At 38.4% G+C, this 288,358-nt stretch overlaps 1 protein-coding gene, 1 long non-coding RNA gene, 2 other non-coding genes and 1 pseudogene across 4 annotated transcripts; 3 read left to right on the forward strand and 2 right to left on the reverse strand.

Moving 5' to 3' along the window:
* Positions 1-8,893: 8,893 nt before the first annotated feature.
* On the forward strand, positions 8,894-9,611 carry LOC134200046 (uncharacterized). Its single transcript, XR_009974786.1, has 2 exons — positions 8,894-9,215; positions 9,288-9,611. It is a non-coding gene; the product is annotated as an uncharacterized LOC134200046 (long non-coding RNA).
* A 67,843-nt stretch (positions 9,612-77,454) lies between these two features.
* Positions 77,455-231,212, reverse strand: LOC101735558 (protein O-mannosyl-transferase TMTC1). The gene is made up of 15 exons (XM_038015019.2): positions 231,091-231,212; positions 171,419-171,764; positions 102,095-102,272; positions 99,741-99,814; positions 97,768-97,905; positions 89,085-89,261; positions 88,730-88,919; positions 87,978-88,099; positions 87,598-87,762; positions 86,510-86,623; positions 84,997-85,140; positions 84,235-84,434; positions 82,086-82,251; positions 81,567-81,690; positions 77,455-80,810 (listed from the first exon to the last, which is right to left on the reverse strand). The coding sequence occupies exons 2-15, from the start codon at positions 171,748-171,750 to the stop codon at positions 80,463-80,465; spliced, it is 2,472 nt and encodes an 823-aa protein (XP_037870947.1). The 5' UTR covers positions 171,751-171,764; positions 231,091-231,212; the 3' UTR covers positions 77,455-80,462.
* On the forward strand, positions 87,452-87,525 carry Mir3278 (microRNA mir-3278). The gene has a single exon (NR_107563.1). It is a non-coding gene; the product is annotated as a microRNA mir-3278 (primary transcript).
* LOC119629446 (U6 spliceosomal RNA) lies at positions 210,102-210,200 on the forward strand (annotated as a pseudogene).
* Positions 231,213-242,070: 10,858 nt separating the features above from the next.
* LOC119629442 (U6 spliceosomal RNA) lies at positions 242,071-242,177 on the reverse strand. Its single transcript, XR_005245425.1, has one exon. It is a non-coding gene; the product is annotated as a U6 spliceosomal RNA (small nuclear RNA).
* Between the last annotated feature and the right edge of the window lie 46,181 nt (positions 242,178-288,358).

The following is a 288,358-nucleotide window of genomic DNA, read 5'->3' on the forward strand; positions in this document are numbered from 1 at the left end:
TCAATCTTTAGATTCTAACAGAAGTTGACAATAATCAAACCAAAGCATGCCTGGCGAGTGTTAAAGGGAAGCTTCTGTATAAATTAAATGCAAATGCGATGCCAAAATAACCGCTTTCTAAATTTGTTTCATGCTATTCAGTGGTGCAAGCAAAATATCTGTACGATAGCTCAGTTTTATGATATTTTAAAGATTTAAAGAATTACGGACTTACCGCCAACTGCTCAAAGATTTCACGACTCCTTTTTCAAATGTTGCACAAACTGCGGCAACACGTAGCGCTAGTGTCGCGCTCAGTAGATTGCGCGGGTACCGGGCAAGTTGGCGGGAGATTTCAAAATGTAAACCCCAAAATCGAACATTCCCCCCACCGAAATCCGCCCGGATTTCCCATTACGATACCAATAACAATGTTTTGATGATTCAGTTTCACAGTGGACTGTATTTATATTAAAATTATTTTAAGTAATTAAATCGAAGTATTTAAACAATAAACTTGACTTATAACTAAAAGAGAGATCACACAAAGACCTACCTTTATGTAATCTTATTATGAGCTAATCTTTATGTTATAATGCTAACTCTATGTCCGTCGCTATTGGGAGCGGACAAAGCTTAACGAAAGGACGCGCCGTTTCTTTATTTTTTATACGAATTTTAACCACTCGCACGACACCATCCACGCCTGGCTTAAATACAGTGACTCGCGCTAGATCCCACTGTAAAGGTGGTGGTGGTGCGTGTGATTTAATGAGAACTAAAATTCGACAGTTGTTGAACCACTTTTGTCGCTGCTGAAATGTGTGGAGGTATTCTTGGCCCCCCCATTTCCAAAAAAGTTGTGAAAAGAGTTGTAAAATTTTCCACCGCTCGCGAGGCAAAAAACGATGCTCACTGATATCGAATACCGGTACAGCGAACAATTCCCGCCCGATCACAACATGTGCCGGCGTCAGCCCTTGGAACTCCTCTGGGTCATCAAACAGTAGACATAGCGGTCTACAATTGAGAACTGTTTCAATCCGAGCAAAAGGCGTTCGGAGCTCTATGAATGGAAATGATTTGTCTCTTACAATCCGTTTCAAATATAATTTAGCAGATTTTATTGCAGACTCATAGAAACTACCGAAACGACCACCTCTAGGAGGGTTATGGCTCCGACGAATATTACGCGCTACAAGTTCTCTTGATAAGCTTTCTAAGTAAGACTCGAAAAAACGCGTAACATCTGCTGAATGTTTCGTAGCCGACACAAAATTGTCATTATCTGAAATAATCATGAGACATTGACTTGTTGTAATTCCTTGCAAAGTGCGAGGACCAACATATAAATAAAATTTATGACAATAATCTATTAAAATGTTTGTAAAAATTGAATTTTTGAGTAAATGTAAAGAATGTTTCCTATCAGGTGAAAGACTAGAATTAGACAATTTACCCCCCACCCTGAGGAAACAGTTTGAATCCATGAAGGTAATTAGTTTCCGCAAACTTTGAGAACATCTCTGACCTTTTTGTAAGGCCATAATGTCGTCCACAAATGAATTACTTTGTACGATTTTAATAATAATGTCGTGAGCCTTTCTGTTGTCATCCACAAACAGCGATCTACGTTCTGATTGAGAGACTCGACAGTTGTGGATAAACAAGTAAGACCGCGCGATTATACTCACAAGCTTACTAAAACTAGAGTATCTGTTATTGAGGTCCAACAGTGAATATGCTTCTATGACTTCTGTTGAGACAAGTACAGTACTTAAAGTTTTTTGTTTTAGGCTTAGAGTTATAGGTTTAACTGGACCCTCTGACTGGAAGTCATTAAGCCGATGGAGGCCGTTAAACCACTCATGTATTGTTTTGCATGATGTGTTAAACACGTCTCTCAATTTATTTGTTGTACTAGAAAGCCACACAATACAAAGATGCGGGATGATAAATATCGAATCCACGTTTTGTACCGCGCCTACGTGGCTCCTGTGTCCACCAAGACTTTCGTACTCACGAATGAAGTTTAAATTCAGATCGCGTTCCAACTTCTTTTCTATATCAATATATTTACGTTCTTCTGCTCCAGATAAAACACCAAGTTTATAAAAAGGTTGCAAAGGGTAGTTTACGAAACATCTACTTTTCTTATCACGGTTATGATCGCGATCAGACAATGTCCCTACTGATATATTATCTGGATGCTGTGGTTCGTTGAAGCAAATGCTTTCTGTCTCCGAGAAAGACTGCGTTTCATGCTCCACGTTAATAGAAAGGGCAACAAATGATTTTGTATTATTGCTTTTGATATTATGATTTTCCGTGTCTACAGTTCTATGACCCGAAATCGATACTTGACCTGCAATGACGTAGCCGAAAATGGAATGCAAAGCCACTGGCATGTTCTTATCTTGTGGCATGATCTTTTCTCCATCATAAATTTGAGGAAATAGATCACCGGCCAATAACATGTCGATGGGACCCGATGTACCAAAAGTTGGATCAGCAAGTGAAAGATTTTGAAATTTACGGATCACATCATCTGAGATAGACATAGTTGGTAGATTTCCGGCTATTTTCGTAACTATGACTGTATCAGTAGTTAATATGGGGCTGTTGCACTGACGCGGTTTTACAGTACAGGTAGTTAGCCCCAGATCTGCAATAGGCTTGGCACCTAGACCAATGGAATCGAAATCACACTTTCTTCGCCCTAGTCCTAACCTTAATGCACAGTCTTGAGTTATGTAGCCCGTCATGGCACCACTGTCAATTACAGCACGTACGGGTTGATAAATGCCCCAACAATCTGCGACGTGTATAATTGCGGTTCCGAGCAAGACTGTCGAAGTTGTAGAAACGGTAAGAGCCACCGAGCTGGCATTATTTCCTGAAATGGCACCAGCGCCAGCATCGATGTGAAGTGTGTGATGGTGCATATTTTTGCAAACTGTACAACGTACCCTAGATGGACAACTCTTTAATATATGATCATCACGCAAACAATTTTCACATAGCTTCAACTGTTTTATTTTTTGAAGCCGTTGTTCAGGAGTAAGATCACTGTATTCGAAGCACCGATATATTGAATGAGGCTTGCGACAATAATAACATTTTTTAATTTTATTTAAAGTTTCATTCGAATTTTGTTCGTTCTGAAGATTCTTAGTAGCCGCAGTTGCGGCTGAGGCGAAAGATGTTCTAGGCGCACCTACCCTGGCATTTGGAATATTAAGCTTTTTATCAAAACGACTGGTATTCTGGTAACCCTTTGCGTATATAGGTTTTGCATTGTCTATGCTTTGGTTTGAGACCGATTTACTTTCCGACATCTCCAGGATACGGACCTGGTTTTCCACGAAAGCGATAAGACCCTCAAATGTCGGAAGATCACCCGGTACACTTTTGTTTTCGAATGCGCGCCTAGTAGTAGAATCCAAATTACGCAAAGCTACATAAAACAAAACAAAACTTGATAAATCTGGTATGTCTAATGATTTTAATGCTTTGACGCTATCTTGACACGTTTGTAAAAAGGCATTTAGGCCGTCTGCTGACTCATATTGTAATGGTTTGAAACTAAAGACTTTATCTAAATATGTAGTCGCTAGCGCCCTCTTGTTTTCAAAACGTGTAACTAAAGAATTCCATACAATGGAATAATTTGTTGCTGTTATCGGCATTGATTTTACGATAGTGAGTGCTGGACCACTCACAGCCGACAATAAGTAATAAAATTTTTCAATATCAACTATATCAGTATTAGAATGTACCAAACTAGTAAAAGTGTCTCTAAATGTGGGCCAATTTTCTAAGTTTCCGTCAAAGTGAAAAATTTCTAATTTCGGTAATCGAGGTTTTACAGTTTTACCGGAACCGAAATCACATCTAGTATTATCACTACCTGATAAATTCAGACTATCCGCGATATCACAAACAGAGTAATACATCTCATCAAATGCTTTGATTTGGTCGTATGACGGTACATACGACGGATTATAACGTTTTTGGACACAAATCATTTCACTCATAGCACTTTCATACGCAGTTCTCAAAGCGACAATATCTCTAAAACGGGCGCGAAATTGTGGCTGCATATCAGTATTACTTCTAACTACTCGTGACATCTCGTACAACGATTGTAAACGCATAAATGCCATCTCCTTGGTTGTCTGATGTGGTTGCAAAAACTGATCGACATCGTCATCGGAACTTATTGCTTTTTTTCCAGATGTTGCTTTCGCCATCTTACAATTTTATTTAGGTAGGTACTTATGAATTTACAAATTAATTTGTTTAAAACACAATTTACGAATTGGTAGAATGTTATAAAATACGAATAATCAAACAACAAATATTAAAAGAAAGTACCGTTCTACCAAGTAAAATTGTAACACAAAACAACATCAATAATTAATTAATTAATATTCGATGAAAATACTACGGTTAAAAACTATTTAATACGACAAAATTAAAGATTCTAAGATTTAATTCAATAGCAAACTATAAGAATTATCAATAAAAATATTTTACGGTTATTTTATTGAAATTTAATTTACTACCAGTAATGGCGGCAAGGCGTCAGATATGTTTATGTATTAAAAAGTTCGCAACAAATTTGAAATAAAGTTTAATATTGTAACGAAAATAATACTAAATACCTGAACGCCGATGTATATTATGAATCACTGTATAAATTTCTTTATTGTAAAACACAAAACACAGAAGTTATGTTTTTCACAAAAACGCACAACTACCTACTTACGAATAAAAGTTTTTGCAGGAATTGTTTTTACAATAATTATGTGTTTGTTATACTGAATCACTGGTATTTGATTTCGTAACAGGTAAAATCCGGTCGAATGATCATAAATGTACGATAGCTCAGTTTTATGATATTTTAAAGATTTAAAGAATTACGGACTTACCGCCAACTGCTCAAAGATTTCACGACTCCTTTTTCAAATGTTGCACAAACTGCGGCAACACGTAGCGCTAGTGTCGCGCTCAGTAGATTGCGCGGGTACCGGGCAAGTTGGCGGGAGATTTCAAAATGTAAACCCCAAAATCGAACAATATCGTTAGTAATATCTTTTTTTTTTTTTTTTTTTTCGTGCTTAAATGGATGGACGAGCTCACACCCCACCTGATTTTAAGTGGTTACTGGAGCCCATAGACATCTACAACGTAAATGCGCCACCCACCTCGAGATATAAGTTCTAAGGTCTCAGTATAGTTACGACGGCTACCCCACCCTTCGAACCGAAACGCATTACTGCTTCACGGCGGAAATAGGCGGGGTGGTGGTATCTACCCGTGCGGACTCCCAAGAGGTCCTACCACCAGTGATCTGATAATTGATTTCTACTGGCTTATTGATCTTGATTATGGGCCTTAAGTAGTCCCACTGAAAACAGTCGAGGGGTGCCAAGTCTCACGACCTCCAGACACGTTTCTCGAACGCAATTTATCTCATTAATCTCGATTGTTTTGTGTCCCGAAAGTCGGAGTTATAGCTTCATTTACAGAGTAAATGGTACAATATCTCTCCGAAGCCGACGGATTGCCAGCTCAGATGGGCGATTGTGTGTGCTAGAAAACTTACTTGGTGCCTACAAAAGATCATTGATTAATTTTCAAAGTAAATTTGATCATTATAATACAAAAAAGTTCAGTAAGTTAGTTTTTTAAAGTATCTGTAAAAAATAACGCCGGGATGAATGGCAAAGTTTATTGTCGGAGGCCAAGACCCACTTTGGGGTCATAGCACCAGCGCAGTAGTAGTAGTAGTAAAAAATAACATAATGTTATTAGATGGTTACCGAATCCTATAGACATCACAATGACCCACCCACCCACTTTGAGACATAAATAAGGTCGCAGTCTCAGTTATGATAAACAATGGTTGTCTTAACCTTCATACCGGACCGCATGATTTCACGGCAGAAATAGACAAGGTCGCGCTACCTACTATACCTACAATAAATGCTAGTTAATACATAGCTAAAGGTGCTATTTTATCATAGCGGAAAATGTATTATCGAAGAATATACTTTGCGCTATTAGCTACTAAGGAAACAGATGAAAGAATGTGTGCTGTACGAAAAAAAACATTGTTTCACCCATTAATCATACAACCATAGTATTTATGGTTTTTTGTAAGATGTAGTAATGTTTTACTTTACCCGTTAGATTACAAATATAGTAAACAAGAATAGCGTTTGTATGCTGCGCTCATAGCAAAATTTGAAACTAATGACCCAATAAATTCCGTGGCTATTACATTTCATCTGGGAACATTTATTTTCAGTGTGACATGCCATTGGAAAAAGGAAGGTGAAGATTATATTATTTACTGGTGGTAGGACCTCTTGTGAGTCCGCGCGGGTGGGTACCACCACCCTGCCTATTTCTGCCGTGAAGCAGTAATGCGTTTCGGTTTGAAGGGTGGGGCAGCCGTTGTAACTATACTTGAGACCTTAAAACTTATATCTCAAGGTGGGTGGCGTATTTACGTTGTGGATGTCTACGGGCTCCAGTAACCACTTAACGCCAGGTGGGCTGTGAGCTCGTCTACCCATCTAAGCAATAAAAAAAAGCTATTAATATTTATAGTGTAACATGACAGGATAGATTCATAGCATTGAATTGAATTGTCAAGTTTGTGCCGAACTCGTGTTTAGGGAGTTCCATAGCGTGGTATGGCATAATACGTTATGGTATAGAACTGTTATTTGGATTAATTTTTTAAGTATTAGTTAATTCCTAATTGCATCTTTTATGACACTGGTGAATTTCGCAGATTTCATTTCTTCATTTTAGTTCTTCTTCTAAGAAAGTTAATTGAATGGCTTAACAAACATCACGATAGCGAAGTAGCAAGTATTTTCGATTAATCACCGAAGCATTATTGCATTTGTACCTGCTCGGAAAAGATATTCTGCAGTTTTTCATTTTTAAGTTGCTTTTCCGAACTTATCGAATTCATTTAAAAATCCAAGAACTGATTTCGTTCCTGGGTTCTTCGTATTTCGTACATTATACTACATTTAACAAACTTTAAAAAGTACTTAAAGTACGGAAAGTAGACTTTGTGTTCTTGGAAATTACCTACATGAATAGTGAAGGATTTCATTGGCTTATTTTATTTATACACTGTCTACTTTTGAAGCCAAAATATCCTTTCAATTATTCCCTTTATCGTACTAGATAGATAGTGAAGCTCAATGATGCTCACTGGTTACCAGAACTAGACATCGCCATCAGAGTTAATAGTTATCGGTTATATCGGTTATCGGTACCACTGAATCTCTGTATCAGGTGCTTGGTATTCTATGAGATACTCCTTTTTATTACTTATCTGTGTTTATAGTATTCAAAGCCTCATATATTGGATCTGTTTGAATATCGGTATATTTTTGATTTTATTTTCTTTCACATTTTATACGGCTGTTTAAAAGAACGTCTAAATACCAATACCAAAGATTTACCGTCGAACTCTAAATTGCAAAATCAACAACAAAGGCGTAGCGCCATAAACCAGGTCGTTAGGGAAGTTCGAGGTGTGAAACTTCTCCAATACGAGGCTTCGGTAACCAACAAATCTTGAGCCCACGAAAAACTGCAAAAAGGTAGTAACTTGTTACGAAGTGCGAACGGTGCCGAGCCTCGCGCCCCGCCGAACAATAAAACAGGGGGACAGTTTAGCGCTAAGTGTGGGGCCAGTAGAAAAGAGGATTTTATACGTTAAATTGATTCAACGAAAACACAATTATTGCCGTGAACTCCTGCGTCTATATAAATTGTAATATGTAGCAACAAAAAACACACATGGTCATTAGTGATCTCAAACTATGGTTCACTGCACTATAGGAACTTGACCCTGATATATATATATTTATATAACTATACATACGTTTTAATTAAATACACAAATAAAAATGCCCAGACAAAAATCGAAACATGTAATACATTAATTACGAAAATTATATTGTTTTAGTTTAATTGTATCACACGACTTTCTTACTTCAATGCAGAAGTCATTAATCAACGTCTAAATACGGGTGGTGCCCTCACGCTGTGATGTGTATAGGCTCCGATAACCAATAACAGGCTCGTGAGCATACATTTGCTAGCCTAAAAAAAAAACTGTACGCGTTGAGAGTAAAATTTAACTTGCGCCAGATTCGTTATGGCTAGAGAGAGAAGATACAATTTAGAAAGAGCGAGAGTGAGAAAACAGACAGAGCGTCTCGCGAACCACTCGACCGTGGAAAGAGGGAAAGGACAAAGCGAGCTAGGTTGTTTCTCTTATACACAGCGTTCCCTGTTACAAGAGAAAATTGATTTAAGGCTCAAAAATTAAGAAAACCACAATACTACACACCGCAAAAGAAGTCTCACTTCTTTCACGTGCACCAAGTTGCACGCGTAACATTTTTTGATTAATCGCTAGACCAAGTGAATCCACACCGACATCGCATACTTATAGTATATTTTACGATTCTTTATATGTAATATCTCGCCTATTCCATGGCCGCCTCAAGGTTGCGTAGGTAATGAAAAAAGTAGTTCGGCTTCAGGCGGCCGGCGGTCGCATTTACGAGCATTATGTTGCTGTTTCACACTTCTCGGCTCGCACACACATACGGCTGCCTAAAACGTCAAACGAATCTTTCGAATTTAGATAATAACTAGAGGTCCCGCAGTAGTCGAAATTCGACTATAATTAAATGGAATTGTAAGTTTGTACACTATTATGATTGTATTTTATACTTCTATAATCACAAATTTCGCCAAGTCTACGCTATAAAAAATATTAACAAAGACAAACAATATTTAATCTATTCTCAAATTGACAACAGACGTCGAGAACAAAAGTTTGACAATAAATAGTATGCATGCGTGTGTGCGTCAAATACATGGTATGTAGTGTGTGTAATGTTTTCTTTATTGATTTAATGTATCTTTTATACATTATTTTAAAAAAATATTAGCATTGTGCACTTCTTCTCTATATTCTCTATAAGTGTGGAAAATTTCATACTCCTCCGTCCGCGCAATTTTCGTAAAAAGGGATTCAAATTTTTGCTTCACGTATTAATATTATACAGATAATTCTGCTGACGCCTTGCATGTGACTGAGAAATTGCGGCTCCAATCCGATCGTTTGTATTAAACTTAGCTATTAATATTATCTAAAGGACTAAAATGAACACGCTTCGGGAATGGTGACTAATAATAAATTCGATTAAAGCACTGGCATTATTGCAGTCCATCAAAAGTAATATACAATATCCTAGTTTCAGGTTGACAGAACAACTAAAAATGGAAAGAATACTTTGGAGTTGTACTATATTATAGACTAGCGACCCGCCCTCGCTTCGCTTCGGAAACATTAAAACACACATGAAACCAAAAATATAAAAAAAAAAAAAATTAAAAAAAGTAGCCTATCTTCATCAGGGACAATGTCGGCTTCTAATGGAAAAAGAATTTTTCAAATCGGTCCAGTAGTTTCGGAGCCTATTCGAAACAAACAAACAAACAAATCTTTCCTCTTTATAATATTAGTATAGATATTTATTATGCACATAATATCCATCAATTAAAGCTAAGTGGTGATATTCATGTTGTGTAATTTAAGCCTCCCAAAACGCAATGTATGACTTAGCAGATATAAGTGGTGGACTTTACTGGTGGTAGGACCTCTTGTGAGCCCGCACGGGTAGGTACCACTGCCCCGCTTATTTCTGCCGTGAAGCAGTAATGCGTTTCGGTTTGAAGGGTGGGGCAGCCGTTGTGACTATACTGAGACCTTAGAACTTATATCTCAAGGTGTGTGGCGCATTTACGTTGTAGATGTCTATGGGCTCCAGTAACCACTTAACACCAGGTGGACTGTGAGCTCGTCCACACATGTAAGCAATAAAAAAAAAAGTAGGGTTGTGTTACTTATCCGCGTAGTCTTCTTGGTATTCACCTTTTTCTACAGTATGCGACAAAAATTCACAGCATTGAATATTTTAAAGTATTTTTATCTAAACGAAATGTAATGAAATGACTGACTAAAAAGCAAAGAGAAAAATAATTCCGAACCTTTAAACTCTTTATGGCCTCTACCCCTCGGTCTTTCGGTTTCTACTTAATTAACTACGAAAGAATCACATCTGAAGGTTTTTTAAATGCATCTCGCGTTATTTGATTTGAATACGGCCAATTTAACTCAGTTTCAATTAAGAGATTTTTGCTTGAATAGACTTAAAATAAGGATCTCGCTAAAAAAATTTAAAAATGCATTGCAATTTTGGGTAAACGCTATCTTAAATATTACAAGAAATGTGGAATGCTCTATTTGAAAATATCTTTGAATTTGCTAACGAAATCCAACGAAATTAATGATCTATGACAAGGCCCAAAGATTCTCAAAAAAAAGTTCCCGAGCGCTATGACATGTCCTTTTTCAAATGAGGCTTGTGGAGAGTACTAAGCGGTAGGCAGCAGCTTGTCTCTGCCCCTGGCATTGCTGAAGTCCATGGGCGACGGTAACCACTCACCATCAGGTGGGCCGTATGCTCGTCTGCCTACAAGGGCAACAAAAAAAAAAAACATTATTTTTCTACTTTATCAACAGCTTTTATTTATTAAAAATCTATAGTTTAATTATATGTTAATTCGCCATTGCAATTTGATCGTTGATTTATTCTCGATTGTAAGCGCCATAAGCTTCAATTCAGCCAACATGTTAGTCAATCTTCCGGCGTTTGTGTATCTTCTAAGTTCGGCAGTTCCCTCTAAGGACACGCACAGGACCCTCGTGCCAACTTTAAGTTATGAGAACGTTAGAAGCGAGTAATGTCCGCTCGTTCCGGAGCCACTGAATATTTTATTTTGTTATTTGGACACTAACGGCTTTCTGTTTGATATTGCTTTCCGCTGATGTATTAGTCTAGTTACGGCAACAGATGTTTTTCAATTGTAGATGTAGGCACGAAATTTTAGCTGTTGTTTTGCCAGTTGCCTATTGATTTTTGACAATTGACAACGCTCAACAACAATACGATAGAGTTCAACCTCTCATTTCAAGGTCGGTGGAATTTTCGTTAAGATGTAAGTTCCTTATTCTATTTTTTTATAACCAGATCTAATTAAGGCTTTTCTGTTCGGAATGCAAGGTTGGCACGTTGCATTTCGCTTTTTGAACACCTGTAAAATTAATTGAATTTGGTACCATTTGAAAATGAAGTATTTTTAAACCTGGTACATTCGTAGGTCTTTCAATGTACCAATTTACAACTAGGAGACTGATTTCGCATAAACTCCGCATTAGGGATACTCAAGAGTCAGATTATATGGGCGGTTTCGTATACTTTGGATGTATATACTTACCTAATGATAATATTTTAATTTTTACATTTTTCGTTCATACCAGTAGCACCGTTAGTAGTATATCTTTGTGATTGACGGATAGAGACCAAAATATAGGAAATGTTGGCAGCAGCTTTTCATTGAGTTGAGCTGATGTTTTAACTCTGTATCTCTGTCTCTCTTTATCTCTGTCACGACTCTAATTGCTTGTCCATCAAAAGAAGTAAGTGCACATAAACTTATCCTTGGATTTGTTTCTCTCTGATTTTTTTTTTTCAGTGTCACTCAATTACTGATGATCGAACGTGAGTTCTCTAAGGATCGAATAGAGGAAGGATAGAATACTATAAATAGTTGACTAAGCCAAAAATTATATTCTGATTGAATTCAATAAATGTTCGAATCCTATGATTTAAGCACAGGTAATGCTATTGGCAATTCAGTGATTTCGAATCTAAATCATAATTGAGTTTAGTGTTTGTCGGGGCTTAATTACTGGCCGCAGGTTTGATTCGTTGAACACAAATAGGATTGTTAATGTTATCAATGTAATGAATGTTTATTGCAGGAGGTTCATTGGTTTATTACATTTGAAATTTTGTTTTGTGCATTCAAAAATCTTTTAAGTAATGTATGTACCTGTACCGACTGGTTTTAGATATGAGATGAACATTCCAATTCATTAACAATTACCTTCTGCTTATGGTCAATAGTTACATAGGACTTCTGGGCCTACTATGGGATTTCAGTTTTCTGTATATTTTATTGCGTATATTTCATAAGGAGTGCTCTGAGAAATTGTTCGAGATGACCCCTTCATCTTGTTTTTACTATTGCATCGCCCGCCAGCGGAGGAAAACACATCCATACTGTACAGAACCACGGCGTTATTCTATAGTACATGCAACCGATGGCACGGTTTGACCATGCTCCTGGTATTGCCAATGAATAATCACCATCAGGTGCAATTAAAAAAAGCTTCATTGACTATTTGACTATTGATATCAACTTCTTATCTCAAGGCTTCGTTTATCAGCAGAAAGGTGGTGTGAAGCTATCTGCCGAACCACACCTTTTCTCTATACGGCTAATTGTATACCCGTCAATACTAAAGACATTTAATTTTACTGGTGGTAGGACCTCTTGTGAGTCCGCGCGGGTAGGTACCACCACCCTGCCTATTTCTGCCGTGAAGCAGTAATGCGTTTCGGTTTGAAGGGTGGGGCAGCCGTTGTAACTATACTGAGACCTTAGAACTTATATCTCAAGGTGGGTGGCGCATTTACGTTGTAGATGTCCATGGGCTCCAGCAACCACTTAATACCAGGTGGGCTGTGAGCTCGTCCACTCATTAAGCAATAAAAAAAATTTTTTTGCTAAGCGGAGACAGTTACAATTTTAATTAATCCCTGTGGTATCAAAACGTCTGTGCGAGCCCGGAATAGCTGCCACGTCGGAAAATATTAACAACAAACGCCATGCAGTGCAAATGTAGATTTATCTCAAAATATCCTTTACTAAAATATTCAACGATATTAAAATGTACACAAGTTAGAACACATACACTGAAATAAAACAAGTTATTTCGACTATTTCTGTGCAACTCAACGACTGTTCCAACTAACGGATGTTTGAAATGTTCAATTTAATTTTCAGATAACCTAAGCTGTAGTATTACTCAGATATTTAAACGAATTTAATTCGTATTCAGAAGAGCTCATTTTGTGGTTTAGGCTATTGATAAACTTTTGAATTTCCCAATCAAAAGTATTAGTATTAATTTTAAAATGCTTATGAAGTCCTATTTTTCGATATGGAAATCTTCAAAACTTGAGTATTTTATTTTAATATTGGGTATCTAACGTGTTGTATATTATTTCTCTACTAAAGAAATTGAAAGTTCCATATCACGTGTCGGCGTGGGCACCTAAATTTTGCTTGTAGCATTTTCACCAAGACGAATAAGCGGGCTCAAGGGCTAATACTATTGGCCAAGGGTCAAGTCGAATTCTTTGACGAGTTTTATCTGTAGAGCTAAGAAAATCGCGTTACATCAGATTGATTGTGATTATTTTGTTTTATCTTAACTAATAAATAAAGTACTTCCTTTGAATGTCCACAGACTTAATAGTCATGAATTAATCGTGTTTAAAATATTTACCAGTTATATACATGATCCTGTTCTTTTCAAAGAGCAAAATTTAAATAAGGACTAAATACTTTTAAAATAGAACAAATGGAAGCAATTTGAGATAGAATAGCGTTTCCATTAGCCTGCGCTGGATGCAAAAATAAACCATTGCATCACGTCAGCACTGAAGCGCCTAAGTGTACCTATTACACTTTCTATCAAATACTCAGCGAAAGGCTTATTCTGTGACAGTGAGAGAAAACGTGTAAATCAGGTTGACCTTCTTTGGCCTAGCGGAAAGATATCTTGACTACTTATGGAACCCGGTCAGGTTTATTATTATTTGCCAAAGGTGTTTGATATTCGGGACTTGATTTTAATTTTTCTTATCTTTGATGTGCGTTTCGGGTATCCAGAGTATAGGGGAGAAAACCTAGCGTTGGGTATTTGGAATTTGTATTTTTATTTATTAAAGTATCACAAAAACTTATGAACTTAATGAAACTAATGAACAAAAACTATTTTGATAGGTACAAATTATTTCAAGTGAGAAAAAGAAGACAAGGCATACAAATTTGCAGGGCTGTATATTTGAATATAATTTGCAGTGACAAAAATCTACATAAGATTTGTTTAACTCAATGTCTATTCGATTTATAATAGATAAGTTAGCATGAATAAATCAAAATTCTTTCTCAGCTGCAAGTAGGAAGGCGTAATAGGATCATGTTAATTTATGTTGGGATGATTTGAAAAATAATTCTCTAGTACCACTGTTTGACTGGAAAAATGAACTATTGAATATTAAACAGAATAAGGACGGTCATAAAAGATTTTTCTTTGCTTCGGTCTTTTGTTTGAAGCGCGAACAACTAACAACTGTTGCTAGCTCTGACTGGTATTTTATAACTGGATACCTGAGACTGTCTTAAGAATTTCGAATAGAAGAAATAACAATTTATGTAGTGATGATTTAAAACCTAATATTTCATATGAATACCATTATTTTGGTTTTAACTCTTTATTATATTTATTTAGGCGTCTTAAATGCTCACATTAGTATTTGGTGTACCAGCGTTATACTATAAGAACCCGCACGGATGAGTAGTAATTTGTTCATGTGGCCTAGAATGACATCATCTCAACTTGGTTCCCGTGGTTGTCGTAAAAGGTGACTAAGAGATTCACCAGAGAATGGTCAGAAACGTCCTCCGAGTATTATACTGGCGTACGTTGATCGCCAATCGGCTTTTACTGGCGGTAGGGCATGTGGTAATCCCAAATGAGTTGCTTTTTTTCCCTACCTAAGCTGCTAGCCTTGAGAGGCTATTTCAGCGTTACCTTAACTAGTAGGTGAGCTCACGGGGCTCAAACTGGAGTGATGCTAACACTGACCCTAGCAAAAGCAGTGCTTCACAGAATCTACCACGAATCGGAAACGCGACCCACTGAGAAGATCCGGCGAGAAACTCAGTGGGCTGTGTCTATGGGTTAATTCGTTCATCGAGCTCTTCGTCGCAAACGACGGGTTCGACGAGGACGGTGAGCGGCTGAGTGGCTACTACTCTCTGAGGTATTTATGCCGCGAAGTTGTCTCGCATTTCGGTTTGATGAGTGGGATAGTCGATATATTTTACAACATGTTCTAAGGTGGAAGGAGCCATTCAAGTTTAGATGTTTTTAAAAAATAATAATTTAAAAGGCATTCGCCGGAACCTTAGTCGCTACAGACGTTTGATAAAAACAAACCTTACAAAACAGACCCGTATCCTTTACTCTTCACTTTCGACTCTGATCACTGTGTACACGAAAACTGTAAACAGAATCTTGTTTAACTGAAAACAAAACGAGATGTAGTATATTATATTTTGTTTGTTTGATAACATTTTTTTGGTTTGTTTTCCAAAATGGGATCCGTTGGGAGTATTGAAACAGAATGTATCATTGTTTATGTTACAATGGACAGGGTCGGATTCCAGTCAAGGCCGGAAGTGGGGGTTGGGTTTATGATGTACAATAATAATGTGATAACAGATTCAGAGTATCTTAAGAAATTAATATGAGAAAATTACAAGAATCTAATTTTTAATGTAATTTTAAGGGAGTCCGATTGGAGTAAATGCGACAAAAGATGAGATTTAACTATATGTGTCTTTATCTGCCTTACTGTCAAACAATACGTTCAGTTCGTCACATAATTAGATGTGGCGTCACATTATGTAATTATAAAATTGTAACTACTTTAATTATTTTATTAATACACCTTAAAATTATATTTTATTCGAAATCATTCGTGAAAATACATATGTTAAAAGCATTTCCTTAGTAAAATTTACATAACTTTATAACAGTACACTGGGCATCGAATCTATAAGCCGCTTTCAGACTGCGCTATAATATAATAGCATATAATATATAGCTCATAGCACAACAATATCGTGCACCATACCTTTGTTATGGACACACTGTACTGTACTATATATTATTGGCTATACTATATGGCATACTATATACGCTGCTATACTATATGGCGCTATAGTATAGCGTAGTCTGAGAGCAGCTTAGGCAGCTACAGACATCGACGATTTCACTTTGTAAACGTATTTTGGTATTCGTGTTCTAGATTTATTCCTATTTCCTATGTGTTTCGGGTACATATAACACAGAATAAAAAGCTACTTATGGGCTATTAATCGCGGATGATTTTTTTTTATATTATTTTTTTATTTCCCAGAGGACGGCTCTGTCTTTATACAGCGTATTGACGGCAAATATTTGAGTGGAGTTAACCGAGAGGCGATAGACGGCTGTTTGTTCCGTAAATACCCGGATATCATAGACATTCTACTGATTGTACCGGCCTCGTACGAACGAAGAATTATTTTTCGTCTCATCTCAATTACTCCCTTAAATCTATTCAATTTTTTACACTTCCCTCGCCTAATGATTTAGACAATCTTGAACTAGGAATACATTATTATTTTAAATGATTTACTTTACAACACCAAGCCCTGGCTCATGTATTCGATTTAGGACGGAAAAAAAAGGATAATTAAATAATGGGGCAATTATCGTGCACTCGTGTACTAAAACTATGGAGAGCACATTGTAAGTACCATGGTCGGCCTTAAGACATCAGAATGAAAAGAAACAAGAAAAATAAGATTAACAGATATTTTGTCTTTTAAACCAGAACACTCGATTCCTTCTTGCTACATAGATCAGTGATTTTTGTCAAATCTATCGTTTTTAAAGTAGTAATACTCTATTCCTGGACAAAGTTTTACTTTTTCCTACTTTTTTTTTTAACTTTTGCTTTACAAAGCAGGCTCCCAAATGACGACTACTTCCATTTGACCCCATGCAGAATAGGACCGTATGCTCGTCTAGTTACAAGGACAATTAAAATAGTCCTCTTGCCCCGTGCACAAGGCATCGCTCCATCCTGCTTAGTAATCCAATCATTTAAACTTAGACGCCTTTCTAACATCCAAAGTATTCATAAAAAAATCTATGACAACATTAAAATAACAATTATTTAAAATGACACAAATCAAAAGAGTTAAATACTTTTAAAAAAAGAGCCTTGATCCACTATATCCTATTATTTTTATTTACATTGCACACTAGAAGACATATTAATAAGTTAATAATATTAATTCCAAGTTTCGAACCGGTAACTTTGCGTTCACAAGCCGCGCGCACCATCGAACCATCCCAACAAGAAGAGTTAATCGAAAATCAATTACCACCGCAATAGTTTGTTCGACATTAAATAATAACTTTAGGCAAGTTTGATTGCTCCTCGCTTCTAATCTACCGGTTAAGTAATTTTAGTTTAACTTGTTAATGTTACGTGTTTCCGCATTCCGTACTAGTTAATTCGGTTTGATGAAGAATTTTGCGAGTTCATCGTCGCGTTTCGGCTTCATCCTTGTCGAGTCTTGCACATGAGTGTTCACGAAAAATCGGGCAGACCATTTTCTCGAATTTCGAATTTGTTAGATCATGGCAACGAAAGGAAAAATATCAGACAAGTTAGATTAGAATGCAAGAGGATAGGATAAGAAATATACGGACAGCTGACGGGAGTGATTTACTGATTGGGCATCTTTTTTTTTTCCTACCTAATCTAATAGCCTTGAGAGGCTATATCAGCGTAAACGGGTGACTAGGTGAGCTCACGGGGCTCAATCAGGGAGTGTTGCTAACACTGGCCCTAGCAAGAACAGTGCTTCGCAGAATCTACTGCCGGATCTGAAACGCGACCCACTGAGAAGATCCGGCGAGTAGCTCAGTGAGCTGTGTCTATGGGATGGGGCATCATCCACAGTCCATTCTTTCTGTTCATTCATAGCGCGAAGTATTCATTGTTTCTGTTTCGAAATGCCGTAGAAAAAATATATATACACATCCAACTATAAAACAATGAAAAGCTACTAGTAACCGTATTCCCTTAAGCGGTCAACACAATATTGTTTAAATATAAAACTACCATTACGGATTAATATCGAGTTTACCATTTCCGATGTTAAGAGTAATTTACATTTTCCATGGTCACGGACGACTAAGGTGTTATTGCTATAATAATAATTGCTATTGCTATTACTAGTGGTAATACCTTTTGTGAGTCCGCACGGGTAGGTACAATCCCCTCGCCTATTTCTTGGGGGGTGGGGCAGCTGTTGTAACTATACTGAAACCATAGAACTTGTATCTCAAGGTGAGAGTAGCGCAATCTAAAGTATTCATAACTTTACAAATAATGCCAATGAAAATAATAAATACCAAATTTAATCACTACCTATATCTATATATTAATACGTGAAGCAAAAACTTTGTATCCCTTTTTACGAAAATTGCGCGGACGGAGGAGTATGAAATTTTCCACACTTATAGAGAATATAGAGAAGAAGTGCACAATGCTAATTTTTTTTAAAAATAATGCATAAAGGATACATTAAATCAATAAAGAAAACATTACACACACTACATACCATGTACTTGACGAACACAGGCATGCATACTATTTATTGTCAAACTTTTGTTCTTGACGTCTGTTGTCAAATTGAGAATAGATTAAATATTGTTTGTCTTTGTTAATATTTTTTATAGTGTAATCTTGGCGAAATTTGTGATTATAGAAGTATAAAATACAATCATAATAGTGTCCAAGCTTACAATTCTAATTAATTATAGTCGAATTTCGACTACTGTGCGGGACCTCTAGTGCTATTAAATTTGTATAGAGAACGTAATTTATTTGTTTAATTCAATTGGGCGTGCTGTCAGCCACATTGCTCGATGCACTTAGTACAGTTTTCCCGCAAAGAAAACATGCACTTCGGTTTGTAAAGTGGACTGTTGTTCCATTGTTATTTGGATCTTCAACTTCATCTATCATAGGGGTTTGTAAAGTAATCGGTAGCTGTTCAATACGATGCGAACCCTCACTTCGTTAATTTAAATAGGCTCTATGTTTAAACAAACAATTTTTTTTTGGAACGAATTTTCTCATGGGACGATACGGAAGGGTACCCTAACCGGGAAAAAAACATCCGTAACGTAAGATTTTTATTAGTAATGCACACATTGTACGACATAACTTTATAATAACGTACACAAAATAACATATTATTTTATCATTCATTGACCACGATCTCAGAGCGTTCGTTTGCGCAATACACTAACTCTTATGCAAACAACCGTGAATGAAGTGTACCACAATAAGTTCGCACGCTACCGAATGACCGTGGGTTGTTGCGAAACCTCCAGTTTTATTTTCTTAAAGCCTCGAATAGAACTTAAAACTAATATTTTTATAATAAGGAACTTCGTTCCTATCCGGTGTCCAACGACACCACACATCTTTTTTTTTTGTTTAGATGGGTGGACGAGCTCACAGCCCACCTGGTGTTTTTTTTATTATTTTTTTATTGCTTTGATGGATGGACGAGCTCACAGCCCACCTGGTGTTAAGTGGTTACTGGAGCCCATAGACATCTACAACGTAAATGCGCCACCCACCTTGAGATATAAGTTCTAAGGTCTCAGTATAGTTACAACGGCTACCCTACCCTTCGAACCGAAACGCATTACTGCTTCACGGCGGAAATAGGCGGGGTGGTGGTACCTACCCGTGCGGACTCACAAGAGGTCCTACCACCAGTAGATGTTGTGTTAATTGGTTACTGGAGCCCATAGACATCTACGATGTAAATGCGCCACCCACCTTGAGATATAATTTCTAAGGTCTCAAGTATAGTTACAACGGCTGCCCCACCCAAGTGTGCTTGTTAGCTCCAACGCATGACCGGAGTTTACGTTTAAGTGTGAATATGCTATATAAATTTAAGTTTATAAAGTGAATCTACTATTTTATATTCACATTTAAGAGGAAAATAAAAGCACATTTCAAAATATTGAAAGCATATACGTACTACGTTTATTATTAGGAAAGGTTTGATTTTAGTACCAAATCGATTTTCGTACCGGGATCTTTAAATTAAATCGATTTTTCAGGTACAAACATCGATAAGCTCCAATTTCTTTTTTGGCTATTTTATAGCACCTTGTAATAGGCAAAGAGCTATTACTAACACATCCAGTGTAATTGATCCCAGCTTACAAAGTTTTCCTCTTTAGATCATGTTAAGCGCTACATTTTTAGGCAATAATTTTATCGAAAAATATATTATTATTAACATAAGTGGTGGCACGCTCTGGCTCAAAGAAATGTTTCGGTATGATAACAATTCGGACTATTTTTTATGTCTCAGGGGAAATTGCGTCATTCCAACAGTGAACTCTGAAATGGAACAGACAAAACGTAATTTTCAACAGCGAGAATGCGGAAAAACAGCGGAAATAGTATGTAAACGCTGCGGTGCATCTCGTGCTGCGTTCACATCGATACTTCAGTTGCATTGAATTAATTCTCGATGTTCCATAAACTTTAAATTATTACTTACTAGTGACCCAATCCGGCTCCAGTCGAGGCTTTAACAAAAATTTCAACGATATTTAACGTTAACACTTATTGCGGCATAACTATAGTAGTTAGACATACGCTGTCACGACACTTTATGTAAACAATAATGTGTTCTACAAAGTCATAGTACATTATTTGATTCTATCATCAATAGTTTTCGCAGGACACGCGATGTAAAGAATATTTTAGGTAATTTTTTTTACACTTTGGGTTCCATTATTGGAGTTTTAGTAAAGATCACTAATTTTTTTCAAAAAAAATTGTAGCCTGTGTCACTTGGGTATAGTGTAGCTTCCAAACAGTGAAAGAATATTTCAAATTGGTTCAGTAGTTTGGGAACCTATTCAATACAAACAAACAAACAAATCTTTCCTCTTTTTATTAGTATATAGATAGAAGATCACTGGCTGACTCGGTGGTCTATTTTTATTCATTCATATTGAAAACTGGCCTCGATTCCAGAGGAGTTCAGATGTAATTCCACATTGAGATAACTGGATAAACGCTGGTTGTACAAATGTATGATTGAAAAAAGAGCTATGCATTAAAAATTTATTTTTTATAGTGATTTATTTTTCTTTATGGACCAAAAATTTCATTATGAACTGTTCACGCCTGAATCAACTTATTTTCAGATGCTGTTTCGAAGCTAACGTAAGTAGTCTAGTTTTAATTTAGAACCCCATAAAACTAGATACTGTTCTAGAATATGACTTAATCGAGAAGCTTTGCTAGGCCAACAGCCACGTGAATGGCCAGTCACAGGGAGTCAAAGTATGGACAAAAGCCTTATCTGAGATCTATACCAGCGTACTTCGGTCGCAAGCTGGTATTTCCTTGGTAGTGCTTATTGTAAGTATTGCGTCTGAAGTTGGATGGCGCTATTCATGTCGTGATGTTTATAGGTGCCATGAACGAACGGAGAGATTCATCGTTTTTTCTAATGAAATACGTACTTAACAAATGTTCACGATTGACTTCCACGGTGAAGGAATAACATCGTGTAATAGAAATCAAACCCGCAAAATTATAATTTGCGTAATTACTGGTGGTAGGACCTCTTGTGAGTCCGCACGGGTAGGTGCCACCGCCCTGCCTATTTCTGCCGTGAAGCAGTAATGCGTTTCGGTTTGAAGGGTAGGGCAGCCGTTGTAACCATACTGAAATCTTAGAACTTATATCTCAAGGTGGGTGGCGCATTTACGTTGTAAATGTCTACGGACTCCAGTAACCATTTAACACCAGGTGGGCTGTGATCTCGTCCACCCTTATAAGCAATAAAAAAAAAAACCCCTTTTATACCAGGTCCGCTATCAATTTGATCGCTAATCTACCCAAAAAATCTTCAGATCGCTCTTCCTAGAATCTACGGTACAAAACACAAAGGGAGCCCAACAAACATTGTCATTCTTGTAAAAGTAGAGATTTTATTAAATAATACTCATCACTAACAATAACATCTGAATCTTTAGTTGTACATGTACATAATAATGATTCTTTTCATACCAAACACACAAATTTAAATGAATAATATAATATTTATGAATACCAGAATAATGAAGAATGCAGTTTATTTAGTTTACTCTTAAGACAAGGTGATTCAAAACTTTAACAAATTTATAAATAATGAATATCACTACGGGAAAACTTTAAAAGATTATTTTATTAAATTTCCTTTCGAAATTTTCTATTTCGTCACTCAATTTACTCGTACCGAATCGGCTATAAACGCAGCACGGAATCCAAAGCGAGAAGCTAACATCAGAAACTCTTCGCTTTATATTCCGTTTCTGTACTGACTAGCGATCTATTCCGGATATTTTCGACTGAAACTCAACCGACCATTGATATTCTTAAAGCCGTTCTTGTGGTTCCCAAAAAGGAAAATCGATCGGTTTATTATACATAACATTTTTGTAACAAAGAACACATAAAGGACTTCCTTACTTGAGCAAAACAAAACTTACGTAGTTTTGGACTTGGTTCAATACTGGTTTGTTTTACTATTTAATTTTTAATTTTTTTATTGCTTAGATGGGTGGACGAGCTCACAGCACACCTGGTGTTAAGTGGTTACTGGAGCCCATGGAATCTACAACGTAAATGCGCCACCCACCTTGAGATATAAGTTCTAAGGTCTCAGTATAGTCACAACGGCTGCCATACCATTCAGACCGAAACGCATTACTGCTTCACGGCAGAAATAGGCAGGGTGGTGGTATCTACCATACATCGCGCAACACATCAAAGGAGGACTGGAGTGGCTGAATGTGAACACTCTTCGATGCATCCACTTTCAACAGCATCAGCTGAGCTACCTCCTTCTCTGCCTTTTTTATTTATTTATATACCTGTAATAATCTGTGTGAAAGGCAATAAATGATTGTATTGTTACGCGCTGGGGTTCGGGATAAATAAATGTTCCACCAAAGTACAACTGAATGTATTAGCACTCAGAACACTCAAAGAACACTTTAAAATTCGCTTCGCTTCAGGTGATCCGTTCGCTGTTTTACTTGGAGTAGATCCGGTTATTAACTGCTTCGTGCCATCTCTGCAACGCTTTTATAGTCGATACAACATCCCTAGAATTATCGAGAACATTCCTCACAAGTCGAGTACTTTCAACGTATGTCTCCGCATTGTAAACCCGCAATCACAATCATTCCTATTTCTGCCGAGAAATATCATACAGGCTTGAAGAGAGGATCAGTCGTTAAAAAGCACAAAGTTTGTGAATTGGTGGTAGGGTGGTAGGTATTCGCCCTACCACCAGCTCACCGTGGTTTTTAATGTTAATCTAATTAATTTGATAAACCCACATAAACTGTTTTCCTAGTAACTGAAAAATCTATGATGAAATTTGTGGTAAACTCCTATGATATATTAATAGCCACTAAGAATATATCTTTGAAAAATACAAGAAATAATTCAAAGTTCATTTTGTACGGGAATGGAAAAGAAATCATATAATTGCAGTGATAATTAAAAAACTTCTGCAAAGGCTTTAGGAGCACCTTGACACAATTCAACTTCAACGGGAAGATTTTTTGTGAAGCAAACGAGATTTTGATTTTTAGGAGATTTGAAACTATAATAATAAAGGTATTATCGACCCAAAGGATATAATGCCTAGCGCATTCCTATCGAGCGATTTCACTGTGCTGGTGTTCGAATCCCGCAGGCGGGTACCAATTTTTCTAATGAAATACGTACTTAATAAATGATCACGATCGACTTCTACGGTGAAGGAATCATCAGGACGATCGTGTCATCGTCATTGTCATTAGCCTACAGGTGTCTACGGCTGAACTTAGACCTACGCCAAGGTTTACCACAATGAGTAGACTTGCGCAGTCTGAACCCAGCGGATGACGATCTTTATTGGGTAATAAAAATAAAATCTCCAAAAATTATAATTAGCGACATGATTGGTTTGGTACAAATGGTTAACTCTACTCCGCCTCAAGTCTCAAGGTAGGTGACGATATTTACGTTGTTTATGACTCCGATAACCACTTAACACCAGCTGGGCTGTGAGAATTCACCCGTTTAAGCAATGAAAATGTTTGCAATGGAGTAGCAATGCATGCCAATTTTTAAAAACGATTTAAAAGATAATTGTTCAGAGACTATCGCAACTTCGACTTCATGCACAAGGTGAGCAGCAGAGTTCATGCGTGGTGTTAATCAATCATTCATTCGAGCTAAAGCTCTATAAAGCCTCAATAAAAGTTTATCATTGCTAAAGACATTCGAATCTGTATCGTAAAACCTCTAAGCATTCCAGAAACATCAATCACCGGGCCGATAACGAGCTAGTTTCGGATTACAAGCGCTATATTTTATACGCCGGGCTTTCTTTAAGCAAGCCGACCTTTGAACTTGCATCTTTAAGCCGCGAGTAGTTATTTTAGATGACTTTTGAGACTCATGAACTTTAATTTGGGTAGATTATTTATTTGTAGACGTGGTAAGAGAGGAATTAAACTAAATATCATAATTTTGACAATGACAGCGCTTAGTGCACACGTTGATATTTTTTTTTTTTTTTTTTTTTTTATGATTGAAGGATTACTGGTGGCCCGGAGGCCTTTCCAGTTTCACCAGGACAGGTGGGCGAGCAAAGGCTCAGCCAGGAGGGGTGGGATTTGCTAACAGCTACCCGAGCGCCTCCGAAGGAGACCTAACAGCTCAAGAGCAGCTGCTTCGCGAATGAATCTACTACCGGATCGGAATCGCGACCCGCTGAGAAGATCCGGCGAGAAACTCAGCGAGCTGATTCATGGGTTAGGTTGCACGGCGAACTCTTTGTCGAGTTCGACGAGTACGGTTACCGAGGTCCCTAAGCCTGCTCCTAGAGCTGAAGGCGTCTAGTGCGAAGGTTGTTGGATCTGATGGATCCGTAAGGACGTGTCTAGGGCGTCGACGGTGACTGGCTCCTGCATGATCAGGATTCGGGGAGTAGTCAGCGGCGGCTACGATAAGGCGATTATCATGACGCATAGCCTTATCGAAGTACCGTTCCGACGCTGACTTCATGTATTTCTGTATAGATTCGAGGCCCAGGTCGTCGTGTAGGTCAACGTTCCTCACGAACCACGGAGCTCCGACGGCTAACCTGCAAAAGCGGGATTGTAGAGATTGAAGGGTGTCTATGTGTGTGCGGGCCGCGTGAGCGAACACCACACTCGCGTAAGTCATGACGGGCCTAATGCAAGTTTTGTAAAGTGTCACCTTGTTCCGAAGGGACATTTTACTCCGCTTACAAATCATGGGGTAGAGTCTACCGAGAATAAACGCGGCACGGTCACGGACTGATTTTATATGCGGGCGGAATGTCATCGATGCATCCAGGGTAACGCCCAGGTACTTGACCTTCCTGGCCCAGGGTATGGATTGACTAAAGAGAGTAATCGGGGGTGTGAGATTCCTCCTCCTAATACGGGAGGAAATCCGTGTGGAGCTTCCCCTCTGAAAGAGCACCGCAGTACTTTTCGCTGGGTTGATGTCTATGCGCCATTTTCGGAACCACTGTCCTAGGGCTAGGGCTGCGCTCTGAAGCTTCTTCGCGATTAGGGACTTGTTTCTACTGGAATAGTAAACAGTCGTGTCGTCGGCGAATAAAGCTAAATGGGTCGGCGGCGACCGGGGAATATCGTTAACGAATAAGCTAAATAGGAGGGGTGAGAGGACAGAGCCTTGCGGGACTCCAGCTGTGAGAGGTCGTGGGGAGGAGCGGGTTCCCTCGACTCGATATCGAAAAGAGCGGTTCGACAAGAAGTCCCGTATGATGAGCACGAGACTATCCGGCACACCCATGTTGAATAGTTTGAAAATCAAACCGTTGTGCCAGACTTTGTCGAACGCTTTTGCGACGTCGAAGAAGAGAGCTCCCGTGTATAACGGTTTTGGTCGATTAAGCCCCACAAGAATGTGCTCTGTGAGGCGGTGCACCTGTTGAACGCATGAGTGATTTGTACGGAATCCGAATTGTTCATCGATGAGAATGCCCTTGGATGAGACGAAGTCTCTGAGGCGTTTGTAGAGCAGACGCTCATACAGTTTGCCTAGAGACATGAGGAGGCTAATCGGGCGGTAGCTCGTCGGATGATTTTTTGGTTTACCGGGTTTATGTATGCCGATAACGTCCGCTTCTTTCCACACCGCGGGAAAGATACAGTTCGCCATAGCGGCATTGAAAATAGATGCCAACATCACGATGAGTTGGACGGGTAGAAGTTTAATAACGCGGTTGGATATACCGTCGGAACCGGGAGCCTTGCGAGGACGTAGGTCTTTGATCAAGTCTTTAACTTCCATCGGGGTGACGGGTGGTAACACATCAGAGGGTGGCAAGGAGGCTCTGCGTTCTACCTCACTGTCTACTAATTCTACATGCACAGGGTCCACGGATTGAGTGCTGGGCGTGCACTGGGTTTGCAATGTATCGGCCAGCAGCTCTGCTTTTTCGTCATCATCGAACGCCGTGAGTCGGCCTGAGGGGCCTACGAGGGGGGGCATAGTTACTACCGTATCCGATTTGAGAGTACGAGCTAAGCGGTAGTAAGACCTTTGGGAGGGCGCGAGTCCTTCTAAGAAATCAGACCATCTGGCATCTCGGACTTCGGCGATGCGAGACTTTACGTCGCGTTGTAGGGCACGCATTCGAATACGGTTATCCACGGTAGGATACCTATCGTAGGCGCGGATCGAGGCGTTCTTAGCTCTAAGGAGTTCCCTAATATCGTCGGGCAATTTGAAGCGGTGAAGGAAGTCCTCCGCTACAACTTGCTTAGATGACCTATCTAATGTCGAGGTGATGTGTGACGTTAAGATGTCTATGGCTTCAGCGGTATCCTGAGGAGACGGGGTAGAGTCCGGGCTAAACGGTAGCGATGGTGGATCAGATTCAGCCAGGCTGATGCCCAGCGTGTGCCAATCCACCACAGTCCTCATGACGGGAACGGAATCGGGAGCGCGACCGAGCTTCATAACGACGGGACGGTGGTCTGAATCTAACTCTGAAACTACTTCGATCGAGTGTAAGCGCAGAGTTACGTTTTTTAATAACGCTATGTCGAGTATATCCGGGCGATGCGCGATATTTAGCGGGTAGTGAGTCGGGATTAGCGGAGCGACGATATCGAAGGCGAGATTATCGACTAACGCGTCAAGCCGCCTGCCATTCGGGGTTGTGGTGTGTGAGTTCCACCTAATGTGTTTACAATTTAGGTCGCCCGCCAGAATGACAGAGCTCCCCATGCCGAGCAGCGCCTCGATATCACTGCTTAGAACGATCTTATCCGGTGGAAGATAAACGGACGCGATAACGATCGGCGCGTGTCCCGTCAGTGAGATTCGGCACACTGATGCTTCGATATTAGCGAGCGCGGGAGGATCGAGTGGGACGCAATGCAGGGCTCTTCTATAGTAAATGACGGTACCACCACCACGAGCAGAGAGCCTGTCGTTCCTGACCATGTTATAGTTCGCGATTTTAGGGTCACGGCGCGCGGGCTTAAGTAGGGTCTCCTGCACTAAAAAGATATCAATTTGATGGTCACGCAAAAAGTCAGAAACCTGATCACGCTGATTTGCGAGACCGTAAGCGTTAAAAAATCCTATCGTTACGGATAGGGGCTTTATTCTACTTATATACGCCATTGATTACCGGCGGAGTGAGGGGAGGACGTACGTATTTAATGACGCGTATACGTCGGCGTATTCTTGCACAACGGCGATAAAGTGTTGTGCAGTGGAGGCAGAGCGAATGGCGTCGCCCAAAGCGTTAACGCGCTCAAAGTTGATCGACTGAAAGAAGTCGATCGCTAAAGCGAGATTGTCGGACGCGGTCGGAGGGCAAGTCGCGGGAGAGGGACGAGTCGCGGGGGCGGGACGAATCGCGGAGGAGGGAGTTGTAGCCGTGTTCATGTACGGCAGCGGTTTCGCCCAGGCCGAGACACTGGGCACCGGCGCCGGAACGAACGCTGGCTTAGCCTGCGACACAGAGGGTGCCGAGGCTTTGATGTCTGGGCCGGAAGCTCGGAGGCGGTTTTGGCGGGCGACGCGGCGATTTATTTTCGGGGCTCGGGGGCATCCGCGGTAATTTGCGGGGTGACCCTGTGTTCGACACAGGACGCAGCTAGGCGGTTCTGTCGCGGTTTTTTGATCGCGAGTGCATAGGGCCGTGGCGTGATCGCCTAAGCACTTGACGCATCGGGGACGCGCGTGACAGTTACGGGAAGAATGCCCGTATAATTGGCAGTTATGGCACTGGCTAGGTGTGCCTTTCTTGTGTGGGGTTTCGACTGCGATTCCGGAAAGGCTACAGACCGTTCGGATGTTGAATATTTGCTTACCCTCGGGGGTAGGCTGGAGGGCGACGAGAACCATATTATATGGCTCCCTTCCGCGGCCTGTGTGCATGCGGTGTACGGAGTTAACCGGTAGGCCTTGTTCGAGAAGGTCGGCCTTGACGAGCTCGGCATCCAACTCTTTAGGGATGCCACGTATAACGGCACGGAGTTCGCGCTCCTCCTGGAGCGTATATGTGTGGAAACTTATACGCTCCTTACGGAGGTAAGAAGAGAGGGCCCTATGGTCGTCGGATGTTCGAACCTTAATTTGAATGCCGTTCGCGAGGTTACGGGCATTCGTAAAATTGATATTTTTGGCCTTAAGGGCCAGGGAAACTCGTTCCCAAGCTGCCTTCTCTTGAAGGATTACCGGGGGAGGGGTCTGGGCTTTATTTTGTGCCACCGGACGCGGCGACGGAGTGGCACGGGCTGGAGGCGCAACGGGAGTCTGAGGGCGGGGGCGCGACGCGTTCGCGGCTTTGCTAATTTTAGCGGCCGCGGGAGCTCGAGACTCCGCGGCACGCTTCTTACCCTTTTGCACCAGGGTGAATCCATCCGTCGATGAGGCGGGAGCGAGGTCGACCTCCATCTCCGAGTCAGAGTCGGAGGACGAGGAGGCGGGCGCAGGTGACCTACGAGTAGGTGTTTTGGACGGCGCGACGGAGGCCGCGGATGATCGCGCTGCTGGAACGGTGACCACGGCGGACGACGCAGCAGTTTTACTCGCCAGTATAGGCGACGCGGGAACGGCAGGCACGACGGAGGCTGCGGTGCTCGATGCAGAAGCTTTGCACGCAGGTACAGGCGACGCAGGAGCAGCGAGCTCGGTGGAGTCCACGAGAGGGCTCGCAGTGTGATCGGCCTTGAAGGCCTGAAACTCGGAAGTGAGCTTTGGGTAGCGAAGCCGGAGAAATTCCGCAAATACAGCGTCCATGATGTCTACGTGCCCAGGTGGGGCTACCCTGGGTCTTAGAAAACACTCGCCTTGCGGCGAGGCCCCAACTTCTCGGACCTGAGCGGCTCTATTGAACACAGGTGGCGATGCGGCACGATTACTGCAGGACAAAGAAAAATCACAACAAAACGGAAATAACAAAAAGAAACAAAACAATTAAACACTTCCAGGAAGACAGTTTGTCGGCAGATGTACCACGAACACAGAAATAACAAAAGGAAACCAAACAAATAAAAACTTCCAGGAAAAACACTTGGTCGGCAGATGTACCACGAACACAGGCCGCGCGAACAATGGCCGGGCTAACAAAAGCCGGGCGAACAAAGGCCGGGCGATCGAGTGGTCGATGAGCACGTCCGCGCGTGACGGGTGCCTCTATCGGAATGGCACGTTGATAACGATATGATATGATGTAATATAAATTAAGCTGGCGGTGGGCTTACGTAGATACTGCTGATAAGACGTATTATGAAATACACACATGAAGGCGCTACCGACATTCCTATTTCTATTGAAAAGTATTCGGGTTCAGTTTGCGGAATGCATTCAATTTTAAACGTTCGGACAGTTGTCATAGAACACAATTTAGACTTCAACCTCAAAACGGACATTGCTACTTCCTAGATGGTGATGCTCTAAGGCTTTATTAGTCAAAAAAATAAATAATAGTTTAAAAAAAATACGCTTTTATGGAAAATCCATTTTTTTTTTAAACTATCATTTATTTTTCATTTTTTAGTTGAATTTCAATTTATTTTTTAAAATATTGAATTGTCATCGGTCCTTAATAAGGGTCGATTCGACCAAACAAGAGTAAATCTTATTCTTAGAATAACTCGTCAGTTAATCGAGAGTAAATCAATTTTACGTTTTACCATCTACAATTCTAAGAATAGTGGGCCTATTCGGGAATTGTTACTATACCGCCGTTTCGCACGGAATAACGGAGCTATTCCTAGAATAAAGTAATGGCGTCAGCCAGTCCAACATCTGATTTCTGTCATTTCATAAATATTTATTCTATTTTAATTTCAAGTCAACGCAATGCACTAAATTATTATTAATAGTCTGGCATTGTATAATGCAACGTTTAAACGAAAAAAGATAAAACCATACGACAAAACTTGACAATTCCCTCAAACAAACAACAAATAAAAATAATACGTTTGACAGCTGGATATCTTACACAACAGCTACTTTTTCACACTAAAATACGGCAAAATCGAGTTGACGAATTGTATGCTCTTACACTATGCCGTTGAACAACAACATTTATTTGCCGGATTTTATTTTTGTTCACCATTCACTCTGCTATTCGCGTATTGTTATTACTAGCGCAAGTATACGTGGAAAAACGACTATGGATTTACTCGAGATTAAAATCATGGAATAGGTTATTGCTCGAGTGTAAATTTAAGTTTGGTCGAATCCACCCTAAGTATGCCAAATTTCGAGTTAATCCGACGTTTTGAAGGGTCAAAATCGTTTTCAAAGATTCCGTTACATATAACATACATATGTCTGAAGCTAATAAAAGCGTATTAAAAAGAAACAGATAAGTGTTAATAATAGCCATTCTATACGCCCTAGGATCAAACCATAATTACTTGACATTTAAGACATCAGCTATCTTGGCTAGACTATAAATATGAACTTTTAACAACACCACTTCATTTCACTTTTGCCGAAATCACATTGAAAATACATCGAAATATCATACTGTATATTAGCATGCGCACCCTTACAAATAACTTTAAGATTACGAACATCGTTAATTTAAAACAAAATTATTGTAATACCACTCTCTGCGATCAAAGGTAGTATGAACTATTTTATCATTCGTAAAAGCATTTAACCCGGACCGTCTCTCACGCAAGAACCAATATCTTACCCGAAATAAAAGAAACTAAAACTATCATAAAAGGAACAGAAAAAAAAAACGTATCATCGTAAAAAAATGAAATCACCCGGTTTTTTTTTTTATAAGGCTTCGTTCTTTCAATACGCGAACGTCGGTTCATATGTTTTATTCATAATGTAAGGTCGAGCGTAACATGCCTGTGCGGAAAATAATACAATAGGCCAAAGAGATCGAATGATTTTGCTTATGAAGCCGTTGTTGATGTCCGAATGAATGGATTTTTAAAATAATTCTTTGTGGTTCCGCGAATTCTTTTCTACTAAACAGATACTGCTTTGTATAGATCTCGTTTGGAACGTATCGTTCGAATTCAATGTGTTCTGTGGGCGCTATGAAAAATTTATCTTAATCTATCTTTTTTTTTATTGCTTAGGCGGGTAGACGAGCTCTCGGCCCACCCGATTTTAAGTAGTTACCCATAGACATCTATAACATAAATGCCGCCACCGATCTTGGGACATGAGTTCTAAGGTCTCCATTTTTACAGTACAACGGCTACCTTACCCTTCAAACCGAAACGCATTACTGCTTCATGGCAGAATTAGGCAGGGTGGTGTGGATTCACATTACGTTCTACCACTGGCATCTTTTGAGTCGCACACAGATTCGAGTCTGTTATCATGCCGCATGGATCTAGCTTTTCGGTTTCATAGTACAACCGCTTGATACATTTTAATGCAATTGAGATTGATACTAAGACATGTGGAGTGATCCAAGTCTTTTTGGTAGGTAGGAAGAGAAATGATTCAAAAGTTCAATAACCAGTTTCAGCGCCAACTATTTCAATGTATTGCCGTATGGACTGTTCTTGGAGAGTACAGTTGGCCTTTTTAGTGGTAGGGCATGTTGTAACTCCGGATGGGTATGTACCGTCGTCCTGCTCATTGCTGTCATGAAGCAGTCACTCATTCCGGTTTGAAGAGTGGGCTCCCACCACTTTCGGTGGTTTATCTGAAACAATTGAGAATTCAAGCTCATGTCTCAAGATGAGCTGCGTTATTAACGTTATAGTATCTATGCACTCCTATGAAAATAACTTAAATTAGAAATTAGAACGAAAATATGAACTAACTAAAAGTCAATTTAAACGAGCAATTCTTGTATATTAATATATATATTTTATAATCTGAATCTCGCAAAACGGCTCCAACGATTTTCATAAAATTTAGTATACAGTTACATACAAGCAACTAGCCGCTTTAAAGACACAACAAGATGGCGTTATCAAAAAATCATCATCTAGTTATAACTAAATTATGAAGTAACTAAAAGTCAATAATATTAAAAATACATGTCCGTTAAAATCTAATTCTAATATTGCTTTAGAAACTAGTAAGGGTCGGCTACATAGCCTATTCGATATTGTGTATACGAAAATATACAAGATCATATTTTAATGATTTTACTTATCATTTAGTATTAAAATACGGTTGGATGGAAAATTTAACGGGTCGTGACTTTGTTGAGCGATTTATATATCTCTCCTATAATAGAAAATATTGCTAGACATCGGCTTTAAAGATTTGTAATAATAGACGCCCGATCTTATTTCAAACAAAATTAAGATTCGTGATAATTCAGTAAAATCTGTTATTTTCTTTCTCATGAGGTAATTCTATAAAATAATGAAGTAGGTTTTTTAGGCTTATTAGGGTTATCAAATTATTGTCTAATTTTAAAAATGTTTTTGTTATTAGACCATTATTTCACTGTACTTGTCTATAGCTTAAATACGTAGTATGCAACTGGAACCATAATTTTAATACATTCTTTTGCATTTTACGGTGAAAAGTTTAACATTTAACATGCATATATTTTTAATAACAAAATTTAAAAGTTCATCGAACAAATAAAAATACATCACGCTGTATCTAACACACCTCACACAAAACAGTGACTTAACGTCAGCAAAATAAGAATTCATATCGCAATTACAACGAAATGAAACAAACACGTTGATTCTGGTGATGTATGCAGTAATTCCGAGGCGGTACGTTTTTTGTTCAAAATATACAGGCGCCCTTGCCGTAAGAGAAAATGCCCCGATGCATTACGAGCTTAACAGCAAAGAGCTTTAAAGGCCTTCGACTTGTATCATTTGTTCTCGATTGCCAATACGAGTCGAATTCGATTTAATACGAGTTAGTTTTTTAAGCTATTGCATAGCTTTTATCGCTGGCCTTGAGCGCGGCGACCGAATCATGAAATTCCGTAACGAAAAAAACCTTACACCCCTCACTCCGCCTACCTTGTAGCTCGCGTTCAACATATTCACACGTTGCGCTTGTGTAGTGTTTGTCAATAAGCGCGTGGCGTGACGTCACACTGCATGCGCAGCATGAAAAGTTTGCCCATCTCTCTCTCGCGCCGTCTAGCTTATGAGTGTGAAGGGGACAGTTAAGGTTTTGCTTTTATTAATATTTAATATAGCGTGGTCTTGTTTTATTATTGTTTTAATATTAAATTATCATTGTCTAATTATAATTGCATAAGGTGATAAAAAATGCTATGCAATAGCTTTACCGCGGCAGTTCCCGAGTGCCACACATTTGTTCTTTTATTAAAAAAAGAAATTCCGAAAATTTCTTTGTTGTGATTTAATATTTGTATAGCTCGTCGTACCTGTGGTTACTCGATCGATGATCATGCCTTTTCCCCGGGAAAGTCTTAAATCAATTTTTCGCTATTGAAACTTGATGGAAAATTTTATTGGACGGCACTAAAAGGCTAGTGTGGTTAGCTTAAATCTAGCCGTAACCTACGCAATTAAGAAATAAAAACATTAATTGACCGGACATTAATCTCAAATGTTCGCAATTAGCGAAGCATTCGTGTCTTAATAGGTAAAGTAAGCCATAAAAGTGTACGGCGACGAAACTAGGTCATTTTATTTTCAATTGTAAAATTATACTGCACTGTATCCACGTGTTTTTTTTTTTTTTTTTTGTTGCTTAGATGGGTAGACGACCTCACAGCCCACCTGATGTTAAGTGGTTACTGGAGCCCATACACATCTACAATGTAAGTGCGCCACCCACCTTGAGATATAAGTTCTAAGGTCTCAGTATAGTTACAACGGCTACCCTACCCTTCAAACCGAAACGCATTACTGCTTCACGGTAGAAATAGGCGGGGTGGTGGTACCTACCCGTGCGGACTCACAAGAGGTCCTACCACCAGTAAAGATCCTACCACCAGTAATGTATGTTCCTAAGTTAAGCTACATCGACCGGAATACAGTTAGCTAACAATACTACCACAGCACCAGTTATTATGTATATTTTTAGAATAATAATAATAAGAATAATAAACATTTATTCCAAACATAAATTTACAAAAAATGAAACAAAAATTAAAAGAAAAAAAACAAGGCTTGGAAACGGTTACCGGCTCAGCAATGCCTAACAGTACCGAGACAATCGGTACTGCGGCGCTGATCTTCCGCCGGCACCTGCGGAGGGACGTGCACACCAGCATCAGACCGACAAATCACTGTCTGAGCTTAGATTAATAACAACAACAACCATAACCACAGAAGACATGGATGGAGTGTGTTAATGACGATATGAGAGAGAGAGGAGTGAGTGTTGAGATGACGGCTGATAGAAGAGAATGGAAGAGAAAAATTAGCTGTGCCGACCCCACCTAGTGGGATAAGGTGGAGAAAAAGAAGAAGAACCATAACCACAGAAGATATTATTTAATTTTGAATATTAATTAATTGTTGTTTAAGATTTTCCAAGCTGAATTAGAATAACTCTTATGCTTATGATTTATATTTTTACATACTGATTCGGCCCGAAAAGAAAACAGCAAGTCATGCTAGCCATGAAAATGCATTATCCTCAAAGACCAAACAGCTCATTCATTAAAGTTAGTACACATTTTATTATGATAACCGGTTTGAAGTTTTACAATGCTCTCTATCTGCCTCTCTATGTCAATTTATTTAAGTTCTATTAGTTTAATAATATATACACTAAAAATCGTTATATAAAAAAACATTTTGACAATATTAGATTTTAATGAACCTGTGAAAACTAATCATATGTAAATCTGTCGAGCTACTCAACAGATGTGCGCCTACAAAACTGATAGACAGATTTGTCCCTCTGTAAGGTGACAGTGTGACACTCTACAAAACTTGCATACGCCCGGTCATGACCTATGCAAGTGCAGTGTTCGCTCACGCGGCCTACAGTAGTTTGAAGCCCCTTCAAGTCATTCAACCCCGCTTTTGCAGGATAGACGTCGGAGCACCGTAGTTCTTAGGGAATGTGGATCTCCATGATGACCTGGAGCTTGACTCAATCAGTAAGTCGGCATCATTGTGCCACTTTGAGAAGGCGGCACGAAACGACACGAAAACCCTTTTGTCGTAGCCGCCGGAAATCACATACCAGATCCTGTGGACCGAATCGTAAACAGTTGACGTCGCCCCAAAACACGTCATTACGGATCCTCACGATCCATTAACGGTGCTTTTAGGTACCTCAAGCACCGGTCACCGTCCTCGCCGAACCCATTGCCTGCGACGAAGGCTCGGTGAGTAAATTAAACCATAGACACAAATCACTGAGTGTCTCGCCGGATCTTCTCTGTGGGTCGTGATTCCTATCCGGTGGTATATTCTGCGAAGCACTGCTCTTGCTAGGGCCAGTGCTAGCAACACCTCCGGTTTGAGCCCCGAGAGCTCACCTACACGTCAAGGAGAAGCTGATATATCCTCTCAAGGCTATCAGCATAGGTAGGATAAAAAAAATTAGATCATTTAAACTAATACACCAGGCATCATAAGTTTAGGTCATATACGTTTCATCAATTTATTATTTTAAAAAAAATGCAAGCTGAGTCGTGAATTACAACTGTGTTTTTGATATTTAATATAATACAATATAATTTATCAAGATACCGAAATATCATTAATCATATAAACACAAATTACAAAAATACATTTATCAACTAAAAATATGAAAGCAACAACAAGCTGGAATCCCGCCAGTTAATTAATTAAGAGAATAGTTTTATGAAACATTCACTACGATTTTGCTTTCGTGAAATCATGAAAAATGGCGAAGTACCTAAGTTTTGTAATTAATTCTGTTATGAAGATAAATTAAGTTAAATAATTGTTAAGCTCAGATCAGTTAGTTATAATTGGGCGCATTGTGAGATGGCACGGGTGAAAACTACTGCCCAATTCAGTCACAAAGAATTCGTTGCGAGTTCCAATAGTAGATTTAATATTCGCTCATTCATTACTTATTAGTTACAACGACATTAAGGAACATAGAGGGAAGACTTTATATTAGAGGTTAAAGTGTGAAATTGCTGTTTTGTACTGAAAAATTGAAATTCGGTTTTTTTTTCATTTAACATATTTATTTATTCAAAACATCTACCATTATTATCTATACATTGCTGTCATCTAATACAAAGGTCATTTATGCCTTTGCGATAGAGCTCTGGTGGTCTAGATTCTACAAACTGTGCGAAAGCATTTTGTACTGCCTCCTGGCAAGAAAACTTTTTATCACGTAGAAAATTGTCCAAATCACGAAAAAAATGGTAGTCCGTTGGAGCAAAGTCTGGCGAATACGGAGTTTGATGAATGGTTTCTAATTACAGTTCCTGTAGAGTTAAAACGGTTCCTCGTGCTGTATGAGGTCTCGCGTTATCATGGACCAATAATGGTGAAGATTGATTCATGAGTCGGGGCTGTTATTGCTTGACCAGATCGGAGAAAGCTGTAGTGAATAATATCATGCTGAGACCACAAAACAGTTACCATTACCTTTTTATTGGTCAGCTTCGCTTTAGGATACGGTTGCGCCGTTTGACCTGGTTGATTTGACGCAATTGAGTCAATATTGTTGGTGAGGTAACGTTAAACCATGCCGCTAATTCCTGGGTAGATTGGCTCGGATCGGCTTCCACCATCTCTTTCAATTCAATGTTACGGTCTTCCACGTGGTTCGTTCTTGAAATCAAAATTTCCATCACGAAAGCGTTTATACCAAAATCGCACGCTGCATTCATTAGCAGTCCCCTCTCCAAACGCAACATTGATATTGCGAACTGTTTCTGCAGCGTTACTTCTGTGTCGGAACTCGTATTCCAAAATCACTCGAATCATCAAAGTATCCATCTTTCTTGTGTGAGTTGAATAAAAAAAACAGCTAAAAGTCGATAATCGAATGTTGTACATTTTTTAAAAGCAAAACCTCATAGGTACCATTTGAAAAAAGTTTCACTCAAAAATCTCAAACCATGAAGGTTTTATGTCAATTCGAAGTACTTATTACAATAAAACGGCAATTTCATACTTTTACCTTTATATTATTAGAAATGAAATTCAATTTTAGAATTTTTAAAATAATAATATTGATAGGTTAAAAATAAAGATTTTTTTTCGTTTAACATGAATTGGTCGCAGTTATTTTTAAAATTCAACATACAATATCATCATAATTCATACAACATTCATATCACCTCAAAAATATATAGGTCTTAAACGGTCACAATAAGGTTTACCCGAATAAAATAATTTCACGACAAACTCCTCTGAAAGCTTTTACGAAACTAGAAAATGTGAAATCCATAGTTCTGTATTACAATAAAGAAGGTTTTTATCCACTTAAGTCGGGATGTAATTTTACGGCTCCAGCGCCGACATTGTTTTCACCTTAATGACTTTTACAAGAATTAGAACGAATGGATGTGTCTCGGTAAGCAACAAAAACAAAATCTAAGCGTACTCTGCTCGTTTATATTTCAATTTGAATGAATAAGTAACAAAGAAAACACGTTTTCATTTTCTTATCCTTATCTTGTAAGATTGGTTCAAAAGAGAGTTTGTTCTAAAATTTGATTTAATATTTTCAGGCCGGATAGCCTATTTGGCGCTAACCGCGCTTGACAATGTTCAATTTCAAACTCCCATTTCAAAATAAGTATACATGAAACCACTAAATTTCCAGTATTTTTTTTACTACTTAGATAATTTACTGTATATTTATTTATTTCTTAGGTGGGTGGACGAGCTCACAGGCCACCTTATGTTAAATGGTTACTGGAGCCCTTAGACATCTACAACGTAAATGCGCCAACCACCTTGAGATATAAGTTCTAAGGTTTCAGTATAGTTGCAAAGGCTGCCTCACCCTTCAAACCGAAACGCATTACTGCTTTAAGACAGAAATAGGCGGGGTGGTGGTACCTACCTATGCAGACTCACAAGAGTGTTCTACCACCAATAAATAAGTAAAAATAATAATTTGAACAAATAATGAAGTTACTAGCTACAGAAATAAAGCTGTTTCTTGAGCTCATAGATACGGATAGGTATTATCAATTTAATTGGATTTAAAGTCACCTCTTCTATAATCTAAAGCACGCTAATATAAAGCCAAGAAACAGACAGTCAGTTTTTTTTCATATATATCAGGCATATCAGGTTTGTAGAACGTGACCAAATTACGCACTGCTTAGGATATGAGAGAGAAGTAGTAACAATGCCTCAAGTGGTATTTCCGGATTATAAAAAAAATATATTTTACATAATCATTAATAGGGTAATATTATATCTGACCTAATTATATCTAGTTAATCTTATTCTCGAACTAACAACATCTACTGCATATTTTTGAATAAATTCAGCGGCTTACGAGTGGCCAGCCCACGGTCTGCGCTATTATAAATTCATACGATTATGTACCCTTTTGTCCGATACAATGATGGACTAAGGTTTACGAATGGAACAAAGAACTCTTTATTTAGAGAATACCATAAAATAAAATTGAAAACATAAACTGGCCGTGGGTATACTACGGCTAGTTATAAAGTACTTTTAATTTTAATAAAAATAGATAGTGGTGTCGTGGGATACCGGATAGGAACGAAGTTCCTTATTATAAAATTATTAATTTTGAATTCTATTCGAGGTATAAAGAAAATAAAACTGGAGGTTTCGCAACAATCCACGGCCATTCGGTAACATGCGAACCTATTGTAGTACACTTCAGTCACGGTTGCTTGCATAAGAATTAGTGTATTGTGCATACGAACGCTCTGAAATCGTGGTCAATGAATGATAAAAAAATATGTTATTTTTGTACCATCCGGCTTTGGAATGAACTCCCCTCCACGATGTTCTCCGAGCGCTATGACAAGTCCTTTTTCAAACGAGGCTTGCGGAGGGGCTCTGCCCCTGGCATTGCTGACGTCCATGAGCGACTTTTTTATTTTTTATTTATTTATTGCTTGGATGGGTGGACGGGCTCACAGCCCACCTGGTGTTAAGTGGTTACTGGAGCCCATAGACATCTGCAACGTAAATGCGCCACCCACCTTGAGATAAGTTCTAAGGTCTCAGTATAGTTACAACGGCTGCCCTACCTTTCAAACCGAAACGCATTGCTGCTTCACGGCTGAAATAGGCAGGGTGGTGGTACCTACCCGCGCGGACTCACAAGAGGTCCTACCACCAGTGACCACCAGTACCACGGTGACCACTTACCATCAGGTGGACCGTATGCTCGTCTGCCTACAAAGGCAATAAAAAAAAAGAAAATTGTTACTGGTGCCCATAGACATCTACTTTTTTTTTATTTCCTACCTATTCTATTAACCTCGAGGGGTTATTCTAGATTCGCCGAGCTAGTATGTGAGTTCACGGGGCTCAAACCTGACGACATTGCTAACACGAACCCTAGTAAGAGTCGTGCTTCGCAGATGCTACCACCGGATTGGAAACGCGACCCACTGAGAGTATCTCAGTGGGCTGTGTCTGTGGGTTAGTTTGCTCGTCGAGCCTTTCGTCGCAAGTGACGGGTTCGACGAGAACGATGTCCAGTGCGGGGCGAGATGGCGTTCCCTCGACTCGATATCGGAACGAACGGTTCGACAAGGAGTCTCGTATGATGAGCACGAGTCTGTCTGGCACTCCCATGTTGCACAGTTTGTATAGCAAACCGCTGTACCAGACTAGGAGGCCTTTCTAGTTTCACCAGGGCAGGTGGGCGAGCAAGGGGTCAGCCAAGAGGGCTGGAGTTTACTAACAGGCTTAGTCCAGGTTTACGTGCTTAGAAAAACATGTACGTCTGCGCGAATTGAACGTTGGGATAGTCTCATTGCTTGATGTAAGTACACCAGGTTCTACTGGTGGTAAGACTTCTTGTGAGTCCGCACGGGTAGGTACCACCGCCCCGCCTATTTCTGCCGTGAAGCAATAATGCGTTTCGGTTTGAAGGGTGGGGCAGCCGTTGTAACTATACTGAGATCTTAGAATTTATATCTCAAGGTGTGTGGCGCATTTACGCTGTAGATGTCTATGGGCTCCAGTAACCATTTAACACCAGGTGGGCTGTGAGCTCGTCCACACATCTAAGCAATAAAAAAAAACCAGATATCTTATTCTATAGGCCGCTACGTCAACAACTGCGAACGTTTGCATATTTTATTAAGCTGCTTGTTTTAAAGTTAATGATAATTGCGTCTCACTACCTGAAGAAGAGAGGCTCGCACCCGCCATTTTGTATTTGTTTATTTAGTTTTGCATTTAAATATTATTTATTGTAAATTTTTAAAAAGTTATGTCCGTTGAATTTGTTTTATTCATTTTTCCAGAAACGATATTTTTTAAGTCGAGTTTTTTTTTTAGTTTTACTTACGTCGAGTTTACTTTTTAAGTATAGTTGGACACAATAAAAATAATAATAAACGATCTTAATATTGATGATTTTTCTAAATTTGAGATTCATTTTTTCGTTGAATGCAAGCTCCCTTTTTGATATTTAAAGGAAACGACATATGGTGGTAGGACCTCTTGTGAGTCCCAACGGGTAGGTACTATCACTCTGCCTATTTCTGCCGTGAATCAGTAATGCGTTTCGGTTTGAAGGGTGGGGCAGCCATTGTAACTATGCTGAGACCACCGAATATATAGATGTCTATGGGCTCCAGTAACCACTTAACACCAGGTGGTATGTGAGCTCGTCCACCGATCTAAATAATCAATAATCAATAAAAAAACAACTTGTCTTAAAATTAAATCTTTGTATTTCGCTAGACTGCTTATGAATTCGTCTGTTTTTAATGCTAACCACTAAATAGGTTGGCTTCTCTACCAAAGTAAGCCGATAAAAACCTGAATTTTCCACTTAATTAAACACTAACAAAAGCTCTAAATCAGTTAATACCGTGACTAGTAAAATGTAGCCGAAATTAAGTGTCCTCGGAGCACTGACGGTGTTAAGTTACCTTAATAAGCTTAAACGAGTTAAGCACGAGTTAAGCAGAGCTTCACGGAGACCGTGTAAGCAACGGGGATTACAGTCGAAATATAGATTCCCGATTTCTGTTTTAGTATGAAATAAAAAACCGTTAAAAAAAACATGAATGCGGAATCTGTATGATCCGTGTACTTATATCAAGCAATGTGCTTATGTCGGTATTCAAATCCCGTACAAGCTTTTCTTGACAAATATTGCTTAGATGGTTAGACGAGTTCAAAGGCCACCTGGTGTTAAGTGGTTACTGGAGCCCATAGACATCTACAATGTAAATGCGCCACCCACCTTGAGATACGAGTTTTAAGATTCTTAAGATTAAGAAGGTTATCTTCGAATTTTTATTGAAAATAAAATCAACAGTCGCAAAAGGTTGAATCATACCAAGAATCGCTTTTCGCAGAACTGAATGTCGCCATCCACCTCGAGACATGAGCTGTAAGGCCTAAGTTTTAACAGTACAACGGCTGCCTTACTCTTCAAACCGAAACGCATTACTGCTTCACGGCAGAAAAAGGCGAGGTGGTGGTACCTACTCGTGCGAACTGAAAAGATGTCCTACCACCAGTAAATGAAGGACTAGTCGTGAAATAAAAATCCGACTCGGACTCGTAAAATTTGTATACATTTTTCTATTGCCACTATAGACAGACGAGCATACGGTCCACCTGATGAAGAGTGGTTACCGTCGCCCATGGGCATTATCAATACTAGAGGCACAGCCAAGCCATAAACTTCCGTGACTAGTAGTAGGTTTCCATGGTGAGTACGAGGTACCAATATGCCTAATATCAGGTTGTCGGGATTGTAATTCAATAATTATAGTCCAATACTGAAAATATTGACATGCTTTCAAACGATAATATTTGCGAAGGGTTTAAAATTTTGATTGAAAAGTAAATGAATTCGCCCGTTTTTATTGCGATTCGTATGACGTATCATTTTATTTTGCATCCAGCTGTAGGCATATTTAGATTTGAAACTATTATGTGATAAAATATGCAGGAGCCATTCCGAGCCATTCCGACTTGTGTAGATGAACACGGAGCTTATTTTTAAAGGTTTTATTATATTTATTTATTAGGCACATCATACACATCACAAGCTAAAAAGATACATAAAAAACACAAGTAAAAAGAAACAAAAACTGGGTTGCAACATAAGCTATAAGCAACATAAGCGCACGACTAAACAAGACAAAGTGCTGAATTTGTACACAATGCAATGTCCTTACAACTATACAAAAAAACAACACGATTGCGAAAACTAATCTAACTTATAATGTAAGGAAATAATTTTATTCACAATATACAAGTAAGTCCGCACGGGTAGGTACCACCACCCTGCCTATTTCTGCCGTAAGGCAGTAATGCGTTTCTGTTTGAAGGGTGGGGCAACCGTTATAACTATATTAAGACCTTAGAACTTATATCTAAAGGTGAGTGGCGCATTTACGTTGTAGATGTCTATGGGCTCCAGTAACCATTTAACACCAGGTGGGCTGTGAGCTCACCCATCCATCTAAGCAATAAATAAAAACAATTAAGCAATCACGCTACTTAACCAAAACGTAGAGGATGCCCGCGAGCATTTTTATAAACGTCACTAACCTAAAAACACTTAACGTAAACTACACTTATTTTGGTTTAAGTGACATTTCGCTTAATACTTACTCGACATTTATCTTTATAATTTACGCTGCGTTTTATCTGGTATTCGCATCAACAGTTCGATGTTTTTCATTGAACCTCAATTTAGTTTACCCCGTTCAAATAGTTGAAGAAGTTTTTGGGTTATGATATTTTTGCAAAATTTTCAACTTTAAATGGCTCTGCTGTAAAGTTGCAAAAATGTCGCTTAAATCACGCCTTTCACCCCTTCATATATTAATTGTTTTTCTTATTACTTAGATGTGTGCACGAGCTCACAGCCCACCACGAGGTAAGTAATTACTGGAGCCCATAGACCTCTACAACGTAAATGCGCCACCCACCTTGAGATATAAGTTCTAAGGTCTCAAGTATAGTTAGTTACAACGGCTGCCCCACCCTTCGAACCGAAACGCATTACTGCTTCACGGCAGAAATAGATGGGGCAGTGGTACCTACCCGTGCGGACTCACAAGAGGTTCTACCACCAGTAATTTTTTATTTATTTATTTATGTTTGGATATTAAATTATGAAATTCACGGAATGCCGTAATCAATCATCCCAATGAAACATGCTCGAAATCTCATTACTATAGAAAAGTTAGTTTTGTTAAATGTTGTTTGAGAACATTTTGTCCTGGAACAAAATCATCCCATCTCTTCCCGTGGTTGTCGTGGGGAGTAATGGCTTTTTTATTGCCCTTTTAGGCAGACGAGCATACGGCCAACCTGATGGTGAATAGTTACCATCGCCTATAGACTTCAGCAATCCGCTGCCGCTAATTACTCTCCACAAGCCTCGTTTGAAGAAGGACATGTCATAGCGCTCGGGAAACACCGTGGCTTGACAGCAGAATGAACACTAGCATAGATCGTGAGATCCAATCCATATATACTGCTGGCAAACGTAGCCGCGCGGATGTCAACTCATTTATTCTGCATATATTAACATTGTCATTGGAGTATGTAAAGTGTGTGGTAATCCATGGGCTTGTCTCTTAGTAAAGCAACAAAGATTACGATAAGAGAGGAAGCGATGTACAGAATCCAACTTAATAACGTATCATTTAACTGTGTATTTCATTTTAAAACTTCACATCTGCACTGTTCTTGTAGCATTGTTTTTTTTTAAACTCCGAATTTAGTCTTCTCCATCAATTTTAATCCGTCTGTAGTGTGTGCATGAATTCTCATAAGTAACTTAATCGGAAATTAAAGGTTCATCTAAAGTGTACATACTTAATTCGTTGATATTGTGGTTGTTTAAAATACAATTTATTATTACGTGCATCTTCAAATTTATATATTACTAGCCGTACTCGCCCGCTTTGCTGGGCATTTAAAATTAACATTATTAAGCTATTGCATAGCTTCTATCGCGGACCTTGAGCGCGGCGACTGAATCAAGAAATTCCGTAACGAAAATAACCTGACACCCCCACTACGCTTACTATGTTATCGCGTTTAACACATTCACACGTTGCGCTGGTGTAGTGTTTGTAAATAAGCGCGCGGCGTGACGTCGCACTGCATGAGCATCATGAAAAGTCTGCCCATATTTCTCTCACGCGGTCTAGCTTATGAGTGTGAAGGGGACAGTTAATGTTTTGCTTTTGTTTATGTTTATAAATAAAGCGTGGTCTTATTTTTATTATTGTTTTAATATTAAATTATTATTGTCTAATTGTAATTGCATAAGTTGATAAAAAATGCTTTGCAATAGCTTTACCGCGGCAGTCCCCGAATGCCACACGTTTTTATTTATTGTCATTATTATTAGGGAGTCCCACACTCATATAAATATTAGCCTATCCATTAAGTAATGTATTTTCTACATGGATACCAAGTTTCAAGTCAATCGGATGCATGGTTCAGTAGTTATAGCGGAACATCCGTAAAGACCACTATAGATTTATATATTAGTATAGATAATAAAAGGCGTTTAAAATATATAATAAATTATGTAACATCAATTTTATTTCGAACCGTCGCGTCGACCGTTCGAAATTCGAAACGCATTCCAACTGCAACGGAATTCTTTCGAACCGTCCGCGTCGAGGTATTCAGACGAATGTTTCATGAAACGTAGGTACCTACGGGCCATTGCATTGTCGGCCATCCGCGTTCCACACCTTTAATAATCAAATATAATACTTAAGCGTCTATAGAATAAAGGTTAAATTTCGAAAAAATATTAACGTGTAGATGAGAACGTGTAGATGTAGATATTTTTGAAGTTATACTTCTTTAGGCGCGTTATAAGAAATTTATAAGAGTAAATTTTTCCATGCGCGCGCACAGTGACACAAAATTAACAGAATGAAGTTGCCCACTAAATCGCTTATTACAATACGACCGACGTAACTTGGCGAGTCTGAATATAGCCGCGGGTGAACATTCATTTTTTAGTAATATAAATGACAAAATTATTATTTAATATAATTCATACTAAATATTATTACGTTAAATATTTGTTATTAATTATTTAATATTAAAAAAAAAAGAAATAAATTTAATAAAAATAAAGTATAACTTCTTACGCACATACATAAGTACACGCACCCTTTTTTTTTAAGGTATCGTTTCAATTCCAAAATCCATTCTAGGATTTAGCGGTAGGCAGCGGCTTGGCTTTGCCCCTGGCATTTTGAGCTTCCGCTACGTGTGCTGCGGAAACGGTTAAAGTTTCGCTAAAATAATGTAAGAGAGAATTGTTTCCCTTTAGAAGTTCTAAAAAAAGTCCACGACAACATATGTCTATATTTAAAGGTTGGTTCACTATAACGTTTTTATGCTAACCAAATTTGTTTTAAAATAAATCATTATTTGTGAAGGTGTTTTTCTAAAGATGATATTAATTCCTATCCAAATAAATACGTTATTCATAACAAGATTGAAACACCCAAATCACTTCAAAATAGGCTTTGACAATTATAGATTTTTCGGGAAGTCTGCCCTTTCGAATAAAAAAAGAAAAAAGAATTATCAGAATCGGTTCAAGAATTCTCGAGAAATCGGTGAACATACATAGATAAAAAATATGGTCGAATTAATAAATTCCTCTTTTAAAGTCGGTTAAAAATCGTGATTTTGGTACCTTAAATAGCTTTTTAACATTCTATTCTATTTGACTTTTTAGCATTCTATTCAAAAATATTTTCTCTAGCCGACTTAAGCTAATAGGTGTATATAATAGCTCTAATAAAGAATAAAAAAAAAATATATTTTCACTTTCTACGTAAATGAAGAGGCGGGTAATATTTAGCGTTATGCCAAAGTAACTATTCCACGCGGACAAAGTCGCGGACAAAGGGTAGTCCCTAATCCATTTTAACTTGTCTGACTGTGACACGTTTACACCATAAAGTTTGATACTAACAATAATATCCGCAGAAACACTATGGAGATGTTGATCTAAGCACCGTACGTCCGTTGGTGTGTGTCGCGAGAAACTAAGTTCGAGATTCAATTTCCGCGCGACCCTAGTCACGACGCCTTAACTATGTAACTTTTGATGTACAATTAAGTCAGTGTAGAGAAGGTAGGAAATGTCCTGTTAGTTATTGCTTGAGGAGTAATTCTCAGAGTATTCTGATTGGGGATAAAAGTTACATGAAATAATACATTACAGTAAAACTATGTAGTATAGCTTACACTAGACTTCAAAAAAGAAACTGTTCCTATACTCAAATTTTGAGTTTAAATGAGATAAAAAATAGTTGGATAAGATTATCTTATCTAGATATTAATACGTGAAGCAAAAACTTTGTATCCCTTTTTACGAAAATTGCGCGGATGAAGGAGTATGAAATTTTCCACACTTATAGAGAATATAGAGAAGAAGTGCACAATGCTAATATTTTTTTAAAATAATACATAAAAGATACATTAAATCAATAAAGAAAACATTACACACACTACCACACTTCATACCATGTATTTGACGCACACACGCATGCATACTATATATTGTCAAACTTTTGTTCTTGACGTCTGTGGTCAAATTGAGAATAGAATATGGTTTGTCTTTGTTAATATTTTTTATAGTGTAGCCTTTGCGAAATTTGTGATTATAGAAGTATAAAATACAATCATAAGTGTACAAACTTACAATTCCAATTAATTATAGTCGAATTTCGACTACTGCAGGACCTCTAGTTTTATTAAAAAGCCAATGGCTGTAACCATCACAGAACACAAGATATTTGACAGATGCCCGAATCTCGCTTACGACATTATCAAGATAAGCTTGGTAATTTATACAAGTTCCAAACAACAACATTCGGACCATCAGTCTACCTAGCAATATCACGGGTCGGTGGAAGATCTTCTTTTTGACATATACCTCTACAAGCCATCAGGACAAAGGCTTGCGGTCTCCATTAATGATTCCAATTACGGCATATAGATGTCGCCACATTGTTTTGGCTGTGAGACTTCTGTACTTCACCCAAGTTTGTGAGCATCAAGTGGTCTCGACTGTTTTCCGATAAGCTGCATAAACTTATGTCAACTAGCTTGTATATAAAGTTCATTAAAAAAGTATTTTTATTGAGTTAGATGATATACTTAAAGCAGGATTCTTATGGAGATGGTGGTACTGGTGGTGGAACCTAGTTTGAGCCAGGACGCGTAAGGATGCTACCTTTGTATTGACGTGACAACGTCTTATAATTCGATGGAGCCGGCTGCACGCACGAAAAAAAAATGACTCATGCGGCGTTACCTCGCTCTGAGGCGTTCCATTTAAGGCTTGAAGTACAAGCGAGAGCGCGCAACGAGCGACAAAGAGGCACAATCGGCCTACGCGTTCGGCAGCGTTCGACATCTGTCTCTCTCCTACTTGAGTGAGCGATGCATCCGCGTGGACAGCTGCTATACAATAATGCATTTACATGTTTTCGTCAAGTATGAAGTTCAGTGAAAAGTGAATGTGGTTTCAATTGTTTATAGCAACGATCATTGCAGTAATTGAAAAATGAAACCATTCCATCAGTATTTTCTTATGACGTTGTCACGTTCAACTATCGTCAGTAAACTTTACAGACAACCGATTTTTTTTGTGCAAACCAGTTATGCGTTCTAGTTGGAACTGTATTTATCGATTACGTTAAACTTTATCTCTATGTGGGCGTTAGTATTCAGGTCGGAAGATGTTTCTGATAGAGATTGGCTGACTGGTTGGTTTCATCATCATCACCAGCCAACAGTCGTCCACTGCTGGACATAGGCCTCTCCCAATCCACACCACTGAGCCTAATCTTCGGCTCTCCTCATCCACTTCTTACCGGCCACTGTTCGGAGATTGGTTGACTTAAATGTAGCTAATTCAGATCCGTACCCTATAAGTTATTCTATCGGCTTGTGATAAATCTCAAAAAAATAATAACACATACTAGCATTTTCTTTCATTATAGCTTTTATAGCTGTTAGGGCTCGTGGTTAATTGATCGACTATAAGCAAATACAATTTTAATTTTGAGATTAGACAGTATTTCGATATTTTAATACTTTCTCCAATTTCATTGGCCAAATCATATTTCCCTTTCCGCACGAAACAAAATGAAATGCTCCAAGAAAATAAAATGTTTTCACACATGCCGTTCTTATTGTGATCACTAAGTATCCGTCCTGACCTTTAAGGATCGATGTCAAGAAAAGAAGTTTAAATAATGACCTGAAAATACGCAACTTAGGCGAAACACACAAAATTCACGACACCAAATAAATACGACAGTATTACAGTTCTCCCTACACGCAAAAATCACCCTTAGCTTCACAAACCTGAAGCCTATTTTCATTTCGACGTAATTTGTAAGATTCGATCTTGTGTTTTTAATGCAAGAAATTGTTTCAAAACATCGTTAGAAATTGATAATCACATTCAAATATGAACCTTATAATAAAGTGGAGTGGGTCGATTTTTTTAGAAAGGATTAATAGAAAATGCTTTATTGTGCACATCGCAGTGACTTTATGTTCAGAAAATAAAGTCGACTTTGCGTTGAACCACTTCGAATAATTAGAATAGTCATAGGGATGTTTCAGGAATATATTCCGTGTTTGTTGTAGATTTTATGTGGAAAGCGTAAGGTTGGCTTTCCTTTGGAATATAATTGAAAAGTGGTGTGTCTTTAGAAGCGATGAAACGATTTATAAAGGTACGGTGACCAGTTTTCACACCCTTTAGGCATTTGTTTGCGAGTTGTTAGCGTGATTTCTGTTTATTCAGTGTCTGATTTATGTATTGAAGTGTTTAAATGAGAAATGTGTATTTTCTATATTACACTTAGGTACATATTTCTACGTGCATAAACACACGGAAAAACTTTGAAAGTCGGAGTCCTAGCTCAAGCACGGACAATCGAAATACTCATGGCATCCTTATTAAAGCGGTTTTTTTTTCGAACGCAATGAATTTTGCTGCGAAGTTAGATTAGGTTAGAGACCTTCCCAATTTCATTTAGACAGCTGGATTAAATTCATGCGCTAACCGGAGGGAGGGTGTCTGAGAGTCCAAGGGAAGCTGCTTCGCAAACCCATAATTTCCCAGATTCGAATTGCGATGACCAGCGAGAAACTGGGCTGATACTACGGGTTCAGTGACACGTCCGAGTCTTCCACGTGATGGTGACATGTGCTTAGGTTGCTGCTGACGTTAAAACCGGTAGCTTTCCACAGTCCTTAAAGTAGATTAGATGGAATCGTAAAAACCCGTCCAAAAATTTGCCGATAGCTCTGTAAGTCTTGTCAGGGATATTTTCAGTGGCATCCACATCAAGTTTTTTTTTATTGCTTAGATGGGTGGACGAGCTCACAGCCCACCTGGTGTTAAGTGGTTACTGGAGCCCATAAACATCTACAACGTAAATGCCCCACCCACCTTGAGATATAAGTTCTAAGGTCTCAGTATAGTTACAACGGCTGCCCCGCCCTTCAAACCGAAACGCATTACTGCTTCACGGCAGAAATAGACAGGGCGTTGGTACCTACCCGTGCAGACTCACAAGAGGTCATACCACCAGTAATTACGTAAATTATAATTTTGCGGGTTTGATTTTGATTTCCTTCACCGTGAAAGTCAATCATGAACTATCGTAGGTTGTCGTGTCGCAGCGAGGTCTCACATTCCTATCCCGATATTACAATTACGGATGGATTTCTGAAAGTCACGCAAACTGGAAACTTTCCTTCGGTCAGTATTCTCATAAACGGATTAGCTAAGCCTTCTGTTTATTTCGGCTACATGCCCGTAATAATTTATGTAAGATGACCACTCCAATAATTTATTTTCTGTGCGCATGAAACCTAGACCGGGAGCATTTCAATCTAAGTAACAATATGATCTAAAATAGTTTTTTTTAACAACTCATCCACCTCTAAACAGTGGCCCACCCCAAGGGTCACCACAAATGCTTACAAAGTAATCGATCCACAACAATAATTCTGATTCTTCCACCCTTTTTTACCTATCTCAAATATGTGTGGCTTCTTTTGTACTTTGCTTTAAACTCATTAACGTTTTATTTATTTATTTACTATTTACATAACTACTAATGAATTGTTTTCGGTAAACAATAACGAATAATATTCTACCCCATCACTAGTTCTAGTTCTAAGAGACCTGTAGCGATTTTAAAGTAAGGTATTTTAGCCTCTACATCAATGGGTTCTTGATAATGTCAAAGGTGTCCATTGTTGACAAACACTTATTGACATGTCGCGAAAATATTGTAGACAATGAATTGAATAAACTTGAATGCCACCACCTGCCTTGAGAAATTACATCGAAATCTCAGATTAATTGTAATGTATTAACTACAAACTAGATTGAGGCCTTACAAATTAGATCACAACAGTACATTTGGACCTAAAATCTCGTTATTTCTCGGATAGATTTTCCGTTAGGTCATCTGCCCAAAGGAGATGAAAGTAAAAAAGTCAAAACCATAATCCTCTGCGTAAAATCGGTAAATGCAGGATCGAGATAAAATATTTTATTCGACAGATGAACCCAACAGGACGTTGGCAGCTCGCCAAACGAACATTTTTTTTTTAAATTTGGCAAGTGTCCTGTATCCTGCAGATACCTAATTTAATCTGAAAATACTTGGAACGCAACAAAATTATCAATATTTATCGTTTATAGCCAAAATTGTAATTAAATTTTATTATTTAATATTTATTGCCCTTGTAGGCAGACGAGCATACGGCCCATCTGATGGTGAGTGGTTACCGTCGCCCGTGGACTTCAGCAATGCCAGAAGCAGAGCCAAGCCGCTGCCTACCGTTAAGTACTCTCCACAAGCCAAATAACATATCATGTAAATGCTTCGAACCGGAACGCCTTCGTATGCCACTGTCATGTAGGAATTAACAGAGCAAGCTCACTAGCCGGCTTGGGCTCACAAGACGTCGGCCATCAGTAATTATCAAATTATAATTTTTGTCTATTTAATTTTCACTACTCAACGGTACTCCTTCACTGTGGAAGTAATTCGTGAGCACGTGCTATCGACGTATTTCGTGACTCTGCGATTGGAACACTAGCATCGCCGCATTACTCAATAAGGATATATTGGGTATAATTTACAAATGTGTCTGCTTTTGGAACGAAGTTCCTTATGGGACGATGCGGAGGGGTACCCTAACCGGGAAAAAACGTCCGTAACGTAAAATTTTTATTATTAATGCACACAGTGTACGACTTAACTTTGTAATAACGTACAAAAAATTACATATTCTTTTATCATTCATTGACCCCGATCTCAGAGCGTTCGTTTGCGCAATACACTAACTGTTATGCAAGCAACCGTGAATGAAGTGTACCACAATAAGTTCGCACGTTACCGAACGACCGTGGGTTGTTGCGAAGCCTCCAGTTTTATTTTCTTTATACCTCGAATAGAAGTTTAAATTAATATTTTTATAATAAGGAAATTCGTTCCTATCCGGTGTCCCACGACACCACACATCTTTTTTTTGACTGGTTTTTTAATGTTAATTGTGTTTTGGTATGCAAAAGTGTATTCTCTGTTTTTCTCTCTCTTTCTCTCTCGCTCTCTCATGTTTCCACAAAAAACTTACACTTACACACAAACTTACAACTCTGTACTTATACGAGATTATGGTTTATATTATTTTTTATGATGGAATTTACAGACACATTGGCATACCTCCAGGACAATGCAATCAGCTCCCCAACGGCTGCTGCCACAAATTAGAGACACAAATTTAACTATATAAGCGAAATTTGTACGCCGATTCGATATTTTGGGCGAAGTATAATAATTATAAAAATAAAAGTTGCATTAATTCATCGGAAACAAATATCTGACCAAGTATTTTGAAAATCTAATGAAAAATGTACTGACATCAATCGAAATGAATCATAGACGTCGATTATAAAATAAAATAAAACTTTTAAAAGATTCAAAAGATACAATTGTTTTAATCATACATATAATTATCCAATCTACAATTATATGTATGATTACTTTAAATACTATGTTTTTATAGTCAATGTCTATTAGAATGTTGCGGGTAGTTTCCGACCGATCGCTAAATACTATTGAAGCCAACTGCCCCATTAGAGCCCCTTAAAACCTTAAACAACAAGCAACAACAATATTTGTACTAGTGGTAGGACCTTTTCTGAATCTGCACGGGTAGGTACCATCACCCTGCCTATTTCTGCCGTGAAGCAGTAATGCGATTCGGTTTGAAGGGTGGGGCAGCCGTTGTAGCTATAGCTATATTATGTTATGTTGTAACTGTAGTTAGAGATATGAGTTCTAAATTCTCAAGGTGGATGGCGGTATTTACGTTGTAGATGTCTTTAGGCTCCAGTAACCACTTAACACCAGGTGGGCTGTGAGCTCGTCCAACCGTCTAAACAAAAAAATAACAAAAAAAATAACACGCGATACCCACAGGATGTATATATCCACGAGTATCAATGCCCACTCACAATCAGATAGCCAATATTCTGGCCTACCTTCTAATTCAGCAAAAAAAATAATCAGGTGGTTTGAAATTCACAAAAATAAAACTCCAAAAAAAAAAACACCATTAGACAGCGCTTAATCAAATTAATTCCCCCTCAGCATTGTTTTGTTCAGCATCAAAACGGAATCTCGACAATCAGCGGAATCACTTAATTAAGATGATGAACTAACTAGGAAACGAGATACGATGAAAAACACCAAAAAATATATAACAAGACAAAAGAAATGAGAGGAAAGCGAAAACGGGCGTAATATTGTAATTATCAAGCATTTTTCAACGTTGTTTCTTAATATGGGCGATTAATAATGCGAGAAGCTTAAGGTAAGCTCATATTTTCAGTCCTTGTTTATACTTTTAAGTGATAATTACACGCATTCGTGAGTGTCAAGGATCTGTAAATCCCCCTCCAAACAAGTTTTTATTCTCGCCCACCATCGATCTTCACTTCATCGAGCGATCGCGAACGCATATACATTTTTTTTTATTGCCCTTGTAGGCAGACGAGCATACGGCCCACCTGATGGTGAGTGGTTACCGTCGCCCATGGACTTCAGCAATGCCAGGGGCAGAGCCAGGCCGCTGCTTACCGCTTAATACTCTCCACAAGCCTCGTTTGAAGAAGGACATGTCATAGGGCTCGGGAAACGCCGTGGAGGAGAGCTCATTCCATAGCCGGATGGTACGTGGTAAAAAAGACCTCTGGAAACGCACTGTGGATGACCGCAGTGCGTTTCAAAGCACTCCCCATGGAACATACGGTACAAAATACAGAGGGAACCGTAGTCCCTCCGCAGACCCAGAGGTTCCAAACGATCCGTGAGAATGGGATTATCGACAATCCGAACGATTACGTTATCTACTACACTCATATTGCACTTCAGTATTATTTGTTCTTCAGTTTTTATCTTTTAATAAACCTGTAAATACGAGCCAAATCGTTTCATTGAAGAGAAGAACAAGACATCCAGCAAGGAACAGTGAGTATTCTATTCTTGATTAATACCACCACGAAGCAATACCGCATTTCAGATTGATGCGTAAGCCCTTTACTCCAATAGAAGTAATCGTGGCTTCAAAGATAATACGCTCCGTTTGAAATATAATACCAGAATAGCGTCGTGTAAACAAATTTCGCCCAAATTTACGTAATTAATGATGGTAATGGGTATGTTGTAGAATCGCACGCATTCGGATTTTTGAGAATGAATCAGCTCTAATTACATTACAATTGAAATTTCAAACTCAATATCTCGAGATGTATGACAACCACTGTAAGTACTGAAGTTAATTTGGGCTGTGATTTAGCTCAACGAAAAAAAAAGTAAAACAATGTCATAGGCGACACTTGAACTATGAAGGAATATGTAAACGTACACGTAATTCCACAAACATCCAGCTCAATGTTGCTAAAATCAACTCTCTATCTCGCCATTGCCAAATAAAAGTCGCCCTCAACTTCAAGCCTATTCAGTTCGATCATAAAAACCTCAAAATAGTCGAGATTTCTCTCACGAATGTAAATTTGTAAACACTTCTTGTCACTTCAACAAAACTCTCTTAGTCGTTAACGCATCCAAATGAGTTCGCGCTGCGAATGACCAAAGCGGCAGTCCGAGAGCTGAGAGCCGGTTTTAAAAATAAGCAGCGATTTTCGTATGCGATCCTACATCTTTTTTTAGTTCATCAAAAATGCAAAAACCTTATGAAAATGTATGCAGCTCGGCTGAGCGTAGTGGTGTTCTCGGCAATTTTGCTCGAAAAACTTGAACTGTTTAGGATTTATCATGAATTGTATCAGTTGAAACGTTGAATTCAAGTCAGCGACGTATGAGAATGTTTGTATTACCTATGACGGGTAAAGAGCTTTGGGCCTATTGACATTGGCAGAATTCACTCCCTGACGCTAATTAGGACTATTATTTTCGAAAAATAATAAAGTCATCGATGGCGTGATTACAAAGTGGTCGTGGTAGGTCAATAATTGGAGAAGAAGACCCTTCTTGTAGAATCAAATCCTGCGTACAATACGAAAGTTAATGAACAAAACAATGGTATATTTCAATTTTGATCTCATATTCACCGTATTTATACATGTAGTGTGGTATCCTCTAAAGTTTTATTATACGATATTTGTTATACATTTCAAAGGGGAGTGCTCTGAGGAATTGTTCGAGTTGATATCGGCATCTCGTTTTTACCATCGCACCGCCCGCCACCGGAGTAGAGTTCATCCATACTACCTCGAGCCGCTGCGGTCATCCACAGTGCGTTTCCCGAGGTATTTTTTGCCACGTATCATCCGACTATGGAATTAGCTCCCCTCCACGGTGTTTCCCGAGCGCTATGACATATTCTTCTTCAAACGAGGCTTATGGAGAGTATTAAGCAGTAGGCAGCAGCTTGGCTCTGCCCCTGGGCATTGCTGAAGTCCATAGGCGACGGTAACCACTCACCATCAGGTGAGCCGTATGATCGTCTGCCTACAAGGGCAATAAAAAAAAGAAGATTTAAGTTGAATTTGTTCATTGAATTCAGTCCCATCACTAAAGTCTGATTCGTCGGCTGAAAAGGGCGATTGTCATGCAGCTGCGGGCTTTATTTAAATCATATTTCGTGAAAATCTTTACAGCTGTATTTTCATGATTTATTTCTATAGTTATTAAGAACTGAGTGAGAAGAGCTACGAACTCAGTTATGCATATTAGAAGTATTATATGCATATGTATACATATTATTATGTCCAGCAATGGACGAGTGTGTTAACCAAACATTTTTTACTTCACGTAAATGCGTTTTCAATAATTAATTTTGAATGTAATTTTCGAGGTTATCAATTACTGAAATGAAACACATTGAGAGGATTCAATTAAACCAATTGTATAAGTCATACTCTAAATGATAATAGTATTAATAAATTTTGAATATGCCAAGAGGTCCAGTTAACAAGTTTCTAAATTTGAGTAAGCATAGTCAAAGCTCTGAGGAATTGTTTGAGATGATCCCGCTGTCCCGTTTTTCCCACCGCACCTTCCACCACTGGAGCAGAGTTTACCACCGATGCGTTTTCAGGAATATTCTTCTGCCACGTACCATCCGGCTTGGAAATATACGTACTCCTGAGCGCTATCTTACATGTCCCTCTTCGTCTTTTTTGGGCTGGCGGGCTGAATCTCCTACGAGGTTATCGCTCCTAAAGGGGCGCACGAGACATGTAAGAATCGGGGGCTGAAGCTGGTAAAGACCAGGGTTGAAAACGATAAGAACTCACCCACTAAACGACCCCCCTACACTCTTGTCCTCACTCCGATCCTCGGCCTAGAGAGAATCCAGTCAACACTATGGGAGACTCGCAGCCTACCCTGAGACATCCATTGCTGACGTCCATGAGGGAGTATACCTTCAGATGGGCCATATGGGCCTTAGCCTGGTCTCGTATACCTCTCCAGACTGCTCTGTTCAGGGCTTTCTCCTTCCAATTCCTGACACCGATAACTTTGAGGTCGTGCTCTACGCCATCTAACTCTTGGAGTTTGGGTCTGCCACGACTTTTGTGGCCCTCTGGTTTTCCATAGAGCAGATGTCTTGGCATTCTGGTCTCCTCCATTCGAACTACATGTCTTACATCATCATCATCACCTACCATTTTTTTTTTTATAGCTTAGATGGGTGGACGAGCTCACAGCCTACCTGGTGTTAAGTTACTGGAGCCCATAGACATCTACGACGTAAATGCGCCACCCACCTAGAGATATAAGTTCTAAGCACTCAGTATAGTTACAGCGGCTGCCCCACCCTTCAGACCGAAACGCATAACTGCTTCACGTCAGGAATAGGCAGGGCGGTGGTACCTACCCGCGCGGACTCACAAGAGGTCCTACCACCAGTAAATCCGAGAAAATAATTCCGAGAACGGCAATAGAAATAAACTGACTACGCAATAATTGTAACGTCTTATTTCACGATTGCTTAAACGTTAAATTTTACGAAATAACAACGAACATGTGTCCCGAGCCTGACGTCTTTCCGTCGTTGTCAAATTGTAACTTAGTTACGGAAACTCTGGAGGGGAAAAAAATGACAAAATTAGCGAGCTAAGGTAGAATCGTCAAAACTCACGTTCTCTCGTTACGATTTACGTAATCAAAAATGCAAATTTTTATGTTTTTTTTTTTCATTTTTTGCCCTCTCGCCGAATTTGACGCGCTGATTTTTCTCTGTCCCTATTTTGAGTGAGATCGATTTTTTAATTCACTTTTAAATAAAAAAGTTCATGACGCTTGTAGATTGTCAGCCGCTGTAGCCGACTTTTAGTTATCGGATCTTTTATTACTTTAGTTTGTTAGGTCGTAATTTTTATGACTTTTTCAGCATTCAGGCAAGAACGAATATCGTGATTGCTGTTTACTCATGACGAATAACGTTTTGATAATCAAGATCAACTGCGAATTTGGTTTCCTCTATTCTAGTGAACAAGCTTCTTGATTGCTTAGATAGAGCCCATAGACATCTACAACGTGAATGCCGCCACCCACCTTGAGATATGGGTTTTAGTATAGTTACAACGGCTGCCCCACCTTTCAAACCGAAACGCATTACTGCTTCACGGCAGAAGTAGGCAGGGTGGTGGTACCTACCCGTCCGGACTCACAAGAGGTCCTTCCTACCACTAGTAATTACGCAAATTATAATTTTGCGGGTTTGATTTTATTACATTATTTTATTACACGATGTTATTCCTTCACCATGGAAGTAAATCTTGAACAATTGTTAAGTACGTATTTCATTAGAAAAATTGGTACCCGCCTGCGGGATTCGAACACCAGTGCATCGCCATATACGAATGCATCGGACGTCTTATCCTTTAGGCCACGACGACGACTACAGTGTACAGCCCGTCTGATGTTAAGTGGTTCCTGGAGCTCACAGACAACAGAATGTAAAAATCGCCATCTAAGTTGAGACACGAGATCATGTAGCTCATCTCGATTAGTCTAACTCAACATAATATCTATTTTGTTTCAAATAATTTAAATGAAGTTTTATGGACCTAGTATTTTATTATAGTACCTAAAATAGTAAACCTAAAAATATAACCGACATAACTTTAGATTGCAAACCGAAACGGCCGTCTGAGCGCTTCCACATAACTTGACTAAAACATGGACAGAACCTTTTAAATACACACGAAGTTATAAAGTTGAACTCGGTTCAAAATATAAATTTCACCGCGTTCAAACTTTAAAGTGTGGAGCAAATAAAAACTAGAAAAGTTCGGTCGTACGTGTAAATCAAGACGGAGCCCCGCATTTAACACAACAGCTTACTATTTGAAAGCTCTTTTCTTTTACTTAAATAGTAAAAGTCGCGACCTCCAATATTGTGCTATACAATTTCGATTATTTTTAACCTTATTTGTCACCACCTTAGCTTACTAGATGGGGTCGTCTCAGTGAATTTTTCTATTCCATTCTCCGCTATCAGCCGTCATCTCAACACTCACTTCTCTCTCATATCGTCATTCACCCACTCCATCCATGTCTTCTTCGGTCGACCTCTTCCCCCTCTACCTTGCACTATCATTTCCATACATCTCCTAGTCACATGCATCCTCTCTCTGGGCATTAAATGTTCATACCACGACTATTTTCGACTATTTTTAATGAAGTTTATTTAAATCTTCAGATGTTATTAACCTATGTTGTTCCCTGAATTAGCATTTAAATTTGTATTTCTTATTTTCAATAATATCAATACGCGATACAAAATGTAGTAGTAGAATGAAAATAATAAGTGTGGTAGGCGTCTAATGACCCTTTACGTGTACGTACCACCACCGTTTCTCCCATGAAGCAGTAAGCTTGAAGGGTGGGTCGTTGTACTGTAAAACTGAGACTTAGAACTCAATTTTCAAGGTGGTGGCGGTATTTACGTTGTTGATGTCCACGGACTCCGGTAACCACTTATCACCAGGAGGGCCGTGAGCTCGTTCACCCGTCTAAGCATTAAATAAAATAAGTTATAGTTCATTTCACACTCTACGACTATTATCTGTAATATAAACAAAAGCAGTTCGTTATTAGTAGGTAGTAGTAACAAAGCGAAACATAATATTTCAAAAAGACTGTGACAACTATGAAATTCGCATCTGCATTATAAGATAACATATTATATTCCGTGTATATTATAATTCGCACGTGTGATTGTGGCGGTGAGACTGAGATAGTTTTAAAATAAAAGCTCTAGGGTGCTTTTAGATTGTCAGATTTATCGTTTCGATATACATATCGTGGACTGCGTATATTTATTTTAGGTATAAAATGTAATAATAAAAAACAACGCTTAAGAAAAATGAAAAGGTTGCTTAGTAAATTCAACCCCCTCGTGCCACCCCTCATCCCCAACACGTGGCATGATGAAAATTTGCCTTCTGACTTTAAAAAAAACATATGTGCCATTCACACGTGGTAGAAGTGAAACCTTCAAAAATTATGCCTTGAAGATAATGAGACGAATGTAAAATTTCGGGAAAAGGATAATTGTAGGTTTTAGTAATAATGATCATAGTGATACAAAGTTTGATAATAGTTTTACATTTTATTCGTATATATTTTATTACTGTATCACAGTGAAAAAGGAAGATGGCGAAGACGCTTAAAATGAGCAAGGCCTAAAAAAAGGTGTTAATATTTTTTTAGTTATTATAATAGGTATAGAAGATTTTGGAAAATGAGAGTTTTTTTTTTTTTTATTGCCCTTGTAGGCAGACGAGCATACGGCCCACCTGATGGTGAGTGGTTACCGTCGCCCATGGACTTCAGCAATGCCAGGGGCAGAGCCAAGCCGCTGCCTACGAAAAAGTGCAACAGTGGAATAATTTTCTTTTATATCCCACCCTCCAAATTCTACATTCCGTTTTATTCTGTGTAGATTGCTAAAAACATCTGACGCTCTATCTGATAGCAACGCCAATAGCAACTCAAGATATTCAATCGCAATCTCGATTGTAATGCAAAAACAAACTTCAATACACGAACACATATGGCACTTGGTAAAAATCGTTGAACTTAGAAAATAATTTGTCGCAACGTATGAACGGACCGCTGAAATGTCCACATTTTAAAAGTGTTAAAATGAAAAGTGGTGTTCGTGCGTTTTCAACTTCTCATTAGTATCTGACAGGTTGTTCCCGTACGACAGAGTGTTACGTGGAACTGAATTTGGCTTACACCGTCTCGTAAGGTTATTTGTCATGAACACAAACGACAAACGAGCAGGACACTAGATCATATGAATGGATGAAAGGCCATTTGGCTTACGCGACACTTATCTTTGTAATTAAAGATCCGTTTTATTTGGTATTTGTTATTATATCAACAATTCGATATTTTAAATTGAACTTCAATTAAGTTTACCTGATTCAAAAAAAGCTGAAAAAGTTTTTCTGTTATGATGTTTTGAAGTCGTCGTGCCCTAAAGGATAAGACGTCCGGTGCATTCGTGTTGAACGATGCACCTGTGTTTGAATCTCAGGCGGGTACCAATTTTTCTAATGAAATACGTTCTCAACAAATGTTCACGATTGATTTCCACGGTGAAGGAATAACATCGTGTAATAAAAATCAAACCCGCAAAATTATAATTTGCGTAATTGCTGGTGGTGTTAAGTGGTTACTGGAGCCCATAGACATCTACAACGTAAATGCGCCACCCACCTTTGATATATAAGTTCTAAGGTCTCAATATAGTTACAACGGCTGCCCCACCCTTCAAACCGAAACGCATTACTGCTTCACGGCAGAAATAGGCAGGGTGGTGGTACCTACCCGTGCAGACTCACAAGGGATCCTATCACCGGTAAAAACTTACGAAAAGCAATAAGTAAAAAGCGTATGAAAATTGAAGGCATTGGGGAAAGCCTATGTTCAGCAGTGGGCAGACAAAGGCTGATGATGATGATGATGTATGAGAATTGGGAAAACAACAAAAGGAAGATCTTCTAGTTAGTGGGCTTTATTGCTCAGTAGACCGACACTTAATATGTTGTTGTTCGGAATTTGTCTTTAAGCAAGCCTATCTTGAGAATGTTAGCGTGATGATTCATATGTCTACCTGAGTTCTTCTCCCTTTTCGTCACAAGAATAATCGAAGATCGAAACTCAGTGGCACATATTAGGTGGTATGATTATAGACTATTATTTATAATGAAAATGTTAAATCTTTCAGGGAACTGTTCAGTAGATGTAGCTTCATTGCCTCATTGCAACTTTTATTCACTTTAATTTCAAATTTCAATATGTCTCTTTTTAAAAATGAACGTTTGTAAATATTTTTCAAAAGTTTGAATATCATAATTGATGAACCTCAATTATTTTTACTTCAATTGGCAGACGACTCACAAACATGATGGTTCTGATTACGGGATCTTATGAAACCAAATCACAAAGATCTCGATCCCAAGAATCACATCATTGCAGATATCTTATCCTCCTCCTCCTTCAGTCGATCGCTCATTGCTGAGCATCGTGATGCGCCCGCTTGTGACCTTTTTTGTAATTTGTAGCCATTTATGTCGGTCAGTGGCCCAGTCTCATCTCCAGACACTTGGTCACTCCATATTTTTCGGCTCCGACATCTGGATCGTCTTCCATCCACTTTACCCCTCACTATAAGTCTCTCCAGGTTGTCAGAGGGTTTTCTGGCTATATGACCAATAGATATAGATATCTTATACATAGCCGCAAAACCAAACACAGCCCCTTTTAAGTTTTCAAACGCTAGTATCATTACATCATTTTCAATATCGATTTTCAAGTGGAGCGCTTTGTTCGATTGAATATTGATGCGTTACCGTGCGGTGTGCAGGTCGGTCGGAGCGCGCCTCCAAGATAATTTGATTATGTATGTATTAAGTGCATTTCCATTTCCCTATGGGAGCGAAGATCTCTTTAAAATCCCGTACCACCCTTAATGATGCATCTAGTATTCCGACAGAGGGTGACTCGCTGCGAATTGTAATAGTCTGTTTAACTTTTATTGAACTTAACGTTAAGTTTTCGTTCCGAATTCTACTACTGCGGTTTTTGGCGCGCTATGTTATGCTATATTTGCTAAGCTGCAATGAAGATGGGAAGTGAGGGTGAAGCGAAGATTGGATGCTTTTACTCCTACGTTATTTCTGTGTGCTACCTTACTATACTGTAAAGATGGCGAAAATTTTACCAATATGCTCATTGTTATAATCTTAATCGATAATAGCAGTCATAGTATTTCCCGATTAAATAGGAAGAGGAGGCTCTATGCGTCCTTCCACCTCTAGAGAATACATAGACACCACCTTTAAACTTGAAGACAATGTCCCAACTGTATTAGAATGACAGCTATTTTAGACGCATAGCTTTGCGGCAGTAAGTAATAGGGAAGAGAAATCCACACACCACACAATATTTATACTTACAAAAGCTACTTGGTAAGTTTGTCACATCCTTAATAGTAAAAAAAATAAAAAATACATTTATCATTTTCGTTGAATCTCGTTTGAGAAAGCAAAACTTGACTATTTTATATTTAAATCTGATTTCAAGCTGCGACCGACCGACGCTAATGTCCCCTTTTTTTATAACGAAAAATTATTCTCGTTTACTCACACAAAACTCACGAACAAAGACCCAAAAAAAATATTAAAGATCTCTTCTTTGCATTGTCAAAGCAGAACCACCCGTGCCTTTGTTCGTGTCATGTCCAGGCTGTCCAGACTGTCCAGAGTCTTTGTTCGTGTCGTGAGTTGAATTGAGTCGTGACTTGAGGTCGAGTCTCAACTCTAATTCCAATGAATTTGGAATAAACCACCACTCGAGTATTCTATTAAATAAAAAAATTCGCTAGACCGGCTTTCGGACCGCGATGTGATATATCAAATTATGATATGAGAATAATTTGTCGTTATAAAAAAGGGGGGGACATTAGCGTCAGTTGGTCACAGCTTGAAATCAGATTTAAATATACAATAGTCATGTATTGCTTTGTCTAATTTGAGACTCTCACTGTGATATCTGTGGCTTTCGAATATATCTACTTATAAGAATAAATTTCTAACAGGTACCATAGACGCCCGAAGGTTTTTTAATTACCGATCTGCAGCGCAAATATCAAAATTCTGAAGAATACAAGCAGTCAGAGATCGTAAAAATTAATGAGGAATGTTCGCAGTGTGGTCGGTCGGGTATTGAATTATTTGAATTACAGCAATATTTCATGACAAAGAAAGTCCTATTGATGTATAGGATATAATATGAAAACTAACTGTTTGATATGAACTAGTGTTCATTTTGTAAAGCATGTTCATATTTGGTTTGATATTAATGTTTTGAAAAAAAAAAAACGAATTCCAAAAAATGATAAAAGCTAGTCAATAGATAGAAAATGGGTTAACAAATAGACAGAAGAAAATGGTACTTAACCGTTTTTATTATATCAGCTATTTACAGAATTTATACTAATAAAACTAAATATGACGATGAGCTTCTTTAGGAGAGTAGGAAGACATCTTCAAATAAAAATAAAAAATCCCACAATGTCTCAGGACAACGCTCTAAAATCCATACTTTGATTAATAAACAGTGCCGAAACATGTACCCTTGCTCGTGAAGCCACGTACCGAATGGGCTATTCTGGGCATCGATCTAATGAACGGGGTCCATAATACCCAAATTAGACGCCAAACAATAGTTACAGATGTTGGTAAGAGTGTAGTTGATCTGAAATGGAATTGGGCTGGACACTTAGTAAGTTGACCGCGGGAACCTCCTACTTTGACCGAGTTCTGACTGAGGACGGAGATCGGACATCGGGCGTAAGGGAGTCCTTTAGTGCGGTAGGGCCCTAAAACTCCTTGCGCCCGCGGTCTGCTCCCAATATCTGCAGATCATCAAGTCTCACATAGCACCGCACGCCTCCTAGGTGTGGGGACCTCGTATGAGGATCAGCACGGGGCCCGAAAAAAATAAAATAAGGGCACTTAGCAAAGCTAATGGTAATAGATGGAGTAGGACAGCGACTAATGGTGACCAAGATTAGGCCGTAGCGGAAGACCTATGGCACAGTGAACCAATGAGATGGCCAGAACGGCGGGCAGACATTCATGAGAATGGTGGATGACTAAACGTTATGGCATAAAAAAAAGGGAGGCTTATGCCCAGCAATGGATATCAAAGGGCTGGAGATGAGATGAGAATGAAATAGCATCAGTTATATTCACATTTATTTCCTTTTATGCTATGTCAGAGATTATGAGCTTAGCGCTCATGCTGTAATCCTCTGAGTACATCAAAATTGTTTAAATCGCAGCGAACCAATATTGTGGCTTTGTATAAATAAAGGTAATAGCAATTTTGATGAACAAATATGTAGTATTATCGTTGCAAAACAAATTGGTTTCTTTTTTTTGGATGCAATCTCATGTCTCTCCAAGTAGTGTTTTTTTATTACCGTTTTAGATAAACGATCATATAGTCCACCTGATGGTAATATTTCACCGTCGCTCATAGACGTCAGCAATGCCAGTAGAAACGGGAACCTGTAAACCTGAATGTCACCACAATTTGGAACAAAAAAATTCAACCTCAGCTTTCTATTCGAGTCGCGTCCTTGATATGCCACCAGCAGAGTAATCGAACAATCAACAATTTCCGCAATAAAAATAAAATAAAAAACATTTTAGAAAGCCAAACTTTACGAAGCTCTAAATCACCATGTTGAAGTCCTAAAGCTGATTTTGAATCGTCACGAACTAGGCAGCGTTCAAACTGAATGGGTATTTAAAACGGAAATTATTATAATAATTCGTTTCCGGATTGTTCAGAGACAGTGGCGCCCCCTGTCGTTATTGCGAGTAAGCATGCAACGTTGTCATTTTAGTTTTACGTGCTTCGATTCTCGAAACTTCGACATAACTCAATAATTGTGAAACGGGGAACGAACCGAACGAACTGCGACTAAAATTAAAATTTAGTCGAAGAATGTAACACGATTGTGTGTGTACCTGCACACGGTTGGCAGCCTTTATTGGAATGTATAACATAGGTAATGAATGGTAGCTAATATATAGTATATAATAGGTAATGAACACGCAAGACGGCTGCCTTAAATTGTAACTATTACGTTTGTTAACAAAAATACTTTCTCTCTGTGTTTTATACAGTATGCTCCAGAGAAAGTTCTCTAAGCACGTGTCCCTCATCTGGTACACGATAAAAATTATTGTCTTGAAACGCATTGTGGATCGGCGCAGCGATTTCATGTAGTAGAAATGAACTCTGCTCTAGTACAAAAGTACACTTCATTTCATTTTGAACTACACCGAATCTTATACCTTTAAACGAGCAATCCTTGTATATATATATATATATATATATATATATATATAATCTGAATCTTGGCTCCAACGATTTTTATAAAATTTAGTATATAGGGGATTTCGGTGGCTATACATCGATCTAGCTACGATTTATTTTCAGAAAATGTTGTTTTGTTCGTGTTTTCAATAATTAACTTTATCGAGAATGAACTTTATGACTCTTCCCGACATCTATTAGCGAATAATAATACTATTTTTCTTAATTGAGAGCAACTAACTGCTTTAGAGACACAATAAGATGGAGTTATCAAAAAAAAAACGAGTAAAGCTCGGTCATCGTCTAGTTTATAAATTATACTGCATACATTTTACTAAATTCTGTAATACCTAATTAGCTTACTAGGTTATTGTAAGGAAAACCGATACACGTTTTAAAGTTGACTGTTTAGACGTCGTCATATGTAAACAATTAAGCATTCAAAAATAAAACTGTCACAAAAACATAATATCGTTACTTGCGCATTTCCTGTTTGCTTACGAACTTATAATAGATTTTTCTTTTCTTTCCTACCTATTTTAGTGACCTCGAAGGGTCATACTAGATTCACCGCACGAGTACAATAGATAAGTATTTGTTTTGATTAAGCCCTGAATAAATTGCATCTAGAAAATATCGAAAACTCCGATAATAGTTCTGAAGTCGTTAATTTCTCAACGTTTATCCTGTAACAGGCAGGCAATAGCGTGACGGTAGGGATTTACAAAACTCGCTTAGCCTACGTCTTTCGGAAGGTTTTACTTGTACCGTGTCTTTGGTATAGTGTCGTGAATCATTTCTTGATCGACCGTCGATGTTATCTTAGATTCCAATTAAGATTATATTATATTTTAGTTTACAGTTTATGGGTATACCAAAGCTAATTTTTAATATACTAATTGTCGCTTTTGTTTAATTTGTAATTCTAAAACTGTGAAAAATATACATTAAAAATGTTTTGGATTTCCAGTAAGCTGTGTCAGTCAGTCTTTAACCAACTGTTTTTTTCTTTCTCTCGGGTACTCTTGATTTAAGCAGCAGGTAGTAGATATCTATACTGTTGAATAAGTCAAAGATATCTAAGAAAAGGGTGATCTAGTTGCAGTTGGAAACAAATAGAAAACCTCGAAAAATTACTCATCTACAAGAATAGCAAAAGTAGCACTAATACTGTCATTCAAAGCCAACATATAAAACCAATCTGAAAACAGCGGACAAACGAATTTAGTCTTTCCAATCGAGGACGTAAGACTTAGATCATTAAATAATAAAATACAGATCGGCTAGAGGGTGAGCAAGGAAATATAACACTTAGAGAACATTGAAATAAAACCCAAAACTATCTACATCTCGCGGAAGGTTCCACAATTTCGTGCCAGAGCATCTGCATTCAATTCCGTGGCGTGCCATCGTTCGGCACGCAGAATAAAACGGGAAATGTTTGCGTAAGGCGATTGTTCGAGCATCCTTTGTGTTCCTACACTCACCCGGATGCATCGCTTCCATTCCTTAAGGAATTAGTTCTGAGAGGAACATCGACGTTGGATACGGCTAAGAGAAATGGTCCACTTCATATTGAGTAAGGTTGCAATGTTTTTTTTATTTATTTATTGCTTAGATGATTGGACAAGCTCACAGCCCACCTAGTTTTAAGTAGTTACTGGAGCCTATATACATCTACAACGTAAATGCGCCACCCACCTTGAGATATAAGTTCTAAGGTCTCAGTATAGTTATAACGGCTACCCCACCCTTCAAAACGAAACGCATTACTGCTTCACGGCAGAAATAGGCGGGTGGTGGTACCTACTCGTGCGGACTCACAAGAGGTCCTACCACCAGTAAACAGTTTTTTTCTGTTGTTAAAGCAATATGCTATAGCCCGGTAGGAATCGCTCTACAGTAATCAGTTACCCAAAATATTGGTTTAATCTGGTTTTAATTTCTTATGAAACTCGGTATCTTTATTTGATTCATAAGATCTGAATTATGGAGCTTTGGTATTTGCAATTTTAGTGTAGTTATTCTTGTTTCCTATGTGTTTCCGGTACCCAGTGGATAAAATCGTGTCTAATCCATAGATAGACTCGAATTATATTTGAAAGTAGATTTATTTCCCGATTTGCTATTTCTCTTCTATAAAATCCATTCAATGTATATATTATATTATTATGTAGTATAAATTCAACCATTTATAAGGTAGGACCTCTTCAAATTGTCTTCGATCCACATTAAACAGACGGTTGAAACGTGCCCCAGCAAGCGTGGGAACTTCAGTGCTAAACACATGCTATTTTGCATCGCTGCAGGTCTGAATGAGTCGTATGAAAACTGATTACTTGCATATCTCGATCTGAGTTAGATTACTGCTTTGTTGAAACTGTTGACTTTGTTTGATCCTAATATCTTAATATCTTGGAAATATCTAGGTTTCTGTTTCTATTTGACAATTTAGCTGAACACAATGTTTCAGGAGTTATTTTACTAGCCAATAACAAAGAATACTGTGAAACAGAAATACGCCATCATAGCTTGGAACAATTAATTACTAACTTTGCTACTAACAGTGCATAAATAAATAAATAAACTAAGAGAATATTGCCGGTATGTATTCCATGTACATGAGTGTATGATGGGATGAGTACTGCTATATGCAGAGTGAAAACAGAAATTTTGAAATCCCCTACGCTTTATACAAATCTGTTCATATGTTAGCCATCCATCGCGCCATGGATGTCAGTAGCATTTGCAAATACTGATATTTCTAATACCGAAATCTTTTACAAAGGCATGCAGTTAGTACTTGTAATTGTATTACATTTAGTGTGAGATCAACGTATATGCTACATGTAATGTTCTGTGCTATATTCGTACCCAATAAATAAAACTAGATGATGACCGGATGTTTTTTTTGATAACGCCATCTTGTTGTGTCTTTAAAGCGGTTAGTTGCCCTCAATTAAGAAAAATAGTATTATTATTTGCCAATAGATGTCGGGACGAGTTGATTATTGAAAAAACGAATAAAACAACATTTTCTGAAAATAAATCGTAGCTAGATCGATTTATCGCCCCCGAAATCCCCTGTGTACTAAATTCTATGAAAATCGTTGGAGCCGTTTCCGATATTCAGATTATATATAGGTATATTATTATACAAGAATTGCTCGTTTAAAGGTATAAGATGAATAAACATTTTGATGAAGAAAATTTAAATCGTCATTTTTATCTTACGCCATCCAAACATAATCTAAGTTTTAATTACGTGGAAGTAAGTGAGGCTGCAGTGAACTGGAATTAGTCATTTCCACCGGCATGTGCCAACTATTTAGTTCAATTTAAACTTCGATGCGAAACGGTGACTTGCTTGTTTTGTGAGCCGTTTAATAGCTCTACCGTTATTCGCTATTATTACTTCAGTTTGAAACGCCTTCGTGAATTGTGAGAATTGTTGGCCAATGTGTGTTTGCACTTTGTATACCTACAGATTATTATTATTATTATTATTTTTGCGTAGATGGACGGACGAGCTCACAGCCCACTTGGTGTTAAGTGGTTACGTAAGACCATAGACATCTACAGCGGAAATGCGCCACCCACCTTGAGATATAAGTTCTAAAATCTCAGTATGGTTACAACGGCTGCCCCGCCCTTTAAAAAAAACCGCATTACTGCTTCACGGCAGAAATAAGGAGGGCGGTGGTACCTACCCGTGCGGACTCACAAGAGGTCTTACCATCAGTAATTACGCAAATTATGAATTTGCGGCTTTGATTTTTATTACACGATGTTATTCCTTCACCGTGGGAGTCAATCGTGAACGTTTGTTGAGTACGTATTTCATTAGCAAAATTGGTACCCGCCCGCGGAATTTGACCACCAGTGCATCGCTCAGCACGAATGCACCGGTCGTCTTATCCTTATCCTTTAGGTCACGACGAAAACGATAAAAAATAAAACTTACTAAACGTTAATGCCGCCACCCACCTTGAGACACGAGTTCTAAGATCTCAGTATAGTTACAACGGCTGCCCCACCTTTCAAACCGAAACGCATTACTGCTTCACGGCAGAAATAGGCAGGGTGGTGGTACCTACCTGCGCGGACTTACAAGAGGTAATACACACAGTAATTACGAAATTTATGATTTTGCGGGTTTGATTTTTATTACACGATGTTATTCCTTCACCGTGGTAGTCAATCGTGAACGTTTGTTGAGTACGTATTTCATTAGAAAAATTGGTACCCGCCTGCGGGATTCGAACACCGGTGCATCGCTCAACATGAAAGCACCAGTCGTCTTATCCTTTAGGCCACGACGACAACGATAAAAAATAAAACATACCAAACGTTAATGCCGCCACCCACCTTGAGACTCGAGTACTAAGATCTCAGTATAGTTACAACGGCTGCCCCACCCGTCAAACCGAAACGCATTACTGCTTCACGGCAGAAATAGGCATATTTTATTTATTTATTTTTATATATTGCACTTGTGGTAGGGCGTATTGTGCACCCGCACAGATAAGTTTGTGCTGCTTATTGCTGTACTGAAGCAGCCACGTTTTTTGCTTTGAGTGGTAGGAGTGTTATTTATTCAAACTTTAGTTGGGTGACGGCAATCAAGGTATTTATGGGAAAAGTACTTAATACCGGATAGATGTTGAACTCCTATTTTTTTTTTCCTTTTTTTCCTACCTAAGCTGATAGCCATGAGAGGCTATTTCAGCGTAACCCTATATCGTGTTCTCATATTTCAAGGCCAAATCTGAATTGAGAAAATAACTAAAACCGACGTCGTGTGAGTTGCACGAGTATTTTAACAAAGTTCATTTCGATCCGCTCACGCCCAAACTTTCGTAGGTACGTTACCCTCCGTCGCACGAATAACTCGTAGCTAAACTGCAGGCGGCTTAAGCTGTAAGTTCAGCCCGCTTATCTCGTACCTGAGATAAATTCCGCAGATGCTGGAGTCTGATTACTATTTTGGGCTTGTGGTAAATGATAAAATATTTTATTGGAGAACTAGCTGACCCGGCAGACTTCGTAGTGCCTCAATCGATAAATAAAAGACCTAAGCTTTTGTATAAAATAAACTTAAAACAAACCTTTTCTGGACTTCCACAAATAATTGAAGACCAAACCGGTCCAGCCGTTTTCGAGTTTTAGCGAGACTAACGAACAGTAATTAATTTTCTATATACAGATAGATGAGGAAATGAGTATGTGGGAAAGTTTGATGTCTTGGTTTCTTGTAAGTAGCCTTTCTCCTTTAAAAGATTCAAGCAATGGAATTAATATAGCCTTCGAGCCATATAAATCTAGGGGCGAGTAACTTTGCTATACGGTAAAAATTAGGACACCACTCAATATCAGCATGTGTTAAAAAAATGTGTCCTTAATTAGGTGTTTTTGGATGTCGGAAAAAAGAAGACAGTGGCTAGGCTATTGCTGTTATATACGAGCAAATATGATCACACACTATTAGGTAGTCCTTACATTCGTCTGATTTTACCTCAATAACAAAAACATATATCGTAACCTAACCTAACCTAACATATATATCTGTATACTTATTATACCTAATATATAATAATATAATAATATCATTATATCCTATATATGTTTTTGTTGTATAATATATATATATAAATCCTAGCCTGGAACCGATTAATGTGCAAATCATTATATTGTTAATTAACCTCACTTCGCCCAATATTGTGATATTTTGTTTCGAAAGAAATCGCAACTATTTTTTTTTGTTTGTTGCTTAGATAGATAGACGAGCTCACAGCCCACCTGGTGTTAAAAGTGGTTACTGGAGCTCATAAACATCTACAACATAAATGCGCCAGCCACCTTGGGATATAAGTTCTAAGGTCTCAAGTATAGTTACAACGGCTGCCCCACCCTTCAAACAGAAACGCATTGCTGCTTCACGACAGAAATAGGCAGGGTGCTGGTACCTCGCGGTCCTACCATCAGTAATCACTCACTCACTCTCTTTGTTTTGATAATAATGTCTACAGTTTATTTAGTGTTTTCTTCGATAAATATTACATAATATCCAATATATTAATGTAGTTATCGCAATCACAAACTCAGTCGTAAGTTGTGATATTACCATTAAACAATTCATATTTTACGAAGTCCCTGTAATAGTTTTCACTAAAATATAAATAAAATCTAAGACAGTCCTTAAGTTGACACTTCAACCTCTCGTCTGTAGATGGATTAGCACATTGACAGCTTTACACATTTCTCGTTCAACTCCGATTTGATAATTATATCCACCATTTTATTGAACCATTTTTTTTATTAAGTCTTTATTGCTTTCCAACTAATATTGTTTTTGAAAATCTAGTTTTCTGAAAGACAAATATCCAAATGTAGATTTTTCCGATTCTCTAAAACTTGTTTAGGCGCTGTTTCAGTGCCGAGGAAATGAAGATTCAAACGTAAAATACTTTGAGCTCGTGAATTGTGATGGTAGCATTATAGTTTGAGACTATAATATAATATAATATAGTATTAGTAGTATATATATAGTAGTAGTAAATATAGTATAGTATAATATCTAGTCACTTTTTATTTACATAGCACAATTTATATACCTGATAGTACTATAGTACAGTTTATCACTGGTGGTGAAAGGATACCTAATATTGTAGGCTCTTTGTAACATCTTGTAACTGTTTAATTAAATTAATTAAAGTTGCTTAGAGCGTGTTCGAAACATTGGAAACATTTTTATTGGAGTTTCCCTACGAGATCAAATCAGAAATAACTGGTGGTAGGACCTCTTGGGAGTCCGCACGGCTAGGTACCACCACCCCGCCTATTTCCGCCGTGAAGCAGTAATGCGTTTCGGTTCGAGGGGTGGGGTAGCCGTTGTAACTATACTGAGATCTTAGAACTTATATCTCGAGGTGGGTGGCGCATTTACGTTGTAGATGTCTATGGGCTCTAGTAACCACTTAACACCAGGTGGGCTGTGAGCTCATCCATACAACTAAGCAATAAAAAAAATTGATTATTAGAATCTGGCTGCATTACCGACTGAGTAATTTTTATTTTTTATTATTATAAGAACGTTCGGATCCCCCTCACATGTCGGTCTGGTGACCGGCGAGGGGGCCGTAAAAGACGACGTGCAAGCTGCTCTGCACGCGTTTTACGCAAGAGTATTCGGGTGATGGAAAACCGGCTATCCTCGACCCGCGCTGGTTCTGACCCAGTGCGGTATGACCCAAAAACTCCTGACCAAATAAAAAGTACGTGATTAATGGAGTTATCTTATCTGAGAAGCCAAGATCCTCTAAGTTGTATTATCTACGCTAGCGTGTTCCCTTTTCTTGTATATCAGAAAAAAATACATAAAACATAAGAACTAAAAGCACTCTTTAAACACCTATCGACCAGTATCTGGAGGAGATTTACGATAAATTTTTAATGTAACCGCCTTCTACTCGTCTACTATCTTCCCGATCGTGAAATGAGCCTTAAATTTTCTAAATCTAAATGAAATTTTCTCTACTGGCTCCGTTTTTTCTTTATATTTTTCTCATTATAGATACTAAATAAGATTTTTTCTTCAATTAAAATTAAAATCTCTTGTTATTGAATTTTGGCTAACTTTGTAACGACTATGCCTTTATGATATGCAATTTAACGGCCATCTGGTGTAGTGGTAAGTGACATGGTCACTACACAAGGGGTTCGCGGGTTCGAATCCCGCCAAGGGAAGATATTTGTATGATAAATATAGAGATGTCTTTTCCTGGGTTATGTATGTTTATTAAATATTATATGTATGTGTAGAATAAAAATCTTACATTTATTTCCGTTATCTGTTACCCGTAATACAAGTTCTTAACGAACTTAGTACGGGACCAGTTAATGTGGCGTGATTGTTAGTAAATATTTATTTATTTATTTTATATTATTAAATGTACCCATTTATCGCATGATTTCATAATTTTATACAATACTAGCTTTTGTCGGCAACTTCGTCCGCGTGGAATAGTTACTTTAGGATAACGCTTAATTTACGTAGAAGGTGAAAATATTTTTCAGAAAAAGAAAACAAACACAATTTTGAAACATTATTTATTAGTGCTCCGCTCGTATTAGTCTTAGTGTGATAATATAATCTGTAGCCTTCTTCAATAAATGGGCTATGTAACACTGAAAGAATTTTTCAAATCAAATTGTTCCTGAGCTTAGCGCGTTCAACCAAATAATCAAACTCTTCTGCTTTATACTATTAATACAGTACAGATTTATTAAAATCTTATTAGATATACAAATTATTTTTAGAAAAGGATTAAAAATAGAAATTAAAAAAAAAAACACTTTTAAATGGTACATATCTGTGACATAAGCCAATATACTCTATTCCAGTTACGAAGTCCCATTTGACATCATAATATGTTATTGCTATGTTATTGTATGTGTGAATTAATTGTATAATAATTTAGATTGATTGTGTATTTTTAAATGATGATTTACGACCATGAACAAAAAATTATTATTATTTCTAATTATGCGAAAAAAAGTTACGTTCTAAGAAGTTTTTTTTTTATTGCTTTGATGGGTGGACGAGCTCACAGCCCACCTGGTGTTAAGTGGTTACTGGAGCCCATAGACATCTACAACACAAATGCGCCACCCACCTTGAGATATAAGTTCTAAGGGTCTCAGTATAGTTACAACGGCTGCCCCACCCTTCAAACCGAAACGCATTACTGCTTCACGGCAGACATAGGCAGGGTGGTGGTACCTATCCGCACGGACTAACAAGAGATCCTACCACCAGTAATTACGTAAATTATAATTTTGCGGATTTGATTTTTATTACACGATGTTATTCTTTCACCGTGGAAATCAATCGTGAACATTTGTTGAGTACCTATTTTATTAGAAAAATTGGTACCCGCCTGAGATTCGAACACCGGTGCATCGCTCAACACGAATGCACCGGACGTCTTATCGCTTAGGCCACGACGACTTCAAAGTGTCAAGAGTGTCAAAAGAAACTTCGTAATTGGAATAGAATATAGTGATTAGGGCTCCAGAGTGAGAAACTCCCTCACAGTACGAGTCGTACCAAGGATAACTGCTACTTGATACTTGAATCAACAAGCCGCATGGCAGTAGTTTTGTGATATTCAACTCGGGACCATCTTTTCTAAGGAAATACATATAATAATATATTTCATTACAAAATTTTGAAATGAAAAACTTATTGTAATAAAAATGAAATCTGAAAAAATTCCGTATTTATTTATGGGACCACTCTGCTTATGTTTGCTGCGAAGCAGTCTAGAACGGGACAGTATAATATAATTGAGACTTCGAACTCATATCTCAAGATGAGTATCATTACTCACATTGTGTATGATCTGTTTTATTATTTTTTATTGCTTATATGGGTGGACAAGCTCATAGCCCACCTGATGTTAAGTGGTTACTGGAGCCCATGGACATCTACAACGTAAATGTGTCACCCACCTTGAGAAATTCCAAGGTCTCAGTGTAGTTAAAACGGCTACCCCACCCTTCAAACCGAAACGCATTGCTGCATAGCGGCAGAAGTAGGCAGGGTGGCGGTATCCTTAGCACCAAGTCAACTGTGAGCTTATTCACCCGTATTCATTCATTCATCTTCGGCTCTTTGATGTCCACTGCTGGGCATGCGATTTTTTCCCTTCCTCTTGTTTATGTCATCATGTATATACAATATATACGCAAAAAGAAATACATATTTTTTTCAAAACCTATTCCTAACAATTATGCATACTATTATTATAACTACCATTCGCTATTAAAAAAACTCAAAACAAGTCTTGAAACATTCATTAATAAAGCAAATACAAAACTGAATTAAAAACTGCACTCCACATTGAAATCACTGATCCGGTATCTCCAACAGCTGTGTAAGAGTTGGCTGAAGTAAACATACGCATATAAAACGAGCAACCAAGTTGAATTGAACCTTATTTTCATGAGCCTTAAGATCTTTCCGACTTGAAAAAATATTTGTTGTTAGTAGCAGCCACTTGTTGAAGGCTCCTGGGTTTCATTGTAGTGAGATTCAATCTAAGGGATTAACGTAGCGATTATGGTGAAGTAAAGGTGGCGACTCAACTGTTAACTCCATTTGTATGCAAATGGACGAACATTTCCGTTTCAACTAGCAAAGCTTACGTACTTATATGTAGTAGTTGTGTTGTACTCATAGAGTGAATTGAATGATAATATATATATATTATTGCTTAGATGTGTGGACGAGCTCACAGCCCACCTGGCGTTAAGTGGTTACTGGAGCCCATAGACATCTACAACGTAAATGCACCACACACCTTGAGGTATAGTTCTAAGGTCTCAGTATAGTCACAACGGCTGCCCCACCCTTCAAACCGAAACGCATTACTGCTTCACGGCAGAAATAGGCGGGGCGGTGGTACCTACCCGTGCGGACTCACAAGAGGTCCTACCACTAGTAAATATTTTATGTAGTTGTAAGACTTAATTCTCGAAAGTGTTTATCTTTGCTTTTGCCTTACATGAAATATGACTAAGAATGCTGTTTATCTTTAATGATATACTGACTTCGACCGGATAATTACAAGATTACCTGTTAATTAATTTATTTGGCATTGCTGACATCCATGGGCGACGGTAACCACTCACCATCAGTAGACGTATGCTCTGCCTACAAAGGCACTAAATTTTTTTTATTAAAGAAGATTTTAGAGCAGAACTTTATCTGCTCCAAAATGATCATGAGAAAGGAGTATCCATTATCCAATGCAATCAATTCAATCAAAATTCAATGTGAGTTATGTTATGTTTTTGTTGTGATGTGTGATGATACGTTATGACGTGTATTGGCTCCGGTAATCACTTACCACCGGATTGGTCGTGAGATTATAATATATGAATATTATAATTATATTATGATATAATATAATTATATATTATATTCCTATGATAGTCAACGTGTACGTGGGGAAAGGTCATATCGTGATGACACGGGTTTTCGGTAAACACCATCTAATTATGTTCGAATTCTTAAGAAAATATTTTATGGTCTTCATTATTGGTGTGACATTTTTTTACGATTCCCATATTTTTGTCTTCATGTAGATATTTTTACTAATTTGAAAGTAACTTTCACTTCCGAAAATTAATTACTAAAATTTCTTCTTCGAGTTTTTCTTATAAGGTGCTTATGTTCAAAATTATGTCCAATACTCCATTCATAAACATCTTATCGTGACCGACGCTACTTACATATCTGACCCAGGCACTTTACTGGTGGTAGGACTTGTGAGTCCGCGCGGGTGGGTACCACCACCCTGCCTATTTCTGACGTGAACCAGTAATGCGTTTCGGTTTGAAGGGTGGGGCAGCCGTTGTAACTATACTTGAGACCTTAGAACTTGTATCTCAAGGTGGGTGGCGGATTTACGTTGTGGATGTCTATGGGCTCCAGTAACCACTTAACACCAGGTGGGCTGTGAGCTCGTCTACCCATCTAAGCAATAAAAAAAAAGGCAATAGGGCATCGCAAACCTGCCGTCGCCCAAAACACGCCTTGACGAATCCTTTGAATAAGGTCTCGATGCTTTTAGACTCTTCAAACACCGGTCACCGTAGATTCAGCGAAGCACTGACCTTGCTAAGGTCAGTTCCTCAGGTTGAGCCCATGAACTCACCTACCAGTCCCTGAGTAGTTGTAATAACTCCATAGACTACCAACAATAAGGTAGTAAAAAAAGCTCTGATACATTTTAAGTTCACTTGATATCATAACTTGTGGTAGCTTTATTATTATTGAATACTAAGTAAATCTTTGATATTTATTTGTAATTAATTATCTGAGGCTCAAATAAAACACCAAAATTAATAATTCACTTGTTTAATTTCAGTACATTCAAAGCCCTTTTACGTGCTTTTAAAAACTAACTTAAAATACTCATATTATGTACATCTTATCAAACTTTTGTTTTTGTTATTAGAAACACTTATAACTCGTTACCAGAAATTAGGTTTCAGAAACACATCCTAATTTTAAGTATACTCAATTTTAAGCTTAGCCTGTGTATATAATATAGAATAGATCAAAAATAAAAGTTAAGATACAAAATCTTTTCATCGCTTATCAATAAAAATTTATCGATAAAACTTGTGCTAGCCAGATTCCTAATCTCTGACACGTGATCTTCAATGCACGTAGTATAGTGCAATACACTGTATACAGCACATAACCCTCTTCTCCCAGAATGTCAAAGCAGCCTTCATTCAGCTTTCGATCTTTATCTAACAATACATCTTTTTTGCAAGCTGTACCTACAATTAATTTGCTTAGTGCGTTCATAATAATTCTGGCAACGAGTTAGATGAACATTTTCATAAATTATGAAATAAATATTATGTCAAGCAGCTTATTGTTTTTTTCATATACATACATAATTATATTAATGACAAGGCCTAGCAATTTTGTTACATATTTTCCGTTGTCAAATTTGTATTGTTGTTTGTAAATAGCAGATAAATAAGCCAAAGATATTCGGGTACAAAATCACTGCTTATATGTTAAATAATAATCTCAGAACCGACAGACGACACAACCATAATTAAGCTATGTTATCGTGGTACCTCAGAAACTCCAGATATTAAGATTATTATGAACTCTTCTTTTTATAATCATTACTATTAAATCTCCGACTTCCTTAAAATATCCCGTAAGAATTATTTTTAATGATATTTATTTATTTATTTGATTTGCCTATAATCAATACAAATTTGACGACGCAATCAAACATCCTAATCAAAACAGCGTACAAACACGTGCATTTTCATATGAAAACCACCCAAACCCCAAAACGACATGATAAAAATATATATTCATTTTTTCTTCGTTACAAGTTTTTACTACGTACCATTTAGTCACGCTATCTAACATCTTTGAGTTCAAAGTAATCCCATTTGAAACATTACTTATATTTACAACAACCATAAATAATTTATCAATATTATTTATCTAACGAAATATTAGATTTATTAGTAGACACTCAAATAAATTGAATTTAAGTGTCTCTTCATCAATTCGCCTATTGGTAATGTATTATTATTACTCGAAGGGCAGTATTATTAAAAATGACGATTTTAAATCGGTCCAGACGTTTTCACTAGAAGAGGTGGTAGGTCAACCTTTGGATCCAGAAGAAGCATCTCATCATCATCATGGCTGATTTTCAACTTAAATTACTTTAACGTGAACCCTGGACTAAAGAGCCGAAACTAAAAGCAACAGTTATTAGTGGTACTGTCATTAAAGCTGCAATAATAAATATTCATTAACCAATAAAAGAAAAACGTGTGGGACAGTGAACTTTTATTCACCCAACTTCCAATCTTCTAAAAAATCGGAGATTACCAATGTAATGTTTTGGCTAGTTTAAAATGTTATTCAAATACTTCTGAATACGTGTGTATTCAAATGGAATAATTTAAACCCAAAGAAGCCTTAACTTAATTTGCATATTGTCGGCGGCCTATAGCTAGTGTTATAGATGTACCTTAAAAAAATATAAGACATTCAAGCGTTGATTTGCCACACCGTAATGCAAACACACTGTTATATCACACGTTCATAATCGATTCTGCTCTAGCATTTGGAGTCGACGCAGATGGCTTATACTAAAATGCAGAAATAACTAAGTGCTTTTTTATCTATGACATTAATGTTATGAATGTGATCTGGGAACTTTTTGGCGGAAACGCGAGGAGTGAAGTTGTGTGATTTGTTTTATTTTGTCTATTTAGTGTTTCTTCAGGTTTAAATGTGTAATAACGGTGGTTTATTAACCGTTTAATGTCTGTGAGAGTGCACAAATGTGGGAAAATGAAACAAAGCCGCTGGACGTAACTTCTCGGGATCTCCAAAAAGTCCACTGAAAAAATTATATCATCTCATCTCATTTCATTTCATCCCAATTGACTAATATCTCAAATTAATCATCTCATTTAATTTCATTTCACTCCATATTATCATTTTTCATACAAATAAGAATATAAATTAAAATAAGACATTACCAAAAGTCTTAGTTACCAGGTCATAAAATCTCAGAGGCGTACATAATTCTCTGTTAAAGTTTAATGGCATTAAATCTTGTATCATATTCTTAAAAAACTATGAAATAATACTGACTTACTTAAAATAAATGTATATCAATATTGTTCTATTCTAATAAGATATCATTTATAATAGTAACTCATAATCATAATTTATATTCAGTCATTTTACTGGAATAAACGGTAGTATACTTCCTGAAAAAGCGATTATTGCCCCTTCGTTATATTGTAATCATCGTCGTTCCACTTTTGAAAAAGAGACACTGAACTGCTGCACCGAACTGCGTTAACGATATACAGCACCAAAAATGACACAAACAATACAATTTCCGTATCCGTGCAAGTCTTTGTTTGATGCCTTTTACTTTAATTGGAATCTGTTACGTTATATAGTAGCATTAGGGACTCTATAAGCATACGCTGAGTGATTTACTCACTAAGCTAATAACGCTCTTACTTCCTCTGTACAACTTAAGCAAGATCTTTAACTAGAGTTCCACAATCGCTTTGATTCCAATAGTTAGCTGAGTAATAAGTAATACATTAAATTTATTTATTTATAGAAATAGATTCTTAAAAATCTTAAAAAAAAATGAGTATCCAATTTTTAATCTACACGACCAAAAAAAAGAAATTATTCAACGTAAATAAACTTAACTTAAAATCGTATCTAAATATAAATCGGTGTCATCTGAAAGTGTATCTCAAAGTTTAACATCTGCCATTTAAGTTAAGCCATCCGCCTCATCGAATTCCATTAGTATAAATACACTTCAGAAAGTCTTCATAAGGAAATGTTCAGTTATCGTCGTACCTATCATATTAGTGGGAATGGCGTCATTTTTAACTGTCTCGTCTTTCCTCACGCACTGTTTGTCTTTCAGTCCTGTTTCTGATTTGTTGTGTGTTGTTTTAATTTGCGACGGCACAGATATATTGCGTTTTTTGGTCCCGCATTTTTTACACTCGCACGAATTCACATCTCCACCTTTCTTCGCAACTTTATTGTAATTGTTTTTTTCGTCTATTTTAACGGTTTCTTCTATTTTGGGTACTTTATTAGTGTAAGTGGTAGCGGTTTCCACTGTCAGTTGCGCGTGGTCGAAACACTTTGTCGATTTCTGTAAGAAACAGTGAGCTATAGATACGTGATTCAGAAGGTTTTTTTTTTATTCTGATGGGAAGGGTTTCCCGTCAGAGCCTATAATCACATACTTGATACTATCTGATCCAACCATAGTACGTAATAAATTTTTTTCATTAGAAAACCGTACTAACCCATTTTGTAATATCTGTGTTATTACCAGTAAAACTTCCGATACTTTTAAATCATGTGCTATCACTGTGCTAGGGCAAAAAACTTAAACTCTTATTTAACTCTGTATATTATCATTGTTTTTCAAAATGTTATAACTAAACACTTTTTTGCCTTAAATTTCTTTAATCCTCTTGGTTAAAATGCTATCAACTGTTTCTCATATCATACCATTAAATTTAATATCACTATGAGTTTCACCAAATATGCCACAACCTAGATAACTTGAAGCTACCGAGAGGTTAAGTCAAGAGTCAAGAGTAGTACAATAGTGGCTAGGGGAAACTGGATGGATACTTCAAATATCTTCAAATCGAAAGTTCAATAATCTATATTAGCAATAAGCCGTGAAATAATTGAGACATGGAACATGCAGGTTACTATTATGTAACAATAAGTCAAGCAGAGGTCAGTTTCAGTAGTCAATAGTTGGCCGTGTCCCTAGTATTGCTAACCTCCTTGTGCGACGGCGACCACTCACCAGGTGACCGTATAGTCATTTCTGTACAAAGGCAATAAAAATACTACATAATAAGCACATCTAAACGCATTAGATACTTACTGTAGGATTGACAGCTTTAGAATAAATTTGTACTCGACCTTCGAGTTCCATTTTGAGTCTCCAATCTCTTAGATACATGTGGGCTGCAGCGGCACTAGGCCAGCCACGGCGCCAAGTATGCCATCTAATCGGAAGACAAAGAGCGTTAATAATCTAAAAGCGTAGATCCATCAAATAGTTCCACACTAACTCACTGTGAAGGAACTGTTTTACTGATTTTAACCATACACAGATTAAATCACCAGATACACTCATAACCCAATTGATTTTCCTGAATAAGATATCTGGTGTTAGGGGGCTACAACAGCCCTTAATCAACACAGCTTGAAAGTCACTCACTCTAAGACGAGTTTGCAATTGTTTTACATAACAATAGATAGACATTTCTAACGAAATTTTAAACACTGTCTTCCGAGTTACACATGTTTATTGATTGCGCATTCAATTTTGACTTTCTTCGTCTTTCGTCTGTTTCGTCATCAACCATAATCTTCGAATTAATTGACAACGAAAAAATACCTTGTCAAAAGCTGTAGTGTTCTCGATTTCTGTCCTAACGACCTGTACATCAAAGCGGTCGATCTGAACGATATTAGATCGCTCCTGACTGGCAGCTCGACGTCACGCCTTCGAAAACTCAATCTCATCGCCTCCAGATAAAACTTGGAAGCCGGTCCCACCAATCCTGTAATTCGAAACTCAAAAAAAAAGGATTCAAAGAAAAAGAAAAGAAGTAATGAAGGGAGAAAAATTGTTTCTTCAATAGAAAAACTTTTTAAAACGAAATCGCAAAAAGATCGAATATGATATCATTCTTTATTAGAATTCTTTTATGAAGTGAATTTTTGAAGGTTTCATTATAATACCCAAATAAACAGAGGAGGAATTAATCGGAATATTCAACCTTCATTTTGACGTAGAGGCCGGTGTTTATTTCATTCAGTTCGTTCTGTTCATTTGTAATTTATTTACTGTACGAAATTAAGATTTTTATTTGAATAGTTCTTTTTTAACGAATGAATGTCAGAGTCTTTTTTTATAAACGTTTCGTTCGTTGAATGATAAATAAATTTTGTTTGATCAGCCATTAACATTTTCTACTCATCCGTATTTCCATTCTAAAGATCACAAGAAGCTGTGATAGATTTTCTGTCGACTGTTAATCTAGTCTATACTAATATATAAATCTACAGTGGTTTTTACGGATGTTCCGTTATAACTACTGAACCATGCATCCGATTGACTTGAAACTTGGTATCCATGTAGAAAAGAAAATACATGTACTTGATGGATAGGCTAATATTTATATGAGTGTTGGACTCGCTACACCAGTTTCGGGGCGTTAATTATGAAACTCTTTGTGGGGGTGAGAAATAATAATGTTAATTTTAAATGCCCAGCGAAGCGGATGGGTACAGTTAGTATACTTATATGTCTGTGACTGTGGATAGAATGGCGGGTATCCATTATCCGTTGGAATTGGTACCTATCTGCGGCATTTGAGTACCTGTAAAGCCGCATTGCTCGGTACTAGTACAGCGGCTGTCTTATCATGGAACCGCTTAAAACTAAATTTGTCCTGAATTCGGACCTTTATTGCCACAAAATTGGGCGTTTCTCATCCGCTTTGGAATAAAAGATGAAGTCAGCAAATTTCGCTATTAAAGTACATGTTATACATAAAATTCTCGTGTCATAATGTTAGTCAGCATACTCCTCTGCTCTGTGGAATGCTCTGCCGGATGCAGTGAACAGTGCTCAAACTTTAAACTGTTTTAAAAGAATGGTGAAGGAACACTACTTATCTTCTTAGTGCTGTTTGTTTGCATCATCATTTATTATTTCCATACTGTTGATGTATTATGTGTATGTAAGTATATTAGTATGTATTGTATGTAAGTATGTATATTGGTATATAATTGGTATATAAATATGGGTATACATTTCATATTATATGTAAACGGTATATATTTTGTTTATTGTATGTATATATTTTCTATAATAATGTATTATCTATAGTACACCGCAACATACCTGCTATATTTTTTTTTTATATTTTCCAGAATTTCTATAAATTAAACGGTTGTCTGGAAGAGATCGCTTTTAGCGATAAGACCGCCTATTGTACAAATGTATCTGTTTTTTTGATTGTTTTTTTGAATGTAAATTGTGTTTTGGTATGCAATAAAGTGTATTCTCTCTCTCTCTCCTCTGAAACGGTTTGACCGATTTTTATGAAGTTTTATATGCATGTTCGGTCTGAGAATCGGCTACTATCTATTTTTCATACCCCTAAGTGATAAGAGCTGTCCACCTCTAACATTTATTTTTTTATTGTTTGAACAATATTTTTTTGTCATAATGAGGCTTTATATGGTTGAATGGGGTTTTGTTATGTTTATTATATATTCCCTCATCGTACACAGCACTACATACCTCTTTCACTCTTTTACCACATCCTTACACGATTACAATAAGTTAGTTTTTTTTTCTACACTAGAAATTCCATAGAAATATTATATATGGCATAACAATGTTTGCCGGGTCAGCTAGTTGATTATAAAATTCAGGTCTTTCTACCAATATTAAGACAATTATTAGAATTTATTAAAATATTACTAGTATTCGTACCAATACTGCCCAATGCAGCAATCAAATTTAAACATACCGTTATTTCTCCACCAATTGCCGAATAACACGAAATGTTCCCAGTTATTAGGTTCGAGTTCCACCAGCCTTGCAAGGATCCTGTGCTTCTCCGACTCCGGCTTCAAGCCCAGCAATTCTATGTGAGCTTGAATGAATCGAGGCTGAAGCCATACACACTTCTCAAACATCACTGTAGCTTGGTATGCTCGACCGCTTTTTCTGTTACGAGAATGTTTAATTATTTGAGATTTTTTATTTATTTACGCTGACTAATTTCTACGCAACTTTTAGTCAATCTGCCAATTATACTAGTGGCTGTAAGTATAACTATTTTTTTTTTATTGCCCTCGTAGGCAGACGAGCATACGGCCCACCTGATGGTGAGTGGTTACCGTCGCCCATGGACTTCAGCAATGCCAGGGGCAAGGCCAAGCCGCTGCCTACCGCAAACTGGTACTGGTCCAAATTGGTGGTTACTACCATTTTGCCATTTTCTACTGAATAGCAAATATGCCTTCCAGTGTGAAGAGTATAGCGACTATTGTATAGAAATGCGGTGCTTAGTGTCTATGAGCCCTGGTACTTATTTAGCATCTAATATACTAAGTGTACATATGGAAAAATCATGAGCATTCTTCACATTATGCACAATTGCCTGACAAATAACAGAAAACAGTAGTTTGTGCCGAATTTCCAAACTGGAATTTCTTCCTTCTCTTTTTTTCTCTTTCTTTTCCGCCTGAAAAATATGTATTTAAAGGAAGTCCATATAATCAATTACTTGTAAAGTTTCCCGAGGTTGTAGTGCGCGTTGACATGGTACTTGTTAAACTTGATGGCTTGCAGGAAATGCTGTTCTGCATTCTCCAACCCGGAGACCAAGGTTCCTATGTTATTGTGGGCGCTTGCGTATGTCGGCCACAACCTATGTGAATGCGATTTTGATAGAATTACTAATTTTTTATTAACTATCTAATCCTAATTCATTTCATTATACAAATCGATATACTTAAATTTAAATTAATTTTAACTAAATTAAGCAATAGTTTAGCGTTCATTGATTTTTTTCCTGGATCGTAAATACAAATGGTAAATGGTAAATTTTACCCAAGTGGAAATGTAAAGAAAAACGGAAATCAGACACGGTTTTGTTTAATTAAAATAAAAACATGATAGATCATAGAAAAGTGATAGAAGTAAAACTTTTAAAAAAATTCTGTCTCATTCTTTCGCAGGTTAAATCCTACAGATGCATATATTTATCTCTTTTAGCGTGACTTTTCATCAAGTTCCAAATCACAACGGTGCTAAAGATGTTTTCATTTTATCAAATCTGAAGGGTACTTCGATCAGCAATAGGAAGGGCAGAGTTCTACAATACAACGGATACCACAAGTGTAGACCTCATGGACAGCAGCCTTGTGGTATCTTGAGGCTTCATTAACCACTTATCCATAGTATACCAGTAACCAGACTTATAGTTGATATCTAATATTGTATCAAAGCAAATTTCAAAGTATCGATCTCACAGATAACATCTAAAATCTTTAATAAATTATCAGAAAATAATATCAAAGTGATTTTCGGCGTAACAAGTGTATCACGTATAACAGAAGCTTTTGACGAGCTTACAGCTTTTAATTACGTTACTATCAATATTAAGCTTTGAGTCAACATTATCTTCAATGCATATTATAATTTGAGCGAACATTTTCGATTTATATTGAAAATGTAATTTCGAAGTTGGATTTGTTTATTTTTATTGGAAATTCAATAGTGAATTATTGAAAATTATTCATCGCTCAACTGTGGTTGTTCCCAAAAACTGTTACTAGATACTGCATTTCTTCAGAGCTACATAATACTGGTGACTGGTAGAGAATGCCTTAGGCATTAAGTCCGCCAATGTAAATTTTACATGAAGTGTAATAAATAAATAATACTGGTGGTAGGACCTCTTGTGAGTCCGCGCGGGTGGGTACCACCACTCTGCCTATATCTTCCGTGAAGCAGTAATGCGTTTCGGTTTGAAGGGTGGGGCAGCCGTTGTAATTATACTCGAGATCTTAGAACTTATATCTCAAGGTGGGTGGCGCATTTACGTTGTGGATGTCTATGGGCTCCAGTAACCACTTAACACCAGGTGGGCTGTGATCTCGTCCATCCATCTAATCAATAAAAATAATAATAAAAAAAAAACACCTAAACATCACTATAAAATAAAATAAATCACAACAACTTAGTTCACGGCAGCCACGCTTTGATACACGCGTCGAAGTAAATACATTTGTTACCTCAAAGCTTCTTTGTAATGCTTGATGGCGCTTTCTTGCTGCTCAGACTCCCTAAGGAAGTTTCCCAAGTTGTAGTGCAGTTTGGCGTTCTGCGGTAAAGTCACTAAATCCGTTCTGGAGCAAACAAAACACATTTAGAACGTAATTTACGTTCGAAAATGGCGACCGTAAAACGTATACGTGCCGTTAAGTAACTGTTCAGAATGATGTTTGATTTGTTGTTATTCTACAGGTGTATTCTGCGTCTGAGAAGGCTTTTTAAGTTAAGATCGACACAGACTAGACATATAATTGGATGATCACTCATAATGTAACTTACTTAAGACTTTCATAAACATTAGAATGAATTGAATGAAGCCGTCGTGGCCTAAAGGATAAGACGTCCGGTGCATTCATATTTAGCGATGCAACAGGGTTCGAATTCCGCAGGCAGGTACCAATTGAGGTAATGAAATATGAACTTAACAAATGTTCACGATCGACTTACACGGTGAAGGAATAACATCGTGTAATAAAAATCAAACCCGAAAAATTATAATTTGCGTAATTACTGGTGGTATGACCTCTTTTGAGTCCGCACAGGTAGGTACCACCACCCCGCCTCTTTCTGCAGTGAAGCAGTAATGCATTTCGGCTTGAAAGGGCAGCCGTTGTAATTATACTGAGATCTTAGGACTTATATCTCAAGGTGGGTGGCGCATTTACGTTGTAAATGTATATAGGCTCCATTAACCACTTAACACCAGGTGGACTGTGAGCTCGTCCAATCATCTAAGTAATAAAAAAAATATTAGAAAAGTAACTCTACAAGTACACAAAGTAAATCCGGGCGGACTCACAAGAGGTCCTACCACCAGTAATTACGCAAACTATAATTTGGCTAATATGGCCAGATTTGCGACAGAACAATTAAAATATAAAGTAAAAGGTTGAAAGCCGGAACACTGTTGGTGGTGTTTGGATCTTACAACATTACACATGATGTAAGATCAAAAGCAGAAATATACCACAATAGGCTATTTGAAACTACCACACAAATTTCTAATATTCGTCCGTTATTACAGTTCAATGTCTAATCGATTTAATACCTCAACAACGTGGCTCTGTCCCGCCAGTCAGCGTTTCTTCTATAAGTTCTAGCTACTCCGCTGGCCGCTAACACAGCGAGGCCGATGACCAGGACCGCTTTAGTACCAGGCTTGGAGTACCAAATCAGTTGAACTCCATACGCCGTGATGATCACGCTACCCACACTGTCACAAACAAAATGTTGATTTTTAATGCACTCGACGTTTATGTCATCATGGCCTAGCTGATGTTAATTGGCTACCTGAGACAATAAGCCCATGATAAATCTGAGACATTAGGTTTGTAAGTAATTTTCACAGCCACGAAAATGAAAATTAAGCAGTAAAATGACTTATGGACATTGGCACATGTAATGGTGAAGAATAATAACACTACATACCTGGGTATGTAAAGAACTCGCTCAGCGATCACAAAGCCGACGGTCACCAGCAGGTTACTGGCAGGCACGAAAGGTATCACTAGTAGCAGCATCCCTACTACTGCAGGAGTGTGTCTTTGAACCTGGTACAAGAAAATAATGACGTCAGCACATTCATGGATGCACTTCCCAGTAATGCTAAGCTTATAGCTTAAGCCGATGTTCGGTATTTTGTTGGGTTTCAATTTGTTGACCAAACTCAAATGCTATTTATAGAAATAGTATAATAAATAAATAAATAAAACAGATGTGTGGTGTCGTGGGACACCGGATAGGAACGAAGTTCCTTATTATAGAAAATATTAATTTTAAGTTCTATTTGAGGTATAAAGATAATAAAACAACCCACGGTCATTCGGTAAGGTGCGAACTTATTGTGGTTCACTTCATTCACGGTTGTTTGCATAAGAGTTAGTGTATTGCGCAAACGATCGCTCTGAGATCGTGGTCAATGAATGAAAAAAATATGTTACTTTTTGTACGTTATTACAAAGTTAACTCGTACACTGTGTGCATTACTAATAAAAATCTTACGTTACGGACGTTTTTTCCCGGTCAGGGTACCCCTCCGCATCGTCCCATAAGGAACTTCGTTCCAGAAAAATTCTAACATACAACATGATATGGAAATAGAAAATTAAAACGATATTTGATCTGAAAGTAAATTTAGGCAACATAAAAATATATAATGAAGAACACTTGGCACTCCTTACCTCCAAATCGGCAATAAACCTGTAGCAGAGAAGCAGTAGAGCACCAAAGGCGGCGCATGTGAGTAAGTTCCTCGGATCCCATCCGCTGGTGATGAGGGGAACCGAACCCATTTGCCAGTCGTGACTCAAGGTCCACGGACAAAGAAGCAGCCACCAGTTGAAGGCGGCCAGATAGCAAAAAGTCATTAATCTGTAAAAAATTTGTTTTTACCGAAAACGTGTCAGCTGTAAGGAAATATCAATTAACTTCAAATGCTCAATACTCTCTTAGAGTAAATAAACTTAGGGTAAATAAGGGTAGGGTAGGGTAGGGTAAATAGGGTTTTTCCGCTGAAATTTCATCATGATAACATACCGGACGAAGAAACTGGGATGAAAAGCAGCTGGATTGTCTTGAGGAGAAAAACTTGGCCACGTCCCCTGCAATAGTGCCAGTCTGAAGCACACTAATAGTGCCAAAGACACCACAACTTTAATGGTCCGCACTGAAAGACCCGTGCATTTCTTTTCGAATTTCATTGAGCAAATCGACCTGAAAAATAAACGAAATGTATAATGCATGCTTAGAGCAGCGAAATCACTTATCGAAACAAAATAATCAGGTTCTCATGTGGAAGACATAATAATCTACACGTATAGAGTACAGTGGAATTTTTATTTCTATAAAATTGAACTGACTTCCATTTAAAAATTCAGGATTATTAACATTATTTTCTTATGAAATAGATTTTTTTATCGTTTATATGGGTGAACGAGCTCACGGCCCACCTGGTGCTAAGTGGTTACCGGCGCCCATAGACATCTGCAACGTAAATGCCGCCACCCACCTTAAGATACAAGTTTTAAAGTCTCAGTATAGTTACAACGGTTCCCCACCCTTCAAACCGAAACGCATTCCTGCTTTACGGCAGAAATAGGCAGTGTGGCTACCCGTGTGGACTCACAAGACGTCCTACCACCAGTAATTACGCAAATTATAATTTTGCGGGTTTGATTTTTATTACAACAATATTTTCTTAGAGAGATGGCGCGACATCGTGAGACGCATGAAGTCTGCCCCTTCCAACACTACATGACGATCACGACCACTCTGTCAAGAGTGACACGACTGAAAAGAAGAATTTTCTTATATTTTTCCCACCACAAACTAATAAAACTTGTTAAGGGGTTTAAGCCAAGACACGTAAAAGCTATTAAATATTTTACACATTATCAGTCCGCGCATTATTTTTAATTCGAAGAGAACAGCACCTTAGTCGATCGAAACTAGGAAAACTGTGGAGTGTTCGAAAGGACAGAAAATATTAAACTTAAATAATGAAGAAAGTAGTTTAAATTATAATAACGCACAGAAGCTCATAGCCCAGGTAGTTTTATGCGCTTTTCTGACCCCATTGACAGCACGATATAAACGGGCATTTAAGCTTATCGATCAGATTATAAAGACATTTCACAATTGATAATTTTTTGTTTATTTATTGCTTAGATGGGTAGACGAGCTCACAGCCCACCTGCTGGTTACTGGAGCCCATAGACATCTACAACGTAAATGCGCCACCCACCTTGAGATAAGTTCTAAGGTCTCAGTATAGTTACAACGGCTGCCGGCGGCTGCCCCACCCTTCAAACCGAAACGCATTACTGCTTCACGGCAGAAATAAGCAGGGTGGTGGTACCTACCCGCGCGGACTCACAAGAGGTCTTACCACCAGTAAAAAATACTGATATTGCACTGCATCGGACTACCACGAACCTTTCAGAAAATGTACAGTGTGTCTCCAAGGTTGTTTCCACCATATTATCAAGTTCTGAAATTAACTATGAACTCCTCACCTTGGGCTTTGCTTAACCATCTCAATACGTCTTCAAACCAGAAAGTACGTTATAGCTGTACTACTAACATTGAGACCTTAACCACTCACCATCACACATATTAATACGTGAAGGAAAAACTTTGTACCATGACATGGGGTAAATTGGGATCCTGGGGTAAATTGGGACAAACCTGCGGAAGATTCTCAAAGTACCTGTAGCACGGAATCTACCTAATTTTGTTTATGTTAATATTTATCAATGTATAGAAGAAAAACCAAGTTAACTATGGAAGTACTAAATATGAGTTAAGTTGGTCCCAAAAATTCGTCAAATTAAATTGAAAATAGTGGTTGAAAAGTGCGTTTTAAAACAGCTTAAAGAACTTTTAAAAAAAGTAATATTATCGTTGTTTTTTCAATAAGATCACAGTTTATATAAGTTTTTAATACACTTGGAAATACCACAACAAACGGTAAGTTGCAATATTCTTATTTTAAATACAATATTTCGACAAAATAAAAAATGTATATTTTTTCCTTTCTTTTTGGGGAAAATTGGGACGTATGTAGGGTAATTGGGAACGAGACTGGAAAAATTAGGGACGAGAAAAAACAAACTTGGAACGCCAAAAGACAAAATAGGGATGGCTTGTTAGGGTTGTCACTGATATCTTATAATAGATTTTTTAGCCTATACTATCACTTAATTGCGTGATGTAAAGAAGGTTAATGTGTTTATCAGTTAGTTTATGTAAGTATTATAGGTAAAAGAAAAGTATATATATAATTACTTTTTTTCGCGACATTTACCTTGTAATATCTGCCCGGTCGTATGTTCTTTATAGCAATAAAAAAATTAAAAGTTAAAAGAACTCAAACGAATCAAAACTTTTATTTCAGAATCTATTCACGCATCGAATCATGATTTTGTTAACATTCAAAACGCACACACAAATAAAAACAGGCCTCAGATTTTAAATGTAACATTAATTAAAAATCCGAGATATCCAATTATGAGTGAGTGAATTAATTGAGTTTAGTTATTTAGCTTAGAAAGAATTTCTTTTATTTTTGTTATTATTGGCAGTAATCAGATAAAGCTGTTTTTTTATCTTATTCACCTGATATCTTACTCTTGCTCAAAGATTATTTTGAAAATGTTGATTAAATAAAATTGTATTATTGCATTTCCAGTCCTTTTGTTTTCTATTTTTTATTCTATTTTATCATTTTGTTTCAGAGTTGTGATTTTTAAGGAAATTAAATAATAATTTTCTAAAATATAACATGCACATACTTTTTTTGATCATTGTATTGTTGATTATCATTCACGTCACATCGCTTCGGAATAGAAACCAGCTTAATTTACACTATGTTGTGTATTGTGCTTAAATTATGGATTGTATTCATCATTTCGGTCCATATAAATAATTATATGGCACCTACCTATATATCGCAGTACTGCGAGTTGACAACCCTTACAAATATCCCAATTTAACCCTTAACCGTGTCAATTTACCCCGGACGCTGGGTAAATTGGGACGGCCATTATTTTACCCATTATTTCTTTAAATTGAATAATTAAAATAATGTAACAGTTTTTATCACCTAGGTACGTTCAAGACTCAACTTATTTCTTTGGTTGAGCAGTGACTATTTAATTGGAACTATGTTAAAATTCAATCTGAAGTTCGATTTTGTCCCTATTTACCCCACTTTACGGTATCCCTTTTTACGAAAATTGCGCGGACGGAGGAGTATGAAATTTTCCACACTTATAGAGCATATAGAGAAGAAGTGCACAATGCTAATATTTTTTTTAAATAATGCATAAAAGATACATTAAATCAATAAAGAAAACATTACACACACTACATACCATGTATATGACGCACACACGCATGCATACTATTTATTGTCAAACTTTTGTTCTTGACGTCTGTTGTCAAATTGGGAATAGATTAAATATTGTTTGTCTTTGTTAATATTTTTTATAGTGTAGTCTTGGAGAAATTTGTGATTATAGAAGTATAAAATACAATCATTCAATTAATTATAGTGGAATTTCGACTACTGCGAGACCTCTAGTCAACATAAATGGATATCATCAGCAATAAAAACATTAAACATATTATGAATACAAAGCAGACAACGAAAGGCAAATTTTAAGTAATAGTTCAGTAATAGGCCACTTCTACTATATATTTAGTCGCTCTTACTGAATAAAATTTACTTTGAATATCGACTCCACAGTCTTTGTATTTATTTTCAAATAAGATTAAAGTAACACAGACGGCTCTTAAGTTTTATAATACCCATGATTGTAAACTTAGTCATTCGAACACGTTCTAGACATAAGCTGAATAGCGTTTGCTCGTCAAATAAATGTACATTTTACACTTCTAAGGTCAATGGGATTAAACTTTTAAATATATCTTTCTTTATTCTACAGGTATCAGATTGTTTTCGATCATTTAAAAATGCTATTATCAGCAGATAAGCCCACTATCTACCTGATATTAGGCGTTTACCGAAGGCATGAAATGTGAATACATTAATAAAATTGACAACTCGATCAATAAGTAGAATTGGATTAGGATAACGCCAAACCAACATTTCAAATCAAAACACTTATTTTTGTTAGGGCACAACTAGACAAAATACAGGTGCGAGCGAGCTGCTTTAAAAAAAATCGATATTCGATTTAAAACATTCCAGACTCTAGTTTCTCGCTAGACGCGTTGAGAAATGAAATATTGAAGATTTTTCGTGCACCAGACATCTACGGGAATACCTACTAGTGAAAGCTTTGATTAGAAGATCAAATTTCACAATCGCGATTCTGTAGAACGTTATTATCTATTCTAATAGTTTGAATATTATTGACTGCTATCGAGCAAGGTTATAAATATTATTGAATGAAACTGTGTATGGATGGGTCACAGGCCGTATGTGCTCGTAAAGTGCAATGGTCAACCTCGAGAAGATCTAGAAAAACTGTAGCATTCGCTTTAAAACCAAAGCGCGCTTAGTGCGGGCACTGGAATTTTCCATATTTCGCTACGGAGCGGAGACATGGTGCATGGAAAGCGGCGATGGCAAAAATATCGATGCCTTTGAAATGTAGGTGTGGCGGAGGATACTCCGAATACCATGGCCTGCCATGAGAACTAACGAATCCATTTTAATAGAGCTCAACATCCAAAAAAGGCTCTCTGCCATCTGCCAAGACCGTAATATGAGCTTTTCCGATATCGTAATATGGTCTCCCAGATATGAACATTACAGAAGCTCATAATAAATAAGCGCTTTGTATCGCATAGAAGGCAAGTGCGCTGTAAGCAGAAAACCAGCCAGGTGATCACATCTGGTTAAGAAAGCGGTTGGTGGTAGCTTGTACCGTGCGGTCCATGCCATCCATGCCAAGTCGCATGTGGTCGCGATCCTCAGTAGTGAGGGAACGATGTAGAAGAAAAGAGATATTTCAGCAATCACTTAAAACCAGCTGGTCCATGATACTGTTGAAAGCAATTAAAATTGTCTTAACTTTCCCTACGTTATCTAACAAATTGGACCAGCTAAAATTATTTTTATTAAACGCATCAAAGATAAGGTGCCAGTAATTTTAAAGAGAACTTGTATAAACATGCCGAATAAAAACCAATTTCTTTGATTGTGACAGTAAAACTCGATGTTTAATTAAACAATAATTGTCAATTCACCAAAACCTTCTATCAAGATAATCCATATGATCAAATGACACGGTTCACCTTTCACGAGTTGTGTAAAATCAACGACCTTTGTAATTCCATTAAAGTTAAGCCGCATTTAAGGTCGCTGCTAAAAATATTTATATTACGTTTGACGATGTGGTTAACCTTTTCACTGTCCGGGTCAGGTGCGCGGTGAAGGAAGCGGAAAATGACTTCAGATTCGAAAAAGCTATCATAACAGAATATTAAAATACAATAAAGGAAAAAGTTTTTTCCACTTAACCTAGAGTTTAGTGTAAGCATTTATAATGATATTATAATGATTCTCGTCCAAAATCCCTCAACGCCTTAAGATAAAGGTTTACAACCAATGTGTTACCAGTGATGACTTACGGTTCCGAGACGTGGTTCTTCACAAGGGATTTTTTTAGAAAGCTTAGTGTAGCGCAGCGAGCTATGGAGAGGGCTATGCTTGGTATTTCTCTACGAGATCGAATCAGAAATGAGAAGATCCGTAGAAGAACCAAAGTTGCTGACATAGCCCGTAGGATTAGCAAGCTGAAGTGGCAGTGGGCAGGTCACTTAGCGCCAAGATTGGACGACCAATGGGGCAGAAAAATACTCGAGTGGAGACCACGTACTGGCAAACACAGTGTGGGACGACCACCTACCAGATTCACCGAAGACCTGGTGAAAATCGCTGGGTGACGTTGGATGCAAGTGGCAACGGACCGGCCACACTGCACATCAGTTGGAGAGGCCTATGTTTTCGTAGTAGACAGTAGACAGGCTGAGATGATGATGAATGACAAAATAAAAAACATAGAACCAAAAACGGATAAAGTAAAAGAAACACACACAAACTAAGAAACAGAAGAGTCTATTCTTATGGCCAGTTCCAATGGATATAGGTACTATTGGAGATATCACCCAAGGAGGGTAGCCGTCAAACGGGCGACCGACCCTAAAACTCATGCCAAATCCCTATACAGCATGAAAAGAAGACACGCTGCGCCGACCCCAAAATGTGGTATGAAGACAAGAAGGTGTCATAATGGCCTAAAGGATAAGACGGTGCATTCGTATCGAGCGATACCACTGTACCAATATTCGAATGTCGCAGTCTGACACCAATTTTTCTAATGAAATACGTCCTTAATAAAAATTCACGAATTACTTCCACAATTAAGGAATAACATCGTGTAATAAAAATCAATATCATAAAAATTATAATATGCATAATAACTGGCGGTAAGGCGACTTGTGGATCCGCACGGGTATGTATAACCACCCTGCCTATTTCTGCCGTGAAGTAGTAATGCGATGCTGCCCTACCCTTCAACCCGAGTGTAGGGTAGGACAGTCGTTGTACTCTAAAAATGAGATTTTGAACTCATGTTTCAAGATGGGTGGCGGCACTAACGTGCTTGATGTCTATGGGCCCCAGTGACCACTCAATACAAGATGGACTGTGAGATCGTCCATTCACCTTAGCAATAAAAATAAAGGAATAAAAAAACAATCATAATAACTGAATCGTACTAACAACATGCTTAGCCTTACATATAAATACAAGTTCTGAAATCATTCGGGTCGTTGGTTTGCCGAGCAATTAGATTCGCTCAGTGGAAGATCGTTCCATTACCGTTTTTCTATGAGGGAAATTGTAAAAGATAATGTGATTTTAATATCGCAGTTTTATTATTAGGTACTATCAAAGCTTTTTTTACAACAACAATAACAATAATAATCTATGAAATAATACATATCAAGAGATCTTTTTGCGCAACGAACCAACGACAGTTAGCTCCCACTTGGTTTTTTTTAAAACAATAACTTAATTATGTTCCTACCATTACCGAAGTCCATGAGATCGACGGTCATTCAAAATCTAATAGACCATATTATGATGATACTGTAACATTAAAATCAGGAGAACATCTTAAAGAAATCACAACAAAAGTAAAATTAAATTTAATGCTTCTGTTGTAATTTAGGCAGCCCTTTTTTGTTTGATTTTCATATGTTTGTGTTTTGATCGACAACAAGGGTCTTTGTTTAACTAGTCTGCATTATAAGATATGTTCTTAACTACGACTTAAGACTAGATCTTTTGAGTGATTAAAAAACATCATAAAATTTACAAGTTGCAATAACAAAATTATCATAATTCTTTTGTGAGCTTAAAGAGTCCTACACTCTTTTTCTGATTCGACCCAGTATTAAAACTGCTTCTTAAATCGTGAGTCAACTATACCTATTTGAAAACACCCTTGAAAGCATAGTTGAATCAAAAACTTTTTGATTTTAAAATTTAGATGAGGATTTTTAACCAATTACCTAATTTTTGTGGCAAAAGCGCCATAACATAATTGGTTACTAGGCCAAAGCACCGAACCTCAACCTAGCAACTTCACAGCCCCCAGTGTAGCTGTATACTAAGCCTAACTCTCAAATTTTGATATTCAATTTTACTGTCAGGTAATGCAAACACATGTATTATTTTTTAGACACATTCATACTTCCGTAAGATAGGTAATTGAAATAAAAAAACTGGGAACAAATCATGCATAGTCATCCGACCGCATTCCCTGTATTGTAGGCACCAGAGACATACATACTTATATGCGTTTAAATATTATATTATATGCAAATATAATATATAGATAATAAACACCCAGACAAGGGGCAAGCATGTTCATCATACGAATGTTAGCCCGATTTGGGAATCGAAACCACGACTCCAAGTGCAACAGTCAGAGGCGCTAACTGTACTCCCGAATCAGTCAAATCAAGTTACCATAAAGCTTCGTTAATTTGCATAGATCGGTACAGAGAGAGAGAGAGAGAGAGAGGAGAGAGAAATAGAGAGAGAGAGAGAACATACTTTATTGCACACCAAAACACAATTAACATCAGAAAACAGTCAACAAGCAGATACGTTTGTACAATAGGCGGTCTTATCGCCAAAAGCGATCTCTTCCGGTAGAACCGTAGAACTGTTTGAAGAACGGGACGTATTGAAGTTATCTTAATCCTGATTTCGTTGCATTTACTATGGCTTATTAATATCCATAGTATGTTGTTAAAAGTAAAGACAAAGAGGTTAGTCATAGCTGACTAGTAATTTAATTTATTAGTAACTAGCTGACCCGGCAGACTTCGTAGTGCCTCAATCGATAAATAAAAGACCTAAACTTTTATATAAAATGAACAAAAACAAAAGGAATCCGTCCGACAGGGGACACATCAAAGGAAAAACAAAATTCTTATTTTCATTTAATTCCGAGCATTTTCATATTTATCTACCTTTTAAACCTTCTCTGGACTTCCACAAATAATTCAAGACCAAAAATAAGCCAAATCGGTCCAGCCGTTCTCGAGTTTTAGGGAGACTAACGAACAGCAATTCATTTTTATATAATATATAGATAGAAGATAGATATCCGACCGACTGTACGTGATTCGTTCCCAATTGCTATTATTTATTTTTATTAGTATAAATAAATACCTTTTGACAAGTGGCCAACATCTATAAAAGTCATAAATAAGATTCAACATTAGAACCGTGACTCCTGTTTCTTTGGCAAGCATACTCAATGCTCCAAGTACCACGCTCAGCCATACATACTTCTTGTTGTTTGCCGGTCTGTGAACAGAATGGTATTAGTTAGAAATTTATATCTAATGTAGCAATACGTTTTCTGCGTAATGACTTGATATAATAATATAAAAGTCTGAACCAACATATATTAGCTTCAGTCTTGCTAGATTTTAGCATAATATAAAAAGGTGCGGCTTCAGTAATAACTATTGGAAATAGCTATCCTATAATCTAGAAATATAATATAAACGAATCTAGAAACTCTAAAATTAGAAATTGTTTTTCTTCATAATATTATGTTTCTTACTAAGACTCGTTTATTTGCAAGAAAATATACATATATCAGTTATGAACAAGTCGAATACACAACGAAACAAAATATTCGTGTACATCATTTTAAAATAAATAGAAACATGCTTTACATTAAAAAAAATTGCGATTTTAAGGTATGTAGGTTACATCGATTTCGAATCACGATTTTTTTTCTGTCTGTGTATTTGTTTCTTGGAGAATTACAAAAAAAACACCTATGCTGATTTTGGCGTTCGTTTTTTTAAGTTTGAATTGGTGATTGCAATGTAATAATAATTTGCGCATTTATTATTACTAGAGGTCCCGGAGTAGTCGAAATTCGACTATAATTAATTGGAATTGTAAGTTTGTACACTATTATGATTGTATTTTATACTTCTATAATCACAAATTTCGCCAAGACTACACTATAAACAACATTAAGAAAGACAAACAATATTTAATCTATTCTCAATTTGACAACAGGCGTCAAGAACAAAAGTTTGACAATAAATAGTATGCATGCGTGTGTGCGTCAAATACATGGTATGTAGTGTGTGTAATGTTTTCTTTATTGATTTAATGTATCTTTTATGCATTATCTTTAAAAAATATTAGCATTGTGCACTTCTTCTCTATATTCTCTATAAGTGTGGAAAATTTCATACTCCTCCGTCCACGCAATTTTCGTAAAAAGGGGTACAAAGTTTTTGCTTCACGTATTAATTTATTATTATTTTAACGATAGAAACCGAAAATAAACAGCATCACCACCATTTTATCGTTCAAGCAAACGTTTGCTCACTTCTAGAGTCACCCAAACTCACTACACAATCCTAACCATTTGCTATTACAGTCAGATAAATAAGCAAATAACAGGCATTTTGGATCGATGGGATTTAGTTGGTAGTCGGTTCTGTAGGGTAAGTGCCTCACGGGCTTTACTCAAGGCGTAGTCTCCTAGGAGGAATTGTAGGAGAGGACCTTGGTCTTCTACTGCTCTTTCTCTACTTCTCTGGAGTTCAACATAGCCTGGTCTGTTACCCCCCTTCAACCAGGTACGTAAACCGATTCCCCAGCGTTAAATAAAAGGCATAACTATTGGATAAAATGTATTATGCAAACTATACTGGTATTCTTTTGTCTTTATTTCACTATGTACATATTTGAATACATTCCATTGTAGACTATTCAGCGGATTAAACAAATGCCTTGTTCAAAGAAAAAATACAAAAGAGAATTTCAATAGGATTTGGGTACTGAAATCTTATTACGTTTTTACAATGGACTTTTTTTTAATTAAATGAGCTGGGTAAGGCTATCTGGTATTAAGTAATTTCCCAATGATACTACGACTCGAATGACAGTAATCTATACTAATATATATATCTTCAGTGGTTTTTACGGTTTTTCCGTTATAACTACTGAACCATGCATCCGATTGACTTGAAACTTGGTATCCATGTAGAAAATGCATCTAACTAATGCATAGGCTAATATTTATATGAGTGTTGAACTTCCTTATAATAATGACAATAAATAATAATGTTAATTTTAAATGCCCAGTGAAGCGTATATGTATATATTACCTGTGATAAACAAGTAGTGAAGACAAAAAAAATATACAAGCCAATACGTCAGCTCTGCCCACAACTCCCGCTACCTGTGAAAGACAAGGAAATGTCAACAAACGACTTTTGAAATGTTGAACTTAATCCTAAATACTCCGATTAATATCCCATCGATAGCATACCAATATCCATCCAAACAATCCTCTGTGAAAATTCTTCGTATACTTTCGTGTCTTGATATTTACTTGAAATCTGATAGAATGATGTTCTGTGAACTTGTAATGGATGATACCACGTATCTTGGATCATCATCATCATCATCAGCCTTTATCCGCCCACTGCTGGACATAGGCCTTCCCCAGTGCCTTTCACTGAATGCGGTCCTCCTATCTTGGATGCTTTTGAAGAATACGACAGCCACTACATCAGTGGAGTGAGTTACTATCACACGTTTTATCACCAAGCGAATTATAAGATTTTGCCTGTCGAAGTTGGCAGTAAAAACTAAGCAAGGTTTTCTTAACTTTCCATATTCGGCAAAATGTACCCAGATTCTGTATACCTAAGTTCTATCATTGCTATTCCGGCTATTAACGGCCATCTGGTGTAGTGGTAAGTGACATGGTCACTACACAAGGGAGTCGCGGGTTCGAATCCCGCCAAGGGAAGATATTTGTATGATAAATATAAATGTCTTTTCCAGGGTTATGGATGTATATTAAATATGTGTATGTGTATAATAAAAATCTTATATTTATTTCCGTTATCTGGTACCTGTAACACAAGTTCTTTACGAACTTATCACGGGAACAGTTAACGTGGCATGACTGTTAGTAAATATTTATTTATTTATTTATTCCGATCGAGAATCAAACCTCACTGTCACATCTTTTTTTTTTATTGCCTTTGTAGGGAGACGAGTGTACGGCCCACCTGATGGTGAGTGGTTACCATCACCCATGGACTTCAGCAATGGCAGACCCAAGCCGCTGCCTACCGTTAAGTACTCTCCACAAGCCTCGTTTGACGAAGGATATGCCATAGCGCTCGGGAAGCACCGTGGAGGGGAGGGAGCTCATTCCAAAACCGGATCGTACGTGGCAAAAAAGATCTCTGGAAACCGCACTGTGGATGAACGCAGTGGCTCCAGGTAGTATGGATGAACTCTACTCCGGTGACGGGCGGTGCGACGGTAAAAACGAGATGATGGTATCATCTCAAACAATTCCTCAGAGCACTCCCCATGGAACAAACAGTCCAACTATGAAGAGATCCGTTTTATGTCAAAAGCTACCGGCACAGCGACAGATCGTCCTCAAATCGTTATACACACTTTTATATAGCGCTACCGACCAATTGTAAATAAATAAGGGGCTGTAAAAACGGTAATTTACAATTTCAAACACGGTTAATGGCCGCAATACAAAATTTACAGCGTAATGACTATTAAATGTTAACGTGGAATTGTGTACTTAGCTTATTTACAGTTTTTATTGAATTAGTATAATATGATTATAGTTCTTTTTTGCGAGGAAGAAGGGTGACTATCTCGAAAAACTACCCATCATCGGAAAAGTGGAAAAGAAAGAGGTCAATGAGGCGTAGTCCCATGCGCTGGTCTGTACAAATTAAGTCGACTTTGGACTCCAACATCAATGTTCACTGCGTAGAGGACAGGAAAGAAAGCCCATTTGATTTCAGTGACAATTTTGCAACTTTACAAGAAAGCCATTTAAAGTTAAAATTTTGGAAAAATATCATAACCAAAAACTTCTTCAGCTATCTGATTGGGGTAAACTTAATTGGAATTCAATTAAAAACATCGAACTGTTGATACTAATACCAAATAAAACGGATACTAATACCAATTATTACTTACAAGGACAAACATCGCGTATTAAGCGAAACGGAAAAAACCAAATACCCTTTCGCCCTTCGATGAGGTCTTTGTTTTATTTTTCATTTTTTATTGCTTAGATGGTTGGACAAGCTCGCGGCCCACCTGATGTTAAGTTGTTACCGGAGCTCATAGACATCTACAACGTAAATGCCGCCACCCACCTTGAGAAATGAGCTGTAAGATCTCACTTTTAAAAGTACAATGGCTGCCCTGCCCTTCAGACCGAAACGCTATTTCACGGTAGAAATAGGCAGGGTTGTGGTACCTACCCGTGTGGACTTACAAGACGTCCCGCCACCAGTAAAAAATATGTTATATTTTGGACGTTATTACAAAGTTAAGTCGTACACTGTGTGCATTACAAAATCTTACGTTACGGGCGTTTTTTCCCGGTTATAGTACCCCTCCGCATCGTCCCTTAAGGAACTTCGTTCCAAAAAAATTTAGTGTAAGTATTTAAAAACAATCTTACCGCCTCGGTATGAATAGGGTGAACGGCAAATAGCAGGGCGGCGAGCGCGGCAAAGGGACGTTGCAGGCGAGCTATGGTGACGCACGCGCGGGCCACCAGCGCGCAGCACGCCGCGTGTAAGGCCACATTGCAAGCGTGCCACCACCACGGCCGCAGTCCAGCTAACGCGTAGTTTAGTCTACAACAAGGGAGACGTTATACTTAGTTAAGGCTTCGTCAAACAGAACGCGTAATTAGCGCGCGTCAGAACGCTAAACTGACGGCGCGCTATGACGCCGAGATGTGTTGTACTACTATGGTAACATACCGTTCAAACAGAGCCCCAGAGCTATAAGTACACAACGCTCTGTCGCGGCATTAGGACGCTTTGACGTCAGGCGTTGTAATTTTTTACAAATTTTATTTTAGCGTCCGAGTGAATGTGTATTAAAATACTGGAGAATGCCCGAAAATTTGATAGAAATAAGTAGAAAATACCCATGCTTGTACAATGCCACATCTGAATCACACGAAGTCTTAATACTTTTAAATTTTCACACTGCTATCGAAAGGCACTATGATTTGGCGAATACGTTGCGTCAAGGAGAGTTCGGCTCATCTAGTCAATTTGTGTGACATGTAAAGAGCGCGACGTCAAAACGCAGCGCTAAGTACGTGTTCTGTTTGACGAAGCCTTTAAACATTCAAAATGAAGTATCTATACTTACTAGTGGTCCCGCAGTAGTCGAAATTCGACTATAATTAATTGAAATTATCAGTTTGAACATTATTATGGTTCTATTGTAAAGACTATTTATTATACTTCTATAATCACAGATTTCGCCAAGACTACACTTTAGACAAATAAGACAAACAATATTTAATCTATTCTCAATTTGACCATAGACTTTATGCAATAAGAAAAGTTTGTTAATAAACGAATAGCACTATGCAAGCGTGTGTGTGTCAAATACATGGTAGTGTATGTAATGTTTTCTTTATTGATTTAATGTATCTTTTAAGCATTATTTTAAAAAAATATTAGCATTATGCACTTCTTCTCTATTTTATCTATATGTGTGGGAAATTTCATACTCCTCCGTCCGCGCAATTTTCGTAAATAGGGGTACAAAACTTTTGCTTCACGTATTGATATATAGATAATATTATAAAGCTGAAGAGTTTGTTTGTTTGAGCGCGCTAATCTCAGGAACTACTAGTCAGATTTGAAAAATTATTTCAGTGTTAGATAGCCCATTTATTGAGGAAGGCTATAGGTTGTATAACATCACGCTAAAAACCAATACAAGCGGAGCAACAATAAAGAATGTTTCAAAATCGGGTCTTTTTCCTTTTTGAGAGCTTCCCTGCGTGCGCTGCAGAAACGTTAAGTTAAAGTTTCGCTAAAATAATTTACGACAGAATTGTTCCCCTTTAAAAGCTATAAAAAAAGTCCGCGACAGCATATGTCTATATGTTAAGGTTAGCTCACTATAACGTTTTTTATGCTAACCAAATTTGTTTTAAAATAAAGCATTATTTTGAACTATTCCACGCGGACGAAGTCGCAGGCAAAAGCTAGTCTTGTTATAAGTAAGGCTCTTCATTGCCGAAGGCTGTGTCTAGTTTGAAATGCTAACCACTCGATGCACCATACTTCCCTACCTCATCCTGTCTTCGGCGGTCTTTATAGCCTCAGCGATTGGCAGGCCAGTGAGCGTCTTTATTAGAGCAGACCAGGGGTAAGTGAGCGTCTGCGTGGTCTTCTCTCGTCAACCTGACCAACTACCATCAGCTTCTCTAAGTTATCGGGGTCTCTACGAGCGATGTGACCGAAGGACGTGAGAATACGTTGGAAGCTTATTTCTGCCGTGAAGCAGTAATGCGTTTCGGCTTGAAGGGTAGGGCAGCTGTTGTAACTATACTGAGATCTTAGAACTTATATCTCAAGGTGGGTGGCGCATTTACGTCGTAGATATCTATAAGCTCCAGTTACCACTTAACACCAGGTGTGAGCTCGTCCACCCATCTTAGCAATAAAAAACAAATAAAAAATCTACATTATTCTTTATAATGGATAAAAAGATCTTTTTTTTCTACAATTCTATGACGTAGTCGAACTAATTAGTCCCTTGGAAATTCAATATTGTATTTGAGGAACACACAGGGTATGGTTCACCGGGTTTCAAATTATTTTTATAACTAGTCCATCGACAGCACAATTCGAGTAGTATCATTCAATTCCCTATTCAAACGATTGACAAGTTAAATCAATTCAGCCGAATATGTTGATATGACTGCGGTGCGATTCTCCAATTTAATAAATTTTCTCCGTTCGTGGAGCGATAGTTTTAATGAGAAAAAAAGTAAATATTTTATTGAAATAAATTGGATAATCATTTGATCAGTTTTACGAGAAATTCTTTTAAGTACGCGTATGATTCAACAAAAATAATCAATTGTTTGTTCCGCCTTCGTGAGCTTCAGAATGAAATTGAATATCGTTTTGTCATTTGACTACTACTATAATTAGTAATTAACTACTACTACTACTACTATACTACTGAGTAGTTTTATATGAGGCTACATTAAATTTATGCTGTTGAATTTACTATTACGTTTCAAAGTAATTTACGCAGTGCATTTTATTATTTTTAAATGCATTGTGATCTAAAATTCAGGTAGTGTATATGAGTAGCTGTTGTAGTTTTAATTATTTCATTGTTAAGTTAAACTATATCATTATTTAATACGTAAAAACATTGTAAACTACTTTTTTTATGATTGAAGGATTACTGGTGGCCCGGAGGCCTTTTCAGTTTCACCAGGACAGGTGGGCGAGCAAAGGCTCAGCCAGAAGGGGTGGGATTTGCTAACAGCTGCCCGAGCGCCTCTGAAGGAGACCTAACAACTCAAGAGCAACTTCTTCGCGAATGAATCTACTACCGGATCGGAATCGTGACCCACTGAGAAGATTCGGCGAGAAACTCAGCGAGCTGATGCATGGATTAGGTTGCACGTCGACCTCTTCGTCGAGTTCGTTTGAAGTTTAAAACGCAGTAGACAGTTATTTGGCTGTGTCCCTGGGATGTCACGCACGACCATGACCGTTGACCGTCACTTGGGCCGTATCTCTCGAAAGCAATAACAAACACACGGAAATTCACGTCCCCAGAACATAAGACTACTTTAAAAACTTCATACCAACAACCTTCCTTAAGTTTGATCTTAAAATAGCTCACATCAGCAATATTAGAAGCCTACACGGAAACAGAGATCGAACCAATTCCATTTGACGTTTCCCGACGAAACCAAAGAAATAAGATGATAAAAATAAGTATTGTACGATTAAGCTTGTACCTCCGCCGATAAAAACTGATTGTATCTCTCTATGACTGTAATAAATATATATTAAGGATTACGTCTTTGATGTCAAGCAATAACATTCTGTGTTTACTTTTTTCTTCAGCTTAAAATTGTATCGGACTTGATATAGCTTTTGAAATTAAAAAGCTAGAATTTATCGCTGTAGTAGCTACTCAAGTCAAAAGTACATGGGTAGATGTCTTGAGACACGAGCCGTTGTCTCAATTCTATGTGAATATTTATAATATTTTCAGGGACAAATGTTGTATTTAAACAGATAACTATATTGGAAATATCTTTTCCTTTTTTGTTTTAGTTTCAAATCGCTAATGTCCCTTATTATGAGAGTCATTAAAGGATCTTCATTTGGAAGGAAAACAGTGGATTCAAAACATTAAAATTTACTACAGGGAAAAATTGTCGAGATAGTAGTCTGTATCAATCTTGTATAAAAACAGGTAACCCATGAAATTGAGCAGTTATTCATTTGTCAATAATTTATTTGTTTTCTTTGAAATGATCGTTCGTTTCCATCCAAGCAAAATGATTAGTTGAATTATCCAAGCATGATTTTTACTTTGATTACACAATTTATTCTATTACAATTTTTCCACCAGTGATTTGATATCCATCGAATTATGGTCTAATTATAGTCGTCGTGGCCTAAAGGATAAAACGTCCGGTGCATTCGTGTTGAGCGATGCATTGGTGTTCGAATCCCAGGCAAGTACCAATTTTTTTAATGAAATACGTACTCAATTCACGATTGACTTCCACGGTGAAGGAATAACATCATGTATAAAAATCAAACCCGCAAAATTATAATTTGCGTAATTACTGGTGGTAGGACCTCTCGTGAGTCCACACGGGTAGGTACCACCACCCTGCCTATTTCTGCCGTGAAGCAGTAATGCGTTTCGGTTTGTAGGGTGGGGAAGCCGTTGTAACTATACTTGAGACCTTAGAACTTATATCTCAAGATGGATCGCGCATTTACGTTGTAGATATCTATGGGCTCCAGTAACCACTTAACACCAGGCGGGTTGTGAGCTCGTACACCTATTTAAGCAATACAAAAAAAGAATTAGTATCGTTTATCACCACACACAAAGTGAATTTCGATAAAATTTCAAGCAGGCCCATATGATTATAATGAAGTGTACAAAGCCCAGTTGGTCACTTATATGATTAATGACCATTGTTTGTTTGTTCAAAGTTCTCGTTAACTTAAATTTTGCTTTCGTACTTTGTTTGTACGGGGCCCGGCATCAACTTGTTTTAAGTATACTGACCCGCTCATATTATATTTATGGTGTAATTATAATGACGGTCCGGTGACTTTGTTTTCGTTCCACGACATCAACACGGTCAGCGAATGAATATTGAGTGGATTTTCACACCCACGATAATAATAATATCTTGTTGTGTAATTACGGGTTAATGGTTTTTTCTTTTTTTTTTTATCAGAAATGTAATGTTTTTTGGGCATACGTGTTAATATAATATTGTTTTTGCAATGGTCCTCCAGGTAAACGGTATTTAAAAGGAATACTGTTTTGTCTCGACTGTGGGAGCTAGACACGATATCTAGCTCAAAATAGCATTTATATGTCTGTACACCACCGTCAGAGGAATTCGTCGTCCTGTACGGTAGGCAGCGGCTTGGCTCTGACCCTGGCATTGTTGAAGTCCATGGGCGACGGTAACCATTCACCAATTAGGTGGGCCGTATGCTCGTCTGTCTACAAGGGTAATAAAAAACTCTCAATGTAGACGACGGCATTCACGTTGTAATTGTCTATGGGCTTTTTAGTGACTAAATATTATCAGACCGACTTAATGCTCATTGGTCTACAGTAACAAAAAAAGCACTTGTTACAATTTCACTTTTTTGTCTTCCTCAACTTTATTAACTACTAGCGACCCGCCCTCGCTTTGCTTCGGAAACATTAAATTTTATTATTGATAGCTGAGTCCCGCGATGCTACGATGCGGGTGACGCCGCGGGGCGAAGCTATTCTTAGAAAAAGTAGCCTAAGTTATTCCTTATATCATCAGCTACCATTCTGCGAAGCACTGCTCTTGCTAGGGTCAGTGTTAGCAACACTCCGGTTTGAGCCCCGTGAGCTCACATACACACATTAGGGTGAAGCTGAAATAACCTCTCAAGGCTATCAGCATAGGTAGGAAAAAGAAAAAAAAATGAAATGAAAATGAAAAATGAAAAAAAAAAAAACAATGGATGTCTCGTCAAAATCGTTCCAGCCGTTCCAGAGATTAGCCGGAACAAACAGACAGAGACAAAAATTGTAAAAAATGTTATTTTGGTGTATGTACGGTATATATTCATATGCATGTAGTAAAAAGCGGTTATTTCAATATTACAAACAAACATTCCAATGTTATTTATATGTATAGACAGTAGCTTTGATTTCTCACTTCTCTCTCATACGTAGCAACTGAGTTTATTAGCGACTTAAGCTCGGTTTCTTGTTACCCACAAAAAATCATCAAAATAACCGGGACTTCCGCGTAAATATCAGCTTTTCCCAGTAAATTTGTAATACGTTTGACACGTTCATGTAGAAGTAGGTATTACGTAGGTACAGCCCAAAAGTAGCGAGGTTTTTTCTTTTTGTAATTTAGCCCCGCGCGTGCGGTTTACTTTACAAAAGCTCGAAGCTCGCCTCGTGAATTTTCGTTTCATTTTTCACGACCCACGGCCCAGCAACCACTACGCCATTATGTGCTTAATTTTTTTCACGTACTTTTTCTTGTCCGAGGTATTTTGATGTGAATAAAAATTCATTTAGAATATCATCATTGGCTCACTTTAGACATTGAAATACGATGAAATAATATACATGTATAATATAAACTTTGCAAAATTAATCGTGGCTTATTAATGGCTTCGAGTGAAACTTTTTTTCCTACCTAAGCTGGTAGGTAGCCTTGAGAGGATACCAGCGTAAAGAAGCGCGTAGGTGAGCTCACGGGACAACCAGAGGATGTTGCTAACACTAGAAGAGCAGTGCTTCGCAGAACTTACCACCAGATCGGAAAAGTGACCCACTGAGAAGATCCGGCGAAAACTAAGTGGGTGAGTGAAATTAAAAACAGTAACACCGGCGAGTAATTCAAGAAAGACGATAGCATTGTGAAAATGTATTAAAATAAATCGAGTTGTTCTCCGCATTTTTGTCCTCTACGTGAAAGTTGTGGCGGGTAGCCATCACAGAACACAAGATATTTGACAGATGCCTGAATCTCGCTTACGACGTTTTCAAGATAAGCTCGCATATATACAAGTTCCGAACAACAACATTCGGACCGTCGGTCTACCGAGCAATATCACCCGCTCGGTGGAAGATCTTCCCTTTGTCGTATACCTATAAAGTTAGTTTAGAACCAATAACAAAAAAAAAAACTAAATGTGTGCAATTCACACGTGGTAGAAGTGAAACCTTCCAAAATTAAAATACAATTATCCTAAACGTCTTAAGTATATGTAAAATTTTGTCATTAGTAATTAATTGTAAGGTAGCGCCCTCTGTGAATTGATATTTTAATTTCACGTATAATCCTAAATTAAAATTCACTACAAGAGCTTTCATACACACGTTAGTATTAAAAAAATCTCACAGATGGTGCTGTATTAAATAGTATGTATATTTCTGTCTCATTCTTTGCTGGCTTCATCCTACACATTTTTGTATTTGTGTCTCTTACCTGTCGTTTTTCCGTTGCATCCGGTTTGAAATCACAACGATTCCAAAGAAGTTTTCACTTCAAAAATCTACGTGGACATAAAACAAAATATTTCGTAAAAGTGTGTTATTAAAATGGACAACGATAAATCGTATTTTAAAAAGGTTTTGTAGCAGCGTGGTGTGCACTGTCTCGTGTGACGCGGTAAGCCTTTCCCCAATTACCGTCGCTCTAGTATGCAACTTGAATAAACATTGTAAATGAAATATCTAAAATGATGAGTACTTATTTATATTTGATCCGACAAACCAAGTTTATTTTATGTATACATTGTTTTCGTTTTTTATTTATTGCTTAGGTGGGTGGACGAGCTCACAGCCCACCTGGTGTTAAGTGGTTACTGGAGCCTATAGACATTTACGACGTAAATACGCCACCCACCTTGAGATATAAGTTCTAAGGTCTCAGTATAGTTACAACGGCTGCCCCACCGTTCAAACCGAAATGCATTACTGCTTTACGGCAGAAATAGGCGGGGTGATGGTACCTACCCGTGCGGACTCACAAGAAGTCCTACCACCAGTCCAAGACGTCCTACCACCAGTACAAGACGAGAGACAGAGACGAGATTCACGGCATATGTGTATTTCCGATAAACTATTCACCCGGCTTAATGCATTACGTTCTGTTTTGATTGCTCAAACATTTAATTATAAAGTACCAACAATTATTTTTTAAATATAGTAGCCCGTTTACGGAACAATCACGAATGTATCGTACACAAAATAACCTGACCGCCGTAGGTATAATTATAAATCATTTAGCCGAATGACAACGCCGTGTTACGATTGTCTGCGGCGACATGCGACCTCGTAATTATGCTTTTGTCTATTAAAAACTTTTCAGAATTGAGGCCGTGATTATTAATCGTTTAAGAAAAATAATGTTCAGTATTCTGTCAGTAGGACCTCTTGTGAGTCCGCACAGTTACCACAACCCTGCCTATTTCTTCCGTGAAGCAGTAATGCGTTTCGGTTTGAAGGGTGGGTCAGCCGTTGTAACTATACTGAGACCTTAGAACTTATATCTTAAAGTGGGTGGCGCATTTACGTTGCAGATGCCTATGGGCTCCAGTAGCCACTTCACACCAGGTGGGCTGTGAGCTCGTCCACTCATATAAGAGATAAAAAAAAGTTACTTCATATATCGTAATTGTACCTATCGTTGAAATTTGGCCGTTTTATTATTAATTTATCGTATGCATTTAGAGATGATTATAGCCTAATTGAAATTCCAATCACTCCGTCCCACTCGTGGCGAATTACTCAGGTGGTATTATATCGCACATCTAGATCTAAAGAGGTATTAACTCAAAAAAGCACTTTTTTCAGAAAACACGAAAAACTGTTTTCTGTGTCCCCGTGCAATGCAGGAGCGTTTTGTTTTTATAGTTTACTTTATTTATACACAATAATAATTATCTTGTAGTAATTTAGTGTTCTATACACGTTTTAAGGTAAAAAATTGAATTTTTTTAATTATTTCTCTTTTGCTTATTAATGTACGTATATTTGCTACACTAATTTGAGTTGAGCCTGTGTTGGTGAATTAAGTTTTTAGTTGACTCTCTTTTGAAGAGGCATTATACATTTAGATAGCAAAACTTTTTGAATTATTTATGGTAAGTCCAATTTACAGAGTGTGCTGTGACCAACAGTAAGAGTATAATTTTGCTGATAAAAAAATAAAAAATAAAAAACTACTGCAGTCAATCAATATTGTGTATTATTATTAGTAGCATTAACTTATGTCAGTCTCATAAACCCAAATGGATCATAGTAACTCTAAACAAAATATAAAATATATTGCAAACTAGAAAAAACAGTTTTAAATGCACATCTGAATCATTACAATTACTCTTAATGCTTATTCTTGTAGAATAAAAAAACACTCTTATAAATAAGAAGGTATCAACCCTTAAACTTAGGTTTAATCTAAATACTTGTCTACTAATAATGGCACATAAAAATAATCGTTAATAAAATACACCTTATTTATATTAATAGCCTTTACTTATAATTTTAATACTAGGTACTGAAGAACTTTGGTAATTCACTGTAATGAGATCTAACGAGCTAAAAATATTCCGATGACAATAATGCATTTAATTTTTATTACTGCCAAGAATATTCTTATAATAGAGATCATAATAAGATTTTGGAATTACATTCTTATCAATCAAATCTTGAATGTCTTTTTGTTTTGCATCTGATAATGCAATTTTTTCATTGTAGGCTTGTGTTAATCCAATTGAAAATGTCGTCTGATTTATGGCTACCCCAGTTCCTCTTGTACGGAAAGCCCTCTTTTTCACACACACTTTTCTATAAGCTTCTTCAGCAAATGATGTTTTATAGAAAAATGTATCAGGGTGTTCTTTTTCAACTCTGAGTACCTTAATGTCATGCCACTTAATTTGATTTTTTTCTTCATCTACATTAAAATTCGTGCCCCATGATTCCTGTAGTGCTTTAACATCATAAAATTGATTGTAGGTCATTTCAACAACTTTGTATGGTTTTCCAGTCTTTTTTGCAGTGGTAATCAACGTTTTATATTGTTCTGGTATATAAATTGGGCCCGACTGCATATATCTTTTTATTTGTCTTTCAATCACACTATGTACGTTATCTCCTTCGTTCTGTGAATGACCGCGTATTAAAAACTTGTGAGTAATAGACTTAACTAGCAATTTGTTGACGGCATAGGCATAGGCAGATAAAAGAAACTTATTTTTTTGTTGGCCACCACAATTATCCGAATAGAAAATGACGTCAATTTCTTTGTTGGGATTTTGGTCTATCTTTGATTTAATGTAGTTAAGTACGCAGCTGCTAATTTCAATAGCTCCTCTCTTTCCCTCTGTTTCATCCCAAAAGTAGCATATGACATCTTTTGCCCTTAAATCGCTGATAGTAAAATTAAGGCAGTTGATCCTAGATTTATAGAAGAACAAGGATATTTGTCCTTTAGGAATCTGTAATACAGCCTGTAAGTCATAAACTGCTACGATTGTGCCATCTGTCCTATTCTTGTCATTTTCTTTTTCAGTTCTTACTAAATCTTTTTCTTTTAGATGCTCTTCATATTCCTGGATTAACTTGCACTTTTCTTCTTCGTTTGAATTCTTGTACCTTTCGCACAAATCGCATTGATCTTTCTTCGGTACGAAGAAAGAAATGTTAAATTCGGTATTGAAAATCCTGTTGAATGTAGAAGACGTGGCAACCGGTAGTCCATCCTCTTCACGAAGTTTTTTATAATCTCGGTAGATATCTGCTAATGATTTATCACTTGCTATGAATTCTCTTGTTGTTTGGGCTCTCAAATAGTGTGATTCAATCCGGGGAATAGAATTTATAAAATCTTTAACGCTCTGTCTAATTTGTGGGTCAATAGTTGGATGATGATTGTGTTTTCCTCTAAAATCGGCTTGAATAATACCTGATTCTGTTTTCTTTGAATGTGCTGTTTTTATCGCTTTATTGCTCAAATCAAGAGTGGATTTGAAAAATGGCTTGCATACTCTTATTTTGGATCCATTAATATCTAAGTAAAATGCATTGTTGAGAGCTCTAAAATTTTGTGTACTTGAGTACCGATATTTAGGCTTTATTTGTTGCGAGTGGCGTACTATGAATTCTCTTTGCCTTTCAAGATCGCTGAGTGCCCAATATGCGTCAAAGACCTGTTGTCTTGACATCTCGTTCACTTTATCTTTGCATTTTAGGCGACATTTGTCTCCACAGGGTGGTCCAACCTTTCTTTCTAGTATTAGTTTCTTAGATTTTGACAGGGACTGATAGGCTTTGCCAGAATTTCTCAGTTGTTTCGCGATTTTCGACTTCCACGTTGCTGGATTGCGTACTCTCTTTTTGCCCTTTTTTTCGATCTCAATACACGATTCAGGAACCATAACATTTTCCGGGCCTACTTGCTTACTATCATCTTCGGTATCCGACGAACTCGAGTTGCTGCTGCTGGTGCTGGACGAAGTCGCCGATGATAATGAAGGTACGACCTTAGGTGGGAGCTCATTTTTGTTTAACAATTGAAAATTAGGATCTTCATCAGAGTCGTCAATATCACTTTCATCGCTCCGGATCGGTGAAATATAGTAGTTTGGGGCAACAGAATTTTGTTGTTTAGATGTGCTAGGTACATATGTATTAACCGGTGTCAAGACAGCATGAGTTTCATTGGATGAAACTTCGTCACTTGATGATATTATCTTCAAGTCATCTTCCACGCTTGCATGTTGCGTAGAAGTGATAGGAGGAGCGATATTTTCTTTTTCCAGTTTTTTTACCATATTTACTAAAAATCGCCCGCGGTGCATTATTTTCCTGAAATATAAAATGTTTATGTTACGAACATACAGAGTCACGTGCTCCAAATCGATTTAGAAAGCCGATAAAAAAACATTTTTAATCTTTTTAGCTATTTTGTAAAAATATATTTGTCAGAAACCGTCTAAAGGGATCTAACTTGAAAAATTGGCAGTAAAAAAGGAATAAGATATGTTAATGCTAAGATGAATATTAAATTGAACTATGACCTAAAAACTCCAATCGTCAATAACGAAATAAGTTTAATTTTGATAAGATTTTACAGATAAAGGAGGGCATAAAATATGACTCAACAAAACAGACACACCTACAAAATCAAAAATGTTTCAAGAATAGGGTAACAACTCAAATTAAAAATAAAAACTTTACTCACCTTGCCAGTAATACAGGTTTAACTAAAAATGTTGCATCTATTTAATCTGCAATAACCATCTAAAAGGTGACAATTCAAAATAACTCAATTTTTTTTACGGAGAACACGTGTGTTCCGTTTGTAATTCTGATTGCAACTAGCGTTGTTTCCGTTTAGGCGCGAGAGGGGCTGGCTCGCTCGTTCAACAAAAGGGACTCTAGGTGCCATCTAGCGTTGAGTTTTGTACTTATTTTTAAATCTGTTTTATTGGTCAGATAGGTATCCGTATAGGAAATTTAATGGTGAGCATAACTCAATCATACAGATTTTTGACTTAACTCTCTTTAGATCTAGGTGTGCGATATCTAGATTATATTCCGACAATAAATATATTAGTTTATTTGACGGTTCACACAATTTAAATTTAAAACCATACCACAAACATGTTAACTTACTGCTGTAGTATGTGACGCTATAGAGCTTTCAAAAGTCCCATTTTCAGGATCAGCAAGTTCCATTGCGTAAGATAATCCTATGGATAATTAATATGTGCACTTTCAACTATCTACCAGTATTTTCGTATCCTAACTTATCGAATAGATGATGAATCTTAATCACATAGAGATAATTATTTCCAAAAATCTTTTTTATCGTAATTAGTAAACACGTCAAAGCCGGTGAACCGCCTATTAAAACCACCCTACACCTATATCTTCATTAAAATGTCTGTCCAATAAAAATTCAATTCTGCGGGAGCCGTCCAATCAGGGCTGATTGATTGAGACGCCGGCCGCATGTCCAGACAAAAGAGGATCCACCACGTGATAGGAACACCCAATTAATTCAGGAGATTGCAAAAAACGTATAGCAAAAAACTTAATGGGAACACGGCGAAGGATAGAAAAAATGGGGATAGCTTCCATGTTCTCGGTGCCTATTTAGAGGCAATCAAACGGCAATCTGTCAGGCTGAGAGCTTTTGAAACGTAGAGCTGTTGGCATGTTATTCAGTGGCTCGATAGGTTGCGTGTTTGTTGAAGCAATGTTTTTTGTGTTTGTGAACTTAAAACTGATTTATACGGTTTTGATTTCAAACATAATATACCTAAAGGCTAGATGATTGTTTTTCAATATTCGTTGGAGTGGGTGGATGATTTTAATTACGACTTTTACAAAAGCGATCGAATTTCATTATGCACTGTGCGTTACGATTCAATGAAAGCTCTTGAATATTGACGATGTGACCGACAAATGGAATCTCATTGTTTTACATTTTTAGCTGTCTGAATCGATGGAGCAATAGTTTATGCCCCTGATTACTGGGTCCGAGGGTCGTGGTTTAGATTCTGATTGTAGTATTGACCGCTATAGCTCCTTTACCCCCCAAACCCGATCCTGAACTCGGGGGGGGGCGGGTTCGGACGCTTGGACGAAAGTACAAGGAAGTTAGGGCTCTGAATACCATCCTTGGGCCATCAATCTGCGAACCATCCAGTCCCACATACCTCGAGCGCCCCCTGGGCACGGGAGACCTAGTTCGGTCCGTAGACCACAATAAAGTCATAATTGTACAATAGGTGGTCTTATCGCTAAAAGCGATCTCTTCTAGACAACTTTTATCTACATGAATTCTGAAAAACATACAGCAGGTATGTTGCGATATACTAGTATTACCTAAATTTATCTTGTTTATATTTTTAACAATATCTGTCTTATATATTTTAATATAATTTGTTTCATTACATAATTTTGTTTTAAAAACGTTTCATTACAACTAGTCAGATCACAGCAGAGTCATATTATTAAAATTTTCAGAACAGCGATTAAAAGGAAATATTTAATCAAATCTGTGGAACGAATTACCCTTTGCGCTATTTCTTGAAGGCTGTTTACACGTCTTCAAATAAAGCTTAGCTGTTCATTTTACGATACATAAGGTCGTGATGTCAGCGTTTTTCCACTATATCGATAATGGACTATACCTACCCTACTAAACGCAAAAAATCAAGCAGATTTGAAATCATTGTCGGTATGTACCGATCCATAGCTTAAAACTTTACTATACCTGGTCGTTGTATTTGTTATCTGGTTATTAAAGCCTGCTTAGGATCATGATCAGTGCCTTGATCAAAACATATATTTTCAACAAAAAGTATTGCTAGGTAAACCTCTCGGCTCTAAGATATTATTTTCTTCCATGGCATGTTATTGCACAGTTTCACCCCAAATTCCGAAGCATTAATTCACTAAATCGAACAAGAACACGTTAATAAAACTTATATTTTAATCGCTGGGTACAATGAGTGCTTAAAAACGTCGGAATGCAGTAGTCAGGCGTGCACTCAGGTGGTAAGGTAAATTTACGTGTTTGACAATAAAATAAAGATCACAGCGGGCAGATAATTAAAATAAGTGGAAAATTGAGGAGGCTGTATTAGTTATATTTATAGTTTGTTAGATCATTTAATTCCTCTGAGTGCTAGTGAAATTAATGAATCTCAATTAATTTTGAATTAACTATAAAATAAATTTATGCTGAAATTTCTCATAACAAAATTTACAGTGGAACATAAATATAATATCAAAAGTAATATGTTTGGTTATTACTTACTGAACTTTAGGCACAAGCCCGTTTTCACGTCTATGCCAATAAAAAGACAACTCACTTATTTTGTTCACTGATTATTTTGAAGGCTGTCGTATTGTTACTGAAGTTTCTCCAGATTTTAGTAAGTTCGTCTCACAGAATATTCGTTTTACTCATTATTATCGTCCACTTCAGAGCCTTAGTTTGATTTGATTAAAACACTGCACAAAAAATATTATGATTTCTTGCTAGTTTTATTTCAGGTAAAATAAGGGCAATGTGGTAGCTAAGGGTAAGTTAATGGTCTCTGACAATGTGAACGGAATAAGACCATGAGGTAGAGGCCCAACACGTTGAACTGACCAGACCAGACACCGCAGTTCACGATGCTCTACACTCGGCGGCAGATAGGAGCAAATGGCATAGAATGAACTAGAATAAACTGTTGTTGCGGAGAGGCTGCCACGACCTGCTGTATTGAGGAACCCGAAGCAAGAAGTCAAAGAAGAAGGTAGTGGTAAGATCAGAAATGGTCGATTCCAATGTTTAATAAGCTCAATTAGGAAGATTTATCCAATAAATGTTTTTTTTTTCTTAGTTGCCCTTGTAGGCAGACGAGCATACGGCCCACCTGATGGTGTGTGGTTACCGTCGCCCATGGACTTCAGCAATGCCAGGGGCAGAGCCAAGCCGCTGCCTAAATGTTATGCCTATATGCCTGCTTATATGTTAATCCCTAGGTGACTAGCTATAGTTTGTCTGCTTTACATGTTACTTTTTACATTGCTTTAGAAGGTAAAGGAATAAATGGCTCGCCTCGTGTTTAGCGATTAAGATGATAGATACGACATACGACAGGGGTCTAGCAAATCACTGCCAATAGCTGAGACCTTTGATAAGTCTACGGTTGCAGAATGTTTTACCAATAATCAACATTAAATTATGGTTCACTTAACTATCTAAGTACGGCCATGTATCGTTTTGCTGGTCTGTTCTAGGGAATGGAAAATATTAATATGCTGCAGTACACGCGAACTTTCAAAACGATTTAAATCCTCTAGGCTAGAGGCTTTTAATTGATCACGATATCTGTATTAATAGATATCAAATAAGCCAATATATTATCGATATAAAAAGAAAAGAAAGAAAAATAACTGTTATTGTATTTAAAAATTAAACTATACTATTATTTAGATATCCACTGGGAACCCGCACTATAATAAAGCCAATGACTTTTCTCATTCAGATCTGTTGACAATTACAACTACACCAATTTAAAACGCGGACCAAATAATCATTAGTTTCTTTATTTTATTTATCGTATCGAGGGTTACTGAACAATGCTTTCTAACTTTCAATAAATTATTAATAATTTTTTATTGTTTAGATGGGTTGACGAGCTCACAACCCACCTGGTGTTAAGTGATTACTGGAGCCCATAGACATCCACAACGTAAACTAAAGTCAAGACATAAAACCACTAACGTAAAAAAGCAACTGGCTTATTTGAGATCAATCATCATCAGCCTGAATCTCTCAACTGCTGGGTGTAGGCCTCTCCCATGGTCCGCCACAACGAACGGTGATCCAACTTCCGCATCCAATCTTCTTCAGCATATTGCCGTAAGTCATCGGTCCGCTGGGCAGAGGGACGCCCAACGCTGCGCTTTAAGATCAATATTCTTAATGAAATGGTCTCTCTCTGTATCAGCCCACAGACATCCACTGTTGGACATAGGCCTCCCTAAGACTCGTATCCAGTGGATCCCCGCGAGTGTCAATAGGTCGTCCATCCATCTTGTAGGCCTTGGAGGCCTACCCAACGCTACGTCTTCCGGTACGTGGTCGTCACTCAAGAACTTTCTGGCCCCGACGGCCATCCATTCCACAAGCAATGTACCCTGCCTACTATCACTTCAACGTCGCAATCCTTTGGGCTATCTTGGTTACCATGGTTTTCATGCAAATCTCCTCATTTCATACAATGAAACGGTAAGAAATTTCAATGTACAATCATCCAGGACTATATTACCATACAATAATGTATATATCAAACGAATTCTCGAACTATCGTTTTCTAGACTTTCAATATCTAGTACACGAAAGTAGTAACAAGATGACAAAAAAAAGGTAAAAGTGCTCCCAAGTATAGATGTTCGGGTGAATATTGGTTTCGCAATAAAAGCGACGGTCACTCGAAGCACTCGGGTCGGCAATAACGCCGATCATACGAAATGAAAGGCAGCTAAGTGTGGACTTGAGACATTTTTAATTTCATTTCATTAAAATTTGAAATTAAAAAATTTCCAAATTTTTCACTTTCAATATTTAATATTTTTTTATGTAATTTGAATACGGGCTGCAGGGCGGGATCGATGGAGACAGTTGGTTGACGAAATCGGACGGAGTCACGATCCTCAGCAGTGAGGAACCGATCGAAGAGAGAGAGAGATGTAATTTGAAATACTTTCACGGCTTACAATGTACAATTTATTGAATACTAAAATTTTCGTAGTAATACAAGGTTATTTATCAGGTTTACTGGTGGTAGGACGTCTTCTGAGTCCGCACGGGTAAGTACCAACATCCTGCCTAGTTCTGCCGTGAAGCGTAATGCGTTTCGGTTTGAAGGGTGGGGCAGCCGTTGTTACTATACTGAGACCTTAGCACTTATATCTCAGGGTAGCTGGCGGCATTTACGTTGTTGTTGTCTATGGATTTAAGTAAGCACTTAAGACCAGGTGGGCTGTGAGATCGTCCACCCATATAAGTAATTAAAAAAAACTTAGATTAAAAAAAATGAAATTCAAAGTTATGGAGGTCCGATGACACTGATTTTTATATTATAACCTAGCCAAAAAAAAATTGGCTAAAGCATAACCTAACCTAACCATACATTAATTGGGGATTTCCTGTGGACCCATGTAATACATAAGTACGCACGAGTAACATATATACATGATGTAAATACCGTTTCGGGCTACAAGAGCGATCCCTCAGCGGAATGGTTTCATTGAAGTCTAGAATGATAAATGTTCGCGATAATGACTTTTGGATATTTTTGAACGGCACACTTTATAGGCAATTTAAAAGCCGAAAGAACCAGAAGGTCGTTTCCTTTTGAAATACGTGTATAGAAATGTACTCACTGAAAACTCTGCATAAAGTGGAAAGTCGCTTCACGTATTGAGGAGCAGCGTTTTCCATATGAGTCGTCTATTATCAAAGGTGGCAATCTGTGCATTTGGACAAAAAATTTTTATTGATATGTCAATACAGATTGATTTGAATATAATCGTCTCCTTCAAAGAATACGGTTCAAAACCTGCATTAAATAAAGGTTAATAGTTAACCTGTTATTTATCTAAGATGTCGTTCCGAAGAGTTTTGTGAATGCCAATGGAATACAAAGTCAATATGCCGGCTTTGATAATAGTCGACTCATATATAGTGATATTCGGTTGTGACTAACTGGCCTTGTGGAGGTTTTGTGTTTTCAGGGTCGTAAAAAAGAAAAAAAAACCAAATGCAATCAATTTATTGTCCGATTGATAATTTGTCAGTTTGACACTTTACTGTTTCTCTTGAGAGCAGGGATAAGTGTCAAGCCTGATTTAGTACCAAATGTTAAGGTCTTAATCAGAAGTCATAAAACCTCCCAGTCTGGTTATTGCCATCGAAGAGAGAGAGAGAGAGAGAGAGAGAGAATACAATTTTTGTACACCAAAACACAATTTACATTCAAAAAAAAATAAAAAAGCAGATACATTTGTACAATAGGCAGTCTTATCGATCGAAAAGCGATCTCTTCCAGACAACCGTTTAATTTACAGAAATTCTAGAAAATATAAAAATATAGCAGGTATGTTGCGGTGTAATATAGATAATACATTATTATAGAAAATATATACATACAATAAATAAAATATATACCGTTTACATATAATATGAAATATAATATACCAAATATATCGAAAGACATACATAATACTAATATGCTTATAACGTTTGTAGGTGAAGGATCGACTTTATATATTTTTATTTCGATCTGAAATTTAAATTTACTTTTCAAACATGCAAAATGAGTATCGTAAAAACCTTTATAATCGCAAATTATAGTTTTAATCATATATGCATTTTTTTGAATTATTTCTTCTGTATTATTACATTCCTGTTGTGAAATGTTTTATATTTTATTTTCCTTGTTACAATCCTTTCTACATTTTTTTTAACTTCTTTTCTTTTAACTGGAGAAGCTAAGGGAATATAGTTCCTACAGTTAAAACTTGTAGTGTTATTTCATGTATGTATGAATTTGATTCATGTGTTTTGAGTATGTATGTTTGTTTTACATATAATACAATCCATGGACAATATTATTTCTATTGTGTTACCTAAGCCTACTTTGTACGTAGGCTTAGTTTTCATCCAAAACATTTGCGAGTTTTAGTCCCACTTCTCCGAATTTTACTCCTCCAATATGTCAGATGAGCTTACAATGTTCATATTTACCTTATATTGTTATTGAATATGTTTACTATATTATACATACATTTGGAAACTCACTAATTTTCATTAGCAATAACAGAAGAGAATGCAAAATCAATTAGACTTAAGTTGTCCTTTCTTTTGTTTTTTTAAATTGTATTTTTTTTATTACCCTTGTAGGCAGACGAGCATACGGCCCACCTAATGGTGAGTGGTTACCGTCGACCATGGATTTCAGCAATGACAGGGGCAGAGCCAAGCCACTGCCTACCGCTTAATAATTGATAGTTAATAATTACGAGAAATAACCCATTTAAATTCTAATCGTAAACATATCCGAATCCAGTACTTAATCAATGACTGAACTCAAATTTTCGCACCTCTTAACCACGAGTGAATGAACAAATACTATTCTCCCCTGCCGAAAAAAGGAGATTTATTACCTTCATCCCTTTTAGTAACCCTCTAATTTGTGGATCAATAACCTCGCTTACGATTCGCACATTCCGTTCACACGATACCCTAAGTTTCGGGTAGATAGTCCGACGGAGGTCTTTCTTTATTCAGACATTATAGCCTCGCCCTTCCAATAAGTATAAAACAAATCGAATGATACCGCTCTCCGGGATAAATAGCTAGTATTTCGACTTGAATTTAGCTTTGGGACGGAATGTTGCTATTGATATTTTGAACAAAGGGAAATAAAAGAACCGTTAACAAATATCTACGCATAGAATCTTGATCTGATTGAATTATCGGAAGAAAAAAACTCGCAGTCTCGAAAATATTTGGCTACATTGTTATTGCAAGATGGTTATAGTCACATTTATCAAATTACTTATTTTATTGCTTAGATCGGTGGACGAGCTCACCTAGTGTTAAGAGGTTACCGGAACTCATAGAAATCATTCAGGTAAACCCACCTTGAGAATTGAGTTGTAATTCTCAGTTTTACAGTACAAAGGCTGCCCCACCCTTCAAACCGAAACGCATTACTGCTTCACTGCAGAAATTGTTTGGTTTTTAACTTTTGTAATGGTCTTTTTTTGTAATGGTCTGGTAAATATGAAAAAAACTGGAATAAATATTATTCCAGTTTACATCACTACATCAGTTCGATTAAAACTTCTGATTCAATGTCTTCAAACCAAAAGTCTACATGTTGGCCAACCTTAAAACCTTTGCCAATATAAATATAAATTCGTTGTTTAATTCGAAATACGACACTACGATGTATTATTTCTAAATGCCTGAAGCTTATCATTTATTAACACAGATAATATTCTAAAAGAGGACAGTGTTATATATTATAAAGGTGGTATTTAGGTCTGCGAATTTACAAGATGCTCTACGACCAGCAGTTACCGACAAAGTCTTTCCAAATATAGCCATGTTTAGTTTTCTATTCATTTCGTCAAATTAATTTCTCTATATTAAGTTTGACTGAGGAAAATCTATTTAGTCTTTCAAAGCGTAGGAGGAAGTAACGTGTGCCTAGCCTGTTATTTATTGCCATCAATGATTTTACTCATCATATTATGACCATAAATCATTTAAAAAAAAACATTGTTTCTTGTAAATACACATGTAATTAGGGTATGTTCTGAGCCCGCATTTATTAATGTCCCCATCATTCACACTTACAGACGAGTATAGTATTTTTACAGCATTCGTGCGTTAGGATTTTTATGGTGGATCCGCCATTATAATATTTACACATGTCTCAAGATGAATGAGGATATTCACAATGTCTATAAACTCTGAAAACCGACTGAAGTGGACCGCGAAGTTATTTTATCTATACCAAAAATAAGACAAGTTTTTGATTTCAACTTAATTTCTCGAAATGGAAAGCGGGATTCTTTATGTGTTTTCCATTCTTTTGAACGATCATTGCATACCAGATAATCCGCAAGTTCTTATCCAGCAATAAAAATGAATATACAGGTTTTTTTTTCCAACCAAATGTCTATAAATAAATATTTTTGTTGTTTTTTAATCTAGAAATATCCCGGAAAAGTCTACAATCATAAAATCCAATTAAAAACTTCACTAGGTTCGCAGTGAACGTTGTCGCGACACAGCGTCGCAGTATGTACCGGTTGTCACCGCTGATTGCTTTTTCAATTAAATTTCTGAGGTCCAATAGATTGTCAGATATAACAATCACTTTTGTACACTGCCGGGAATATGTTGGGCGGACGAAGGGTAATTTCTGCCGAAGTTAAATAACAATGGAATTGTATTGTTCTATACAAGATAACTAAAATTGCAATTTATAGTTGACAAGATACTGTTGAGACAATTTTCGTAGAATTTACATTTCGTTTGTTTTGACTAGTGCTAAATATGTAATGTGTTTTTTAATGAAACAAAGAACCAAGTTGTTGCTCTGCAAAGAGATTTTTATTATTATTATTTTATTATCTTATTTCTACACTTACAATTATTATAATTATTTTCGAACCTGCAAAGAGAAACAACATTGAAAGATATTGCTTCAATATTTCCCTTTTTTCACCCTTTATTCACCCTTTATTCACCATTTTTTAAATCTGCAAGTTTTTTTATCTATTAAGAAAGCACGTTATATTTTTGAACGTCCAAAGCCAGAGAGCAAATCCAATTATAGAATGAACATAGCTTCCACCATAGATAATACTATTGTGACAGTCGAAGCTAATGCGCGGGAAATTTAAATGTAATTAATGAAGGGCCAAGAGAGCTTCATTTACAAATATATGAATTTCACCAATTTGATCTGGCTAATTCCACTAACTACGAGCAAAACGTGTAGCGTTTTGTTTAACAATATTTACTCTGTACGTTATTACGTAATAACAACCAAAGCCAGCCTTAATATAATCACTCTCCGCCATCTTTTGTACGAGAGTAATGCGTAACTTTGTTCAGCCAATACTCGGGAAATCAATTCATTATTTCCTTCATATCAATTTAATCATCAGTAGAATTTAATAAAATTTAGTGGTTACTTATAATGTATAATCATATCTACACAAATAATAGACACGTTTGCAATACTGCAGAATAAATATTTTATTTCTGACATAATTATTCTTATCGCAATGTCTATACCCAGTGATGTATTTCTGTGCGTGTGTGTGTGGTTCTTTTACACACATTTAAACATTACTATTTACTACTTCTACAGGCATCATATTCTAGTAGGGTGAGGAAAATGAATTTTAACTGTCTCACTTCATTTCAACTGGTGGTAGGACCTCTTGTGAGTCCGCACGGTAAGATACCACCACCCTGCCTATTTCTGTCGTGAAGCAGTAATGCTTTTCGGTTTGAAGGGTGGAGCAGCCGTTATAACTATACTGAGACCTTACAACTTATATCTTAAGCTGGATGGCGCATTTATGGTCTAGATGTCTATGGGCTCCAGTAACCACTTAACACCAGGTGGGCTGTGAGCTCGTCCACCCACCTTAGCAATAAAAAAAAATTCTATTAATTTTGATAAAATTACTGACACAGACTTGTATACAGTATATCCTCCAAAAAAAAAATAAGTCGAGATTTCGTTTGCCGTGTCTCAAGCAAAAGCGGTCAGGCCATGACAAATGGTTTGAGTAAAATTACAGAGTATTTGTATTCTCGCATGGTGAACTTTTATATAACGCTGTCCTCTTTTAGAATATTATCCGTGTTGATAAATGATAGACTTAATGTATTTAGAAATAATACAACGTACTGTCGTATTTCGAATTTTCTTTTTTTTTCCTACCTATGATGATAGCTTTGAGAGGCTATTTCAGCTTCACCCTAACGTGTGTAGGTGAGCTCACGGGGCTCAAACCGGAGTGTTGCTAACACTAACCCTAGCAAGAGCAGTGTTTCGCAGAATCTACCACCGGATCGGAAACGCGACCCACTCAGAAGATCCGGCGAGAAACTCAGTGGGCTGTGTCTATGGGTTAATTCGCTCGTCGAGCCCTTCGTCGCAAGCGACGGATTCGACGAGGACGGTGAGCGGTGCTTGTGGTGCCTAAAAGCACCGTTAATGGATCAGGAGGATCCGTAATGACGTGCTTTGGGCGACGTCGACGGTTTACCATTCGGTCTACTGGGTCGGGTATGTAATTTCCAGCGGCTACGATGAGAGGGTTCTCATGTCGTGCCGCCTTCTCAAAATGGCGCAGCGATGCCGACTGTAGACACTTACTAACGGAGTCGAGCTCCAGGTCATCGTGGAGATCCACGTTCCTCAGGAACCATGGTGCTCCAAGACCATTACAAAAGCACAAAACAAAAAAATTCACGTTGTCGCGTTAACCTATTTCTCAAATTTACACTTCATTTATAATTTCAGTCACTCATACCACAGACCACGTAACTGTACCGTCAATATGAAAAGATAACAATTTACTTTTAAATTGTACAGATTTTTCGTCTTTAAGGCTGTCAAGATGTATATGATTTTGTTAAGTTAGGTTAGGCTATTAATATTTTATTTGTCAATATACTGTGTATGACTATACCGTGTATAATTTTAGATAAATGCAATAAAAAAAGTTTCAATAGCCTTACACTTTTCGCGGTCAGCTACAATTCGATTTACCAAACCATCGTGTAGTAAAAATCAAATCCGCAAAATTAAAATTTGCATAATTACTTGTGGTAGGACCTCATGTGAATCTACACGGGTAGGTACTATGACCCCGCCTATTTCTGCCGTGAAGCAGTAATGCGTTTTGGCTTGAAGGGTGGGGCAGCCGTTGTAACTATACTGAGACCTTAGACCTTATATCTCTAGGTGGGTAGCGCATTTGGGTTGTAAATGTCTATGGACTCCAGTAACCACTTATTACCAGGTGGACTGTGAGATCGTCCACCCGTTTTGCGTTTAATCTAAGCAATAAAAAAAGAAAGATAAATGCAATAAAAAAAAGTTTCGATAGCTTACACTTTTCGCGGTCAGCTACAATTCGATTCACCAGACCAGCCCGGACAAATTCATAATCTAATTTCACACTGGAAAGTTCTTCATTCGAAGCCCCACAACAAACATCTTAACGAATCAAGAATGCAAATGCAATCCGAAACAAAAGAACGACCGATCGTGGAGAATGCTAAAAATTAAAAACCTTGTCCCCCGAAGAACAGAGAACAAAGTGCACGCCTAATTACACACACAATGGACGTTGCAGCTGAAAAGCGTTTCTCATTAAAAAGGAAACAAAAGTAGTGGGGATCTTCGGGACTCACTGCGCGACGGATTGCGGAATCAGGAAGTGCATCACTCCTCAGGCGGAACGACGCAATCATTTTACAGCGACACCCACAGTAATCACGTCTTAGTCTCTGTTGTTACGCGACTGCACTAGTTGGGAGATCAAACGAAGAACGAATTCGAAATATCGGTATTGTAAACGTTTATTTTTAGAACGAAGTTCCTTATGGGACGTTGCGGAGGGGTACCGAGAAAAAACGTCCGTAACGTAAGATTTTTATTAGTAATGCACACAGTGTACGGTTTAATTTTGTAATAACGTACAATAAAATAACATATTTTTTTATCATTCATTGACCACGATCTCAGAGCGTTCGTTTGCGTAATAACACTAACTCTTATGCAAGCAACCGTGAATGCAGTGTACCACAATAAGTTCGCACGTTACCGAATGATCGTGGGTTGTCGAAAGGCCAAACCTCCAGTTTTTCCAAATTTTTGATAGATGCCTTCAGATATGAAAAAAATACTTTGTTTTATAAAAATTAAATACCTCCAGTATCTATTAATTTACGACAATTCTGCCAATTTCTGCCATCACTCACTCATGCGTTCGGATTTGAACAGTGAGACAGTCTTTATAAAACAGCGATAAATAAAAGATATTAATACAAGTTGAGAGCAAAATAGGTAAATCTATATCTCTCTATATATAAAAATGAATTACTGTTCGTTAGTCTCGCTAAAACTCGAGAACGGTTTAACCAATTTGGCTAATTTTGATTTTGAATTATTTGTGGAAGTCCAGAGAAGATTTAAAAGGTAGATAAATATGTATAAATACTCGGAATTAAATAAAAATAGCAATTTTGTTTTTCCTTTGATGTGTCCCCCGTCAGACGGATTCCTTTTGTTAGTTTTAAGTTTATTTTATACAAAAGTTTAGATCTTTTATTTATCGATTGAGGCACTACGAAGTCTGCCGGGTCAGCTAGTAAACAATATAAATAAACGAGTAGGTATTAGATAAACTACACAGTACATTCAACGGACAGGTAGCGCGTTCATGACACCCGAACACAAAGAATACTTCGTAGTAATGTCGCCATACGAACAATAAAGATCATCGTGGACACAGAACGCCATATAACTGAACGTCCAAAAATCTAGGTTTTATTTTTATGATTCACCGTTATTGTCAGACGCGGCGCACATTTTGAAATTTATTTCGAGCGAATTTAATACTTGGATTCGTAGAGAAAATTCTGCTCAAGGAATTGGCTATGCCCTGTTTTTGGGTTTAGCCATTTTGATCGTAGCTAGATATCTGTTTCGGGAACTTTTTTTTTATTGCCCTTGTAGGCAGACGAGTGTACGGTCCACCTGATGGTGAGTGGCTACCGTCGCCCATGGACTTCAGCAATGCCAGGGGCAGAGCCAAGCCGCTGCCTACCGCTTAATACTCTCCACAAGTCTCGTTTGAAGAAGGACATGTCATAGCGCTCGGGAAACACCGTGGAGGGGAGCTCATTCCATAGCCGGATGGTACGTGGCAAATAAAGACCTCTGGAAACGCACTGTGGATGACCGCAGTGGCTCCAGGCAGTATGGATGAACTCTACTCCGGTGGCGGGCGGTGCGATGGTAAAAACGAGATGCCAGTATCATCTCGAACAATTCCTCGAGTACGTATAGTCGGTTAGCATTAGAGAGTAGCCAATAATAAAAGTTTTTGGTTTGTTAATAATATTATGTATTTGTGAGCTATATTGTGTTGTTAATAAAACTAGATTAAGAAATAGTGAAATATTATTACACGTGCAGTGAATGCGAAATACTGTATATGATACCAAAAAACGTGTGCATTTTCTGAAACTACTTGCAAATCATCGGCCGTGCCTTTAACGGGTAAGTTAGTAATTACTGACGGTAGGGCATTTTGCGACCCTGCCTATTTCTTCCGTGAAGCAGTAATGTGTTTCGATTTGAAGGGCGGGGCAGCCGTTGTACTGTAAAAACTGAAATTTAAAACTCAGGTTTCAAAATAGGTGGCGGCATTTACGTTGTTGATGTCTATGGACTCCGGTAAATACTTAACACGAGTTCGTGAGCTCGTCCAATCGCCTTAGCAATAAGAGAAAAGATGAATGAATCTACAGCGCAGTGCCACACAAAAGATCTATCAATTTTGACAAAATAATATCTTTATTTATCTAGTTTTAGGTGATGACTATTTTACACAGCCCACTAGTAAATTGTGAGTATGTTTCTTTGTAATAATCCACTGAAGTAATAAAAGTCTCTGTAATAATCACTCGCCGATTATTTTGACAAATGCCCGATGTGTGATGGGTGTAACATTGTCCATGGACAATGCTCAGTTCTGAAGCCACTGTAAGTAAGGTTACTTTGGGATATCGTAATCTGCAGACAAATAAATATCTTTCGGATTACTTTAAAGAAATTTTACACTCCACGTCACAAAACAGATGGTGGTATTCGCGTTGTACCTAACGCTACAGTAATCTCTTGATCTGAGCGAACAACGAGCTAGCCGGTCTTGCAAGAGCAGTAAAAAAGTAACTAAATTCTCTAACTAACTAACGAAAATAATTGGTAACTAACTAAATTGTCAGTAGTTTTCGAACTACCGATTTAACCACAAACATTATCGATTTCACTCGAGGTACTATGTCCTATCCCGACCTGTCAAGTCTAACATTTCCTAGTAAAACATTTTCTTGGAAGACGAAAACTAAATTCCATTTAGCTCTCAATGCAGCGCTGAAGTCGTGACAGTAAATAGCTTAATAAGTCAACAGTCTACGATTGGCTATTAAGCGGTATTATACCTTCGGCTACCGAGAATAGCGTCTATTGTTCAAACTCTAGTACAATTTTGTGGTCCATTTGCGGTCGGGGAATTGCACCGCAACGCTTCTAGCCGGCCGCTCGGGTGATAAAACAGATGAACGTTTTATAGTTTTGTGTACGTAAATTTAACCGTTGAAACATAGTTATATTTGGGATATAATATAAGAAATCTAGATGATTTTCCACAGCTTTGATCAACTCAACTTTGGTCACGCTTCATTTGATTTTAAGCGTTTACCATATAGGCACCGTCCATAAGCCCACTGAGCTTCTCGCCGGATCCTTTCAATGGGTAGCGTTCCCGATCCGGTGTTAGATTCTGAAAAGCATTGCTCTCGCTGGGGCCAGTGTTAGCAACATTCCTGATTTGAGCCCCGTGAGCTCACCTACTCGTCCGGTTACGCTGACATAGCCTCTTAAGGCTATCGGCTTAGGTAGGAAAAAAAGAAGAAAAAAAAGCCGTCCATAGACATCTTAACGTGAACTAGCCGTGAAAAAGCAAACCATTAGCACAATACCTGACTTACCATTATACAAATAGGAACGTATGATTAGTACGCGAAAAAAATTATCAGGCAATGACTACCCACCCGCGCAGGCTTTCATTGTGGTAAGACATTCGAGGATGGGCAAATAATTGCTTGATAATCGGACCTGTGGGATATTCCGTCTCAGACCACATGAAATCGGATGGAACTAGTAGCTAGAAAATTTGGAATCTTTGCTTATTCTTTTTTATTGGCAATAGGGTAGGGATAGGCAGACTATTTCCATTAAATACCTCCTTGTTTTTTAAATCGGGCAGAAACAGAAGCTTTCGTCATTTCCTGCCCTTCTCCCAGTCACCTGGGGTCGGCGCAACTTGTTTTCTCCTTCCATACTCTTCTATCATATACCATTTCTTCGCTCACTCCCCTCTTACCCTCTTAAGCTTTATCGGTAGGTATTGGCTTTGCTTTACCGTTGTCAATGTTGAGGTCCGTTAGCAACAGTAACCAAAGTCACCGGTGACCAACGCCAGCCTTCAAACTTATTTAAAAATAACTAATAGCAACATCTTCTTTTTCTTTTCTTTTTTCAAAAAAATGTCTCTTTATTTAAATCAGACCTTCGCAATTAAGTAGGTGTGTGGCAGTAATTAAAGAGAGGTCAGAGGTCAAACTTACGTAGCTTCCTCGAATGTAAAAGGAAAGTTCCTTCATACACTCTGTTAGGATCCCTTTACGATGCAGATGAGGGTATGAAGACAATTTTCATAGCTAATGCATATTTTATACTTTCAAAAAATGACTACATGGTCGTGGCCTAAGAAATTTAGGAGTACACTACAAATTTAAAAACAATCTTTTTAGAACGGTATTTTAAATTAGGTATCCCCACAAAACTCCTTGGGTGACACTTAAAACATGACAAGGGATTTCATTGTACTTTTTTCTTTGTAAGCTCACTGTGCATAAATGATCAATTTTTACAGACAATGCAAGAAACTCCGATGGCTCGTGATGTTGTGAAAAAAAAAAGTTCTTATTTGTACCTTCGAATATATTTATTAGTGCTATTAATGCAAGCACGCAGTAGTAGGTTCGTGTTCTCACTAAGATCCTGCCTTTTTGCATTAAATTCACAGCTGGCCTGGTTACCGAAGCCCGTAGACCTGTTAAAACGTTTTTGATCAAAGTTAAACTGCTTTATATATTTGATAAATGTAAAAAATGACAACAGCTTTCTCTCCACCGACTGTTGAGTATGAAGCCAATTTTTTTTAAATTCTCATTTACACAAATATCAATATGTTCAATACACACGCTTCAATTTTTTTATGTACCCTTAAAGCACCCAGTATTTACGATAAATCTAAATTAATTGCACTATCAAAAAAAAAAATACTAAAGTAATCCTAGAGGTACACTTAGAAGCCTCTGAACAGAGATCGTTGAATCTAAGCGAGCTGCAGCCGATCGACCGAGAAATTGTATCTAGCGTGTATCTATTGCGTCTAGAACACTGCAATATGTAAGTGGAGAGGCTGCTACAGGGACGGACTGCAGGAACTCATTATTACGTTTTATAGATTTTTGGAACGAAGTTCCTTGTGAGACGATGCGGAGGGGTACTCTGACCGGGAAAAAACGTCCGTAACGTAAGATTTTTATTATTAATGCACTTAGTGTACGACTTAACTTTGTAATAACGTACAAAAAATAACTTATATTTTTTTATCATTCATTGACCACGAACTCAGAACGTTCGTTTGCGCAATACACTAACTCTTATGCAAACAACCGTGAATGAAGTGTACCACTATAAGTTCGCACGTTACCGAATGACCGTGGGTTGTTGCGAAACTTCCAGTTTTATTTTCTTTATACCTCGAATAGAACTTAAAATTAATATTTTTATAATAAGGAACTTCATTTCTATTCGGTGTCCCACGAAACCACATAACTTTTTCTTGGGCTACGAAGATATCCTCCGCTCTGGCTCAGTATTTAACTATAACATAATTGAAACTTTAACCGTAAGTAGCAACGCGGATAATAGAATTTAGATCATCAAGCGAAAATACGCTTGCAACAAAAAATAACACACACTTCGGGGATAAGTAATATCAAAAGACAGCCAAGTGTGATGCTAATTATTTGGGAATCATTTTAAACAACGTTTGAAAACAACATTCTGATTATGTTCGATTTCCATTTGATTTTTTTTTAGATAATCATTCATAAGAAAGAACATAATTTCCAATATTCATATCAAGACATACAAGTATATAAGAGACTAGCTGTACCCATCCGCTTCGCTGGGCATTTAAAATAAACTTTATTATTTCTCATCATTAACGCCCCCGCAACTGATGTAGGGAGTCCAACAGTCATATAAATATTAGCCTATCCATTAAGTATATGTATTTTCTACATGGATACTAAGTTTCAAGTCAATCGGATGCATGGTTCAGTAGTTATAACGGAACATCCATAAATACCACTGTAGATTTATATATTAGTATAGATTAGAGTATTTGTATTTGAAATCAAGCTTAAAGAACCAAAGTAATTGGTAATGGGGCACATTGTACCACAATGTGCCCATGAAGTAAAATTTTGCTCCAGTTTCAAGGGTGTGGTCTTTATTTAATACAGTTAGCACTTCGACCTCTTGTCACGAGGTGTAATGTCGTATAAAATACATAAAATACAAAGTCACTGGATTACGTCCCCTTGCAACTATCACCGGCGCTGTTCCAATGATTTATTACGGGAATAGCTGTAGCGTCGCGGTCGTCTCTATTACATGCTGTAATGAAATCGTTCGCTCCTAAAAACGTCGGAGTAATCTGTTCTCGCTGTATGTAACTTTTAAAAATAAATCTGGGCAATTCGCTGGTACATTATAAGCGTATACGTAAATTATGATGAACTCATATTAGACAAGTTAGTGGCTTAGTGGACCGGTCACCCTTCGTCGCCAGCAACGGGCTCGACGAGTAAATTAAACCTCAGACACAGTCCACTGAGTTTCTCGCCGGATCTTCTCAGTGGGTCGCGTTTCCGATCCGGTGGTAGATTCTGCGAAGCACGGCTCTTGCTAGGGTTCGTGTTAGCAACGAGGTTTGAGCCCCGTGAGCTCACCTACTAGTTAAGGTTACGCTGAAATAGCCTCTCAAGGCTCTCCTCAGCTAGGTAGGGGAAAAAAAAGCTTAGTGGATAATACAATAATTAACACATCGAACTAAAGCAGAATTTAGGTTCTGATGTCTATAGGCATTGATAAGTAGGTTGGCCGTAACCTTGCTCACTTGTCTATGCGTTAAAAAAGAATCTATGGTATTCATTAATAGCATGAAAAAGTCAGTCTAAAACCTAAGCGCCATAGATAATACGCTGATAAGCGTTGTCATTATGTTAAACTTTACTGTTTCCGATTTTTCAATAATAATGCAGCAGTAATGCGTTTCGGTTTGAAGGGGGGTAGCTGTTATACTGTAAAAACGGAGACCTTATAATTTATATCCCAAGGTGGTGGCATTTACATTATAGATATCTATGGGCTCAGGTAATCACTTAACATAAGGTAGGGCCGTGAGCTTGTCCAACTTTTAAAAAAAAAAAATTACAATGTGGCGGGTGAGTAGCTATCTTAATACACAAGATATTTGACAGATGCCTGAATCTCGCTCACGACATTTTCAATATAAGCTTGCATATATAAATACAAGTTCCGAACAAAACGTTCCACTGAGTTTCTCGCCGAATCTTCTCAGTGGGTCGCGTTTCCAATCCGGCGGTAGATTCTGCGAAGCACTGCTCTTGCTAGGGCCAGTGTTAGCAACACTCCCGGTTTGAGCCCCGTGAACTCACCTACACACGTTAGGGCGAAGCTGAAATAGCCTCTCAAAGCTATCAGCACAGGTAGGAAAAAAAAGGATAAAAAAAACCTTGACACCGTCGGTCTACCGAGTAATATCTAACCAGCTCGGTGGAAGTTCTTTTATTTCGTCATAAACCCACATCAAAATACTATTTTGATAATACTATTTTGATGTTAATGGTACTGATTATAAGATTGTAATTCAAACGATAAGTCAGTTTTACTTATGTAGTCTTACCAGGAGTCAATCACTACCGGTATTAATCTTACAGAAACGTACAGCTAATTTATGCATAGTTTTAGTACTCAATTCGTATTAGCCTAGTTCCCGCCGGCGAGTATGCATAGGAAAATTATGTAAATACACCGTAGTCAAGTTAGTACGGTGTCAATAAAAGTGGTTATTAACGAACATTAACCAGTTTCCTTAGAGTACCTAGTCACATTTTTTTATTTATAATTATTGTAATGCTCCACACATTGAAACATATTTTTTTGTTATTTATACTTATATACTTTATACTTATATTTTTTTTGTTATATATTATATATATTTTTGGTTTTTTGTTTTTATAGGCGAACGAGATCATGGTCCACCTGATATTAAGTGTCAACTGTATTTTGTAGCGGCTGTCGAATTCTTGAAGGCAGAACGGATCTGGACTATTTCGCGGCAGAAATGGCCAGAATCGCGGCACTTTTTGTTTTTTATTGCGAGCATACGTCATGAGCAGAGCCAAGCCACTGCCGACCGTTCACGTGTTAAACAGAGAACAAAGCTCCACCCGTCATTTCACTTGAAATAGAAGTAGAAACTACATTGGAATTTCAACCTTATTTACGAAGTAGTCTGGTCACAGCTACGGGTGTCCATTGCCCAAAGCTGCAAGAGACCTAGGTATGAATGGAAGAGACTTAGCCTTAGGTCTTGAAGAAGACTACTCTATCCTATCCTTTGACTGGTATGGTGATTCGTGGCTGAGTATCATGCCAGCTTATTCAAAGCCTATCCTGGGATTAAATCGACGTTAATTTTTAGTTCATGAATGAAGTTTCACGAAAAGTGGTTTGTTTTCTGGAATGACTTTAAAAGAAATATTAAATTAAGTATTTGACTGAAAATTTTGTTCTAGATTACTCAAAGGAATTTTTTTGTTTCCATAAATCAATTTAGAGCGTTCATTACTTTTCACTTGGTTAGTCTCAGTACTAAATATCTTAATGTTCGCCTAATAATCGGAGTCCAACCATTCTCACTGTTACGACAACACTTGATTCATTTTATCTATAGCATATTCATATTTTTTTCGAAATTGTAAATTTTGAAACAATATGGTTTATATCCTTTTTACTTTCGTAACAACACTAAAAAGTTCATCAATGGAAACTTCACAAAATAAATAAAAACGACCATCAGATGATAAACAAAAAAAAAAGAAAAATGATATTAGGTTAATTAAAATTATTTTTATGGTTTTGTCTTGCTGTTTTATTATTATTTTATGATTTTTGACATTTCAAATACTTCATATTTTTCATGGCCACGCATGACTACGAGGAAGATTGTTCTAACTTCCGTCTAAACGCCATATTAAGCCATAAAAGTAATTTTAATAATATATACGATTCGTAAAGACTGAATGAGGAAAATAGGACTTATTAATATATTTTATTAGTTTATATATTACTGAATAGTATATTTATAAATCTACTTAATACGTCTTTCTGTCACCATGACAACACCGTATACTAGATAACTAAACTAAAATTAACTAAACGTAACTATTAGGCCATTGACACTTCATATTTCGCCAGCAAATCGAAATTGAATTTTCATCAAAACAAGAGAATACTCGTAGTACGATGATATGTATTAATTAACCAATAAATTTCCACTTACACGTAACAATCAAATACCCGTCGTAACATTGTAAATGATTTCATTTCACATTAACGGGCCACAATAGAACAGCGAAACAATAGCTCCGATAATTATAGGATTCCTGGGTTCGTTTCTCTTGTTCGAAATTCATCCAACGGAATTCATTCATTCCTCTGTTTATAAATTTACTGTGAATTTTTGATAACGAAATATTAATACGTCAAGCAAAAACTTTGTATCCCTTTTTACGAAAATTGCGCGGACGGAGGAGTATGAAACTTTATACTCTTATAGAGAATATAGAGAAAGAGTGCTGAATGTTAATATATTTTTAAATTAAGCATAAAAAATACATTAAATCAATTTAAAAAAAACATTACACACACTACCATGTACTTGAAACACACACGCATGCATACTATTTGTTTATTGTCAAACTTTTCTTATTGCTTATAGTCTGTGGTCAAATTGAGAATAGATTAAATATTGTTTGTCTTTATTAATATTTGTCTAAAGTTTAATCTTGGCGAAACCTGTGATTATAGAAGTATAATAGTCTTTGATAATAGAATCATAATAGTGTACAAACCTATAATTTCAATTAATTATAGTCGAATTTCAACTATCAAGGGACCACTAATTCAGTATTGTGCTGTAAATATAATTAAGCGTTGCGCTCCCTAAGCCATAAAGGAAAATAACTTGAAACACAAGAAATCAAAAAAAGTGTGTGTGTCCGCTCCGACGCACGACTGGAGTTTACTGGATATAAAAAATTAAACGAAACAATACGAGAAATAGTTCTATATTACGACAACACGATACACTACAGATTATTAACAAATTAACGAGACACAAAACAAACGACTAACAAATATATGAAAATACAATAATGAGAGAAACGCGCGATCAGTACGAGGCTTTGTGGCGGACTGCCGGCGCAGCAGCCCGGCGCGCATTTCGTGTGACATGCGCAATCAGGCGCATAACGCATTTCGTGTGACATGCTAGTACGATTTTGGTCCCCATAATTTTCATACCCCGGGCCTATATATGTAAATCGATTCTAAAGGAGTAAACTCCAATAAGCTTATTGGGTAATGTATGAATAAATTGCAAGATAATTGCCAATATAGCATAGATTTCTTGATCCCCCAAGCACTAGCGTTGCATTAGCAATGTACCTAACACCCCCGCGTTGCCTCAAGGCCGTTGACCCCATGCGGCTAGTTGTCATTTTTGTACTACATTACGTGCATAGGAAAAAATATTAGCATTATGTATAATAACAACTTTTTTTATATTTTTGGCATAGATTTATGAACAAGCTCGATTATCTCTTTTATTTTACTATCTATAATATATTTAGAATTGTCTATTTTCAAAATTATTTATTGATAATACTAAAGATCGTCATAAGCTAACCAATTAAAAAATAATTACTATAGATCGGTAAAAAAAAAAGTAAAAAAATGGTATTTAACTGTATTTACTATGACTTTTTTATATAAAGATTAAGAAACCATGACCCATAACTTATTATAAAGAGAGAGACATGTTTTTGTTATTCGTTCTAAATTGGGGTTAATGCATTTAATTTAAAAAAATATGTGTGCAATATTAATTAAATCTACGATCGTGCTTCTATGATTTATTGTCATTACATTATTTATTCCCGATCTTTCGAATAGTAAGTAGGTCGTCGCGCCTAAAGGATAAGACATCCGGTAGATTCGTATCTAACGATGCAACGATGTTCGAATCCTGCAGGCGGGTACCAATTTTTTTAATGAAATACATACTTAACAAATGTTCAGGATTGACTTTTACGGTGAAGGAATAACATTTTGTAGTAAAAATCAAATCTGCAAAATTATATAATAATTTCGACTGGTGGTAGGACCTCTTGTGAGTCCGCACGTGTAGGTATCACCACCCCACCTATTTCTGCCGTGAAGCAGTAATGCGTCTCGGTTTGAAGGGTTAGGCAGCCGTTGTAACTATACTGAGACCTTAGAACTCATATCTCAAGATGGGTGACGGCATTTACGTTATAGATTTATATGGGCTCTGGTAACCACTCAACACCAGGTGGGTTGTAAGCTTACCCATCTATGCAATAAAAAAATAAAAATAAAAGTTTTCGTGGTCACGGACGACAAAGGTCCTATTCGTCGGTGTGTGAGTATTGCTGACTACCGTCATTTTTTCTAGGAACGTCGGAAATAACATAGTAACAATATATAGTTATAACGCGAGATGAAGCCTTAAAAGTAATTTTAATAATGGCTACGGCTCCGAATATCGAAGACAAGCGATATACAAAATACTCTAAATTAAAATGAGCTAGAAACAAATTTAGAATTTAAAACCTTTAAAACGACTTTAGCGTATTAAACGGATCCCAAGTGTACAATGAAAACAAATAAATTTGAAGTGTTTTATTGATAAAAGCGTATTAATTTGACCCTCGAAACATAAATATAATAGATCCCCTGTACAGCGGCGGGTCTCAAAACAAAGCTTCTATCGTTGAATCAGAACCCACTTTGCCAACTTATGCCATTTATTATGCTCGAGACCGCTGCCTGGTAAATATTCGACAATCCGAACGTACTCAGCAAGTAATCATTACCAGAGATTTTGTAACGCAGCTTCAAAAAAGACAGATTCACGATACGTTACCAATAACTTTTGACCTGTGTATTTGTTCAGCGATGATTCCACAAACTAAGGACTGATTTTGTTATGCTATTAAGGCTTAGTTTTTATTTATTGCATATATGAATGGACCAACTCACAACCCACCTTGTGTTAAGTGGTTACCGGAGTCCATAGACATCTACAACGAAAATGCCGCCACCCACCTTGAGATATGAGTTCTAAGGTCTCAGTTATTTACAATATCTAAATGAAGAAGCTAACAGTTCGAGGTCAAAATTTTGAGTTTTGGTTTATAAAAATTTCATATAAGTATAAGTTACATATCCACAGTTGGCCGCCTATTGGCGGCTTATTAATATCGTTAAAGTTATTGGTAGCATTAGAATGTATTATAAAAAATCTAATATCAAAACCGCGACCCCTTAATTTAATACCCCTCTCGACCCCCACTGAGTACGTCCCCTACAAGAATCCTTTCAGTTAGTCCCTCGGAGGTTAGAACTCTATTTCCCATCCTCCCTTGGCACCAAAAAGACTAAATTTACTCAGACGTTTATACGCTGCGAGATTCAAAGCTTATTGATAAGCGCAGCTGTGAAAGGAACCATTCATTTTATTTTAAATGGCTCATATCTATAGGTTTTGGCGGTTGACCGTCTGTAAGTCACCAGTTTTCAATGTGATTTTATTGTTTTAAGATAGGCATAGGAGCTCACGACATATTTTATGCCAAATTTTTCATCAATATCCATCTATAACAGAACGAAGTTTTAAGTTAATTAAAGCTCTCATACATAAACGAAAATTAAATATCGATCATATAACTATATATAATCATGTATATCATGTATATCACATAAATATACAGATTAAATGTTGCATGAACAAAAGCCTTCTTTTTTCAACGTTAGGTAGGCCGGTAGGATGGTTCGGACTCAGCGGCGTATCCCGGCACACCAGCGGCGCCTCTCAGGGGACCCGATAAGCTGTCGTACCATGGAGACCGGCGTCATTGGTTGTCGATAATCGCCGCGAGTCTGATCAGGAGAAACCCCCTACTCTAATACCGGGTTCTGACCCCGAATGGATATCGGAGGTCGGGTGAGAGAGTGCAAGGTTTGTTTAGTGAGTAGGATCCTAAAAACATCCTTGCGCCCGCGGTCCTCTGCCACACGTGCGGATCGTAAAGACCCACATAACTCCACTTAAGCCACTTGGGCACGGAAACCTCATCCATGAGGTTCGGCCCTTGTCGGAAAAAAAATGGTTTATAAAATCTATACATAACTGTACTTTATTGTTTATAAAACTATAAAATATTTACTTGCGCAACCGCAGCGCACTTATACTTATAAAGAAATATAAAAAAAACACCCGAAAAAACATACCAGGCTTTATTTACATGCAATTCGAACCAACTACACGGACACGTAAAAATAACACATCGGAATAAAAACTAAACATAATATTATCTTAAAACACGAAAAAAACATACTGCAGTACACACAACCTCTCATAGCAATCCCCTAACGCTTTGAAAGTAAACAAGCAGACGAAAAACTAATATTGTGACGAACCACCGTGTCCACAAAATGTTATACGTAATTCTTCGCTCGAAAACATCAATAAATTGAAACGCTATGATGTCTCAATACTTTGACAGAAACAAACGTGTAGTTTGATTTTTAAGAGATTTTATGACCTGGTAACTGAGACCTTTAAGTCATGTCTTATTTTAATCTATAAGTCGTCGTGGCCTAACGGATAAGACGTCCGGTGCATTCGTGTTGAAGCGATGCACCGGTGTTCGAATCCCGCAGGCGGGTACCAATTTTTCTAATGAAATACGTACTCAACAAATGTTCACGATTGACTTCCACGGTGAAGGAATAACATCGTGTAATAAAAATGAAACCCGCAAAATTATAATTTGCGTAATTACTGGTGGTAGGACCTCTTGTGAGTCCGCACGGGTAGGTACCACCGCCCCGCCTATTTCTGCCGTGAAGCAGTAATGCGTTTCGGTTTGAAGGGTGGGGCAGCCGTTGTGACTATACTGAGACCTTAGAACTATATCTCAAGGTGTGTGGCGCAGTTACGTTGTAGATGTCTATGGGCTCCAGTAACCACTTAACATCAGGTGGGCTGTGAGCTCGTCCACACAGCGAAGCAATAAAAAAAAAAAAAAAAAAAAAAATTCTTAATTTTATGAAAAATGATATTATGGAGTGAAATGAAATGAAAATGATTAGTTTGAGACATTAATCAACTGGGATGAAATTAAATGAGATGATATGAGATGAAATCTAATCTCAGTAAAATGGTGGTCATTTACTAAGATTTTTCAGTGGACTTTTTGGAGGATCCCGAGAAGTTACGTCCAGCGGCTTTGTTTCATTTTCCCACATTTGTGCACTTTCACAGATATTAAACATTCCGATAGAGGCACCCGTCACGTGCGGACGTGCTCATCGTCCACTCGATCGCCCGGTCTTTGTTCGCCCGGCTTTTGTTAGCCCGGCCATTGTTCGCGCGGCCTGTGTTTGTGGTACATCTGCCGACTAAGTGCTCTTTCTGGAAGTTTTTATTTGTTTTGTTTCCTTTTGTTGTTTCTGTGTTCGTGGTACATCTGCCGACAAAGTGGTTTCCTGCAAGTATTTATTTGTTTTGTTTCTTTTCGTAATTTCTGTTTTGTTGTGCTTTTTCTCGTCCTGTAGTAATCGCGCCGCATTGCCACCTGTGTTCAATAGAACCGCTCAGGTCCGAGAAGTTGGGGCCTCGCCGCAAGGCGAGTGTTTTCAAGACCCGGGGCCGCCCCACCTGGGTACTCAGCGATCATGGACGCTGTATTCGCGGAATTCCTCCGACTTCGCCACCCACAGCTCGCCTCGGAGTTTTTGGCCTTCAAGGCCAATCACACTACGAGCCCTCTCGAGGATTCCGCCGCGCTCGCTGCTCCTGCGTCGCCTGTACCTGCGTGCAGAGCTTCTGCATTGAGCACCGCAGCCTCTGTCGTGCCTGCCGCTCCCGTGTCGCCTATACTGGCGAGAAAAGCTGCTGCGTCGTCCGCCGTGACCATCGTTTCAGCTGAGCGATCATCCGCGGCCTCCGTCGCGCCCTCTAAAACACCTACACTTGCTCGTAGGTCGCCTGCACCCGCCTCCTCGTGCTCCGACTCTGACTCGGACATGGAGGTCGACCTCGCCCCCGCCTCATCGACGGATGGATTCACCCTGGTACAGAAGGGTAAGAAGCGTGCCGCGGAGTCTCGAGCTCCCGCGGCCGCTAAAATTAGCAAAGCCGTGAACGCGTCGCGCCCCCGCCCTCAGACTCCCGTTGCGCCCCCAGCCCGTGCCACTCCGTCGCCGCGTCCGGTGGCACAAAATAAAATCCAGACCCCTCCCCCGGTTATCCTTCAGGAGAAGGCAGCTTGGGATCGAGTTTGCCTGGCCCTTAAGGCCAAAAATATAAATTTCACGAATGCCCGTAACCTCGCGAACGGCATTCAAATTAAGGTTCAAACACCCGACGACCATAGGGCCCTCTCTTCTTACCTCCGTAAGGAGCGTATAAGTTTCCATACGTATACGCTCCAGGAGGAGCGCGAACTCCGCGTTGTAATACGCGGAATCCCTAAAGAGTTAGATGTAGAGCTCGTAAAAGCCGACCTGTTAGAACAAGGCCTACCAGTGAATTCTGTGCACCGTATGCACACCGGTCGCGGTAGGGAGCCATATAATATGGTTCTAGTCGCTCTCCAGCCTACCCCCGAGGGTAAGAAAATCTTTAACACACAGACCGTCTGTAGGCTCTCTGGTATCGCTATCGAAGCCCCCCATAAAAAAGGCACTCCTAGCCAGTGCCATAACTGTCAATTGTACGGGCACTCTTCCCGTAACTGTCACGCGCGCCCCCGATGTGTTAAGTGTTTGGGCGATCACGCCACGGCCCTCTGCGCTCGCGACCAAAAAACCGCGACGGAACCGCCTAGCTGCGTCCTGTGTCGAACACAGGGTCACCCCGCGAATTACCGTGGTTGCCCCCGAGCCCCTAAAATAAATCGCCGCGTCGCCCGCCAAAACCGCCTCCGAGCTTCCGGCCCAGACATCAAAGCCTCGGCACCCTCTGCGTCGCAGGCTAAGCCAGCGTTCGTTCCGGCGGCGGTGCCCAGTGTCTCGGCCTGGGCAAAACCGCTGCCGTACACGAACACGGCTACAACTCCCTCCTCCGCGATTCGTCCCGCCCCCGCGACTCGTCCCTCTCCCGCGACTTGCCCTCCGACCGCGTCCGACAATCTCGCTTTAGCGATCGACTTCTTTCAGTCGATCAACTTTGAGCGCGTTAACGCTTTGGGCGACGCCATTCGCGCTGCCTCCACTGCACAACACTTTATCGCCGTTGTGCAGGAATACGCCGACGTATACGCGTCATTAAATACGTACGTCCTCCCCTCACTCCGCCGGTAATCAATGGCGTATATAAGTAGAATAAAGCCCCTATCCGTAACGATAGGATTTTTTAACGCTTACGGTCTCGCAAATCAACGTGATCAGGTTTCTGACTTTTTGCGTGACCACCAAATTGATATCTTTTTAGTGCAGGAGACCCTACTTAAGCCCGCGCGCCGTGACCCTAAAATCGCGAACTATAACATGGTCAGGAACGACAGGCTCTCTGCCCGTGGTGGTGGTACCGTCATTTACTATAGAAGAGCCCTGCATTGCGTCCCGCTCGATCCTCCCGCGCTCGCTAATATCGAAGCATCAGTGTGCCGAATCTCACTGACGGGACACGCGCCGATCGTTATCGCGTCCGTTTATCTTCCACCGGATAAGATCGTTCTAAGCAGTGATATCGAGGCGCTGCTCGGTATGGGGAGCTCTGTCATTCTGGCGGGCGACCTAAATTGTAAACACATCAGGTGGAACTCACACACCACAACCCCGAATGGCAGGCGGCTTGACGCGTTAGTCGATGATCTCGCCTTCGATATCGTCGCTCCGCTAACCCCGACTCACTACCCGCTAAATATCGCGCATCGCCCGGATATACTCGACATAGCGTTATTAAAAAACGTAACTCTGCGCTTACACTCGATCGAAGTAGTTTCAGAGTTAGATTCAGACCACCGTCCCGTCGTTATGAAGCTCGGTCGCGCTCCCGATTCCGTTCCCGTCACGAGGACTGTGGTGGATTGGCACACGCTGGGCATCAGCCTGGCTGAATCTGATCCACCATCGCTTCCGTTTAGTCCGGACTCTATCCCGTCTCCTCAGGATACCGCTGAAGCCATAGACATCGTAACGTCACACATCACCTCGACATTAGATAGGTCATCGAAGCAAGTTGTAGCGGAGGACTTCCTTCACCGCTTCAAATTGCCCGACGATATTAGGGAACTCCTTAGAGCTAAGAACGCCTCGATCCGTGCGTACGATAGGTATCCTACCGCGGAAAATCGTATTCGAATGCGTGCCCTACAACGCGACGTAAAGTCTCGCATCACCGAAGTCCGAGATGCCAGATGGTCTGATTTCTTAGAAGGACTCGCGCCCTCTCAAAGGTCTTACTACCGCTTAGCTCGTACTCTCAAATCGGATACGGTAGTAACTATGCCCCCCCTCGTAGGCCCCTCAGGCCGACTCGCGGCGTTCGATGATGACGAAAAAGCAGAGCTGCTGGCCGATACATTGCAAACCCAGTGCACGCCCAGCACTCAATCCGTGGACCCTGTTCATGTAGAATTAGTAGACAGTGAGGTAGAACGCAGAGCCTCCTTGCCACCCTCTGATGCGTTACCACCCGTCACCCCGATGGAAGTTAAAGACTTGATCAAAGACCTACGTCCTCGCAAGGCTCCCGGTTCCGACGGTATATCCAACCGCGTTATTAAACTTCTACCCGTCCAACTCATCGTGATGTTGGCATCTATTTTCAATGCCGCTATGGCGAACTGTATCTTTCCCGCGGTGTGGAAAGAAGCGGACGTTATCGGCATACATAAACCCGGTAAACCAAAAAATCATCCGACGAGCTACCGCCCGATTAGCCTCCTCATGTCTCTAGGCAAACTGTATGAGCGTCTGCTCTACAAACGCCTCAGAGACTTCGTCTCATCCAAGGGCATTCTTATCGATGAACAATTCGGATTCCGTACAAATCACTCATGCGTTCAACAGGTGCACCGCCTCACGGAGCACATTCTTGTGGGGCTTAATCGACCAAAACCGTTATACACGGGAGCTCTCTTCTTCGACGTCGCAAAAGCGTTCGACAAAGTCTGGCACAATGGTTTGATTTTCAAACTATTCAACATGGGCGTGCCGGATAGTCTCGTGCTCATCATACGGGACTTCTTGTCGAACCGCTCTTTTCGATATCGAGTCGAGGGAACCCGCTCCTCCCCACGACCTCTCACAGCTGGAGTCCCGCAAGGCTCTGTCCTCTCACCCCTCCTATTTAGCTTATTCGTCAACGATATTCCCCGGTCGCCGCCGACCCATTTAGCTTTATTCGCCGACGACACGACTGTTTACTATTCTAGTAGAAATAAGTCCCTAATCGCGAAGAAGCTTCAGAGCGCAGCCCTCGCCCTAGGACAGTGGTTCCGAAAATGGCGCATAGACATCAACCCAGCGAAAAGTACTGCGGTGCTATTTCAGAGGGGAAGCTCCACACGGATTTCCTCCCGGATTAGGAGGAGGAATCTCACACCCCCGATTACTCTCTTTAGACAACCCATACCCTGGGCCAGGAAGGTCAAGTACCTGGGCGTTACCCTGGATGCATCGATGACATTCCGCCCGCATATAAAATCAGTCCGTGACCGTGCCGCGTTTATTCTCGGTAGACTCTACCCCATGATCTGTAAGCGGAGTAAAATGTCCCTTCGGAACAAGGTGACACTTTACAAAACTTGCATAAGGCCCGTCATGACTTACGCGAGTGTGGTGTTCGCTCACGCGGCCCGCACACACATAGACACCCTCCAATCCCTACAATCCCGCTTTTGCAGGTTAGCTGTCGGGGCTCCGTGGTTCGTGAGGAACGTTGACCTACACGACGACCTGGGCCTCGAATCAATTCGGAAATACATGAAGTCAGCGTCGGAACGATACTTCGATAAGGCTATGCGTCATGATAATCGCCTTATCGTTGCCGCCGCTGACTACTCCCCGAATCCTGATCATGCAGGAGCCAGTCACCGTCGACGCCCTAGACACGTCCTTACGGATCCATCAGATCCAATAACCTTTGCATTAGATGCCTTCAGCTCTAATACTAGGGGCAGGCTTAGGGACCCCGGTAACCGTACTCGTCGAACTCGACAAAGAGGTCGACGTGCAACCTAACCCATGCATCAGCCCGCTGAGTTTCTCGCCGGATCTTCTCAGCGGGTCGCGATTCCGATCCGGTAGTAGATTCATTCGCGAAACAATTGCTCTTGAGTTGTTAGGTCTCCTTCGGAGGCGCTCGGGCAGTTGTTAGCAAATCCCACCCCTCTTGGCTGAGCCTTTGCTCGCCCACCTGTCCTGGTGAAACTGGAAAGGCCTTCGGGCCACCAGTAAACTTTCAATCATAAAAAAAAAAAAAAAAAAAAAAAAAAAGATATTAAACGGTTAATAAACCACCATTATTACACATTTAAACCCGAAGAAACACTAAATAGACAAAATAAAACAAATCACACAACTTCACTCCTCGCGTTCCCGCCAAAAAGTCACGTGTAGTTTGACGTATTTAAGTTAACCTAGTGGTCCCGCAGTAGTCGAAATTCGACTATAATTTTTTACTATATTTAATTTTACTTCTATAATCACAGATTTCGCCAAGACTACAATATAGACAAATAATATTAAAGATAAACTATAATAACCTATTCTCAATTTGACACACAGACTCTAAGCAATAACAAAAATTTGACAGTAAACAAAGAGTATTTATATGTGTGTGTGTCAAATACATGGTAGTGTGTGTAATGTTTTTTATTATTATTTTAAAGTATTATTAATGCATAATTTAAATAAAACATTAAGCATTTTGCACTCCTTCGCTATATTGTCTATTAGTGTGGGAAATTTCATACTCCTTCGTCCGCGCAATTTTCGTAAAAAGGGGTACAAAGTTTTCGCTTCACGTATTAATATTTAAGTTAAATAGAATACCTAAAGGGAAATTGTGTATTTCGGTTCGCATTCGTGAGTTTCTAAGACTCGCGTGCTCTCACATAATCAAGAGATGTCAGTTAAATGCAGGCACCAGGGTGGGATTATAGGTCAATTTTGGGGTTAATTCGTAGAGGAAAAATATATTTTTAGAAAGCAATAACTGAAAATTAGTATTGTTTTCGTCTACCGGCCTTAACTTAAAGCTGAAAATCGTATAGGATATTTTATAGTGCACTTTATGTGGAGGCAAATTAATAACTAAAGGGTATAATATGACTTTTGGAAATTTTTATGAGTCGATCACTTTCACAATATACTTAGTCTGGCCATAAATACTGTTACAATTAAATAACAAACTAAACAGAAACTTAACAAAATAAACAGTGGATTCGGTTCTCTTTATCAACCCACTCCATTTTAATATCGCAAAATATTGTACAATCTTTTGGCGCCAAAATGAGAAAACTCAATGAGCAATCATATAAAAATGACAGATTCCAAATTCAAATGTAATATTTTGTTTATTTTTAATTGTAACAGTATTTATGGCCAGACTAAGTAGTTAAAAAGAACGTATCATTGAGTAGTTGGAAAACCTTAAATCTGGAATAACGTTTTTTCTATATACAATTTAATTTTTTTGCCGAAAACTGAATATTTGAAAAACTTGTTTGATTTGCGAAATATGATGACCTATTTTATTTTCTCCTCAGCGTTTTTTTCACTTTGCACTTTGATCACGTACCTAGATCTATGTAATTTGAAATACTACGTTGTATTCGTTGTATGTTGTAAATCGCCTGAATGTTGTGACCCTATTATTGACCTTGTAGGCAGATAAGCATACAGCCCACCTGATGATGATGATGGTAAATGTTTACCGTCCCTTATGGACGTAGCGATGTTACAGGCCATCAAGTGTCCGTTTGCACCAAAAGTACAAAACTAAATAACATTTGAAACTTAAGTTACAACTAACTCAATCAAGTAACTCAATCAATGATATATTATTATTTAATGAATTAATACGCTCTCACAAAATAAATATAGTACAGGTATTCATATGAATTTATTTATTTTGTAGAAAACCGGAAAACAGTTGCCTGGAAGACAGCCAAGCTAAGCTTTCGTTATTAGCTGATGATTTATGATTTTTTAATCAAATGTTATTCTGTTGTATTTCAACCACCCTGACCTAAAAGATCAGACTTTTGGTTTTAATTTATTGAGAATTATAATACGACAATAAAAACGCGAGTTCAAAGTAAAAGTAGTTTTAGTTAATTTAATTTATTTGGGGGGTCGATTCTCACCGAACCCTTCCTTCAGTCCGTCTCTGTTCGAACGTAACAACAGGACGGCACCGACCGGTACTGCGTGTGACACTTTCAACGAAGAAGACACGATAAACTCTGTTTATTATGAAAAAATATGTATATTCATAACGCTTGAGGCACGCGAACAAAAATAATGAAACGTAATATTGATAAATGTTAACCACTACTCATGGGCTACCCGTTTATTTTCTGAATCCAATAGATAAAGTGTGTTCGTGGAAGAAGTATGGCAGTTCATAAATTTTTTATTCAAGGATGTTTTCCTACCCACTAAACGACTCCCCTGCACTCTTCACCCAAGCGTCCGATTCCCTCCGAGGTCAGAACGCGGATGAGGTAAGGGGATTATCGCGGTCAACACTACAACCAGACGGCGCAGCTCACCTCAAGGACGCCCGGCCGACGGAGCTTTCGAGGCGAACCGAAGGCTCTGAAACCTCGGCCGTCTCTGTACGGCAGCCCGTCAGGCCGCCCAGACAGTGCCGCTGGTGTCCTGGTATACCCCGCTGGACCAGAACCGGCCTGCCGGGTCGGGATGCGATACACCGCCGACTGATCGCTCTATTACTCCTCGGCAGCGCGCTAGAGTGCTGGTAGCGCGCCGCGCGGCCTTTAACCCATCAGGTCGCCCCTTGACCTTCACTAAAATTACCATATTTTTACTGTACATTTTTTTTAATGCCTTTGTAGGTAGACGAGCATACGGCCCACCCGATGGTCAGTCGTTACCGTCGCCCATGGACTTTAGCAATGCCAGGGGCAGAGCTAAGCTGCTGCCTACTGCTTACAACTACATAGCTGATCGCAATTCTAATGAATATAACATTCCGTCAGCGTTTCTCCTTCGTCATATACATATTTCATAATGAACTGACTCATAAACCGGCATCTAAAGTGTGAACAATTTGTTTAAATTTTTTGGGAAATGCGCAAAACAAGGTTTGACAACTGTGTGCTTACTGCGAGTTTTTAACGTTCTCGATAGCGTAAAAGTTAACTCAAGTTTGTATGGAGTTTGAACGTTTGCCCATGTTTGCCGCTAGGGGCACTGTTCTAGCTGCATACAATTTTCAGGTAACTTTTACGTTATCGAAAACGTTAAAAGTCTCTCGGGCTATCTATTAGAAAATTCAGGTATACGACTCCGACCACTAAAGCTATAGTAAATGCCCTCTCTTCTTCGCATCTTCTGATTTCCTCGTGATCTTACTGGCTCCCGCTTGGATAAGTAACACGTTACTTCCACGAAGCAGTCATGCGCTCCGAATTAAGGCGCGAGACAGCCGAATTACGAAGCTTCTGAATTTCCACCTGACGTCTTTAGATAGAGAGTAGCTAGCACCCATTTCGTGAAATCTATTTACCGCGGTCACCGTTCCTATCTATTCCGGGTATTGCCATGGATATTGTTCGAATGTTCCGGCGAAAATGCAAGGAAGTCGTTTGAGCTATCGAGAAGTTGTATGCCTATTTCTAACGTGACACAGCATGCGTTTCGGTTTCAAAGGTGGAGGAGCCGTTGTACTGTAAAAATTGAGACCTAATAACTCATATCTCAATAAGTGTGATGACATTAACGTTGTGGATGTCTATGGGCTCCAGTAACCACTTGAGGTGAGCCGTGAGCTGGTCCACCCACTTAAAGCAATAAAAAAGATCTATTTAGTGGATCGCTCAATAGTCCCACACATGATGTGTATAGTACACCTCAATACCAATATCTCGAAGAAGAGACCCTCTAGACGTTTAGAGACGTTTTTTCCAATTGATTAATATGTTAAAGTATGTAATGACGTAAATTCGTGATATCAACTGGCTCTAATAAGATGGACCGAAAGCTTCTACTCATTTAGGATACTGGATAAAAAACCAAGTCTTTATAGGTTAACGAACCCTGAAAAACTTAAGGAGTCTGCAACACATTGACGACTTGACAATTTACTCTCCTCAAAAATGTTTTTCTTTCTTGTAATGTCAGCACTAACGAACGCACCCTTGAAGTCGCACACTACAATTTTTAAACAGTCTTTGATGCGAAACCTCAAATAATGAGGAAGGCCTGAAATGACCCCGGGGTCATTACATAAAACTTTCTCTCTATACTTCAGCCAGAGCAGCACTTGAGAAACTATTTATATTGCTGCCTTCAAACGAATCCAAATCTAAAATTGTGCGCATTAAAACTGGTTTTTAATTAACGGCGAATGTCAAAGCAAAAGTTTGTAATGAAGCGGTGTGTATTTTTCATGTTGTGCGAAATGGTTTAGGGAGATTTCTTGCTAAGAAAATAAATAAATATATAAATGATTTACGTAGTCGTTTCGACTTTGAAAAAAAAAACACCTTTAGCGTCTTACTAACTTTTAATTGAACCAATTAAAATTTACAAGCTTAATATATACATATTTCTTAATGAATTGACTCATAAATTGGCACCTAAAGTGTGAACCGTTTGTCACGTTAATAAAATCAATAACTATTAAAGTTGTTGGGAAATGCGCAAAACAAGGTTTGACAACTCTGTGCTTAGTGCGAGTTTTTTAACGTTCTCGATAGCGTAAAAGTTAACTCAAGTTTGTATGGAGTTGGAACGTTTGCCTATGTTTGCCACTAGAGGCACTGTTCCAGCTGCATACAGGTAACTTTTACGCTATCGAGAACGTTAACAAACTCACACTAAGCACACTGTACTAAACAATATGGCTTACGTACTTACTCATATAAACCCTGTAATGATGACTCATCGACAAATAGAATGGATCCTCAGACCATCATACGATCTAAGTATTCACGCCAAACGAATTTTAATCCAGTCAATTATCAGGGCTAATGTTCGGTATCAAAATTCAAAGCACACTCGCTATGACTGCCGCCAAATGACACAAATGCCTTCTCGAAGGAAATCCTGCGTCTTTTGGTATTCGGTCTAAGTTATCGGAGGATCTTGTCTAATTATTTGCCCTGTACAGAAGTGAAACCGTGCTAGTATGTTTCATGTAATTAACAAGCGAAGTATAAATAACTTTTTTTATTGCTTAGATAGTTCTAATTATTTAAGTATCCGTCTATAAATTAAAGAAAATTCGATGTTTAAAAAATGTTGTTGGAATAGATAAATAGACAAATACAAAGAAAGGATGCAATATTTATCTAAAATGAGTTGAGGTATAAGTGAGATTGGTCGTTTTAGAAAATAGGCCAGAAAATATGATTTTGATGATATGCACATTCTGTTATGCATATGCGTATGCACATTTTCTGCCGTGAAGCAGTCATGCGTTTCGGTTTGAAGGGTGGGGCAGCCGTTAGTCTATGGGCTTCAGTAACCACTTAACATGAGTGTTGTGCCACCAGGGCTGTGAGACTCTAGAGGTCCTACCATCAGTAAATTTCGTTTCCAATGACACTTTAATATCAGTTATGGGCGCTTGATTTAGGCATTTTGGTGATTATAAGCTCTTTAACTCACTCATTCAATCTGGTACGTAAGATTACTTCAAAACAGAAACGACAACACAGAACGGGCAAAATGGTAGCACCGACTTCTCCAGTAATCACTACCTTGCACTAACTTGAGTATCTCTTTAAGATATTCACTATTAGGTTAGTAATTCAGAAGCCAGGTAAAGATTAGAGGGTCCTAGTTGTCCTGACCTAAAGGATGAGAGACACAATGTTTTAACTGAAGCAACTATGCAGATGCACAAATATTGTTTAGTAAAAAACAAAATTTCAGCAGTTTTTTATTTTTTATTGCTTAGGTGTGTGGACGAGCTCACAGTCCACCTGGTGTTAATTGGTTACTGGAGCCCATAGACAACTACAATGTAAATGCGCCATACACATTGGACCTTGCGGTATAAGTTCTAAGGTCTCAGTATAGTTGCAACGGCTGCTCCGCCCTTCAAACCGAAACGCATTATTGCTTCACGGCAGTTTTATTTATTAGCGTATTTATTGATGAACATTTAACCAGATTTGGACCTTATGCCTGAGACCGAGTTTCGGCAACCACATTATATAATCGCTCTAGACTCAGAGCCTATATTATCTTTTGTCAAGTCCGACCACGAGTCGTCCATATACCACCAGCTACGCACGAGAACGTCATTGAAAAATTACCGTCAAATGGCTTGCCAAATAAAATGCAAGGCGGATTTCCAGCTGCGACAGCACTAGTTCATTTAAGAGAACGCCTGATACGTTTTATTTCGGATGCAAAATGGGAAGTCCCATTTAACGGTTTTATGTTTCCAGCTACAGCGTCTTGGCAGAACCGACCCGCCGACTGTATATCAAGCAATGTCGTACTAATGCTTGGCAACGGTGCCGCATGTGTTTTGGTCGCGTTTAAAGCTTACAGCGGACATTTCAATTGGATTTCTTGTTTTCGATTTCTTATTCTGATATTGTTTTAATTTAATTTAGAGTCCATAAGAGCGTGCAGATTCCAAATTCTTAGTGTCGCCAAATATCTGAATGTCAAAGTTTCAAAAATGATATCTGTGTAGCTAAGAACAGGAGGGTTTGGTCGTGAGTACATATTACGACATTCAAAACAACAGAATAGACTCAAACATCAGTTACATGATCCCTACGCCTTATACTGGCTAACGTATTAAAAAAAAGAGGCTGTCATTAAAAATTGTCTGACTTGTTGATTAAAAAAACCCTGTAATTTCAAAGTTTCATAATAACACCCGATTTGTGGCAAAAACGACAAAATGTGTAATGTCGTATTTAAAAAAAAAAGTTTTTAATTAATTTACGGTCTGTTCAACTATGAATATTTGAAAAGGTCATTAGAGTAATAAGGTGGTGCGGGACGGGTTCCATTAAAATAATGACAAGTGTACCCCAACCCCCCTCCTCCGGGCCTCCGTTGCCTTGGTCTCGTTAACGTGGCCACAAAGAATATTGGTCAAGTACGGCCTTTGATGTTGCAGAGGAAATATTTATTGAAATTAACCTTAAGGCTATTTGTAAGTTACACGCATATGGTCTCGAGATTTTTATTAATTAAGATTGGTTTCCGAAAAATTTGGCTATGGAATGAGCTCCTCTCTACAATGTTTCCTGAGCGCTATGACATGTTCTTCTTCAAACGAGGCTTGTGGACAGTTCTTAATGGTAAGCAGCAACTTAGTTCTGCCCTTGAAATTCCTTACGTCCGTGGGACGTATGCTCGTCTGCCTACTGGGGCAATAAAATAATAAAAAAAATGAAACTTGTTTAAGCTTAATAGCTTTTGAAGTAACAAACAGAGTATAGCCTCGCTTAGAACAAAAAAGATGTGTGGTGTCGTGGGACACCGGATAGAAACGAAGTTCCTTATTATAAAAATATAAATTTTAAGTTCTATTCAAGATATAAAGAAAATAAAACTGTAGGTTTCGCAACAACCCACGGTCACTCGGTAGCGTGCGAACTTATTGTGGTACACTTCATTCACGGTTGTTTGCATAAGAGTTAGTGTATTGCGAAAACGAACGCTCTGAGATCGTGGTCAATGAATGATAAAAAATTATGTTATTTTTTGTACGTTATTACAAAGTTAAGTCGTACATTGTGTGCATTACTAATAAAAATCTTACGTTACGGACGTTTTTTCCCGGTTAGGGTACCCCTCCGCATCATAAGGAACTTTGCTCCAAAAAAATCAAAATGAGGTAAAAGCCTTGCTGCTGGTAGGACGGACTGAGAACCAGCCCACTCGGGTATTATCACCACCTATTCCTGCGGCGAAACAGTCACACGATACTATTACTAAACAATGAGTATAGTGTGGACGAAGATACAACATGTTACCTGTACCTTAAAGTTCCTATTTGCTATCACGAACCGACTGAGAACATACTTTTCCATTCAAGGGCCTAAATACGCGTGATTCAAAGGAAACGTCAAATTTGATCTTGAGCTGGATTTGAGAGACAATTTCCAAATCTATAATGGCACATTGCTTTATTACTTAGCCATGAAAACAGAATTCTTGATATTTATTACTAATACAGAATGTCATGTTTACTGGTAGTAGGACTTCTTGTGAGTCCGCATGGGTAGGTACCACCACCCTGCCTGTTTCTGCCGTGAAGCAGTAATGCGTTTCGGTTTGAAGGGTGGGGCTGCCGTTGTAACTATACTGAGACCTTAGAACTTATATCTCAAGGTGGGTGGCGCATTTACGTTGTAGATGTCTATGGGCTCCAGTAACCACTTAAAACGAGGTGGGCTGTGAGCTCGTCCACCCATTTAAGCAATAAAAAAAATTTAAAAAAGTCATGAACAGAGAATCAAACGTTCTGCACTAACTAGGTCCAAGCTGTTGTGTGTTTACTATGTCATAGTCACATACAATAGCAGCATCATAGTATATATTATATAATTATACAATATTGTTAATATACTTTATTAACTAATAATTTAATAATAATTAAAATATATATTAACTTAGAATTTCATGAAGAGGCACGAAAATTTTCCCAGAAATCCGGGTCGCTTTGATAACGTTTACTAATGGTAGAGAATATTGCGAGCATACACTGATTGGTAACACGGTCCTGCGTATTTCTGCCACCAATTATATAGGGGCACAAACTGCAATTTTTGGCAATGATGAATCATGATTTATAGTTAATTTTATTCTATGTTATTATATATTTGTTATTATTATAGTAACTGTATTACTTGTTATTATTATAGTAAAATGTAACTGTTATTCTACTATATCTAATATTTAGTAGACACTGTTTTGATGTAGAGCATATTGCGAGCATACACGGATTGGTAACACGGTTCTACGTATTTCTGCCACGAATTATATAGGGGCACAAACTGCAATTTTTGGCAGTAATTTATCATTATTTATAGTTAATTGTATTCTATGTTATTATTTATTTGTTATTAGTAACAAGAAACTGTATTTCTAGTATATTTAATATTTAGTAGAGACACTGTTTTGATGAGAAAATGTTCAGAAGATTTTGGTTTATTGCTTAAAAACACAAATGACTGTCAAAGTACTACGTGATACCTGAAGCAAAAACTCTACTGTACCCCTTTTTTACGAAAATTGCGCGGACAGAGGAGTATGAAATTTCCTACACTTATAGAGAATATAGAGGAGTGTAGAACGCTAACTTTTTTTTAAATTATTCTTTAATAATACACTACATTAATAAAAAAGCATTACACACACACATTTACATATTATTATATATTCTTTGTTTATTGTTAAACTTTTGTTATTGCTTAAAGTCTGTGGTCAAATTAAAATAGGTTAACACTGTTTGTCTTTAATATTATAATTTGTCTATAGTGCAGTCTTAGCGAAATCTGTAATTATAGAAGTACCTATATAATAGTCCTTGACAATAGAATCTTAATAATGTTGAAACTTATAATTTCAATTGATTATAGTCGAATTTCGACTACCGCAGGACTACTAGTAAATATTAAAAATACATTCTGTAACAAATTAACATTAATAATTTGAGCAAATATTGTAATTATTTATGCAAATCATGTTGTTGGCGCCATCCATTACCAGACCGGATAATGAAAATGTTTGTTTATATTAGTTAAATGTTATTTATGTAAAATAAATTATTTGCGATTCATGTAAAATTCAGTAAAATGTTTACTCGGAATATTAAGCTACATTTCATGAACTATTTCGTAGTAATTTCATTTGTTTGTATAAAAGAAGTTGTAGTTGCTGTAAACATCATAAAAAATTAAATGGCTAACTATGTAAAAAACAAGACCTTTTGTAGTTTTCACTAATTAAAAAGGTTTTTTTTTATTGCCTTTTAGGCAGACGAGCAGCATACGGCCCACCTGATGGTGAGTGGTTACCGTCGCACATGGACTTCAGCAATGCCAGGGGCAGAGCTAAGCCGCTGCCTACCGAAAAAGTATCACAGAATTGTATTATATTTTCGTTGTAATTAATCTTACGTGTGAAAACCCTGGCGTATCGCCGACATATACGTTTATTCCAACAAATCATTATAAACATATTGAGTATTCATTCTCGTATCTCAATATGACTGCTGTCATGTAGACCAAAAGAAAACAAATAGCTTGTAGGCATCATATTATTGTAATTTCAACAACAGAACACACATTTTTATAATTTGATATTGTTACGCCAGTAAGAGTAACGCCATCTATCGCCGAATAACCGAACGAATATCGAAGGATCTAGTAGCATCTAGAACGAGAGAAGTACAACGCCATCTATTATCACATAGCGGAAATACACAATACTCGACTTTTGTGGAATATTCTCGATAATTCTAGGGCTGTGGTCTCGGCTACAAAAGCGTTGCAGAGATGGCACGCAGTCAGTCAGTAATCGGAACTACTCGAAGCGAAACATCGAACGGATCGCCTGAAGCGAAGTGGAAGAAGCAAATTGAGAATTTTATAGTGTTTGCGAGTGTTTTAAGTGTTATAAGTGTTGTGAAGTATAAGTGTTGAAGTGAACATTTATTTATCCCGAACCCGAGCGCGTAACAATATTGTAAATATAACAATTAAATGTGGACGTGAATTTTGTTTAGGGCAATCCTAAACATAACATTTTATATAATTGTTTTTAAAGGTGGGAACACACTAAACACTAATAAGTATGGCAACACAGTCAGTTGTAGTTGCACAAAAAACTCTGGTCGTACGCGCACGTGTGTACATCAAGAAATAAAAATCTTTCGCTCTGAATCTAGTTTTTTATTGAAGCTAGCACAAAAATACAGTCCACGGTCTTATCAGCCCACAGACGTCCACTGCTGGACGTAGTCCTCCCCACGCCTCGCCACAAAGATCGGTCTACCTGCATCCAGAGGATCCCCATGAACCTCAATAGGTCGTCGGTCTATCTTGTAGGAGGCCTACCCACGCTACGTCTTCCAGTACGTGGTCGCCACTCAAGAGCATTTCAGCCCCAGCGACCATCTGTTCTACGAGCAATGTGCCCTGCCCACTGCCACATCAACGTCGCAATCCTTTAGGCTAGATCTGTTGCCATAGTTGTCCTGCGAATCTCCTCTTTTTTTTATTGCATAGACGGGTGGATGAGCTCACAGCCCACCTAGTGTTAAGTGGTAACCGAAGCCATCTATTTACAAACGTGAATGCCACCACCCACCTTGAGATATAAATTCTAAGGTCTCAGTATAGTTATAACGGCTGCCCTCCCTTCAAACGAAAACGCTTGCTTCACGCTTGCCAGAAATAGGCAGGGTTGTGATACCTACCCGCACAGACTCACAAGAGGTCCTACCACCAGTTATTTCTGATTTGATCTCGCAGGGAAACTCCAATAAAAATGTTTCCAATGTTTCGAACACGCTCTAAGCAACCTTAATTAATTTAATTAAACAGTTACAAGATATTAGAAAGAGCCTACAATATTAGGTATCCTTTCATGCATTGGTCCCACTTCGATAAAGCGGCACGACACGAGAACCCTCTCATTGTGACGGCCGGTAACTACATTCCCGATACTGCGGAAAGAATGGAAAGCAGCCGACGTCGCCCCAAACACGTCGTTTCGGATCCTCCCGATCCACTAACGGTGCTTTTAGGTACCTCTAGCACCGGTCACCGTTCTCGTCGAACCCGTCACTTGCAACGAAGGGCTCGACGAGTAAATTAACCCTCAGACACAGCCCACTGAGTTTCTCGCCGGATCTTCTCAGTGGGTCGCGTTTCCGATCCGGTGGTAGATTCTGCGAAGCACGGCTCTTGCTAGGGTTCGTGTTAGCAACGTCGTCAGGTTTGAGCCCCGTGAGCTCACCTACTAGTTAAGGTTCCGCTGAAATAGCCTCTCAAGGCTATCAGCTAAGGTAGGAAAAAAAAAGAAAAAAGTATTGGCCTAAACGGAAATACCTCAGCCCATAAATATAATTCCCGCATAAAGTTTACACTATCATATTTTTTTCAGTTCCACAACGTCCACGTTCAGTAAGAAGTGTATTATTTATTCAAAACACAAACGGACCGGTCGAATTGCGGCTCTTTATCCTCCGGACATCTTTTACGAGCGTCCGAGAGTTATGTCCGGGCATTTGTCTTAATGGCGGATTACGTTAAGTGGCCGCGACATGAATATTATAACGATGGGTGTGTGATGAATATTATTGTTTTGCAAATAAATTCGGATAATAAATTAACGGACGTGTTTAGGTATTTTATTTATGATGCGAATATGTTATTGTGTGGGACCATTTGTGTTATTTTATTATTTAATGTGTGTTAAATTTAAATGTTTTAAAAGCACTAATAGTTTTTTATTTCTGTTACGCATGCTCTTGTAAATATTCCCCCAACCTAAAGTTTTTCGATTTTCACACAGCAACCTTAGGACATTTTGTAGACCAAATTCCAAACATCATAGATCATTTGGAGAGAAACAAAAGTTTCCCCAATAAAAAATCTCTAAAACTGACATCACGGCTGACATCAAAAGTATTAGAAGTGCTGATTACGTAAATACTAAAGTAATCTCTAGTTTTATTTTTTTTATTGCTTAGATGTATGGACGAGCTCACAGCCCACCTGGTGTTAAGTGGTTACTGGAGCCCATGGACATCTACAACGTAAATGCGCCACCCACCTTGAGATGTAAGTTCTAAGATCTCAGTATAGTTACAACGGCTGCCCCACCCTTCAAACCGAAACGCATTACTGCTTCACGGCAGAAATAGGCAGGGCGGTGGTACCTACCCGCGCGGACTCACAAAAGGTCCTACCACCAGTAATAAATTATTGTGTTGCATAGTTTAGGTATCATTCACAATACTGCTTATATTTTACTACACAACTGTGGCTTTAAGAACGTGCTTTTTTACGATGCGTGATCCGGAACGCACGACATGTTGGTAGGGATATAATCTGTGACATTATTAATGTTACCGCCAAAAGACCAAAAGATGAAAAAAACTTTATCCGAATAAAATGCTGCAAAAATGAAACTGCTATTACTTCGATTGTGGTGTTAGTTAAAAGTAGATCGGAAAACACGACTATCACTTAAAATAAAGAAGGGATTCTGGTGGGAGCCCCTCGCTACCTATTAAGTTTACCTCAGTATACCATTCCAGACAATTGTAAAAGCGTTAATAAAAGTTATCCAACAGATCAAAAGAACACGTTATTTTGATCTCAAATAAAATACTAATAAAGAATAGAAGTCATAAAGTCTCCCGAACGAAACAAAAAAGGAACATCTAAAAATAAACAAAGCAATAACATTGTAAAGCATAATGACTGTGATTACATTTCTCTTATTTTATTATAATTTACCGTCGTACCAGGCGGTACCGGAATTTGAAGACGTAAATCTTTAAGACGGAATTATTGAAACTAGATGAGACTGTGGAAGGCATAAAGGGCAGTTTCCGATACAGAAACAGGAACTATTTATTGGCATAAACACATTTAAAACATATAATATAAGTTTAGAAAAAAATACATTTTTATTTAGTTTCCGTGGTATTTCGTTAATCTGCATTGTGTGGCCACTGGCCGACCCCAGTTTTATTTCAACACCAAATATCACAGGCGTCAGGTGATAACTAATTGTCTTTTATACGTGAATCAGAATACCATTATGAAAAATAATTTTTCGCATGCGTGCTTTTACTATAACAATTTTATTTGGAATCATCATAAATAGATGACATACTCGTCGACCGTAGCCCATAGCATCAGTCCGTGAGCTTCACGCCGAATCTTCTCAACAGGTCGCGATTCTGATCCGGTGGCAGAAGTGAGATGCCAGGTAGGTGTCAGGCTGCGTTTGAGCCGCTTGGTCTTCTAAGGAGTCGCGCTGTAGCAAACCATCTCTGAGCTTAGCCCTTGAGTTCGCCAAGCGACAAGACCTCTAAACCAATCATGATCCTTCTATTCCAAAAAAGAGTATATTATATTTGAGGTAACGGCTACAATAAAATTGGTTCTATCGCACGTAATGTATGACGTGTTAACTCTTGCCCTGTGGTTCGCTCTCACAATAGTCACTTCCATAAACTGTATATCTGAGACGTTCAAATATTTGGGCAAACGCAACACAATGCTAATTGCAGCGAAACATGCGAACCACAATCGCTCGTGTATGACATTACTGTCAATTAAATATTTATTACTTGTTACCATGACTGAAATTTATACGTGAAACACACGTTCTTCAAATACCTTTGACTAAATAATTTGAATAAATTGTGATAAAAATTATGTTCACATTTTAATTTATTATTAGTGGCCCCGCAGTAGTCGAAATTCGACTTTAATTAATTGAAATTATAATTTTGAACATTATTACGATTCTATTGTCAAAGACTATTAAACGTCATTAATAACAGGTTTCGCCAAGAATACACTATAGAAAAATAATATTAAAGATAAACTACACTGAAGTATGAAACTTAATAAACTATAATAACCTATTCTCAATTTGACACACAGACTAAGCAATAACAAAAATTTGCCAGTAAACAAAGAGTATTTATATGTGTGTGTCAAATACATGGTAGTGTGTGTAATGTTTTATTTTATTTAAGGTACTATTAATGCACAATTTAAATAAAATATTAGCATTCTGCACTCCTTCTCTATATTCTTTGTAAGCGTGGGAAATTTCATACTCCTCCGTCCGCGCAATTTTCGTAAAAAGGTATACAAAGTTTTTGCTTCACGTATTAATATATAGATTACGAGTTAAACGAAAATATTTGTCATTTATTTGGTAATGTCCCAGTTTTGATGAAAAATTCTAAATAATAACAAAGAACTCTATCTTGGTACGAAAGAATTTGAAGGTTAAAACATTGCTACTACGATTTGGAATTCGCTGCTTCCATTATAATTATATATAAGAAAAATAACAACAGAAATGATTACACAAATTAAGGCTACAATGTCATTAAAATCCATATAGTTTTCGCCGTGGCTGCCCTTATTCACCAACCTTGCTGCTGCTGTAATATCCGAGCTGTAACACTGTACAGAGGTAATGGTAACAAAAATTAATAAATCAAAAACAAAAAAGCAATAAAGTATTATATTTCCAGTGAAGCACATCTTAGCGTCAGTACTGACTATTGCATGTTCTCGACTAAACGAAGTTTTTGATTGACTCTTGAACACATAGTGACCAGAATTTTGGTCGTGCTTTGAAAACGCAACCGTGGCAACATATTCTGTTACAAAAAGCCTTTGGCACTGTTTTAGATCGGAACAAGACCAGCATTTACGAAAATATACCAAGAAACGGTAATTGCAGCATGCGTTTTCTCATAGTTAAAGAATGACCGGTACTACTAATCCAATAAAGTAAATAATGTTCCTCAAAATGAAACCTTATAGCTGTTTTGTATGGATCCAAATTTCTCTTTACTGGTGTAGTAGAGGTAGCCATTGCTAGGACCGACTGCGTAGCACTTACGTTTATAATATTTTTATAGCTGCCCGACCCGCTCAGATGGCAACGAGATCCACTAAATAAAATATTTTCCCCCAAGAACGTTTGCGTTATACCACTGAGAGTGTCGTATTAGGACCAAGAGATGAATTTAAAAAATATAAATTATAATTGGTCGTGCGTGAATTTCTGGATAAATTAGTTCTATACGGATTTGAGCTTATGTAGGATCTTTTTTTTTTATTGCTTAGATGGGTGGACGAGTTCACATCCCACCTGGTTGTTAAGTGGTTACTGGAGCCCATAGACATCTACGACGTAAATGCGTCACCCATCTTGAGATATAAGTTATAAGGTCTCAATATAGTTACAACGGCTGCCCCACCCTTCAGACCGAAACGCATTACTGCTTTACGGCAGAAATAGGCGGGGTGGTGGTACCTACCCGTGCGGACTGACAAGAGGTCCTACCACCAGTATGTAGTATCTTAATTTGTAGTAGTCAACGGCCAAGGTATCTGAACTGAGAGAACAACTGCATTGAAGGCACCTACAGCTTAATTCAATAAAACTCGTTAATGAAACTAAAATAATACGACCTTTGTTGGGAATTTCACCAGCAATGTAACAAATGTGTATAAAAACCAATTTTTTGTTTATATTATTAAAACAATACTATAATTAAAACCACGCCTCAAAGTAGGCACCACTATCCCGTCTATTTCTGAGAAGCAGCAATGCGTTCCGATTTGAAGAGCGGGACAGGTGATGGATAATACTATTGAAACTTCAAGCTTACGTCTAATGGTTGTTGGCGGTATTAACTTTGTAATGTCCATAGAATTCCCTAACCACTTAACATAAAGTGAACTGGGAGATCTGGTGCAACAAAAAACAATAAAAAATTTGAACCTACCTTACCTTGACTTGATTTTCGCTTAAGGGGGGTGTATTTTGATACCCCTAAAATTCAATATGGCTTTTTTAATTTCCATTCCACGTGACCCCTACTGAGTCCGTGCCAGTCCTAAGTTATGTTTAGCCCAGTAAAGTCACACAATGTGGTTTCCTTTGCTCCGCTTGTAGAGCGGTTTTCATTGCGGCTTTTGACGCACAGATTTCGTGTCGAGGAATTTTCTGTGCTACAGTTAGACGTGAGACGAATAACAAGAAACCGCCTCGTCCCTTTTTCACGAGATATTTTCAGTGAATCTCTCGTTACACCGAGGATTGTGCAAGTTAATATAATTGTATTGTCTTTTATGGTTTAATTTCGTTTTTCTTTGGAATTTGGCGTTCTCACAAATTATTTTTATAAATCTCTTTCCTTTGTTTCCGCAATGTTTGTTTAAAGCAAAATTTACTCACAATTCTTCGTTGTTGTTTTAAAAAGGGTATAAAGTCCGATTTAGAAATCATGTAATACTAAGAAGTGAGCCAAAGCCACAGATATTAAAACACACGTTCTAAATTTCATTGGATTTACGGATATTCTAAACCTAAACTAAACAGGTTAGATCGTGATACCATCATAATTACAATAAAGAGGAAACTAATATTTATAGTTTGACAGACAAGACAGTAAGTGCCAGTAAGGAGTATAGGGATTTTCCAGCCCAGGTGGCACTTGTTCTTCCGTCCTTGTCGTATCGCTCTTGTCAGAGTGGTTGTGGTTGTCATTCAGTATCATTGTTGTGGGCAGATGCTACCGAGCAATCGCCAATTAACCCGGTTTAAAAAATAATAAAAAAAATAAATAATTTATGGAATAACCTCTGAGTACTCAGATAGGTTAGCATTTGAATCCCAAGTATATAAGAGAACTCGTATATTCGTTTAATTTTCCCAGCATTTTCGTATACAAATCCAAATATGGAGAACAACAAACTACCGTGCTCTATTCAAGGATTTACAAGGATAAAATTTGTGCGAAAATATAGTTATTTCAGTGTCCTGGATGTAGTCCAAGTTATATAAGACCTATATCGCGAAAGCTAGAGTTTTCGTTAAAAGGTTTGAACTGAATGCGACACTGTTACTATTTTCACTGTAATTCCGTGGACTACGGTTTTTTTAACTTAATTATAGAATTTTGTTCGTGAACATATTCATTACGTTTTACTGCTGAGTGCATTTTTGTATTTTTCGCTTCTAGTATCGTCGTTCACTAAAAGAGCTGAATTTCTTCTGTTGATATGTGGTTGTTCAAGTAAAGAAAACTAAACTTCAATTCCGCCTCCAATTAGATGTCTCAGTTGCATTAGAATTAATTTTCAAAGATTGATCCTGTAAAGATCAGGATGAGAAATAATCAATATGATAAAAATGAGTTTGGCGTCGGTGCACAAACACTAATTTCTCTTAAAACAGTATAAATATGATTAAGCAAGGTTGCCATGATGACTGAGTAATTGTTATAAGTAATCAAGCATATAATATATTGTAGAAGAATATTTGAGAAAAAACAAAAAAAAAGCCCGCTGAGTTTGTTTCGTCGGTTCTTCTCAGGACTGTGGTTTTTTTTGGAACTGGTGGTAGAGTTAACATTTTCATTTATATTTTGACATTCAACAAGTGTGTTATGCTGACATCCAAGTTGAAATAAATGATTTTGAATTTGAATTTGAATTTTGAATTATGCACCACATAGACATAATTGAATAAAGATAAGTAATTGTTTGTCACCACAATCGACTCTGTTTGCTATGCTGTGCTAAAATGCTAAAAATAGATTTGTAAAAATCTATCAAATTATTCTGTACCATTTCATTTTTGATTTCTTGTACAAAATCAAAGATAAAGACTAAATAGTAAAAAATTTAATCTTAAAAACAAATTACAATTAATTTAAAAATGAGATTCTTTCTATTTTGTCAACATGTATAATAAATAAAAATAGAATTCGAAATGTCTGTATATTGAAGAAAGTCATAAAAAGGGTAGTTTAAAAACAGTAATAGAACATAAACCAGCAGCAAAAGTATTTGTTTATTGTTAATTATTCTATTTGTTTGTTCGTCTACATTTCCGCAACTACTGAATTAATTTCAATGGAGTCATTCATTGATTAGTTTGATATAAATTTATCATCAAATTTAGGATTTGTTTCATTAAAATAGTCTGTTACAAACAAAAAAACTTTCGTAATTATTAGTACCATAACAGGAATTTACTTAAACACTATTAGATTTATTTATTGCTTAGATGAGTGGACCAACTCACAGCGCAGCTAATGTTAAGTGATTACCGGAGTCCATGGACATCTATATCGTAAATGCCGCTACCTACCTCGAAACGTGAGCTGTAAGTCTCAGCTTTTATAATACAACAGCTATCTTCACTCTTCAAATCGAAACGTACTACTGCTTCACGGCAAAAATAGGCAGGGTGGTGGTACCTACCCGTGCGGACTGACAAGACGTCCTACCTCTAGTAATTAGTTTATTATATTATAACAAAATGTATGTAGCAAATTTCAACTTGGCCATACGACGCTAAAGACTTAGCTGTCTGAGCAGAACCAGTACAAACGTCCTGGAGTAATTAACGGTGACCGCGCGGGTTGTAGCTAAGCCTCATGAGACGCATCGCTGACTGCTTTTATTACCTCGTTACTGGACTTAGGGTTCGAACACACACAAAGCTACACCAACAGCTATTTTACGGTTTTGTGTCTTTTTGATCTTTTTTATTTATTGCTTAGATGGGTGGACGAGCTCACACCCGACCTGGTGTTAAGTTGTCACTGGAGCCCATAGACATCTACAACGTATATGCCGCCACCAACCTTGAGATATGAGTTCTTAGGTCTCAGTTTTTGCAGTACAATGGCTGCCCCACCTTTCAAACCGCAACGCATTACTGCTTTACGACAGAAGTAGACAGGGTGGTGATACACACCCGTGTGGACTCATAAGAGATCCTACCACCAGTAAAGCCACCAGTATCTGCCTATTTTATCTATCTGTTTTAAATCTAAATGAAATTTGCATTCTGCTCAACAGAGAGACTGTGTCACTGGAAAGGGCCTCTGCAAGCCATATTATTTTCCTCTCACCTGCTTATAGTATAAGTACTGAATGCAGACAGTATAAAGCTATGAAAATATCTGTTTTTTTTTATATCGTTAGCAATATTGAAGTTTGACTTAAACACATGTTAGCTATTTATTTTGTTCTAGATTTTATTGAAAAGGTTAATTTTTAATTAAATTTCTTCCGTAAAATTATAATTTTCTGTAATCGGTCGATTTCAGTGAAATCGTTTCATTTTTTTTTTTTCATTTAACTTAAACTTCCGAGCATCTATATACATATTATATGCGATTTTTATTTATTACATTTCCTTAAAAAAAATTAGTGAAAAAACACGTGTGGTACACGGAGACCGCCGCGGTAAAGCTATTGCATAGCATTTTTTATCAACTTATGCAATTATAAATCGACAATAATAATTTGATATTAAAACAACAATAAAATAAGACCACGCTATATTTATAAACATTAACAAAAGCAAAACATTAACTGTCCCCTTCACACTCATAACCTAGACCGCGCGAGGAAGAGATGGGCAGACTTTTCATGATATGCATGCGGCAGTGCAACGTCACACCGCGCGCTTATTCACAAACACTACACAAGCGTAACGTGAATGTGTTGAACGCGAGCTACATAGTAGGCGTAGTGGGGGTGTCAGGTTATTTTCGTTACGGAATTTCTTGATTCAGTCGCCGCGCTCAAGGCCCGCGATAGAAGCTATGCAATAGCTTAAAAAAGATTTTATAAAATATCCTACCTTTTCATAGCAGTTCCAATATTACAAATCTTCAGATAACGTCATAAATAAAATGCACTGTGATACATAAAAGATTAGCCCACACAGATAAGAACAACGAAATTAAATAATTATAATATGAACAGCTCATCGCTTGTACTACGACGTACACGATACTGAACCCTGTAATTACGCACTGCTCGAGCGTGGAGCCGGCCAATTGATCCCCGATTGTTCCCACCGTCACATCGATACTAATATAGCAATTCGATTAATACATGTGAATTACTAGTTGTGTTGGCATCGCGCAGTGGGATACATCAGGCGTGGTGGCGCGTAGCTATACCGCATGCATCGTTATGTATAGCTAGCCTTCAGTAGTGCGACAGTGGCTTTGATTATTTAATCAAAGGTTAGCTGAGTTATTAGATGAACGCAATCGAGCTTTTGACGTCATCCGTGAGAATAAAAATGCTATTTGACAATTATGTTTTAAGATTAACTTTTTTAATTTTTTTTCATTACTTAGGTCGGTATCCATAGACACAAACAAACTAAATGCCGCCATTCACTTTGAAACGTAAGTTCTAAGTGTCAGTTTTTATGACAACGGTTAGTCTTTAGATTAGTTGTCTTTATTAAAAATATTCTGCTCATTTATTAATCACCCTTAAGAATAACTCTTTCTTTTAAATTGCTTTAATAACTATTATTACTTACAAAACTCAGGTCATTCTCCGAACTTCGCAAAAATTAAAAACATACTCTGCAGATTTAAAACGATATTTCAAAAGCAATAAGTAAAAACAACCCCACACGCAAAGAGCCAATACGAACTTCATCACAACTTCAATATTTCGTTTTACGACCATGTCCCACTGGATTCTGTGTAACGTAGATGTTCAAATCACTTCCTTTATAAGTTTTTAAACTAGTAATACTCGTTTACAACGTGGAAAAGTGTCATAGCATCGTTAAGATTTAGCTTTACACTAGCTTTTTATGGAGCCGGTGCTTTGGTTCCGAAATGATGAGCTTAACATTTTGTGTTATATTTCCGAAGAAGCTATCAAAGGTCGGTAAGCCTTCTCTAGCCGATTTCGAAATATAAAGACGATATTTTTTGCATACAAAAATCAGACTAGCTTACAGCCAGCCTAATAGTAAGTAGCAACGGTCGTGCATTTTCAAGATATGTAGTTATATAATAGTTTTTTTTTTATTGCTTAGATGGGTGGATGAGCTCCCAGCTCACGTGGTTACTGGAGCCCATAGACATCCACAATATAAATGCGCCACCCACCTTGAGATATAAATTCTAAGGTCTCAAGTATAGTTACAACGGCCCACCCTTCAAACCGAAACGCATTACTGTTTCACGGCAGAAATAGGCAGTGTGGTGGTACCCACCCGCGTGGACTCACAAGAGGTCCTACCACCAGTAAAAACTAGTTTGAAGAACTCCATGGACACTCTATATAGGATTTGATGGTGCCTGACTTAAACGATCTCTGGAAGCACACAGCTTATGAATACAGCTATTCAAGGTACATGCGATGAAAAATAGTAGTCTGACGCGTATTTTTTTTCCCGAACTGTTCTTGTAGCCTCGAGGGGTTATATTAAATTCACCGAGTTAGTAGGTGAGATCACGGGGCTCAAACCTAACGACGTTGCTAACACTAACCCTAGCAAGAGCAGTGCTTCGCAGAATCTACCATCAAATCGGAATCGCGAGCCACTGAGATTGCCTCGGGCGTGAAACTCAGTGGGCTGTGTCTGTGGGTTAATTTACTCGCCGAGCTCTTCGTCGCAAACGACGGGTTCGACGAGAACGACAACCGATCCTTGAGTTACCTAAAAGCACCATTATTGGATCAGGAGGATCCAAAACGACGTGTGGACGCCTATTATCATCCCAAAGTGAAGACCAACTACCTATTTTGATACATGAGATGGTAATTTCAATGGTATTGGATGCGTTCTGTCCTTTAGAAAGCACAAATGCTACGCAGAACTAGTAACAAAATCATGGTAATTTTTTTTTATTGCTTAGATGGGTGGATGAGCTCAGAGTCCACCTGGTGTTAAGTGGTTACTGGAGCCAATAGACATCTACAACGTAAATGCGCTACCCACCTTGAGATATAAGTTCTAAGGTCTCAGTATAGTTACAACGGCTGCCGCACCCTTCAAACCGAAACGCATTACTGCTTCACGGCAAAAATAGGCAGGGTGGTGGTACCTACCCATGCGAACTCACAAGAGGTCCTTCCACCAGTACACAACAGTATACAACACAAATCTACTACTGCAATCTTACTCGTACACATAGTGGCAGAAAGAGCTTGTGTAAATGAGTATAATTTTTAATAACAGTCATAATAATTAACTTCAAAGATAAAATTTAGTATCGTTATATTTCATAAGCATTATTTTAAGCACCAAACTAAACCTCAAACAGAAAGTACTCTAAAGACTATTATTGCTTGCGGTGAGCTTCTATGTTTGTCTTCAGTCTCAACTTGAACTTTACACGTTACGCTCGTTCTGCGGGCCGTCTAGAACTTTAAACAAGTTTCCAGTTTGAAGACAAAGTACTTATGCGATTTAAAATAGGATCCTTTTCGGAAAATATGTCGTGAGGGTTCACGGGTACCGTAAGGATGCCAGAATGGTTAACGTAAAACACCTATCGCCATTTTATTATTACCTTTATCGGTTATATTTATTGCTTATACAAGTTTACGAGCTCTCGGTCCGTCTGAGGTTAAGCTGTTACCGGAACTTATAGACCGCCATCAACCTTGAGACAGTCCCAAGTCTCAGTTCTATAGCATAACGGCTTTCTCGTGCTATAAGTTGGAACGCATTACGGCTTCGCGGCAGAAATAGGCAGGGTGGTGGTACCGACCTGTATGAGCTCACACGATACCGATGTGCTTCTTAAGAGGTAGTTTGTTGCCTCTAACATTTCTGATCCAAGACCAACTGCGACCATACCCTGTCGCATACAACCTTCGAAAATAATCTCTAAAATCTGTACGGCACGAAATTAAAAAGAATTCCTCCGAACTTCTTCCGAATCGACAAAACAGATGAATACCCTCAATATCCTTTAATAATTTCACATCCAGCTACCCTCCATTGTGCTTATGACAAAAGAACAAAGCGCCGGTGTTTGGCCCCGAATCGATTCCGCCGCAGATTAGCATTCCATTGTATGATTGATTGGACACAATGCGTGGAGCCCGCTCGTTTGTCCGACCACCCTCATTATAAATAATAAACATTTCGGAATGTACTGATAATGTACGATTTATTTTTGTTTGAATGTAAATGTTTGAAATGCCTAGCTAGCCTTTTACTGACAGGGCATATCGTAAGTACGGGTAATGTTATCATCTCGATTTCTGGTATGGAATAACCACGATTTCTGGTTTAAAGGCTAGAAGGATACGACTTCTTCAACTTCAACCTCAAGATGATGGCGCTTGTTACTTTTGGGCTTCGAAAACCACTTAGTACCCAGGTAATCTACTGTCCCGTCTACGACAATGTAGAAAATTTTTTATAACACATGTACGTATTTTTTTTTATTGCTTAGGTATTGCTTTGGGTGAACGAGCTCACGGCCCAAACTACATTAAAAAAAAAATCGGACAAAGCAAAAATTACGTATGTATAACATTAAAACATAGTTGCACGGTCGTAGCTGACGCCACCTGCAGGCCCGCCCATAAATTACGATAACGTGAGCCTCCCCCGCCCGAACAGCCCTTATCTCGTGAATTGCCGAATTCGCACTTCCACGATGTGTATTTATTACGTTTTGAATCATCGCGTGTAAAAATCACGAACGTTATTTTTCGTGTGCGATTTATTCAGCTTATTTTAGAAGCCTTCATACTTTAAGCAGGAAAATCGAACATTCTACCCGCTTTTACCGCACGTCAATTAAAAAAGACATTGCATTAATGCAATTATCGAACGCAATAATGCAATTATCGAATTCGCACTTCCGCGATGTGTATTTATTACGTTTTGAATCATCGCGTGTAAAAATCACGAACGTTATTTTTCGCGTGCGATTTATTCGGTTCATTTTACAAACCTTCATACTTTAAGCAGGGAAGTCAAACATTCTATCCGCTTTTACCACACGTCAATTGAAAAAGACATTGCATTAATGCAATTATCGAATGCAATTATGCACTTATCGAATTCGCACTTCCACGATGTGTATTTATTGCGTTTTGAATCATCGCGTGTAAAAATCACGAACGTTATTTTTCGTGTGCGATTTATTCAGCTTATTTTAGAAGCCTTCATACTTTAAGCAGGGAAGTCGAACATTCTACCCGCTTTTACCACACGTCAATTAAAAAAGACATTGCATTGATGCAATTATGGAATTCAATTGTACTTTTGAAGGTGTTCTGCGGCGTAAACATTCGCAAAGCCTTCTGTTACTGGAGTAAAAGTAAATGATCATTAGCTTGTATATTTTTGTTGTTGTTATTTGTTTGCGTTGTTGTTGAGTTTTTTTTATTGCTTAGATGGGTGGGCGAGCTCATTAAGTGGTTACTGGAGCCCATAGACATTTACAACGTCAATGCGCCACCCACCTTGAGATATAAGGTCTCAAGTATAGTTACAAACGGCTGCCCCACCCTTCAAATCGAAACGCATTACAGCTTCACGGCAGACATAGGCAGGGTGGTGGTACCTACCCGTGCGGACTCACAAGAGGTCCTACCACCAGTGCTTGTTAATTATTCAGGTAATGTATTAAATCATGGCTATTCATGCCAAATATCAGTACATTAACATCATATTTAGCAAATTAGAAATGTTAAGTACATACTAAACGACACCCTAAATGGGGATGACAATTTAATACAATTTGTATTTAAGTGCTATATCATAAAGCCTATTATTCTACTTAAATAAAAAGTAAAGCTCTTTTTAGTATACCCGTATTTCTTCCTCGATTTTAGTTACGTGGAAGAAACGATGTTAGCGATAATACTACGCATCATATTACCATTATCTATATCTATATATTAATACGTGAAGCAAATACTTTGTACCCCTTTTTACGAAAATTGCGCTTACGGAGGAGTATGAAACTTTCCACACTTATAGAGAATATAGAGAAGAAGTGCACAGTCCTAATAAATTTTTTTAAATTATGCATAAAAATACATTAAATCAATAAAAAAAACATTACACACACTACCATGTATTTGACACACACAGATAAAATATACTCTTTGTTTATTGTCAAACTTTTGTTATTGCTTAAAATCTATAGTCAAATTTAGAATAGGTTAATATTGTTTATGTTTAATATTATTTGTCTATAGTGTAGTCTTGGTGAAATCTGTGATTATAGAAGTATATTTTTCTTTTTCTTTTTATTGCGTAGATGGCTGGACGAGCTCACAGCCCACCTGGTGTTAAGTGGTTACTGGAGTCCATATACATCTACAACGTAAATGCGCCACCCACCTTGAGATATAAGTTCTAAGGTCTCAAGTATATTTACAACGGCTGCCCCACCCTTCAAATCGAAACGCATTACTGCTTCACGGCAGACATAGGCAGAGTGGTGGTACCCACCCGCACGGACTCACAATAGAGCCATAATAATGTTCAAACTTATAATTTCAATTAATTATACCGAGGGACCACTAGTAATAGTAAAATTGCGTAGAGGAATTAAAGACAAAGTAAAGACTCACCTGAATGATAAAGTAGTCAAAGGCCTGTATGACTTATGACTGTTCACGTCAGCCATAGGCGAGCCCCAGAAGTCATCCAGGAACAACTGCTTCAAAGAGTTCGTGCCCACGACGTCACCATTCGTGACCACAGCCGGGATGTCGTCATGCACGAAGTCGCCATGTAAACTGTTGACGTAGCTGAGAACAGCTGTGGCGGTGACCATGGCGTAGATCGCTAAGTCGCTGCGGGACTTCTTCGGTGGGTGCTCATCGCGGAGGGCCGTCAGAGATCGCCGCTTCATCTTGGGGCTGGTTCGCGGTTTTATGGTCACATTTCTACACTTGCACATTTGAAAGTTTTTATCTGAAACAAACAAAATAGGAACAATAAAAAAATTATTCAAAATACTGGAAGAGATTTCAACATGAAATAAGTAGTTCCCTTGTACTCTGTACCCTTATTGCCGTGTTTCTTCTAACAGCTGTGTGTACAAAATATATTAAATAAATAAAATAAAAATAAATAAAAGTTTTGAGTAGGCTTAATTTGAATTAGTCGTAATGGATTATTAATCTGAGCAAATCAGCTAGCACTGATTAGTCTTCTGATTATTCCCGATTCAAAGACACCCTTCGTTCCGGCTTAAGAATAGTAAGTACATCTACTTGATATCCTAATGTATAGGCGGCTTTCGTGTTCTAAAGCTGCTTTAAAGCTGTTATAGGCGTTTAACGTCAAATGATCCGTAAGATTATTTAATTATTTACGATAAAAATCTGAACTGTTCATTCAAAACAGATTCTTTAACCGAACAACAAGATAATTCAATTTCTCATTTAATATGATGTGATGCAAAAGCAAAAAAATGTCAAAGCATTTTTAAGAGAAAACAGATTAGAAAAAGTTAGACAAGTGTGTTAGACTTGACGCAAATGACGGTTCCGTATACATATATTTATTAATATTTTGTGTCATTTTTATATTTTTTTTATTGCATAGATGGGTGCACGAGCTCACAGCCAACCGGATGTTAAGTGGTTACTGGAGCCCATAGACATCTACAACGTAAATGCGCCACCCACTTTGAGATATAAGTTCTAAGATCTCAGTATAGTTACAATGCAACGGATTGCAATTAATTTTCACTTACTGGAACCGGACGAAGGCACTCGTGGAAGCTTACTGTATGATTACTCTGTCTTGTAAGGCCTTGCGGGTAGTTCCATTGCCTATTTCTGCTGCAAAGGTGTCAGTTTGAAGAACGAGCCAGCCTTTATTTAACACGATTGAACGTCCCCGTGCCTTAAGGTCGGTGACGGCTTCAAATCGCGATGTGTTTATAGCCATATTTCTACTCTGTACCAAATCGTGAGCACGTTCGAAGATCTACATACATACTTATTAAAATAAAAACACACTTTTCGATTTATGTAAATTAATCTCAAGAATGTTTATCTTGTAAGGTTGACTCGTTGGATATCTCTGGGTCTCCGGAGAGACTTTGGTTATCTCTGTATTATGTACCGTGTGTTCCATGGAGAGTGGTCTGAGGAACTGTTTGAGATGATCCCATCATTTCATTTTGCCATCACACCGTTCACCACTAGAGTAGAGTTCATCCATACTACCTGGAGTCATTGCGGTCATTCACAGAGTGTTTCCAGCGATCTTTTTTACCACGTACCATCCGGCTTTGGATTGGGCTCCCCTACAGGGTGCTTCCCGAGCGTTATGACATGTCCTTCTTCAAACGAGGCTTGTGGAGAGATCTTAACGGTAGGCAGCGGCTTGCCTCTGCCCCTGGCATTGCTGACGTCCATGGGCGACGGTAGCCACTCACCATCAGGTGGGCTGTATACTCGTATACCAAAGGGGCAATAAAAAAAATTGCTTTTGACTTTAGAAGGGCATAATATTTCTCCAAACGATGTATTCAGGTCACCGACCATCATTCGTTATTTTTATTATTTATGTACAACAACTTGCGGCGATATGCTGGGAGAGATTGGATGCGGAAGGCGGAGGATCGTTCATTCTGGCGGACTATGGGAGAGGCCTACATCCAGCAGTGGATAGATACAGGCTGATGATGATGATGATGTACAACGCAATCACGTACGCTTTTGATCTCTTCATTTTTTTTCACACCACAGTTACATTGATGGCGTGACACCCCTAATTCAAAAATATTACGTATAATTTCATCACCAGTTTTGGCAGACGGCTTCTCGGATTTCATCACTCATGGACTGACTATTGAGAAGTTCTTACAAAAAGACCCTAAAGATCTTTTTTTTGTGACAAACGGTTAGACAGGACTAAAGGTTCCTTTTTGTCCTTTAACCACGGATCCCTGTTAGATTATCCATTATCAAGGAAATCATAAATGTTTTAAAAATTTCTTAATTCATAACTTTTTTGTATTAACTCACAGAATGGATTTCTCGGAATGTCGTAATATTTCGCGTATTTCACGATCCAATAACTCAATGAGATTTATTGGATTTGTAACGAAACTATCTATAATTTTAAATAATTGTTTCAATTGTATTTAATCGAGGTCTATTAGTTTCAAGAAATCAGGTTCGATAATTTATAGATTTTGGAATAACCGGTAGCCTAGTCTTTAAACTAAAATTTATGAATTTTCTCATTAGAAATAGGGAGTAAAGAAGCTATAGAAATGGCAATAAGTTCGGAAATAAACAAAAAACGGTATACGCCTTATTGCAGATAAAGTTCCAATTAGATACGCATCATAACGCTTAAGCCTGGAGCGTGATGTCTACAGGAATGAACAAAAACTGAGTACACGGAACGCTTAGAGCAGACGCTTCCAACGTTTTTGTCTTTCGTAGCGAATGCGTATTTTTTTAAGCTCACTCTCTCTCGTAGATCCGTTTAGGAATTGAGGAACAATTTTTAATAAGTTCCACATTCGGAATTACATTTTGGAAGCGACCGGCCCAATAAACAAGACCTACGGAACTCCATCACTTTGTTCCCGCCGTGATGCCGAGACGTTAATCTAAATAACTATTTTTCAATAAACCCTGCAGGCAATATAACTGCGTTATGAATTTTTCGTCGGGCCTACTCAGAGCTCAGTACGTGCCGCAAATATAATATCGAGGAGCGGAAAAAAATACGACGGAATTCGGCTCCGGTCGCTTGCTACGTGGGCTCTGTAGTTTTCATTAAGTTAATTTATTTATTAATATTAAATATGTAGAACTAATAAAGTATTTAATATTAAAACCTTCAGTAATATACTCATGCCGGTATGAACTGGGGCTCAACATAAATAAAAGGCTTCACCGAAATACAAATTAAAACCCAATTCAATTATTAAGATATTTATTATAAACTGCTGTTTTATCGTTCAATTTTTCGCTCTCTTGTGGTGTTCCGCTCGTAGTTTCTATTCGAACAAAACTGCCTTCACTTCACCTACGTCACGTCTTTTCGACTGTCTACAATTTTCCAGAACATTCTCGACCAAACGATGTTCTAGAACATTCTAAAGACTTTTTAGTTATTTCGATATTCGTTTTGCTATCTGAGAACAGATGGTATTACTCGTACCAATATAACAATAATTACTACATAATATGTCAAGCTCACATAACTAATGGACTATTATAGCAAAAAAACTATAGTGATGAATTCGTTGTCGTAAATAAAACAACAATTGGTAATTATTATAATTTGACTATTATAAAAGTATCCTTATGTCATTAATCACGCAATTCAATCTAGCCAATTGATACATTATCACTATTATAGAAATATAGTTGCGTAGCGTACGTATTACGCAATTTTATCGGCCGCATTTTGCGATACCGATACTGTACGTGCTCGAAAAAATTAACTAATATCCCTTTTTAACGGACAAAGAAAACTGAACAATTTGATTGAATTATCAATAATTAATTGCCTGTTCACAATAATATAATAGTATTGATGTATTCTTTCAAGTCATTAACAAGGTCATTAAAGTCATTCATTTTGACGTGACAACGTCTTATAATTCGATGGAGCCGGCTGCACGCACGAAAAAACATGACTCATGCGGCGTTACCTCGCTCTGAGGCGATGTGAGCGATGCATCCGCGTGGACAGCTGCTATACAATAACACATTTACATGTTATCGTCAAGTATGAAGTTCAGTGAAAAGTCAATTGTTTATAGAAACGATAATTGAAAAATGAAACTATTCCATCAATATTTTCTTATGACGTTGTCACGTTCAACTATCGTCAGTAAACCGACTTTACAGACAACCGATTTTTTTTGTTTACATTTTAAAGTTTCCGATATTTCCAAGACTTTGCACAGTAATTAACGGTAGAGATTATGAATTATATTTACATAAAATTAAATCGAAGAAGAGTTTAGAATCATATTTGCGACTCGCAATTTTTTTTAAACTCGGTTTAGAAGGTTTCGTAATAGATAGAACGGAACTCCAAAAATTCTCATCGCGTTATTCGGCAAGCACTAAATATAAATATCTCGAATTTGCGGCACCCAATGTACGTTGTACGTGGCCTCGCTTCGTATTACAGCTATTGCTGTAAATCATTGAATTTTACAACGTAAACAAATTTATAAATTTCCTTTTCTTGGATAGATAGAATGCTCACCAAAATATTTATATTTGAGTTGTTTCGTTGCTACGAATTCAAAGTCGACACTGAAAAGTGAGAAAACTTAACAAGATAACAAATTGTCGAGATAAAGACCCAACCCACTGAGTTTCTCGCCGGATTTTCTCAGTGGATCGCGGTTCCGATTCGGTGGTAGATTCAGCGAAGCACTGTTTTTATTTCGGCTGAGCCCGGAGACGACGGAATAGCTCTTCGAGGCTACTGAAGATTAGGTTGGAAAAGGTAGGTAGGCATACGAAGATCCTATCTTGATATCTTCAAAGTACTGTAACATCACAGCGTTTATAATTAGTATAATCTCCAATTCAGACAGTGAGTTGACGGTGAGTTCACAGTGAATTCACAGCGAGCAAAAAAAAGGGTGCGTGTACTTATATACGCGCGTAAGAAGTTATACTTTTTTATTTTTTTTATTTTGTTTTTATTTATTTTTTTATTTTAATCTATTTGAAAAAAAAAAACGATTAAACAACATCCTCAAACACGCATATTGGACATCCCTTTTCTTGACATCGTATAAATTCGGTAATTCTGGGTACGGTTCGGAAAGTTCACCTGCGGCTATATTCAGACTCGCCAAGTTACGTCGGTCGTATTGTAATGAGCGGTTTAGTGGGCAACTTCATTTCTGTTAATTTTGTGTCACGGTGCGCGCGCATCGTAAAATTTCACTCTCATCAATTTTTCATAACGCGCCTAAAGAAGTATAACTTCAAAAACTGGTCGTTGAGAATATTGTTAACATACACGGGTTGGTATCATACAGCTGCCGCAAAAAGATGCTTCATTTCACTTTAAAGGGTGAGGCTCTGTCATGTTTCAGGGTGGAAGTTCACGTCGTCGTTCACAAAGTTCACGGTCAGGTGGAGACATTAGAACCTGTGACATCTCGTAGAACACCACTATTACTCTTATTATTATTATTCTTTTTATTTATTGCACAGATGGGTGGACGAGCTCACAACCCACCTGGTAATAAGTGGTTCACTCACTGGAGACCGGTAACCACCGGAACCACATGTCTATGGAGACATCTACAACGTAAATGCGTCACTCACCTTGAGATATGAGTTCTAAGGTCGCAGTATAGTTACAACGGCTGCCCCACCCTTCAAACCAAAACGCATTACTGCTTCACGGCAGAAATAGGCAGGGTGGTAGTACCTACCCGCGCGGACTCACAAGAGGTCCTACCACCAGTAATTATGCAAATTATAATTTTGCGGGTTTCATTTTTATTACACGATGCTATTCCTTCACCGTGGAAGTCAATCGTGAATATTTGTTAAGTACGTATTTCATTACAAAAATTGGTATTGGAATCGGTACCCGCTTGGGATCCGAACACCGTTGCATCGCTCAACACGAATCCACCGGACGTGTTATCCTTTAGGCCACGTCGACTTCAAGTCTATAAACGTTATTAGAAAATCCAAGTCATTAACAACATGTGATAAGACGATCAGTATCCCGCATGCCTTTCCACCGACCGCGTCCTACCTCCATTACATTTGGTAAAGAGTAACGAAATAAGCTTCCCGGGAATCGGATACCACAACAATGTAATTTCCGGACTAAAATATTTTTGCGGTCCATTCGAAAATTTTTGAGAAATCATTTTGTTCAGCTGAAGTATTATATTATTGTTGAAATGACATTTCTTTTATATTAGAGATTTTTTTAATCGACAGAAGCAGTGGAGAGCTTTTTTCATTGTGAGCGAAAGCTTTATGAGACAGAGCATGCCACCGTTCATCCTACGATACAAAGCTGAATTCTTGTAACACCAATGTGTGCTAGGGGGTATTATTATACATTATTGCTAATTACATATTATATATTAATTATTAACTCATCTATGTGCATGAAATAATATTAAATGTAACTTTGTGTAATATATCTTAATTACATTGAAATAACGTATTTGTTTCCGCGTACATGCTTACTAAACTCAGCGCAAATCACAACACTAACTACCATCCTACCTATATGTATATTTCAATATCACGCTATCACGCTTAGTCATCATAATATCAAGGATGATAATATTAATACTTATGGAGTATCTTTGAAATTGTTCGGCAGCTTGCACAACAGTTGACTTAAGTTAAAACTAGTTAACATATTTAATGGTCCAATAAACTAATGAGCTCCTTCATCCTCGACTCATGAAGCTAGCTCTAGTAATTCCATCTAATACCTTGGAAAAATGACGCCAACTAACTACGGCGCTGAGATGAAATTCTCGGCCAAGAAATAATGAGGCTGCTTCTAAATAATAATTGTGTCTTACGCCTGAAGATTGCTGTCGGGGAATCTTTACTATTAACTGAAAAAATTACGGGCTTTCTTTGTTTAAAATCATGTTTTAACGTCTCTATTGACCGGTGTTATCTTCAATTACATGCAATCTACAACAATTATGTAGGTCTGGCCGAAGGTATGCTGAGAGAGAGCAGATCAAACAAGTAAAATGTTTGCAGGAAGAACATAAGCGGTAATGAGGGAAGATATAGACAAATGAATAAAACTAACTATCCTACCAAACTCAACACTTAGTGTAGCCCCAGAAAAACTCATAAAACATAAGAAAAGGACAAATTACGAAAGTATTTCCATTGAATAATTAAATTAGAGGCAAATTTCTGTACTTTTTTTTCCCTCAGTACATTTCTTTCCTTTCTCGTACCGCTTCATAATCTAACACCATTTTCTCATCAACACGAAACGAGAAAGACATCTGCCTTATTAGAAGCCGGATAACTTTAGCACACGTTTTTTTCAACCTAATAAAGTTACCTTCGGAGATATATTTTTTATCAGCTATATTAAAGGTGGGTTACCAAATAACTAAGCTATGAAATGAATTCCTTCCAATGCTGTGTACATGAAAGAGTTAATATCATTAGAGATTTGACAGGGCCAAGCGAAATGTATGCTGCTGAAATTGTGTAAGCCCAAAGTTACGTAATAATTATTGGAAATATTTTGTTAATGACGTCATAATCGATAGTTCAGTTTCTAACAATATATTCAGGGGGAAAATGCCACCAACGCCCCCGCAAAATATAAATTAGTTACCACCCACGTAATCTATGACGATTTATTTATCACTGCGGTGTTGTATACATTATTAATTTTTGCATTCTCTATAATATTTTTGAGTAAATGATCTTCACTTCGCAGCTGCCGGTTCAATATTCAAAAGAGATGCCCAGATCGGAATACTAAACATTTTTTTGAAAATTTGACTCCGACCGGAAATCGATTGCATATGTACGACGTGTATAAATATGGTCAAACACGCTAACCACTGGTCCTATAAAGTTCGTGATGTTAATAACAGAAATTTATACAATATGTCGAAAATTAACTTTGAGCCGCCATTGAATTTTTAAAATTTTAACTTTCTATTTACTTTAAAAAAAACCTAATGTGATAGACAATCAATCAACCTAATATTTATATCTTCATCAAATCTTTATATTTGAAAATAGAACCCAATATAACAGAAATAATAAATCAAAGTCTAAAATATTCAGATTTCAATATTTACAATGATTTAAATATAAAATAAACGGATTCAACTGAATTATATTTTAGGTAAGGCACTCAGAAACTAATCTCGTCCACGTCAGAGATTATGACAGCTATATTAAGTTTATTTATAGACAATATTTCTGCTAAAAATGTTTTGAAATATTTTGTATTTGGAGAAAAACGTTTTTATTGCCTCCTTTTTTCTTCTTTAGTGTTTTGTTTAAAATTATATAGATTGAAAATGGAGACTGAAGTAATCATTTCACAATGCCAGAGACAAGAGGAACAGTATTCAAATTTATATTTATTTACAGTTCACTGTTGATTCTGTAGCTGTTGTATTCCAAGCTATAAATATAAAAACCGCGAAAGACCAAATTAACCGAAAGATAAGTATCTAAAGTGGCAATAAGCAGAATGATCGGAGAACCGATGTCTGGATAAGCACAAGAACTCTCAAATAAAGACCACATACCAATATTGTGGCGAAATCAGGAGATTGGGCCTCGACGTGGCGCTCAGTAAATCCGAGGCCATGTGGTTCCACAGGCCACGGAGAGTGCCACCTGTCGATGCCCATATCGTGGTTGGAGGCGTCCGTATCGGGGTCGGGGTGCAGTTGAAGTACCTCGGCCTCATCCTGGATAGTCGTTGGACCTTCCGTGCTCACTTTCAGAACCTGGGCCCTCGTTTGTTGGGGGTGGCCGGCGCGTTAAGCCGGCTTCTGTCCAACGTCGGGGGGCCTGACCAGGTGACGTGCCGTCTCTATACGGGGGTGGTGCGATCAATGGCCCTATACGGGGCACCTGTGTGGGGCCAGTCCCTGGCCGCGGGGGTGGCGAAGCTGCTGCAACGGCCGCAACGCACCATCGCGGTCAGGGTCATCCGTGGTTATCGCACCATCTCCTTTGAGGCGGCGTGTGTACTGGCTGGAACGCCGCCTTGGATTCTGGAAGCGGAGGCGCTCGCTGCTGACTATCAGTGGCGGGCTGACCTTCGTGCCCGGGGCGTGGCGCGTCCCAGCCCCAGTGTGGTCAGAGCGCGGAGGGCCCAATCTCGGCGGTCCGCGCTGGAGTCATGGTCCAGACGGCTGGCTGATCCTTCGGCCGGTCGTAGGACCATCGAGGCGATTCGCCCGGTCCTTGTGGATTGGGTGAATCGTGACAGAGGACGCCTCACTTTCCGGCTCACGCAGGTGCTCACTGGGCATGGTTGCTTCGGTGAGTTCCTGCACCGGATCGGAGCTGAGCCGACGGCAGAGTGCCACCATTGTGGTTGCGACTTGGACACGGCGGAGCACACGCTCGTTGCCTGCCCCGCATGGGAGGGGTGGCGCCGTGTCCTCGTTGCAAAAACAGGAAACGACTTGTCGTTGCCGAGTGTTGTGGCATCGATACTCGGCGACGACGAGTCGTGGAAGGCGATGCTCGACTTCTGCGAGTGCACCATCTCGCAGAAGGAGGCGGCGGGGCGCGTGAGAGACGCACAATCCCGCCGCCGTCGAGCGGGGGCCAGGGAGGCGGATCTCGCCCAAGCCCTGGCCCTCTAAGTGTTTCGGGTCCCCCTCACATGTCGGTCTGGGGACCGGCGAGGGGGGCCTAAGAAGACGACGTGCAAGCTGCTCTGCACGCGTTTTACGCAAGAGCATCCGGGTGATGGAAGGCCGGCTATCCTCGACTCACGCTGGTTCTGGTCCAGCGGGGTATTCCGTAGGATAGCTCACTCTAACCGGCGCCATCTAGGCGGGGTTCGGATAGCCTGCCGACCGAGAGGGCTGGTGGTCGTGGCGCCGACGACCGCCGGTCCGGCGTCCCGAGGGGGAGGGTGATGGGAGAGATGTGCTCCGCACTCAACGCTTCACTTTCCCCCCTCTGCCTCTTCATGAGTTCTGTGTCATGCGAGGTTTGGACGTTGTTTGTTGAGCGACAGGAGGTTTTAGTCAGCTCGACTCTGACATGCCCCGCCCTCCATCCCCAGTGGAGGGCGGAAGTCCGGCGATTTCCGCCTGACAAAAAAAAAAAAAAATCCAATATTGTAGTTTGCATGACCACCTGCTCATCGTAGAAATGATAATCTGAAACAACTAATGGACATAGATTGGATGCGAAGGACCCTTTTTTAAACTATTAAATAGTTACTCTAACACCTAATTTTACAATTTCAATATACCTTCCATGTACATCTATTCTTAATATTATAAAGCAGAATAGTTTGTTTGTTGGAACGCGCTAATCTCAGGATCTATACTGGTCCGATTTGAAAAATTCTTTCAGTGTTAAATAGCCCATTTATTGACTAGCAGCAGATAGGCTATATACAATATATAACATCACGGTAAGACCAATACAAGTGGAGCACCAATAAAGAATGCTTCAAAATATTTTCACTTTCTACATAAATGAAGTGGGGAGTAAAATTTAGCGTTATGCCAAAGTAACTATTCCACGCGGACGGAGTCGCGGGCAAAAGCTAGTATATGTATTGGTATGGCTAATGAAATATTCTCACAGTATACGAGCAGCACGTTCTATGTACAAAAGTCACGCTGAGGTTACTCTATTATTTTTATACTGTGGCGTCGAAATCTTATTAGACTCGTGCCGATGAGATGTGCTCCGTGCGCGGACTAGATATATTAGATCGAAACATGACCTGTAACCGTAGACATCATGGGATTATACATATTAAGCTTTTCATATTGGATTTTGTAAGTGTTTGCTACTTTTTCATTATTATTCCTGTACCCACACTGCCATGTGGTCCGTCTGGTGATGAATGGTTACCGTCGCTTGTCATTATTGCCGTCATCAATGCGTACCATGGCCAAGGCGTTGCCTACCGCTCAGTATAAACCGCAAACCTCGTTCGAAGAAAGACAATCACAATTCGTCTTTGTATTGAAGTTTAGGGAGGATTATATTGTCAAAGAAACCACAACATGGGAAGAGGCAATGGGAAAAAGAAAAAGAGGCCGGCTAAGGAGCAGATGGATCGACGAAATAATAGCAACAACTGGAAAAGAATGGAGAAACAAAGCCAAGAATAGAGAAGAGTGAGGTAAGCTTGAGGAGGCCTATACCCGAATGGGGCTCCAATAACATAAGTTTATGTTTCAAATTTTTATTTGATAACGTATTTCCTTTTTTTTGGTAATGTAGAATAAGGATCGTAAGGCATAAAATAAAACTTCCACTGTTCCAAAATCTTCTGTTATAATATAATAATATTGTAGAAATTAATTTGCACTTTTATTACGCCTTGCTCATTTTTTAACTATCTTCTTTTCTCTGTCATTCTATCTGTCATTCTCTTCTCACTTTCATTCCGATTTCTCTTACTCAAATCTTAACGCTCCGTTCCACACTCTTTTCATACGTTTCGTTCTTACCAATCATACAGAAATAATTGGAATTTGGATTTTTATTATTATTATTGTATTGTCAAAGAATCATTCTGCTATCAGAACGAGAAGTGTGCATTACTTAAATACATACACACATATGTTTAGGGTTCGCATTCACACGACCGCAACTCACCCGTTATCATAAAGTTGAATAGATTACTATTAACTGAAACGACTGCTTAGTAACACAAATTTTAATATGTAGAAGTCTGATACCTGAATTGTAATTTTTTTTAATAATAATATAAATATAATATAATAAATATTTACTAACAATCACGCCATGTTAACTGGTCCCGTTATAAGTTCGTAAAGAACTTGTGTTACAGGTACCAGATAACGGATATAAAATGTAAGATTTTTATTATACACATACATATATTTCATATACATCCATAACCCTGGAAAAGACATTTATATTTATCATACAAATATCTTCCCTTGGCGGGATTCGAACCCGCGACCCCCTAGTGTAGTGACCATGTCACTTACCACTACACCAGACGGCCGTTCAACTTGTTTCAAATTGTATTTGAAACAAGATCTACCATCAAAAACAGCATCTGTCAGTATAACTTACATTAAAATAATAAAATTCCACATGTATTCACCGTATAATGAACACATATTGCCAGAGGGCGAATCATTAACCATAACATTTGATACTGACTAATGCTAATAATAATAATGAATTAAACCAATATGGGTTCGGTAACACATTATCTGAAATTATCGGTGTTTCAGTTTCGAAGCTGAACTAATTACAAATAATTAATTCAAAATGACATAATATTTAGTTACGTATAAATAATTTATTAATTATGAAACGTCCGTGATTAAAATTCTCTCGTCTGTACCAATTATATTGCCACTATAGGCGAACGAGCATAGCCTATCTGATGGTAAGTATTCACCGTTGCTCATGGACATCAGCGATGCCAGGATCATATCCAAGCTGCTGAGGACTCTTGACAAACCTCGCTTAGAGAAAATTAGGTCTTAGTACTCGAGAGAAATCGTAGAGGAAGATTTGGAAACGCACTGTGGCTCAACGCAGCTGATCCAGAAAAAAGGGAAGACCCCTGCTCCGATGGTGAGCGATATAATGGTAAAAAAGAGATGTAGGAATCATCTCGAACAACTTCCCTGACTCCTCGGGCAATTCCCCCGTACTGTAAGAATAATATTGTGTAGGAAAATGGAAAACGAAAAACTTATAGCATTATTAGTGGTGCCCTCAAGGTTTGGCCACTTGACTTTTTCTATCTTGAACCGATTTAGTTCAGTTGGCAGGCCGAAAACCCAATGAATCTGGATACTCGGCCAAAATGATAGGCTTCTTGTGTACCTGTTTACATAAAGTGAGCTATAAAGTTATCTACTCATAGACCTCAGTGTAAACAAATAATTTGCTAGCATAAAAATATCAAAATTCTTTCTTGTGTGTATCATGCAATATGTTTTTTTTTATTGCTTAAGTGAGTGGACGAGCTCACAGCCCACCTGATGTTAAGTGCTTAACGGATCCCATAGACATCTACAACGTAAATGCAGAAGATGCAGAAGGTTCATGACATCACAATTGTAACAATGTAATCTTAAAATCATAGAGATACTGCTTCATTTAAAAAAAAAAGTAAAGCATTTTCAATGGACTGCAGTCCACTGTGGCAAACCACAATGGCTTGTCAAACGCATCCTGGCCGATCTACAGACACAGCTATGCATCTTTGTAGTTGTGCTTGTCGGCACTCGGAAAGCGACGAAGACATTGTTGGGAAAAACTTTAATGATACATTTTTATTTACTTAAATTTAAATTTGCCTTCATAACCAATAAGCTCATGATGGATTATTGTTAAACGATATTAAAGCAACCCATAGATGTCTTAAAATTACTTCCATTACCCAACATGAGACATGAACTGTAAGTCTCTTTCGCAATAGTGTTGTTATGCCGGTAAGAGTAACGCCATCTATCGCCGAATAGTCGAAACGAATGTCAAAGGATCTAGTTACATCTAGAACTGTCGAGAACTACAACGCCATGTATTGTCAAATAGCGGAAACACACATCGAAAATACTCGACTTGTGAGGAATGTTCTCGACAATTCTAGGGATGTCGCATCGACTAAAAAGGCGTTGCAGAGATGGCACGCAGTTAGTTAGTAATCGGACCTATTCTAAGCGAAACAGCGAACAGATCACCTGAAGCGAAGCGGAAGAGGTGAATTGAGAGTTTTAGTGTTTGTGAAGTGTTTTAAGTGTTCTAAGTGAAATACAGTGTTAACTAGTAGTTCGATAGAATTTTTATTTATCTCGAATCTCAGCGCGTAACAGTATCTTATGTGTACGTACATATGTAAAAAAAACCATTAATTACTTAAATTTATTTTGTTTAAAAAAAATCTTCAATGTCATTCAGTGCCACGGAATGAAGTCTATTATTCAGTAAAAAGAGAGTTCAGTTTTATATAGTTTATTAATACTGCTTACTGTTTAATTGTTAATATTAATTTTAAAAGATATTAAGGGCTTTAACGGTACTGCTTTACTTTTTTTTTAATACCCTTGTAGGCAGACGAGCATACGGCCCACCTGATGGTGAGTGGTTACCGTCGCCCATGGACTTCAGCAATGCCAGGGGCAGAGTCAAGCCGCTGCCTACCGCTTAATCATCATCATCAGCCTGTATCTCTCCACTGCTGGATGTAAGCCTCTCCCATAGTCCGCCTCAATGAATGATCCTCCGCCTTCCGCATCCAATCTCTCCCAGCATATCGCCGCAAGTAATCGGAACAACGGGCAGGGGCACGCCCAACGCTGCATTTACCGGTACGCGATCTCCAGTCCAGAACACGTCTGCTCCATCGGCCATCGGTTCTGCGACACGTATGTCCGGCCCATTGCCACTTCAGCTTGCTAACCTTTAGGACTATGTCGGTTACTTTGGTTCTTTGGCGAATTTCATCATTTCTGACTCGATCCATCAAAGAAACTCCGAGCATACACCTTTCCATAGCACGCTGAGCGACTTTGAGCTTATGGACCAAACCTACGGTTAATGTCCACGTTTCAGCGCCATATGTCATGACCGGCAGTACACTACCGCTTAATACTCTCCGCTAATACTTTGCGTCTTTAACATTAGAATAATAGGAAATTGAAACATTTAATACAGACCGCTTATCTTAAATTAATACCACATAACAATTAAATGTAAACTCAATCTTGAAGAACATTCTAGTTTAATTGTGAAACGAGTTGTGGGCTAAGACAAACCTAGACCTCTGATAAATCGATTGTTTTTTTTTTTAATTCAGTGTAGGAAAAAGATCTACACATCTAAAATGTATTTATTAAAACGGAATGCCAACTATGAACGTGTTAGAACGTAGGTTAGAACACATAAATAACAAGAAAAAACATTAAATCAATATATATGTATTATTTACTTGTGGATGAACGATCAGCGTAGTCTCTAGATCTCATTTTTCCTTAAAACTACTGATCTTTATTATACCTTCTAACACTTATATTTTACATAATTGAGTGAATATCCAAGCAAAGACAAAATTTAAGACAATTAAGAACAGCAAGCATAAATAACAGAAAACTAGAAATGTATGGATTCGTAAACAACATTTCTCGCATTCAAGAGTTCATTCACCTTTCCCGTGTTTTACGACACTCCGAGGGTGGACATAAAACGTTTCATATTTAATACTATATTTATACCGTTTTTAGACCCTTAAACGTAAGCCCCATATAGTCTAAACTTTTTTAATCGGTAACCAACCTAACCTAGGTGCCAAGACCTATCGAGAGGGCTTGTGGTCGTGGCGCCGACGACCGCTGGTCCGGCGTCCCGAGGGGGAGGGTGATGGGAGAGATGTGCTCCGCACTAAACGCTTCACTTTCTGTGTATGTCTGTCTGTCTATATGTAAAATTTTGTCATTAGTAAATAATTGTAAGGTAGCGCCCTCTGTGAATTGATATTTTAATTTCACGTATAATCCTAAATTAAAATTCACTACAAGAGTTTTTATACACACGTTAGTATTAAAAAATCTCACAGATGGCGCTGTATTAAATAGTATGTATATTTCTGTCTCATTCTTTGCTGGCTTCATCCTACACATTTTTGTATTTGTGTCTCTTACCTGTCGTTTTTTCCGTTGCATCCGGTTTGAAATCACAACGATTCTAAAGAAGTTTTCACTTCAAAAAAAAAAAGGTGCCAAGACCTAACTGGAATATGCCCCTGAATCTCATATCACAGTCCCGTTTATGTGTAAATTATACAAGCGAATTGAAAGCCAAATTCCAGTATTTTCCATGAGAACCGACAATGTCTGGTCACATCAGTTTACTGACCGGTCCCCGGTTTTATGACACTCGTCGGGGTTTTGATGTGATTAAATGAATGTATTTAGCGATAAGGACGCCGTTTATACGTGTTGCAACTTTATTAGATAGGTTTATTTGCTTTTACATCGCCCTCACTCAGATTTTATTTGAGTAAAAGGACTTACATTTGTAAACAGTTTATTATTTTCGTTTATAGCTATTAAATTGGAGTAGACTTTTGTCTGTGAAGTCTGTCAAACTTTTATCTATGTCTGTTTCTCTGGATTTGTTATTATATGTATCTTTCAGTGTTGGTTAAAGTTAGATATTCTTTACTATTCGCTTTGTTTGTGCTACTTAATTATTAACTCACGGTTGGTCTGGTCTACAAGCTTAAAGTCGCTCAGCAAGCTACAGAGAGAAAGAGAAAGAGACAGAGCTCATACTGGGAGTTTCTCTGAAAGATCGAATCTGGAACGAGGTGATCCGACAGAGAATCAAAGATATCGACATAGCACAGCGGATTAAGCTGAAGTGGCAATGGAATGGCCATACTAGCCGGACTAGACTACTACTACTAGACTTTATCAGGCTCGAAGGAGTGACGATATATGCGGGGTGGCTGGTAGGAGCTGGATGAGAGAAGTCGAGGATCGTGCTTAGTAGCGTGCAATCGGAGAGCCCTATGTTCAGCAAGGGACTGCTATAGGCTGATGCTCATGATGATGATGATGATGATTATGGTCATAAGTGAATGTATACTTACCACAAACTGAAAGTGACGGTCAATGGAGATAATAAATGGGATAGATGAAAAAAAACTCTACATACGGAACTGAGATATTGTATCAATACAGATTAGCTTCCATAATAAGCACATTAACATAATCTGCACCCACCACCTGGAGATCTGATTTGAAGACAGATTTGTAAAAATTACAGTCCTAATAGGACTGGTGGTAGAACCTCGTGTGAGTCCGCACGGGTATATATCTCCGCCCTAGCCCCCGCCTAGCCCCCGCCTAGGGCAGCCCTTGTAACTATGCCTGAGACCTTAGAACTTAAATCTTAAGGTGGGTGGCGCATTTACGTTGTACATGTCTATAGGCTCCAGTAACCACTTAACACCAGGTGGGCCGTGAGCTCGTCCTTTCATCTAAGCAATAAAAAAATAATAATAATAATATTAGAACCGAGACTCATGACTTCATGGAAAAGAGGTAGCAAGAGTAGCGTGGAGTGGTGTCATATTCCTCTTAAGACTTTAGTCAAGTTAAATAGTTCACTAATAAAATCCCACACAACCTTACCCGGAACCCTATTTATCACGATCTAACAAAATCATTCTGTTCTAATTTGAAAAAAATCTATAGAAGCCATAAAAAGCTCTACAAAATCACATATTGTTTGAATATGCTGTGTGCTATCGAATTTTCTCTTACTAATCCACTTATTCATTATTGTTAAAATTTCACTCTCGCAATTTATGCTGCAACAAAATCCCCTACCGTTGAAACTTTGACATGATATTCTTTATTATAATTCCGAAGCGAAACATGACAATAAATATGCTTTTATTAAATTACATAAAATAATTACAAAAAATTTATAAGTACATAAAATGAAGCTCAATAGACTGAAAATAGGTTTTAATATTATGAAACAAAGAATTTAATGAATTCCCTTTTTTTTTGTTACTTAACATTTTCTTATTAGAACAATACATCGAAGAACTTAAGACTACATTAAAATACAGTTTTACTAATTAAACAGAGAGAAGAGCTTAACTAATTAAAAAAAAAAAACTTTTAATAATATTGTTAACCAGAAAAACCACTTCAAACAGACCATAACCGTTAACATTAATACTCGTTTAGTATCTAATGAATTGAAATTTGCTGTACAATATTAAATTAAATTTGAAGTCATCGTGGACTAAAGGATAAGACGCCCGGTTCATTCGTATCGAGCGACTGTGCCTAGGTTCAAATCCCGCAGATGGGTATAAATTTTTGACCATTAATATTTGCATTAAAAAAATAACTAATCCTTATCATAATGATAAATATTTACCAATAGATTAGGACAAGCTTTGTCTTCAGCGTCGCGTACTATGGACATAGTATTTGATAATGAGGTCGTGTATTTAAGAGATATTCAGACATTTCGGATTCCATTCTCGTTATCGTAGAATAACTACAATGAATTCCATTTACTACTAATTGCGAACTTGGCGATTGCATGCAGCAGAGATGCGAATCTTGCGATGGATGTGTGGAGTTACGAGAATGGATAGAATACGGAATGAATATGTTAGAGGAAGTCTGAAAGTGGCACCTGTGACAGAGAAGCTGAAAAGTGCGCGTTTGGGATGGTATGGACATGTGATGAGACGAAATGAAAATGAGATTGGTAAGAGAGTGTTAACTGTGAATGTGGAAGGATATAGAGGAAGAGGTAGACCTAAGAAGAAATGGATGGATTGCGTGAAAGACGATATGTGTAGGAGGGGAGTGAGCGAAGAAATAGTATATGATAGAGAAGTATGGAAGGAGAAAATATGTTGTGCCGAACCCAGATGACTGGGAGAAGGGCAGGAGAATGATGACTAATTGCGAACTTCAGAAAATAAACGACAATCTACAGTCGCCCAAACGATAAATATTCCTATATTCACCTCACAAAAGCCCACCTTAAATAGTCGCAAACAAAATGTTACGGTTTGTGTAATATTTCGTTAAATACATCATCTCGTGACGTTGCGTTTTCATAATTTATTCACGTGTAGAACACTCGATCCAAGACTGGGTGAGCGGCCTACGGTACACGTACACCGAAAAATAAATGAGATTATAAAATTTGCATAGACGGAGCCGGTTCGGATCGGATTTTGTGATATTTTTTGAATTAAAAAAATACACTTCGTTCAATGCGTGCTCTGTTTGAGGGTTGAATTGAATGAGGCTGTTTTGCGTTTTTGGAACGTTGCTTTATACCGTAGATTGGGAGGAATCGGAACCCTTTCCAAATCCAACACAAATTTTCAATGGTTTTTCTTAGGAAAATACCAATAAAGTTGAGATTAAAATAGTTCCGGAGGTTTAAACTAAAAAAACTAGCTTGACCCGATTTTCCTTGGCTTTGGGGTTAATTAAGTTACGTATGGATGCAATAGAGTTTTTCGATAGGACTGTCACTATTTAGTTGTTAGGTAGGTACCTAACTTTAGGTAATTAACTTTTTAATATCTTTAATTAGTTACAAAACTTTGAAGATTAAATTAAACTACCCATTTAATATTCCTCAACACTAAATAAAAGTCAGTTTTCAGTTCAACAAAGTTAAATCTAAGAACTCAACACAATTACTGTGACATCCCAGATTTGTCCCTATTCTAACTCTAGTCTATATTCCCCCCAATCTACTGTACTAAAAGAAGACGAATAAATATCTCATTATATAATTTCAAACTATTATTTTTTACATTTTACATTCGGTAGTCGTCGTGGCCTAAAGGATAAGACGTTCGGCGCATTCGTACGTAGCGATGCATCGGTGTTCGAATCCCGCCAGCAGGTACCAATTTTTCTATTGAAATACGTACTTAACAAATGTTCACGATTGACTTCCACAGTGAACGAATAACATCGTGTGATAAAATCAAACCCGCAAAATTACAATTTACGTAATTACTGGTAGTAGGACCTCTTGTGAGTCCGAACGGGTAGGTACCACCATTCTGCCTATTTCTGCCGTGAAGCAGTAATGCGTTTCGGTTTGAAGGGTGGGGCAGCCGTTGTACTGTAAAAACGGAGACCTAAGAACTCATGTCTCATAGTGGGTGGCGCCATTTACATTGTAGATGTCTATGGGCTCCAGTAACTACTTAAAACCAGGTGGGCTGTGAGCTCGTCCATCCATCTAAGCTATAAATAAATCTAATTATTATTTCTTACATTAAATAAATGTTTTCGTTTTTTTTTTGTTGGTATTCACTTGCAGAACAGTTTTAAATGAACACTTCGCATAGATGTGGGAAATGGTTATAGAACAATGAGTTATAACTGGATCGTCTTGGCCTCATAGCCCTCATAGCTTCAATAGTGCCTTCTTGTCTGAAAGGTTAGAGTCATTCGTAAAACTTAATTTAAAATTCAGTTTCATCTCTCTTGATTTAAAAATCTATTTCGATCGTGTAATAGACAATGTAATTAGATCTTAATATACATTCCAGTAATAATTAATTGTGAATCAAAGGTTTGCTTCATTTCATTATTTAAATTTATATATGTGTAAGCCTTTGCAAATTTAACTATAGAAAATTAATACGATTACCATTGTTAAAGAAACGTAAAGATCTCAAAAACAATGATTAAATACTAGTCACATAAAATACAGCAGTGAGATATATTTTTATTTATTTTTACCAACGAAAAACATTCTGTTACGTTTTATGAAACACAAGCGGCCCGCTCCGGCTTCGCTCGGGTCTTTAACAAAAATTTCAACGTTATTTGACGTTGTTTTATTTTTTTTAAATAAAAAAAAACCACTTATTGCAGCATAACTATAATAGTTAGACAAATGCTGTCGCGACCCTTTTTGTATTTAAATAATAATGTGTTCTACAAAGTCGTAGTACATTATTATATCATCAATAGTTTTCGCAGGGCACGCCATGTAAAGAATATTTTAGGTAATTTTTTTACACCTTGGGTTACATTATTGGAGTTTTAGTAAGGATCCATAAATTTTTTTCAAAAAAGATTATAGCCTATGTCACTCGGGAATAGTGTAGCTTCCAAACAGTAAAAGAATCTTTCAAATCGGTTCAGTAGTTTCGGAGCCTATTCAATACAAACAAACAAACAAATCTTTCCTCTTTATAATATTAGTATAGATTAGTAATACCAACGAAAAACATTCTGTTACGTTTTATGAAACATTAGTAAGGGAATTCGGGGACTACACGAAGATGTTTAAATTAGATTCGGCTGATGTTATTTGCGATGACAATTTCATTCTCGTCTGATTACTTCCTATGTTGCTTTGGAATAATAACGAGGACTTTTATTCCCGAAGGTATAATAATTTATGAGAATAAAAAAGGATTTGGGGTGACATCGAATTTAGGCGAATTACTTGTTCATTTCAATGACAGTTTGCCGTTTTGTTTTATGTAAAGTTGATAGTCATTTTCAGATCGACATAGATTTTGTAGTCTGCAAGTAATGACAATAGTTGGCACTCAATAATCAACCATAGAGCGCGCAAATTAAAACGGCCGTCTGGTGTAGTGGTAAGTGACATGGTCACTACACAAGGGGGTCGCGGGTTCGAATCCCGCCAAGGGGAGATATTTGTATGATAAATATAAATGTCTTTCCAGGGTTATGGGTGTATATTAAATATATGTATGTGTATAATAAAAATATTATATTTATTTCCGTTATCTGGTACTTGTAACACAAGTTCTTTACGAACTTAGCACGGGACCAGTTAACGTGGCGTGATTATTAGTAAATATTTATATTTATAACTAAAAAAAATAAAAAAATAAAATGTATTGACCTCCGATTAATTAAAAGTTGTAGATTTGAAGGTTTGATTTAAAAAAGACATCATTCCTTGTTTTGAACCTGTATGGAACAGAAATATTTTTTACTCATAAAAAACGAGTGTCGTAATTCTTTGATATGTATTTTTCTTCTTCAGAAGTTATAGATAATAATGATTTTTGAATGAAAATCTTAGCTTAATTTATTTTCAGCGAATTTCAAACTTATTACTCTTTGAAAATGAGGCATCGAGATGTAAAAGCTTAAAACTGTAAGCTTGTAACAAGAAACACTTGTATGTTTGACAACACAGTCTTCGTGTCATCATTGTAAAAAAAAACATTTAAAAAAATAAATTGAAATGTGATCAGAAAGAAACCTTATAGCACGTCTAGTATTAAATAAAACCAAACCACAAAAATCTTTAAAGGTGTTAATAAAACTCTCTATTCACACACGAATCCGACGATCGAGTTATAACTTTGGATCAGTATTTCTCTTTGACGTTTAATCGAGAATTACCGGTCGGCGGGTCAGTGAATAGCCCAATGCAATTCTCTTAGAAAACAAATAATTCTCTATTATTATTTATTCGTAGTTCTCAGTGCGATTTAAGATATCAATTTAAAAACTGTCAAAGATATCTTCACTTTCCCCTGCCTTCTATTAGCTTATCCTCTGTTTAGTTATTATCTGTACCAATATTATAAAGAGGAAAGATTTGTTTGTTTGTATTGAATAGGCACCGAAACTATTGAACCGAATCAAAAAAATCTTTCACTGCTTGGAAGCTACACTAATCCCGAGTGACATAGGCTATACTATTTTTTGAAAAAAATTAAGGATCCTTGCCAAAACTCCAATAATGTAACGTAAGGTGTAAAAAAATTACCTAAAATATTTTTAACATCGCGTGCCCTGCAAAACTATTGATGATAGAATAATATAACGTACTATGACTTTGTAGAACACATTATTGTTTACAAAAAGTGTCGTAACAGCATATGTCTAACTATGATAGTTAGGCCGCAATAAGTGTTCTATTATTTAAAAAAATAAAACAACGTCAAATATCGTTGACATTTTTTTTAAAGACCCGAGCGGAGCCGGAGCGGGCCGCTAGTCATTTATAACTATATGCGTATTAAATATGTTTTAGATTTGTCTATTGTACCATTGTACTATAACTTCAGTTAATAAAGGATCAAACAAATACGTAACACGATTAATTACTCGAAACGAATTAAGCCGTAGCTTACTGGTGGTAGGACCTCTTGTGAGTCCGCGCGGCTAGGTACCACCGCCCTGCCTATTTCTGCCGTGAAGCAGTAATGCGTTTCGGTTTGAAGGGTGGGGCAGCCGTTGTAACTACATATACTGAGATCTTAGAACTTATATCTCAAGGTGGGTGGCGCATTTACGTTGTAGATGTCCATGTAGTAACCACTTAAAACCAGGTGGGCTGTGAGCTCGTCCACCCATCTAAGCAATAAAAAATAAAAAAAACCGGTTTCGTATTGTTGGTCGAAATTTGACTGCACAGTGTCCCTTGAGCACTCTCGCACACAGCTAGAAACAATAAAATTTACTCTCAATTCTCATTTCAAACAAGTCACGTCTTAAACACTGAACCCCCTTTTAAATACGGTATTTCAGCCTTGTCATGTAGCGACCACGCTTCCCCTCCCGTGTGGACCGGAAAAAACCGGCACATCACTTGAGCCTTCCTTCTAGTTGTAGCCACTGGGACTATTCCGGGATAGTTAAGTGAGGGGACGTATATTAGTATGTTGGAGTGTAGTAATATAACGAGGGGTAAATTTAGAGGAGAGCCATTTAAAGTTAGAAAAAATATCATAATCAAAAAGTTTCTTCAGCTATTTCAACGGAGCAAAATTAATTGAAGTTCAATTAAAAATATTTGATTCAACAATAAGTGTTGATGTTGATGTTGATACCAAATAAAACGCACCTTTAATCTATATATATATATATATATATATAAATGAATTGCTGTTCGTTAGTCTCGCTAAAACTCGAGAACGGCTTGACCGATTTGGCTAATTTTGATCTTGAATTATTTGTGGAAGTCCAGAGAAGGTTTAAAAGATAGATAAATATGAAAATGCTCGGAATTAAATAAAAATTACAATTTTGTTTTTCCTTTGATGTGTCCCCCGTCGGACGGATTTCTTTTGTTTTTTTTTAAGTTTATTTTATACAAAAGTTTAAGTCTTTTATTTATCGATTGAGGCACTACGAACTCTGCCGGGTCAGCTAGCTAAAAATATAAATGTCGGGTACTAAGCGAAAATTCGAATAAACCAAATAGCTTTCCATCCCTCAATGTTAAATTATTATACGTCCAATTGTGGACATCATCTTGACACCTAAGATTTAGATTAAATTTAAGTATGACATTTTTTCGTTTAGCTATACCTGTTTATTGAAATAGGAGAAAACAAAAACAGTTCAATCTAGTTCTGTGTGGTTTGTCAACCGATTTTCCTCCTTAATTTAATAGCTACAGAAGCTTTTGTTGTATTAATACAATAATTTTACAACCAGTATTTTCTCCTTATTGACCAGAAAATGTATATAAGTAACCAAACAGAAGAAGAGAAAAAGTAATACATAAAAGAATCTGAATTTTATGGTATCAGTGAATAAGGTTGAGTTCTGATAATCCAGCCGACCCTAGTTCATTTGATTGTGCAAAATCAAACGAGTATCGAACGGATTTGAACGCTCGTACATTACCTAGTCAGTAAGAGACTTGGAGAAAGACTTTAGGTGAATGCTAGAAGTGTCATTTCTAAAGACGCAACAAAGTTGTCAGACAGACTTCTAGTGACTGTAATTGCGCCTGTAGCTTTTCTATGGCTTCGATCATACAAAAAAATGAGTGCGTGTACTAATGTACGCACGTAAGAAGTTATACTTTTTTTTTTTATTTATTTCTTTTTTTTTTTTTTTTAATCAATTTGAAAAAAAAAACGATTAAACAACATCCTCAAACACGCATATTTGACATCCTTTTTCTTGACATCGTATAAATTCGGTAATTCTCGGTACGGTTCGGAAATATCACCTGCGGCTATATTCAGACTCGCCAAGTTACGTCGGTCGTATTGTAATGAGCGATTTAGTAGGCAACTTCATTCTGTTAATTTAGTGTCACGGTGCGCGCGCATCGTAAACTTTCACTCTCATCAATTTTTCATAACGCGCCTAAAGAAGTATAACTTCAAAAACAATTATGTATTACATAGTTTTAACACACACACATTCCTTTCCTCATAAATATTTATCTAAAATTATAATTCAGAAACTAAGTTCAAACCCGAAGGCAACACGGCACACTTATATACAGTTTGTCTCGACAAATATTTGTACGACACAATAATATTCCGTGTTTCGAGTTTGATGGGAGCATCCGTGGAAATGTTGGCTTAACATGTCCCGAGTGGAGAAGTTATTTGGAGCATTGGTTTTTGTAGTAATTATTTTGATGAACACGCTCGTAGCATATTATTATGCTTTTCGTGCTGATGGTATTGGGTATACTGACAGCGCTACGACAGTGCTACGATAATAGTCGACGCTACGATAGTCGATGCTACGATTAATTCAGTTTAGCTACGTCTCGTAGCGCACTAAAAACGGTAGCTGAATAGAAATTTGATTGCAGTTGCTAATAAGAGTTTGTAAATTTGGAAATTGATGGGGAATCAAACAATACTAGTGGTCCCGCAGTAGTCTAAATTCGACTATAATTAATTGAAATTATAAGTTTGAACATTATTAAGGTTATATTGTCAAAGACTATTTATTATACTTCTGTAATCACAGATTTCGCCAAAACTGCACTATAGACAAATAATATTAAAGATAAACAATATTAACCCATTCTCAATATTACCACAGGCTTTAAACAATAACAACAGTTTGACAATAAACAAAGGGTAATACATGGTAGTGTGTGTAATATTTTTTTTTCGATTGAGTGCATAATTTAAAAAAAAAAATAGCATTCTGCACTCCCTATATTCTCTATAAGTGTGAGAAATTTCATACACCTCCATCCGCGTAAAAAGGGGTACAAAGTTTTTGCTGCTATAGATAGCTGAGACTTCGATAACTCCACAAAAGTAATGGAATTCAAGTCCTGATGCCCAACGGCCCCAGTAATTACTTTACACTAGTTGTACCGTGAGCTCTTTGACAAATAAGGATAAGACGCTTGGTATATTCGTATAGAGCGATGCGACCGTACCGATATTTGAATCCCGCAGGCAGGTACCAATTTTTCCACAACACGCACACTACACATGTTCACGATTAACTTCTACGGTGAAGGAATAACATCGTGTAATAAAAATCAAACTCCCAAAAATTATAATTTGCGTAATTACTTGTGGTAGGGCATCTTATGAGATCGCATGGGTAGGGAACACCACCCTTGCCCTATTTCTGCCGTGAAGCAGTAATGCGTTTCGGTTTGAAGAGTGGGACAGCCATTTTACTGTAAAAACTGAGACTTGGAACTTATGTCTCAAGGACACCGGTAACCACTTTACCCCGAATGGGCCGTGAGCTCGTCCACCCATCTAAAAATCTACGCAATATGAAGCGGCCTTAAACTTCTTCACCCGCGTACAAATTAAACAACAAAGCAGCACAAATAAAAAAAAACTAAAAAAACCCGTTAAATTATGTGAACCTCAAATACTTTTTTAAAAGCTTATGTGCATGCTCAAAAACAACTCGTAAACGTGTACAAATGCGACTCAAAACGCCTAATGATAAAGCGGATGTCGAGCCCATCACTAGCCGTGGTGATGTTACACTAAAACAGATCGTAGTCATTTATCTGTGGACGTAAAATGACCGTGGACCCTTCGCCACGTCATTACAAGCACTCAAGGGCGGAACACACAGGATTACGGCCCTAACTTTATATGCATTGAGGATTCGTAACGATTTGAAGAACTTATCCTATTCGAATCGTTCGTGAACCTGACTATGATTACAGTAGACTACGGGGTAAATAGCTAAGAAGGTTCAGTGCCATGAAACACTTGATGCCCATGGACACCGATAAAATTGTTATTATGGTAGACTGAAGTCGTTGTGGCCTAAAGGTTAAGACGTCCGGTGCATTCGTATGTAGCGATGCACCGGTGTTTGAATCCCGCAGGTGGGTACCAATTTTTCTAATGAAATACGTACTCAATAAATGTTCACGATTGACTTCCACGGTGAAGGAATAACATCGTGTAATAAAAATCAAACCCGCAAAATTATAATTTGCGTAATCACTGGTGGTGGGACCTCTTGGGAGTCCGCACGGGTAGGTACCACCACCCCGCCTATTTCCGCCGTGAAGCAGTAATGCGTTTCGGTTCGAAGGGTGGGGTAGCCGTTGTAACTATACTGAGATCTTAGAACTTATATCTCGAGGTGGGTGGTGCATTTACGTTGTAGATGTCTATGGGCTCCAGTAACCACTTAACACCAGGTGGGCTGTGGGCTCGTCCATCCATCTAAGCAACAAAAAAATAATAAAAAAGACTACGGGGTAAGTAGCTAAGAAGGTTCAGTGCCATGTAACACTCGATGCCCATAGACACCAATAAAATTGTTCTCAAAAATTAATAAATACCTACCTTCCTCGAATTGATAAAAATCCTCCTGAAACGCTAAGTAGGTAAGTTTGTAGACATAAATGAATCCCTCAATAATATAATAAAGATACGAAAAACTCTCGGCCAAAAAAAAGTATAGTTATAAGTTTTCATATTGAATCTTTTATATTTTTGGTAATTTTGATCTAAGTTTTAGAGGCTACATCTAAAGAGAAAAAGCTAAATATGAAACTTGAAAAAAAAACTTGGAATAAAGCATAATATATCATGTACAATTAAGAAATTGAGAACCCCCCCTTCAATTCGATTGAAAAGTACACGTAACGATCTTTTTTGTTTCTTTTAAAATTGTAAAATAATATAATGTCACTTTTGATTATATTTTTTATTTATAAAATCGAGTATATTGGTTCTTCTTCCTGTTCGAACACTCTTGACAGAGTGGTCGTGGTCATGCATCAGTCGGATCCTGCGATACCGATGCTCTCGCGATGCGACGCCATGTGGCACGATGTTTCGCAGTGTGAGAGCAATCGTTTATGTAGGAGTGAGGTCGGTCCATTATGTTGGAGATCGTTCGCGAGATCTTTTGCCCTCGACTTTCCCTTGCACCACCAACCGCTCAATGGAGTCCCCATTACGAGTATATAGGTAGTATAGTATTACTGTATTTGTTAGACAGAAAATAGCTTTAGTGAAAGCAAGTGGCTTTAGTGTTTGAATGATATAAATAAATATTTCAGGTCTCATATCCGATTCCGGACTCAAATTTACGGAGATACTAGCTTCGAAAGCTCCCACTAAAATTCCGATAGTTAAAACTTATCTAGGGGGTTCATGTTAACGCTATTAGCGTTATGTGTACGTGGTATTTATTTTTATTTGCTGATTTTTTATCAAGTTTGACAGATATAATAAACACATATTATAAATAAGTATGTTGTGTCCGTTGTACTATACTGTCCAGAAGTAACATTTACTTATCATAAATCATATATTCAGTCGATCGAGTGGATCTATCTAGAATCATCTAAGGTGGCATCAATTCAGAATATCAAAACGTAAATGTCACCAACTGCGTTAAGAAATTAGTTAAAAGTTACACTTTTAATTACCTTTAGTACAGTATTGGTATCATATACACGATCGTGTTGGTCTCCCGACTTTCAACTAAAGTTTTAACATAACAATTTAATAATATAAAATTTTTAATCCTTGCATAGATATTTATAACATTAGAACAATTTACAAAATTAGTTTGTCAAATTCGACACGAAAAATATGGATATCTGCAATTTCAAGCCGACATTTATTTCCTATAACGTTGTACGTCATGTGTGCTGTCAGAGAAAAAAAATGACCAACTTTACAATCTCATCCGGGAAAATCAAAAGGAAATTATTTCGGAAAATATCTCCATTTAAGCTTCAACTAGATGATGCAAAAACTCTGACCCAGTACATACTGTGGCGAATTGCATTTTGTCCCGAGATGATTTATAAGCACGATCGGATGGCTTCATAGCTTCAACCCGAAGTTTAATAAATCAACTGTATGTATTCTTGCAGCAGCCATCTGTTGTGTCTTTATTGAAGATCCATAAAGTAAGCTTGAAGGGATACAGTCTTCAATATATTTCATTGAAACAATTAAGTATAATATATTCTGACAGATGTCATATAAGAATATCAGACTAAATGTGTCACGTCGCCTTAGAACTTTTCAAATTGAAATTGGCTCTGAAGTTGATACTGAATATAGTACTGCCAGTTTTATGAGAAAACTTTTCAGAATTATTAATATCAAAAAAAAGTCTAGACATAGATACATAAAAGATATATTAATATATTAGACCGATTAGGACCCGAAAAAAGATAATAAATAGCTGTGAATAAATTTCGCACGATCATCCGGTCCTAAATTAAGATCCCTATGTAATGGGTACCAGAGAGTGACATACATACTTATATGCATATACAATTCTTTCTTTTATACAAATCTGATTCTGACAGTTACAAACACAATAAAAAAGAACTTAACATACAAAAAATCTAATCTTTTCTTTTCTTATATTCATGGTTCACTTTTTTGGCGATAATGGTTTACAAATAAAGATAGATATATGCTGTCACGGGCTTTTTTGTAAGACTATTTGAGATAAACATTTCCATTTTACATTACATACGTGTAACTCGAACGGTTTTTGCGGCGCACGCAAATATAGCTCGCAGATGGTAGACTTTTTCCTTCTTCCTTGACACTTATCGTTATATTTTGAGTAATTCACACTATATCTTTGTAAAGTATAGTATATTATTATGTTATTCTGATGAGGAAGCTATATTCTTGTAAAGTTTCATCTAAAACCATACAAAATTTTTTGTGTGAAAGTGTACCAAACATACATCCTTATAAGCTTTTTGAAGCTATTGCATAGCTTTTATCGCGAGCTTTGAGTGTGGCGACCGAATCAAGAAATTCCGTAACGAAAATAAAACCTAACACACCCAATCCGCCTCCCATGTAGCTCGCGTTCGACACATTCACACGTTGCACTTGTGTAGTGTTTGTGAATAAGCACACTGACGTCGCACTGCATGCGCATCATGAAAAGTCTGCCGTCTGCTGAAAAGTGTGAAGGGGACAGTTAATGTTTTGCTTTTGTTAATGTTTATAAATATAGCGTTGTCTTATTTATTCTTATGGTAGGACCTCTCGTGCCTGTTTCTGCCGTGAAGCAGTAATGCGTTTCGGCTTGAAGGGTGGGGCAGCCGTTGTAACTATACTGAGACTTTAGAAATCATATTATTATCTCAAGGTGGGTGGTGCATTTACGTTGTAGATTTCTATGGGTTCCAGTAACCACTTAACACCAGATGGCCTGTGAGCTCGTCCACCCATCTAAGTAATAAAAAAAATTAAAAAATTCTATAGATAAAAAAAGATGAAATTGTTAATTCGGTTTGTTATTTAAACGTCATATTTTGTTTAAAGTATAACACATATAACATTATTTTAATATTCTCGAGTAGGTACGACGGTTCTGATAGTATTTTATCCATCACTCATCTGGAGTCATTAAACAAAAATGTACATATTAATGTATCTTATCCATCAATCGATCGATCACTATTTTGGGGCGTCCCTAATGACGTCATCAAGGGTTACCACCATTAAAACTTGAAGTGATTTGTATTGATTTCAAGAAATAACATTAAATTGACATATGTGATGTATATTTTAGACTGCTCGGGTAGTTACTACAAGCCTGCCTATTTCTACCACAAAGCAGTAATGCGTTTCGGTTTGAAGGATAAGACAATTGTTGTACTAGGAAACTGAGTCTTAGAATTCATGTCGCAATGTAGATGGCGATATTATGTTGTCCATGTCTATGGGTTCCAGTAACTTAACATCGTGGGGGCAGTGAGCACGTTTACCTGTTTAAGCAATAAAAACATGAATACTTTACTATAATAGAACTAAAGGATAGTATAATTTATTGAAAAGTCAAATTTGCATCTACGAGTGACGGTACCTACTTATCATAAGGTGGGCCGTTTGCCAATAAAAAACCTTGTCTGTTCATACATTGTTAAATTAACCTTCAAAATACTGCAGTTGCGTAAAATATTTTTACGGGTGGTAGGACCTCTTGTGAGTCCGCACGGGTAGGTACCACCGCCCTGCCTATTTCTGCCGTCAAGCAGGAATGTGTTTCGGTTTGAAGGGCGGGGCAGCCGTTGCAACTGTGGCGGGTAGCCATCATACAACGCAAGATATTTGACAGATGCCTAAATCTCGCTTACGACATTTTCAAGATAAGTTTGCATATATACAAGTTCCGAATATCCACATTGGGACCGTCAGTCTACCGAGCAAATATCACCCGCTCGGTGGAAGATCTTTCCTCCGTCGTTTAAGCCTACCCAAATAATGAGACCTAAGAACTTATATCTCAAGGTGGGTGCCGCATTTACGTTGTAGTTGTTTATGGGCTCCAGTAACCACTTAGGACCAGGTGAGCTGTGAGCTCGTCCACCAATCTAAGCAATAAAAAAATATATATTTTAACACGCCGATAAGAAACCACTTAAATAAAACAAAACAAATAAACAAGCTAAATTAAAATCTAGAGCCATTTAAATTACAAAACGTACCATCAAACCTGAGACTCGTGTACCGCATTCTCTTAATTTACGAGCACATAAGACCGCAATCTCACTCACAACACACCATTATCCGAGGAGTTCCAATTAACTCAGCCCTGCTTTATTAACATACTCCTGTTTAAGGCTTGAATTTGTCGAAATTAGAAACTTATAGACATTCTATATTTGTTTTTTTATAACACTTACAACCTTTAAGTTGTAAGGATACCTGTATTTCTTAATAAAAAAAACATGTGTCGCACTCGGAGACTGCTGCGGTAAAGCTATTGCATAGTATTTTTTATCAACTTATGAAATTATAATTAGACAATAATAATTTAATATTTAAACAATAAAAAATAAGACCACGCTATATTTATAAACATGAACAAAAGCAAAACATTAACTGTCCCCTTCACACTCATAAGCTAGACCGCGCGAAAGGAGATGGGCAGACTTTTCATGATGCACATGCAGTGCGACGTCACGCCGCGCGCTTATTAATAAACACTACACAAGCGCAACGTGTGAATGTGTTAAACGCGAGCTAGATGGCAGGCGGAGTGGAGAGTGCTAGGTTTTATTTTCGTTACGGAATTTCTTGATTCGGTCGCCACGCTCGAAGCCCGCGATAAAAGCTATGCAATAGCTTAAAAATTATAATGGAAACTGAATGTAAAACATCATATATACGTTTTGAGTGTTTGAACCGTCAATGTAATCCGAAATCAGGTGCGGACGCATAGTTTGCTTGGGAACATGAATCCCACGACTCAGCTAACCTTGTTTGTTGTAACTGTGTTTCTCACACCTTTCGATTCACTAGTATTATTCACACCTCCGTCCGTGACGAATCCAGTGTGATTCCAATTATTTTTCGTAAAATACCCTCCAAGTTTCACTTGAACAGCATCGATGATCTCCAAACACAGACCTGTGAATTTTACTGCATATTTACTCCGTAGATAGCTGATGAGTAATTCCCAAAGCCCTTGAATATCACAACGTGAATACCATAATCATCTTGAGACATGAATCACCATGAGTATTATGTCTATCCCACCCCTTAAACCAAACGCATGGCTGCTTCGTAATTGAAAATTGAAAATAGTATTTATTTTTCAATTTGATCCCTAGCTCCTGAAAGCGGCATTAAATTCAACAACTATTCAAAATTATTTCGGTTCCCTCTATTAACGCAATAAACACTGCAATTATAATTAACGGATAAGAAATGTGAAAATCGTACGCAACCTTAGATCCTGAGGGCACCTGAAAGTCCCTTCTAAAATATGACATGAAACTTCATCACTGAAATCGAGTTTGGAGACCCTTCTGAAAAGTCAATTTGCACTGGCCCACTCCAGTTTGACAGTTAATAAAGGCGCTATAGAGAGTAATCTGAATTGCTAATGTTATTTTTCTTTAGATTACTTTCGCTGGCTCGGATTAAACGTCTATAATATTCAAAGATTGTTTGCCTTATCGACGCCTTATTGTGCTTAGAGGTGGCTCTTAATCACTAATGGAGATTTTTTGCAATATTTTTTTGTTTGTTTTTAAACAGATTCTGGGCCATACCGATGGAAAAATAATGCAGAGCTTTGTTGTAGAAAATTATAGCTCTGTATATATCAAATGGTGTGGAATGATGGAATACGATGATGGAAGATGGAGATGATGGAATAAACTCTTGTTGCGAGGAGGTGGTCACATCCCTCAGTATTGAGGAAACCGAAGCGAGAAGAAGAAGAAGAAGAAGATGTATACTAGGTATAGGTTGTAAAATAGTGGTAGCACATCTTGTGAGTCCACCCGGGTAGATACCACCACCCTGCATGTTCTGCCGTGAAGCAGTAATACGTTTCGGTTTGAAAGGCGGGGAGCCGTTGTACTATAAAAACTGGGACTTAAGAACTCATACCTCGAGGTGGGTGGCGGAATTTACGTCGTAGATGTCTATGGGCTACGGTAACTTTAACACCAGGTGGGTCGTGAGCTCGTCCACCCATCTAAGCAATAAAAATAAAGTTTGTGATGTTTACAGGCGACACCCACCACGACTGATCGTTTCGAAGAATTTCATCAGCACAAGCACGTCCATTAGTTAAATTACAAAACGTATCGGGTGAAGTGTTGACGTTACCGAGGTAGGATTCACGATAATCGATGAGCAAATGTTTGTCGAACAATCCATTTGCACGCATGTTGGTGTCGGCTGTCTTTGCTATGTGAACTTCTTTATAGTTCTACCTCATCTATATATTAATACGTGAAGCAAAAACTTTGTATCCCTTTTTACGACAATTGCGCGGACGGAGAAGTATGACATTTTCCACACTTATAGAGAATATAGAGAAGAAGTGCACAATGCTAATATTTTTTTAAAATAATGCATAAAAGATACATTAAATCAATAAAGAAAACATTACACACACTACATACCATGTATTTGACGCACACACGCGTACATACTATTAATTGTCAAACTTTTGTTCTTGACGTCTGTGGTCAAATTGAGAATAGAATAAATATTGTTTGTCTTTATTAATATTTTTTTAGTGTAGCCTTGGCGAAATTTGTGATTATAGAAGTATGCAATACAATCATAATAGTGTACAAACTTATTATACAATTTCAATTAATTACAGTCGAATTTCGACTACTGCGGGACCTCTAGTTATAGGAAATAAGCGAAAGATTTCAATGTCTACTTCTTTTATTGTTGTCTTCGTATGCATACGAGTGTACAGCCCTCCACATGGTGAATAGTTACCATCACTCATGGCTGTCAGCAAGGCTAAAGTACACGACCAAGCCGTTGCCCACCGTAGAGTACTATCCCCAAGCCTCGTTTGAAGAAGGGGAAGTACTGTGGATGTTACCAGAGCTTCCAGATTATGAAGATGTACTCATCTATGATATACTGGTTTACTCTGGAGGGACATTACAAGGAGTAAAATCCTGTCGAAATATGATTGTCACGACCCTCGGCAACGAGGAAATGACATGAGGAGGAGACTCCTCTTTGTTGGTGGGAGGTACAATGATAAAAAGGAGATGTAGGGATCGTTTCGCAACAATTCTTCAAAGCTCTTTTCACAGAACATACGGTACAAGAGATACCCTGTCCCTGTGTAGACCCAGTTTCCAAAAGATCCGTGAGAATGCGGTTATCAAGAATCCGACCGGTTTTCTTCTATATGGAGTTGAGAGAATTTATGCAAATTTGAAACTTTCGATTTCGTACAAATATGTACACATAGCTTTCTTTTTATGAACAAACATGCTTACGGCACAAAAAGTTATAAAATAGGCAGAACAGCGATGTCTCCTCGTGCCAGAGCTCCCAAACCATTTGGTGCTGTCAACTCCATTGCATGAGGATGAAGTCTCAATTCTCCTGTATAACTACTGCACTAGTTCTTGTTTTGGGGGAAATATGCAATAGTATTCTTTTTTTTTATTGTTTAGATGGGTGGTGGTGTTAAATGGTTACTGGAACCCATAGACATCTACAACGTAAATGTGCCACCCACCTTGGGATATAAGTTCTAAGATCTCAGTATAGTTACAACGGCTGCCCTACACTTCAAACCCAAACGAATTACTGCTTCACGGCAGAAACAAGCAGGGCGGTGATACCTACCCGTGCAGACTCACAAAAGGTCCTACCACCGGTACAAGAGGTCCTACTACCAGTAAGTTCGGATAGTACATAAGACAAAACAGAAGAAATTCGAACATTAAAGAAAATAATTCAAAATCCATCCTGTTACAAGTCACGTAATGAACGATAATTCACTAAAAATCAACCATAGCGTGTAAATAATTCTGATATAACAGTCTATTCGATTTCTGATATAATGGCACCGATTTCCTTATTATAACGTCTAGATTAAGGTTGGCAGTTGTAGTGCTAGACTATTTTAACCGCCTTTTGAATCGAGTGGATTGTGATCCTTAGTGTGATATATTTTTTTACTTTTTCACGATAAATGAAAGTCAGGCTGTGATGTCCATACATCCAGTAACCACTAAATAATAGACGGGCGGAACTCTAAGCATGAAGTGCAAGATAAAATTCGCCATTCCATTGGCCATCCCTATGGTAGAGCCAACGTCGTTTGGCGTCCGTCGCTGCAGAATGAATAATTAACGAATCGCGATTAGGCTCGACATGCACGTTCACGTGAAACGCAGATGTTTGACCGTCGTAACCGCTGCGGTCAGAGTTTTTCAAATACACAAAAATGTTATATCAAAAAAAAATGATTCAAGGCAAAAATAAAAAGGGGCTTTTGTTATTGCTATAGTGCTCACGGCCCATCTGGTATGAAATCGTCACCAGAGCTTCAGGGCAGGAACAGGCAGGGTGGTGCTACCTACCCGTGCAGGCTCACGAGACGCCCACCACCAGTAATTAAACAAATTAAAATTTTTGCGGGCTTGATTTTTAATACGCTTTTATTAGCTTCAGACTCGAAATTCGACATACTAACAGATGACAATTCAACATTTAAAAAAAAATGAAAAAATTTAAATTCAACTAAAAAATTGAAAATAAGTTTTGATAAATTTGAATTAAAAATAGTGTAAGAAAAAATGATTTTATTGTAAAAAAAAGCGTGGGGTGCTTGATATCAGCAGTTATAAATATTTTATGAACAGATATGAGTAGAGCGGTTATTATTTCACTATTCAATTCCAACACTATTCCTTCACCGTAAAAGTCATTCGTGAACATTTTTTAAGTGCGTGTTTCATCAGGAACATTGTTATGTGCTTGCTGGATTCGAACACCGGCACATTCGCATCGCTAAATACGAATGCACCGGGCGTCTTATCCTTTAGACCACGACGCTTGCTAACAGAAATATTATTCTGTCAATATGCAATTATATAATACTAGAGGTCCCGCAGTAGTCGAAATTCGACTATAATTAATTGTAATTGTAAGTTTGTATACTATTATGATTGTATTTTATACTTATATAATCACAAATTTCGCCAAGATCACACTATAAAAATATTAACAAAGACAAACAATATTAAATCTATTCTCAATTTGACAACAGACGCCAAGAACAAAAATTTGACAATAAATAGTATGCATGCGTGTGTGCGTCAAATACATGGTATGTAGTGTGTGTAATGTTTTCTTTATTGATTTAATGTATCTTTTATGCATTATTTTGAAAAAATATTAGCATTGTGCACTTCTTCTCTATATTCTCTATAAGTGTGGAAAATTTCATACTCCTCCGTCCGCGCAATTTTCGTACAAAAGGGATACAAAGTTTTTGCTTCACGTATTAATATATAGATATAACACAACAAGAACCAACTTACAAATGGTTGTGAGGCAAGAAGAGTAACATGACCCGTTCCCAGGAGGGTAGTTTGAAAAGATGACTCGATCTAATGTTTATTGAGAGAGACAAAAAGCGAAGAACAGTAATTGTGGAGTTGAAAAAATGGAAAGATATGAATTCTTAAAGGGTATACAGCAGTTAAACTGTGCCTTTGAGATCTCTGAAGTCAATAGGTGATATAATTAAAAGTGAATGCGTTTAATCTAGCGTTCTTATTATCATTATTATATCATTTCCGACATTTCCAATTTCTTTACAGTTTTCATGGTACCGGCGAATAATATGTTATGTGTTTTCAATAAAAATGATTGCTAAGCTTTCATGTTTTATTTCACACAGACCGAACTATTTGGCAGTTTGTTTGACTTGGGTTATCGTCTTCACGATAAGTGGAATCCACAATCAAGTGGTTCACAAGTTTATCGAAAAAACACTATGTACCAGTTACACTATCTTAAATAAAAATAATAAAATTGACCATTAATACAAAAAATCCACCACCGCCGGCAGGTAACACCGATAGGTACCACCGCCCTGCCTATGGTAGGTACCACCGCCCTGCCTATTTTTACTGGTCGTAGGACCTCTTGTGAGTCCGCACGGGTCGGTACCACCGCCCTGCCTATTTCTGCCGTGAAGCAGTAATGCGTTTCGGTTTGAAGGGTGGGGCAGCCGTTGTAACTATACTGAGACCTTAGAACTTATATCTCAAGGTGGGTGGCGCATTTACGTTGTAGATATCTATGGGTTCCAGTAACTACTTAACACCAGGTGGGCTGTGAACTCGTCCACCCATCTAAGCTATAATAAACCTTTTGATATGACATTGAATAAGATGAATAACGAAATCTATTCAAAGGGTTGATTTTTTAACAAGTGTATACTTACCTTTTTTGCCGCATTAAAAATTAACAGCCGATCTAACCACCATAGATATTCCGACAGCAATCTGAATTTATCATTTAAATCTCACATTAACTTACAACTTGCTCATCCACGCTACGCTGACAATCACCGTACAAAGCGTTGTTTCACGATGCTCACACATCCAGCGTCTAGTCATTCAAAATTGGCTTACAGGATTATGACGTTTGGATTCATAATAACTTTTGTAGACATTTATAATCCACCGAATTACGTACAAGGCTTTCGAGAGATACGCGAATGTACTTAGTTTTAAATGTACATTGCCGAGTAAAATAACAATGTTCAAGTTTGTGTATTGTAAGCTACGAAGCGTGTTTGCTCAGAGCAATGTGTGTGTGAGTGTTTTGTATTCATAAGTTATTTCGATTAAGGGTAAACGGTGTGTTGACAATGCCTCTAAGTTTGTTATATGTGCTTTTAATTGGTCTGTTGAACTCTATTCGGTACGTGAGTTGAATTTTGTATTAACGGTCGTCTTAGTTTGAATTGCGTATAGAAGCCGACGTTCAAACAAAGATTAGCTATATATTTTGTCATGTATGAGTGCCATAGTTTTAGTGGAAAAAAATATGAAAACTGGGCGGTTGTGATAGCGCTGTAGTCAGCATCCCTGACTGCTAGACTACCCTAGTAGTCGGTTCGATTTCTACTTTGGTTCCCGTGTCGATGAGATTTTTATGCTCTTTATTTTTTTATTTTATTTATTGCTTAGATGGGTGGACGAGCTCACAGTCCACCTGGTGTTAAGTCGTTACTGGAGCCCATAGACATATACAACGTAAATGCGCCTCCAACCTCGCGTTTACTCAGAGCAATGTGTGTGTGAGTGTTTTGTATTCATAAGTTATTTCGATTTAGGGTAAACGGATCCAACCTTGAGATATAAGTTCTAAGGTCTCAAGTATAGTTACAACGGCTGCCCCACCCTTCAAGTCGAAACGCATTACTGCTTCTCGGCAGAAATAGGCGGGATGGCGGTACTTACCCGCGCGGACTCACAAGAGGTCCTACCACCAGTAGAAAGCGTATTAGGTATGTTTTTGTGTATATATTTAAACGTCTAGAAGTACATATGTACTCGCATATGTATGAATTTACAGAAAAACCTAAAAACAAAACATAGAAGATTAAAATGGCCCCCGCGCAAGGATGACACTGAAGAAAAAACATTTTTTAAAACTGAAGAGTTCAAAATAATGAAGGTTTTTTGTTTAAATGTATGTAAATATGAATCCTAATTGGTGCATGATAACCGTGTGTGATATATGCCTGATAATTTTTTTATTTTTGCATTGGATTTTTGATCTCGGGTGAGTAATTTTTGTTTAATTTTCTTTCATATCATTTTTTATTAACTAGCAACTATAACTTTTTGAATAGCGGCAATTATTTTCTTTTCTCTACAATTAACTAGCTCTTCAAACAGTTCTGAAAAGCGCAAAACATACTGAACTGTAATACCAAATAAATTATTTCGACATTTGCATTTAGCTAGTAGAATCTTTACTAATATTATAAAGAGGAAAGATTTGTTTGTTTGTTTGTATTGAATAGGCTCCGAAATTACTGAACCGATTTGAAAAATTCTTTCACTGTTTGGAAGCTACACTATTCCCGAGTGACATAGGCTAAAATTTTTTTTTTGAAAAAATTAGATGTCCATACTCAAATTCCAATAATGTAACCCAAGATGTAAAAAAATTACCAAAAACTTTCTTTACATCGCGTGCCCTGCGAAAACTATTGATGATAGAATAAAATAATGTACTACGACATCGTAGAACACATTATTATTTATAAAAAGTGTCACGACAGCATATGTCTAACTATTATAGTTATGCTGCAATAAGTGTTCTTTTATTTTAAAAAATAAAACAACGCCAAATATCGTTGAAATTTTTGTTAAAGATCTGAGCGGAGCCAGAGCGGGCCGCTATACTTTATAAACAACAAAAATATATTCGGGAAACTATGTTAACCTTTGCCCGTATTAAGCCTAAGTTATTTTATTACGTTAGAAGGAAAATATTCCGAGTCCGTTCTCTAAATATTTAAAGCTTATATAAACACTAAAGTTATAGCGTGTCAAATGTACATTCCGCTGTTTCGAAGGCAAACCGTGTATCGTTTCAACGGGATTGCTCAATTAAGGTTTATTTCCTTCGTGAAGTATGTGAGAATCCTAGGACCGTGAAAAATTTTAATGCGCATTTTCTTTCGGATCCGGAATTCGATTTATTGTATTGTTTGCTGTTCAATACGCTCGTTATTATAAAGTCGATTCTTTAGCTTCAACTTACGCTATAGCTAGGATCGTAATTAACTATTAATATTGTTTTAAAAACCAATAAATGAAACAATAAATGTGTTATTATCAGTAGTAGAAAGGTACAGGATAATATATAAATATATGATAAGAAAGGGATACTTTTTGAAGTAAATGAAACAGGTAAATGTGTTATTATCAGTAGTAGAAAGGTACAGGATAATATATAAAGATAAGATAAATTTCATTTTATCTTATCACGCATGTGACTAGGAGATGTATGGAAATGGTAGTGCAAGGTAGAGAGGGAAGAGGTCGACCGAAGAAGACATGGATGGAGTGTGTGAATGACGATATGAGAGAGAGAGAGAAGTGAGTGTTGAGATGACGCCTGATAAAAGAGAATGGAAGAGAAAAATTAGCTGTGCCGACCCCACCTAGTGGGATAAGGTGGCGAAAAAGAAGAAGAAGATGAATTTCATTTTACTCCTCAATTAGAACAGCAAGAACAGCCGAAATAAAACATATGTTTTACATAAAATATTATACCCACAATGACAAGCTTATTATTATTTACTGGTGGTAGGACCTCTTGTGAGTCCGCGCGGGTAGGGCCCTGCCTATTTCTGCCGTGAAGCAGTAATGCGTTTCGGTTTGAAGGCTGGGACAGCCGTTGTAACTATACTTAGGCCTTAGAACTCGTATCTCAAGGTGGCTGGCGACATTTACGTCGTAGATGTCTAGGGGCTCCGGTAACCACTTAATACCAGGTGTGCTGTGAGCTCGTACATCCATATTTGCAATAAAGAAATAAATAAATAAAAGCTTAGTTTCTTACCAAGTTTGCTTACAGCTAACCGTAAGCAGAGCCACAGATAATTGGGTAGGCTAATTATTTGATTGACTCGATGGTGAAGTGGTGATGGTGATGATGGTGACGCTAACCCCTAACTAATGCCCGAATCGTGGGTTCGATTGCCACATCGTGCAAACACTTGTCTGATGAACGATTTTATTGACTGACTCTTCTTCTATATAAGCATGTACATGTAAAAACGCGTTTAGTTGTATATTAACTGATTCTCTCCCTAGTACAATCCTGTGAAAATCTTGGCGTGGCTTGATAATCTTATCTTGATATCTTAATGTTAGGATGATCACTGATCGCCTAACTTTCAAAATAAAGGTACGCCAACTTTTTCTGCAGAAACTTAAAAACTTAACAATTTGACTTGCAATGTGTGTTCTGTGCAATATACTATTTTCTTGTACTATATATATATGTATATGTGGTTCTATTTCTTTGTTATATTTTTAAGTTGTGTTTAAGTGTGTATATGAATATGTATGTGAATATGTGAGTATATGATAGAGATTATATATAGATATATGTGTAAATTTTATATTATTATCATGATATAAAATTGTGTACGTTGTTTGTGTAATTATATATATATATATATATATATATATATATATATATATATATATATATATATATATATATACTGTGTATGTGTTTGTATATTGTATAATGTAGTTTGGTTGTTTCACATTAAGTTATGCACCTACCACTGGATTCTCTACACCACCCTTGGTTGACTGGTAGAGAATGCCTCAGGCATTAAGTCCGCCATTGTACTTATGTGCATTAAGTTGAATAAATAAATAATCGTATGTGATTGGCGATTTATTACTAGTTAATAAATATTTTTTTTTTGAATCGTTTATTTAAGTTTCGCTATGAGATGTATAGATGCTCAATCAAAATTACGCAAACGACCTTACAACATCAACTCGAATCTGGTTTTCTCAGAGTTTCCATTTTATTCCTTACACCAAGTTCTTAATGCAAAATATTTCTCGTTCAACAAGAAACATTAGTATATTAGAACACGTCGCTAACATCTGGCTTCGAAGTGTTCTTATTTTTGCATTTGCAAAGTAATTTATATCCAAATTTATGTTTTGACATGTTTGTCGTTTACCGATTTCTTAAAAAAAGTAACCTTAGATACTGTAACGCGGGTAACAGTAGCGCCGTCTATCGTCGAATAGCAGAAACGAATATCAAAAGAACTAGTTAAATCGAGAACGCTCGAGAAGCGCAACGCCATCTATTATCAAATAGCGGAAACACATATTGAAACGACCGACCTACCCGAGAAGATTCTCGATAATTCTAGGTTGTTGTATCGACTATAAAAGCGTTGCAGAGATGACATGGAAGCAGTTAGTAATCGGTTCTACTCGAAGTGGTACCTACCCGTGCGGACTCACAAAACTTCCTACCACCAATAAAAATCACCATCTTGTATTATCGTTGATGAGTGACTTTATTCAAAAATTATAGATCAGAAATTATAAAAACAGAAAGAACACCACCCTGTGTATCGACTTGTCAATAGAGATAGTTAATTTATTCATTCGGTGCTCTTAAGTTAGACAGCTGTCTGAAGGTCGATATGTCTTATAAATAGTTCGCTTGTTAATATTCATGGACGTCGACTGGAAACAAGACGAAACGCTAACAGCCGTGTGTGAGGGCTTTCATTGCACGCTTTCGTATAGATTCTATTTGGAATTGAGGTTTTTTTTTTATTGCTTAGATGGATGGACGAGCTCACAGCCCACCTGGTGTTAAGTGGTTACTGGAGCACATAGACATCTACAACGTAAATGCGCCACCCACCTTGAGATTTATATTCTAAGGTCTCAAGTATAGTTAGCCGCCCCACCCTTCAAACCGAAACGCATTACTGCTTCACGGCAGAAATAGGCGGGGCAGTGGTACCTACCCGCGAGGTCCTACCACCAGTAAATGGTGTTAAGTGGTTACCAGATTGAAGGACCAGTTATGTGGTATAGCAGCTGTCGCACTCTTCAAACCGGAAAGCTCGACTACTGCGCGCTAAAACTTGGCAGGTGATACTCATTCGCGCGTCCAATTTCCCTACCATCACTATTTACTGACTGACTGACGGTGTTGCAGTATTTAGCGGCCCTGACTGTTGCAACCATGGTCGTGGATTCGATTCCCATATACAGCAAACATTCGTGTGATGAATAGATTTGTTTGCTCTCTGTCTGGGAGTTTATTATGTATATATTTAAACGTATATAAGTATCTATGGTACCCATAAAAAAGGTAATCATAATTTGGGGCTGAATGATCGTGCTTGTTTGTTACCAGTTATTTATTATTATTATTATAACTAGCTGACCCGGCAGACTTCGTAGCGCCTCAATCGATAATGTATAAAATAAACTTAAAACAAACAAAAGGAATCCGTCCGACGGAGGACACATCAAAGGAAAAGCAAAATTGTTATTTTTATTTAATTCCGCACATTTTCATATTTATCTAACCTTTTAAACCTTCTCTGGACCTCCACAAATAATTCAAGACCAAAATTAGCCAAATCGGTCCAGCCGTTCTCGAGTTTTAGCGAGACTAACAAACTTCCTATATCGATATCGATCGATATTCCTATATATAATTTCTTTATCGATTAGTCAAATCGTTATTAATCGCGTCCTTGGAAAGTAGTATATGTCTGTTATTATGAACACCGAATATAGTTTAAAGATATAGTCGTTCCCTTGATACGAATATACCCAACGCCTTCTCTTCAAGGACTCTAAGCCTATGATTTTAAACTAAAAATTCGGATTCGAACAGGAAATTTGATTGAAAAGATGTCGCCCCACTTTACCGCTGTAACGATCCAAATTGTTTCCGCGGTTACCGGAGCCGATAAATAAATTGACTTCCGCATTTAACGCGTCCAAGCGAGGATTTTCTCTTGTGTTACGGCTGCCAGAAACACATAAGAAACAGGTTCGATGAAATTTAGGGCCCGTGTATCGATTATAATTTATAATTTGCGTATCAATTATAATTTGCGTAATTACTTGTGGTAGGACCTCTTGTGAGTCCGCGCGGGTGGGTACCACCACCCCGCCTATTTCTGCCGTGAAGCAGTAATGCGTTTCGGTTTGAAGGGTGGGGTGGCTAACTATACTTGAGACCTTAGAACTTATATTTCAAGGTGGGTGGCGATTTACGTTGTGGATGTCTATGGGCTCCAGTAACCACTTAACACCAGGAGGGCTGTGAGCTCGTCCACCCATCTGAGCAATAAAAAAAAACAAAAAAAACAAGATTATAAAACTGACTTCTACAAAATCGAATACTGACTCACCCGGAAACATCACAGCATGAGGTCTTCCACCTAACTCCACTCACGTCATTACGGATCCTCCCGATCCATTAACGGTGCTTTTAAGTACCTCAAGCACTGGTCACGGTCCTCGTCGAACCCGTCGCTGGCGACGAAGGGCTCGATAAGTAAATTAACCCATAGACACAGCCCACTAAGTTTCTCGCCGGATCTTCTCAGTGGGTCGCGTTTCCAATCCGGTGGTAGATTTTGCGAAGCACTGCTCTTGCTAGAGCCAGTGTTAACAACGGTCCCTGTTTGAGCCCCGTGAGCTTACCTACACGTCAGGGAAAAACTAAAATTGCCTCTCAAGGCTATCAGCATAGGCAGGAAAAAAAACTCGAAACGCAATCTCCCTTCGAACCAGAACTCATGTGGCCGCAATATTGACATTTGTACAATAATATAAATACGCGTAACTTTTACATTACAATATCTGTTATTCTCCGATACTTACCGCCCTTTAGCTTACACATATCAATAAAAGAGAACGAAATCATAGGTACATTGATATTAAAAGCGTATCTAGTACTTCTATCAAACATAATTCGACGAATCTAATATTAAAATTAAAACCAAAAAGCCTTCACTTCTCATCCTATCGCTTTGTGGACCAAAATATTTCACTTCTCATTTACGTTCAGCTAAGGTTGTCAAAGGAACAAGTATAGCGGGCTTACACGCGCACATTCTGGGCGCTTTATCTTGTTTACTCAGACGGTGGCAACCCTCGTGTCGACATATTTGATTACAATTGAAATTCGTTGCGAGAGACCGTATAACCCCTACTAAGGTACGTTGTGTTAATACAATTAAAAGTTAGCAGTTTCGTTTAACTGCTGCTTTGCATATTGTTGTTAACTGCATCGCTTTAATAAATAAATTTGCATAATTAAAAAATTTAATAGAAATATTTATAGTTTTACTAGATAGGGAGTACAGAGAGAGTTAAATTTAATTATAGTTGTTGATTAATTACAGGTGAAGTTGCCGTTTTAGACTATTGGCCATTTGAAATGTAATTTATGTATGACTGACAATTAGTTTTACTATCAAATGAATTTAATTTAAAAAATGTGGAACTCTTTTTTTAGATTAATTCATATATATATATATATATATATATATATATATATAAGTATATGCGAGTATATGGCTGACAATGAATTCTAAAATCACTTGAATTTAATTAAAAACATATGGTATCCTTTTTTCGAATTCATTCATTTCTTTATTGATAAGTGTTTTGTTTTCACTACATTTGTGTCTCTATCATCAACTAGCGGCCCGCTCCGGCTCCGCTCGGGTCTTTAACAAAAATTTCAACGATATTTGACTTTGTTTTATTTTTTTAAATAAAAGAACACGTCTTGCGGCTTAACTATAATACTTAGACATATGCTGTCGCGACACTTTTTGTAAATTATAATGTGTTCTACAAAGTCGTAGTACATTCTTTTATTCTATCATCAATAGTTTTCGCAGGGCACGCGATGTAAAGAATATTTTAGGTAATTTTTTTACACCTTGGGTTACATTATTGGAGTTTTAGTAAAAATCTCTAATTTTTTTCAAAAAAGATTATAGCCTATGTCACTTGGGAATGGTGTAGCTCCCAAACAGTGAAAGAATTTTTCAAATCGGTTCAGTAGTTTCGGAGCCTATTCAATACAATCCAACAAACAAATCTTTCCTCTTTATAATACCTATATTAGTATAGATATGGAGACGATAAAATTCCGATTATAAAATGCGCGTTTCATCGCAATTGAACAGAAGTACCGCACAAACTGCTCACAACATTAATGAGGTTAACAAAGTGAACACTACAGACGAACGAAAGCACGACTCATTAATGGTTTGAGCGCTGTCGACTTTCCGATTTTAATCTAAAAAATGAACCACATGGTCATCCGGAAACTAAAGACGACAACGACGAATTAAAGAAAGCTGACGATACTCAACCTATCGCTGAACTAGTAACATCGATACCATGAAAAAGTATTAGTCAGTAGTCATTAGAGATTATCAAATGTTATGTTTTACGATTTGCTCTTAGCCACTACCAGATAACGTTAACACCCATTAATAAATGTAGTAAATGTATAGGAGAACAAGTCGAACGTCTTTTTGAAGTGAAAACTTCTTTAGAATCGTTGTGATTTCAAACCGGATGCAACGGAAAAAACGACAGGTAAGAGACACAAATACAAAAATGTGTAGGATGAAGCCAGCAAAGAATGAGACAGAAATATACATACTATTTAATACAGCGCCATCTGTGAGATTTTTTAATACTAACGTGTGTATGAAAGCTCTTGTAGTGAATTTTAATTTAGGATTATACGTGAAATTAAAATATCAATTCACAGAGGGCGCTACCTTACAATTATTTACTAATGACAAAATGTTACATATACTTAAGACGTTTATGATAATTGTATTTTAATTTTGGAAGGTTTCACTTCTACCACGTGTGAATTGTACACATTTTGTTGTTTTTTTTTTGCACGCGTCAATAATTACAAAGATTATATGACAGTTCACTGTTGAGTCAGAATATTTTGAATTGTTTTGTATAAACAAAAACCGTTAGTAGGGGCTTAGAATTTTGCCGTTGCTCCGTGGCGATAGACCGCGACTATACGGTTAACCCTGATATAGAAATCGTGTTTCTGCTGCACGTGCCGCGTGTTGCGGTTGTCGAAGGGTTAATCTTAACCGAAATTACAAAAAGGGACAATAGTTTTATACGGCACAAACTAAATTTACTATAATATTTGTTTCTGATGAAGTAAAAGGGGGATCGTGATTGTGTTTTCTAAAACAGAGGGCCGGACTTTAACCGTTGATACTTTAACTAGTGCTGTATTAAATCGGAAAAATACTGGATACATATTTTTTTTAACCTATGCTGATAGCCTTGAGAGGCTATTTCAGCTTGTGAATGTGAGCTCACGGGGCTCAAACCGGAGTGCGGCTAACACTGACCCTAGCAAGAGCAGTGCTTTGCAGAATCTACCACCAGATCGGAAACGCGACCCACTGAGAAGATCCGGCGAGAAACTCAGTGGGCTGTGTCTATGGGTTAATTCGCTCGTCGAGCCCCGAGCGGACGGGTTCGACGAGGACGGCGACCGGTGCCTGTTGGTGCCTAAAAGCACCGTTAATGGATCAGGATACAGCTGAGAGTATTGAAAATTTTTAGTAATTAGTCGAAAATATAAGATAAGATCATGTAAATCTAAAATATGTATCAGTCTTCTAAGTTATAGGTGTGGTATTTTCTTTATACAAATAGCTTGGAATCCCTTCTAAAAAAGGTATGAAGCTGATTTCAGACTACGCTATACTATAGTGCCATATAGTATAGCAGCATATAAAAATAAATAAAATTCATTACTGCGCTATGATAGAAGTAGGCTAGTACCAACACGTGCGGGGTCCAACTTTGTCCTATCGTTAGTAATTACTGAAGTTCATGAATATACCAGATTTTACTTTTGAACAAACCTGCCCACATGTGGAAGTCTTACATGGACTCGTAAGATAGTACGTATTTCTCTTTGTAACTGGTACTTGCTCGTGAGATTGTGCCCTCGCGTAGTCTGACATAGAATACACCGTGCATTTTATTCTTCAGGCCACGATGACTACACACTCGCTCTTAAAGCTTTTCTTACAAATGATCCCTTAGAAGTATCATGACAGTGCCAGTTGATATTGTACAAACTTATTGTTATTATTATTCCGATCGCTTAGTAAAAATACACATCAAAAAGCATAAAAGAACAAAAAGATCTGATTATTTACGACAACAATCATTTTCCTTATCTGAGTGATCCGTCCATGCGTTGAATGAGTGAATGTGAACGAAATACATAATATATAAAAAAACGTGTTGTGTGATCGTTCATCGCCGAAATTGTTTGAGGTTTTTATTATTCTCAGATATTTCTTTCAAGTTATCATACAGTACATGTCTTTTATAGCCGCGTATCAACGATTTGATTGTCTATCTGATGATAAATGGCTATCGACATTCATAAGCAATGTGTGGCAGGGAAATTTGCTATTTTCAAACCTCGCTTAAGGTAGAACTTATTACTATCACAGTATTCAGAAAGCATCAGAAGGGGTTTCATTTCGCTCGATTAAACTCTGCTTCGGTGCATAACAGTCCCATAGTAGCTGACGAGGTAATCTCAAACAATTCTCCAAGGCAGTTCCGGTGTGGTACAAAAACTAAAGGAAACTAAAGCTGCTTTTAGACTACGCCATAACACAATAGCATATAGTATATAGCTCATAGCACAACAATATCGCACACCATACATTGTTACGGACATGTTCACACTGTACTGTACTATATATTATTGGCTGTCTTTTTTTTATTGCTTAGATGGGTGGACCAGCTCACAGCCCACCTGGTGTTAAGTGGTTACTGGAGCCCATAGACATCCACAACGTAAATGCGCCACCCACCTTGAGATATGAGTTCTAGGGTCTCATTATAGTTACAACGGCTGCCCCACCCTTCAAACCGAAACGCATTACTGCTTCACGGCAGAAACAGGCAGGGCGGTGGTACTTGTGCAGACTCACAAGAGGTCCTACCACCAGAAAAAACAGTCCGGTAACTTAATATCTCGATTCCAGGTCTCGAGGTAAAACCGCATTCTAGACTATAGGCTCCGTACCCAAAAATATCCACGACAGAGCATGAGATGTAAAAAGCATATGCTGTATTTTCCACGGCCCGGGCTCCTAGCATTCGAACACGCTCCACAGCAGGTCCGTCGTGGCGTGATAATGGAAATTGTATAGATTACTTTAAGCGGTCGCTTCTAACAATACCTTGCATTAGCCTAACAATAGGGGTCGTTACACGCTGAGCGCTAACAAATATTAAGGGGGAGTTATTCTTCAAAGGGCCTTTTCGAATCGCCCGATGTTCTATTATACGGGATATTGCAGGAGCCGGTTGTCCATTTAGATTTTTATTTGATTGGGCATTCGTGGATATTTTTTTCTGAATTTACTAAATTCAAGAGATTATCATCGCGCTCAAGCTAGTGAATTGTTGCAGAGATCCTCTTTGAGTTAAGAAGAAACCTAATACTTGATCGTTTTTTTGTACACGCTACCTTTTAAACTAAAACGCAACAGTGATTCACGGAAAAGAATCGAACTACCGATACAAGTTCAAAACAATTGTTCAAATTGGTAATATTCACGTCATCTGTGTAACTTGCTGCTGAGACCCCACCAAAAAAGTAGCTATTAAGTATGAACTAAAAAAATTCAGTAAAAGCAGTTCACGATTGACTTCCACGGTGAAGGAATAACATCGTGTAATAAAAATCAAACCCGCAAAATTATAATTTGCATAATAACTGTTGGTAGGACCTCTTGAGAGTCCGCGCGGGTAGGTACCAACCACTCTGCCTATTGCTGCCGTGAAGCAGTAATGCGTTTCGGTTTTAAGGGTGGGGCAGCCGTTGTAACTATAATTGAGACCTTAGAACTTATATCTCAACGTGGGTGGCGCATTTACGTTGTAAATGTCTATGGGCCCCATTAACCACTTAACACCAGGCGGGCTGGGCTGTGAGCTCATCCACCCATCTAAGCAATAAAAAAATAAACAGTAACTCAGATCCTCCGGCGACCCTGTTTATATCCAACAATGAACTAGGGGAACTGCGAATCCACCTTTTTAGAGGTTAATTCTGTTTTTAATTCATCCAACGCTTTTATACCTTTAAGTGCGTCTTTTTTCCGCTGTAAAGAGGAAAATCTTTTGTATTGTGTTTGGCTCTCTAATTTACTTTAGTCCGCCGGGAGCTTCCGAATAATGGACCAAGACTGTTTTTTATCTCCAATGGGATGTTAATCAATAACTTTGTCCGATCGTTTCGTCTCCAAACGCAAACATATCGAAGGTAGATTTACAAATCTATCGTATTGACGCTTTGATTAACATAATAAGTTGCTGTACATATTTTGTTTGATGAAATTCGTGCCTTGTGATACGCATTCTAAAAATTCTAAGGAAGCACACACGCGTCGTAATCTGAATATCACCTTCAGACATGAGGTATGATGAAGAGCTTTCTAACACTGCTTCATAGAAGAAATATGTAGAATGGTGGTATATACGTGTGTTGGCTTCTATAATTTCCACCATCCTTTAAATTAAGAAGGGGCAGAGTGAATACAAAGGGTGAGTATTTGGTAGGGAAATTGTTACTACGGATAATTAAGGAACGTAATGTAAGTAGCACGGGCGGGAATTATTATGAAACTCATTTCTGCCGCGAAACAGTAATGCGAAAAAATCAGGCTTATATTTTTCAAAACATTGCTAACTAAACGTAAGGAATAACGTGAGAAAAAAATTAAAAAAATAGTAGTGATAAAATACTTAGTGGTTATGTTTTTTTTTTTTTTTTTATTGTTATGTAGTTTTAGGATAATATGGTGGTCCTAGTGTATATAATTTATCAATCTACTGGTGGTAGGATGTCTTGTGAATCCGCACGGGTAAGTACCGCCCTGCATATTTCTGCCGTGAAGCAATTATGCGTTTCGCTTTGAAGGGTGGGGCAGCCGTTGTACTGTAAAAACTAAGAACTCATATCTCAAGGCGGGTGGCGGAATTTACATTGTTGATGTCTATGGGCTTCGATAACCACCTAACACTAGATAGGCCGTGAGCTCGTCCACCCACCGAATCAATAAAAAAAAACACGCCTTCAAAATGAAATGTGTTTTGGATTCTAGACCATCAAAACCGCCCCGCTAAGCCATCTGTAATCCAACGTTTTACGTAATCCACTGTTTGTAGTCAGTAGACTCGACTGTCAAACAATCGAACGTGCCGGCATTCCCATAGCAGAGATTATACCGAGCTCCTTGGCACTCGTTAACTGCTTTAGAATTCTTTTCAATCTTTATTAGTTCCCATAGCCCGGCGTTATCTTTTCGTACTGATTGAGAATCATTTTCGATACTTGGTGCTAGAAGACACTCATTAATTGAAACGACACGAACACAGAGTGCCGCCTATTGTATGTTGAAGGTTAGCAGAAAAAAATTCAACTTCATATCGTAAACTACTTTTTAAGCAAACTTTAGTTACTATGCATAAAATTAACATAATTTAATATTGTAATGATTAAATAAGCGTTAAGAGATTATAAGCCACCCCAATCACCACTCACATTCACCTATCTACACACACGGCAGATATATAATAATAATAATAATTGATTCCTTTACTCGATTTGATTTATTTGATTCCACAATAATTAGATAGAATTTAATTAGATTACTAAGAAAACATAATAAATCTACAATTCGTGCAATTTAATCTTCTAATGTGGACTGCCTCAGGGTAAAAACCTCCTCCAAAAAAATCAAATTTTCCCTATCTTCACTGGTGGTAGGACCTCTTATGAGTCCGCTCGGGTAGGTACGAGTACCACCACCCTGCCTATTTCTGCCGTGAAGCAGTAATGCGTTCCGGTTTGAAGGGTGGGGCAGCCGTTGTAACTATACTTGAAACCTTGGAACTTATATCTCAATGTGGGTGGCACATTTACGTTGTAGATGTCTATGGGCTGGAGTAACCACTTAATACCAGGTGGGCTGTGAACTCGTTAACTTCATATTTTAATTAACAGTAATAATTTAATGAAGTATTGTAACTATTGTAATGAAAATGATTTTGTTGGTACCATCTATTATTAGGCTGGATAATAATAATGATAGTTTATATTAGTTAAAAGTAATTCACGTAAAATAAATTAATGTCAGAGTCATGTAAAAATCACTAAAATATGTATTGTGAATATTAAGCTATATTTTATAGATTGCTTCGCAGTAATTACATTTGTTTGTATAAAGAAGTCGTAGTTGCTATAACCATCACAAAATGGCTATTCGTCTAAGAACTAAGACGTGGCTTTTTGTAAAAAACAAGTAATGTTAAAGTTTTATAGAGTTGTATTGTATTTTCATTGTAAAAGACCTTATGTGTGAAAACCCTGGCGTGACGCCGACATATACGTATATTTGGCTCTAAGTCGAACTAATTACGTCACAAATGTTAAGTTAATTACTCTAGTTCGAAAATAAATATTTAAAGATTTTGTCTAATTCAGTACTAACCGCGTATTATTTAATGAAGTAATGTTAAATGAATTGTTAGATTCAGAAGCGTTTGTGGCCCAATGATAGAAAGCAACTGATGTTCTCGTGTAGGACGTATTTGTGTCGAGCCTCAAATCCTCTTGTCTAAACATCTAATGTACCTACCAAAGTGGGTGTCATTCATGTTTTCACGACAATAGACTCGGTAAACGACTTAGCGTTGACTCATTCACGAGCAGTTCAGGCTGTGAGCTCATACACCCACTGCAAGGTATTGAGCGAAAACCTTTGGAAATTTACGTAACTGCTAGTTTATTGTGGGCTCTCAATGAAACCCATCCTACTTATTCCTCTCACCAAGCGTTCTTTTTTGTATTGCCCTTATCTATATATATATATATATATATATATATATATATAAATGAATTGCTGTTCGTTAGTCTCGCTAAAACTGGAGAACGGCTGGACCGATTTGGTTAATTTTGCTCTTGAATTATTTGTGGAAGTCCAGAGAAGGTTTAACAGGTAGATAAATATGAAAATGCTCAGAATTAAATAAAGATAACAATTTTGTTTTTCCTTTTATGTGTCCCCCGTCGGACGGATTCCTTTTGTTTGTTTTAAGTTTATTTTATATAAAAGCTTAGGTTTTTTATTTATCGATTGAGGCACTACGAAGTCTGCCGGGTCAGCTAGTGTTGAATAAAAAAATATATTCTGATTTGATCTGATTGTAGGCAGACGAGCTTGCGGCCCTCCTGATGGTGAGTGGTCACCGTCGCTCATGGAACTCATCAATTCCAGGGGCAGAACCAAGCCGTTAAGTACAACCGTTAAGTACTCTCCACACGCCTCGTTTGAAGAAGGACATGTCATAGCGCTCGGAAAACACCGTAGAGGGACAGCTCATTCAAAAGTCGGACGGTACGTGGTAAAAAAGATTAAGATGTGATTTAATAAAATATATACTATCATCCTACCAATATCTGCCGTGAAGAAATGGTAGACAAAGGCATTCACGATGTTTATAGCTACCCAATAATCGCTTCACATCAAACATTGGCATTCACGATGCTTATAGCTACCCAGTAATCGCTTCACATCAAACATTGGCATTCACGATGCTTATAGTTACCCAGTAATCGCTTCACATCAAACATTGGCATTCACGATGTTTATAGCTACCCAATAATCGCTTCACATCAAACATTGGCATTCACGATGCTTATAGCTACCCAGTAATCGCTTCACATCAAACATTGGCATTCACGATGTTTATAGCTACCCAATAATCGCTTCACATCAAACATTGGCATTCACGATGTTTATAGCTACCCAATAATCGCTTCACATCAAACATTGGCATTCACGATGCTTATAGCTACCCAGTAATCGCTTCACATCAAACATTGGCATTCACGATGCTTATAGCTACCCAGTAATCGCTTCACATCAAACATTGGCATTCACGATGCTTATAGCTACCCAGTAATCGCTTCACATCAAACATTGGCATTCACGATGCTTATAGTTACCCAGTAATCGCTTCACATCAAACATTGGCATTCACGATGCTTATAGCTACCCAGTAATCGCTTCACATCAAACATTGGCATTCACGATGCTTATAGCTACCCAGTAATCGCTTCACATCAAACATTGGCATTCACGATGCTTATAGTTACCCAGTAATCGCTTCACATCAAACATTGGCATTCACGATGTTTATAGCTACCCAATAATCGCTTCACATCAAACATTGGCATTCACGATGCTTATAGCTACCCAGTAATCGCTTCACATCAAACATTGGCATTCACGATGTTTATAGCTACCCAATAATCGCTTCACATCAAACATTGGCATTCACGATGCTTATAGCTACCCAGTAATCGCTTCACATCAAACATTGGCATTCACGATGCTTATAGCTACCCAGTAATCGCTTCACATCAAACATTGGCATTCACGATGCTTATAGCTACCCAGTAATCGCTTCACATCAAACATTGGCATTCACGATGCTTATAGTTACCCAGTAATCGCTTCACATCAAACATTGGCATTCACGATGCTTATAGCTACCCAGTAATCGCTTCACATCAAACATTGGCATTCACGATGCTTATAGCTACCCAGTAATCGCTTCACATCAAACATTGGCATTCACGATGCTTATAGCTACCCAGTAATCACTTCACATCAAACATTGGCATTCACGATGCTTATAGCTACCCAGTAATCGCTTCACATCAAACATTGGCATTCACGATGCTTATAGTTACCCAGTAATCGCTTCACATCAAACATTGGCATTCACGATGCTTATAGCTACCCAGTAATCGCTTCACATCAAACATTGGCATTCACGATGCTTATAGCTACCCAGTAATTGCTTCACATCAAACATTGGCATTCACGATGCTTATAGCTACCCAGTAATCGCTTCACATCAAACATTGGCATTCACGATGCTTATAGCTACCCAGTAATCGCTTCGCATCAATTGGGCCTTGAGCGCGTCTGTCTTTTTTTTTTTTTTTTATTGCCCTTGTAGGCAGACGAGCATACGGCCCACCTGATGGTGAGTGGTTACCGTCGCCCATGGACTTCAGCAACGCCAGGGGCAGAGCCAAGCCGCTGCCTACCGCTAGATCTGACTGACTGTCTAGATCAGTTACTTTTTTTTTCGGGCCGGGGGCCGAACCTTTTACGAGGTCCCCGCGAATAGGGGGCGCGCGGGGTATGTGGGACTTGACGATCTGCCAGGTGTAGGGAGCAGACCGCGGGCCCAAGGAAATTTAGGGCCCTACCCACTAAACGACTACCCTGCACTCTTCGCCCAAGCGTCCGATCCCCTCCGAGGTCAGAACCCGGATGAGGTAGGGGGTTACCGCAGTCAACACTGCAACCAGACAGCGCAGCTCACTCCAATGACGCTCAGCCGACGGAGCCTTCGAGGCGAATCGAAGTCTGTGAAACGTCAGCCGTCTCAGTACGGCAGCCCGTCAGGCCGCCCAGACGATGCCGCTGGTGTCCCGGAATACACCGCTGGATCAGAACCAGCCTGCCGGGTCGGGACGCGATACACCGCCAATCGGTCGCTCTATTACTCCTCGGCAGTGCGCTAGAGTGCTGGTAGCGCGCCGCGCGGCCTCTACCCCCTCAGGTCGCCCCTTGACCTTCACCGTGGGGGTCTAGATCAGCTACTAAAATATCTCTTTTTTTTTTCAAATAAGATGTCATTAAATGCCTCTACGACCTATACTAAACTGACGACCGATACGGACTTAAATTGCCAGTAAACATTATTAAGTAATGAGGTCAATTAACTCCGGTTCACGTTTTACCAGAAATGAAACCTAAATTTATTGCAATAAACGTCATAATACTAATTCACGATTCAGGTCGTGCGAACTAATAGCGGAATTGGAAAATCTAATGTTTATTATAATCGCGTGATCATTATACAGTTGTATATCAAACGTAATGGTGCATTAAAGCCCTAAAGGCCTTTTATTAATTTCAGCTTTAAAATCTAGACGGATTTCAATCTTTATTGAATGTGATTAAAGTAAGCGCCTGGTTATGATTCGCGAATTATAAAACGTTCTGAATGGTCCATGAGTCTATTGGAAATTGGTGTCAATATATTTCAAAATCGGCTTTCAATTTTTTCGTGCATTTCCACGGAGAAATTGTAATTCTGTCATAGAATTCGAAGTCATCGTGGCCTAAAAGATAAGCCGCTGCGTATCTAGCGATGCGACTGAGCCGGTGTTCGAATCCCGCCGGCAAGTACCAATTTTTCTAATGGAATACGTTCTTAACAAATGTTCACGAATGATTTCCACAGTGAATTAGGTTAGGTTAACCTTGCGTATTTCTGTCGTGAAGCAGTAACGCGCTGTACTGTAAAACTGGAATTTAGAACCACATCTCAAGATGGCATAAATATTGACGTCTATGGACTCCAGTAATTGCTTAACACCAGGTAAGCCGTGACCTCGTCTATCCAGCTGAGCAATACAAAAATACATGTAACAAAAAAAAGTTAAAAATTCTAGAAATACCTACATCAAGTTTCCCACCCTAAGAGATTTCAAATGACCGTGTGTCATCAACACAGCGACAGGTCCACCGATCTAGTTTGGCACGGATCCTGAACAAGTCCTATCTATGGCTGAAAATCAGACCTATCTACGCTCCCATCTTAAGCGGTACTGTACTTAGCCTGAATTCTAGAATATTCCCGTGAAAATATATTTTTTTATTCTGTTAACCGTCTTCGAATAGGGTAGACGAGTTCACAATCCAGTTGATACGAAGTAGTTACCAGAGTTCTTTTACACGAGAGCATTACAAGCGGCACACATCTTGAGATACGCAAACTTTTCTTATCACACTTTAGCGGTATCAATAAGTAGGGTAGTGCCTGTACGGATTCAGAGCATATCATATCGCTTTATATTTTATCTATTTCTCTATCATATCTGATTATTCTATTTATTATAATATCTACTAGAGACACTTTATCTATTATATTTCTATCGTTAGTGACAATTACTAATCTAAAAATGCACTGAATAAAAGCATATCACCTTATATTTTATATATTTTTCTATTATATCTGATTATTCTATTTATTATAATATCTACTAGACACTTTATCTATTATATTTCTTTCGTTAGTGACAATTACTAATCTAAAAATGCACTGTATAAATTTTGATAATATTTTTGGGTCTCTCTGAGATTACTTAAGAAATTAAGATCATAATGATATAATAATCTAACGTCCCAAAATTTGTCTGCCGCATCTACAATGATTTTTTGATGAGATCCGGTGTCAAGAGAAGCAAAATAATCTAATTGGACCTCAAAATATGCCTTATGTTGCTCCCAAAGAAATTTCAGTATATAAAGTATCCTTTAAGTTAGTAAGTATAAAGAAGTATTTGTAGAAAATCCGAAGAACATACTGTCTCTTTTTTTTAATTTCTGAGCCCTATTTTCGACTCCATTATACATATAATAATATGTTATAACCAAAATAATACGTGTATCCGGTTAAGCAGTTTCACCATTCGCGTTTCGTGTAAAATTTTCCTTACAAAGCGCAAATGCGTGTGAGATAAAACACGTCTCGGCAACCTGACACTTGTAAGATTCCACTCTCGATGACAATGAAGAATTATACGTTATTTGTTAAGGAAAATTGTTTAGAATATCCAACGTCAAAGGCAAAAGGCCGGATCTCGTTTTTGCAAAAAAACAAATTGGGTTTACTTTACAATTGGACGTTGGCCTCTATAAGAGTATGCCATACCATCGTCGTATAGAGATTATTATGTATTTCATAAAATAGAGCCAAATGAAGACGCTTTATTTGAAAAATCGTATTTCCGACTTTTAGTTTTGATGCAGAAGTAACTCTGCCTATTTCTGCCGCGCGGTATATGTATCTTAGACATACAAGAGGTATTGCTTCGACTCCATTCATACATCATGTAGCAAGAAACTATTCTATTGATAGTAAGGTGTAACTTTGAAAAACTGCATATGATAAATAATTGAAATAAATAAATGGAAAGGTAGAAGACTTCGACAAAGTCAGTAACATATATAATTTTTTTGCTTAGTTGGGTGGGTGGGCTTACGGCTCACCTGATGTTACGTTGTTACTGGAACCCGTGGACATCTACAACGTAAATTCCGGCACCCAACTGTAGACATGAGTTGCAAGAACTCACTTTTAACAGTACAACGGCTGGCCCGCCGTTCAAACCGAAACGCATTACTGCTTCACGGCAGAAAGAGTCAGGGTAGTAGTACCTACCTATGTAAATTCACAAGACGTCCTACCACCAGTATAGAAAGTACTAATATTGCCATTTTGTACAATAAAACAATAACAAATAAGAAATTATTGTTCACTTTTACGCCACGGTCTTCAATTTTTGGTACTGATTCCTGATACCAGAACACGTGTAAGTTACGTGGCAATAATAACGATTGTTTTGAAAAAGACAAAAGAGTAAAAGCCTTCAGAAGTACAGGCAATGAAATCTTACAATACACTCAGAGGGAACTGCGATTGTAAATAAAAAACAATTGAAATAATATTTCTTACTTCAGTTAACTTTTTTCTGTACAATTATAAGCAACATCAGAAGCTTACCTACGAAATTGCTATTCTGTATCTAAGTTTAAATATTCAATTGAGCTATCTATCTATGGTGACAAGAAAGGTGTAAAGAATACATTTTCGCAATTGTTTTTCGTTTTTGTTAATAAAACAGAAAATAATATTAGTTGAATATTTAAAGGTTCAAATTTGTTATTTTATTTAAGATACCACCATGCTGCCTCTTGTTATTGTTTGAAGTCGAATCTTATCTTTCGAACTGTAAAATATAATTGATTCGTAGAAATGAAATCACGCCTTTTAGAACAAAATTACTAACTTGTTACATACGTCTTGTGACTAATTACTTAACATTTCCTATAGCAAACCCGTTTTCCCGGTTCCTTCTAGTCTAATCTTCAAGTTTTCTTATTTATTATGTTCAGGAAAAACGAAGAAGTATATTGTATACATAATTGTGCTCCAAATTAATACATGACAAACGCCTTATATAAAAGTATTATGTGCGAACGTGTCGTTAAAAGTGATAAGATTTTTGGATAGCTTTTTATGTGCAATATTTGTCAAAAATAAATAAGTCTGTCCTCTTGAAGTTTGTCTTCATGAACTTCAACTAAAATACGCTGTATTTCCAATAATTATTTTGCCTAATTTAAATTATTTAAATATTGTGATGGTTATTCTATATGACTATAATTACACATTGGTAGGATTTATTATGCTCCTACAGGTTGGTACATACATTATATTTATTGAAATTTCGACCTCATGTCTCTCAAGATGCAAGTTTTTTGGGGCTTGAGCGGGTCCTTCTAACTGCTTAATAACCAGCAAACGTTGACCTCATCTATCCGAATTCGGCCATAAAGAAGATAAGTATCACAAAAAAGGAATGGATGGATGGAGCGAAACACTTTTTTTTACTTCAAAATAACTAAATAGCAATCGTATACCTACGCTATTTTCAATCAATTTCAATCAAATTAACAGGAGTGAAAAAAATTTTTTTACAGTAAATTTGACAATGCTTATGGTCACAGAATTGTATTCTCATGAAAGACTTATCAAAATAATTCCAAATAAACTATATTAATTTAAAAATCCAAATCAAAAGAACATCACCCCCTATTTTTATTGATCAGCAATCACACAATTTACACGTGAAAAAAAAATTCATTAAATCAACATAATATTTCAAAAATAAACTGTATCATACACGTGCCAAGTGATCGGATGCTAAATTAATATGGGTTCTAAAAATCAAAACTTACCTTTAAAACAAACTTCATTAACACATCGTCACTAAAATATTAGAAACGTAACTACACACGACGGTGGCCGCGGGACCGGAGGGCTGGACACGACCGTCCTCTCTCACGGTCGCTTATCGACTGTCACACAACACGACTTATTCTAAACACAGCGTGCTCCCGAACTGCAGTCACTACAGCGCAGACGCGAAATACAATTTTCCCCCAAAAACACAACAATTTACAACCTTAACCCTCTGTAATATGGACTATCGCGTAACGCCGAAAGCTGAAGCTTCAAACGTTGTTCGATTTTGGAATTTAAACTTTAAATAGTCAGTATAAGGCTTATTTAGACGGTAAATCTCCTGATAAACGTTTAAAGAAAGTTGGGAAACACATGTCATAGGAAACTCAGTTTGAGGGAGTTTAATGAATGAATAAGCTGTGAATGATGCACTATAGTGGCTTGGGTTGAAATGCGGGCTTATTTCTCTGAGTACATGGTTAATTTTGGAGGTTCGAAATAAAATTTCAACAATATGAATTTAGTTATGTTACTTTTAAATGTCATACAATTTAAGTTATGTCTTAGAATTAACTAGGAAGTTAACATTAGCAAACTCTCAAGTTGAATTGATCCAATCAATTTTTTTTATACGGCACGCAAATGTTTCTATTATCACCATCCTAGAAGTTCTCACTGCGAATCCGTAATGTGTTCCGTCTTGAATTACCATAATTCAAGATACTTGAAACTTCAACCTACGTACGTCTCAAGACTGCTTTCAACCCTTAAATACTAATTAAAATATTCGTGCAATATCGCTAGACTAAATACTACTTATTAAATAAGGAATAGTCACACTAAACTGTCGAAGAAAGTTCATATAGTTCTGATGTTTACGTCTTAGCTACGCTGCAGTGACTACGCCGTAGCAGGCGCTACGCCTCTACAATCGTCGACAATAATTTTTGGCTGCACGGCAAAGCTAAGTGGGTTTCATAGAATTCAAGTAAGCGCCTTATTTCCGAAACTATAAAGTCGATATTTCCATGTCAACTTTATTTGTTTTTCGTGATTTTCGGAATGCGAAAAGTTTCGTCTTTTCAGCCCCAAAACTACAAAGTTTCGAAAGAGCTATTGAGATGCAACTTCAAGCGCATTTAAGTTGAAACCATCTAGTATTGTTAGAATGAAATATGAAAATTGCTTTTATGAAATTATTATTAGCTTTTTTTTATGTTTTGAGCTAAGATGAGCGGACGAGCTCATGGTATATCTGGTTTTAAGCGGTACCGGAGATTATAGACACAACAGAAAGAATTCCAAAACCATCTCGAGACGTGAGGTAGAAATCTCAATTGCATTTTTAACGACTGTCTCAATTTTCAAACTAAAACGCGTGGCTGCCTCTTAATAAAAATGTGTAGGGTTGCGATATCAATCAGTGTGAACTCACAATACATCGCACCATAAAAACTGTTTTCACAATGACTTCTCTTAAGTCGTTCGCTCGCCTGTCAGTATAACTCCGAAAAACTATTAAAGTTCTATGCAAATAACAATAAATTTAGAGCATAATTCTTTTTCGTTCGCGCAAAATTTAATCAACGCAACCCTATTTACTATTGAAGAAAGCAAGTGCGAAAAGTTAAAATAAAAATTGAGTTCCGTACCCATTTCCTTTCGAAGTGCATCCCACAATTATATTTAGGATAACAATTTAAAACAAAATAAGGAGTAATCTGAATTTATAGTGAATTGTGAGTTCGCCCGGGTAGGTACCGCCACCCCGTCTATTTCTGCCGTGAAGCAGCAATGCATTTCAGTTTGAAGGATGGGGTAGCTGTTGTAACTATACTTGAGACCTTAGAACTTATGTCTCAAGGTTGGTGGCGCATTTACGTCGTAAATGTCTATGGGCTCCAGTAACCACTTAACACCAGGTGGGCTGTGAGCTCGTCCACCCAGCTAAGGAACACAAAAAAAACAACTAACAAAAACTAAAGTTTTTGAGTCTCGTAACCCTAAAAATATTCCTGTTATACCATCCGCGGGGCTCAAATTCACGCCCCTGCATCACGCCATCAGTTTAAATCAAGCGCGGTCTGATCTATAGTTCCCTTATGGGCCCCATTAGGACCCTATGACCGAGTCACCACCTCATTAACCCGCAGCGAGGGTGACTTTCATGGGGGATCCGAATTTATTACAAGATTAAACGGAGATAATAAAATTAAAATGTATGAATGAATGCACTTGTTTAATCAATAATAACTAGGAAGGAGATATTTATTTTCCTTCAACTATAATAGCATTGGTATGTTATTATGAAGAAGAATTATAAAAATTCTATCGTGTCGTTAAATTACTGAATTTTCTATTAAATGTAATTTAAAATAGTGTTTTTTTTTTATATTTTTATATTTTATATTTAATTATGTGGAAATTAATCAAACAAGAGGGAAAATAGGAAACATTTCGGTGGGAGAAGAAGATGATTCTATTACTGCATCAACAGACTAAAAGATACTACCTACATTATAGTTACGCGCTGGGGTTCGGGATATATAAAATTCCACCGAAGTATAAATTAAAACTGTATTAGCACTTAGAACACTTAAAACACTTCACCAAACACTTTAAAATTCTCAATCTGCTTCTTCCGCTTTCGCTGTTTCGCTTCGAGTAGTTCCGATTACTCACTAACTGCGTGCCATCTCTGTAACGCTTTTATAGTCGAGACGAAATCCCGAGAATCGTCGAGAATATTCCACAAATTTCGAGTATTGTGTTTCCGTTATTATGACAATAGATGGCGTTGTACTTCTCGAGCGTTCTAGATGCTACTAGATCCTTTAATAATCGTTCAACTATTCGGCGATAGATGGCGTTACTCTTACCGGCGTAAAATTATTATAGCGTGCAGCAGAGAGCTGTGAGAGTCAAAGGTTCACTAACGTCCACATTCGGCACCATACATCATTGTATATTATTTAAAACGAATGCATATGAATAGACTGCGGTGTTCCCGCGGGTCGAGTTTCGTGCAACGTAAAGATAGACCGCTGGCCTCGCTTCTTTTAATATTATATAGGACGGTTCATACGGAACGTCGCGATAAATTCTCTTAACTTGAATAATGCATTGGTGAAATACTTCAAAGATTTATTATGTATTTTACGGGTTTTATTGTGCAATACGCGTGAATTTTTATCATTTTAATTCTCGATAAGTCTCCTTTGGTGTTCAATCGTGGAATTTTATGTTTAATAAATTTTTAAGTTCGATCTCGGGCTTAAAGCTTCAAGAAACCTATGAGTCGATATTTATGGTTAGGATTTTAATGATGTTACTGTGAAAATAGCATGAGAGCACCTGTTTGTTAAGTACGTATTTTAAGTGTACTGAGTATAAAAATTACATATTTTCATCTTAAGCGCGTGTACAGCCTGCGCCTTATCCTTTAAGCCATAACGACATAAGTCATTTATAATTTCCACCATCAACAATCGAAAAATCTGCAATGCTGGCTGAAGATCCTCCCAGGTTTGACAACAACCCTGCCCCTGGCATTGCTGAAGTCTATGGGCGACGGTAACCACTCACCATCAAATGGGCCGTACGCTCATCTGCCTACAAGGGCAATAAAAAAACCTTCGCCCAGTCAGATACCCTCGGCTTTTACCAGAATGTTAGTTCAGCTGCAAATCAAACAACGTCTTCTGTTATATAATTCTGAATTAAATTCAGATGAAATCGCAGACCATACCATGTCTAATTTGACATTTGACGTTTATTTGAACAAATGATAAATACTAAGCATTCAACACAGGTCTTGTTGCACAGAAAAGTTTTGTTTTGCTTTTCGTATGACAGATGTACAAGCGCTCTTCCCATCTGATGCTAAGTGGTAATCGAAATCGATAGCCATCACAAAGTAAATAAAACAAAACTTTTCGTGTACTAATTTGATGCAATTCATCTGGACGCGTTTTCAGTCGACCATTATGTTTTTTTTTCTTAGGTGGTTGTACGAGTTCACAGCCCACCTGGTGTTAAGTGGTTACTGGAGCTCATAGACATCTACAACGTAAATGCCACCACCCATCTTCAGATATGAGTTCTAAGGTAAGTTACAACGGCTTCCCCGACCTTTGAACCAAAACGCATTACTGCTTCACGGCCGAAATAGGCAGAGCGGTGGTACCTACCGACCCGCGGACTCACAAGACGTCCTACCGCCAGTAAAGAAAGTACTAATATTGCCATTTCGTACAATTTTACCAATAACAAATAAGATTCTTAATGTAATTATTGTACTTTTACGCCACTGTCCTTTCTGGTACTGATTCCTATCGTTGAAACCGGAACCCGTGTAAGTTACGTGGCAATAATATCAATTGTTTTGAAAAAGGCAAAAGAAGAAAGCCTTCAGAAGTACAGGCAATGAAATCTTACAATACACTCAGAACGAACTGCGATTGTAAATGAAAAACAATTGAAATAATAGTTCTTAATTCATTTAACTTTTTTCTGTACAATTATAAGCAACGTGAGAAGCTTACCTACGATATGGCCATTCTGTATCGAAGTTTAAATATTCAATTGAGATATATATCTGTGGTGTCAAGAAAGGTGTAAAAAATATAGTTTCGCAATTGTTTTTCGCTTTTGTTAACAAACCAATAAAGAACATTAGTTGAATATTTAAAGATTCAAACTTTTGATTTTATTTAAGATACCACCACCGTGCTGCCTCTTGTTATTGTTCGAAGTCGGATCTTATCTTTCGAACTGTAAAATATAATTTTCAAAATCAATATCAAAATATTCGCAACCAAATTTAAGATAGCAGTCAATAAAGTTTATTTTCATTTAAAATAAAACGAACACCCGGCAGGCTGAGCCCGAAATCGTTAACACTGTCACGAAGTAGTAACACTAAAAGCCCATTAAAATGTAAGAGGACGCGCGGCGATGTAAATAAAAACGGCGGTGCGCGGGCCGTTTCCTTGTACGGACCTAAAAGGGTTGTCAGATCGGAAACTTTTAAATACCGAGAAATAAAAAAAAGACATTCAATATTTTTTGTCTAAAAATTTAAAGCGCCAACACAGATTGGGAGATATTTTCGGGTTTTTTTTTCTCTTAACTGCCCTTCGAGTTGAATTACTCGTTTAAGCTCAGGCACTGGCTGCCAAAGCACTTTAACAGATTTTATCTATCTATAGCTATATATGTAAAAATAAAGAGAACGGCTAGAGCGATTTGGTTAATTTTGGTTTTGAATTATTTTTGGAACTCCAGAGAAGGTTTAAAAGGTAAATAAATATTAAAACGTTCAGAATTAAATAAAAATAACAATATTGTTTTTCCTTTGATGTATCCCCCGTCGAACGGATTCCTTTTGTTTATTTTAAGTTTATTTTATACAAAAGTTTAAGGTTTTATTTATCGATTGAGGCACTACGAAATCTGCCGGGTCAGCTAGTGTTATATAAATATGTCTTTGAGTTTAATGAAAAATGATCCCTAGTAATTTGTAGTAACGTAAAAATCACAGGTCCAAACTAAAAGTTTCAAATAAAATAAGTGAGTCAGAAATATTTTCTTCACTAATACACGAATATGGCAGGACACTGCCATACCGCTGTCTTCCAAAGACTCTTTCCAAGTTTATCCGAAAAAGGAAATGTAGTAGTCGGAAAACACCGTGAAAAATATTTGTCTAAAAATATACTTCCTTACACGTCAAATATTCTTACACGTTCACTAATGGATTCGCGGAATGTTATGGTTAATATTTTTATGTTTACTATGATTTCCGTAATATTTTATAAAAAAAAGAATATATATTGACCTGCTTCCACCATACGTTCACTACTAAATATAGTCGCCCAAATTCATTTCCAAGATGACTGATTGATTGGAAGAGACGTGTAATCCTATACTTTTCGTGGTTGTAATGATAACATGAAACCTCATAAAATACTCATCATTTCTAGTGAATGTTCAACTTTCGAACATATAAGAATATTTCAAAGTTGTAACGTTTTAAAAATATACAATATAATTCAAATTTGAAGAACATACTTTATGAAAACAATTTAGTAAATTCAATTAATAATTTAATTTTTAATAAATATTAGATTACTTAAAAAAATGATAGGTCTAGCAACACCAAAGGACTGATTCTTTAATTATAAAATGCAAATTCGTCGAGATCTGGCAATCAATGCGTCCCGTAGGACGTTTATGGGGTGGAAAGTTGATAGGACCACTAAAATCGTCGGCCCGAACAGCCGGATAAATTAGTTAAGGGAATGCTTCAGACGCGAACGAAATGAGGGATTCCATTCTGAAAGGAAAAGCAATTCGAAACACTCAATGTTTTTTTTTTTATAGCTAGTACCAGAGACAGAAAAGAAGGCATACGCTAATTTTGAGAAATTTTAACCTAAAATCTTGTGTTTTTTTTTAATCTGACCACATTTAAATCGTAAAAATTGTAGCATTGTACAAATGTAAATTAATTACACTAGAGGTCCTGCAGTAGTCGAAATTCGACTATAATTAATTGGAATTGTAAGTTTGTACACTGTTATGATTGTATTTTATACTTCATAATCACAAATTTCACCAAGACTACACTACAAAAAATATTAAAAAAGACAAACAATATTTAATCTCAATTTGACAACAGACGTCAAGAACAAAACTTTGACAATAAATGGTATGCATGCGTGTGTGCGTCAAATACATGGTATGTAGTGTGTGTAATGTTTTCTTTATTGATTTAGTGTATCTTTTAGGCATCATTTAAAAAAAATATTAGCATTGTGCACTTCTTCTCTATATTCTCTATAAGCGTGGTAAATTTCATACTCCTCCGTCCGCGCAATTTTAGTAAAAAGGGATACAAAGTTTTTTGCATCACGTATTAATATATAGATACAACAAATCGATACTTCGAAGTCGTACATTGACCAAAATGGGCAATAGACTACCACCGCCATGGGTCGTAAAATTTAGGATTCGAGTAGTTCCTAATATCGTAATTGAAACAGCATCTGTCAGTGATTACCCAGGGCGTAATGAAATAAGTTTGGTTGGTGCACAAGCGTAACCGCCGCTTAACGATTCAAATCCGCGAATGACATGCAGATGTCGCTTTAATAAAATCGAATCAATGTTCGCTCAGCATCTTTTTACATGAAGCCATGAAGGAATTGATATGGTATGTTGAACGTAATATTTAGACATGTTTAAATTGCCTTTGTAGGCAGACGAGCTTACAGTCCATCTGATGGTGATTGGTTACCATCGCCCATGGCCGTCAGCAGTACTAGGAGTACAGCCAAGCCGCTGCCTACCGTAGCTGCAATAACTTTAAACTTAATGATTCAAACAAGGCCAATCAATTTGAATTTTAATGCCCGCTTGCTGTAGAAGGGGAAAAGGTCGACCGAAGAAGACATGGATGGAGTTTGTGAATGACGATATGAGAGAGAGAGAGGAGTGAATGTTGAGATGATGGCTGATAAAAGAGAATGGAAGAGAAAAATTAGAAGAGTAGTTGAGAGACAATCATATGAAATTAGTAAAACTAGAGCTAATAAAAACTACTACAAAGAATTACAACACCAAGCAAATTTAGAATTCTTAAAACTCAATTATCAAAATTCAATCCAAATAACTGACACCTTAAGATTTAGATTCATTTTATTGCATTTGCGAAACAGTTATTATGAAAATAATTTGACAGAACTACAGACCATCACTAGCAACAAAAAAAAATTTGCTCATTAAACTTATTAAAAAATGGTACTTAGCTAAAACAGTTGTCTTTGTCTATTAAGATGTACCATATCTTTATCTAAATACTAGCGGCCCGCTCCGGCTCCGCTCGGGTCTTTAACAAAAATTTCAACAATACTTACCGTTGTTTAATTTTTTTTAAAATAAGAACACCTATTGCGCTATAACTATAATAGTTGTGTTCTACAAAGTCGTAGTACATTATTTTATTCTATCATCAATAGATTTCGCAGGGCACGCGATGCTGCGATGTAAAGAATATTTAATGTAATATTTTTACACCTTGGGTTACATTATTGGAGTTTTAGTAAGGATCCCTAATTTTTTTCAAAAACGATTATACCCTATGTCACTCGGGAATAGAGTAACTTTCAAACAGTGAAAGAATTTTTCAAATCGGTTCAGTACTTTCGGAGCCTATTCAATAAAAACAAACAAACAAATATTTCCTCTTTATAATATTAGTATAGATAGAAGCCCGCTATAATTATTCGTTTGTTATTCCCAAGACTTTCGGTCGAATTTAATTTGATAGCCAATGAGTTTATTACACAAATTTTCGATCTGAAAGATACGATTTTGGAATTTTGACGACTTTTATTATTAAAACTAATAATCACAATAAAAACTCATTTAATAATAACGTTTTATTATTTTTTTGTTCAAATAGTACACTAATCAAATTTGATAACCAATAAGCTTATCACACGAATTTTTTATTTGAAAAATACGATTTTGAAATTTTGACGACTTTTATTATTAAAACTAATAATCACATTAAAAAACGCGTTTAATAATGACTTTTTTTTTGTTCGATTAGTTAACTAGTCAAACTTGTGCCTATCTTTCAATATATGTAATCTGTAATTACATCCAGATATTTGTGGCTCTTTGTCTTTCAAAAGTAAATCCTACATTCGTACGTCGAACTCATCAGTCTGGGAGGAAAGAGACGACGACGATGCGACATTAGCACCGCCAGATTCGCTAACATCAACATTCCTAATGAAAATCTCGGAAACTCATTAGTCTTCCACATTCAAATATATTTGTGGATGATCATATCTTTTATTTATTTATTTATTTAATATATTTTGTACACACAGCTGTTATAAAAGACACGTCAATAAGGATACAGAGTACAAGGGCACTACTTATTTCATGCTGAAATCTCTTCCAGTAGGCCCGGAAAAGGAAAGAAAAATTAGGAACACAAACCTAGTACATACAGTAAACATTACATATAATAATATATACATATTACAAGATACAAAACAATATATATACATACAAATACACACACACACACACATATATATATATAACATACACACATATACTTACTTTATATTATAATACATTATACAAATCTACCTTCTTAAGTTAAGATCTGAATTTCATATACCCTTTGGCTGGTTTTAATAATATCCGCGTATTTTTGTTTTATTATTACCAATACAGGGAGATGAGCATACGGTCCACCTAACAATGAGTGGTCACCGTCGCTCATGGACGTGCCTAATGCCCAGTCAAATTGCTGCTTACCGTAATACCGTGCTCAGCGATGCTTAACAGCCATTTGTAACAGCCATAATATATTTAATATTAAATACGATGAGTGCATAATTACAAATGGTCGTGATCTCATAGTGAGCACCAACATTTCTAAACACTGACCTAAAAAATTTCAACTTTTTTGAACGATTTCACTTGAGTCCACAGCACTCTGCCTATTTCTGCCGTGAAGCAGTAATGCGTTTCGGCTTAAAGGGTGGGGCAGTCGTTGCAACTATACTGAAACCTTAGAACTCATATTTTAAAGTCGGTGGCGGCATTTACGTTGTAGAGTCCACCAGAGCACCAGATGAGCTGTGGGCTCGTCCAGCCAACTAAGCAATAAAAATAATAAAAAATTTAAATACAACCTCCCAACCCAGCCACGAAGTAGTCGTTCATTTCGGTTCGTCAATACCTCAAACAGCCTAAAGTAGTTCAAATTACATGGCTCTCAGTCAGAACCAATAAGCGTATCTGAATGAAACTAAGCGAATAGTAAAAAATAGAATTTTAAGTGCACACTTAGCATATTTCCCTGTTAAAATTATTAATTAATTCAAAATTTTCGCTATTACAGGTTTTACATTTATTAACACAGAATATCTGTCGTCGTGTTTTGTGGGTATAATTATACAGGTATTCGCGATAGACCCCCTACTAAAGTATCGTTTGTTGTTTAAAATTTAATAATATACATATTTTATTTATCTTGAACTAAAGTCACCGATATATTTATTTGAACTTGCTTTTATTCGCTTAATTGAATATAGGGAAAGAGCTGATAATTGTGAATAGTATACTTCAATTACAGGCTAACTTGGATAATGCGGTAGCAGCACATAGGATCACGACAGCTGACCAACTGTTACAAATATTCCAAGAACACTGTAGTAATTGTTATATTTAATAGTAGATGTGAGAAAGGAGTGTCCGTAAAAGACTTCGGCGAACTGTGTGAAAAAGGAAATGTAAGAGAAGGGTCTGAGTACAGAGATGACATATGAAGATATGTTTCGCCGACCCTACATGGTGGGGTAGGGCAAGTCGAAGAAGAAGAGTGATTGTTATATATAACTAACCGCTCTCCTACCCTTTGAATCGAACCCATGACTGTCTAACTATCTAGATAAATAAGCAGAACGGTGGCACTAAGTTGTTCAAGGTCACAATGCACCCACCATCAGGATCCACTATTTAATTTTTACTACATGATCCTTATTTACTATCCTTCACAACATAGATATTTTTTTTGTAGCCAAAGAATTTGAACTCCGACTAAATCGCAGAATTAAAATGTACAAACTAAAACATATAAATCAATAAAAAATGCACTTCATTCGAGGTTATCAAGCTAGGATTCTCTCCTGTACTATACATAATAATATGAGACAACACAAGTTAAAAGTAGACATGTACCGTCCGTGGGGGTCGTCGCGCCCCGAGGGCGCGGAGCGTGCCTCGAGGAAACCCCTCTGCCCGGGCTGAATCTCCCTGTCTAATAGGGCAGGGGTGGAGTACTGCAGGCTGGAGTTGAGCAGGATTGAGAGCGTTGGATGAGACTCTCCAACGGTCCAGCCACTGGGGCAGTAAATCCAAAAGCCTCTGCATCCTCATAATGGAAAAATGTGGAACGCTTCACGATTTTGCGTGTCATCCTTACGCAGGGACCATGCTAATCCTCTCTGTATCGTTCCAATTTTAGTATATGTACTGCCGAAGCAAGTACGACCTGTACCAAATTACTTTTACAAAGATACTAACATGGTCCAAGAACCCAGAACTCTTGTTATTATAGTAAGCGTCACTAACCTCACGACCACTGAAGTGATACAATAATCCGGCAACGGATATTCCAAAAATTACATACTAAATGTTACGCGAGCTAATTTCGAATCGAGTTCACTTAGTAGCTCTATGACTTGTAGTGAGTAAATATTTGTCTATACCTGACCATCGGAGCTCGTTAGCTTGCAAAATAACCGCGCCATTATCCGAGCACGCCCGTTCGGGAAGTGGACCGAGTGGATGGCAAACAGTTGCTTACGTCACAACCGAAATATCCAAAATATGGAAATTCACATTCACAATTTATGGCTTCCGTTTATTTATTGGTTAAAGTGATAGTTTATGTAAAATGTTTGAAGGCAATCGACAAAGGGAAGACCTTCCAGCGATCAGGTGATACTTCTCGGTGGACCGACGATTTGAAGGTTGCTTGCTCTTCGGAACTGGAATGTTTTTGGGTTTACCTTGAAAATATGGTTATTTCCATTCAGGCATCAGTCCAATTTTTTTTATTACTTAGGTCGGTGGATTAACTCACGGACCACCTGGTGTTCAGTGTTGCTTAGATTAGTGGATAAGCTCAAAGCCCATCTGGTCTTAAGCAGTTACCGGAGTCCATAGACACCTACAAAGTAAATGCCGCCACCTTTTTATTTTTATTGCTTAGATGGGTGGACGAGCTCACAGCCCACCTGGTGTTAAGTGGTTACTGGAGCCCATAGACATCTACGATGTAAATGCGCCACCCACCTTGAGATATAAGTTCTAAGGTCTCAAGTATAGTTACAACGGCTGCCCCGCCCTTCAAACCGAAGCGCATTACTGCTTCACGGCAGAAATAAGCAGGGTGGTGGTACCTACGCGTGCGGCCTCACAAGAGGTCCGACCACCAGTAAAACGTAACGTAGGTGAAACTCGTGTGAGAACGATAATAATTAACTAAAGTCACCGCGATATTTATTTTGTTCGCTTATGTATGTTTTGTGCGTTACGAAAATGAAGACAGGTGAAATTTTTCAGTACACGCAATGTAGTCCATCGGTAATGCATTGCGAAAGATGAAGAACATTACGAAGTCAAGAATATAAACGTTAAGTATCTTTGTTTAGTTCGGTAAAAGAAAATAATTTTCTTTTTATTTTTATATTTTATTGCCATTGCAGGCAGACAAGCTTACGGCCCACCTGATGACGAGTGGTTACCGTCGCCCATGGACTTCAGCAACGCCAGGGGCAGAGCCAAGCCGCTGCCTACCGCTTAATACTCTCCACAAGCCACTTTTAAAGAAGGACATGTCATAGCGCTCGGGAAACACCGTGGAGGGGAGCTCATTCTATAGCCGGATGGTACGTGGCAAAAAAGACCTCTAGAAACGCACTGTCGATGAACGCAGCGATTCCAGATGATATGGATGAACTCTGCTCTAGTGGCGGGAGGTGCGATGATAAAAAGGAGATGAGGGGATCATCTCAAACAATTCCTCAGAGCACTCCCCACGGAACATACGGTACAAAATACAGAGGGAACCGAAGTCCCTCCGCAGACCCAAAGGTTCCAAACGATAAAGGTAAGATAAGGTTCTGTTCGCATTAGGATATTTTACCCATTCCGAAAATAAGGGCTTCGAAGGAATAGCCAAAAAAATCAATACGATTTTTATTATTCATCCTTGACCTTCGAATAAAAAAATATTTGCGTTTTATTATTAATTATATTAAAACAAACATCCTGCAGAAACTCGTTATTAACCCCTGAGTATTCATTACTGGACCTTTGAATTTAAAAGTTCAGAAACATAAATCATAAGTGTGAGAAAAGGACAGAATTAATGTATCATAGAAACTATAGTGTTGTCGTATACAAAAGCTAACATGTAGAAGCTTTTGCCGTTTCTACTTCGGAAACAGTGCTTACACTATGTGTTTGGTAAGACTCACATCATTACCCAGGGATTAACAAAGAGAATAAACTTGCTTTACTAATAATAAATAAAGCTTTGCTGGTATTTTTATGCTACATAATAAACATGTACCGATCTAATGTATTAGTTTCAAAGCATTTAATTTTTTTTTTATTAAAATATAAATCGTTTTCTACCAAGTTAGATACAGTAAAAACACGATGCAATTGTCTTACTATATTTCCGATATGTCTGTAACTACGACCAATTAATAGATCCTTACATCAAGTTTCAGATTATTTTCGATCTTTTCCAACCTTCCTGCCTTCATTTCTTACCGAAAATCTATCTATATATATATATATAAAAATGAATTGCTGTTCGTTAGTCTCACTAAAACTCGAGAACGGCTTGACCGATTTGACTAATTTTGGTCTTGAATTACTGTGAAATTTCCAGAGAAGGTTTAAAAGGTAGATAAATATGACAATGCTCGGAATTAAATAACAATAACAATTTTGTTTTTTCCTTTGATGTGTCCCCCGTCGGACGGATTCCTTTTGTTTGTTTTAAGCTTATCTTCTACAAAAGTTTAGGTCTTTTATTTATCGATTGAGGCACTACGAAGTCTGCCGGGTCAGCTAGTCATCAATAAATAACATTGGCAAACTTTAATAATTTATCATTTGGTCTAAAAAAACTTATTATACTCTTAAATAATTGCACTGTGGATTATAGCAATAAATCACTATATGACCGAGAATAACACCTGTCACAAGAGAAAATTTATCATAGAAATTTATATTTCTTGAATGATAATAATGCAACTTGAATTTTATGTTTGTTTTTTTGGGATTAACAGTTTTTTTTAAGAGATTTTATGACCTGGTAACTAAGACCTTTAGGTCAAGTCTTATTTTAATTTTTAATCTTATTGTTATGAAAAATGATAATATGGAGTGAAATTAAATAAAATGAAATGAAATGAAGATGATTAATTTGAGACATTAATCAACCGGGATGAAATGAAATGAAATGAGATGAGATGATATGGGATGAAATATAATCTTAGTAAAATTGTGGTCATTTACTGAGATTTTTTCAGTGGGCTTTTTGGAGGATCCCGAGAAGTTACGTCCAGCGGCTTTGTTTCATTTTCCCACATTTGTGCACTTTCTCAGATATTAAACAGTTAATAAACCACCGTTATTACACATAAACATGAAGAAACACTAAATAGACCAAATAAAACAAATCACACAACTTCACTCTCGCGTTTCCGCCAAAAAGTCCCGGATTAACAGACACACAGATAATCATGATAAGCATTTTCGATAAATTAACAGAATAGATCGGCCATTTTGAATGTGAAAGCAGTGAGCAAACAAACTATAAAATAATGTAGACCGGTAATTGTACTGAAGTGCCCATCTACAGTGGTAGACGGTGGCCAGGTTTATGCTTGCCAATGGTGGTGTCCACGATTAACGGTAATTGGTGGTTAAATGTAACCAACGTCGTAGCACCATACGATCCTATGTAATCTACGACGTAGTACTATACAGCAGTGTTTGCTTATGGCGTAGCGGTAAGGAGATTACGCTACGACGTAGTATCATAATTATGCAGTATGTAATCGACTATGCAGCCGTATTTGCTTATGAAGTAGCGGTATGCAGACGCAACTACGCTACGCCGTAGCATCATATGGAGTAGGGAGTCTACGACGTAGACTCATCAATAACATTAAACTTCAAAAGACTTCGTAACAAACAAAAAATATTTTGTGCCATGAATAAACAGAATTGCGCATATTTCAACCACTATCTCATTGTTACTAATGACGAGCTTTAAAAGTAATGTTTGCCAGCCTTACATGAATAATGACGCCAATGTTTTCATTCTTTCACATGCGGTCGGTCTGAATGCTAATTCCTAAATGGATCCTATCGTTACGTGCCTTAGCATCCATATTTAAATGCATGCAAATGAATGATTGAAAATCGATTCATAATTCATGAGCAACATAATTGGGAATATAATTGAGGTTTTTTAGAAATTTTTTATTATTATATTTCTTAGTTGTTCACTCGTAACGGAGTGGTCGTGATTGATGATGATGATTGAGGATGCACAAAGCAGCCTCCGCGATCCACCTCCACTTGTTTCGGTTTTCGGCGTCTTTGGAACCAAAGCTTTGAAGAGTTCTGTCCAATACGTAGAAGATCAATCTCATGACCGCTTTCCTACCACTGGCCTTTATGTTATTAGTTAAGTATAAAATCGAACTTATAATCCACTTGATCCTAAGCGGTTTTTCTTCTTAATCTGACATTCTTGTCAGAGTGGTCGTGGTGGCGCTGGCGAAGAACACATAGAAGCATTCATTAGGTCGCCTACCTTCTCACTTACAATGTGAGTTTTGAAATACAAGTTTGAATTCTAAAGTAAAATTATCACTACAACCCTAACGAACGACAGTTTCAAACAAACGTATTGAATTAACGATAATCGAGATTATAATTAATTTAATTACAACTTCGCTTCATACTAATCAATCATGCTGTAATTACTAAAGCATTAACTCGATAACGAAGTAAACAGCGTAATGTACTACGGAACGTCGAACGAAAAGCAATCTTGTGCTTCGCGTATATGATACGAATAAAATGACCAATTCAGTTCCACAACTTTATGAAGGCTTTGGCTCTGACGGAGGACTCACAATACGTCCTATCTATAGTGATTATGAATATTTGTTAGTTATGCGATTTTTATTTTATTACACAATGTTCAATGTGGCAATAGTTCACGAGGTGGGAGCTATCTATGTATTTGTTTCAAAATACTTTTGGAGCGAAGTTCCTTAAGGGACGATGCGGAGGGGTACCCTTACCAGGAAAAAACGTCCGTAACGCAAGATTTTTATTATTTATGTATAGTCTACGTGATGACGGTTATTATTAATATTCATATAAATAGATGTTTCTTTGTATATTATTATTACATTTTTTTTATAAATCATTGTGAATAAAAAAAAGTTGATAACTTTGTAAAGTAGTTTTATTTTATTTTTATCAATAAAAAAATCATAATGAAAAATGTATACCCAAATAATTATTTTCTTTATACCTCGAATAGAACTTAAAACTAATATTTTTATAATAAGGAGCTTCGTTCCTATCCGGTTTCCCACGACACCACACGTCTTTTTTTTTTTAATTATGTCCATGACTCACCAAAACCTTAGAAACTAACTGAGTAACATATTCAGTTGGACTACTACTATGATGCTTATACGCGCGGTTCCTCTCAAAGAAAATTATCTTAAAATAAACACAATACAAACTAACGTACGCCAACGAAACTTCCCGCAGACGCTCGAATGCAATTTATTCAAAAACGTAAAGTAAATGAAGCGGGTTCCTTTGAAGTTCGCGCCCGACTTCTCGCTAAAACTTCCAGCGTCGTATTAGATTATCTCTTATTTTTAACATCGTCTGAATAAAGGCTTGGGATCTTAACTTTCATCGTTTGTATTAAAATTACAGATATTTATTCAACAACGCATGATCAAAGACTCCCACTACTGGTGCTTTCACTTTTCACTCAAGTAATTGCATAAAGAGCTCACTTTAAAATTAACATTATTATTTATTGTCATTATTATTAGGGAGTTCAACACTCTTAAAAATATTAGTCTATCCATTAAGTACATGTATTTTCTACATGGATACCAAGTTACAAGTCAATCGGATGCATGGTTCAGTAGTTATAACGGAACATCCGTAAAAACCACTGTAGATTTATACATTAGTATAGATTAAGGCGCTTAATTTTCATTAGAATAAAAGATATATTTCTCTTGTAAACGGAATGAATCACTGCTTTGCTCCATATTACAAATTGGTCAAACCTTTTCAAGCGGTGCTCAAGTTAAACCCTGCCATAAGAAAACATTGAAAACTTATCTGGGATCTTCATAATGCTCAATAAAAAAGGCATATCTAAATAATACTTTCTCAGGCCTCGTATACAGTACAAACATATTGGCAGTAGCGTTCGTGTGCTATCAGGGTCACGCTGGTGTAATGTTGGTGATCATTAGCGAAGCGCGATTCGAGCAAATTGGCTCTGAGATCCCAGACGCAGCGGGCCTCTACTGCAGTACAAGTATAATTTATAACGTACGATACGATTTTTTTATACGTATTATGTAATTTTTGATTTATTTGTTGACTTTGTAGACGAGGTCAATGGAAATTCATTTAAATCGCCCGTTATAGAAAAATCAAACTAAAATACCTTGTAGGTTAACTTAAAGTCAATATATTTTTTATAAATTTTCCCTTAATAATATGAGATTACACATTTATATCAAGTATTATATAAAGTCTTGCTCTATTCAATATATTCCTACTAAGCCCTATTAAGTCATCGTGGCCTAAAGGATAAGACACCCGGTGCATTCGTGTCGAGCGATGCAACGGTGTTTGAATCTTCCAGGCGGGTACCAATTTTTCTAATGAAATACGTACTTAACAATTATTCACGATTAACTTCCACGGTGAAGGAATAACATCAGGTAATAAAAATCAAACCCGCAAGATTATAATTTGTTATTACTGGTGGTAAGACGTCATGTGAGTCCACACGGGTAGGTACCACCACGCCGCCTATTTCTGCCGTGAAGCAGTAATGCGTTTCGGTTTGAAGAGTGATGCAGCTGTACTGTTAAAACTGAGACCTTACAACTCATGTCTCGAAGTGGGTGGCGACACTTACGTCTGCGAAAAGCAATTCTTGGTATGATTCGACTTTTTGCGACTGTTAATTTTATTTTCAATAAAAATGAGAAGATAACCTCATGCATTAAAGACGAGCGAATTTTTCGCTGAGATATACAGCAGTGAAATGTTTTATATTAAACAAAATAACATTTCATAATTACTAATTTCCTAACGTTACGACGCGACACGATAATCGTTGAGTATGAAAGACATTTTTTTCGTCCCGTGAGCATTCCACGGCTGTTCAATATTTTAAGGTCCATTTTATTTTATGAGTACAAATGAAAAAATGGGCAAGTGCGAGAGTGTGTATCTTTACGGCTTCGTTCTTTTATTCATGCGCTCAACGTTGCAAGGATATGACGTGTATGATCGCCGACTGTGATGGGCATTAAAATTTATGAACTTGTTACGGAAATGTGGGGTTTTTTTTTTTATCTCACATTCGAGTTGCGGGAGTCGCTATGCTCAAATCAGCCGACGTTATTTTACAGAATCATTTCAGAGTCGCAAAGAAAATAATACGTTTTACGTAATGTCAACCGACTGAAAAAAAAACATACGTCGAGCATACATACTTGTATATCGTTTATTTTATTGTAACTTACTTATTGTACTTACTGGTGGTAGGACCTCTTGTGAGTCCGCGCGGGTAGGTACCACCACCCTGCCTATTTCTGCCGTGAAGCAGTAATACGTTTCGGTTTGAAGGGTGGGGCAGCCGTTGTAACTATACTTGAGACCTTAGAACTTATATCTCAAGGTGGGTGGCGCATTTACGTTATAGATGTCTATGGGCTCCAGTAAACACTTAACACCAGGTGGACTGTGAGCTCGTCCACCCATCTAAGCAACAATAATAAAAAATATGTATTTTGTAAAACAGTAACGCAAAGCTAACACAGACATCCCCCGCTGACCCAAAAAAGATACCAACATTCACCTTTCGCGTCATTTATTTTTAAATATGCTACAAGAACTGGAGTAAAAATAAACAGCTCCTAAATGAATGGATGAGATCACAAAGCATCTGATGCTAAGTAGTTACTGACGCCCATGGGTCAAAATGAAACCCCGATCAAAGAACCTGGATCAAATCGTATTCATGGATACTAATTGCTTTGATTATAATATTTTTATATTAATTTTATATTAATAAAATAATTTGAAAGTAGAATTGGAATCGTGGCGCATAAAATAAATCTATCCCATTGTTACACTTTTATTATTCTCTTCTCAAATCTTCTCTATTATAAAAATTGACTGACACATTTTTCACGCCCTGCTGATTCAATCGCCTTCGCTATCTTCCTTTCCTCTGTCATTCTTTTTTCTCTTTCTTACCGTATTCTGTCACTCACATCTTAAGGTTCTGTCCCACACTCTTTTCACACGTTCCGATCTTACCATCCTGTATTAATTGCAAGCATTTCAGTACTAACTTAGATCGTTTTTGTTAATTTCTATCGCAAATGCTAAACAAACAGCATTAAAATATAGTTCACAATAACTTTCACATACACGCTTTGAACGCTAACCCTAAGTTCGATTTCAACTTGTAGTTTTGTAAAATACTAGCTGACCCGGCAAACGTTGTTTTGCCATTTATAATAATTCTAGAAAATTTCTAGTGTAGAAAAAAATGTATGACAGTGACAGACCAGACAGATAGGTAAATGAGTGACAGAGGCATGTAGCGCTGTGAATGATGAGGGAATATAAAAATAACAAAACCTCATTGAACCAAATAATGCCTCATAATAACACAAAAAAAAATTGTACAAGCAATAAAAAATAAATGTTAGGGGTGGACAAGCCTTATCACTTAGGGGTATGAAAAATAGATAGTAGCCGATTCTCAGATCTACTGAACATGCATATAAAATTTCATAAAAATCGGTCAAACCGTTTCAGAAGAGTATGGTAACTAACATTGTAACACGAGAATTTTATATATAAGATTATCACATTGAATCATTATTATTTTTATAATAGGTAGGTAAATAGTCATATTTGCGCCGACCTATTAGTATAGAGTATAGATTACTTTATTCTATCGTCAATAGTTTTCGCAGCGCACGCGATGTAAGAAATATGTTATGTAAATTTTTTTACACCTTGCGTTACATTATTGGAGTTTTAGTAAGGATCCCTAATTAAAAAAAATAATTATAGCCTATGTCATTGAGAGATAGTGCAGCTTCCAAACAGTGAAAGAATTTTTGAAATCGGTTCAGTAGTTTCGGAGCCTATTCTATACAAACAAACAAACAAATCTTTCCTCTTTATAATATTAGTATAGATTTTTTTCTAAAGTGGGTGAACGAGCTCAAGGGCTTCCTGGTGTTAAATGATCACCGGAGCCCATAAACATCTCTTCACACATGTCTTAATTACAAATTCTGATCTTGCACAATGTTCAAGAAAGCCCAAAGAATTTTAAGTTTAACTCGATCAGATTCGAGTGAGGTTGAATCGGTTTTAAATAAACAATTGCATTTGAACGTCGAGGCAGTCGTTTGTAGTAATGCGTTCAGATAGAACGAGCGACTACTAGCAGTTCTCGATGGAAACAAGAATTTACAATATTTCAATTTTATGTAATTTTTTTTATTGCTTAGATGTGTAGACGAGCTCACAGCCCACCTGGTGTTAAGTGGTTACTGGAGCCCATAGACATCTACAACGTAAATGCGCCACACGCCTTGTGATATAAGTTCTAAGGTATCAGTATAGTCAGAACGGCTGCCCCACCCTTCAAACCGAAACGCATTACTGCTTCACGGCAGAAATAGGCGAGGCGGTGGTACCTACCCGTGCGGACTCACAAGAGGTCCTACCACCAGTAAATACGATAAATACGACCAGTGATACGTCCAATTGGCTTTAGGTTCACATGTGATATTAATTTGGTTCGGTCTTAACTCTTAATAAGATCGGCATCTCATCTTGTTAAGTCTTAATTTTTGCAAGATCGTCAATCTACGTCACAGTGAGGACTTTTTACACACCTTGAAATATCAACATCAAAGTCTCAAGTCGTCTGGTGTAGTGGTAAGTGACATGGTCACTACACAAGGGGGTCGCGGGTTCGAATCCCGCCAAGGGAAGATATTTGTATGATAAATATAAATGTCTTTCCAGCGTTATGGGTGTATATTAAATATATGTATGTGTATAATAAAAATATTATATTTATTTCCGTTATCTGGTACTTGTAACACAAGTTCTTTACGAACTTAGCACGGGACCAGTTAACGTGGCGTGATTGTTAGTAAATATTTATTTATTTATTTATTTAATTAGATTTACCTCTAATCCCAATCTTCAAACTGGATTTCATTACTTCCCAAGAGAAATTAGCTTACGACACATCCTACCACAGATGAGGAAGGTGCTACTATACTGTACAGCGGTATATGTAATACGCGATACCACATGATTTTATTCATACATCATAGAAGTAGTACATTTTTTTTGAAACTAACAAGGAACAAATCACACACGGTCATCCGGCCTCAAATTAAGATTCCATGTGTTACGGGAACCAGAGACTGACATACATATTTTTTTTTTTTTTTTATTGCCCTTGTAGGCAGACGAGCATACGGCCCACCTGATGGTGAGTGGTTACCGTTGCCCATGGACTTCAGCAATGCCAGGGGCAGAACCAAGCCGCTGCCTACCGCTTAATACTCTCCACAAGCCTCGTTTGAAGAAGGACATGTCATAGCGCTCGGGAAACACCGTGGAGGGGAGCTCATTCCATAGCCGGATGGTACGTGGCAAAAAAGATCTCTGGAAACGCACTGTGGATGACCGCAGTGGCTCCAGGTAGTACGGTAGTGCATACTTATACACTAATATATATTATATGACGGATAGGCTGGTGTTTTTAAAATGATGACGTCAACGTTGCTGACGCCATTCTCTTCATCATAATAATTACCTTCAATAGTGGCAGTAATTAAGACTCACTTTTCCAATAAATTCCATTTATTACATTTCAAGTGTACAGCGATAACAACAGAAAGCTCCGCTCCGTTCGGCTGCTCGAGTCGGAATATGTTGTGGGGCAAGAGTAACTCTTGTTTATAGTAGAATAGTGGATTCATTAATTTTCCTAAATACCGTCATAAACATTTATTGACTAGCGGTGGACTTATAACAGTTAACAGCTACCTCTAACAATCTTAGTTAACAAAATAGCAGGGTTGCTCCGGTTAATATGTATACATAATACATATTTAGATAATAAACACCCATACAGAGGGCAAATAAGTCTGTTCATCACACGAATATCTGCCGGCAGTGGGAATTGAACCCACAACCGTCGGCGCAACAGTCAGCGACGATAATTACTGCGCCACTGAGTCAGTCAGTACATGGATACGTTTTAATGTGTGTGCTTGTATTTTATGTATTTTATTTTCCAGTCTTGAAGACCAGTCTTGACCAGTCTTGAATATATCTCATGTGTACGAAGCCATTAAATAAATATGGCGTTACTTCAAAATATATTTCGCTAATTTAATCGTTCTTAAGAAAAGCCATACTTCTTTTTTTTTTTATTGCTCAGATAGGCCGACGAGCTCACAGCCCGCCTGGTGTTAAGTGGTTACTGGAGCCCATAGACATCTACGACGTAAATACGCTACCCACCTTGAGATATGAGTTCTAAGGTCTCAAGTATAGTTACAACGCCTGCCCCACCCTTCAAACCGAAACGCGTTATTGCTTCACGGCAAAAATAGGCAGGTTGGGGGAGCCTACCCGGGCGGACTCACAAGAATTCCTACAATCAGTAAATAAATATACTTATTAATAAAGGTTTTTTTTTGTTCACGTTACCTAAACAAACTAAGACAAGAACAATTTTATGAACAATAGTAGTGCTTGTGAATCGGTTTTTGTAAATATTTATATACGATCCCGAGCTGAAAGTGCTGTATTCGGAATAGCATGTTTCTATTGCATTCTGAATGCTGTTGAAATCTTAAAAGGGTTAGCGTATTTCGGCGGTAACATTTTATTTTACGTCTAACATTTTATTTCTTGTTATTTTTCCGTGTTACGATGTTCCCCACGAATTTTATCGCGATTTTCATTAAAAACAATTTCTCGAAGAAAGAACCACAAAATTAATTCAATTTCATGTAAACTGTAAGTCGAGACTTCAATCCCGCCGGGGGGCAATTCCTTTTGTGTTGTTAACTGATTTAAATCTCCGGGTTTATTTAATTTTAAGAATTACTCAAAGAAAATTTTATAAAATAACTTCAAACAAGTCAGCTCGATTCAAATGCCGAACAAAGGCACTAATTAACTTAGTTCGGTGTTTGGGTGAACGATACGGATGAGGCTTCATTGACGGCGGACTGAATAAGCCATTTTTTTATGTGCTTTATTTTATTTTTTATTTAAATAATTGTACCAACACGACAAATGATAAATGTCACCTTATAATAATTGATACAAACGACAGTAAAACAACATCATCTTGAAATTAAAATAATAATAGTTGATGAATTATAAATTCCAGAATAATTTGACTTAAATAACGAAGTTCCAAAAAAAACTACAACAAATTTAAGAAACATTGATATAATCCGGCTTTGGAATGAGCTCCCCTCCACAGTGTTTACCGAGCGTTATGACATGTCCTTCTTCAAACGAGGCTTGTGGAGAGTACCTAACGGTAGTCAGCGTCTTGGCTCTGCCCTGCCATTGCTGAAGTCCATGGGCGACGGTAACAATTCACCATCAGGTGGGCCGTATGCTCGTCTGTTTACAAGGGCAATAAAAAAAAACAATTATAAGTCTGCGGTCTGTGAGTTATCCTGTTCCCCGCCCGCGCCGTGTGTGTGAGTAGGGGTGCGTCGGCTGCAACTGCGTACAGACTGGTCGCTACGCATCCACCACGAGCTCCATGACATTTGTAGATTGGAGAAGCGCGCCAACAAGATCATGATGAAAGCTTCCCAAACCCTGGAGCAGTCCACCGGGCTGACCATCGGGCCTCGCAAATCCATCGCTGAATGTGAGTTAGATCGCATTTGGATCATTTTTGTTTAGCATATGGCCCACTATCGGATGGACCATATGCTCATCTGCCTACAAGGGCAATAAAAATAATAATAATAATAATCCTTGACTACATTTCATAAGAGTCATTTTTATAAGTTTTATTTAGTTGAGTTGAATCCATGCCAAATTGTTCCTATGCATAGTAAGATATCATCAACTTCATAGCTTCCAATTAAATCAGTGCAATTGGACAACTCCGATCGAATATCAACTAATACCTCGTTGCTATGGACACCGTAATGGTCCTTGTGTTTTCTAAGTATATAAAAGTTAAGACCATGGATCATTATATTATATTATGTTGCAGGTTATGTTAATTGGTTATTTCAGCATATAGTACAATGCTTACGAACGAGATTTATCGAGAGTGTCGCATTAAATATTGCATTAAATTAAAATAAGCAAAAAAAAAATGGAATCTGACTACTCAACTAATACAAAACTTTTGTACCTTTTAAGTAAGAGAATTTCGTAGTAGCCGTGTGAATGGCTCTGGTTATAGCAATGGGAATATCGCCTGTTATGTCGCGAATTGGCTTAATCATAGTCTGAGTAATTAAAGTAGAATACACTTTTTTTATTTCTCAAACATCTCTTACAAGGCTTTGACAAAAGAATTACCACAAACCATAAAGAAAGCACAAAAGCATAATTTTAAGTGTGATCTATGACCTAATATCAAACTTTAATTAGGCCAATTAAAAACGATTCTATGTCTTGATAAAGAATCTAGGTCAAAATTAGATAAAAGTTCAGATTAAAAAAACTAATTTTACTGAGATTTTTCGTAACAGCACTTACTCTTTTGAGAGCCGTGCTATGAAGTGATTTTATTTTTACTTTAGTCCGCTTGCAATACAACCCAGGGTTTTACCTTAAACTAAGGGCGACGGTGTAAAGCGAAGGTACACCGCGTAGAGGTGAAGTGTAAACAAACTGTTAACAAAAGACAAAAGTAAACAGATTTGAGCTTAAAGCGAACGGCTTAAATTGTTTTACGGTGCACTCACTCTGTCGAGCTTCGATTAACATGAATAACTTTGACGAACATTTGACGAACATTGTTATTTCGTGTTTAATTTTCAAACATTTGAAATATTCATTGCTCCGAGTTGCTTAATTTTATTATAAGCTGTAATAATTTCTGCTAACTAAGCTTTTAAATTATTAAAGTAAAAATTTGGTACCTAAAAATATTTGCAATATGTAGAACATATACGCATAAGAAAGAGCTTTCATGAATGAGAATATCAGAGGAAGTATGAAAGTAGCCCCGGTAATCAACAAACTAAAGAGCGGACGGTTAACGTGGTATGGACATGTGATGCATAGAGAGAAGATGCATGTGACTAGAAGATGTATGGAAATGGTAGTGCAAGGTAGATGGGGAAGAGGTCGACCGAAGAAGACTTGGATGGAATGTGTGAATGACGACATGAGAGAGAGAAGAGTGAGTGTTGAGATGACGGTTGATAGAAGAGAATGGAAGAGAAAAATTAGCTGTGCCGATCCCACCTAGTGGGATAAGGTGGAGAAAAAGAAGAAGAAGAAAGAGTTTTCATGAATGTAAAGTCTAATTTTAAGTACCAGATACAATAACAGACAAGATGACCAACGTTGTTACATCTATGGATTTTTTTTAACGTAACGAAAACAGAAACATGGTAAGAATACTTAAGATTCATCAGGACAAAAGTTTTCTTCTGAAACTGCTCCTACAAAGCATCTAAACTTTAAAAACCGATAGTTAATTACTAAAGAATAATTTGTGTTATCTTAATGCGGGAAGTTCTTGTTACTTAGTTATGGGAGACTGTTACAATAAATATCAAACGCTAAGCTATGCGATGAATAAAATAATACGTGGTCTTAATAAAAAGTAGATAGTAAACTTATTCAAGTTGATCGATTGCTTGAAACATTTTCCGATACAGAATGCGTTAATTTTTAAACTAATACAAAATAATTTTAATAAGCTGAAGTATATTCAAAATTATCTCTATTATCCTTCATACAATCCATTAAGTTTTGTGGCCAGTGATCGAATAAAAAACGCACTTTCTCCGTGAAAAAACAATCGCTAATCTAACGCATATGCATCTTCTTCTTCTATATCGTTCCCTGACTGCTGAGGATCGCGACCATACCGGTCATCGTCCTCGTCGAACCCTTCGTTTGCGACGAAGCGACGGGTAAATAAATTAACCCTCAGACACAGCCCACTGAGTTTCTCGCCGGATCTTCTCAGTGGGTCGCGTTTCCGATCCGGTGGTAGATTCTGCGTAGCACGGCTCTTGCTAGGGTTGGTGTTAGCAGCGTCGTCAGGTTTGAGCCCCGTGAGCTCACCTACTAGACGTTTCTCCACATTGCTCGATCATGGGGGCATGAACCACATGGTACAGACTACCACCAAGTGCTTCTCGTACTAGATCTGACCATCTGGCTAGTGTTCTGCCCACGATGCGCTTGCCCGCTATGCGATCTAAAATTATGAGCTTCTCTAATCCATGTCTGGGAGACATATGCATCTTACACGAACAAAATGCTGTATAAAAATCCATACTACGTAACTTGATTGGGTTAAAAAGTAATTGCAATAAAAAATAATTATCTTTTGGGTATTTTAAAATTTAAATTTTAGAGGAAATTCTTATAATAATCAAATGGAAATCATAGAGTCGTCTGAAGTAAAAACGACACTTAAAGGAGAAATATAAAAAGTCTCTTCCGCGGCACGTTGCATTGGATATCCTACTCAAGATATAACCCAAGAAGCGTTGAAGTCTAGTAAGCGACTGATCATAAAATTCATGCCCAATCCTTATGCAGAATAATAATAAGACATGCGCCGATCACACATAATCGGATAAGTAGTCGGATAAGGGCGAAAAGAGATTAAAATTGGGGTAGTTTTTCAAAAAGTTTCGTGACGGGCTGAGGCCGCCCCCATTACTCATTTTCAGAGATTCAATTCCGTTTGACTATGACCAATGACCGCAATGATCAACAGTAATTCTTTTCATAAATTTATCTGCAATCGCCTTTAAAGCCATAATCAGATGTGTTCCAAAGTATTCGAGTGGTGGATGGTGGACACTTCGAGTGGTGGACACTAAATTTCATCAATTACAACAGTAAATTTAATTTCTTTGGTCTAAGTCTAAAATTTGCCATCTTTTAGACGTTTTACATCTCCAGCTATATCTAGCCTTTCCGGTCCATTTGAGTGCTCATTTCGTCTTTCTTTGTATCTCTTGCTGTTCTTGTTGACTTCCTCTCTAACAGTCGACATGTCTATGTATTCGCGAATTTCACTATTTCTTACAAACTAATACGCGTTCGAGATAGTTCTAAGAGTAAAGCTCTGGAATCTCTGTAAGATCTCGATATTCGAGTTGCTAGCGGAACCCCATAGTTCTATTGCATATGTAGCGTGCAACATTCGGTTGCACTCGGGCGTCATCGGTCGCGATCGGAGTTCCCGAACGCGCAGGTGTCCCGTGACGTCATACTACGAGATTCGCGCGCGTCGATTTAAGTGGATTGTAAAACGTATTATAATTTTAGTTTTAATTTGTGTCCTGTAGTGCCTAGCGACTTGTTTACTCTTTTTACTTTATAATAGAAAATTGTACACATATTATATTATTCTATTGTTGAATTGGTGTGTTTGACTTTTATGTGTTCGGAGCATAATATCCCGAGAATACTAATAACAAACCGCAAATACTGTTCTAAACCCACAGCACTATACCAACTGTAATATTTAAAACAAATCCCTTACCCCTCTCAGCATTATCTTACATGACTCAGTGCGACGTTACCTTAAAACAAAAACCGACCATTAATACATAATTACACTGTTTTCTTCGTTACCTAGTTTAATTTACAATCCTTTCCAAGACCTCGCTTTGAACAAGTTTCATTTTTAAATTTACTCTCCGGTAACTCAGGACTGGCTTGAACCAGAAGTTTTCAACATTTTTTACACTGGCGGAGCACAAAGTTACAAATTTCTTATTGGAGTTCAAATTTTAAAATGCTAGTGGAAAATGTAACTTTGAATTATGAATATGTAAATATATTATAAAAGCATAGTATTATAATAATGAATCGATCTATCTAATATATAAAATTCTCGTGTCACAGTTTTCGTTGCCATACTCCTCCGAAACGGCTTGACCGATTTTGATGAAATTTTTTGTGATTATCCGGTATCTATGAGAATCAGCCAACATCTATTTTTCATCCCCCTAAATATTAAGGGTGGTCCACCCCAAAATTTTATTTGTTATTTTTTAGACAAAAATTTTTGTTTTTATTTTTTTATGATACGGCATACAAAAATACATACAACCCTAATTTTTCACCTCTCTACGATCAACCCTTATTTTTATTTGCTAATTAAAAACTTTAAAATTTTTTGCGAGAATTTTGTTTTTATTTTTTCATGACGTAGAATAAAAACATTCATATTACTCTGAAATTTTCACCCCTCTACGATCAACCCCTATTTTTTATTTGTTAATTATAAAGTTTAATTTTTTTGGCAAGATTTTCATTTTTATTTTTATTTTGTCATGAATTAAAATAAAAAATCTGAGGTTACTCTAAATTTTTCATCCCTCTATGATCAACCCCTATTTTTTATTTGTTAATTATAAACTTTAATTTTTTGGCAAGTTTTTTATTTTGTTTTGTCATGACTTAAAATAAAAAAAATCACATTACTCTCAATTTTCACTCTTTTACGATCAACCCCTATTTTTCCATCCCGATTAATATTTTTTTTTATTCTATGCACAGATCGGCAATAGGGTTGCAAGATGGCAATCAAATATTATAATTGTAGGACGATAAATTCTTATTCAGAGTTTATAATTTCAAGTTCCTTTAATTATGTTTTTTTTTTAATTGAATTTGATCTCCCGCCCTCGCCGGTCTACTACTAATCAACTATCAATCGATCCCCGCCAGGAGTCACCACTCATCCAGCAAACATCACGTAGTAGGGATGAGGACGAAGCCGGTCTCCTGTCTTACTTACTCACTATACATCATAGATTATACACTTAATATATTTGAGAGCTATACAATACTATACATTTTTCAGCCATGTTTTTTTGGTTTTATTTGTGTATCAATAGTATGTTCAGTAGGTCTGAGAATCGGCTACTATCTATTTTTCATACCCCTAAGTGAAACGGGTTGTCCACCCCAAACATTTATTTTTTATTTTTATTTTTTGGATATTTTTTTTTTGTTTATAATGAGGTATTATGTGGTTAAATGAGGTTTTTTTTTCTACAGTAGAATTTCCCTAGAAATCTTATTTAAGGCAACACAACGTTTGCCGGGTCAGCTAGTATAATATATTATTATAATAATGTGTATGTGTTGTGTCAAATACATGGTAGTGTGTGTAATGTTTTATTTATGGATTTAATGTATTTTTTATGCATAATTTAAAATAAATATTAGCATACTGCATTCGTTCTCTATATAAACTATAAGTGTGGGAAATTTTATACTCATCAGTCAGCGCAATTTTCATAAAAGGGGCACAAAGTTTTTGCTTTACGTATTAATATATAGATTATTGGAACTGAATAATATGTGCGATCGGCTGTACTTGTACAGTTTTTTGGTTGAACAAGCTCAGCATGATGTCTACTGATTCCCGGAGTCTATAAACGTCGATAATGGGACTACCGCCATAAAGATAAGCACAAGGGTGTCCACCACCCTTGCGGGCGCACAATACCCTGATCCCAGAAACGTTTCATTTCTCATTGTAATTAGTAACAATATATAATAGATACGTCCGTCTTGAAGATACACTTTTCTTCAATAATTTAATTTTAGTCTTGAAAACGGAACCACAAGATAATAAATTGCACACAAATCTGATTAAAAAAAGACACGACCTTTAGAGGAAATATCTCTCATTCCATGTCTCGATTATTCTTGGTATTTCTTGAAATGGTCTTCTCGCAAGTAAGCCGTAAAAGCACATAGCTTTAAAGCTACAAGTAACATTCGTGACATTGAAAAATAAATATAATGTAAACACGAGATTACGCCATAAATTGTTTTTGGGTAATTAAAAATAATGCTCCTTAGAAATGCATTAATTCTTACGGAACAAAGTTAATTGCGGGACTTTTCCTTGAGGTGAAATGGGTGTTGGCACTTCATAAAGGTTCACGAAATTAACTTTTAATTAAACCTGACAATATCAGCGTTCGACGAATTAACAAGTAAACGATGAGACAGTATGGCGCTACTTTTTCCTTTTTTTTACACACGTTAGATGAAGAAGCTTTGAATCTGAGGGTCTTGTTCAGATATTCAAAAGGCAAGTGTAGGTGAGCCGCAAATTACTACTACTACATTTCTTTACTCTCCGGTAGGACATATATATATTTCTTCTGTGCGTGTGTTTATCACTGAACTCCTCCTAAACGGCTGGACCGATTGGAATGATTTTTTTGTATGCGTTTGGGTGGCACTCTGTATGGTTTAGATTCACAAATCAGCCCGGCAGATGGCGCTGCAGTGGGTATCTAGGTTATTCATCTATACTACAACTAAACGACTGGATCGACTTGAATTAATTTTGCAGGACAACGTCTGTCGGGTCCGCTAGTATTATTATTATTATTATTATTATCTTCGGTTTTCGCGAGTCTTAGACAAAATGAAAACCATTTTAACATTAGCGTACGACTGACCGTCGGTGTCCGTGGTCATTGGTAACGTCAAAAATAATTTAATAATGAAAAGCAAAAAGACGGAAAATTAAACCGTAAATATATGACATTAGCGACCCTAATCAATCGGCGAGGCGGCTTTGCATCAATGTTGATTGATCGAGAACCAAATATGCGCTCATCCAATTCAAAGAACTATCGTTATTCTATTAAACTTAGATAGTGTCTATAGATTCTGGTGACTGCTTAATACCAGACGTGTTTATGTTTCGACTAAAACCACACATGCGTTTACGATTAAACACTCACATAGCTCAATCGCAATCCAATTGGGAGTTGTAGAGCAAATACATTGTAAGTAATTAATGCAAGTAAGTCCTGATTGGCATTCGTTACATCATCCTTGTTTGTTTGTATCTTATTTAATCTACGAATCAAAGGCTTACTTATTTAGGGTAGTTTGACGTGACAACGTCTTATAATTCGATGGCTGCACGCACGAAAAAACATGACTCATGCGGCGTTACCTCGCTCTGAGGCATCCCATTTAAGGCTCGAAGTGCAAGCGAGAGCGCGCAACGAGCGACAAAGAGGCACAATCGGCCTCCGCGTTCGGCAGCGTTCGACATCAGAATCTGTCTCTCTCCTACTTGAGTGAGCGATGCATCCGCGTGGACAGCTGCTATACAATAATACAATTCAAAGCACATTCATACTTGTAAAAAACTATGTACATTGTAAAAAAAATTGATATAATTGTATTTATGCGTACAAATAAATGTAACTTGATCAATTCAATAGTGATTTCCATTTACCTCCTTCTCTATACCCGTACAAAATATCTATCAAACAATAAAATTAAAATTTTCTTTTGAAAAATGTAACCATTCCATCTGTATTTTCTTATGACGTTGTCACGTTCAACTATCGTCAGTAAACCGACTTTACAGACAATCGATTTTTTATTTTATTATAAAAGTATATTAAAACAAAAAGGTACCTTTTTAAGGTTTTTATAAGTCGTCGTGGCCTAAAGGATAAGACGTCCGGTGCATTCGTATGTAGCGGTGTTCGAATCCCGCCGGCGTGTACCAATTTTTCTAATGAAATACGTACTTAACAAATATTCGCGTTTGACTTCCACGGTGAAGGAAAATAACATCGTGTAATAAAAATTAAACCCGTAAAATTATAATTTGCGTAATGACTGATGGTAGACCTCTTATGAGTCCGCACGAGTAGATACCACCACCATGCCTATTTCAGCCGTGAAGCAGTTATGCGTTTCGGTTTGAAGGGTGGGGCAGCCATTATAACTATACTGAGACCTTAAAACTCATATCTCAAGGTGGGTGGCGCATTTACGTTGTAGATATCTATGGGCTCCAGTAACTACTTAACACCAGGTGGGCTGTGAGCTCGTCCACCCATCTAAGCAATAAAAAAAACGAAAGGTTCGTTATTTAATATATATTAAAATTATCTATTTTCGTATAGACTAAACAAGTGCCAGTGTTAATAACTTTTTTCAGCAAAACAAATAGTTTCATTTCTATTTTAATTAATATTGAAAGACAGACAACAGGTTATAGTTAATAAGGTCTCGCAGGTTAAAAAACTAAGGAAAAACCAAAGACCCAGTTGCCAGATTTCTTTAGAATGGGCACAGCCAAGTCGCTGCCTATTAAAAAGACGGTAGGCAGCGGCTTGGCTCTGCCCCTGGCATTGCTGAAGTCCATGGGCGACGGTAACCACTCACCATCAGGTGGGCCGTATGCCCGTCTGCCTACAAAGGCAATAAAAAATAAATGAATAAAAAAATTTTTTTTTTTATTTAAATCGTATTGATTCTCCAATGATATTTTATTCTAAATGGTATGGTGGCATTCATATAAAACAATATAATTATGCTGGGTAATGTCATAACTCTTTTGAAGTCGTCGTGGCCTAAAGGATAATAAGATGTCTAGTGCATTCGTATGTAGCGATGCACCGGTGTTCGAATCCCGCTGACAATAAAAACAAAAAAAAAAACAAAAACTCTTAAAATGCTATAAAGCAACACGTGTCATGATTTGAAATATTAAAAAACTCCTCTTCAAAACTATTTTTTTTTTCTCTCTAGCGATGTCATTCATATCACGGTGTCTGTACAATCCAATAACAACTTATCGCCAGATAAGACGGGCTACGATTTCAACCGTAGTTAATCAAATATGCTTCCTTGTGGCATGGTATCGGCTAACATCAATAAAAACTCACCTACGTTAAACGAATCTAAAACTAAGGGCAAGTCCACAAGTGCGGCTGAAATAATTAGCGATTTACATTGACGATATAGTCAATTGAATTATATTTTAAAAAGACTACGCTATGCTTATTTATTGCGTTTTTAGCCCAAGAATATATCGCATACCCTTCAAACGGAAGAATTACAGTTTTTGTCAAATGATCCTACATTTGTCTATAGCTACTCCAGACATTGGGTTATTCAAGAAAAGAGCATATTCTTATCTGAAGGGTAGGCAACGCACTGGCGTAAACGCTGGTGACCGTGGGCGGCGGTGAATCACTTACCATCAGGTGACCCGTCTTGCTCGTTTGCCTCTTAGTTGTTATAAAAAAATAAAAAAAATATAAACAAATTTTCTTAACTCCAGCCATCTGTACTCCTGGTACCCGTTGCCTCAACTCATCGATTATATCACGATGCTCTCTTTACAGAAAATACATGAAGCTAACTACTTACCTTTAACTACTTAACTACTATGAAACATTCTCACTGCTAACCTCAAGAGTACGTCAGTCTTATTTCAATCCTAATAACACTTTACCTTGTCAATATAATTCAGGATATTCGCTTTGGGTCAAGCTAGATATATCACCATACAAACCATAATCCCACCATTGTGGAATCATTCTTAACCACATGTCTGTTAGCAAACAAACAAATATTTCAACCGTGAACATATTTATAGATACAGTTTTGATCCTGGATGTTAAGAGTCATACCGCTAGACTATAATCTCGATATTTCTGTAACGTCAATGTAAGGACGCGTGATGCAGTCGTGTCACGCGCGTAATCAAGCAACTTCGCCTTAAGTTAGATGGAGTTAGCCATGGAGCGGTGTGAATTACTTTGATAAAGCGACGTGACCCGACTGTGTGCAGTAGCCCTAACAGGCGACATCATCCGACCGTCAAACGGAAATGAATTTGTACTTATTCCGTAACCGTTTCAAAATGAAAGAGAGAGAGAGAGAGAGAGAGAGAGAGAAAGAGTATTCTTTATTGTACACCAAAAAAATTAATAAACAATACGATATATTAAATACAAAACAGTACAATTGGCGGTCTTATCGCTAAGAGCGATTTCTATCAGACCAACCATCACGTGGACAAAGAATCATGTGGAAACGAATTACGAGCTGTGTACCAATCCAGTGAAATATATTTATATACATACAACATACACATATACATACATATGGATATAGATCTTTCAACGAGCAATTCTTGTTTATAAATATCAATTCTTGTATATAATTGGATCAACGATTTCCATAAAATTTAGTATACAGGGGATTTCGGGGGCGATAAATCGATCTAGTTATGTACGATTTATTTTCAGAAAATGTTGTTTTATTCGTGTTTTCAATAATCAACTTTATCGATAATTTAAATTTTTTCTTTAAATAACCAGTTCATATTTTTTTACCATTCTGTCGGTAAGAACGAAAAATTATATTATTCATATTTAATCATTTTATCAATGTGTAATTCGTATTTAAATATAATATCTTAAAAACACAATTTATCAAAAAAGAAAACCGAGCAAAGCTCATTATCTAGTATATATATACACACACAATGTAATATAATAATTATTATTAATAATGTTGCTTCCTTACACATACATAGGAGCGAGCGATGTGATTGACAATATTAAACAAACTAGAGGTCCCGCAGTAGTCGAAATTCGACTATAATTAATTGGAATTGTAAGTTTGTACACTATTATGATTGTATTTTATACTTCTATAATCACAAATTTCGCCAAGACTACACTACAAAAAATATTAACGAAGACATACAATGTTTAATCTATTCTCAATTTGACAGCAGACGTCAAGAACAAAAGTTTGACAATGCATGCGTTCGTGCGTCAAATACATGGTATGTAGTGTGTGTAATGTTTTCTTTATTGATTTATTGTATCTTTTATGCATAATTAAAAAAAAAATTAGTATTGTGCACTCCTTCTCTATATTTTCTATAAATGTGGGAAATTTCATACTCCTCCGTCAGCGCAATTTTCGTAAAAAGGGATACAAAGTTTTTGCTTCACGTATTAATATATAGATAGATATCGAATTCAAAACTAACTTAGTTGCTTTAACGAGTGCTATAATTATATTAACAAGAGAATACTGATTCAATGCTTCAAATTAATAAGCCATATTTATTTTATTAATCAACTATATAAATATTTTTGTGTGTAGCCAGTTAAGTTACGGCGAACGAGATAATTATAAAAAAAAGAATTTATTTAATTAAAACGATGTTTATTCGTTTGAATGTACTACAAGACTCATTTACAATTACAATATATTTATTAAATAAAATTATTGCTAAATCTGCAATGGTGCAGTTTCTGCTATGACGCACGGGGTCATCCGATGTGCATTCAGCAAATACGGACATCAGGCGATTGCCTAACTAGCCTCAAAACTTTTTTCTTGGCTAAAGTAATTCCATAACTCTTTTTTTATTATTATTTGAAACCTAGTGCTTCTCCTGTAGCTCTAATTAAATTTTATCAAAATCCTAACAAGCTGTTTTTAAATTCTCCTTAGTACCTAATGCATATTTAATTGAGTTCGACAACACTTATGATAATCTCATTTTACTTTGTTGAAGTTGTGTTTTTTTTGCTTAGAGATGGTTGGACGAGCTCGCAGTCCACCTGGTGTTAAGTGGTTACTGGAGCCCATAGACATCTACAACATAAATCCGTCACCCATCTTGAGATATAAGCTCTAAGGTCTCAGTATGGTTCAACGGCTGCCTCACCCTTCAAACCGAAACGCATTACTGCTTCGCGGCAGAAATGGGCGAGGTGGTGGTACCTACCTGTACGGACTCACAAGAGGTCCTACCACCAGTGTCTATGGACTACTATAACTATTATACTTAACGCTAGGCGGACAGTGAGTTCATTAACCTTTTATAATAAAATAAAAAAACATTTTATAGACAGCATGACTGTCCATGACTGGCGGCAACCACTTAGCACCAGAGAGGTTGTATCGCTTCTCCCTACAATATAAAAAAAGGAACCCTTATCTTCATATCCCTTGAAAATACAACTATATTTTCATGATCTTCAACCATTATATAAAAGATAAATCCTTATTATACTATTGATAAACAACATCAAAAATATGTGTCCTGCATTAAGAAAAATTAAAAATTTTATCATTTAAATTAAAATACAATAGAATACAGACTATTTTGATTATAATAAAAAAATATATATGAGAAAGGCTTAGAACACACCGAGAAGAGCTAAGCACAGATAAGTTAAATTGAAAAAGCGATCATCTTCGCATGTAGTTCGTTTGCAGACATTTTTGAACTAAAGCAATTTCTAGGAATTCAACCGAAAGGGAAATTTAATACACGTACCATAGAATACCTGAATTTTTTTAGCTTATCTTTTTAGCTTTCCTTTTATTTTTAATTATTACTAACACAGAAAATTATGATTTCAATTAATAATGCCGGTAATAGTAACGCCATCTATCGCCGAATAATGGAAAGGTACTAGTACATTCGAGAAGTACAACGCCATCCATTGTCAGATAGCGGAAACACACATCGAAAATACTCGACTTGTCCAGAATGTACTCGATAGATCTAGGGATGTCGTATCGACTATAAAAGCGTTGCAGGGATGTCACACCTTCGTGACATCCCTGCAGTTAGTAATCGGTACTTCTCGAAGCTAAACAGCGAACGGATCACCTGAAGCGAAGCGGAAGGAGTTAATTAAGAATTTTAAAGTGTTCTTCGAGTGTTCTAAGTGATAAATACAATTTTATGTGGTACTTTAGTGGAACATTTATTTATCCCGAACCCCAGCGCGTTACAATAACATTACTATTCATTTTTAATGCTCCCGTTAGGCTCATTGACGTCAAAACGTGGACGCACTCAAACTGAGACGTGTGAGGTTGGAGTTTCAAATGCTCACAGCTACAATAGGAATATTTATCTCATCAACCCATATTCACCTTACCTTGTCCCTAATTATCTGGTCGTAATAAATTTTAAATAATGTATGTGCGATCCGCATTGGGTTAAATTAAAGGGTCTCTATTATTATAACTGCTTTACATGCTAAAATTCCGCAATTCAGTTTATAATGTAATCGCATGTTTCATGTTAAAAGATAATATATTAATTTGAAAGGGGAAAATTTTTTTTGTTTATGTTCTTTTGCGAATAAGAATAATTTACATAATTCTAATTTCACTTCTCTGAAGAATTCTCAGAACTTCAAACTATTGGTGCAATAATTTATTTTTCGCAGATTTCTTCTTGTCTTGAAATGACTTCGCTGGTTCTAGATTATCATTTGATTTTATTTATTTTCATTAAACATTTACTCCTGGTGTTGGTTGAATAGTGTTCATTACTATCATGTTAAGCGCGCAGGGGGTATAGGGAACATTACAATGTAAGTAGAACTATTCATCTTTGGTCATGAAGTTAAAGCCGCAATGTAGTTTATTTATTTGCGCTTCATTCTACATACTGTTATGTATATACAATGCTACAATCACTGACACGAGACATAACAATAATAGTAAGTGCTATGGGTAGTCTATCGTATATCTTATATTGTTTGGAAATAACGTACATAATATTTTGTCAATTCTACAATGTATATGGTACACTTATAATGTAAATTTGTTGTATTTTTTCCTACCTATTCGCTGGTAACCTAGGGGGCTAATGCAGCTACGCCTGGACAGGTAGGTAATCTCACAGGTTCAACCTGAGAAAATATGCTAACACTAGCCCTAACAAGAGCAGTGCTTCGCAGAATCCACCACCGGATCGGATTCGCGACCCACGGAGCACGGCTGTCCAATTTCAAAACCTAGTATCTGACAAATTAAAAAAAGTGTGTTTTTGCATTTTTCGACCTAATAGACCATTGTCCACAGAGATTGGTCTATAAGGTCGAAAAATGAATTCTAGTCTGTGGACTAGAATAGCAAAAACCCTCAAAAATTTGTAAAAAACGAAGTTGCACAAAGTCGGAAACCTAGTATCTTCAGTATCTACTACTCAGTATCTACTATCAAGTAGTTACTTGGATTTAAAATGGTTCATGCAGATACTAAGTCAATGAAATGGTTGAATTAAACGTCCACACTCCCGCGAAACTTTAGTAAGTGAGAAAGTCGTTGCACGTCGTGCGTGTTTTTGTCTATAAAATGAGTAAAAATCAGTTTTATAGGTCGAAATTGATCTTGAATGCTTTAAAAGAACAACATGGTGAAATGTAAGTACCTACGCTTCAGTGTGTAATATTATTGTCAAGGTTTTTTTGTTTTCCAAGGTTTCTATTGCAACCTATTACGACACATAAAGTAAATGAAGGTACATATATTCCAGAGGATGTTAAAACTGAATACGAGGATCACAAAGCTAAAGCAAGTAAAGCAATACAAAAGTATCAAGAAGATGCCTCCCTAGAAAATACTTCCTCTGTGAGTTACTATTCGATATATTTATAAAATGTTGTGTTGTTACCCGACATGCCTCAATCAAAGAATCGTTTTTTTGAGTAGAATAATAACTTTCAACTTGACATTTGTATCAATCAGAAAGAAAACTACTAGGCTGCACTAAAAGTATCGGGAATGGAATATTTCCACTGTTCCTGTCATATTAAAATCTTTTTAATTGAAAACTCTTTGGTTTTAAAAATCGAATACCATTTATTTATTTAAAAAAAGATTCTCGGTCTTGTCACGAGATTTTGTCAAACTTGTTTAGTCGTTGAGAAAATGGAATTGACTCGAGAAAATTCAAGAGCGATGATTTATTATGACTTTCGAAGTGGTTTAACACAAAAACAGTGTGTTGACCGGATGATTTCTGCATTTGGTGATGAAGCCCCATCCAAAATCACAATTTATCGCTGGTTTGCTGAGTTTCAACGTGGACGTGTCAAGCTCAGTGATGATCCCCGTCAAGGTCGTCCAAAAACTGCAGTCACCCAAGAAAACGTTGATGCTGTGCGTAAGCTGATTGAGGAAGATCGACATGTGACATACCGCGAAATTCAGGCAACTTTAGACATTGGCATGAGTCAAATACAAATAATCTTGCATGAACAATTAGGTTTAAAAAAGTTGTTTTCCCGACGGATACCGCATTCGCTCTGTGAAGAGCAAAAAGTGGCTCGCGTTACTTGGTGCGTCAGAACTCTCGAAAGATTCCAGGCAGGATCCTCAAATGCTGTGTACAACATTGTATCAGGTGACGAATCCTGGATATACGCGTACGAACCCGAAACAAAAAACCAGTCACGAGTTTGGGTGTTCGAAAATGAGTTAAAGCCAACAAAAATTGTTCGTTCACGGAGTGTTGCAAAAAAAATGGTGGCCACGTTTGTCTCCAAAACCGGCCATGTTACCACTATTCCTCTTGAGGGACAAAGAACGGTTAATGCAGAATGGTATGCTAGCATTTGTTTGCCACAGGTCGTTTCTGAACTCCGTAAAGAGAACTGCAACCGCCGCATCATCCTCCATCACGACAATGCGAGCTCCCACACCGCGCACAGAACAAAAGAGTTTTTAGAGCAAGAAAACATAGAATTATTAGACCATCCGCCGTACAGCTCCGACCAAAGCCCTAATGATTTCTATACTTTCCCTAAAATAAAGAATAAATTGTGTGGACAGAGATTTTCATCACCTGAAGAAGCTGTGGACGCCTACAAAACGGCCATTTTGGAGACCCCAACTTCCGAATGGAATGGTTGCTTCAATGATTGGTTCCATCGTATGGAAAAATGTGTCAAATTTGGCGGAGATGTCGAAAAGCAATAAATACATTTTTAAATACTAATGTTGTGTCACTTCGTTAATTCCCGAAATTTTCAGTGCCGCCCTCGTAATGTTAATAGTATTTGTGTTCTATGGCATGAAGCCTATTCTGGACGAGACGCTCATGACATTGTTAATGCAATTGCAGCAATGATCGAAAAAGAAAGAGATCTTAATCATTTGATATTGTGGTGTGATAATTGCACAGCTCGAAATAAAAATTGGATCCTCTTTACATCACTTATTGCTATCTATCTATCTATATATGTAATAATGAATTGCTGTTCGTTAGTCTCGCTAAAACTCGAGAACGGCTGGACCGATTTGGCTAATTTTGGTCTTGAATTATTTGTGGAAGTCCAGAAAAAGTTTAAAAGGTAGATAAATATGAAAATGCTCGGAAGTCGGACGGATTCCTTTTGTTTGTTTTAAGTTTATTTTATACAAAAGCTTAGCTTTTTTATTTATAGATTGAGGCACTATGAAGTCTGTCGGGTCAGCTAGTAATAATATAATAACAATTGTTCACCCTGTTTTTTCCAACTCCTAAAATCGTCACTAGAGAGCGCTGTAATACGCAAATCCGTTGTCATGATACCCTTGTCATAAGTGACACTGTATCCTTTTTTTTTTTTTTTTTTTTTTTCGGGTAGAGGGCCGAACCTCCTACGAGGTCCCCGCGCAAAAGGGGCGCGCGGGGTATGTGAGACTCAACGATCTGCATGGTGTTGTGAGCAGACCGCGGGCCCAAGGATTTTAGAGCCCACCCACTAAACGACTCCCCTGCACTCTTACACCCGACGTCCGATCCCCTCCGAGGTCAGAACCCGGATGAGGTAGGGGGGCTACCGCGGTCAACACTACAACCAGACGGCGCGGCTCACCCCAAGGACGCCCAGCCGACGGAGCCTTCGAGGCGAATCGAAGGCTCTGAAACGCCGGCCGTCTCGGTACGGCAGCCCGTCGGGCCGCCCAGACGGTGCCGCTGGTGTCCCGGAATACCCCGCTGGACCAGAACCAGCCTGCCGGGTCGGGACGCGATACACCGTCGACCGGTCGCTCTATTCACTCCACGGCAGCGCGCTAGAGTGCTGGTAGCGCGCCGCGCGGCCTCACCCCCTCAGGTCGCCCCTTGACCTTCACCGGGGGGAGGCCGCCACCTACAGGGGCCGGGACGTGCGGGCGTATTCCCGCCTCCGGCCCCCGGCTCGACGGCGACGGATCGGTGCGGAAAGGGAAGAGCTCTCCCTCTCTCGCTCCGCCGCCTCCTTCTGCGAGATGGTGGACTCGCAGAAGTCGAGCATCGCCTTCCAGGACGCGTCGCTGCCGAGCATCGTAGCCACGACGCGCGGCAGCGAGAGGTCCTCTCCAATGACCGCGACGAGGGCGGCGCGTTGCTCGTCGAATCCAGAGCAACGCGCCAGCGTGTGTTCCGCTGTGTCATCCTCGTCGCGGTCCGCGCAGTGGTGGCACTGCGCCGTCGGTTCCCTTCCGGCTATCTTGTGCAAGTACCGGCCGAAACAACCATGGCCGGTAAGCATCTGCGTTAGCCGGAAGGTGAGGCATCCGCGGTCGCGGCCCACCCAGTCCGCGAGAACCGGGCGGACCGCCTCGACGGTTCGGAGGCCGGCCGACGGGTCCGCCAAGCGGCGAGACCACGCCTCCAGCACGGACCGCCGAGATTGGAGCCTCCGCGCTCGAACTACTCCTTCGCCGGGGCGCCCTTCCCCCCTAGAGCGGAGGTCGCTACGCCACTTGTAATCGGCAGCGAGCGCCTCCGCCTCCAGGTCCCAGGGTGGCGCCCCGGCGAGCAAGCACGCCGCCTCGAAGGAGACGGTGCGGTATCCTCGGATCGCCCTGACCGCGATCGCGCGCTGCGGACGTCGCAGCGCCGCGACGTTCTCGCGGGTCAGGGCGTGGCACCATACGGGAGCCCCGTATAGTGCCATCGACCGCACCACCCCCATGTAGAGGCGGCGCGCCACCTGATCGGGACCCCCGACGTTTGGAAGCAGCCGGCTCAGAGAGCCGGCCGTCGCCATCAGTCGAGGGCCCAACTTCTCAAAGTGAGCGCGGAAGTTCCACCGACCATCCAGTTCGAGGCCGAGGTACCGAAGACCGGTCACCCCGACCCCGACGCGGACGCCTCCGATCACGAGGTGGGCACCCAGAGGCGGCGCTCGTCCCGGCCCGTGAAACATCAGGGCCTGGGTTTTGTCGAGCGCCACCTCGAGCCCCAACCGTCGGATCCTAGTGACGACGTGTGCCACGCCTGCGCACGCCAGACGGGCAGACTCCCGGTAGTCCCTCCCCGGAGCCACGACCAACGTGTCGTCGGCGTAACATATTACGCTCAGCCCGGGGAGGGGACCCCGAATGACGCCCCGCAGGACCCAGTCGTAGCCGATGTTCCACAGCAGGGGGCCCAGGACAGACCCCTGTGGAACACCGCGCTCGACGGGGAAGCGGAGCATCGCCCCACCGTGTCCGATGCACTGGATCGACCTGCCCTCGAGGTAGGAGCCGATCAGTCGGCGGAGGTATGCGGGGACTGATACTCCAGCGCCCCCGCGATCACCGACCAGGGCAGGGTGTTGAAGGCGTTCCTTACATCTAAGGATAACGCCATCGCCACCCCGCCCCGGGATACTGCTTCATCGGAGAGGGCCCGCACGCGCAGAATTGCGTCGATAGTCGAGCGGCCCTCTCTGAAGCCGTACTGCTCCGCCGAAAGATCGGGACCCGTCTCGGTCAGGTGCCGGACGATGCGGGCCGCGACGATCCTCTCGAGCATCTTGCCCGCTTCGTCCAGCAACACGATGGGGCGATAGCCCGCGGGTGAGTCCGCGGGGCGCCCGTCCTTCCGCAGAAGGACCAGCCTGCCCGTCTTCCATTTCGACGGGAACCGTCCCGACTCGAGGCACGCTTCGAAAAGCCCCCCGAGCCGGTCCCCTAGGGCCTCGAAGGCCAAGCTCCAGACCCGGCCGTGAACGCCGTCAGGGCCGGGGGCCGCGTCCTTCGCTCTCATTCTGGACACGGCCGCATGGATCTCCGCCCCCGTGATAGGGGGAGGGGGCTCCTCGGCAGCAGGAACGCTGGGGCGACGCGGAGGCGTGCCCCACGTGGCGTCCATCTGGGGGGGCTCAAAGTCCCCCCCCGCTGCCGGCGGGAAAAGCGCGGAAACAATTTCCCGCAACTGCCGAGGCTGGAGCCGCTCGGTCACCGGGAGCGCCCACGGCTGCAGTTTTCTGCGAACCATCTTGTATGGGCGCCCCCAGGGATCTTCGTCGAGCGACTCCAGGAGAGTCTTCATGCTCTGCTTCTTGGCCTCGCCGATGGCCAGCTGCAGCGCCGTCTGTTTTTGACGACAGTCAGCGTGCAGCCGGGCCGCCGTCTCCGCGAACGTAGCGTCGCGACGACGGCGGCGGCGGTGGCGTGCGCTCCGGCGGCGCGCCCTCACGCACTCCTCACGGAGTCTCGCGATCTCGGACGACCACCAGAACGCACCCCCACGTGGTGCTCGGGGGCCGACCCGGGGCATGGCGGCATCACAAATGTTTGCCATGGTGCCCCGGAACCAGTCGACCTCCGCATCCACGTCCGCGAGCCGCGCGGGTTTTGGCGCCCACGCAGCAACAGCGGCCGCCTCCATCAGCAACTCCTTGTTCATCCGTTTCAAGGCCCACCTGGGGAACGAACGGGGCGCACCTTGCGGGAGCTCCTCCTCGCCGCGGGCGCCCGCGGCTGACGACGACAAGGAGGAGGCAGAGAGCTCGAATCGGACGTATCTGTGGTCCGAGAGCGTCTCCGCCCCCTCGAGTACGCGCCAGCCGCGGGTGCGGCGCACGGCGGACGGGGACGCGAACGTAACGTCCACGTGAGATTCCCCGTTCCACCGCACGCAAGTCGCGACCGTACCTCTGTTTAGAAGACAGAGGCCGGTCGCGATCGCCCACTCCGAAAGAGCCTCGCCTCGCGAATCCGTGCGGGGGGAGCCCCAAGCCATACACTTGGCATTGAGGTCCCCCGCGACGATGACAGGGCGGGACCCGAAGCGGTGCAAGAGCACCTCGAGCCCGCCCAGAAACCGCTCGAACTCGGCGAGGCTCCTGTTCGGAGAAAAGTACGCCCCGATCACGACGGTCCCGTCGATCCTAGCCGCGACGTACCCGGGTCCCCTGGCCACCATATCCAAGGGGGGTAACGCCGCGGACTGTCTAAGTACGATGGCCACGGAGCCGTCGACGTCCCCGATCCAGCAGTCCTGGTCGGTGGGGACGAAGTACGGCTCCGCGGCGACAGCGACGTCGATTGACCACTCCGCCATGGTGTGGACGAGGAGATCCTGTGCCCTGGCGGAGTGGTTCAAATTACTTTGGAGGAAGCGATGGACGCAACCCATTACGGGGCTACGTCCATCGCTCCCTCGTCTGTCCCGCCCTGCGGCTCGACAACAGCCGCGGCGGGAACTGACTCGCCGGCTGCCCTTGTTGCAGCCGGCTTCTTTTTCTTTCCGCCCCTCCTCGTTTTTGTAGAGGAGGGGGCAGATTTACACGCCGGGCCCCCGGCCCGGTGGTCGGCCTTCCTTTTGGCCGCGTCGCACAAGACGCAGTGCGGCGCGGCTGTGGTGCAGGAGGCTGCCTTGTGCCCCGGTTGGCCGCAGCGGAAACACAAGCCGCTGCGGTCCACGGTCGAGGGGCACTTGGCGAGGCCGTGGCCGGTGCCGAAGCACCGAAGACAGCGCCACGGCCTGGCATCCTGCAGCTGCACGTGGGCCACTACCCAGCCCACGCGCAGCCTTCCTGGGCTGTCGGAAGGCCGCCCCTGTGGAGGGGTGGCCAGGAGGGTCGCCGTTGCAATCGGGCAACGCGCCCACGCCGTCCGGGTACCAGAATATGTTTCCCGGAGCTCCCCGACTTTGACGTCGGCGAGGGCGCAGTTGCCCTGCGACGCGATGGCCGCGGCAACCTCCTCCTTCGTGGCGCACTCGTCGAGGCCCGTGATTTTGACTTCACCCATCTTCACGGGCCGCGCGATGCGCACCACCTCGGGGTCCGGCAGGATCTCCCTCAGCCGGGCCGCCAATTTTTCGGCCGCGGCGTTGGTGTTCGGGCCGGGGCACTCTATGAGACGGGCCCCGTTGGCCGTCTGCCGGACCTTGATGCCCCCCTCCACGCCGAGGGCGTCCACATTCACGCCGCCGCGCGCCTGGGTCATCACCTCGTGGTAGGTGATGCCCTTTTCTTTGCCGGCGGGCAGCAGCTCCACTACCACTGCAGCCGACCGCGGGGCGCGCGGCCTCCTTCGTCCGTTTCGGCCCCTCGGCTCCGCTCGACCCTCTTGACGGGGAGCGGCGGCCGCAGGGGCGGGCTTGGGGCGCGGCGCAAGAGGCGCCGCCACCTTTTTGGGCCCGCGCCGCACCACCGTTGTCCAGGCCTCTTCCATATTGGCCGGGGCCGGGGGCAGCGGGCGGGGCTGGGGAGTCCGTGCCGGTTTGGCGGCGTTGACGCCTCCCTTCTTCTTTGTCCGGCTCCTGGCGGGCCCTGCCTTCGCAGGCTGGGGCGGAGCAGGAGCGGATGCCGGTTTCTTTGGGGGGGCAGATCTTGTTGCCCCCGAAGCTGCTGACCGCGAGACAGTCGCGGCGGGAATCCTCGCAGGTGTGGCTGTCTGTTTGGGGCCGCTATAAGTTTTAGCGACCACTGTTCTACGAGGTGCGGGCACAGGCGCGCTGCCTTTCACCTCATGGGCGAGGGGCGGTCTCGCCCGCTCCACTTTGGAGCTGCGCGCCTCCTGTATAAGGAGCTGCCGCCTCAGCTCCTCGACCTCAGTGAGGCCTTCTGCTTCGGGCGGAGGAGGGACAGGGGCGGAGCCGCGTTGCCGCTCGATGAGATCGGCAACCATTGTTCGCAGCTCGGCCATGTCGACGCGGAGCTGACCGTTCTCCGCCCGAAGCAGGCCATTCTCGGCCGATACTTGTTCGAGGCGGGTGTGCAGCAGAGCCACTTCCTGCCGCAAGCCCGCCGTCTCCGTCGTCGTGGTGCGGTCCACGACGTCCTGCAGCCTTTCCTCAAGTGTGGCGGCCGCAGATTTCATGGCCGACACTTCTGAGCCCTTGAGGCCTGCAGTCGACTTGGCCGCGATGGTCTCAACTATTTTTCCAACGATTTTACACGATCGGAGGGGGTCAGAGGGACCCACCAGCGTTAGGGATCGCTGTAGGCGCTCGATCTCTTCTAGTTTTCTATTTTTATTTTTTGCCTCACGGCAGGCGGCCCTGGACTGCGCCGAAGAGGCAGCGTCCAGTCCGCGAGACGACGGCTTGTCAAAGTCAATGGCGGGCGGCGCCGAAGCAGCCGCCGGCCCTTCCGCCAACGCCATGTACTTGGCGCTGGCAGGCTCTCCTTCCGACGAGTCGGACGGAGCGGAGGACGCCGGCTGTCGAGCCGACTTCCGCTTCCGCCGTGTCCGCTGTCGGGTGCTGTCCACAAACAGCGCTGGCGTCTCCCGCCCACTAGACGCGTCGCCCCTCGCGGAGCTCCGCGCCGAGTAGAGCGAGATAAGGCTCTCGCAGCGCTCGAGGCGCACGGTGGGGACCCTGTCCCTTACGCGACCCGTGCTGTCGCCCCCTTCGTCGTGGCAATGTTTGCCCCCCCCAGAAACGGTGGGGCAGCGTGCGGCCGATCGCTCGACCGCACGGAGGGATTCTCCCCCCGCGGAGCGGGAGGTACCCTCCTGGGGTAATAACTTTTCTACATGTGCCATTGTGTCATATTTCCTTTTTGATTAACCAGGGGTCGGTCCCCTGGGGTCTGGTTGGTACCCTTGGGACTGGACTCCCTCCAGCCATTCATCCCATCGCCGGGCACCAGAGCTTAGGATTGGGGCATTTTTTAAAGAGGTTTACGTCCTCGCGGCCCCGTGCCTCGCGGCAGCGGCCCCCGTCCCCCACACGGTGAGGATTACGGGTTGGCCGGCGGCCCGCCGAGTGCAACGAGCAACACGACAGACCACCGCCCGACGCTCAAAAGAGCAACAACGACGAAGCCACGCCGGTATACCGGTACCCCCCTCTGGAGGGCGTGCCCCTGTAGCCGAAGCCGGGGACATGGCGACCAGCGGCCGGAAGATGCGTAAGCAACGCCGGCTCACTTCTCCATCGAAAGGCAGGCCAAAAGTGGCCCACCATCTCCCATGGGTTACGTCCGAAACGGGTCGGACGTGACCCGAAGAAAACAAAAAAGGGGGAAGAAAGGGGACAAGAGAGGGAGCCCGAGTGTCTCCAGGAGGAACACCCTTCAGCGAGTGAAGGGCGTGGAGAGCCCGCAACTCCCCCTGCTGGTTTTGGTCCGCGTCATCCGATCTCTTTCGTTGCAAAGCCTAACTAGGCTACCCTACTCCTACACCTAGCCTACCTACCTAACACCTAGAAATCCTTGCAACGAAAAAGATCGGACGATACCCCTGGGAGTGGGACTGTTCCCAGAGGATCCCGTTATCCGCCACCTACGGACGCGCCCGGTGGAAGTCCAGCAAAACTCCCCCACAGACGGAGCCCCCGGCCACGCAGAGTGCGCGCCGGGGGGCCCGCCCAGGTCCCTCGGGGTGACACTGTATCCTAGATTATTGATTTTTTATTAAATATACAAGTTTTTCTAATCCAAGTTTATTTTCATAATCATCCCTCGGAAAGTCGAACATGGTCCAATACGAGCCGGATAAGAAAACAACTAATGATAAACAACAATTTTAAGTGCAAAAGAACGTTACAAACCGTAATTAACACGAAACTATTTCGTTGCTAAGTACTAGTGAATGTGAAGAATGAGTCCGGAAAGTTATATTAAATTGCAAACCGATGTTCAAAATAAGATATTTAAGGCACAGGTTAATTTCAAAAAGTCATCTGCCTCTAGAATAACTATGGAATATATCAAAACGAGATTGTAATTATTGGAACAACATTGGTTAAAGTTTGAAGAAAATCACCAGAATGTTATATTGGGATGCGAAAATAACGATTATAGCTATTAAACAAAAGATACAATAACAAACGTTACATCGCGAACTGCATTCTGGCCAGGCTGGTGGGCAAAAGGGCTTTATCTTCAGCGTAATCCAACGGTGTCAAACAAATACTCGATACGACAAATGATTGCTTGCACGCTTTATCTAATCTTGGTATACCTGTATCGACATGGGACATCCTGATTATATATCTCATCACAATAAAATTGGATAATGAATCCCAGAAACAATGGGAACAAAAACTAAGCGAACAGGCTGATCGATTGCCTACACTAAGCGAGTTCCAATCATTCCTGGAATCAAGATATCGAGCACTCGAGTTTTTAGAACCAAACCAAAGAAGAGAGTTTAGAGGCAAAGATGCAGCGGATAAACCGAAGGTGTTCAGCGTGACGACGTCTGTATCCTGCCCATTCTGTTCGGGACATGACTTGCTTTATCAATGCAAGAAATTTGTACAAGAAGGGAATCGCCGGGACTTCATCCAGAAGAGAAAACTGTGTTTCAATTGCTTCGGAGCTAACCATTCGGTAACACAGTGCAAACGACGCACGGCTTGTCGGTGCTGTGGCCGACGTCATCACTCGCTGCTGCACCAGGAAGGCGGCACTCACAATCCGGCCCTGGCGGGCCCTAGTCAGCCCACTAATCAACAGCGGGAGCCAGCACAAGAACCGCAGGCGGCGGATCACGTGGAGCGTGTTGTCAGCCATTTTTCTAACAGTTAAATGAGATCAAGTAGTCAAGTAATGTTAGCTACCGCATTAGTTAATGTATCCAGCAAGGGTATGTATCACACACTTAGGGCATTGTTGGATCAGGGCTCTCAAGCCTCGTTTATTACTGAACACGCAGTTCAACTTTTGCAGCTTCGAAGGTTGCCAGTTCGAAGTACCGTATCTGGTTTAGGAGGAGACAAATCTAGTATTTCAGTAAAACATATGGTTCAATTTAAAGTACAGTCCACATATAACTCTTTTAGCTATCCCGTTCAAGCCTATGTTTTAAACTGCCTAACATCCACTCTTCCTTCACAGCAAATTCAATTTCAGGATTGGCCGGAATTGTTGCAATTGCAGATGGCTGATCCAGGATATGGTACACCAAGCAATATAAATCTTCTACTGGGCGCTGATGTGTATGGTCAGGTTTTGTCAGAAGGCATATTGAGAAATCCATCTGGAACCTTGACAGCTCAAAATACACAGCTGGGATGGATCCTGTCGGGACGAGTTTAAGTTAGTGGGAATACTCCTTACATTATTAGCGCACATACCCATGACAACTCAATCAATGATTTGCTGCGTCAGTTCTGGGAGATTGAAACTGACTAGCATCATCCACTTTTATCCAAGGTAGAAGAATCCTGTGAAAGATATTTTGAATCCACTACAACTGGGGACAGTTTGGGTCGTTATGTTGTAGGTCTTCCTTTTCGCGACAACAATCCACTTGCTCAAGAAGAAACTTGAAAATAATCCAGTCTTGAAGCTAGAATAATCCAAGGTAATAAATGTAGCCACCTGGCTATGAATCATATAGAAGTAATTAATGACAAACAAGAAGCTGCTAAGCCAGGATGCGTTTATCTACCTCATCATGCAGTTGGTTGTTCGCGAGGACAAAAGTACAACGAAGGTCGGCGTTGTTTTCGACGCTTCGTGTAAGGGTACCAGCGGCAAGTCATTGAACAATGATTTATTGGTAGGTCCAAGGCTTCAACCAGAGTTACGACACATAATTATGAAATGGCGTACTTATCCTATATGTTTCGCAGCGGACATAGTTAAGATGTATCGAATGGTCAAGGTCGTACCAGAGCATACTGACTTCCAGATAATGTCACAAGGGTACTATCAAATGTAAGAAATCTAAAATTGTAAGACCAGTCTCCAAACTTTGCATTTTGCCTATCGCTTTTTAACATTACTTACCTGAATAACTGTAGATATTTCATGCAATGTATGTAACTTAAATATGTCTTTGGATGCATCAGCTATTAAGTATTTTGTTATTGTTTAGTTGTAAGTAAGTACGAACTGTTTAAAAGCAACCCTTGACTGAACTTTGTCGTTATTATAGTTTCTTTAATGTGTAAGTTTATATTTAGTTCATGTTGAGCAGTTCTTTATTGATTACTATTAGGTTAAGATGTTACGGTTTCATGGAGATGTTAATTGTACATGTAAAATTTGATGGCCTCATTGTTGGCTATGAACTTTTGTAGTTCATGGTGGGCGGAATGTTCACCCTGTTTTTTCCAACTCCTAAAATCGTCACTAGAGAGCGCTGTAATACGCAAATCCGTTGTCATGATACCCTTGTCATAAGTGACACTGTATCCTTTCTTTTTTTTCTTTTTTTTCGGGTAGAGGGCCGAACCTCCTACGAGGTCCCCGCGCAAAAGGGGCGCGCGGGGTATGTGAGACTCAACGATCTGCATGGTGTTGTGAGCAGACCGCGGGCCCAAGGATTTTAGGACCCACCCACTAAACGACTCCCCTGCACTCTTACACCCGACGTCCGATCCCCTCCGAGGTCAGAACCCGGATGAGGTAGGGGAGTTACCGCGGTCAACACTACAACCAGACGGCGCGGCTCACCCCAAGGACGCCCAGCCGACGGAGCCTTCGAGGCGAATCGAAGGCTCTGAAACGTCGGCCGTCTCGGTACGGCAGCCCGTCGGGCCGCCCAGACGGTGCCGCTGGTGTCCCGGAATACCCCGCTGGACCAGAACCAGCCTGCCGGGTCGGGACGCGATACACCGTCGACCGGTCGCTCTATTCACTCCACGGCAGCGCGCTAGAGTGCTAGTAGCGCGCCGCGCGGCCTCACCCCCTCAGGTCGCCCCTTGACCTTCACCGGGGGGAGGCCGCCACCTACAGGGGCCGGGACGTGCGGGCGTATTCCCGCCTCCGGCCCCCGGCTCGACGGCGACGGATCGGTGCGGAAAGGGAAGAGCTCTCCCTCTCTCGCTCCGCCGCCTCCTTCTGCGAGATGGTGGACTCGCAGAAGTCGAGCATCGCCTTCCAGGACGCGTCGCTGCCGAGCATCGTAGCCACGACGTGCGGCAGCGAGAGGTCCTCTCCAATGACCGCGACGAGGGCGGCGCGTTGCTCGTCGAATCCAGAGCAACGCGCCAATGTATGTTCCGCTGTGTCTTCCTCGTCGCGGTCCGCGCAGTGGTGGCACTGCGCCGTCGGTTCCCTTCCGGCTATCTTAAAGAGGTACCGGCCAAAACACCCATGGCCGGTCAACATCTGCGTCAGCCGGAAGGTGAGGCATCCGCGGTCGCGGCCCACCCAGTCCGCGAGAACCGGGCGGACCGCCTCGACGGTACGGAGGCCGGCCGACGGGTCCGCCAAGCGGCGAGACCACGCCTCCAGCACGGACCGCCGAGAGTGGAGCCTCCGCGCTCGAACTACTCCTTCGCCGGGGCGCCCTTCCCCCCTAGAGCGGAGGTCGCTACGCCACCTGTAATCGGCAGCGAGCGCCTCCGCCTCCAGGTCCCAGGGTGGCGCCCCGGCGAGCAAGCACGCCGCCTCGAAGGAGACGGTGCGGTATCCTCGGATCGCCCTGACCGCGATCGCGCGCTGCGGACGTCGCAGCGCCGCGACATTCTTGCGGGTCAGGGCGTGGCACCATACGGGAGCCCCGTATAGTGCCATCGACCGCACCACCCCCATGTAGAGGCGGCGCGCCACCTGATCGGGACCCCCGACGTTTGGAAGCAGCCGGCTCAAAGTGCCGGCCGTCGCCATCAGTCGAGGGCCCAACTTCTCAAAGTGAGCGCGGAAGTTCCACCGACCATCCAGTTCGAGGCCGAGGTACCGAAGACCGGTCACCCCGACCCCGACGCGGAAAGTGACATTGTATCCTAGATTATTGATTTTTTATTAAATATACAAGTTTTTCTAATCCAAGTTTATTTTCATAATCATCCCTCGGAAAGTCGAACAACAATAACTAAAGGTGACACTCATATGTCGGCTGATGGATTTCATGGCAATATAGAGTGGCAGATTAAAAACAAAAGATGCTATGTCCGATTTTGAAGACTATAAGAATGTAATTTTGGGTTGCAGATCGCATATTGAAGTTATCGAATTCCAAAAATCGTATGAGTGGGTAAAAAAGAAACGCATACCGCGACGCAATGATGACCTTGTTCCCATGAATAATTTTTTGCTTAGTTCTATGGTTGAAGTAAAATTTGTAAATGGGTGCCGCAATATGTTTTATAGGAATGATTTGGAATCTCCGTATTCCGAGTTAGATTTTCTTATTAAAAAACACAATCACTTCATCATGCCAACCTTAAAAAATATTCCAAGAGGCATTAAAGGTAGTAAAAAGGAAGGCATAGTAACAACTTTATTACAGCTTATGCCAATGAACAGGAGGGAGTTTTGGCAAAGTTTAGCGATTAATAATTATCTAGTTAATTTAGTTTCTGGTGGACAATTATTAATGAGCGAATAATTTATTTTTATTTGACTGTTTTCAAATATTGTGAGTGGTTATTTTTTGATTTTTTACTGTGAACAAATAGTGTTTGGTTTCCGACTATATGTTTTTTTTATCTTTTTCATTAAAACTGCTTATTCCTGCCCATATTTATGTTGTTTTATTCTGTTGTTTCTTACCAGGCTTATAAAATTGCATTTAGTTCCTACTCAGTAAATTCAGACCTAAATGAAAACTAAGCAAGTGTTCTTACTAAGTCTATTAAATTGCGTTTATCCCCACTCAGTATATTTTAGAACTACACTCGCGAGCAAAAGTTTGGAATCACTTACTTGAAATTGATTCCGCGCGATCTTGTGTACTAAATATTTTTTTGATAATCATAAAAACGAGATCATTTTAAAGGTTGAACTCTTAACTTTAAACTGATACCAAATTCATTCAAATCGAGCTAGTAGTTAAGGAGCTATTCCGGATTAAGTGAAGGAGGTAGGAAACAAAGGAAATATGGAAAAATAATGAATGCATAAAACAACAAAAATTAATAAATAAAAAATTTATTTAGCCTTAAAATTAAATGTCAGTACTTTGTGTTCCCTTCCCTTGCCCTAATAACTCCTCGAAGACGATTCTTCATAGACCTGATCAGCTTTTGAATTGATTCTTGTGGGATACCTTCCCACTTCCCAATCAACGCCGATTTCAGCTCACTCAGGCATGAAGGAGCAGAAGTTCTGGAACGAACCCTATTCTTCAGTTCATCCCACACGTGCTGAATAGGATTCAAGTCAGGGCTGAGCGCAGGCCAGTCCAATGTGGCGATATAGACTTCTTCGAAGTATTCAGTTGTTCCACGGGCAGTGTGACAACGAGCGTTATCGTGCTTAAGGAGGAAGCTATCACCGGCATATCCCGCATAGGGAACGACATATTCCAGCAGAATATTGGAAATGTACCCGTCCGAAGTTGACCGCCTCCTCGTCCCCCACCAGGCACGAAAACAAGCTCGGTTTTACCGTCGAAGGAAATGCCGGCCCACATCATACAAGAGCCGACCCCATAAGCCACTGTTTCAGCGAAACAGCACTGCGCAAATCGCTCCCCAGGCCGCCTGTAGACCCAACCTCTTCGATCGCTACCATGCAAACACATCCTGCTCTCGTCGGAGAACAGGATTTGCCTCCATTGCTCAACCTCTCAATTAAGATTGGTACGAGCAAATTGAAGGCGTGCTTGTCGAGGAGCTACCGTGAGTTTCGGGCCTGTGACAGGCCTTTTTAGAGTCAGATTCGCTTGCTTGAGTCGTCGACGAACTGTCTACTTGCTAGCTGCTACCCTACGAACATCTCGGAGCTCCTGTTGGACGTCGACACCAGGTTAATGCCGATTTCGGAGAGAGGTTAACACGATAAAACGGTCATTCCTCTCCGATGTGCCCCGGCGCCGTCCAGATCTTGGTCTCGGGATAAAGCTACCAGTCTCTTGAAAGCGCTTGCAAACTTTTGAAATACAGGAATGGCTTATTTGGAGCCGACGAGCGACAATCCGCTGGCTGAGCTCTTCTTGCAATAGGGCTACGATTTGTGCTACTTCTGCAGGTGTTGTCCCAATTGTCGTACAAGGTAAAGGGTCAAAAGTAGCCGAGATATGTACCAGTCAACTGATAGTCAGTCATGTGAAAGTCGACTGATAAAGAAAATCCGATAACAGGTGCTTTTATAGGGGTCAGTAGGCCGCAACTCGCGACGTATCAAGCAATTGAAACACGTCTTTTTCGTTATTCCTTCACTTAATCCAAGATAACTTCTTAAATACTGGCTTGATTTTAATGAATTTGGTATCAGTTTAAAGTTAGGAATTCAACCTTTAAAATGATCTCATTTTTATGATTATCAAAAAAATATTTAGTACACAAGATCGCGCGGAATCAATTTCAAGTAAGTGATTCCAAACTTTTGCTCGCGAGTGTAGATGAAAACAAAGCAAGTGATCTTACTATGTTTTGAAATTGTCACACTCAAAAAGTTTGGTCTAAGAAAACAATGTTTTTATTAGTAACTGCTCCTCTACGTACATATTTTGTGATAGACCCATGAAAACTACTTTTTTATAAAGCCTTTTATGTACCTCAAATTTTGCAATCACTCTAAAGAAGGTGCGATTAATATTATTGAAACGGCACGCTGTCAAAGATATGAAATTGTTTTTCGGCTCTCCTGTAAAATTTAGTTATATACAGATACTGGGTTTTGATATTTCACAGCCGAGCAGATCCGGTGAGTTTTACTGTCTATTCTATAACCGCTAACATATCCTTCAACCCTTCAAATCAGAACAGCGTGCTTAGTGCGAGTTTTTTAAGTTCTCGATCGCGAGAAAGTTAACTCAAATTTGTATGGACTTGGAATAGCGCCCCTAGCGGCAAAAGAAGGGAAGCACATATTAGACAACTTCGTGACAAATACGTTAATGTTTAGGTTAATTGTTTTACATTACGTCCTGTCGTTGGGCTTATGTCACAACACGCAGCATTACGCGTTGCATGACCATGAGGTCCATGAGGAGGACGCATATAACGCATCATCAGTACACGCGTCTTCAACGTGTTCCCATATTTACGTATGTATAACACATTGTAGTGAGAAATTCAAAGGAGACTATCGGAAAATATTCACGTCCTCATCGGAAATTGGATTTTCGTGTGTGACGACGAAAGACGGAGAGCATCGCCGAATGTAATATGCATGTTTGCATGTGTGTGATAGATATTGATACACGTGCTTAGAAAACACAACCTGTCGACAATATTCGTCAAATACAACATGTGATTTGATCTCAATCTCATTCGTATACACGGAAATCATAGGAATGGATTGTAGTAGTACCAACAGTCGCCCTATTTGTATATATCGTTGACCATTTGTAAGTTTCAGTTTGTATACTTCAACCGGTTGAACTACACAATTGTTATGTAGCTAAGAGCAACACCATCTATCGTCGAATAGCAGAAACGAATACCAAAAGAAATAGTAAAATCAAAAACGGTTGATAAGTAGAACGCCATCTATTGTCAAATAGCAGAAACACATATCGAAACTAATCGACTTTTCAGGAATGTTCTCGATAATTCTAGGGATGTCGTATCCACTATAAAAGCGTTGCAGAGATGACATGGAGACAGTAAATAATCGGATCTACTCAAAGCGAAACAGCGAACGGATCACCTGAAGCGAAGTGGAAGAAGTGAATTGAGAATTTTAAAGTGTTCTGTAAGTGCTCTAAGTGTTAATACAGTTTTAATTTGTATTTCGGTAGAATTTTTACTTATCCCGAACCCCAGCGCGTAGTACTATTATTGACACGTTACAAAGTCGGCTTTGACGTCGGGATGGACTCTTGTGTCCACTTAATACCGAGGTTGTCAGCGTGAGCGTGCGCGTATTACATCTGAATCAGAGCGCGAACAGCATGACTTCTGATTTAAGTGTCATTCAATTTTCAGTCAACGCCTGCTTCTGTGTAAGCTATATTCGAATCGCGTTTGGTATTAGAATTACATAACACTAACTGAAGTGTTATTTAGTGATAAGCAACAAGAACTGTAGGATGTGGACCCGGGACGTGATCACCGAAGTCGCTGTCCCCCGGGACCGCACGTCCCGAACTGGCGGGCCACTAAAATGTACCTCGTGCTTGTCTATACTAATATTATAAAGAGGAAAGATTTGTTTGTTTGTTTGTTTCGAATAGGCTCCGAAACTACTGGACCGATTTGAAAAATTCTTTTTCCATTAGAAGCCGACATTGTCCCTGATGAACATAGGCTACTTTTTTTATTATTTTTTTTTATATATTTTTGGTTTCATGTGTGTTTTAATGTTTCCGAAGCGAAGCGAGGGCGGGTCGCTAGTAAAATATAAAAGTGAAGTCACTGATCACACTTTTTTTTATTATCCTTGTAGGCAGACGAGCATGGAGACTGATGGTGAGTGGTTACCGTCGCCCATGGACTTCAGCAATGCCAGGAGCAGAGCCAAGCCACTGCCTACCGTTAAGTATTCTCCACAAGCTTCATTTGAAGAAAGGCATGTCATAGCGCTCGGGAAACACCATGGAGGGGAGCTCATTCCAAAGCCGGACGGTACGTGGCAAAAAAGATCTCTGGAAACGCACTGTGTATGATCGCAGTGGCTCCAGGTAGTATGGATGAACTCTACTCCGGTGGCGGGCGGTGTGACGATAAAAACAAGATGAGGGTATCACCTCAAACAATTCCTCAAAGCACCACACATGTTTTCAGTTAGGCCTCATATTTCAATGAAAAAAACCACTATTACTGTCTGTTGCATTGCAGTATATTTTGAGACAAGGACACGACCCAGTCTTAATGAAGCCCATGGACTCTACAGGGTGAACATAGTTGGAATTTTAATTGGATGTTCAAAGGGCCAATCAAACTTATCCGTTCGTGTTCATAAAAGTCTACAACGCGCATTTCATATTGTTTAACGAAAAAAAAAGATGTGTGGTGTCGTGGGACACCGGATAGGAACGATGTTCATTATTATAAAAATATTAATTTTAAGTTCTATTCGAGGTATAAAGAAAATAAAACTGGAGGTTTCGCAACAACCCACGGTCGTTCGGTAACGTGCGAACTTATTGTGGTACACTTCATTCACGGTTGTTTGCATAAGAGGTGAAGGTGGACTCCCTCTGGAGGGTCGGGGTATTTATAAGACACAAAAGTTGACTTAGAATATTTCTTTCAGTACACTTTGCTCTTATTTCATTGATTGCTTAAACGATTTGAATTAAGTTTTTAACGTTAAAGTTGAATGCTTTATTTAACAACAGCGATGGCCTAATTACATGTTTTATTTAAAAATAATAATTAATAGATTAGTTAATTAGAAATAATTTTATGAGTCCTTTCAGAAGTCGCTAAGAAAAGATTAGAAGCGTTTAGAAATAATATGAATTAATAATGCACATAATGATTGATGA

This window comes from Bombyx mori, chromosome 13 (genome assembly GCF_030269925.1).
Source record: "Bombyx mori chromosome 13, ASM3026992v2".
Taxonomy (NCBI): Eukaryota; Metazoa; Arthropoda; class Insecta; order Lepidoptera; family Bombycidae; genus Bombyx; species Bombyx mori.

Excerpts from the sequence above, each read along its gene's own strand:
- LOC101735558 (XM_038015019.2), bottom strand. The coding sequence starts at position 171,750 with ATGTGCAAGTGTAGAAATGTGACCATAAAACCGCGAACCAGCCCCAAG. Across the intron at positions 87,763-87,977 it reads CGAGTTCTTTACATACCCAG|TGTGGGTAGCGTGATCATCA; the intron begins GTATGTAGTGTT and ends TGTTTGTGACAG. Across the intron at positions 85,141-86,509 it reads CATTACAAAGAAGCTTTGAG|GTTGTGGCCGACATACGCAA; the intron begins GTAACAAATGTA and ends GCATTCACATAG.